The sequence below is a fragment of the Chrysemys picta genome, chromosome 10 (assembly GCF_011386835.1).
Source record: "Chrysemys picta bellii isolate R12L10 chromosome 10, ASM1138683v2, whole genome shotgun sequence".
NCBI classification, from domain to species: domain Eukaryota; kingdom Metazoa; phylum Chordata; order Testudines; family Emydidae; genus Chrysemys; species Chrysemys picta.
In genome coordinates, this window is record NC_088800.1 from 55,931,511 (window position 1) to 56,219,868 (window position 288,358).

General features: G+C 47.5%; 1 protein-coding gene, 2 long non-coding RNA genes and 1 pseudogene across 6 annotated transcripts; 1 reads left to right on the plus strand and 3 right to left on the minus strand.

Annotated features, from left to right (window-relative positions):
- Positions 1 to 12,807: 12,807 nt before the first annotated feature.
- On the minus strand, positions 12,808 to 192,117 carry AXIN1 (axin 1). 4 transcript variants are annotated; one of them, XM_065559851.1, is made up of 11 exons: positions 192,097 to 192,117; positions 188,501 to 189,469; positions 109,766 to 109,906; positions 80,835 to 80,918; positions 77,974 to 78,070; positions 59,558 to 59,695; positions 43,232 to 43,776; positions 39,093 to 39,269; positions 33,063 to 33,308; positions 21,221 to 21,388; positions 12,808 to 15,342 (listed from the first exon to the last, which is right to left on the minus strand). In XM_065559851.1, exons 2-11 carry the CDS (start codon positions 189,376 to 189,378, stop codon positions 15,216 to 15,218), a joined length of 2,601 nt encoding a protein of 866 aa, XP_065415923.1. In that variant the 5' UTR covers positions 189,379 to 189,469; positions 192,097 to 192,117; the 3' UTR covers positions 12,808 to 15,215. The 4 variants fall into 4 exon arrangements, with proteins under 4 accessions (XP_065415923.1, XP_065415921.1, XP_065415922.1 ...); XM_065559849.1 differs by lacking the exon at positions 192,097 to 192,117 and adding an exon at positions 191,741 to 191,997; XM_065559850.1 differs by lacking the exon at positions 192,097 to 192,117 and adding an exon at positions 191,741 to 191,997 and having other exon boundaries at positions 188,501 to 189,472.
- A 23,559-nt stretch (positions 192,118 to 215,676) lies between these two features.
- On the plus strand, positions 215,677 to 225,776 carry LOC135974024 (uncharacterized). Its single transcript, XR_010591135.1, has 3 exons — positions 215,677 to 215,787; positions 217,007 to 217,080; positions 221,511 to 225,776. It is a non-coding gene; the product is annotated as an uncharacterized LOC135974024 (long non-coding RNA).
- A 39,612-nt stretch (positions 225,777 to 265,388) lies between these two features.
- Positions 265,389 to 266,052, minus strand: LOC112060417 (EEF1A lysine methyltransferase 3-like; annotated as a pseudogene).
- Positions 266,053 to 269,689: 3,637 nt separating this feature from the next.
- Positions 269,690 to 275,470, minus strand: LOC135973851 (uncharacterized). The gene is made up of 4 exons (XR_010590886.1): positions 275,381 to 275,470; positions 273,937 to 274,087; positions 273,675 to 273,730; positions 269,690 to 271,353 (listed from the first exon to the last, which is right to left on the minus strand). It is a non-coding gene; the product is annotated as an uncharacterized LOC135973851 (long non-coding RNA).
- Positions 275,471 to 288,358: the final 12,888 nt, after the last annotated feature.

Here is a 288,358-nt window from a genome sequence, read left to right on the forward strand (position 1 = left end):
GCCCCCGGCCGAGCACCCCCGGCCCGCTCAGCACCCCCCGGCCCCCGGCCGAGCACCCCCGGCCCGCCCAGCACCCCCCGGCCCGGCCCCCCCGGCGCTCGGCCCCGCCGGCCCCAGACCTCACCGTCCCCCGGCCCCGCCAGCCCCAGACCCCACCGGCCCCTGGCGCTTGGCCCTGCTGGCCCCCGGCGCTCGGCCCCGCTGGCCCCAGACCCCACCGGCCCCCGGCGCTCGGCCCCGCCGGCCCCAGACCTCACCGGCCCCCGGCCCCGCCGGCCCCAGACCTCACCGGCCCCCGGCGCTAGGCCCTGCCGGCCCCTGGCGCTCGGCACCGCCGGCCCCCGGCGCTCAGCACCGCCGGCCCCAGACCCCACCGGCCCCCGGCGCTTGGCCCTGCCGGCCCCCTGCGCTCGGCCCCGCTGGCCCCAGACCCCACCGGCCCCCAGCGCTCGGCCCCGCCGGCCCCAGACCTCACCGGCCCCCGGCGCTCGGCCCCGCTGACCCCCAGACTCCGCTCGTACCCGCTGACCCACAGACCCCGCTCGGCCCCGCTGGCCCCCGGCGCGGCCCCCGGCCCAGCCTCCGGTCCCGATTTTCCCGGACATGTCCGGCTTTTTGGGATTTCCCCCTGGACGGGGATTTGGAGCCCAAAAAGCCGGACGTGTCCGGGAAAATCCGGACGTATGGTAACCCTAAGCAACAGCAGGGCGTGGGCGAGTGGGGGATGGGCATGTGGCAGAACCAGGATCATGAGGACCTGTGTGAGTCTCCAGCTTCAACCCCAGCAGCAAACTTTCCCAGCACGTTCCCCGCAGGGGGAGAAAGTGGGACAATGCGTGGATGGCACGCTGGCACTGTGAGAAATGTGGCTGCTGTCCCACGGCCCACAGGGCCTTCCTCACCTTACAGCAGGGAGTGCCCCTGGGCTAAGGGTGACCCTCCATCAGCTGCAGTAAGATTGGGGCTTATCCCCCTGCAGCATGAGCTCTCCCTTGGGCACCAGGCTGGGCTCCCAGCAGGTCCCCACGGCCCCATGAAAATCATGAGATTTTTTTAAAAAGATTCTATTGTGTGTTTTAGGTCAGTCTCTTGCTGTTTGAAGCCCCCTGCCCGTTCGCAGGGCGTGTGCATGTGACAGTAGTGTTACCCAGTCTCCCAGTGTGCTGGGTATGGTGATTTTGGCCCCTGCCGCAAGAGCTCTCACCCCCACATCTGCCCCTCTCTTGCCCAGCAATTAATGCTGTCCCCCAGCCCCCCATCAGTTCTGCCTCCACCCAACCCCCCTCAGTTCAGTTCCCCAGCCCCCATCACCACCCCAACCCTATCTGCTGTCCCCCCTACCCTATCGACCCCCACCACCCTCAGTTCATCTTCCCAGCACTCACCCCATCTGCTCAGAACCCACCATCAGTACAGCCCTCACCCTCCTCACGTCAGTCCCCCTGGCCATAGTTCATCCCTCCCAGCCGCACCTCTGCTCCTCTTAGGGTTCTTCACCCTCTCCAGGCCTGGGGGGCTGCAGTGGGGTCCCTCTCCCACATCCCATGCTGGCCTTATTGGAAGAACTGTGAGGTGCGCCTGCCCACTTCTAAAGGCTCCTCCCCCAGCCTAGCGGGAGGGACCACTGGACCCAGGAACCAACTAATCTCTTGGGACAACTAATGAGCAAATAGGGAGTGGAGTGATGGTCAAAGGTTCAAAATAAGGGTGCCAGATGGATATAAGGGGCAGGCCTCGGGAATGGGGGTAAACCGCACCAGGTACACGCCCATGCTCACAGCTCCGTGAAGGAGCTGCCAACCGATGTCCCTGGCGGGCCGTGGGACCAAGGTGGAATAAAGGCTGGCCCACTGGGGCTGGCAGTGGAGCCGTGGAGTCCCACCACATCCCATGCTGGCAGTGGAGTCCCACCACCTGCAGGGCTGGCAGTGGGAGCCCCACCCCCCAGGGCTCACAGCGATTTCTAAGTAAAATTAAGCCTCACGCTTGACCTCGGCATAGAACTCCCAGATGGCAGGATTTTTTTTTTCAGCGGCAGCCACCATGGCCTTTCTGCTGATGTCCCCAGGTGCTGTAACCACATATGCCCTCTGTCCCGTCCTCACGGCACTCCAGGCCCAGTTAGTTTAAAGGTGCCCAGCTGTTTTTCTGGTCCCACGCCCTCCTTCTCCCTCCATGGAGGCAGGGCCCTTGCAGCCCAGCTCAGTAGTGCAAGCAGGGGGCCTGGTCGGGGCAGGCCCTACAGGAAGAGCTGAGCTGGGGCAGGCAGCTGATTTCCCTAAGGGCTTGGCATCAAGCTGAGGGGGAGCCCAAGGGTCAGTGGAGCATGGGGAGTCAGAGAGGTGGGCAAAAGTCAAGGGAGGGGTCAGGCTGGAGGGAGTCGGGGGGAAGGGAAGTCAGGAGCCCCACATCTATCTGAACAGCAGCCATGGTTCCTGGCGCCAGCCCTGCCCATGTGCTGTGGGAAGAACCCCAGCCCCAGGTGGGCCATGAGATCACGGGGACAGCGCCAGACCAGTGCCCAGCACCACCACAGCAAAGGCCAGAGAGACGCTGCCAGGAGGTCAAGCCCAGGCTGGGGGATGTGGAACGGGCTGAGTGGAGCACCGATTGCACAGCAATGGGCTGTGCTGGCCCTGGGGAGGCACAACTGGCTTGGAGACACTCCCAGAATATGGGCTTCTCAGCAGGGGGCAACAAGGAGGCTGAACCCCATGGCATGGCATGGCATAGCCCTTTGGCACAAGGCTGGGAGGGGCAGCCTGGGCACTGGGTACAAAGCAGAGCGGGATGCCAAGCAGTGGGTGTGGACCTGAGGGACAGTGAGAGGTGTGCAGCTCTTGGGGATTCTCCGGGCCTCTGCTTTCAGCTCCCCATGTAGCCATGTCCTCCGGTGCAAGCTGCCTGATGTAGTCCACAGTGCAGGCCCTGCCCTCTCAGGGGCTCCCCAAGCCCAGCTGCACCCTTCCTTGTGGAGCCCTGAGAAAAGCTGGTCTGGGCTCCTAGAACATAAAAACGGCCATACTGGTCCATCAAGTCCTGTTTCCTGTCTTCCAAAAGTGGCCAGTGCCAGGTGCTTCAAAAGGAATGAACAGAACAGAGCAATTCTTGAGTGATCCAGCCCCTGTCCTCCAGTGCCAGCTTCTGGCAGTCAGAGGCTAGGGACACCCAGAGCATGGGGTTGCATCTCTGGCCATCCTGACTAATAGCCATTGATGGATCGCCATGAACTTATCTATTTCTGTCCTGAACTCAGTTATACTTTTGGCCTTCACAACATCCCCTGGCAACAAGTTCCACAGGTTCACTGTGTATTTTGTGAAGATGGACTTCCTTTTGTTTTAATTTAATTTGCTTCTTAATTTCATTGGGTGACCCCTGGTTCTTGTGTTCTGTGAAGGAGCAAATAACACTTCCTTATTCACTTTCTCCACCCGAATCATGATTTTATAGCCCTCTCTCATAGCCCCCTTGCTTAGTCATCTCTTTTCCAAGCTGAACAGTCCCAAGGCTTTTTAATCTCTCATACAGAAGCTGTTCCATACCCCTAATCACTTTGTTGCCCTTCTCTGTGCCTTTTCCATTTCTAATATATCTGTTGGGAGCTGGGGCAACCAGAACTGCATGGAGTATTTAAGGTGTGGTGTACTATGGATTCCAATAGTGGCATTATGATATTTACTGTCTTATCTATCCTTTTCTTTATGGTTTCTAACATTGTTAGCTTTTTTGACTGTAGCCTCACATTGAGTGAATGCAGGGCCGACTCCAGGGTTTTGGCCGCCACAGGCAGCCAAAAAACAAACAAAAAAAAGCTGTGATTGCGATCTGTGGCGGCAATTCGGCGGAAGGTCCTTCGCTCCGAGCGGGAGCGAGGGACCTGCCGCCCCTCTCCGGAGTGGCCGTCCCAAGCACCTGCTTGCCAAGCTGGTGCCTGGAGCCGGCCCTGAGTGGATATTTTCAGAGAACTATCCACAATGCCGCCAAGATCTCTTTCCTGAGTGGTAACAGCTAATTTAGACCCCATCATTTTGTATGTATATTGGGGATTATGTTTTCCAATGTGCATTAACTTTGCATTTATCAGCATTGAATTTCATCTGCCATTTTGTTGCCCAGTTACCCAGTTTTGTGAGATCCTTTTGTAACTCTTTGCTATCTGCTTTGAACTTAACTATCGAGTAATTCTGTATCATCTGCAAACTTTGCCACCTCACTGTTTACCCCTTTTCCCAGATCATTTATGAATACGTTGAATAGGACTGGGCCCAGACCCCTGGGGGACACCACTATTTACCTCTCTTCATTCTGAAAACTGACCATTTATTCAGACTCAGACTTTAAGGTCAGAAGGGACCATCGTGATCATCTCATCTGACCGCCTGCATATTGCAGGCCACAGAATCTCACCCGCCTACTCCTATAATAGACCCCTAACTTGTGGCTGAGTTACCAAATTCCTCAAATCATGGCTTAAAGACTTCAAGTTACAAAGAATCAACCATTTATACTAGTTTAAACCTGCAAGTGATCTGTGCCCCATGATGCAGAGGAAGGCGAAACCCCCTCCAGGATCTCTACCAATCTGATCTGGATGAAAATTCCTTCCCAACCCCAAATATGGTGATCATGTAGACTCTGAACATGTGGGCAAGACCCACCAGCCAAATACCTGAGGAAGTATTCTCTGTAGTAACTCAGAACCCTCCCCATCTAATGTCCCATCACTGCCCGTTGGGGATATTTGCTGCTAGCTGTCACCCATCAGTTACATGCCATTGTAGGCAGCCTTATCATACCATCCTCTCCATAAAATTATCAAGTTCAGTCTTGAAGTCAGTTAGGTTTTTTTGCCCCCACTGCTTCTCTTGGAAGGTTGTTCCAGAACTTCACTCCTCTGATGGTTAGAAACATTCATCTAATTTCAAGCCTAAACTTATTGATAGCCAGTTCATATCCATTTGTTCTGGGATCCACATTGGCTCCTCTCCCTCCCTGGTATTTATCCCTCTGATGTATTTATTTATAGAGAGCAATCATATCTCCTCCTCAGCCTTCTTTTGGTTAGGCTAAACAAGCCAAGCTCTTTGAGTCTCCTCTCATAAGGCAGGTTTTCCATTCCTTGGATCATCCTAATAGCCCTTCTCTGCACCCTGTTCCAGTTTGAATTCACCTTTCTTAAACATGGGAGACCAGAATTGCACCCAGTATTCCAGGTGAGGTCTCACTAGTGCCTTGTGCAATGGTACTAACACTTCCCTGTCTCTACGGGAAATACCTCACCTGATGCATCTTAGGACTGGCTTGGCCTTTTTCATGGCTGCATCAGTGGCAGTCCATAGGCATCCTGTGATCAACCAAGACACCCAGGTCTTTCTCCTCCTCTGTCACTTCCAACTAAGTCCCCAGCTTATGGCAAAAATTCTTGTTGGTAGTCCCTAAGTGCATGACCTTGCACTTTGCACTATTAAATTTCATCCAATTTCTATTACTCCAGTTTTCAAGGTCATCCTACCTTTTGTTTCCTGTCTTTTAATCAGTTACTGATCCACAAGGGGCCCTTATCCCATGACTGCTTATGACCCTTTGGTGAGGGACCTTGTCAAAGGCTTTCTGAAAGTCCAAGTACACTATATCCACTGGATCACCCTTGTCCACATGGTTGTTGACACTCCCCTCCCCAGAGAATTTGATTAGATGGGTGAGGTATGATTTCTCTTTACAAAAGCTGCGTTGACTTTTCCCCAACAACTTGTGTCCATTTCTGTTTTTGATAAGTCTGTTCTGTACTATAGTTTCAACTAGGGCTGTTGATTAATCGCAGGTAACTCACACGATTAACTTAAAAAAAATTAACTGCGATTAAAAAAACGAATCATGATTAATCGCACTGTTAAACAATAGAATACCAATTGAAATGTATTAAATATTTTGGATGTTTTTCTACATTTTCAAATATATTTATTTCTATTACCACACAGAATACAAAGTGTACAAAGCTCACTTTATATTATTATTTTTGATTACAAATATTTGCACTGTAAAAATGATAAAAAATACACTGTAGTATTTTTCAATTCACCTCATACAAGTACTGTAGTACAATCTCTATTGTGAACGTGTAACTTACAAATGTAGATTTTTTTTATTACATAACTGCACTCAAACACAAAATAACGTAAAACTTTAGATCCTACAAGTCTGCTCAGTCCTACTTCTTGTTCAGCCAATTGCTAAGACAAACAAGTTTACGGGAGATACTGCTGACTGCTTCTTAATTACAATGCCACCTGAAAGTGAGAACAGGTGTTTGCATGGCACTGTTGTAGCTGGCGGTGCAAGGTATTTATGTGCCAGATGTGCTAAACATTCGTATGCCCCTTCATGCTTCGGCCACCATTCCAGAGGACATGCTTCCATGCTCATTAAAAAAATAATGCATTAATTAAATTTGTGACTGAACTCCTTGGGGGAGAATTGTATGTCTCCTACTCTGTTTTACCTGCATTCTGCCGTATATTTCATGTTATAGCAGTCTCGGATGATGACCCAGCACATGTTCGTTTTAAGAACACTTTCACTGCAGATTTGACAAAACGCAAAGAAGGTACCAATGTGAGATTTCTAAAGATAGATACAGCACTCGACCCAAGAATCTGAAGTGCCTTCTAAAATCTGAGAGGGACGAGGGGTGAAGAGTGCTTTCAGAAGTCTTAAAAGAGCAACACACTGATGTGGAAACTACAGAACTTGAACCAGCAAAAAAGAAAATCAACCTTTTGCTGGTGGCATCTGACTCAGATGATGAAAATGAACATGCATCGGTCCGCTCTGCTTTGGATCATTATCGAGCAGAACCCATCATCAGCATGGACGCATGTATTGTTGAAGCATGAAGGGACATATGAATCTTTAGTGCATCTGGCACGTAAATATCGTGTGATGCCGGCTACAACAATGCCATGCAAACACCTGTTCTCACTTTCAGGTAACATTGTAAACGTGGGCAGCATTACAGGTAGCTCCTGCAAATTGTAACCACACTTGTTTGAGCGATTGGCTGAAGTAGGACTGAGTGGACTTGCAGGTTCTAAAGTTTTACGTTGTTTTATTTTTGAATGCAGTTATTTTTTGTACATAATTCTACATTTGTAAGTTCAACGTTCATTATAAAGAGACTGAACTACAGTACTTGTATTAGGTGAATTGAAATATACTATTTCTTTTGTTTTTTACAGTGCAAATATTTGTAATAAAAATAAATACAAAGTGAGCATTGTACCCTTTGTATTCTGTATTGGAATTGAAATCAATATATTTTAAAATGTAGAAAACATCCACAAATATTTAAATAAATGGTATTCTATTATTGTTTAACAGTGTGATTAATTGCGATTAATTTTTTTAATTGCTTGACAGCCCTAGTTTCAACCAATTTGCCTGATACTGAAGTTAGGCTTACTGGCCTGTAATTGCCAGGATCATCTCTGAAGACTTTTTTAGAAATTTGCATCACATTAGCTATCCTCCAGTCATCTGGTACAGAGGCTGTTTTAAACAATAGGATATATACCAGAGTTAGTAGTTCTGCAAATTCATATCGGAGTTCCTCCAGAACTCTTGGGTGAATACCATCTGGTACTGGTAACTTATTACTCTTTAATTTATCAATTTGTTCCAAAACCTCCTCTATTGACACCTCAATCTGGGGCAGGTCCTCAGATTTGTCACCTAAAAAGAATGGCTCAGGTGTAGGAATCTCCCTCACAGACTCTGTAGTAAAGACTGATGCAAAGAATTCATTTAGTTTCTCCCGCAACGGCCTTGTCTTCCTTGAGTGCTCCTTTAGCACCTTGATGGTCCATTGGCCCAACTGATTGTTTGGCAGCCTTCCTGCTTCTGATATACTTAAAGAATTTTTTGCTATTACTTTTTGTGTCTTTTGCTAGTTGCTCTTCGTATTCTTTTTTGGCCTGTCTAATTATACTTGATTTGCCAGAGTTTATGCTCCTTTCTGTTTTCCTCAGTAGGATTTGCCTTCCAATTTTTAAACGATGCTTTTTTGCCTGTAATTGCCTCATCTACTCTGTTGTTTAGGCATAGTGGCATTTTTTGGTCCTCTTATTTTTTTTCATTTGGGGTATACATTTAACTTGAGCCTCTATTATGGTGTTTAAAAAGTTTCCATGCAGCTTGCAGACATTTCACTCTTGTGACTGTTCCTTTTAATTTCCATTTAACTAGCCTCCTCATTTGTGTGTAGTTCCCCTTCTTGAAAGTAAATGCTATTGTGGTGGGTTTCTTTGGTATATGCCCTGCAGAAGGATGTTAAATTCAATTACATTATCATCACTATTACTGAGCGGTTCAGCTATATGCACCTCTTGGACCAGTTCCTGTGCCCCACATAGGACTAAAACAAGAACTGCCTCTCCCCTGGTGGGTGCCAGGACTAGCTGCACCAAGAAGCAGTCATTAATGGTGTCTCTGAATCCCGGCCTGAGGTGACACCTCAGTATGGGGATAGGTGAAATCCCCCATTATTACTGCGTTTTCTGTATTTATAGCTGAGCCTAAGAGCCCAACACGGGACTGAAACTCCTTCCATCTTATCCCCCAAATCAACATGGGCACCAGAAGCCCTTGCAGTGACCAGGCTCCCTGTGGAGGAGTCTGGGGCCTCGGGGAGAGATCAGATTTCCAATGCAGAAAGGCACTTGCCACTCTGGGCACTAGATGGGGCTCCATTTCCAGAAACACAGGTAGGCCGGCAGGACCAGGCAGTTCAGCCGTGGCTAGTGCTTCTTGGTGGGACAGCTTGCAAGGCGGAGGAGGGTTACAAGGAGGCCTCCTGTTCTGCCAGCAATAAGAGGAATCTCTCACCTGTGCGGGGTGCCCTCATTGCTCGTTCCCCTCGTGCCAGCCTGCTCCATGACTCAACCCTTTCTGGGCTGCTGAGGTCTCTCCCGCCACCCCAAGCCCCCTCAGGGATCACAGTCCCACAGAGAGGAGCAGCCTTTGCTTCAGCAGATGCTCTAAAGCCAGCAGGAGTTCAGGTGGAAGTGTCCCTGCGAAGGAGCATGAGTCCCTGCAGACAGCAGGGATGGAGCCAACCAATCAGGCAGGCCACTGGCTTCAGTCTCTGTGACAAGCACCAGCTTAAATCATGGTTCACGAGAGGCCCTAAGTGCTGCAGCTTTCACCCGCAGAGCCACGCGTCCCACTCCAGACTGACTAGATGTAGCTTATTCAGTGACCAGCTCAGGGAGCAAAGCAGCTGACTCCATCCCAGCTCCCAGCTGTCCAGTTCCTAAGCACACACCTGGGCTCTGTGCACTGGGCGGCGTGCCAGCCAGGGTTCAGGCTCAGCTATTGCCTGGAAGGGGTAGGTGGGTCCCCGCCATCTCCCCAGTTAGCAACCTCCTGGCAGCATGGTCCAGCAGCTCATGCCTGGAAGCCCAGGGATGCTGCAGCTCAGTCTGCGGTGCTCTGAACAGACTGGGAATGTTCCCTCTCCAATGCCCTAATGCCTGTCCTTCCTAACCATTTCCCAAAGGGGGCATAGCCTGGCATAGCCTGTGCCCAAGGACTTCAGCCCAGAGCTTGTCCGCAAGGCATGGTCCCAGGCATGACGCTTGCTAAGGAGTCATCTTAGTGGGATGGAGGGAAAGGGATGGGATGGAGGGCCATGGCCTCAGCTTGTGATCTAGCCAGCTCTCATGCTAGGCAGGGCTGCACTGGTCACTGGCTAAGGACGTGTGAGGATTTTGATGGTTCAGGAGGGCTCTAGCTAAGCATGTGCCCTGACTAAGTCTAATCATGGCATTACATGGGCATTAAATTACATGGGCTGGCTGGACAACCCAACTTTGGGCCATGGCTCCTCTGTTTAGAGGTGCTCACTCCACGCCAGCTGCTGAGTCAGATCCAGCTGCTGAAGACCTAGTGACCTCGGCTAACAAGCTGCCCGGTGCCCTTGCTCACACCTGAGCCCTGGCAGGATTCCCAAACTAAGTGTTCCCCTGCCCATCTCACCCCCAGCAAGCACCTGGATGTGTGTACAGCTATCCACCACCGAGTGGCCAGTAGTCCAGGGGTCAGCTGTGATGTGGGAGATCGGGCATCAAGTCCTTGCTCTGAAACAGGCAGAGCAGGAATTCAAACCCAGGTCTCCTGCACCCTAGTCAAGTGCTCTAACCACTGGGCAGAAGGGGTGGTGGGGTCTACCTCTGCTTTTTCATGAAAACCAGCTGAGCTGGCTCAGGCATCCAGCTTGAGGAAGGGTCATGGCTGAGAAGCCAAGTGGAGAGGCACCTGACTCTCTCTCCGGGGTCCCTCTCCTCAGCATTTCCTGCTGGCTAGCTTTGGCAGCTCCTTGTGCCACCTGCTGGTTTCTGTGACTCCCATTCTTAGACCCCTCTCCTCTCTCCCCCCTCCCTCCCCCGAGCACAGTACAGGGAGCCTGGACATCCAGCTCACGCTGTGAATCTCCTAGGGGACAGGATCCCTGGGGGGAGGGGCTGCAATGCTGCGCCTAACTCCCTTTGCAGCTCTAGCCCTCTGGAAACGCGCTGGTCCCCCTACCCACAGGAAGCCTGGCAGAGTGCAGCATCTCAGGACCGAAATGTCTTGTCACCCCAGCCTCAATCCAGAAACAGCCTGAGCCCTGCTGACACCTCTGCAGAGAAGCTGCATCTCCAGCTCCCAGTGGAGAAAAGTGCTCGCAAGGCTCCTGCCTGGTGAATTCCACGCAGGCACATTCCACCAGGGGGACCCTGGACTGGGGCGAGGGTGTCCCAGAGCCGCTGGGGCTCAGCCTGCCTGGATGTATCTCCCCAGCTCCCGTAACAGAGTAACATCAGCCTAGGGATTGGGGAGGGGCAAGGCCCCAGCCCGTTCCTCTTCTAGCCCTGGCGAGTCAAGATCCTGAGTCAGGACGGCAGGAGGAGCTGCTCCCCACACGCCCAGGCAGGTCCTGGGCAGCACACACTGCAGTGTGGATCCCTTGCTTTGGTTGAGTCGCCAGCCCAAGCAAGGGCTTTGGGCCAGGAGTCCTTGGCTTTCTGTGGGCTAGATCTCATAAACAAGGCCACTCCCAGGTGTTTGCTGCAAAGGAGCCTCTGGGGATAAGCACCGGGGGCTGCAGCTGGCTTGGCCGCTTAGCCATGGCTACTCTCACCCAGGGGCAGATGGGGGAGGGGCCAAGAGTCTGTTCTCTTCCAGGTGCCACCCACAAAATAAACTCCACCCACCCAGGCCACCACTCACCGCAGATTGTGCAGCTGCCCCTGCTATGAGCACTTGGTCTCTAAGCGCCACTGGGCTCTCCTTGGTGGGGCTTCATTGTGGCTGTAGGCTCAGCTCCTTGATGGGGGGGAGGAGATAAGTGGTGGCATCATCTGAGATGCTGCTCTCAGTGAGTTATGCAGACCTGTGTAGCCCCCTCTCCCCCACGGCCCTTCCTTAGTTAAGGAATGAAACAGTTAATGTTTAAATCATCACTAGGCAATCGAGTTACTATTGCAGTGAGGTGAGTGGAGCTGGTCACACCTCGCCAAGCGATTGTTCCAGGCTCTCTTCAGACTCAGGCAGTCATCTCTGCAACAGTCACACTCAGTTGTAAAGGTTTCTTCGTACCTGCCATTTGCTGCTTTTTCCACTTAGCATGGACCATCTCCCCAGCAGCCCAGGACAAGGGGTCCTAGGGAGCTGCCTGCATGCACCATGTTTGCTATAACAGGTTTAATCCTGCTATGCATCCACCCTCCCTCTCTGTCCTAATGGCTCTATACTTCTCCCCTCCTTGACCACTGCAGCCCCAGATCCCATCTCGCCTCCCTCCAGCCCACAGCGGTGAAAAGCCTCTTACCCGTAGCTTGGACAAGTCATTGCCTCCTCTCACCCTCCGGCCCAGCTTTGAGTTGGTCTTTGCTTTCAACGTGCGGCCTGGCTTGCATCTCTGGTGTCCTTTCCTACCATTCCTTCCCTTTGCCCTGCTCCCACCACCAGCCTCACTTCTCCCCCGCACCCCAAACAACCGCGCCACCCCAGCAGGGCTCAGCCTCTCCTTTCAACCCCCTTGTTAAAACTCACGCTCTCTTCACAGCCCCAGGAGCAACAATGCTCCCTCCTCGCTGTGACCTGCAATCCCCAGCAGCCCTCCCTCACCCCCCGGAGACGGTGCTCTGACTGCACCCACCCTGTCACCCCGGGGGTGGGGGAGTATAAACTTCGCAGGTCAGGAAGGGGTCTTCCTGGGAATGGAGCGCACTGCTGAGCACAAGGAGATCAGGGCGATAGGAACCCAGGTAGCGTAGCAACTGGCACTTGCTTTGTAATCCATTTGCAGTGACACTTTGTGCTCATTTTCTTTTCCTAAAAATAGTCCCTCAAACTCTGCATAAATGGCAGGCCTGCCAACCCTGGGGTCTTGGCCGAATTCCAATTCTGCCTGCTTTAAACTCCCTCCGCCATTTGAACTGACTAAGGTATTCTATGCACCTGGACCCGGCGCCTGTGAAGGGCTGTTCTCTGTGGCTGAACTCCAGCAGAGATGGCTGCATACCAAGGAGGGGTAAAAAAGCAGCTTGCAAAATGAGGCCCTCCTGGATTAGATAGCTTGCACTTCACACACATTCCTGAGGCATACGCCCTCTCTGAGCCCTGTCCATTTGCTGCTACCTTCATTGACTCTTTCCAGCATGGCCACCATCCCAGCTACCTACTTCAGCTTGCGTCCCTTGGGGCAGATCTTGCTGAGCCTCGCATACCTCGGCTCTCCAGAGAAGGAAGGAAAACAGCAGCCAATTGGATGTTGGGTTTTTTATTTCATTATTATCCAAGTACCTTTTAAAAGATAATTGTACAAGTCAGCACATGAAAACGCTCAGGAGACGCCGTTTGTAGGCATGCCGCTGGCGGCTGACGCTGCGGTTAGAAAATGTACATATTTACAGTGGAACCCTTCAGAAACAAGGGCAAATGGAAAACCTGTGGCTGTCGGGTACATTAACAATCTCACCAGACACAGAATACAATCCGAACTTAAAAAAAGAAGAAGAAAAATGTTTGTAATGCAGTTCCCTGGATGAAAACAATTTCTCATTTGCTGGACTTCACATAGTGATAGGCAAGTTACAGAACCGTGTTCAAAAGGCACTCTGTGACATATACAATATACTGAGAGGCAAACCTACCTGTGCGGATACACAATCACGCAGGCCTATCCCACTATATCACCTCTGACTGTCATCACCACGCCTGCGCCTAGCAACGCTGCAGCCAACAGAAAGAGTAGAGCTGAGAACACACAACAGAAGAACAACTGTGGCCAGAGTCAGTGCTGATGTGAAAGCCTTCACACCCTTACTGTGGGGCAGAAATGGACCCACTGATCTGCAGGCGGGGCATGGCCTGGTATCTGAAGGGGGTCTGGGTCACCGGGTGATTTAATTGACAAATATTTACATTGGACTCAGGAGCAGGGATGATCCGCAGTGTGACGTATTAAGAGAGCTCAGCGGGTTGGTGAAGAGAGGCCTGCAGAATGGTGCTCAGTGGGGAGCATATTTAAACAACAATCGCTTTGGAGTCTGAGCCCCCAGCATTCTTGCTTCTGAATAAACACTGGCCCTTTGGGAACCTTTCCTGAGGATCCTGTCGTCTCTGCAGCCAGGGTGACTGTTCTCCTTAGGGGATATATCCTCCCGGGAGACTCCTGGTTAGCTCTACTGATGATAAATGGTCCTAGATGTGCCCATCGAGGGGGAAACAGGTAGAAACAGCTCTATTTACCACAGTCTCTCAGAGCACCCTTTCTCAGAGGATTCAGATATTGGCAGCGGTGCTACCAGAAGAGATCGACCTTTAGAGCCCATGGTGAGATTTTTCTCCTTTCCTGGCCGCGTGGAACAGAAACTGCAAGTTTCCAAGTGGTTTTCCCTCTACACTATATTTGCTCTGGTTAAGACTCCCGTGACCACGTCAGGTCTCAGCATTGGCAGGGCTGACATGCCATGCCACAGCACGACAAATTATTACCTTCTGCAGCCTAGCAACCCCCCTCGCGGGATGTTACATTCTAAGTCTTAAGAAGTAAGAGGCTTGAATGGAGGGCTCTCTTTGATTGCCAATTACATACGATGAGAGCCCTCCGGCAAAGCATGCGCTCGGGAAAGGCTTATGGCTGGGAGCAGGCATCACCAGACTTCTCCAACTATCACCTCTGATATGCGGAGAAAAGAGCAGGAGACGGCACTTCACAAAGAAAGCTCTCATCAAAATGGTACCTGCTGATCCCAACCCTAATCCTGGTGCACCATGCTCCGGGTGCCCCCTCCTGGCCGGACTGTAGCTAACACTCACTCGGATGCACCTGAGTTGCAGGAACCAGACACTTATGGACTCCAGTGACAACCAGCCGCAGTAGGTGCTCTAACAAAAGACCACTGTGTTAAAAGCTCCTAAATACAAACCCTCTCCTCCAATGCTTACTCAGTCACAAGAATGCTTGGAGAAAAAGCACCTAGGAGATCTGGTGGCTTAAAACATGGGCAAGGTTAACAGATTAAAAGTGGCTTGGTTAAAATGTCATAAACCCAGATTTTCAACCCTGCACTACGGTGGCCTTTGTACTGTCAGCGTGAGCCCGCCAAAGTGTGGGCTTCCATATCAGCATCTGAGATAGCAGCTTGTGTGGACTTCCCCGAGGGAGTTCTCCACCTCAACACACACAGTAGCATCAACTAAAAGCCATCCACTGTCAGGACACGGGGAGGGTCAGATGAAGGCAAGGCTCCATGCCGAGCTGGACAGATGGCTGTACACGCTGGGTGAGCTCCGAAGTACCTGTACGTCTTACATTTACATAAGAGCACTGTGACATTGGAAAGATTTTCCTTTTATTACAATATATCAAAAATATGCAGCTTTAGTAAACAAGGTCATATTACACTTTCTAATGCAACTGTACAATACTACAATACACGTAATATTCTGTCTGGAGAGGGAGCCCGGCGGGGATCCCACTGGCAAGTCTGTGTGGTGGAACTCCTCCCACTGGCAACGCGTAGCTCCTGGAAGTCCTCGGGAGGGATCGAGGTGCCTCCCTCAGTCTGGGTCAGCCCAGTACCGAGGGATCTGTGCCTCCCAGAGCATCGACTCTGGATCTGCTCTAGACTGTTGAGATTTCCAAAATCTTTCCCAGGCCTCTCCCGTTAGTCAATCTTCTCGACCTTTCCAATGATCTTCTCCTCAAAGATGGGCAGGGTGGCCTCATCCTCGCGCACCTCCTCAAACACGACTCCGCAGTCAAACTCATGGCTCACTTTTTTAAAGTAATACCTGCAGAGCAGAGGGGGCCACGTGAACGAATCGCCCAGCTGGCAACAGCCCAGAACCCTGCAGGGTCCCACCCACCAAGGGCTGCACCAGCCCCAGCCATGGGCCCTAATAGGCTTTGGAAGCCCCACATTGACTCAAACCCAAGCATGCCGTACCCCTGATTCCTATGTGATAATGCCTGGGGGGTGGATGTGATACACAGGAATAAATATCCATAACAACCAAATTGGCTCCAGGGCCAGAACTAAAACCCCTCTCCTGCCCTCCCACCAAACTCTCCCCTTCAGAAGCAGCATGGCAGAAGAGATACCAGGTGCCTGCGATAGCAGGGGACTGGACTCAAGTGTTCCTGCTGATAAGCTTTGCAGGTGATGGCAGGCTCACCAAGGCAGGCATTGCCAATCCGAGTACAAATACAGCGGGAGTGGCCCTTACCCCAACTATACTCGCAGCACTCCTCGCACCAGAGGCTGACCAGCTGGGTCCTGCAGCCCACCCCCCAAATAGTCCCACAGTATGGACCAAAGTTGCTCTCCATTTGAGGCTAGAGCTATGGCTCGGAGAGGCTACAAGTCCTAGAATGCAACTGGCCTCTATGCAGAGTTTGGGGGCTGCTGGCTTGGTACACAACCAGGTTTTTGCTTGCAGCAATTGCTGTTGTAACACTCTTCAAAGCCAGATCCTGCTCTTGAAAAAACACGCTCAGGCCAAACTGCCTTGTCTGCCCTGATCGTTTGGCTGCAAATAGTTCAGCTGCTGAACTGTCCTGTCTGGATTGCAGCATGGCACAAGCGTAGCTTGGAACCAAATCCCTAAAATACCCATAACTTGCCACTTCAATAACACACAGTGTACACACGTTCAGGGCCAAGGCTGAATTCCTGCCTGATCCACCCTTCTTTAAATTAGCTCCTGGCAGGCCATTCTACCTGCCTCTTAAAGAATATACACACAAGAAACCTCCTTAGCCACTGGGTGTTCTCACTCGTCTTCACGGCTAATGACAGCTGCAGCACTGCAGGAGGAAGTGCCACAGAACGGAGCCCCAGGGAGAGCACCTCTGACCACATCACCTGCATTGGCTCATTAATCTGTCTCTGCCGGGAGAGACAAATGGGCAAAGCACTCACACCATTGCCTGCTCACAGGTAACACGGATGGCGTCAGATCTCTCTGGATCCCGCTAGCACATCTCTGCCAGGGATGCCGTATTCCTAGGACTCAACGAGCCTTCTGCCCCTGCCCTGGCTTAGCCTACACTGCTGAGGCACTCACTCTCCTCTCCAACGACCCTGCGCTGGACTAGCTGTATGCTTCTCAGGGACTGAGCCTGCTCATTTCTCTGAACCCCAGGCTCTCTGCCCGTGGTGCCGCCTCCCTCCTTGCTTAAGGGTTGAGAAAGCTGTTCTTTTTAAAATTGGGAAAGATTTGCCAGCTCCTCCCTGCCCCCTGCAGGCCCTGCTTTGTTGGAACATGGGGTTCAGCATAGGCTCAGAGAAAAGACAGTTACCTTTTCCGTAACTGGTGTTCTTCGAGATGTGTTGCTCATGTCTATTCCACAATAGGTGTGCGTGCTCGCCACGTGCACCGGTGCCAGAAGTTTTCCCCCTAGCAGTACCCGTAGGGGACCCTTGGAATGGCATCTCCATGGCGTGGTATAAGGGGCACTGCGCGCTCCCCCCACCCTCAGTTCCTTCTTGCCAGACAACTCCGACAGAGGGGAAGGAGGGCAGGATGTGAAATGGATATGAGCAACACATCTCAAAGAACAGCAGTTACAGAAACGGTAACTGTCTTTTCTTCTTTGAGTGATTGCTCATGTGTATTCCACAATAGGTGATTCCAAGCATATCTGCTGGAGGTGGGAAGGAGTTCACAAACTCTCGGGACAGAAGACGGCCAGGCCGAACCCGGCGTCCTCCCTGGTCTGGGAGACGATTGCATAATGCGAGGTGAACGTATGAACTGAAGACCATGTTTCAGCCCTACAAATGTCCTGAATGGGGACATGGGCCAAAAAGGCAGCCGATGAGGCCTGCACCCTAGTCGAGCGTGCCCTCACAATCGACAGCGGGGGGATATCTGCCGAGTTGTAACAGGTACAGATGCACGAGGTGATCCAGTTGGAGCATCGCTGAGCGGAGATCGGCCGACCTTTCATGTGCTTGGCTGAGGCAATGAACAGCTGCAAAGACTTCCTGAACGGCTTAGTCCGCTCCAAGTAAAAAGCCAGAGCCCGTCTCACATGCAGCATGTGGCGGCGGCGCTCCTCACTGGGACGCATGTGGCTTGGGGCAGAGGACCGGCAGAAAAATGTCCTGACCTACGTGATAGGCGGAGACCACCTTCGGGAGGAACGAAGGGTGTGGGCAGAGCTGGACCTTATCTTTATGAAACACCGTGTACGGGGGCTTGAAGGTCAGGGCCTTGAGTTCCGAGACCCGCCTAGCCAACGTGATCGCAACCAGGAAGGCCACCTTCCACGAGAGGTGTGACCAGGAGCATGTAGCTAGCAGCTCAAATGGGGGCCCCATGAGACGGGCCAACACCAGGTTTAGGTCCCACTGTGGGACTGGGGGCCTAACATACAGGAAGAGACAATCCAACCCCTTAAGGAATCGGCCAGTCATAGCATGGGAGAATACCGTGTGGCCCTGCACTGGCGGGTGGAAAGCCGGTATGGCTGCCAGGTGCACCTTGACTGATGAGGGCGCCAGACCTGGGCTCTAAGGTGAAGGAAGTAGTCCAGAATCAGCTGGATCGGGGTGGCCACTGGGGAAATGCCCCGTTCGTCCGCCCATCTGGAAAACCGAGACCATTTTGCCAAGTAGGCTCGGCGTGTGGAGGGGCACCTGCTTTCTAAGAGGACGCGCGGAACCCCTTCTGAGCATGTCCTTTCCTCCCAGCCTAACCATTGAGCAGCCACGCTGTGAGGTGGAGTGCTGCTAGGCTGGGGTGGAGGAGGCAGCCCTGGTCCTGGGAGAGCTGGTCCGGACAGGACAGCAACTGCCACCGTGGGGCGACCGCCAGGCCCATGAGGGTCCCGTACCAATGCTGTCTGGGCCATGCCGGGGCAATCAGAAGGACCCTGGCCTTGTCCGTCTTTATCTTTTCCAGGACCTTGCCATCAGCGGTAACGGGGGAAAGGCACAGAGGAACTGGCCTGACCAGGACAGGAGGAAGGCATCGGAGATAAGCACCCCTCCCAGAGCAGAACCGGGGACAGTGACGGTTCTGCCGAGTCGTGAACAGGTCCACCTGGGGAGTTCCTCACACTTGGAAAAGTCTGTGCACCACCTCTGGGTCGAGAGACCACTCGTGCTGAGAGGAGAAGTTCCTGCTCAAGCGATCTGCCTGCAAGTTCTGGGCGCCCGATAGATGGAAGGCCTGTAGGCAGATGTCGTGGGCTATACAAAAGACCCACAGCCTGAGGGCTTCGTGGCAGAGGGCAGAGAATCGGGCCCCGCCTTGCCTGTTGATGTAAAACATCGAGGTCGTGTTGTCCGTGAGAACCCTGACCACTCGGCCCTCCAGGTGTGAGCGGAAGGTCATGCACGCCAGCCGTACTGCCCTGAGCTCCTTGATGCTTATGTGGAGGGTCAGATCCTGAGCAGACCACAGACCTTGGGTCTGAACGTTCCCCACATGTGCCCCCCATCCCAGGTCCGATGCATTGGACACAAGTTCCAGCAACGGGGCCCTGCCCCTGAACGGGACCCCTTGGGGCATGTTTCTCGGGAAGGACCACCACCATAGGGAGGTGATCACTGGCTTGGGCACCATGAGGACTTTGTCCATCCTGTTCCTGGCCTGGGAGAACTCTGAGGCCAACCTGAGCTGGAGAGGCGTCATTCTGAGTCTGGCATGATGGACCACATACGTGCACGCCGACATGTGACCCAAGAGCTGGAGGCATGCTCTGGCTATTGTCACTGGAAACCTTGCGACTGTGTCAATGAGCCCCTTCAGGGTCTCAAACCTGTCCAGGACTGCCCTGATAAACCCTATACGTTGTACCGGGACTAACGTGGACTTGGTGTTGTTTACCAACAGGCCCAAAGTGGTGCACATGGACAGAAGGAGCGCCACGTGATCCCACACCTGCGACTGGGAGCTGCCCTTGACCAACCAGTCATCCAGATAGGGGAAGATCTGGACCACCTGGTGCCTGAGGTAGGTCGCTGCCACCAACATACATTTCTGATGAGAACTGGCAGGGTGCCCCAGGGCATCCGGTCAAAACCGCCTTTTCCCCGCCTGCTTGCCCTGGGAGGACCCATGCTGGGGGGCAGGCCGAGACTGCCTCTGCAGGCGCCTCTTATAGTCCCACGACTTTTTATAAGTGGTCTTGTATTTTGAATGGGTGGCCTGGGCGGGAGTCTGCTGCGGCTTGAACTTCGGTTTAGCTGGAGACCCAGAGTCTGGAGCGTCGTGCAGGAGTCTTTCAGGCCATGCAGCTTTGTATCGGTTTGTTCCGCAAACAGCTTTGCCGTCAAACGGGAGGTCCTGCAGGGAGGTCTGCGCCTCGCTGGACAGCCCAGAGAGCAGGAGCCATGACGCCATTCTCATGGACATCACGGAGGCCATGGACCGTGCGGCCATGTCTGCTGCATCCGAAGCTGCCTGCAAGGTTGCCCGGGCAGCTGCTGTATCCTCCTCCACCAGCGCTTTGAACTCCTTTCTGTCGCGCTCCTGGAGGGAGTCCTCGAACTTGGGCAGGGAGCCCCACTGATTGAACTCATACTGGCCCAGGAGAGCCTGGTGGTTCACGACCCATAACTGGAAGCTCGAGGACAGTCCATTAAACAGGGAGCCAGAGGGCTCCTCCATCTCCTCTGCAGTGCCGACTAGTTGATGGTGCTGAAGGATCGCTGCGCGCCGACTCGGAGCGGCGCGCCGGAGCCAGGGTCAGCGCCGACTCCATCAAAATAACCCAGAGCCTAATGTCCCTTTATCTCTTGGTCCGAGGCTTAAATGACTTGCAAATCTTGCAGTGATCGCTGAGATGGTTTCCACCAAACAGTGTAAACAGTCTGCATGTGGATCACTCACTGGCATAGGTTGCCTACAAGTGTCACATGACTTAAAACCCAGGGCACGGGGCATGCCCCGGCCCGGGCGCTCTAGCTAAACTAAACTAACTAACTGCAGGTACCACACACTGAACGAACAAGCAGTTTTTGGGATGAGCCACAGCAAAGCTGGAGCAGAGCAGTTCCGAAGCACCTTCACTGGTGGCAAGAAGGAACTGAGGGTGGGGGGAATGTGCAGCACCCCTTATACCGCGCCATGGAGGCGCCACTCCAGGGGGTGCTAGGGGAAAAACTTCTGGCACCGGTGCACGTGGTGAGCACGCACACCTATTGTGGAATGGACATGAGCAATCACTCGAAGAAGGGCCCTTCTCGAAATACTGGGAACACATACCAGAGAACCCCGCCATGTGGTTAAGGCCAGGGCGGTGGTGGTGTTACTCTGGGATAGGAGGGGCCTTGTCCCCTTAGTCTCCTGCGCACCCCCATGATTCCCACTCCCATTGACACCTGCTGCTTTGGGTTTAGCATCCTGGCATTGCACTGAGACAGCGTCCCCAGCTGACTCAGGAACACCTCCCCCCCCCGGGCAGTCCCTTGCCTCGTCTACCTTGCATGGCTCTGTCTCTGGAGAATCACTGCGAGACAAGATACCATGACATCCATGGTACGGGGGAATGTACACAGTAAGGAGCTAGTGCCGGCTCAGAGGGAGGCCCCGACACCCGCCTTAGGGGCAAAGGGGAGGAAGAGCCAAAAGGTGAACATGGCCATCCGTGGAAAGCAGAGATCTAGGAGCAGGCTGAACTGAATGGACTTTTCCATAGGTCTCTCCTCCACCTTACCTGTAGTTCCCTTTCTTGGTGAGCAGCTCCTTAAACTGTCCCAGTGTGACCACGCGCCCCTTGACCAAGGTGCGATAAGGGATGGGCTCTCCACAGAAGTAGTATGCAACCACGATATTCTCGCATGGCTGGGAAGCGCCATTGCCTGGTCTCTTCTGAGGCTTCAACCTGCCATGAAAAACAAGAACATTCCCCCTAAGTAATGATGCCGAGCCTGTTGGCTCGTTCTGGCAGAGGCTGCCGGAGTTTCCGAGGACTCGGGCTGCTATTGGGGAACGTGAGATGTGGATTAATGGTAGACGTCAATAAGCCCTAGTTAATGCTCACTGCAGGCTCCTGGGGACCAACTGACACGGGACTGGTGGGCTCCTGGAGTCCCATGGTCAGGGAATTGGTTCCCAGCTCCCCAGTGAAATGGGAGACACGTCCTATTATGAGTCTCCTGGCTCCACTGAGCCATCACATGTGGCAAGGAACTGAGGAAGGCTGCAGGGGGACTCTGCTGACCGCTGGCCTGCTGGGGGAATGCCTCTCCCCCTCTGGACTGATTTCTTCATTTCCAGTGTCATCCAGGGCCAAAAGGCACATCTTGGGCCCCACCTCTGCCTCCTGGACTGTCTGGAGGAAGCAGAAACTCAGCAGCTCGGCCCATGACAGTCAGCCAGGGACGAACCGATGCCCGGGGCGGAAAGTTATATGGGCCTGTGGTGCCTGTGCTTCAGCAATATTGAGGGTCCGGGGGGGCTTGGCTCCACCAAGGTTCGGGGCCGGGTCTCTCCCACGGCCCCACCTGCTGCCCCCGTGCGCGTCCCCCGAGCGTCCCTCCCTGCTTGGGCAGCGGGCAGCAGACCCCTACCTGCAGCTCTGCGCTGCGCTCTGCCGGCTCCTGGCATCAACTGCCGCTGCAGGGTCCTAGCGCCCCCAACCACTGGTGTCAGGGCAGGCTGACCCAGGCTGACCTTGACCCCGGCCTTCCGCCTTTGACGGATGGACCCTTCCCTTTTCTGGCAGGACCCTCCACCAGCACAGGGGGCCCCCTCGCCTGCAGTCACTGCTCCTGCCCCACTCTAGGCAAGGGGCAACCCCATCCCCCACCCTCAGTGAGGGGCAGCAGCAGGGGAGGAGGTGCCCACGTGATGACAGCTCCCCCCCCCACACCCACCACAGGGTAGGTGAGGGGACTTCCTGGACCTGAGAGGGGCCCTAGGAGCACGTGCAGTGACAGTGGTGTGAGGTGAGTGTGCTGCCGAGGGGAAAAGGGGGGTCTCTCCCCTGGAGCTCGCTGCTGCCGGTGGGGAGAGGGCTGGCGGGGGGCGTCCTCTCTGGCCTGCCTGCACCCCAAACTCCTCATCCCCGGCCCCGCCTCACCCCAGAGCCCGCACCCCCAGCCAGAGTCCCCACACCCCAGCCCTGAGCCCCTCCCACACCCCAAACTGATCTCTGGCCCCACCCCAGAGGCCGCACCCCCAGCCAGAGCCCCCACCTCCCCGCATTCCAACCCTCTGCCACAGCCCTGAGCCCCCTCCTGCACCGTGAACCCCTCATCCCCGGCCCCACCCCGCACCCCAACCCTGTGCCCGAGCCCCTCCCACTCCGCAAACCCCTCATCCCCAGTCCCACCCCAGAGCCCTCACATTTTTACATTATTTTAAAAAATATATATCGGCTTACAAGGCAGGTGTGTGTTGGGGGGGGAACTTGGGCCCGTTCAGGGCACCACCAAAAATTATACAAACCTGACAGCACGGAGCAGGTCCTGGAGGGAACGCCCTCACTCAGAGCCGTTCTGTCTTGTGGGGAGGATGGCATTTGGGTTTTTTAAATTGGAGTCCTCCTTCAGGACACCCCATCAGCTGATCCTGTCCCTCCCAGAGCTTGGGGGGGGGGGGTCTCCAAGGGCCTGGGGGTGGGCTGTGGAGAAGTTTGACACTGGCTGCCTGAGAGGATGCAGTAACAAACAGCTGGCTTTATCTAAGAGAGCATGTGCCCCAGCTCTCCCAGCAACGGGGCCTCTTGCTGGGCCCATGGAGCTGTTTCATGAGGTTCGCCAGAACCAGCTACCGGGGAGGACATATTCTTCGGGGTTACACTGGCCCCTTCAGTGGTCCCCACACTGGCACCCAGATGTGACAATTTAGCAGAGATGGCCCCAAGGCCGAGTGCTGGCATGAACACCCCTGCCGCTCTGCACACAGCCAGGGGCCGGTCGGAGATCTGTGGCCAGTCGGAGATCTGTGGCCGAGCCTATTCCTGGAACAGCCTTGTGGCAGTCCCTGAAGTCAGGGGTCAGCGCTGGGGGACTGAGGCCCTCTCTGCCATTGGCTGGTGTGACTGTCTATTGTCTGTATACAAACGGAGAGGGGCCCATGCTGCAGAACCCTACCCCTAGTAATGGAGGGAACAGGGTCTAATGATGAGTGGGGCTAGGATCCAGGAGCGTGGGGTGCTGATCCCTGGCGCTGTCAGTGACTCACCGTGCAATGTGACTTTGGTAACCCACTGGAGCTCTCCATGTCTCAGCCCCTGGCTCTCCAGACAGTGGGAGATAACGCTTGCCTGCCAGGAGGGGGTGCTGAGGTTTAATATGGATTCATGTTTGTAAAGCCCTGTTGACCTCTGGATGACAGGGGCTAGTCACCAGTGAAGTATTGAGGAGCATCCTCTCTAAAGATGAGCTTGAGCTCACCTGTGCCAGCATGCTTAGCCCATCAGGGCAGTATGGGGTTGCTAGCACAGCTTGCTCATTCCCGATACAGGGTACAGAGGGTCAGGCTGACAGACAGACCTGAATGGGCTGCTGCTAGGGAGAGAGGATGCAGGTTCTAGTTCAGCTGTGGCACATTTCAATCGCTCCCCTCCTCTTCCTGCAGCATCACTCCGTTTGAGGAAGAGGGCTCATGGGCCCACAAGCATGAGAGGGAAGGGGCTGTGCTAACAAGCCCTCCTCGGCTCTCAGGGCAGGAGCTCAGTGTCCCTTTGCAGGAGTCGGCGGGAGCGCTGCTAGCACGGGACACCTGTACAAACAGACAGGCGTGTGATTCCTGCTGACTGCGCCGCCTCCAGAGGCAATCTGTGTCTGCAGAGTGCAGGCAGTATGTTTCTACACCCTCCTACAAACCACGGACTGGCCACGCGGAGCATCAGCACCGCAGGGTATTCAGCGTCTGCTAAGAGGGAATCTAGTTTGTAATCTGCTGTGCATTCCCCCTCCAGCGCAATAAAAACCAGGAAGAGAAATTTCCTTTCCATATGAGAGACAGCAATGACTTCTGAACAATCTGCAGAATCCCTCGTTCCTGGGTCCCGGAGCTAGCCATGTAAGCCAGCGGGGAACGCTCCCTGGGCAGCCCTGCATCCACAATTACAATGTAAACACACAGCCATGGCCAGCCTGTCTGCACCAGATCAGGATGGTGTTTCACTAGTCTACGCAAACCAGATCATTTCTCTTACTCCTACATACAGGAATGCATAAGGCAGCCTGACTTATTAAGGGCAGGACTCATTTTCTTATTGCCAAGTCAACTTTCCGGAGGTTTTAACATCCTCAAAAGAAGCAAATCAAAGAGATAACTCAGGCTACTATTATAGAGGAGCGCCCCCTTGCTGTCAGCAGCTAATTTAGCAGGTGGTTTTGAATTGACAATCTGGGAATGGGTAAAAGGTTTCGGGGGGTGGGGGGGAGGAGCATAGGCGCCGACTCCGTGGGTGCTCCGTGGCTGGAGCACCCATGAGGAAAAATTGCTGGGTGCTCTGCACCCACTGGCAGCCAAGCTCCCCGCCCCACCCCAGCTCACCTCCGCCTCCTCCCCTGAGTGCGCCATCTCTGCTTCTCCTCCCAGCGCTTGCTGCCGTGAAACAGCAGTTTTGCGGTGTAACAAGCTGTGGGAGGGAGGGGGGAGGAGTGTGAACGCAGCGTGCTCATGGGAAGAGGCTGGGCTGAGGCGGGGATTTGGGGAAGGAGTCCAATAGGGGCAGGGAGGGGGCAGAAACTTTGGGGAAGGGGTTGGAATGGTGTAGTCGGAGCAGGGCGGTGCGAGGACCCACTGGTGCCAGGAGAAGTTGGCACCTATGGGGAGGAGCACATACTCCCCTGAATCTGCAGAGCAGCTGTGTGTGTGAATGCACTTCTGGAGGTTTGGAGGCTACACAATCAGGGTAAGTCCCCTTGGAGCTGTGACACAAATCCTAGGTAGCATTTTGTTAACAATCCCCCCAAAAGTCCATGTGCCAGACTGCTGGGGGTGGAAGCAGGTGGGCATGCTCCCAGTATGGGGGGCACATTTTAAATCTTATTATTTTCGGAACCTCTTAAAGTGTTGGTGCATTCGCTATGCACAAGCCAGGGTACTGAGTTAGCTGGCGCTATGGTTATGGCTGTCACATCACATCTCAAAAAGAACGCTATTTTCAAAGGTGGATACACCAAGCAATAATAGCACTTTGCACTTCTATAACGCCTTTCATCTGTGCTCTTCTCATTCATAAAGTTTAGACAAATTCATCACTTCGCACGTGTGAGCTTAGCCAGAGGTGGCTTTAGCTCTGAAATCCATACAAGTTTGACAGCTTTGAAAATTACAAAACACTGGACTGGATTAAAGGATGGTTTTATATTTATATAACTGGAACTCACTATAAAAACAGAATTTGCCAAGCACATGAGCTAACCCCAGTTTTGCTATTTTGGAAATAACCTTTAAATATTGGCTCACATGCAGAGTGTCTTTTTTATTACATGCCTATGTAAATATCGACACGGAAAACCTGGGCAGGAGAAAATCTTTTTGCCTCCTTTCAAAGCCGTGCCATGTAACGTGCAACTCAACTGTTGTTGGTGCATGTTCTGCTCAGAAGAGTCTGTGAAAAAGAGTGCAGGGTTTCTAAGCTCCCAGGGCCCCCCACTGCCAGCACAGCTGCAGAGCCTCTCCAAGCCGCATCACAAAGCATAGGCTGCCCGGTAGCTAGGAGAGCATTCAAAAAATCGAACCATCCTTGGAAAACACATGCATTCCAATGAAAGTAAAAAACAGTTCATAAAGTCAGGGGAATTCTGAGCCAAAAGTTAATCGAGGAGGTGTGGAAAACCTCCCACTCCACTCCCCAGGTGTCTCCCAACTCTCCTAGCCCCAGGGATGGCTGAAATGTGTGCCTCAGAGGCCTAGGCTGTGCATTTGTGTGGTACAGAATATGCAAGTTACACATGGCATCCACAGGCTTAATCCATGTTGCTCACAATACTGATGGGTAAAGAAGCCCTTGTTCATCCTGTGAGATGAAGAGCGCTCAGTCTGTTCTGGGAACGAGAATGCCAAGGAACACAGACAAACGCCGGCAGCCTTGCCAGCCCCTCCGGGGCCCTGCTCCACCAGGGCAGCGTGAGTAAGGGAGAGATGGCAGTAGCTTGGTGCAGGTGGCCACGGCTCTCTCACAAACAGCTGTTAACTGAACATGCTAAGAGCGGGGAAACTCAAGAGATCCAATGTCCCTTCTTCCTAGGGCTGAGAAAGGGGCTGCTGCAGTTCTGCTGGGGGGAGTGCAGGGGAGGGAATGAGCACTGGCCCACCTGAGTCGCCTGTAAAGCACGTTCCCACTTGGAGAAGCAGCAGGATCCGATAGTTATGCTGAGCCTGCCGGAGCACATGTCTTTGGTGCCTCCCTTACTTCAAGGGCCTCTCAAAATGGAAGGGAGGGAGAAATGACACCACCATGGAAAACGGGCTTGGGTTCTAGGCATGGCTAGGAGAGCACCTGTTCCTTTCCAAAGCACAGGCACAGGTTGCTAATGCCTAGCAACGCTAACTCTGGTACTTTTTATGGGGCTGGGAACCTCCCCCCCTCACATTTTTAGATGCCCCCCACTTTTGCCATAAATCAAAGCAGTGTGGGCTGCCGGCATTGGGACAGACAGATGACAGTTTACAGAGCGCACACGAAGAGCAGTGACACATACTCAGACTTGGTGAGACACAGGTCAGAGACAGCGGGTATTGCATTCAGCACTGGAGTACTAGCTGGCTGATAGAAGTGCGACCACACTGGATCTAAAGAACAATCTCAAACTAGAAATGTGTGGCTACCCTCCACCGCTGCCAAAGATTACAGCACAGTATGGCACCGGCACAAGGGGCTGCAGCAGCTCACTCAATGGGGCATTCCAGGGAACGGACAAGGACCATTTTCCCAACTCCTTGGTGGTGCGAAGGTCAGGAACTCACATCAGCTCTTCGCATCAGGGCATCCCAGCACACGTTGCCAAAGCACTCGCCCAGCCCTCAGTCACAGACAGGCATTTAAAGAGACTGCCGGAATAGCCAATCATTCTGTACGTATATTCCCCCTCCTCACAAGAACGCTCCTACACTCCACATGAGATCTACCTCTGCTACACACAGCAAGAGACCTGCTGTGCAATGGGTCTCCCCCGCTCTCTGACCTGGTTTCCAAGAGAAAAATGCATTCCTGTTGGAATGCTGGGAACACTGTTTGAATTGCTGGAGTCAGCTGTGTACACCCTCCTCTCTGTACCCTTTAACAAGACAGGGTTTGGTCCACCTATGCAGAATCTCTCTGCCTCAACATGAATTGATTTTAGCTGCAAATAAGCCTTAAATACCTTAAAAATAGCCTTAAAAAGTGCAAAAACAGATTGGTGTCCTGATTGAACAGCAATCCAAAATGTAACAGCTTACAAAAAGAAAAGATGGCTTGACCAAAACGACTGGGACAAAAGGCGCTCTCACCTCTGGCCCAGGAACCCTGATAGAGAAGCAGCTCCTCGTGACACACCTGCTCCAGCACCACAAAGAGCAGGCAACAAACCAGAAAGACCGCAGCACAGAGTGCTTCTTCGCAAACACCCCAGGAGCCATGATCAGAACGTCTAGCATGCGAGGAACTCTACTGATTGTGGAACAAGATCAAAAGTCTCAGAGCCGCTGCTTTTTGGAGCAGAACATTTTATTTGGGGTGATCAATGTACCCAACATACGCTTTCCTCCTGAAACTTTAGCTCTGGGGGGGCTGTTTGTAAGTAATCTCTGACCCCTATAATAAACAAGCCGCCTTCTCACGAACGAGACACGACCACATCGCTGCCTGTTGCACCAGCCCTTTGCCATTCCAAGGAAGGCTCCTGAGCCCACCTTTATCCAGTGTGCCATTACTGATTGTCCTGCTGGCTGGACTGTTCAAAAGGACAACGTATAAATACTCCATCACAACGCCCCGTCCTCCTCCCACACGGATGCATCTATAGGGCTCCCAGCCCCACTGAGCTAGTGGTTTTTCAGTACTGTCAGCTTTGGAAATGTGACGCTGAGTTACACTCCACGTATACAGCTCCAAAGTAATCGAGTGTTACTTCTGTTCTGAACGTGAAATGCTACTGGAGAGCAAAGAGGATGCCTTAATGCTGCACTAAGATGACTCATTGCAGTTGCACTTCATTATTATCCCTTGTGACTATCTAACAGGCTATTACGATGACAGGTGTAGTTGCATCATGCTGGAGCTGCAAGTGAAAGGCTGGTGGTACCCTGAGCTGGACGTGGTGTCCGAGTAGCTTTATAAGGGCTGTGTTACTCCTGGGCAGAGGCAGAACAAATGGACTAGCCTGAGGTCTGAGTGTCTGTCCCTGCCATGGCCGCATTCATTACACATCATATGCACGTTAGAACGTCTGCTGGATGGGGAGCTTGGGCTGGGCATAAACTAGTGTGCCACTTGCAGAAGCTGTCAGTCTGAACAGCTAATAGACACCACCACCTGCCTAAGGGCTTCCTACATCTCAGTGGGACCTAGCTAAAGAAACTGGCTGTGCACCTGACGTGAGGGAAATGGTTCAGAGACGCCAGTACAGGCAGAAAGAGAAGAGTGTCCCTTGGGCTGGGGCCTTTAATAACTGGGGGGAGGCGTTGTGCACCCAACCCCTAACAGCTCCAGAACAGTTCCCAAGGAAGCCTGCGCCTCCCGCAGCAGGGCCCCGCACAGGGAGAGCAGGGCCTGTCTGGTGAAGGTTTGGCTGTTGTTACAGTTGGGTACAGACACACACTTTGCATCCAGAGCCAGAACATGGTAGTGGCTGGAGTGCTGCTGACTGACACTGCTCACCTTTGTCTAGAACAGCCAGGTTTTTTTTAGGAGACAGCATAAGAGATTGTGGGGCTTCTGGAGGGTCCCTTCGGAAGGAGGGGACAGCTTACGGAGAAGGTAAACTTGTGAGCAACACGGTCAATTTGACAGGGAAATTAACCCTTCCTAGAAGGGGTCAAAGAGCTTAGCTCTCTTAGAACGGTCATGGCCAGCTGGTGCCTCGTGCTCTCCTCCTCCGTCTGAAAGGAGGACCCTGGAGCCCCCCGAGGCAGGGTCTCTGTAGGGAAGCTCTCTCCGCTTTCCTAAGCAAAGGACCAGCCTCTACCAAACCCTGCTGTTTCGCTGGGCTTTTGGTTCCATTGTAGCGGCTCCCTGCTGAAGTGAATGGCATTTTAAAGGGCGTAGCCTATAGGTACAGGCAGGTGTGATATAAACATGGATTAAGGCAGTAATACAAAAGCCTACAAGCCTCAGGCCTGTAAGATATTTAGCATAGCCAAACAAGGCCTCAGGGCCAAAGAACGATTTGACGTAAGCAGCGAACATGATCTGGGGTCACTTTACTGGTTATCACAAGATGGCCATGGCCCAACACCCCAGGATATAAGAAGTGCGATAAAACTCCTGATATTTAGAAAATAGATACTGCAATGTACCAGTTAAAGCTGGTTCGAGCATTCTGGAGATTTTGCAGACATCAGATGTCCAACCACGAGAATACCATGGTAATTAATTGCCATATGTGCTAATAAGCCTGAGGTAAAAGGCCTAGTAATCTATGGGAGAAGGGCACCCCAATATTAGTGGGGTGTGGAAGTTCAAATGAGAAAGAGGGGCTGAAACACTACCAAATATGCATTAGACTTAGTGGAGTCAGTATAACATATTATCAAAGCGGTATCACAGCCTGCATGCCTGGGACAGGCCAAGACAAGGACCACTGGTGATGGTGACGTGGAAAATAATGATTAACACTTCAGGTTGTTCTGCAAGGGATGGAGTGAGTATATGGTTGCTCAGACACTCATTCTATATTCTCTCTATCTTGTTGGGTTGGAGTGTTTGTAACTTTGCTATCTGTGTTAATAAAACTATTGCAAATTCAAAACGTTTTTGCTAAGTGCAAATGTTGCAACCGTGGATGCCAGGGTTCCCAAGTGATTCTAATAATACTGGGCCTGATCTTGGGACAAGACCCTACCAAACCTTAGAGTGTTAGTTGGGAATTCTTAGGTAATCAATATAGTTAATACACAATTGTTTCTGTCATTAGAGGTTTTTAAAAACAGGTTAGACAAACACCTGCCAGGAATGATCTAGTTATTATGTAGTCCTGCTTGAGTGCAGGGGACTGGACTAGATGATCTCTCAAGGTCCAGTCCTACATGTGTATGATTCTATGCTATGAAGCTGGCCAGCATCCCTGAAGGGGTGCAACAATGCTGCATGGAAACAGTCTCCTGTTAGAGCTAGGTGTCTCTCGTCAACAGGTATCCTCTACTAACTTGGTTTCTGGGGTCTTTCTCCATATGCCTGAATCTCAGCCTTTGTATCTCACTGGGACACCCCATTACCCAGAGATCTTATTTTCAAGTCTCCTGGATTGCTAGTCCTACAAGAGCATGGACTCTAAGGAGACACTGGCCCAAACATGTTTCCATGTGAGCATCAGGGTTTCTCCAGGCAATACAATTCAGCAGGGACATTTCTACTGATAGGAACTCTTAGCTCCCCAGAGGACTCCTGCATGTGTTCTCGTGGGTCACTAAACATGCTACCCACAAAGGATACAGGCACCTTTGCCTTTTATAACAGCTGTATTATTCTCTCCAGTTTGCAAGGTTCTCTCAGAAAGCAGAAATGAAACCATCCTTGTCGGCACATTCCATGCAACAGACGGGTTTGTTTCATTCCTGTGTTCTCAACGGCGGGGCAATATGCCCACCCATTTGGGGAGGTTGCTTGTTGTGTGTGTGAGCAGCAGCACAGCCCTGAGAATGCAGCTGATTATGCAGCTTGTTCTCTTGTCCTTGGCTTGACGCTAAGTACCACAATAACAAACAGCACACGCCACCATGTAGGTCCTACAGAGAACGTTGTTTACTATACTTGCTATATTATTTTAATTCTGCAGGTAGCATGGGCCTCTGTATATAGGCCATGTGTCTGTGTCTATACATTTCTGGGAGGGTGGGTGGTTCTTTGAAATGCTCTTCGGAGCCAACAGGACAATTCCTATTTGATCTCACCAGTTTATATGCAGGCTGGATATCTGGGGCTTAGCCTACTTGGGAGTGCCCTTTAATTACACACTTACCAATCTAAACTTCATGTAAACATTGCTCTGAGTCTGCCATAGGGCAGTTGCATGAGAAAATAATTAAAACCAGGCAATTAAAGGGTGCCTTTGAAAAATTATGTCTATGTTTCTAAGTAGGCAGACACTGAAGTTTCGTGTCTCTGGAACACTGCATGAGTGGCTGTTTGCAATAGCCATTTAAAAAAGAATGTCATGGCTAATGTTAATTATCTTGTGCTTCTCAAATGCCTTTCATCTGAGGAGTTCAACATGTTTATGTAAACACAGATTAATCCCACACCTCTCCTGCCAGGTACGTTAGGGACTGCTTGATAGATGAGGAAACTGAGTCACAGAGCGGTGAAGTGACTTGAACATGGCTGCACAGTGTATCAGTGCCAGAACAGAACTATGGTAGAACCTCAGAGATACCAGTCAACTACATACCTGATTTGGAACCAGAAGTATGCAATCAGACAGCAGCAGAGACCAAAAAAAGGGGCGAGGGGGCAAATAGAATACAGTATAGTACTGTGTTAAACATAAATAACTAAAAACATAAAGGGAAAGTTTAAAAAAAAGATTTGACCAGGTAAGGAACCTGAGCTGGTTTCACTTAAATTCAGATGGTTAAAAGCAGCATTTTTCTTCTGCATAGTAAAGTTTCAAAGCTGCATTAAGTCAATGTTCAGTTGTAAACTTTTGAAAGAACCATAACGTTTTGTTCAGAGTTACGAACAACCTCCATTCCCAAGGTGTTCGTAACTCTGAGGTTCTACTGTAGAACCGAGTGTTTCTGCCTCTCCCTTCTCTGTTCCTGCCACGAGAACCATCTGCCACTTCAACTTTTAAGGACACCAGCAAAAAGTGATCATTTTACAGTTGTCAACTTCAGGAAATTCGCTGCACCACAGAAAATAAAGGCCATTAAAAATCACATCCCCATTTAAATCATCTAAACAGCACAGACCTGATGAAAACAAGTGAGCTCTTCCCCACCAGAAACCACAAGCACACTGCTGGGGCAGTGAGAGAGGGCAACCCCATAGAGCCCCCATTCGAGCAGTTCCTAGAGCACTGCTTGACACAGTTCCTTTCCAGGAACTGAAACAGGACTTTGCCTCGTGCCTACAGCAAGGGGATCCCTTCCGGCCCCGCCATCTAAAGGCCCTGCTCCCCATTCTCAAGGCAGTTTTTGGCTTTTGCTCCCAGGCCCCTGGGATGCTCCCTGCTGTTGAATGGATGAAGCATTACAGAGCATGCAGCATCCTACGGCTTCCAAAACATGCTCTTTGCTAACCACCCGTCACTCGCCTTTGTCTGGTAGATCCTGATAACTGCAGCAGGACCAGCTGAGTGGGTCACCGTGTCCTTCCCTCCTCGCCTCTAGGTTCTGCTTCAGAACAGCCTCCCCTCCCCTCTCCCTCCGATCAGACTAAATCATCTCACCTCTGTTTGGGGGGCAGTTTGCCAGCCCTCTTCTCCTCTTCCTCCAGTCGCCTGCGTGCTTCTTCCAGCTGCGTCAGAGGGTTGGGGGCTGGGTTGGGCGGCATGGTAGGATCTTGAATGAACGGGTGAGAAGGTTGGACGATGTTCCTGAGCTGGGCACTGACCCAGGGGTGCACAGCGACAGGGCGCTCGATGGAGAGAGGTCTGGGCATATCATGGGCCAGCTGCTTCTTGGCACCTGAGGAGCTTCACACACAAACACAACAACATTTGACCCATGCAGCCATGTCCCCTGACACACACAGAGCCGCTCAGTGCTTCATTGACTAGACAACGATTGCCCAGCCACCCCAAGCCACTCTCTGCACTGTCACCCAGGTAGAAGGGTCTAGAGAATGTATGGTATTCTCATCCATCCTAGGGAGGATTTAGGGGGTACTGAGGAACCGTCTGAGATGGAATTTTGCAAGGCCACTGGGGAGAGCAACCGGCTTACTACAAAATGAGCCCTGGGGTCACACATGGTTGGGACCTATTTTATGAGTCATAGGAGACGTCCAATATGCATAAATAAAACTAACAGGAGTTAGTTAAAGAGCGGTCACTCCCCCTGTGCAGTAAGGTGTTCGAGATGTGTCCCTATGGGTGCCCCGCAAGCTCTCGACTGGAGATTGTCATTAGCAGCGTCCATTTGGCCCATGCACACGCTGCAGATATCCTCGTGCCCCTCGCTGCGTAGTCGAACTGCCCTCAGCTCTTCTCCACTGCTGAGCCTCCGAAGGAAACTCCGAAGCAGAGGGGAAGGAGGGTGGGCAGTGGAGCACACACAGGGGGCACATCTCGAAGAACTACAGTCACTGCACAGGGTGAGTAACCTCTCCGAGTAGTGCCCCTATGGGTGCTCCAATTCAGGTGACTCCCGAGCAGCATCCCCATAAGATGGAGGCAGCTTCAGAATTTAGTCCAGCACAGAACTGCATTGCCAACTGCTGCATCAGACCTAGACGCACAGACTCAGGCGTAGGGCCTGGACCACCGTGGAGCAGCTCAGATGCCGGGACATTCTGAAGTAAAGCCTACGTCTAGACTGAGACCTCGCAGGGTGAGCTGCCACACCAGAATGGGGTGGAATGCTGGCAGCAGCGTACAAGCAGTAATACACCCAGAAATCCATTTTGATAGTCTTTGGGCAGAAACAGCACAACCTTTAGATCTGTCTGCAAATGAAACAAACAGTCTAGAAGATTTACGAAATGATTTAGTCTTATCCAGATTGATGGCTCCTGACATCTAAGGTACAGAAAGGAGTCTCGAGATTGGAATTCTGGGGTTTTGGAAAGAAAACTGGTAGGTAAATGATCTGATTGAGATGAAACTCAGAAGACACTTTAGGAAGAAACCTGGGGCGTGGCCGTAAGGAAACCCTGTCTTTGTAGAATACTGTTAAAGGAGGGTCTGCCATTAAGGCCTCAATCTCTCCGACTCTGTGGGCTGATGTAATAACCACTAAAAGACAGTCTTGATAGACAAATGCAGTAAAGAGCAGGTCGCCAGCAGCTCAAAAGAGGGTTTCATGACATTATTAAGAGCAAAATTAAGGTCCCAAACTGGGGTGGGGACTTTCACCTGTGGAGAAAGGTTTCCCAGACCGTTCACAAACCTTACAGTTGTAGGGTGAGCAAACAGCGAGAACTCCTCAATAGTGGTATGAAAAGCTGTAAGGTGGTCAAACGAACCTTGAGAGAACTAACTGACAGTCCGGATTGCTTTCATTGCAGCAGGTAACCCAGAACAAGCAGAAGCGAGGTGGATTTGGGAACAGCTCCCTGGAGTTCACACCAGTCACTAAATCGTCTCCGCTTTTTGAAGGTAAGCATTTTGGGTAGACTCTTTCCTACCATTTAGTAATATCTGTTGTACCTCTGAAGAACAAGCCGACTAACCCCAGGAACCATCAAGGAATCTTGAGGCGAAGAATGCTCAGATTGGGATGCAGCAGAGGATTGTTATTCTGGGAGAGGAGCAGAGGAGTGTCTAGGTGAAGCAGGTAAGGAAACCATGCCTGTCTCAAACACATCCGGGCTATTAGGATAACTCTGGCCTTGTCCTGTCTGAGAATCAGAGACACCAGGGGAAATGCATGAAACAGCTTCATCATCCAAGTGAGGAGGAAGGCATCCCCTAAGGAATTGCGACCTAGCCCCCTCTTGAACAGAGCAGATGGCATTTTGTTTGTAGCTGTCCCGCTTCGGGAACCCCCAAAGTCTGAACTATGCCAACAAGAACCTGGGAATCCAACTCCTGTTCATAGTCTTGGGAAAAACACCCGCTGAGAGCGTTGGCTGTGACATTTCCCCTGCCCAGGAGATATACTGCTGGAATTCTTATGCGATGTTTCATAACCTTATTGCTTCGGTGCACAGGGAAGGCGATCTCGCTCCTCCCTGCTGGTTAATACAGAACATGCAGGCCACGTTGTCTGTCATGTCTCTGATAGACCTGTATCTGATGAGAGCAGAAAATGAAGGCAGGTATTTCTAACTGCTCTGAGCTCCAAGAGGCTGGTGTGGAGGGTGGTTTCTTGGGGTAACCATCTGCCCCGTACTGTGAGAGCATCGAGGTGAGTGCCCCATCCTAACAGAGATGCATCCATGGTTGTGGTTACCATTGGTGTCAGCTGGAGGAAGGGAACTCCTGCACCTACATTGCAGTGAACCTGCCACCAGTCTAGGGAGCATTTCACCCATTGAGGAATTGAACCTGTTTGTTTCCAACAGTGGTTTTCAACCTTTTTCATTTGTGGACCCCTAAAAATTTCAAATGGAAGTGTGAACCTCTTTGGAAATCTTAGACATAGTCTGTGGATCCCCTGGGATCCGTGGACCATAGGTTGAAAACCACTGGTCTAGGCTATCTGGCTGGTGAGTAAACTGATCTAAGGCACCCCTGGAAATAAGTAATCTCGCATGTTCTGACACAAAAGTGCAAGCTGCTATGTGATGTAGAAGTTGAAGACAGTTTCTGACTGAAGTCCATTTTTCTTTGGCATGAGGAAGTACCTCAGATAGAAGCCCCTTCTCTTGTGCTGAGTGGGGACCAACTCTATCACTCCTAAACGAAGGAGGAAGTTGATTTCCTGTCTTGTTAAGAGCTCGTGAGAAGCGTCCCTGAAGAGGGATGGGGAAGGGAAATGAGAAGGAGAGAGATAAAATGGATGGCGTAGCCTGATGATATTATCTCCAGCACCCACTTGTCCAAGGTGATTCACTCCCATGCTTGTCGGAAACAGGAGAGTTGGTCTCCAAATGTGAGGAGGTTGGCAAATCGCTGCAGCTGACAGGGTAAAGAGAGGGGAGGGTCCAAACCCTCCATCATCCCGTCAAAACTGGTGCTTTGAAGACGAAGCCTGCTATGATCTTGTGCTGGGTGGGTTAGAGGATCTCTGGAGGCTACGTCTCTTTTTGGAGGGTCCGTTGGTCTCTGAAAACCAGAGAATTGCATCGGGTGGGATCTTTGAGCCGTTTGCCTTCTACTGGATTTTCTTTTGTTCGCAGGAGTGTAGATGACTAACGAATGTAATGTGGCCCTGGAGTCTTTCAGGGTATGCAACGATTTGTTGGTATTCTCTGTGAACAACTTCAGACCATCAAATGGGAAATCCTCTACCATATTCTGGAATTTTCTGGAGAAACCAGACAACTCAGGGAAAGGGGGTTCTTATATGGGTACCCAGGAGAACCCTGGAGACATATCAATAATGCTGAAGGTAGGTTTCCATCATCGGTCTCTTCTTCCTCTAAAGGGGGAGCTCTGCGCGAAAGGGGAAGTGATGGTACCGGGACGTATAAGGGTCCAGAGACAAAGTGGTTCTCGGTACCGAGAGATGCTTGTTACCTGCAACAAACAGAGACTCTCGTTCAGCAGTCACCAATAAGTCCTTTGGATACCAAAAGTTTTGTGGCGCCGAGTGGCATTGTGGTACTGACGGCCCAGTATGCTTGTCCCTGCAGGATGGTTCCAAGTAGGGTGACCAGATGTCCCAATTTTATAGGGATAGTCCCGATTTTTGGGTCTTTTTCTTATATAGGCTGCAATTACCCCCCACCCCCTGTCCCGTTTTTTTCACATTTGCTGTCCGGTCACCCTAGTTCCAAGGGTTTTGAATACTTCATAGGCGGTGCTGCCTGACGGAGACGGAGGCTTAGTTTTACATGGGACTTGATTTCCCGGTTCTTCCATGCCCTGGATTTTAAGGCTAAACAGAAGTTACACTTCTGTAAGATGTGAGACTCTCCTAGGCTGCGAATGCACTTAGAGTGTCCATCTATGTGAGAGGCAATGTTTAAACCCCAGAGAAGGGGTATGCCCCTTGCATGGAGGATTTCCCTGGAGGAAATAAAACACTCTCTCAAATAACTAGCAACTAACTAGCAAACTAAGCAGCTAAACTAAAACAAACTCAGAACTAAGTCAGCAAGCAGCCGAGGCATGCACAATGAAGACATGCTCAGCTCTGTCTCAGGTTGAGATGTGTCAGAAGGAACTGGGGACAGTTTGCCGGTGCAGCCTGAGATAGCCGGAGGGGGGGGGGGGGGGGAGGGGGAGGAAGGCACGAGGATATCAGCGGCGAGTGTGTGGGATGAACGGACACCATTAACGAAAATCTCCGATGGCAGGCGAGTGGGGCACATGTGCCCCTGAAGTGGAGCACCCACGGGGACACTATTCAAAGAAGAATACTCTCTTGCAAAATTCCCCTAATAGCCCTAATAGACTTCCACAGAGCATGCTGGTAAGTGATGGCTCTATTTCCAGGCTATGAATCCCATTTGCTTACTATATTTTGCAATGTTGTTGTAGCTGTGTCGGTCCCAGGATATTAGAGAGACAAGGCGGGTGAGGTAATAGCTTTTATTGGACCAACTTCTGTTGGTGAGAGAGACAAGCTGTTGAGCTTACACTGAGCTCTCTGTAGCTCGAAAGTATGTCTCCTTCACCAGCAGAAATTGGTCCAATAAAAGATATTACCTCCCCCGCCTTGTGTCTGTCACTATTTTGTGGCATACCCATGTGCAGTCAGCACTGCAGCACGGTGAGGGTCCTTCTCAAGCAGAAGCGGTGGCACAGGGTGACTTATAATCAGTAACTCAAACTTTCCATGGCCCTGGCACTCAGAGTCTGATTATGCTACACAGTCAGACAATTGTGGGCACCACTGCAGGGGGAGAGAGGGCTAACAAAGGACTATCACTGAGCAAAAAGGAGACCAGCAGGGTAAAGCCAAGTGCTGGAATTTCTCTAGGTGCAAGAGACGCCCAGAACATTCAATCCTGCACTGCCAGGGTGCGGCTTAAGTTGGCCACATTTACAGTCAGCACTTAGTTAATAATTCTGTTGATGATGCGCAGCCGGACTAGTATCCAGCTCCCGTAACTGTTGGTTCTCGAGGCTGGCTGGAGAAGTCAAGGCTGAGTGCTGCCAGCAAGCCAAGCAGCCACGAGTCTGAAGCCAGGCCAGACAGGGAGCAGATGAGTTAGAAAGGGCCTTCTGGGAAAGTCTCTTTTCTGCCCACACATTAAAGGGCTGAATATATTCCAGGGCTAGTGCATCCTGGTAAGCTAGAGCTCTTGGGACTTTGGAGGGCACGGAACTGAACACAACCATCCACTGGCACTGCCAGAGCACCTGCTTCCAGCCCTCCAGGCCTGAGGAGTGGTTCTTGAGAATCCCTGTAACCAGGCTCAGCTAGGGCTGGGGGCGCTTCGATACAGCTACACATATGAGAACGTGCGTTTGGTAATTGTATTAGGAGTCAAAACACCCTGTCCGTATAACCAAACCCCACACACCTGTCATGAACTTGTGGCACCTCAATACAGACTCCGGCCATCCCCACGGGGGGCACCCGAGCAAGACGCAGGGCTCCTGAAGAGCTGAGCCCTCACAACTGTGCTCTCACACATCTCCCCGCTGCCCCCAGGAATGCTGCTGTACAATGGCATGCAGGCTCCACACACTGCCAGCCCTTACCCATGGCTTGTTTTCTTATGCCTGCTGATTTCCTTCTCTCCTTCGATGATCCACTGCAGGATTTTCTGGTTCCTCTCCACGTCCTCAGGAGATCCGGGCATCTCATAGTTGGCACCATCACTTTTCCCTGAATCAGTCTTCTTGACATTTCTTTTTGAGAGCAGACTCGCTTTCCCACTGCAAGAAGAAGGCTTGAGACGTTAGCTACTCATCTGAACCCATACATAGCAGAGAAGTGGCGGACCTGGGACGCTTTTTGCTTTCTAGCTACACTCAGATGGCAGCTCAATGCCCCTGAATGACAGCCCCACAATCTGAACTGGTTTACAGAAGCTCAGCAACAGAGCTTGGGGATATCCCAGTGACACATGGAATCACTCCTGCACTGCGATCCAACCCACCAGTTTTCAGTAGTTTAAATCAAAGACTAGGCCGTGCTTTGGGCTGAAAGCTGCCTGGGGCCTGGATCACCCGGATATATCCCACCTAATCAATTCGCTACCACTGCAGAGGCCTTGGGCATTGGTGGCATCTTGGTCTCGCCCGTCCTCTGCCTGTGCAACACAACAGTTTAGTCTCCCAAGGACTGAAATGCTTTAGTCTACCCAAGTTATTGGTTCAAAGCAGGGGTAACTAACTGGGTGAAATTGGCTGGCTTGGATCATCAGACTAGATAATCTAATGGTCCCTTCTGGTCTTAAATGCCATGAAACTAGGAAGGGCTAAGGCAGTGTGTATGCCTGTTTAAATCGCAAGGATGTCAGGCCTCTCACCCGTTCTACACTGTGATGATTATCCTGTTACACAAGGAAGGCTGGGCACGGCTGCCCTCCGGAACTAGAGGACTTCTCCATTGCCAAAGGGATCACAGCAATGTTACACAATTACGGCTGTCGATTAATCGCAGTTAACTCACGCGATTAATTAAAAAAATTAATCACTATAAAAATTAATTGCAATTAATAAAATTAATCACAGTTAATCACATTGTTAAACAATAGAATACCAATTGAAATTTATTAAATATTTTGGATGTCTTTCTACATTTTCAAATATACTGTATTGATTTCAATTACAACACAGAATACAAAGCACATGGTGCTCACTTATTTTTTATTACAAATATTTGCACTGTAAAAGTGATAAAGAAATAATATTTTTCAATTCACCTCATACAAGTACCATAGTGAAATCTCTTTATCGTGAAAGCGCAACTTACACATTTCGATTTTTTTGGTTACATAACTGCGCCCAAAAAACAAAACGATGTAAAACTTTAGAGCCTACAAGCCTGCTCAGTTCTACTTCTTGTTCAGCCAATCGCTAAGAGAAACAAGTTTGTTTATATTTATGGGACATAATGCTGCCTGCTTCTTATTTACAGTCACCGGAAAGTGAGAACAGGCGTTCACAGAGCACGTTTGTAGCCGGCATTACAAGGTATTTACATGCCAGATATGCTAAACATTCGTATGCCCCTTCATGCTCGTTAAAAAAAATGCATTAATTACATTTTTGACTGAACTCCTTGGGGGAGAACTGTAGGTCTCCTGCTCTGTTTTACCCGCATTCTGCCATATATTTCTTGTTATAGCAGTCTTGGATGATGACCCAGCACATGTTGTTTGTTTTAAGAACACTTTCACTGCAGATTTGACAAAACACAAAGAAGGTACCAATGTGAGATTTCTAAAGATAGCCACAGCACTCCTGGCTGAACAAGAAGTAGGACTGAGTGGCCTTGTAGGCTCTTGTGTAACTTCTGTTTAGCCTTCAAATCCAGGGCACAGAAGAACTGGACTGAGTGGACTTGTAGGCTCTAAAGTTTTACATTGTTTTATTTTTATTTTTGAGTGCAGTTATTTTTTTTGTACATAATCCTACATTTGTAAGTTCTACTTTCATGATAAAGTGATTGCATTACATTATTTTTATTAGGTGAACTGAAAAATACTATTTCTTTTGTTTTTTACTGTGCAAATATTTGTAATAAAAATAATATAAAACAAGCACCGTACACTTTGTATTCTGTGTGGTAACCGAAATCAATATATTTAAAAATTTAGAAAACATCCACAAATATTTAAATAAATGGGATTCTATTATTATTTAACAGTGCGATTAATCGCGATTAAAATCGCTTGACAGCTCTAGATGCAATGCTTGGCAGATCTCCTAGATCCTGGCGAGGGAGTGAAAGACTGGGCTAACTTCCAAACTCTTAGCTTCAACATGGCAACACAGCCCAATCTTAGACCATCCGGCCAGTTCTGGAGCTGAAATTTACCACCCAGAAAAGGATTTGCCATTCCAGACCGGAGCATTGCTCCAAGTCTGGGTCTCTTCTTCCTGCCACACAAGGAGCTCATCGAGAGTCTGATACCCCAGGCCTGCCAAGTCCAATGTTCTCCTCTTGCCATGGCCATCAGTTAATGCTTCAGAATAGGGCAAATGACTGAGTAATACCCTAGAGGGGAAACTCCTTCCTGGTCTCCCCGTAGGCTCTCAGTTTATGTCTTGAGTACACTGTGAAGTCTCTCTGCAACCAAAAGAGCTCACTCTTTATTTTACATCAGGGCTAGATTCCAGGAAACACTGCAATCCCTGAGAGCCCGTGCCCGTAGGATGCTGCCAGGCTGCAATGTGAACTGCCCCAGTGCAGGGCTTTCAGACTCTTCGACACCTGTTCCCCCCAAGGACTATATACCAACCTGCCTTGGCACAGTATTTGATCAGCCCTCTTCCAGAGCCCTGCAGAACTAGCTCACACCAGCCCATCAACCGCCCCAATCCCCCCCCCCCCCCCCCCAAAAAAAAGAATTCTGGTCTCCCTCCCACTTCTGCTTTGTGGGCTCCTCTGCTCCTACCACATCCCTCCCGGGTGCTTCTGCCCCGGATCCCTCTGCTCTCTGGCCCCCACTACTCTACTCTTAAAGGGGAAGCACCATTGCTCTCCCCTTCCTCCTGGGGAAAATGTAGCAGCTTAAGCCTCTCTGCTCCTCCTCCCTCCTCTCAAAGGAGCTGTGTTGTTTAGGCTGCTCTATTCTGTGCCCCACACCTCCCATCCTAGGGAGGAGTCAGTGACTCTCCAGCCCCACTCAGCCAGTTTGCCCATCAAAACTTCTACTCCCTGGGGCTTGTAGCTGAGTAGATTTGCCATGCCTGGCTCCAATTGATAAACATTCATTCTAGGGTTCTTGCAGCCAGCCCTCTCAATTAGTTCCACACTGTGGCATTTATTAGTACAGGGGATTTACTGAGCACCCATCAGCCGGGTCAGGACGATATCTGGATGATGCCTACAAGAATAATGCAATAATGTAACTAACAAAACTGGCCCAATGGAACACAACAAACTCTCATCACTGCCTTTTCCCCCACACCTGAGCAGAAAGAGAGGTGGAAACATGGGAAGTGAAGATGGAACAGGAAGGAATTTTAGATCCTCCAGTGATCGTCCTCAGGCAGATGGTCCCAAAAAATGACCCCATCACTGAGAAACGGCGGGCCTGACCCTACCAGACTGAACATTGGGATGGAGGGCTAGGTCAATTCAGCTAATCTTGGTTACTTTCACGAGACAGGGAAAGGAAGCTCCGGCAAGTCCCTTTGACCCTGAATTATGAAGGGGTCTTATGCACTTGCACTGACACTCCCTATTAACAAGGCCATGAAATAAAGCCGTTAGTTTAGGGGCTGTGAATGGAGCATGTGAGAAGAAGCCAACTTTTAGGCACCTATAGCATACAGAGAGCGCCCGGGCACCCGGCACACAGAGAGCGCCTGGGTACAACATTAATATCGCCACTAGTAAAGGAGCAAAACAGCCCCCGGCTCTATAGTTCCAGGGCAACTTTAAAGGGAGCCTTTGCAGCAACATAGCCCAGAACTGATAAGGGACGGCATGCATGACTGTGGAGAGATCCACTGCTGAAGGGAAAGGACAGACTGCCGAGGAGAAGAGCGGCACTGGACTGCCATGCTCGGAGAACAGCCCAGAGTGACTCCTGAATTCCGCACCTCTGTTACAAGCGGGGACCCAAACCCATTTTGCGCATTTATTTGCATGATGCAGTCCGTTCCCAAATGACCTTGCTACAAAGCAATGGCTATAGAACTCCCACTGGTCCTGCACTCACCTGTAGCCCAAGGAATCCGCAGGGTTGGGAGCCAGGCCCATGCTTTCAGTGTAGTTCCGGGATTTTGTTGCATAGTTATGTGAATCTACATTCCAAGCAAAACTGTTCTGCACTCTCTGAGTGGCTTCAGCCTCAATCTGCTCCTTCGGTTTCATCACACTGTGGTGATGAATGTGGTGGTAGATATGTTTATGGTGGTATAAGTTAGCTGCGTCCAGTTTCATTCCTGATTTTGTTGCATGCTTGCCATGCCCTGGAGGTATTGTCCCTTGCATCTTTCCAGCCTGGCCACTTTCCGGTGACCGGGGCTTAGGTGAATGGCGGCCAGGTCCAGGGGACTGACAACCTGGAGTTTTCATTACTCGCTGTACATGTTCATCGAGAATGCTCTCCGGATTTTCTTCATGAGCATCTCGCAGCTGCATCCCAGCACAACCCATCTCAGAGTAACGAGGAGTGAAGTGATGCAAGGCCTGGGTGGAAGGCAGCTTGTGGCTAATGACTGAAGGACCAGAAGAGATGTCTGCGTCCTCACCTTCTTCTTCCTGCAGGAAAATGGAAAAAGTGGAGAAAACTTGAAGTATATGTCGTCTATCATATTAGGGGCAGACAGCAAGATAGGCTTGTTTCAAACAACTATCAGTATGTGTGTGTGTCTCTCTGACCATATCATAAACAAACAGCTGAGATGAACAGATGGAAATCCTTGAAAAACATAATTTGATTGTATTAAGGAGAAAATAGTTCTTGCTTAAACTGCTGAGTTCCTTGGAGAAATGACTGTAATGACCAACAAAGGAAAGGCAGCTACATGTTGTACATATAGTTTCCAAAAAGCATTTAATAAAGTATCACATCAAAGCATACTGGATAAAATAGAAGAGTTATAGGATAGACAATAAAACAGTTTGTTGAATAGGAAAAAAAATGATAGGAAATAAGTGATGGAAAATGGAAAGAAATGGCGGTGCTATCCACAGGAGAGATTCGGGACTTACCATTCAGACGATTATTTCAAAATATAAGGAAAGCAGTGCTGAGCACACGAAAGCAGAGGATACAGGAGTTAATTTAATGATGACGGCAGCGTGCACGGTTTCAGAAACCAAGGCTCTACCTTCCAAATGCATGACCTCTGAGGCCTAAGGCAAAATACTTCACACATCTGAAGAAACCAGATTATAACTCAAATACTCACTGTGCTAGTCTGAGAGTGGATCACAAAGCGCAGCTGATAACTGTATTTTAAAACACCAAATTCCATTCGAACCCATGGGCATGCCAGTAAGAAGGAAAACTTTCCAGGCCTGGCAGCCAGGAATTTTGAAGTTGACAAATCGTTTGATTCTCGAAGATTGCACTGAGATGCTTATGAAGTTGTTTTATAGGGAAGTCAGGATCTTGCTTTTATTTTATTACTTACCCAGGAGAATTAAACAATTTCTTTAGTCTGCCCCTCCCCTCTCCTATCAGGGACAGTAAGCCATGAGTTGCAGTGCAGGATGCTCTGTGCGGCTGTCTGGCCTGCCAATATAGCATGAGCTTTATCTGCCAGAGCACATTGGCTCACATCTGCTTTAACTGCCCACTTGCAGATGGCATCCACCTCCACCAATTAATTAGCTTCTAAAGTCACAAGTGGTAGGCATAGATCAAGGGAAGAAATACAAGATTTCTTTGCCATTCCGTACCTGAGAGTATAAAACCTAACTGACCTCACTAGTGTCAGGCATTTATGTCACATGGGCACCCTTCACAATGGAAGCGAGGAGGCACATCCCAGAAATTAGAGAGGGAAAAAGCCTGGTAAGCCACCTACTCCAGCCCAGTGCCCACACCACCCTTGCCTCTGCTGCACCTGCTCTTGAATACCTGGGAGTTCATTCCATCCCGCACTAAGTCCCCCCCCCCAACTCCCTTCACACATACTGCAATCGTCACTGACACACTTGTGTTTGAAAGCAACCTAAGAAAATAGGTCCCCACTGACTGGGGAGTCGAGTGCCGAATGTGTGAGATAAACAGAGTAGGAGGGGCTGTCAGCACACGAGAGAATTCAAACCCTCCTTTCCCTTGAGCTCCCCTTGAGCTTCAGGTCCCTGGCTCCCTCTCCAAGACAGTCCCAGCCTGCACTCTGCAGCTGTGTCAGGGAAGGGCCATTTCAATACAGACACACCTACTGTAGGGCTTGGCAAGACCGAACACCAAACAAGCCAAATCTGTAAGGTCATAGAACAAGGCCCAGCCAGCGAGGACAGTGACCACATGCAGAACATTAACACACAGAATACCATGCCCGACCTTGGAGGTGGCACATTGGGACGTACATGTCCTGATGGACTACGCTACGTTCACACTGGTAGTTCACAGGAAGAAAAGGGGTCCTTCCTCTACATCTACAATAACCCTAACAGGGAAGTGCAACACTTGGGGTAACTAATGCAGGTTATTAAAACGACATCCTATGAGAGAGATACAATGCATAAAGCTCTAGCATGGGGATACCACAGCTGTTACTGGCTTATGGAAACCTCACAACTCGTGAGGTGCTTCTCTGACATTCGCGATGGGATGGTTCCTTCCCAGAGGAGCTCAGCCGGAAGAGGCGGCACTGCAAGGCTAACAGCAATAACCGTTTAGGACATTTACACTCAAACACACGTTTCCAGGGAGCGACTCTGCAGTTATGTCTGAAGCAGCATAAGTGCTGCCGTGCAAAGAGCATGCAGTGCAAATCTCAGCTCATTCGGCCAAGAACCTGCTTTTAAAAAATGACAGGTTCTCATAACCTTTCATGCCCACATTGAGATCAGAGGGGAGAATGCAAGAGATGCCGCTCTCCCTGAGCTCTCCTGTAGTCAGTGTACACCACCCAGCCCTGGCTCCAAACACAACCAGACGAGATTATTAGCTGGTCTGTTTGGTTCTGTGGAGCAAGTGGTGATTGGCCTGATGGTGGCCTGTGCAGGCTCAGGCTGGCAGATGGCACTGTGCCAGCCAGTGCATGCTTAGGCTAGTCCCAGTTAGGAACATACTCATCACAGATATGAGCAAATACCAGCTCGGTCATTGAAATAACGTGAATGGCTCACAAATTATTCTGTGGCACCCAAAGGCAATGAATTCATGTCTCCACTTCTGCCGACAGCTGTTAATATTCTTCTGCACCTCACAGCTCTTGGTATTAGTTTGCAGCTAAAATGACTGAAGTTGCACAAGATCAAATCAGGACCCCGGTGTATAATACACCAGACCAAATCTCATTCACTGGGCCACTCTGCCCCTGGCAATGCATCTGCCAAGTGAAATGGTCATGTGATGGTACATCACTGCAGTGTGCGAGGAGGGGCTGCATAAGGAAGGACAATGGGGCTCTGGTTACTGGAATTGACTAGGGACCAGGAGACTCAGGTTCTGCCCAGGACTTGAGTGCAGACTTCAGCGATTCACAGATTCCAAGGCCAGAAGGGAACATTGTGATGATCTAATCCGACCTCATGTATAACACAGGTCAGAGAACTGGCCCAAAATCATTCCTAGAGCAGATCTTTAAGAAAAACATCTAAGAGTGATTTAAAAATCGCCAGTGATGGAGAATTCATCCCTCTCCACCTCCGGTAAGTTGTTCCAATGGTTAATTACTCTAGCCATTAAAAATTTACACCTTATTTCCAACCTGAATTTGTCTAGCTTCCACTTCCAGCAACTGGATCATGTTAGACCTTTATCTGCTAGATTGAAGAGCCCATTATTAAATATTTGTTCCCTGTGTATATACTTACAGACGTACCCCTTAATCTTCTCTTTGTTAAGATAAACAGACTGACATCCTCGAGTCTATCACTATACGGCACATTTTCTAATCCTTTAATCATTCTTGTGGATCTTCTCTGAACCCTCTCCCATTTATCAACATCCTTCTTGAATTGCAGACACCAGAACTGGACACAGAATTCCAGCAGCAGTCGCACAAGCACCAAATACAATAACCTCTCTACTCCTACTTGAGATTCCCATGTTTATGGATCCAAGGATTGTATATTAGTCCTTTTGGCCACAGTGTTGCACTGCGGATCAAGTTCAACTGATTATCTATCCCTGGACCCACAACAAATCTTTTTTTAGAGTCACTGCTTCCCAGGCCAGAGTCCCCCGTGCCATAAGGTTGGCCAACATTCTTTGTTCCTTCATGTGTACATTCACATTTAGACATATTAAAACACATTTGTTTGCTTGTGCCCAGATTTCCAAGTGATCCAGATCACTCTGTACCAGTGACTTGTCCTCTTCATTATTTACCACTCCCCCAATTTTTGTGTCATCGGCAAATTTTACCAATGATGTTTTTTTCTTCCAGGTCATTGATAAAAATGTTAAATAGAGTAGTGCCAAGAACCAGTCCCTGCAGGACCCCATTTGAAACATACCAGTTCAATCAGGATTCCCCTTTAACAGTTACATTTTGAGATCTATCAGTTAGTCAGCTTTTAATCCATGTAACATGTGCCATGATAATTTTATAACTTTCTATATGTTTAATCAAAATGTCATGCGGTACCAACTCACATGTTTTACAGAAGTCTAAGTATCACATCAAGACTATTATCTTTATCAGCCAAACTTGCAATTTCATTAAAAAAATATCAAGTTAGTTTGACAGCACCTATTTTCCATCAATCCATGCTGATTGGCATTAATTATATTACCCTCCTTTGATTCGTTATCAGTTGAATCCTGTATCACCTGCTCTATTATCTTGCCTGGGACTGATGTCAGACTGACAGGCCTATAATTACTTGGGTCATCCCGTTTACCCTTATTCTCCTTGCTCTGCATCTCTTGGCTCGAGTTGCTTGAGCTCTCTCTCTGTGCTTCAGTTTCCTCATCTGTAGTATATCTGGCATCTCCAAGGACCTGATCTACCCCTTTGCCTTCTAAGATCTATGCGGATGCCATATTCACAATCACACCCTGCTTGGGATGAGGAGGCATCAGGAGGGGGAGACAGGGGTTGTGAAGGCAAGTGCCGTGTTTGGTGTTACATATTTGTAGACTGTAGTTCTGAGCCTGCTGAGCAGCGGGAGTGGGGCAGGAGGAGGGGAGCCTGTGATCCCTTCCCCTCCCCATCAGGAATTTCCCTGAGAAAGGCATGGGGAAGCTGAGAACAGGCAGGCTCGGTGCATGTAACAGGGATACAGGGAAGCTGAGAAGAAGAGATTACTCACTTTGTGCAGTAACTGTGGTGCTTCAAGATCCGTGTCTTTATGGATGCTCCACTTCAGGCACGCATGCGCCTCTCGAGCCCTCGATCAGAAATTTTCAGTTAGCAGTGTTGGTTCGGACCACACATGCTCCCTGTGCCGTACATCAAGGCTACATAGGAGCGTGCGGGCGAATCACCCTCAGGTTCCTTCTCCAGCCGAACATCCCACAGAGGACAGTCCGATGCAAAGGGGAAGGAGGGCAGGTAGTGGAGCACCCAAAGGGGACACACATCTCGAAGAGCCGTAATTACTGCACAAAGGGAGTAACCTCCTTTTCTTCTTCGTGTGTCCCTTGGGTGGCTCCACTTCAGGTGACTTCCAAGCAGTATCCCCCGAGGGAGGAGGGAGCTTCAGAACTGAGACTAGAACTGAAGACAGTTCAGCAGAACCAAGTGCCACATTGGATTAGCAGCATGGATTAAAGTAATGTTTTAAAAACATATGTACACCCTACATATCTCAGATACCAGCACATTCTTATGTAATGCCGTGAATGTTACTTGTAATCTGGTCGAATGTGCTATCACCCTTTGGGAGGATGAATGCCTCTTATCATAACATGTGATAATACATCCAGATATTCATCTTGATAGTCTGAGCAGAGATCATGAACCCCTTGGATCTATATGCAAAGAAGATGAAGAGCCTCGATGACTTTCTAAATTACTTGGTCCGATCTACATAATAAAAAGCCAACACCCTTCTAACATGCAGGGTATGGAAACAGGACTCCTATGGAGAGCTGTGCAGCTTTGGAAAGAACACAGGTAGATGAACAGATTGGTCAAGGTGGAACTGTCACAGAACCTTAGGCACGGATTTAGGGTGTGGATGTAAAGACACTTTGCCCTTGAAGAATACCATCAATAAGGGGATCTGCCATCAGGGTTCCAATCTCCCGACCCTCTGAGCCGACGTGATGACTATTAAAAACACCGTCTTCACAGAAAAATGGAGCAAAGAACAGGATAATGTTGTCTGTCTGATTTTGTTCATCACCCTTGGTATCAACAGCACTGGAAAAAATGCATAGAATAGACCCTTCTGCAAAAAAAGATGCCACTTCCTGTTTCTGGAGGTGGCCAAGAGACCTACCTCTGCCAGTCCCCATCATTGGAATATGCTGTGGAGAGCTTGAGCGTCTAGCTTCTATTCATAGTCCTGAGAAAAGTGCTGCTGAGGACATCGGGTGTGGTGTTCTGAATATCTGGAAGCAGACTGCAGAAATTTGGATCTGATGAACTACGAACAAGTTCCCTAGTTTCATGGGTTCGGCACACAGGGAGGGGGATCTTGCTTCTCCCTGTTTATTGATCTAGAACATAGAGGATATGTTGTCTGTCATGACTCTGATTGATTTGCCCCTGGTGAGGGGCTGGAAATGAAAGCAAGCATTCTTGATAGCCCTGAGCTCCAACAGATAGATGTGGAGACTGGTTTCCTGAGTTGTCCATCTACCCTGAGTCTAGGGAGTTCCTCCCTCCGTCACCTGTCTGTCCAAGGTGCCTCTGACAGGAGAATAGATCGCTCTGAGCCAGCCCTGGAAGCAGCAGAGGCATAGCCTTGTGTGATTGGTCAAAAAAGTTACAAACTGCCATGTGTCCCAGGAGCTGTAGACAGTTCTTATTTTGGTCCCAGGGCTCCCCTGAATTGTCCGTACTAGACCGGAAGTTCCAAATCTAAGGGAAGTCAGGCTCTGACTGTCAATGAGTCCAAATGTGCTCCTATAAACTTTATCTTTTGTACAGAGGTTTATATAGATTTTTTAAAAATTCAGCTGCAGACCCAACCTCTGCAACAGAGTGAGGTGCCATATGGGTGGAAGATAGCAGTGCTTGGTAGGATCGGCCCTTGAGTAGCAAGTCATCAAGGCACAGGAAGATTAGGATCACTTCTTGTCAGAGGTAAGCCACCACTATCGCTAGGACCTTTGAGAACAACCTGGGGTCCAAGAAAAGGCAGAAAGGAAGCACTTGGAATTGGAAATGATCCTGGCCTATAGTTAAGCATATGAATTTCCTGTGCAATTGGTGTATCATAAGAACATAAAAACGGACATACTGGGTCAGACCAAAAGTCCATCTAGCCCAGGATCCTGTCTTCCAACAGTGGCCAGTGCCAGGTGCCCCAGAGGGAATGAACAGAACAGGTAATCAAGTGATTCATCCCCTGTCACCCATTTCCAGCTTCTGGCAAACAGAGGCTAGGGACACCATTCCTGCCCATCTTGGCTAATAGCCATTGATGGACCTATCCTCCATGAATTTATCTAGTTCTTTTTTGAAGCCTGTTATAGTCTTGGCCTTCACAACATCCTCTGGCAACGAGTTTCACAGTGCTTGGAACATGGGGAGCTGAGAACAAGCAAGCTTGTAGCATGTCACATGGAAAAAAGCACAAAGACTGGGGGGAGCTGATGATGGGTAATGCTCCCGGAACATGGTGTGAGCCTCCACAGGTTCCAATGTGGGGAAAGGATTATAGGGCTCCCTCTGTTCCATCACTCTTGCTGCTCATGGTGGGGCTGGAATTCTGAGGGGGAACCCGCTTCCTCTATACAGGACCCCTTAGCAAGTGATAGGCAGATTGGGTCTCCCCTTATGCCCTGGTGTTGACTTTAGCTGGGAGATGAGGAGCTGGGAGGAGTACCCAAGAACACATCCACACCTGTCCCTGAATCATGGCCCCCACACCACTGCCATTTTCCAAAACAACAGGAAGTCACACACAAGAAAGCTACATTGACATGGAGTGAAGGTGGCCGGTGCTCAGCCCTGCCCTGTGTGCCTCATCCCCTTCCATTGCAGGAGAGAGTCATTCTCAAAGTTCAAACGCTGAGTGAGAGGGACCCTTCCCACCCAACACAGCCACAGCCTTAACGCTGTCCCTGTGGAGATGGCTATAGACACTGGGAGTGTAACAGCACCTGACCCTACCTAAGCAAACCTGTCGTTGTATCTGTGCCTAGCACAGCTCCCAGCAGCACTCCCATTCACATCCTCCACCTGAGCTCTGGATGGCACCAGAGACCTCATTGGGACTTGTTGCTGCTTGGCAGACACTGAGGGAGTGGTGAGGAGTTCTTAGGGCAGGATCACAGGGGCAGAGTTAAGGCTGTGGCTGTGCTGGGTAGGAAGTGTTCCTTGGCTGCATTTCCAGGTTTGCCAGCACTTGAGTTTTGGAAGGGGGGAAAGGAACACAGGGCAGAGCTGAGTGTCTGTGACCTTCACTCCATGGTAAAAAAAAATGTCACGCATGTGAATGTACGCATACAATAGTTTATGCATCATAACCTCTATAAACTAAGAGCCACATTTTCAACAGCAGGCACAAAAAGCAAGTACCATATATACTCGTTCATAAGCCGAATATTTTTGGTAAAAAAATGACGCATTAAAGAGTGGGAGTCGGCTTATAAATGGGTCTACACCAAAATTTGATGATTTTAAACTCTATGGAATCACTGAATTGAATATCTAATACATTGTTGTTTTGTTTACCTGGAGCGTCTGCAGGCATGGAGCCCCTCAGCTCCTTGCGGCCGCAGTTCGCCATTCCCAGCCAAGTAAACAAAACGTCCCACCAGTGGCTTACCTTGACAGGCCAGGAGCCAAAGTTTACCAACCCATTTATTGATGTCAATACTGCAGCCTTTTAAAGTTGCAAAGGCTTTGTTTAGTGGACTAGATTGGCTCAAAATGGACCTCATAAGTCTCGAGCCAATATGAAAATATAAAGTGCAGAATCGATGGAATCGCTAATAAAATTGAAATAGCCTGTTATCCCTACAGACATGCCAATCTACAGGGCTGCTTTGAAATAAACAAAGAACAATAATAATTTGACAGTGATAAAGCAGGTGACATTCCTATATAAAGTCCTACAAAATCTATAACTACAATAATAATAATAATCTATTTTCATACTAGTATTTAAAATGAACGGTGAAATCAAAAGAAAAAGGTCTTCTTATGCAGCGTTCAAACTTAAAGTTGTTGAATATGTAGAAGCAAACAATAATTGTGCCGCTGCTCGTGAATTCTGTATCAATGAGAAGCAAGTAAGAGAATGGTGAAAAAATAAAACCACTAAAAGACATGCGAAGAAGCAAGAAAAAACGTCCAACGAGGTACGCTTCATTTCCTGAGTTGGAGAAAGATCTCAATAATTGGGTTGTTGAATGTCGACAAAATGGGTACATTGTCACTAGGACTGGAATTCGTCTGCGTGCTCTGCAAATGACGAAAGACGACAAATACAAGTCAGTAAAGCCGTCAATGTTTGTCGCATCAGCGGTTGGAGAACTCGCTTCATGAACCGTCATGGTCTCTGTCTTCGTCAGCGAACAAAGATAGTGCAAAAGCTGCCTAGAGATCTGGAAGAAAAAATAGAATCTTTCCAAAGGTTTATTATAAAATATCGAAAGGAATATGCATTTGAACTGTCACAAATAGGAAATATGGATGAAACACCAATGACATTCAATCTCCTGCGCAACGGAACGGTAACCGGTGTTGGTGAAAAAACAGTTTTAATTAAAACCACTGGCCATGAAAAAATCCATTTTACGGTGGTTTTATGATGTTTGGCAAATGGATCAAAGCTCCCTCCTGTTGTTATTTTTAAAAGAAAAACCTTGCCTAAAAACATGAAATTTCCTGCTGGTGTCATCGTACGTGCACACGAAAAGGGATGGATGGATGGATGAAAGTGGGACTATTGAATGGCTGGAAAAAGTGTGGAATAAGAGACCAGGAGCACTTTTCAAGAAACCGGCTATGCTCGTTTGGGACATGTTTAGGGCACACAAGACGGATGAGGTGAAAAATGTGGCCAAAAATATGAAAACTACTTTGGCTGTAATACCTGGAGGCTTAACTTCAGTTCTACAACCACTTGATGTCTGCCTGAACAAACCCTTTAAAGACAGGCTACGCAAAATGTGGTTTGAACGGATGTGCTCAGGCATGGCCAAGTTGACAAAAGGCGGGAATCTTATGAAGCCCAAAATCAATCTGGTTGCCCAGTGGATTAAGGTCTCCATTCCCTCAGAAATGGTAGAAAAATCATTTAGGAAATGCTGTATCAGCAATGCACTCGACGGGTCAGAAGATGATGATATATTTGATGATGACACAACAGAGGCTGCTGATGAGAAGGAATCTGAGTCTGAAGGTGACACTGCCGACATCTATGATGACAATGCAGGTGCAGCTGTGACTGAAGCCAAGTTTAATGAACTGTTTGGTGAATCAGAGACTGATTCAGACTTTGAAGATTTTAAGCCTTTTTAAAGTCTCATATTGTTCTAAGTTACTTGTTTTCAATATCCATTTACTGATTTTAAATATTGACTGTAATTTTGTATTTGTTCAGTTATTATTATAACAAGAAGTTTTTCGTTAGATTACATTAAAATAATTCTAGCAAAACTTTTAAGTGTTTCTTGTGATGCCAGCTTTTAAAACATAGCAGGGGTTGGCAAACTTTGGCTCCCAGCCCGTCAGGGTAAGCCGCTGGCAGGTTGGGACGTTTTGTTTACTTGGAGCGTCTGCAGGTAGGGAGCCCCTCAGCTCCCAGCCAATGGGAGCTGCACTGGCTGGGAACAGCAAACCGCGGACACTGGGAGCTGAGGGGCTCTGTGCCTGCAGACGCTCCAAGTAAACAAAATCTCCCGACCCGCCAGTGGCTTAACCTGACGGGCCGGGAGCCAAAGTTTGCCAACCCCTGAAATATAGGGTCGGCTTATGAAAGGGTCATACAGTTTTTGCTATTTTTACCTAACCATCTTGGGGGGGTCGGCTTATAAACAAATGGGCTAATGAACGAGTATATACGCTAGTTAAATACATCCTCAAAATACATAGCCGGATGCCAACACTGAATGATTTTCTATGGTTTTGTCTACACAATTTAGGTGCCTACTTTTGAAAAATTATCCCTACATTTTATTTGGGGTATTTTTACTCCAAAGTTAATTTTGACTTCACTAGCTGCAAGATAAAATTATAAAAACGTGCCTTCTTATCTGCTTAGGATAACAGCTGGATTTTGCACAGAAACAATATAGGGTTCAGCAAGCAGCTGATGTGATGGAGTCTTTGTGCATGAAAGGAAAGCAGTTCAGGGAGGCACATGCGCAAGCCCTTTCTTTGTGTGAGCTCTAAAGCAGGTATTTCAGTGCTGCTGGGAATGAAGCTTGGAGACAGCACGGCCTCTGCAGACTACACTTTCTGAAACACAGAATAATGAAAATCAGGTCTGCTGTGCCCACTAGATGGGGCCTGGTGGTTACAATATTGTCAGAGGCTCCTTTAATCAGATTTAGAATGCTCCAAGTCATTTAAAAAACACATCTGCAGTGACATTATACCCAGGGAAGTCTGAACAGCCCTTTCCATTGAGCTAGGAACACACGCGCGCACACACACACACTGATAATCTGTAGAAGCAGCAACATCTCATTTCCTCTCCTTTTTACCTATCAAATGACCCCCGATTGAGCTGAAAGGATTCCCCTGATGTATGTGTGCTTTTTGTTTTAATCGGCGATGCCACTGAGCAAAAATGATGCTGAAAGAAGTTCCCTTCCTAGCAATACCAGCAATGCTTTACATTAACATGGAAAGAACTGTAAACACAGATATGCTTCTCACTGGTGATGTGGCTGGTTGCTTTTCAAATTTCACTCAGGTCAGACAGTGACGCTAGATCAGTCTGTCAATAGCACATTTTACTTTTTAGTTGCCATTCAGCAGCACAACATTGAAATGCTTGGGCTGGAAATACCACAGGGCAGTGGTTTTCATCTAGGGATACGTGTACCCCAGGTGTATGCAGAGGTCTTCCAGGGGGTACATCAACTCATCTAGATATTTGCCTAGTTTTACAACAGGCTACAAAAAAGCATTACCAAAGTCAGTACAAACTAAAATTTCATACAGACAATGACTTGTTTATACTGCTCTATATACTATACACTGAAATGTAAATACAATATTTATATTCCAATTGATTTATTTTATAATTATATGGTAAAAACGAGAAAGTCAGCACTTTTTCAGTAACAGCGTGCTGCGACACTTTTGTATTTTTATGTCTGATTTTGTAAGCAAGAGGTTTTTTAAGTGAGGTGAAACTTGGGGTACATGAGACAAATCAGACTCCTGAAGGGGGTACAGTGGCTCTGGAAAGGTTCAACGCCACTGTTATAGGGGAATGCACACATCCAAAAAACCCTTTCTTGGGGATTTAAAGGGATTGATGAAGACAGTCCAGTGCTTGGTTTTTCTAAATGTTAAGAAAAAACCATAAACGGTGGGTATAAATTACTTGTCAGTACTCCCTTAACAAAATCACGTGACTTTAAATTCACTTTCCTTTCTCCTGTATTCATTGACTGATGCTGCCTTAGAAAGGGAACTGCAGGCAGTTGGGTGAAGGGTATTTTTGTTTCAGTAGCTTTTGCAAATGTTTCCAAGCCCTATGCTGAACCAATGATTGTGCTTGAGGCTTTGCAATTTTTTTTTTAATTTTGGCACCGTTCAGCGAGCCATCCCAGAGATCTGCACTGAGAAGAGGCCTCCAGTCCTGACATCGTGCCCCAAAAAGCTGTGGTGCATCAGGATTCAAGCTCTCCTTTTGCAGATACCAGCAGGTCCTGCACTTTAAGTACTAACCTAAAAGGGCTTATATTTAATTCTGAATCCTTAATGCCTCGCACTGACCATCCAATACATTGTTCTATGTGACTACCACAGGGTTTATCATACAGCATTACCTAGAGACCGGGCTCAAATGTGGATTAAGTCAAAAAGAAAATTTGCTTAAACAGACTTCAGACTGTTATTTAGCCCAGCGTTTCTCAAACGGGGGTCTGCAAGAATACTCCAGAGGGTTCGCGGGCCCCCCTGATCAACTCCTCCCCCTCCCTCCTAGTGCTTCCTGCATGCCGGGGAACAGCTGTTGAGCGGTGCACAGGAGGCACTGGAAGGGAGGGGGAGGAGCGGGAACGGGGCACACTCAGGGCAGGTCTTCACTACAGGGGAGGTCGATTTAAGATACGCAAATTCAGCTACACGAATAGCATAGCTGAATTCGACGTATCGGAGCCGACTTACCCCGCTGTGAGGACGGCGGCAAAATCGACCTCCGCTGCTCCCCGTCGATGGCGCTTACTCCTACCTCCGCTGGTGGAGTAAGCGCATCGATTCGGGGATTGATTGTCGCGTCCCGACGAGACGCGATAATTCGATCCCCGAGAGATCGATTTCTACCTGCCGATTCAGGTGGGTAGTGTAGACCTAGCCTCAGAGGAGGGGGCGGAAAGAGGCAGGGAAGAGAAGGGGCGGGGTGGGGCCTTGGGGGAAGGGGTGGAGTGGGAGCGGGGCACTTGGGGGTCCGCGACAAATTTTACATCAAAATGGGGGTCCTTGGGTTGCTCAAGTTTGAGAACCGCTGCTCTAGCAGATTTTGATACTGCTACTGGCAGCATTTGCTGGCAGAGGGCTGGGACAACATGTAGTAATTGGGCCCATAGATCTACCCCACTTGTGAGCCTAACTGTGGAACTGTAAATAAAAGTTAATAAACGGTCACAATAACAAATATGAATGGGAAAAGGTGCACAAAGGAGACAGAAAGACTGAATTAGTCCAAACAAAACAGCCCACTCATATAATTCAAGGACTGTGTTAAGATCACGTTTGGTGAACACCTGGGACCAGGAATTGGCATATGGGAGCTTAGGCCTAACTGGTGAACCAAATAAGGAGAAGACAGGTTATTCTGCCCATCACTCCCTTTGGCGCCCTCAGACAGAGACTTGAAGGGAAGCTGGCTACTATGACGCTGGGGGCCTGAAAGAGAAGAGAACAGGAGAAGGCACAATCTTCACCATCCTGGCTGCTGCCCCCACTAAATTTTGGGACCTACTGTGACACTGTTTGTCCTCCTTCATCCTAATCCTGAGAGACACCCTGACCAGACCGCTCCAGACAGAGGGAGCCAAATCACCACCTTCACGGGCTCCAGCTGAATCCCAACCACCAGCTGGGACCTTGTCACTCACACCTCCCCAGGTGTTCTTTTCCTTCCCCACCTTATTTCGTCTCTTTCCTGACCCTCTCCTTTTGCCTTCTGTTTAATAAGAGTCTGGCTTAGCTGGCCAAGATTGCATTTTTGCAGCACTGGCGTAGGCTGTGACCAGAGGCAGCTAAAAGCAATCCCCTAAATAGCCTGGGGCTGGTACAAGTTTGCCAGGTCTTGCAGTGAGACAGGGTGGGTGAGGAGCATCTTTTACTGGGCCAACTTCTCTTGGTATAAGAAACAACCTTTTGAGCTTCACTGAGCCCTTCTGTGGGACTGGAAAAGGCAACCAAGTGTCCAGACAGTGCGCTAGCCTTGTGTTTCTCCAGCAGTGAGGTTGCAAGTGAAAGTCAACACCAGAGACAGAAGCTGCATTTTTACTCTTTGCCGTTCTTATCTTTCCCTTTTTGTTTGGGTCTCATGTTGTCTTCTAGGAAATGTGACTGGACTTTTCACAACAGCAGCAACAACAACAGCTCCAGCCCATTTAAGTGCTCTTTTTTCTAAAAAGGACAGTTATTACCATGTTTAATATCATCAAAGAGACTGTCAGACCAGATTTTCCCCCTTAAAGACTCTCTCCTGCTAAAGGGAAAGGGAAGATGGAATGTGGTTAAAATGAAAGCCTTATGTTTCAACCGATTTAATGTTTCCTTCTTTTCTCTACCCTAATAAAGGGGTAAAGAATTTTTAATAGCATATTTGCCATGGCACTAAGTAGACTGAGGGCTCTGTATACCAAACCCTGAACCTCGTTGACCACGGGTAATGTCGGACAGTTTCAGGGTCACGCTAGCACCTTTGACTCTTTGGGCCCTTTATTCCATCTAAATTAATACACCAGAGTGGTAAGGGAGGCATTGGGCAATGGTGGGGACGTGGGAGAGAGGTCCAGGACTGTATTAACAGGGAGTACCGCAAGCCAGGACTGAGGGGAATCAACCGATTGTAGAGAACTGTCGGGGGCCAGGTTGGGAAGAGCAGAAGTTATCACAGGAGTTAGCACCTAGAATCTAGGCAGAAAAGACCAGGTAGGTCACCATCATCAACTCCTCTCTGCCAACTCACAGGTTCTACAAGCAAGCTATTTAAGCCATGGAGTATATGTGGGGATAGATGCTTGTGTCGACATTCAAATCCCCTAACCCGTCTACATCTGGATCAGTTACAATGCACACCAGACATTCCAATCCACTACACTAGCATCTCAAAAAGAGATTTCTGACAAACGCATACAATTCATTTTTATGCTGGTGAAAGGTCTTCAATTGACAGCCCTGGACACTTAACCCGAATACAGAACCACAGAGCAGGCAGTGGTACTTCAAGCCTGCCCCACACTAGCTGGCACCATTCTTTGTCCTGATGCCAACATGCCACCCTTAGGGGTAAAATGATAGTTTCAGATGCCATTGAGTCCTTGGACACTCAGCTGAAGCAGCCAACAGGGGAGCCCTTTGGTTTTGAGGGGTGGTGATTTTGGTATGTGGACAGTCATCTGCTAGGAACTGAGATGCACAAACTTATTTTGCTTAGCTATACAGTAGCAGGCTGTGATGTTAAGTAACACACTGATGCACTCAGCAAAACATCCTGTACTTACAAAATAGTATTTACACTTATCTAGGAACTCAGAACACCAGAAGTGTAAAGGGGCTATGTGAACTCTCTGAGCTTTCTGAGCAAAATGTCTCACATAGGACTGACCCGCCTTTCTCCCATTCCCATCCTGCCACGGAGCTAAGAGCCTGGTATGATTTTTTTGGCTAATCCAAGGCTCACTACTGAAAAAACGTACCCGGGTGTCCCACCTGGTCATTTAAGCTCTCGTGAAACATCATATGGCTCAGCAGCATCATGACCTATGACAATGTAGTGTTACTCAATACAACTGCTGCTGAAGGATTCCCACAGTGCAAGTTATTCAAACAACCTGTATTTCCCAGTTTCCAGAGATGCTGAGGCTGCTACTAACCGCTCGAACACGTTTAAGGCGCTCCTCTAATTTCTCCTCTGCTTCACGTTCCCTTTGTACTTCCTCCAGGCGATTGATCAGCTCTGCAGCAAACTTCTGTGGTTCAACATGGATATCCTTTGGCATTCGGTACGTACGCTGAAGGAAGAACACACCATTGTTTAGCAAAAGGAGCAATAAACTGAAGCCAAAACTTTAAAATCTTAAAGGGAATTCTATCTCAGCTTGGAATAATAATAATTTATGGAAATATACCTATCTCATAGAACTGGAAGGGACCCTGAAAGGTCATCGAGTCCAGTCCCCTGCCTTCACTAGCAGGACCAAGTACTGATTTTGCCCCAGATCCCTAAGTGGCCCCTCAAGGATTGAACTCACAACCCTGGGTTTAGTAGGCCAATGCTCAAACCACTGAGCTATCCCTCCCCTCATGGTCCTACCATGGATCAGGCAGCACTAGGAGGGTAGAATTTGGGTAGGCTAGTGAACAACCCAAAGGGATGGTTTGGTCCATGCCAACAGCATTCCACTGATGAAACTGGAGTTCTGCTCTGCTTTCTGGGACCTCCTTCCGCACACCATCTACACAGCTCCTTAATGATGAAGAGATTTTCTAGGATGACAACTCTAGGGATGTGGTTATCATTGAATAACCAAACTTTGTTGCAGGCATGCCAGTGCTCAGTCCTTGCTGCTTATATAAGTTAAATGTAACAAGCTAATAATACTCTTAGGAAAGGGCTGAAACATCAGGAATTTGTAGCAGAAAAGTTACCATCTTTTTGTTTAACAGATGAGGGGGATTCTAACATGCATATCTGGCTTCTGTCACAGACCCACCAATCTAGGCTGGTGAAGGTTACCTACTTAACTGTGTAAGCATGGCCCAATGAGGCCAAAAAGGGTGAACTCTTGTGGCCTCTCGCCTGCTGGGATCTTCCATTCAGTTACATCCCACAGAGTTTGTGCTACTTAACCCATGCACAAAAGGCAACTGTTTCCCATGAAGCAACCTCTCTAATTGGAATAATGACACAGCACAACTGCATCTAGTTCTCTTCAAAGTCACGCAAAGGCAAAGGCTGCTGTTTGGACTCCTCAGAAAAGCAATATTTTGTCTTTTATAAAGTGCAAAAATATGGATATAATTTGACATTAACTAGAAAAAATAGCTCCAGCTTTACATTTACTGATAACTCTAAAAGGCAGCATGCTGTCCTTAGCTGGCCAGATGGTAAGGGGAAGAAAGTCTAAAGGAGCATTTTGCTAAGGAAACAAGACAAGTAAAAGAATGATTTGCTGCTTGTTCCATGAAGCAGAGAGACGCCCACTCACAGGGAGCAGAAAAAGCCAACTACTTTTTCCTTTTCCCCAGACCAAATTATGTTGCACCTGGGGAGCTGAACGATGGAATGGTGACATGCCCTGTACCGAACTATCAAACTGACAACAATTGCATTTTCTCCATTGCCCTTTGTTCTATTGCTGTGCTGACCAAGTGAAATGACTTATCCCAACCAAAGATTTCACCAATGCCGAAAACAAGACAGAAAGTAGTCACGTGGAAACAGAATATGCTGTTACATGAAAAAGGAGGAGGGAGATGTACATTTTCTACAACCAGAGAGAACACAAAGGAACATGGAAGCAAAACAGCAAGTGTGTCGGCCCGTCCGGAGCAGGAGGACTTGTGCAGTGTACTCGGCACCAGCCCTTTAACAGGTAAACTCTAAAATTGGCAGTCTGCACCTTTAAACTTGTAAATAAACAAAGTAACCACTTGATCCCCGTGTTTAAACAAGAGCCCTGACCTGGCCCAAGGCTCCGGGCTAGGATCGAGGGGCTCCTTTCCTGTTCCAGCCCCAGGGATGAAGTAGTGCCTGATGGCTCCTGATTGGTTAGTGTCTCTTTCTGGCCTTTCTAGACCCCTTGAGGACTAAGTCCTGAGAAGGTTCTTCCTAGGCAGGGGAATGCCTCCCCCAAAATGCGAGAAGACTGGATAGACGCTGTCATACGCAGGATAACGTATACACCTCTACCCCGATATAACGCTGTCCTCGGGAGCCAAAAAAATCTTACTGCGTTATAGGTGAAACTGCTTTATATCGAACTTGCTTTAATCCACGGGAGTGCACAGCCCCGCCCCCCTGGAGCACTGCTTTACCGCGTTATATCCAAATTCGTGTTATATCGGGTCACGTTATATCGAGATAGAGGTGTATAAAGAATGGCTATGATACCATGATACCAGGGAATCATACTGACTGAGGAATAGAGACCAAATCTCTGTGAAGTCTTTAAGTTTCTTTCTCATGCGGAACATGAGAGTTAATCTACAGTCCAATAAGGAGGATGGAAATAATGCGTTTCTGCAAGTCTTAGAGGTGCAACCAAACTCTGTTTCTGCTCTGCCCCAGCACATGCTGGGGTGGGAGTCAGGGAAAGGAAGGTTATATTTAACATAGCCTTTAAACGAGGCCAGAGCTCCTCCTATGGAAGCAATGAGTTGAGAACACCTTTTATTACATAAAAATCGACGTCACAGATTGAAGCAATGGGCTTTGCTCATTGACCTCAGTGACAGTGAAACTATGCTGGAAAGTACAGCTGATCAATAGCTAAGCCCAATGACATGGGCTACAAGTACTCTGGCCCATGACGGCTTTCCTATCCCCTTCCCTTCTCTTGCACTGCACATTTGCAATAGCATGCAGACCCAATGCTCCTGAAGGATTTCTGCAGCCAGCATGTAATTCTCACCCAAATTGATTCCTGGAAGCAAGTGCCTGACCTACATGAACCAATGAAAGGAGTGATGCACCAATGAGGCGCTGTTCTCCAAATGCCTTTGGGAGGCACGACTGGACTGGTGACAACACAGGACGTAAGGTGATTGACTATGCAGACTATAGGGGCCACACCCCAACCTGAAGAGACTAAGTAGGAAGGGAGGTGAACACAGACTTGCTGCAGGGAGCACTCTACTGGAGTCGCTTCCCACGGGACCCTGGGCTGGGGCGCGGTGGAAAGGGAGGGCCCAGGTCCCCTACCACACCCCCTTAAAGGCCTAGGCCTGGAGGTGGGTGGCAAGCTGACGCAATCTGGCTTGAAGGTCAGGAGCAGGCGCCTCTACTGCCTGACAGAGAGGCCAGAAGCCGGGTGCACCAACCTCTAGGCCACCCAGCCCTACGAGCTCCTATCGCAAAGTCCTTCGGCTTGTATTCTGACTTGTGAAAGGAATACAGCTGGATTTATTCAAACTGTGCTTCTCCCTTAACCTGGGATTTCTGGTGAAGAAGTGGGACTTGTTTGGTCCTAAGGGGGAGGAGGAAGATGAGGATGATTTGGGCTGGCAGAGTGGGATCTCTGTAAGGAGTCTCACAACAATGTGGGGTCCTTAGAGAGGAGGGCAAGGAGGTCAGATATGCCCTCTCCATCTGCAGGCAGGCCCAAAGAATCCCAGGATTTTAGCACTTGCACTAACGGAATTCTGTGGCATGTAGTTGAGTGTCACTGCTGTAAAGCAGTGGTTCTCAACCAGGGGCCTGGGGGCCACAAGCAGGGCAACCAAAAGACTATCAGGGGTTCTGATCAGATAGCCATTTCTGACTGAATATCTGTAAGCAACAACAAAGCACAGGAAGATTAGGTGGCTGTGGCCATCTGGATACTTTCAGCTCAAGGGTTTTCCAGCCTGTGCTATCTACTGGTTGAAGAGAATCTGAAGATTGACACTGGATTCCAGGGGAAGGTCTGAGATGGCTTGGATCATGAAGCCATGGGCGACACTACATTAAGAGGGGATAGCTAGAGACTGTAGATGGATGTTTCTAGATCCTCTGGACATTCGGGTGGTGGGTGGGACACACAGGATCCAGTTCTGACACTTCATCCCTTCTCAGGCACCAAGGCTCTGAAGGTATAGAATTCGGGGGTAATGGAGACACATCCCAAGGTGAACATTTTTGCAACTGAAGGGTGAACTGGGAGGACATGCTTCGAAAATGAGTGACCCCTTCTCAACATCCTGTATTTTCTGCTCCACACTGGAACTGTATGTAAGCTGTTACCTCCAATATGTATGGGCCGCCCTGTGAGAATTTTCTGGGAGTTGGCGACTGAAGGAAGGCCAGGATCAGATCCTCTCTTCTTTTGCCTGGGTGATCCCTGTCTCTCCGGGGCATGGTGTGAAGAGCTGTAATTTCCTGCTTGTGAGGAGCTGCAAAGATGTCCCTAGAGATGACTGAGGAAGGGACTGGTGAGGCTGCAGTGAGCTCTCGCGGAGAATATCATGGAAGGGTCTTTCACAGGTGCGTACAAAGAGGCTGCCAAGGAAGAATGGTTACTTACCTTCTGTAACTGTTGTTCTTCGAGATGTGTTGTTCACGTCCATTACACATTAGGTGTACGCGCGCCGCGTGCACGGACGTCGGAAACTTTTTCCCTTAGTGGCTCCCGTCGGGCCGGCAGGGCCCCCTCCTTCCCGCCAGAGCGGCGCCCCGCTCCAGGGTATATATATCCCTGCCGACCCGACCCCTCCGGTTCCTTCTTGCCGGAGACTCCGACAGAGGGGAAGGAGGGTGGGAAGTGTAATGGACGTGAACAACACATCTCGAAGAACAACAGTTACAGAAGGTAAGTAACCGTTCTTTCTTCTTCGAGTGATTGTTCACGTCCATTACACATTAGGTGATTCCCAAGCTTACCATTGGAGGTGGGTAGGAGTCAAGGTACAACTGACTGTAGCACAGCCCGACCGACCATCGCGTCCTCTCTGGTCTGATGATGGATCGCGTAGTGGACTGTGAACGTATGTACGGACGACCAGGTGGCTGCCTTACAGATCTCCTGGATAGGGACCTGCGCCAAGAAGGCTGTTGAGGATGCTTGGGCTCTAGTCGAGTGGGCCCGGATCTCCGGGGCCGGAACATTGGCGAGCTCATAACAGGTGCGTATACAATGCACAATCCATGCTGACAAGCGCTGTGTCGAGATAGGCAAGCCTTTCATACGCTCCGCAATAGCAATGAACAGCTGGGGTGTTCTGCGGAACGACCTGGTCCATTCCAGGTAAAATGCCAACACCCTTCGGACATCCAGGGTATGTAGGCTGCGGTGGTGAGGGTCCGTATGGGGTTTAGGAAAAAACACCAGTAGGCAAATGTCCTGCCCCATGTGGAACTGTGATACCACCTTTGGGAGGAATTTGGGGTGCGGCCTCAGTTGCACCTTATCCTTATGGAACACTGTATAGGGTGGTTCCGAAGTGAGGGCCCTCAATTCCGATACCCTTCTGGCCGACGTGATGGCCACAAGAAACGCCACCTTCCACGAGAGGTGCGTGAGGGAGCAAGTGGCTAGGGGCTCAAAGGGGGGACTCATGAGTCTTGTTAGGACTAGGTTCAGACTCCACGCCGGGACAGGCGGGCGCGAGTAGGGAAACACCCTTTCCAGCCCCTTGAGGAATCTGGCCACTGTGGGGTTGGAGAACACTGACACTCCCAACTCTCCCGGATGGAAAGCCGAAACAGCGGCTAAGTGCACTCTAATTGAGGCGGGCGCAAGCCCTTGATTCTTGAGGTGCAGTAGGTAGTCCAAGATCGACGGAACTGAGGCTTGTAAAGGCTGTATGCGTTGAGGCTCACACCAGTGGGAGAACCTTTTCCATTTTGCCAGGTAGGTCGCTCTTGTAGAGGGCTTCCTACTATTAAGGAGGATTTGTTGAACTTGGTGAGAGCACCTGTGTTCTACATCATTCAGCCAGAGAGATACCACGCCGTGAGATGTAGCGAAGACAGGTTTGGGTGGAGTAGGCGACCTTTGTCTTGCGTGACTAGGTCACGATGGAGGGGGAGGGTGATTGGATCGGCTATGGACAGTTCCAGCAGGGACGTGAACCAATGCTGGCGTGGCCAGGCCGGGGCGATAAGTATGATCGTCGCCCTGTCCCTGCGGGTCTTGAGGAGAACCTTGTGTATGAGTGGGAACGGAGGGAAGGCATATCTCAGGCTCCCTCCCCATGGGATCATGAAGGCATCTGCTAATGATCCCTGGCTGAGGTTCTGGAACGAACAGAACTGAGGGCATTGGCTGTTGTCCCTGGTGGCGAATAGATCCACCCGGGGAAAGACCCACCTCCGGAAGATCGAATGCAGGACGTCTCGCCTCAGCGTCCATTCGTGCATTCGGTAGGATCGGCTGAGGTGGTCTGCTAAGCCGTTTTGAATCCCCGGAAGATACGTCCCGATGAGGTGTATCGCATGGGCTATACAGAAGTCCCATAATTGGAGTGCCTCGCGACAGAGGGGAGAAGACCGGGACCCGCCCTGCTTGTTTATATAGAACATGGCGGTAGTGTTGTCTGTCAGGACTGCCACGCTGTGACCTTTTATGGTGGCGCGGAAGGTCTGACAGGCGAGGCGAACCGCTCTTAGCTCCTTCAGATTGATGTGAAGCAGCTTGTCTTCTCTGGACCACAGCCCTTGGGTCCGCAGTTCCCCCAGGTGCGCCCCCCAACCCAGGTCCGATGCATCTGTTACCAACGTCAGAGTGGGCTGTGGGGCAGCGAAGGGGATCTCTTCGCATACCTGTTGGCGATCGAGCCACCAGCGTAGCGAGCTGAGCACCTGGTTTGGGATCGTGACTACTTGATCCAATGGGTCTCTTGAGAAGGGTCCCTGAAGAGGGACGGGGAAGGGGGATGGCAGGGAGGGGGCGAGGAAAACTGGAGGGTATAGCCCACCTTCACTGTGCGCAGGACCCAGCGGTCCGATGTTATGCGCAACCAGGCCCGGTAGAAATGGGACAGGCGGTCCTTGAACCCCAGAGGAGGATCCGGTATATGAAGTGGTACGCTGTCCTCGGGCGTAGCTTCAAAAGCCTGGTTTATTCCCCGGCTGCGGCTTGCCCTGGCCGTGACTCTGGCCTTGGTTAGGCGTATTGTTACGTCTCCGCCTGTTATCCCTGCCTCGACGGCGGTAAGGCTCGTGCCGGGGGCGAGGGTGATATTGCCTCTGCGGTGGCTGGGGCTTACAGGGTTTACGCTGCGTTACCGGGGTGTGCATGCCCAACGACTTAAGGGTCGCACGCGAGTCTTTAAGGCTATGCAGCCTGGCGTCCGTTTGGTCGGAGAACAAGCCCGAACCTTCAAACGGGAGGTCCTGCAGTGTGGTTTGCACCTCTGGTGGAAGACCTGAAGCCTGTAACCACGCCGAACGCCTCATCACGACTCCTGACGCGATTGTTCTAGCCGCAGCATCGGCTGAGTCGAGGGAGGCCTGCAATGAGGTCTTGGCCACCGCCATCTCCTCGTCCACCAGGGCCGTGAACTCCTGATGCGCGTCAGGTGGGAGGGAGTCCTTAAACTTGGCGACTGAAGCCCAAGAGTTAAAATTGTGCCTGTTCAGAATCGCCTGCTGATTGGCGATCCTCAGTTGAAGGCCCCCAGAGGAATAGACTTTCCTCCTGAACAAGTCCAGTCGCTTAGCTTCCTTGCCCTTGGGGGCCGGAGCTTGCTGGCCATGGCGCTCTCTCTCGTTGACCGCCGAGACCACTAGCGAACAAGGGGACGGGTGTAAAAAGAGGAAGTCGAACCCTCTAGATGGGGCGAAGTATTTCCTCTCCACGCCTCTTGCAGTCGGTGCACTGGAGGCCGGCGTCTGCCACACCGTCTTATAATTGGACTGTACTGTCCGTATGATCGGGAGAGCGACTCTGGAGGGGCCCTCTGGGCTCAGGATATCGACCATGGGGTCTTCCTGTTCTATGGTCTCCTCCGCTTGCAAGCCCAAATTGAGGGCTACCCTGCGAAGCAGGTCTTGGTGTGCCCGATGGTCAATCGGGGGAGGGCCGGACACCATGGTGCCCGCTACTCCTCATCTGGCGAGGAGGAAGAGGTCGGAGCCTTCTGCCCCTCCTCAGTGTCCTGCAAACCCGGCATCGACCAGTTGCTCCTCTGGGGCCTGACCCGCAGTGTGGGACTGGGACGGTACCGTACTTGGTGCCGAGTCCACTCCTTCCCGCTCCGGAGGTCTAGAGACCGTTGCCTCCTTATGTGATGGCGGGCGGTGCCGTGGGGAGCGGGATCGGTACCCCGGTGGCCCGGATCTCGAGGCCCTCGATGGGGGCCCTTGCTGGTGGTAGGCCCAGGGTGTCCAGAATGGCCATTGGCTCGGCTGGCCCCATTGAGAATGGCCATAGTCTCTGCTGGCCTGCGACCTATGGCCATATCCGCCGTACCGGTCTGAGTCGGTCCCCGAGACCACGGACGGTGACCTGGAAGGCCACGGCGGAGCCGTAGGATGGTGCCGGTCCGGGTTTGGGGAGTAGCGCCTCCGCGACCAGGATCTGGAATAGCGTCTCGCCGATCTGGACCTGGAACGGTACCGGCGGTCGCGGGACCGGGAACGGCTACGGCTGGTCGGCCTCGGGTAACATACCGCCGACATTTCGCGGTGCCGACTCGGTGCCGACCGCTTATTGAAGCCCGACTGCTGCGGTGCTTCCTGCACCGAGGGCAACCGGGAGTCCACCGAAGCGGAGCTTGACCGGGACCGGTTCCCGAAACGGTGCCGAGACGGTGATCGTGACGGGCGCACCATCGCCGGCTTGCCTCTGTGCGGCAGCTTCGGCGGAGTGTCCTCAGCGCGTGCCGGGGCCTCGACGGACAATGCGATGAGGTCCTTAGCTGCCTCAAACGTGTCCGGAGTGGAGGGCTGTTCCAAGAGCTCCTCCAGCCCTTCATCTTCGCTCGACGCGCCCATCCCGGGGCTCGACGGGCCTTTCGGCGCCGGAGCCACTACCGGGGTCTGTGCCGGGGCCGTACCGGCCTTAGGGGCACTCGAGGTCTTCACCGGTGCCGCCCTCTTGTGCGGGGAGCGTCCTCGGGCCTTAGGTTGGCCCTTCGCTTTTGCCGGCGAAGACGACCGGCGTCGTATATGACCCCGATGGGTCGGTGCCGTGGGCTTCATGTGACCCGCCGGCGCCGGTTCCCGCACCGATGCCGGGGCGCTCCGCATGGAGGCAGATGGTGCCGCCGAAGTGGAGGGCTGTAATGCCGTCTCCATGAGCAGCTGCTTAAGATGAAAGTCTCTTTCTTTCTTGGTTCTGGGCTTAAAGGCCTTGCAGATCTTGCAGCGCTCTTTCTGGTGAGCCTCCCCCAGGCAACGGAGACACGAGGCGTGGGGGTCGCTCAATGGCATAGGCCTGCGGCACGTGGCACAAGCCTTGAAGCCTTGGGCGTGCGGCATGCCCCGCCGCCCAGGGCCGGTGCCGGGGTTGAACAAACAACCACAGCAAGAACTTTAAGTACCCTAATGAGCTGTTAACTACTGCTCAACACTACAACAAACTAACTGATAACTGCTAGATAACACTAATGACTATTACTAAGGGACACTCTCAGACGAGAGACAGAGTTGTTCCAACGCCGCCAGGGACGGTAAGAAGGAACTGGAGGGGTCGGGTCGGCAGGGATATATATACCCTGGAGCGGGGCGCCGCTCTGGCGGGAAGGAGGGGGCCCTGCCGGCCCGACGGGAGCCGCTAAGGGAAAAAGTTTCCGACGTCCGTGCACGCGGCGCGCGTACACCTAATGTGTAATGGACGTGAACAATCACTCGAAGAAGAACTTGTGGATCGAGGTAAAGGCCCCTGGGTTGAGGGTTTTCTGGAGGGATCTGGAAGGGAAGGGTACCTTATACCTCCATGGAATTGTCCTCCTGGAAGCTCCTGTTGGAGTGCTGGTTCCCCAAATGTATTCTGGCAAATTCCCACTCTGAGTGTCGACACCTGACAGAGCTGACTGCCTGACGCAGGGCTGTTCCCGCTGTGACCTGGCTGCAGTGGAGCCACTTGGCAGTGGACTGGTGGCCAGGCCCTTCACACAGAACAGGCCTGCTACGGGGGCTTGCAATGCACAGGCATAGGCAGTGCATTCCCTGCACGTTTCCTCATTTCTTCTGGGAATACACTTTCCCTTCTGATTCTCCATGTTGCTCCAGGACTCCACTTGAGTCCAAGAATGAGATGGAGCGTCCTCTGAGACCCAACAGGTGCAGCTGTTTCCCAGAGAAACAGGAGAATTGAAAAAGGTCTTCCCACTTGCTGGAGAAGGGAGGAACTGGGCCCAACCATTTTATCTCATGGATCACTACCCACCTGAGAGGCAGGTGAGACACAAATCCACTGCCCATTTTAATGGCAAGGAGCTGGTTGACAGAAGAAAATACTAAACTCCTAAAGCATTTCTAGACACTGTAAAATGTGTGGAATATGTGGAACACAGGATGGCATGGGTTGGACTAAATGCTTTACTAAAGCTCATTTCAAGTGTCCTATAAAAACTCCCATGTGTGGCTTTACCATTTGATTAGCTTGGTCATTTCTAAACTCATGCTGATAAATTGTCTCTCTAGCATCATCAGGTAATCTTAATAGGTTGTTCTTTATATACCTTATTACAAAGGTACTGTCATAACACTGCTTCTGTCTCCTCCACCTGCGCTAGTGTTGACAGACAAACAACCTAACCATGGATGCCTCTACCCAGATCGTGGTGTTGATTTGCAGACTGTGGCCTGCATTTCCCATTCACAGAAAACCAGGCTGGGGGGAACATCCAGTGTGAAAGGTGCCTGCGGGTGGAATCTCTCAGGAAGCAGGTGGGAGAGCTACAGGAGCAGGTGGCTAGGCTGAGGAGCATCCGTGCCCATGAGGAATTCCTTGAAAGTATTCATATGGAGACATACAAGGCTGAGGAAGATATCCAGCTATAGAGAACTGCTGCCACACCATTGGGGGAGGAGGATATGGGTCTGTCACAGGGAGGACACTGGCAGGTGGTTACTTCTGGCAGCAGGCAGTGCTCCACTCCTACCCATTATGGTGATGGAAAACTGTTATGCTGCCCTGGCAACAAGCGATGAGGAACCACCCCCAAAGGTGGAGGAGGAGAAGCCAGGAACCCCCAAGGCTGGGAGGATCGCAGCCACCACTCCCAGGAGGAAACATAGGATAGTGGCGGTTGGTGACTCTCTTCTGAGGGGGATGGAGGCCCATCTGTAGCCCTGACATAGCATCCTGGGAGGTATGCTGCCTGCCAGGGCCCCATATCAAGACGTTACAGAGGGATTGTCGAGGATCATCCAGACCTCTGACTACTACCCCATGCTACTCATCCATGTGGGCACTAATGATACTACAAGGTATGACCCTCAGCAGATCAGAAGTGACTACAGGGCTCTGGGAGTAAGGGTGAAGGAGTTGGGAGCGCAGGTGGTGTTCTCTTCGATCCTTCCAGTCAAGTGTACGGGCCCAGGCAGAGACAGATGCATCCCGGAGGTGAATGCCTGGCTGAGAGGATAGAGTTGCCAGGAGGGCTTCGGCTTCCTTGAACATGGGATGCTGTTCCAGGAAGAAGAACTGCTAAGCAGAGATGGGGTCCACCTATTGAGGAAGGGGAAGAGCATATTTGGATACAGACTGGCTAATCTAATGAGGAGGGCTTTAAACTAGGTTCGAAGGGGGTAGGTGACCAAAGCACACAGGTAATTCAAAAGCATGGAGAACTGGGAGAAGGGTCGGAATTTGGGGGAGCATGGGCTGTGATAGCAGGGATAAGGGAAAGTCAAGACAGAACTGGGGGAGGGAATCAAATCAGTATCTTAGATGTCTGCATAGTAATGCAAGAAGTATGAGGAATAAGCAGAAAACTCGAAATGCTAGTAAATAAACATAACTAGTGGGATAATACGCATGACTGGAATATTGGTATAGAAGGGTACAACTTGCTCAGGAAGGACAGGCAAGGAAAAAATGGAGGAGGTGTTGCCTTATATATTAAAAATGTATATACTTGGACTGAGGTTGAGATGAAAATAGGAGACAAACTTGTTGAAAGTCTCTGGGTAATGATAAAAGGGGTAAAAAACAAGGGTGATGTCATGGTAGGGGTCTACTATAGACCACCTAACCAGGAAGAAGTGGTGGATGAGGCTTTTTTTTTTACAGAACTAACAAAATCATCCAAAGCACAGGACTTGGTGGTGATTGGGGACTTCAACTACTCAGACATCTGTTGGGAAAATAACACAGCAGGGCACAATTATCCAACAAGTTCTTGGAATGTATTGGACACAATTATTTATTTCAGAAGGTGGAGAAAGCTACTAGGGGAGAGGCTGTTCTAGAATTGATTTTGACAAATAGGGAGGAACTGGTTGAGAATTTGAAAGTGGAAGGCAGCTTGGGTGAAAGTGATCATGTTTCTAAGGAATGGTAGGAGGGAGAACAGCAAAATAAAGACAGTGGATTTCAAGAAGGCAGACTTTAGCAAACTCAGGGAGTTGGTAGGTAAGATCCCATGGGAAGCAAGTCTAAGGGGAAAAACAATTGAAGACAATTGGCCGTTTTTCTAGGAGACGTTATTAAGGGCACAAGAGCAAACTATCCCACTGGGTAGGAAAGATAGGAAGTCTGGCAAGAGGCCGCCCTGGCTTAACCAGGAGATCTTCAATGATCTAAAAAAAAAAAAAAAAATCCTACAAAAAGTGGAAACTCGGTTAAATTACAAAGGATGAATATAAGCAAATAACACAAGTATGTAGGGACAGGATTAGAAAGGCCAAGGCACAAAATGAGATCAAACTAGCTAGAGACAGAAAAGGTAACAAGAAAACAGTCTACAAATACATTAGAAGCAAGAGGAAGACCAAGGCCAGGGTAGGCCCATTATTCAATGTGGGGGAGGGGGGAAAAACAATAACAGAAAACGTGGAAATGGCAGAGGTGCTTAATGACTTATTTGTTTCGGTTTTCACCAAGAAGGTTGATGATGATTGCACAGGCGCCGACTCTGTGGGTGCTCTGGGGCTGGAGCACCCATGGGGAAAAATTGGTGGGTGCTTAGCACCCACTGGCAGCTCCCCTCAACGCCCTCTCGCTCCAGCTCACCTCCGCCTCCGCTCCTGAGCACGCCACGTGCCCACTTTTTCCCCCTAGCTCCCAGCGCTTGCGCCGTGAAACAGCTGTTTCATGCGGCAAGCGCTGGGAGGGAGGAGGGGGAACACGGCACACTCGGGGAAGAGGTGGGGCCGGGGGGGGATTTGGGGAAGGGGTCCAATAGGGGCAGGGGCGGGGTTGGGGTGGGGACTTTGGGGAAGGGGTTGGAATGGGAGTGGTGCAGGGGCAGGGAAAGGGTGGAGTCGGGGCAGGGCCAGGGCCGGGGAGGCGCGAGCACTCACTGGCGCTGGGGAAAGTTTGCGCCTATGGGTGATGGGTCATCTAACACAGTGAATGCCAGTGAAAATGAGGTACGATCAGAGGCTAAAATAGGGAAAGAACAAGTTAAAAATTACTTAGACAAGTTAGATGTCTTCAAGTCACAAAGGCCTGATGAAATACATCCTAGAATACTCAAGGAGCTGAGCCATTAGCAATTATCTTTGAAAAGTCATGGAAGATGGGAGGGATTCCAGAAGATTGGAAAAGGGCAAATATATAATGCCAATCTATAAAAAGAGAAATAAGGACAACCTGGGGAATTACAAACCAGTCAGCTTAGCTTCAGAAAGATAATGGAGCAAATAATTAAGCAATCAATTTGCATACATCTAGAAGATAATAAGGTGATAAGTAACAGTCAGCATGGATTTGTCAATAACAAATTGTGTCAAACCAACTTGATAGCTTTCTTTGACAGGGTAACAAGCCTTTTGAAAAGGGGTAAGTAGTAGACGTGGTATATCTTGACTTTAGTAAAGCTTCTGATACTGTCTCACATGACCTTCTCATAAACAAACTAGGGAAATGAAACCTATATGGAGCTACTATAAGCTGGGTGCATAATTGGTTGGAAAACTGTTCCCAGAGAGCAGTTATCAGTGGCTCACAGTCATGTTGGAAAGGGATAATGAGTGGGGTCCCGCAAGGAACAGTTCTGAGTCCAGTTTTGTTGAATATCTTCATCAAAGATTTAGATAATGGCATAGAGAGTAACTGGACAAACTGGAGAAATGGTCTGAAGTAAACAGGATTAAATTCAATAATGACAAATGCAAAGTACTCCACTTAGGAAGGAACAATCAGTTGCACACATACAAAATGGAAAATGACTGCCTAGGAAGGAGTACTGCGGAAAGGGATCTGGAGTTCATAGTGGACCACAAGCTAAATGAATCAACAGTGTAACACTGTTGCAAAAAAACAAAAACAAAACAAACCTCATTCTGGGACATATTAGCAGGAGTGTTGTAAGCAAGACACAAGAACTAATTCTTCTGCTCTACTCTGCACTGACTAAGCCTCAACTGGAGTATTGTGTCCAGTTCTGAGTGCCACATTTCAGGAAAAATGTGGACAAATTGGAGGAAGTCCAGAGAAGAGCAACAAAATTGATTAAAGGCTAGAAAACATTACCTATGAGGGAAGATTGAAAGAATTAGGTTTGTTTAGTCTGGAAAAGAGAAGACTGAGAGGGGACATGATAACAGGTTTCAAGTACATAAAAGGTTGTTACAAGGAGGAGGGAGAAAAATTGTTCTTCTTAACCTCTGAGGCAAGGGCTTAAATTGCAGCAAGGGAGGTTCAGGTTGGACATTAGGAAAAACTTCCTAACTGTCAGGGTGGTTAAGCACTGGAATAAATTGCCTAGGGAGGTTGTGGAATCGCCATCATTGGAGATTTTTAAGAGCAGGTTAGACGAACACCTGCCAGGGAGATCTAGATAATACTTAGTCCTGCAGGGGACTGGACTAGATGACCTTTCGAGGTCCCTTCCAATCCTATGATTCTATAAAAGGCTCTATATAATCAATTTAACATTTATGTAGCTCCCATCAGAGCAGCAGCTAAATCAGGGGAGGGCAAACTATGACCCACAGGCTGGACGCGGTCTGTCAGGGCTTTCAATCTGGCCCGCAGGATTGCCAGCCCCCTGGCGCAGCGGGGCTAAGGCAGGCTCCCTGCCTGCCCTGGCCCCGCGCCGCTCCTGGAAGCAGCCGGCACCATGTCCCTGCGGCCCTTCGGGAATGGGCTCTGGCGCTGCCCTCACCTGCAGGCCCCGCCCCCTGCAGCTCCCATTGGCTGGGAACGGGGAACCACGGCCAATGGGAGCTTTGGGGGTGATACCCACAGGGGAGGGGAGCGTGTGGTGGTGCCACCAGCCCCACCCCACCCCCAGGAGCCACTGCCGGACATGCTGGCCACTTCTGGGAGTGGCATGGGGACAGGGCAGGCAGGGAGCCTGCCTTAGCCCCACTGCGTGCTGCTGCCATGCCGGAGCCACTCGAGGTAAGCGGCGCCGGGTCGGAGCCTGCACCTCGAACCATAGGTGCCAACTCCGTGGGTGCTGTGGGGCTGGGGCACCCACGGGAAAAAAATTAGCAGGTGCTTCACACCCACCGGCAGCCAAGCTCCCCCCGCCCCACCCCCTCCTCCTCTCCCAAGTGCGCCATGTCCCCGCTCCTTCCCCTCCCAGCGCTTCCCGCCCACCGCCTAACAGCTGTTTGGCGGCGCTTAGGACTTTCTGGAAGGGAGGGGGAGGGGTGGGGACATGGCGCGCTTAGGGGAGGAGGCAGTAAAGAGATGGGGCAGGGGCGGGGACTTGGGGGAAGGGGTGGAATTGGGGCGGGGCGAGGGTGGGGCAGGGGTCAAGCACCCAGGGGGCAGAGGGGAAGTCGGCGCCTATGTCCCGAATCCCAACTGCACACTGCATTCCAACTCCCTGCCCTGAGCCCCCTGCCGCACCACTCCTGTACCCCAACCTCGTGCCCTGAGCCCCCCCACATGCCGCACCCCCTCCTGTACCCGAACCTCATCCCGAGCCCCCTCCCACACTCTGCACCCCCTCCTGCACCCCAACCCTCTGCCCGTAGGCCCCTGCCACACCTCACAGGCAGCCCAACTGCCTGCCCTGAGCCGCCTCCTTCATTCCGCACTCCAACCCCTTGCCCTGAGCCCCTTCCTGCACACTGCACCCCCTCCCACACTCCAGCCCTACATTCATGGCCCTGCATACAATTTCTCCACCCAGATGTGGCCCTCAGGTCAAAAAGTTTGCCCACCCCTGAGCTAAACTCTTCACTGGTAAATGAATGGTGAAGTCCCTAGCGGACTTTGTGAACTCAGCTTCCTTCCTGGTAAGGGTGGCTCTATACCATAATAAGGGGATTATGCAATGCATTCTGCAAGAACTATCTGCACTGGTTACATTATAGCAATTGGCTATTCTGATGAGGTTTGTTTCCCGTTATGAAATCCTCCAATAGAAGAAAGTTAATAGGTTACTACTGCCTGTCCGAGAGTGTGCTACACATCAGGTCTAGATAGGTGCAGGGATTACTTTAACTATAGGCCATACTATACTATCAGCAGTGACTGATTTTGGAAAGCAACAATGGAAAAATGTATCCGCTTAGATGTTAATTGGGTAGATTTAATTCGACACACTTACATTTCATTTTAATTTTAAAAAATGAACTTTATAAAATGCCGCACTGGCGTGTTCTAAAACATATTATCTTATTACCTTCTCCTTTCATAGCGGATGGATAAAGTGAGGGCAGAGCAGTGGCTCTCTGAAGTCTATGCCAATTCCATGCCAGTAATTGGCAGGCAGGAGGTGCCACAGTGTCTGAACTAAACTCTTATTCCCTGGAGAGAGACTAGAACTAACTTGCTTCCTCTGTCCTCTCAAATATAAATATGCAATGATATACCTTCTCCCATGGGACTTAAAATTAAAGCACAAAACCTAATGGGAAAACTGTATCTTTCACTGAGAAATCCTTGTGGAGTGTCTGTGTGAAATTTACAAGGAGCAAGTAATTCTCAAAGAACATGCAGATAAGCACTACAGTAGAAACGTTTATCAAGCAGCAGGTGTCCAATTTAAACCTTGCTTAAAAAAAAAAACTGTTTTCCAAAAAAAGTCAATAAAATTTCATGCTAAGTAAAACTAATTAGGGTGCAAGTAACCACTGCTGGAATGACACTTATTCATCTCAACAAAAGAAATATCTGGCAGATGGAAGTTCGTTAAAGCAGAGTTCGCCATACATATTTTATGCGCCACACTCAGAATTTATAACCTGCGGTTCACTGAAGCGTTGCCAGTACACATGATCAATAGAAAGCCACTATTATTTTTATCCAAAAGGTAAAGCTGCTGACAGGCTTTGAAGTCAAAGAATATTCACTCAGTGGTTCCCACTGTTCGGCAACTGGAAAAAAAAAAAAAAAAAAAAAGGCCAAGCCTTCAAATTTCAACTCTAACAAAGCAATGCTTACAGTAAAAACGGCAGCAGCGGGAAATAAAAAGGCACCCAGCCAGTCTTTTCGACAGCAACCACACTGTGAAAGCAACTATGTGAAAGGAGAAGAGGCTGAACAACAGTGGCTAGTAAGCTTCCACAGCCAAGGCTTTTATTTTCAACCCAATGATCAAAGCACAGGAGACCCTCTTAAATCATCAGGAAAATAATCTAATTTAAAAGGCAAAATAAAGATTTTAAACACAAGATTAAAACAAGCGTGGATTTTGCCTGCATTGCACTGCTTCTGAACAGGCAGGAGGAGAGTGGCTATGCTGAGTGAAGCCATTTCTCGGAGGACAGAGACATTGTCTCAATTTGATTTGTGCTAGAGCACAGCTGCCCAAGGAAGAAAGTAGTATCTTTATTTTCTGCTAAACATGACATAACACCTGTAACTTCTCGCTCAGGGGAAAAAAGGCTTACAGTGATCAGCAAATGTGCAAAAGTTGCTACAGAATCTTAAGGGTTATGTTAAGCGTCTAATACCAGGCTCTTTGCCCTGATGAAACTGGGGAAAAACTAGAGACAAGAAAGGAGCCCACCTTTCTATCTTATATCCCAAAATAGTGGTCCTCTGCATCAGGCTGGGCTGCCTGGACAGAAACACCAGTTGGGGACATGACATTTGTCAAATAACCATCAGTCCAGATCCTTAAATTGCCCCTAAGTTTACATCATTTCTCTGCTCAGCTTCACTTTGTGCTAGATGGGCAGTTACACATTACAGAAATACATCCAAGATTAGCTCCAAAGTACTTACTGTGAGGGGTCTGCCACCATTATATGTGAGCTTGCCCGGCCATCCTACCCAACAACCCAGCCCCTGTCCTGGATCCTCAAACAGGCAACTATTCACCAATTACCTTAAAGGGCTGTGCATTTTAAAATCAAGTGTTGAGTAGGCGTAACAGTTTTGAAGTGGACTATCCAACTTTGCCTCTCAATAGCCCACTAGACCACCATTTTAAAAAGCAATGCACTCCCCTGTGACTCCATACAATGATGAGACCACCTGGAGACCTGATCTTTTGCTGACCAAGTGTGCACCTGCAGTCTCTCATACTGGGAGATAAACTTATCGACAGGCAGAGTATTGCTACTTACAGGAATGTGAGGTAGTGGCACACGTCCATTTGCTTTGGCACTTTCCTGCATCTCTCGGCGATGCTGCTTTCGGAGTCTGTACGGGGGGATCCCATCTCTGCCAGGACAAAATGACAATATGCGCCACTTTAGTGCCTTCCATTAGATGATCTCAATGCACACTACGTTCATTTAAGCGTCATAACTCCCTTCTGAAGCAGGTATTATCTCTGTTTCATAGATGAGGAAACTGAAGGAGAAAGGTTCCTTGTACACTCCTCAAGTGAGCTGGTTAAGGACTACAGGAGTTAATGAGGAGTAGTCAAATGTAAGAGAGTGCCATTTAAATATAACATATTAAGACAAGCAACTGAATATTGACAAAATGTACATGTGCTTATATACAAATGCTAGAAGTCTAAATATTTTCCATCATTGTTTGCAGTGGTGTTGTAGCCATGTTGATCCCAGGATGTTGGAGAGACAATGTGGGTGAGGTAATATCTTTTATTGGACCTGCTTCTGTTGGTGAAAGAGACAAGCTTTTGAGCTTTCAAAAACCCGTCTCTTTCACCAACAGAAGCTGGTCAAATAAAAGATACCATCTCTTCTCTCTAGATATTAAGATGAGTGAACTTGAGTGCATTAAAGGAGGATATTGATATAACAGGCATCATGGAAACTTGGTGGAATGAAGATAATCAATGGGACACGGTAATACCAGGGTACCACACATCTAAGAATAAGAGAGTAGGTTGCACTGATGGGGGAGTGGCACTATATGTGAAAGAAAGTATTGAGTCAAATAAAGTAAAAATCTTAAATGACTCAAACTCTATGGATAGAAATTCCATGCTTGAACAATAAGTGTACAGCAGTAGCAATATACTACCATCTGACATAGGATGGTGACAGTGACTGTGAAATGCTTGGGGAGATTAGAGAGGCTGAAAAGGAAAAAAACACAATAATAATGGAGGATTTCAGCTATCTTCATATTGACTGGGTATTGTAGCAAGGTACCTCCTTCACCTCTCCAGGAAGTGAGAGGTCTGGGGCCTGGAATAAATCAGTCCCATTCCAGAGAGATTTTATTCCTCGCTCAGGTTTTATGTTTCAGTGTTTACAAGGTAGGCCTCAGGGTAGGCCCAAGGAGTACACTTAAGCCAAACAAACAAAAAACAAGTTAATAACATAAAGAGATCTAAGAGTCATCTGCTCAATGTGCAGTGGCAGTCAAAAAAGCTAACAGAATGCTAGGAACCATTAGGAAAGGAATAGATAATAAAACAGAAAATATCATAATGCTGCTATATAAATCAATGGTACTCATACACCTTGAATACTGTGCGCAACTCTGGTTGCCCCATCTCAAAGAAGATATATTAGAATTGGAAAAGGTACAGAGTAGGGCAGCAAAAATGAATCAGGGTATGAAATAACTTCCATGTGAGGAGTGGTTAAAAAGACTGGGACTGCTCAGCTTAGAAAAGAGACGATAGAGGTCTATAAAATCATGACTGGTGTGGAGAATGTGAATAAGAAAGTGTTATTTACCCCTTCACACAACACAAGAACTAGGGCTCACCAATGAAATGTATAGGCAGCAGTTTAAAACAAGCAAAAGGCAGTACTTATTCACACAACACACAGTCAACCTGTAGAACTAATTGCCATGGGGTACTGTGAAGACCAAAAGTATAGCTGGGTTCAAAAAAGGATTAGATAAGTTTGATGGAGGATACTCCATCACTGGCTGTTAGTCAAGGTGGTAGGTATGCAACCCCATGCTCTGGGTTTCCCTAAACCTCCAACTGGCTGAAGCTGGAACTTGGCAACAGGAGATGGATCATTCAAAATTGCTCTGTTCTGTTCATTTCCTCTGAAGCACCTGGCACTGGCTACTATCAGAAGAGAGGATACTGAGTTAGATGGACCATTGGTCTGACCCTGTATGGCCGCTCTTATAACTATAACTGTCTATATGACCACTAACTCCTACGAACAACATTTCTCTTTCTGTTCAAAACACTAGAAATTAAATGAGAAAACTTCATTAATGCAGCATTCAGGTTCCCTGGCTGTATCTCCTGCCATTCCAGAATGTCAAGTTCAGCAAAACTCACTTCTTTCCTATCACCTTTACCAGGATATAGAATTCCCCCTTTAATAAATTCACCCCAAGAAATGTTTCCAACCACCCAGCCACATTTGCTGGCTTTCCCCCAGCATTTGGTTTAAAATTTTCTCTCTAACCTCTTTTAATTTTACATGCCAGCAATCTGGTTCTGTTTTGGTGTAGGTGGAGCACCCGTGGAAAAAAAATTAGCGGGTGCTTAGCACCCACTGACAGCCAGCTCCCCCCATGCCTCCTGCCCACCGACGGCCCTGCCGATCAACTTCTCCACCTCCCTCCCAGTGCATCCCGCCCTCCGCGATCAGCTGTTCCACGGCGTGCAGGAGGCAGTGGGGAGTGAAGAGCGTGATAGGGTGCACTTGTGGGAAGGGGCAGGGTTGGGGTTGGGAAGAGGCGGGGGTGGGAGCTTGGGGGAAGGGATGGAGTGGGGGCAGGGCTTGGAGTTGAGCTGGAGTTGAACACCCCGGGGAAAGGAGGAAGCCAGTGCCTGTGGCGCAAGCAAACAATGTATGTTTTAATATGGCTAAATGTAAATATATACAGCCAGGGACAATGAATGTAGGCCATTCTTACACGATGGGGGACCCTATCCTGGGAAGCAGTGACTCTGAAAAAGATTTGAGGGTCATGGTGGAAAATCAGTTGAACATGAGTTCCCAGTGTGGCGCTGCGGCCAAAAGGACGAATGCGATCCTTGGATTCATAAACAAGGGAATCACAAGCAGAAATAGAGAGGTTATTTTACCTCTGTATTTGGCAGTTGGTGCAACTACTGCTAGAATACCGTGTCCAGGTCTTGTGTCCTCGATTCAAGAAGGATGCTGATAAACTGGAGAGAGTTCAGAGAAAAGCTACGAGAATGATTAGAGAATTAGAAAATTCGCCTATAGCGGTAGACTCAAGGAGCTCAATCTATTTAGCTTAACAAAGAGAAGGTTAAGGGATGGCTTGATTATAGTCTATAAGTACCTACCATGGGGAACAAATATTTAATGATGAGCTCTTCAATCTAGCGGGGAAAGGTCTAACACAATCCAATGGCTGGAAACTGAAGCTAGACAAATTCAGACTGGAAATAAGGTGTAATTAACCATTGGAACACACTACCATGGGGCGCGGTGGGGAGGGGGTGATTCTCCATCCCCAGCAATTTTAAATCAAGACAGGAAATAAGGTGTAATTAACCATCCCCAGCAATTTTAAATCAAGACTGGAAATAAGGTGTAATTAACCATTGGAACACACTACCATGGGGCGCGGTGGGGAGGGGGTGATTCTCCATCCCCAGCAATTTTAAATCAAGACAGGATTTTTTCTAAAAGCTCTGCTCCAGGAATGATTTCGGGGCAGTTCTCTAGCCTGTGCTATGCAGGGGGTCAGACTAGATGATCACGATGGTCCCTTCTGGCCTCGGAATCTATGAGGGAAATGTAGGGCTGACAGGCAGTCCTGCCCCTATTCTCCCTGCCCTTCTCCTGTCACTCACCCCCATGCCACCCTTTCCAGTATCCCATCCCGCTCCTCTAACTTCAACTACGCCCCACTCCTTTCCATCCCTTGACCCACAACTGCTCTCCTACCAACTCAACCCTATGTCTTCCCCTCTCATAATCATCCATCTCCTTGTTGCACCCCAAAGCTCTTTGGCAGCCCTGATCACTTTCCCCTCCCACAGAACATCTGCATGGGTAATTTATTTTCTTTTCAAAAAGAATGTCTGCGCCTTCTGAATACTCTGCTGTACTCAATTACATCTCCCCAAAATACAAAAACCCCTTGGACAGAGGCAGGTAATAGCAAGATGCCTCCTTTCTTTATTTCAGATTTCTGCCCATGGCTGGATTTGAGCTCACAGTGACTGGGTGTTGCTCAGGTTCAATGGCTGTAACATTCCTCCTTGAACTATTCAGTTCCCATGATTCACAGATAGTTTCCAATTGCCTCTATCTCTGCACATGCACAGTGTAATCTGTTTGTTGTGTGAGCTTTAGAACTGCTTGGTGCATGCTTAACTAGAGAACCAAACTCTTTAATTTGATTTCTCTCGAAGGTGGCATGCACTCTTTTGGGGTAACTCTTGAGCGTTTGAGTTCCTGGTGCAATTATCTCTGCCCTGGTTTGCTATCTGTGTACACAAAATAGAAATTGCTAAAACAAGGGAACTTAGAGAAAAGCTGGGTTTTTGGGGCGGCGGGAAATCCCTTGGTCATACGGCCCCAAATTTGGATCAGTAACCAAACCCATGCCGCCAGGAGGCACACCAAATTTCAAGGCAATCTGAGTAACCATGAGGATTTTAGAGCACTTAGAAGAGTTGTGCTTTAAACAGCTGGTCTTAACCTTCAGTGTAGCAGAGCTGGTGCTCCGCTGTAATACAGTGAGTAAACCACAGATTGGTCTGGGAGAGGAGGAGGAAGAAAAGGCAGTACAAGGATAACTATAGTGAGGAAAACTCAGCCTGGAAATCAAGAACACATTTTTAATAGAGAGGGTAGTTAATCACTGGAGCAGCTTCCAAAGGGATGTGGTGGATTCCCTATCACTGATATCTTTCTAAAAGACATACTCTAACTCAACCAGAAGTTATGGACTTGACCCAGGAATCACTGGATGAAAATTTATGACCTGTGCTATGCAGGAGGTCAGACAAGATGATTGCCATGTTCCCTTCTGGCCTTAAAATCTATGTATTGTTACTGCATGGTTGGGTTCTGCTGAAAGTTCCAAAGAACAGTTTCTAATTAGCTCTGTTACCATGCATCTGAGGAACCTCATCCTCCCACATTCAGGTGCTATGGTGCATGACAGTAAGTGTGTTTCTCCTTTCCCCTTGCCCAGTGGCCTCTGAACCCAGCCATCTGCTCTGAGGACACTGCCACAGGTGGGTGTTGATTAGAGCTGGTCCACTCATCCACTGCAAGTAATGGCCATTGTGAATGTCTAGTGTTTCCATCAAATAATTATTTGCATATTTTCCATTTTTGCACGTACTCCATGCCAACGCTCAGGAGGTTAGCCATTTGTTCAGACAGGTGGCTATAAATTTCCTGTTCAGTGTTTAAGTGGGGACTGCTCCAGCTACTTAAAGAGTTTCTGTGACTTCAGTGTCATTTCACTAATTCCCTTCTGTTTTCTCTTTCAGCTCATAGATGAGCAGGGGAAATGCAGAGCACAATAAAGTAAGAGTTAGTGGCTGCAATTAAGTATATTTGGTTATTTTCCCAATTATTTTTGAATGGTTATAATGCTAGTGTGTATGACTCATTTATTTGATCCTAATATTTAATTAATGTTTAATAAATGTTTTGTAATTTAAGCTGTGAAAAATGTAGAATACAGAGGTAGTTTATATCTAATTCAGCGTGTTCTGCTTATTACACAAGATGTTTCTCCAACAAGCGGAGACCAGCCTAGCTGATACCTTAGGCCTTGGCTACACTTGGGACTTAACAGCGCTGCCGTGGCAGCGCTGTGAAGCGCGAGTGTAGTCGCGCCGCCAGTGCTGTGAGAGAGCTCTCGCAGCTCTGTACGTACGCCACCTCTCCGAGGGGTATATCTTGCAGCGCTGCGAGCAAGCGTGCAGCGCTGCAGGCACTGATTACACTTGCACTTTACAGCGCTGTACTTGCTGCACTCAGGGGGGTGTTTTTTCACACCCCTGAGCGCAGCAAGTTGCAGCGCTGTACAGCGCCAGTGTAGCCAAGGCCTTGGTTGCACTGGGGTTTGCACATCTGAGGCAGAGCCAAGAAGATGCCTTGGCTGCCACTGAGAGGGAAGCACCAGCATACAGAGCACAGAGAAGTTGCTGAAAGGCAGGGCAAAGCACTGTGTAACAGAGCTAGGCAGAGGGTTTGATCCACACTCGCACTGCGAGTCCCAGGGCAGGAGGGGCAATGCACAGGTAGCTCTGTGGTGGTGGACTCCGTCACAAAGTTCAGGGCAGCTGCACCTGTATTCCCCCTCTATGGGCCACCAAGGGCATCCACTTTAAGCTTTCATTTCCCAACCATCACCTCTCTTGGACAGAGAACCACATCTCACTCCCTCCTGACTGGGGTTTATCCAGGCTGCACAGTTCCCTGCCTACACTGTGTTATTTCCTGCAAGCCAGACTGCCTAAGCAGGCTAGTGTCTGTGTATTGCTCTCTCCTCAGAGGCTATAAAGAGCATATTTTCCCACTGTCATAAGTTACCACCCAGGTTGTCTAAGCAAGCATATTTATTTTTAAGGCAAAAGCATTAGAATCATAGGGTGAGTAGGGACCGCAAGAGTCATCTAGTCCAAACCCCTCAAGATGCAGGATTTGTTGGGTCTAAAACCATTCAAGACAGGTGGCTATCCAGCCTCCTTTTGAAAACTTCCAGTGAAGGAGCTTCCACAACCGCCTTAGGCAGTCTGTTCCATTGTCTTGCTGTTCTTAAGAGTTAGCAAGTTTTTCCTGGGATTTAATCTAAATCTGCTATGCTGTAGTTTGAACCCATTGCCTCTTGTTCTGGCCTCCGTGGCAAGAGAGAACAACTTTTCTCCATCTTTTTTATGGCAGCCTTTCAAATATTTGAAGACTGCTATCATGTCCCCCCCAAATCTCCTCTTTTCCAAACTAAACATAACCAGTTCCTTCAGCCTTGCTCATATGGCCTGCATTCCATCCCTTTGATCATTTTTGTTGCTCGCCTCTGGATCCTTTCCAGGTTTTCTACATCCTTGCTATACACTGGTGACCAAAATTGGACACAGTACTCCAGCTGAGGTCTAGCCAGTCTGAATAGAGCGGTACTATCACCTCCTGTGACTTGCATGCTATGCTTCTATTAATGCAACCTAAAATTGCATTTGCTTTTTTTCTGCTGACTCATGTTGAGGTTGTGATCCATCACAACTCCCAGATCCTTCTTAGCAGTGCTGCTGCCAAGACAGTTATTCCCCATTCTGTATTTGTTCATTTGTTTTTTCTTCCCTAAGTGTAGCACCTTACATTTGTCTTTGTTGAATTTCATTTTAGTGTCTATAGCCCAGTTCCCCAATTTATCAAGATCCCTCTGAATTTCAGCTCTATCCGCCAAAGTGTTGGCAACCTCCCCTACCCCCCAGCTTTGTGTCATTTGCAAATCTGATCAGTCTGCTCTCTATTCCCACATCCAGGTAATTAATAAAGATGTTAAACAGCACCGGACCCAGAACAGATCCCTGTGGAACCTCACTTGAGACCTCCCTCCAGTCTGGCATCATTCCATTAGTCGTTACTCTTTGTTTGTGGCTGTTTAACCAATTATGTATCGCTTAATGGCAGTTCTGCCAAGTCCACACTTCTCCAGCTTGCTTATCAGAATGTCATGTGGCACTGTGTCAAAAGTCTTGCTGAAGTCCAGGTATATTATGTCCACCACATTCCCCCTATTCACCAAACCAGTTACCCTGTCAAAGAAGGAAATCAAGATGCTTTGGCATGATGTGCTCTTAGTAAATTCATGCTTGTTTCTAGTGATTACCCCTTCATCCTCCAGGTATTCACAAATTGAGTTTTATACATTGCTTTAGTAGCTTCCCAGGTATTGAAGTCAGGCTGACTGGTCTATAATTTACCAGCTCCTCCTTTTTAAAGATGGGCACTACATTAGCCCTTCTCCAGTCTTCCGGGACCTCTCCTATCATCCATGAGTTAGCAAATATTATCACGAGTAGCTCCAAGATTTCCTCAGTAAATTACAGAGAAAACATATTAAAAACAATACAAGAACCTACACATGTATGATAATAAGCTTAACACCAAACTTCAGCAGGGGCTCTAGTAGGAGTTAGTCCTTCAAACCACGCCAACGAGTTTTTCTATGGTTACAAGTTCATAGCCTTAGCTCAGAATGAGCACACCCATGATTAGGTTAGTCTTTCCTTTTGATCAAAGCTTGGGCCTTTGATCTTCAGATTCTGGCAACACATAATTGGTAGACAATGGTCCCCTCCTCAGGGTGTAGCTTGAAAAAGCTGGGCCTCTGCATAATCAGAGGTGGGAAGTTGCATTCACTTCTACCTAGAGGCCCCCAGGCAAACACTTGATGCTGTCCAAAAGTCCATTCTTGTCTGGCTCATTGTTCAATATAATCCTTTGAAGTTCTGAACACTTCCCTGGGCTCACAATAATACACAAGCTTTGCATTTAATACAATGGATTCCAAAGATACTTAAATTTAATCCAATGAGGTTTTTCACAGTCTTGGAGGAAATTGTCATATCTGTCACACACTGACTCTACTCCTGGTATCATATTTGGGTGCATAGTGAGTGCTGACACAGTATCTTTTACAGTAGTTGTGGGCACCAGGTTTTAAGACCATAATAAGAACATACGAATGACCATACTGGGTCAGACCAAAGGTCCATCTAGCCCAGTATCCTGTCTTCCGACAGTGGCCAATGCCAGGTGCCCTAGAGGAAATGAACAGAACAGGTAATCATTAAGTTATCCATCCCCTATCGCCCATTCCCAGTTTCTGGCAAACAGAGGCTAGGGATACCATCCCTGCCCATCCTGGCTAATAGCCATTGATGGACCCCATAGACTCATAGACTTTAAGGTCAGAAGGGACCATTATGATCGTCTAGTCTGACCTCCTGCACAACGCAAGCCACAGAATCTCACCATGCTCCATGAATTTATCTAGCTTTTTTGAACCTTGTTATAGTCTTGGCCTTCACATCATCCTCTGGCAAAGATTTCCACAGGTTGACTGTGCGTTGTGGGAAAACAACCATTGCTACCGGTAAATCACTTTTTGCTTAGTACAGATGGGCCCAAGGCGGTTGCCCAACCGTAAAAACAAAAAATTGTACTCTAATTTTCACCAAGACATATCCATACTATTCCAGAAGCTTATTTACCATTCCTACATCGACAAATATACAAATATAAAACATAATAAAAGTGGTACTCAGAGAGGACACCAACCCATGGAGATTGTATTATAAAACATGGAAAACAGGTTGATAGCCTAATGAAATTGGACTCTTTAGAAAGAAATCAAGGGGAAAAAAACAAATGCCCATTTAGGAATGTTGGCGTTTTAATTTTTGCAGGTTATTATAGTTTAACCTGACACAACAAGAGCAATGAAATTTGAAATCTTTGAAATACAAATTAAACTCACTCAGATAGTGTTTTTAGTTCTCAGACACTGTTTCATTAGACACACACAACTTCTCCTTACAACTGTTATACTATGCAACTCCAACAACAAATATCCACCGCTTCATTCTGAAAAGCAGCACAAGTAATCCAGTCACAATACAACTCACAATGTTTAGATAATTCACGTTTACACAGGCCAGCTGTATTTATTATTGTGTTAAAATAAAATTGCTAAATATATTCTTTATAGTTGCTTCCAAATATTGCATAAAACAAAGCTGTTTAAAACTGTCACATTACCAATTCCTGCATTCCCTTCACACACTATTTGACAATGAGAACAGACTGCTTACTGTACACTAAGCCTGAACAACCAAAGAATTACAACTACCAAACTGTTCAAGGAACAATAAAAGAGCAGACTTGTATTATAACTTATGTTTGCTACCAAACAGTTATTGCAATAGGCATTTCATTCAGTTGCTCTCTTTTTCAAATGTTAGTGACTAAAATTCATATTGTCCTCAGAGGATAATTCTCTTTCCTTATTATTGTGGGCACACAGGATTGCTGCAGATTTGCTAGTGTGACTCAATTACCTCATGTGAATGGAATTTTATTTAGTAACCCAAACACTCAAAATGAAATTCCATTAAACAGACATGATTAATGACAAGTGCTTTTTAATATGAAGATAACTGACAAAACAGAAACTTAGGCTAATTATGACTCTGCTTATTGGTTGCAAATAATGTAATATAAGAAAAACACAAATCTCAGAACACTACCTATACTGCACCAAGTCGGTAACATCATCCAAAGAGCCAAGTGTTTTTCTGAGAGTTATAACATGGAAGTGTTGCTATAACAACAGGCTATTGTGATGGCTTTCCTTGTAGGGCATCCTTTTCTTTAATGGTGAATGTTCACGTGGAAAATAAATTTAGAACCACTGTAGTTAAATAAACCATTTTCATCAATGTCCATTCAAAATGTAGCTCTCTCCAGACAAAATGACAATAGAACTACTGACAATTTTACAGAAGATGCTTTCCGTATGGAATCGTTTTATCTATTTCTGTTATAAAGTCAAGGTCTGATAAATATGTAAGAGTGGTGAGCTGATGGCTAAACACCAAACACTGTAGGAGAGTACAACTTGTGTATTCTAAGCAGCTTAAACATTCATGGTAAACGCAGCATTATGTTGGAAGGTAGGGTGCTGCTTTTTTTTTTTTTTTTTTTTTTTTTTAATTCTCTGCAGCACCAGTCCCAGAGGAAAGAGCAGAGTTTTGTTCAGAGCACAGTAGTGAAAGGCTGATAATGGCCTCTAATCTATCCAGCTTCAAACACATGTTCAGCCCTGCTGTGCTGCCTTTGATGTCACTTTAACTAGATTCCCCAGTGCCACCTCTGAACTCAGAACATTCCTTCATTCAATGCACTATGCCAACTCAACCAGAGGAAGCAAATTCAAAAGACAAGCACTTTAATTTTATCCCAACAAACCCTCATTCAGTAGATGGTGAAAGCAATGAAAACCAACACCATACTTTTGTTTTCCTTTTGTCAGGTAACTTTCTTTGAGATATTTTCAATAGCTAGAGAAGTTAAAAAGTAGTCCATGATATTCTTTTGCAGCAACTTTGCTTTTAAGTAACTTTATAAAACTGAGTTGCCATGTTTGACTGGATGATCTTTGCTGGTACCAAAAAGAACTGCTGTTGGACTAGGAGGGAGAGCTGCTGAGATGGTTTGTGACTATCTTTTCTTTTTTTTCAATGATAATTATTTAATGATACATTTCTAATCTGCTCGTCTGGAAACATTGGAGCTTCCGCTCCTTTCAAGACGGACAGGCAGCCACAACCAGTAATGACAGATTCTTTTGTTGGCCTGTAGCCAGTGCTCCCAGGTTATTTTCCTTTTCTCCTAAGTAGATAGCTTCCAAGCCCAATCCATTAACTATACACTTGGGATAATTATTCAGGATTTTTAAATTAGAACTGCTAATAAACTTCCAGGATAAGAATTTTAGATCATTTTGGATCACTGGCCATGAGAGAGGCAGGAAGCATATCGGCAGGTAAGATGCCATTTTATGAACCATCACTTCTACCAATGCACAACTATGAATATTTGCCTCGTCAGCCCTCATTCACAGAAGCAAGCAGCGGGGTGGGAACTTCTTAGACATTGCTGCTCCTACAAACCCTTTGGTTAAACGCCCTCGGGTGAGGAAATGGAATCTAGCATGTCATGTTTTCAGGGGTGACCAGAGGACCAAACTGCTACCCTAAACTCAGTTATTCATGTGCAGCTTCTCTTCCTCTCATCCAGGAAACAATGGCTCAAGTGCAGTGACAGCTTTTACCTTGGTTGGGCAAGAACATTGCTCTCCCCTCCATATTTCGGCGGAATGATCTCTCATCCACCTTTGCAATAGTGGCCCTGAACATCCACCTGGCAACATAAGCAACATATCTGCTGGCCTAAATTCAAGTTCTTTCTGGTTAGAAACAGAGCCATACTCCTGACATCTAACAAATGCCTGTCCTTTTCCTTTTCCAGGAAGAGACCTTACAAATGAAACCACTGACTCGGGGCATATCTACACGGCACCTGGAGGCTTAACTCCAGCTTGGGAAGACATATATGCACTAGCTTTGATCAGAGGAAGTGTGCTAAAAATAGCAGTGTAGCCATGGCACCGACATGGGCTAGCCATCCTGGCACAATCACATCCGAGACCCTAGGTACATATACTTGCTGGCCCTTCCCGCTACTCAATCACGGCAGCTACACTGCTATTTTTAGCGAGTAGCTCAATCAAAGCTAGTGCATGTACGTCTACCCAATGTGGAAATTATGCTATAGACAAGCCCACAGATAAACCTGCACACGGGACAAGGCCCAGAGAAGGGAATTACATTCCTTTTTTACTGCGATAAAGGGCTGGAAAGGGCACATTCACTCTTGGTTAGAATTTGTAGGCTTTGCAAAACTGCGAGTCTAAGAGGAATTTAATGAGAGGGTGGTGGTGGTTTGGCATCTATGGGGGCTGGGAGGTCATTCCTTCTGAAGGCAGCAACATGGAAGGAGGCATGGGAAGTACAAGAAGGAAATGAACGGGCACTGAGGCATGGAGGAGCAAGAGAGGCAAGATGGAAAACAGAAACAGAGAATATCCGATTTGAGGACCAAGGCAGAACTAGGCAGGAACTTGCAGAGGAGTTTAAATTTAATATGCTAAAGAACTCCTCCAGCAAAGGGACTCTAACATGGGGCTGATGTGGTCTAATTATAATACAGTGGCTAAGTGTACCCTGTTCCTCTGTGTGCCTACTCCATATCGAGGATAAGGGCCTGCCACCAATAAATGGAATTACTCCTTTAGTTCAGGTGATGAAGACCTGCAGTTTTGATGCTGACAGTCTTGCTTTCTGCCCTGCTGATGACCAAATGGTAGGGGCCGCTACATAGTGAACAGGTGAGGAAGATGGCATCAAACTTGCCACTATGCAGAATGTCATCACAAGACAACTGTTTTAAGTGTGGGATTAAAAAAAAAATTAAAATGGTTTCTCATAATCTCCCCCAACAGGCAGCATTCTCACCAACCTTTGCAAAGGAACTGTGAGGGACAGGGGGCCGGGAGAGAGGTCGAGGGAAGGATCAAGAAAAGAGAAAGTTCCATCTCTCAAGTTTCCCCTGCACTCTACTCTGCCCACTCCATCCATGGGCCTCATCCCTTTCACCTGAAGGGACCACCTCTAAGTCTTTATGGCCTTAAAGATGCAGAAATTACTGGATAGGGTTCTCTGGCCTGTAATACACAGGCACAGGAAGTGGTCAGACTAGATTATCGGAATGGCCGCTTCTGGCCTTATTTATGGATCTATGCCAGGACAAGATGAGAAGGGAGTAGAGACTCTTAGTGCAGTACTTAGCAATGACCCACAAAGAGCTAGCTGGTTACATGGCACTGGTTCCTCCTTGTTCCAAGTCACGACATTTTATTAGAAGAAGCTAAATACACTGCAAACCCTTTTCCAAATATGACTTTTCTGTGTAAGCAGATGCTATAGCTGCTACAGGGTTATGTAATCATAATATGTAGGGAAAGTAGGCCACTGATCCTGAACTAAAGGGGACGGGCTCATGGATAAATCTATTAACACCAGGTCCATATCATGGCCTCTCTCCTGAGGTTGCCAGCAAAGGGGCTAATTGTGATAATGGGGTTCCAGTCACTTGCACACTACGAAATGGATTAGGAAAATCAGCTTCTGTTCACTGAACTGCCACCAGATGGCAACACCTTCAGTTGCTACTAACTTCGACCAGAGTGGAACTGATGACCTAAATGTAGAAAATATGGTCTGATTATGATGATGAAGGTCAAGGCTTTGGATGTAAGCAAAAGCTAAGAGATGATCACATGAGAGCCTACTGTCCCTGAAAATTTAAATAGCGAGGGAAATATTATGTGGCACCCAGGAACCTAAACTGAGCTCCAAATTATAAGAATAAAAATCACATAACGCCAAAAAATTATGCTAATGTCATAGACCCCCAAGTTTACACTAGTCTTCAAGCCATAAATTACCAAATCTAAGGTGAACAATTCCCGGCCTGATTTACAGAGGTGTTCAGAACCCAACATTTCAGCTGAGTGCCCAGCACATCTGAAAGTCAGGTCCTCTGTCTTTAATCTTATGCAAAACTTCACTTACTTGACATCAAATTGCCTGTTACAGTAACCCCCTGCTCAGTCAGGGCAGTTTATTGTATACACTTGCCCACTATATGTTTTCTAGCACCTTCCTATGAAGCATCTGTTAGTGACCTCTGTTGGAGCCAAGATCCTGGAGTAGCTGAGCCGTTAGCTCTCTTGTGGCAATTATCTATTTCTCTTTCTCACATTTTCCTCTCTGTCAAGCCTGTGGAGCTGCTCCTTCAGCTCACTAGGTAGAGGGCATGATTTTGACCCAGGAGTCTTATTTCTGATGCCATATATATTGTGACTGTTATTTAACATTTACATATATGTGGGCCAGCATCTGACCATGCTTGTTTTCTAACACAAAGATACCTCATGCAAGTGTCTTCATGCCCCGTTCAGACACAGTCATTATCAAGTTTACTGCTTGCTGCATGCTGCCACTGTGTTCCTAATATTCCAGAGAATATTACTTCATGAATACTTTGAGGAGGTTTATATTACTGAAGATAAATTCCAATTAGATTATATACCCTGTAGGTGACACAATTAGCACCATTACCAAAGATGTTTCACACATCAAATACCGTGAAAGCTATAAACAGTTCAGCTGAGGAAACCTGAAATGGATATGTATTCCGTAGGTACAAAGGCCTTGGCTACACTTGCAGATGTACAGCGCTGTGAGTTAAACCTGACTTTGTGCAGCTGAGTAGGGGAAGCGCTGCAGTCTGTCCACACTGACAGCTGCCCAGCGCACTGTCATGGCCACATTTGCAGCAATTGCAGCGCTATTGGGAGCGGTGCATTATGGGCAGCTATCCCACAGAGCACCTTTTCCCATTCTGGCGCCGTGGGTTATGGGAAGGGGGAGTGAGTGCGGGGGATTCTGGGTCCTGTCCCAATACCCTGTGATGCATCGCTTCGCATCCCAGAAATCCCTTTGTTTCCATCCACCTTTGGCGCCATCTTTCAACGGTTTCTGTGCAGCGCGATCTGTCTGTGGGAAATGGAGTCCGAACTGCTGAGGCGTATGCTGACGAGTCTCGCCAGCACGTCACGTCTGTCGAACTATTTCTTAAGATCAAAAGTGAGAGTGAGAGTGAGGGTGAGGAGTCCGACGTAACGCGTACGACACAAAATTGCTTGTGGCATTCACGGACATGCTCAGCACCGTGGAACGCTGCTTTTGGGCTCGGGAAACAAGAACCGAGTGGTGGGATCACATCATCATGGAAGTCTGGGATGACGAGCAGTGGCTGCAGAACTTTCGGATGAGAAAAGCCACTTTCATGGGACTGTGTGAGGAGCTCGCCCCCACCCTGCGGCGCAAGGACACGAGATTGAGAGCTGCCCTGCCAGTGGAGAAGCAGGTGGCTATTGCAATCTGGAAGCTGGCAACTCCAGACAACTATCGGTCGGTCGCAAACCAGTTTGGAGTGGGAAAGTCGACCGTTGGAATCGTGTTGATGCAAGTTTGCAAGGCCATTAATCGCATCCTACTCAGAAGAACTGTGACTCTGGGTAATGTGCAGGAAATAGTGGATGGCTTTGCACAAATGGGGTTCCCTAACTGTGGAGGGGCGATAGATGGGACGCACATTTCTATTCTGGCACCACCCCACCTAGGATCTGAGTACGTTAATTGGAAGGGGTATTTCTCTATGGTTCTCCAGGCGCTTGTGGATCACCGTGGGCGTTTCATTGACATTAACACAGGCTGGCCCGGAAAGGTGCATGAAGCACGCATCTTTCGGAACACTTGGCTGTTCAGGAAGATGCAGGCCGGGACTTTTTTCCCAGAGCAGAAGATCATGATAGGGGAAGTTGAAATGCCCATTGTGATCCTTGGAGATTCCGCTTACCCATTAATGCCGTGGCTCATGAAACCCTACACAGGGAGCCTTGACAGCAGCAAGGAACGGTTCAACTACAGGCTGAGCCGGTGCCGAATGACTGTGGAGTGTGCCTTTGGCCGTTCAAAGGGCCGCTGGCGATCTCTGTATGGGAAGCTGGACTTGGCTGAAAACAGCATCCCCGCGGTTATATCCGCGTGCTGTGCCCTCCATAATATTTGTGAAGGGAAGGGTGAAAGCTTCACTCAGGCATGGACCTCCGAGGTTGAACACCTGGAGGCTGAATTTGCACAGCCAGAGAGCAGGGCTATTACAGGGGCCCAGCGCGGGGCTGCAAGGATTAGGGATGCCTTGAGGGAGCAATTTGAGGCTGAAAACCAGCTGTGATATCTGGTGCCCTGCACGGGAGTGAAGTGCAATAGTTCCAATCTTTAGGAATCAGTGTCTCCTTAGCAGACAAGCAGACTTGCAGTGCCTGTTTATTTCCTGGGCTAAGGAGTCTTTTACTTTATGCAATAATAAAGAATGTTTTCAAAGCCAAAGAATCCATTTATTGAAAAGAAAAAAAAATTATTTATTGAAAAGAAACAATGGGGTGGAGTGGGGAACAGTACAATCACAGATTCGCATATGTCCTGTCTGGTGTGCTGTGCAGTGAGTGCTGCACTTCAGGACAGCTATACTGCATGGTGATGGGGGTTGAGTGCAGAGGGTAAGGGTCGTGGTTTTCAGGGCTGGGTGGTGAAGATACTGGTGTTGGAGGCAGCGGGTGGCGTGAAGAACACGGAAGTTGGGGAAAGTGGGTTGGAGGTGACAGTGGGGCACAACGGAAAGAGTTTTGGGACAATGGCTATGGGGGGGGGTGGCGGCGTTGGCGGTACTGCTCCTCTTTCTGCATGGCTACGAGCTCCTGGATAGCATCTGCTTGGTGCTCCAGGATGCTGATGAGCCTATCAGTGCTTTGCCACCGGTGCTCTGCGTTTTCCTGGCGGATCCTGCTTTCTCTCTCCCTCCAGTTCTGTGCTTTCTCATTCTCTTTAATAGATTGCTGCATCACTTCTTGCAGCATGTCTTCTTTGCTTTTTCGCGGTCTCTTCCTGAGTCTTTGCAGTCTCTGAGCAGGCGATAAGAGGGACGGCTGAGGTCTCAAGGTTGATGCAGCTGTATAGGCAAAATGCAACATTTAACAGAGGCAGCATTGTTTATACCAAACAGAGTAATGATTCCCCCCGCACTTAAGGAGTAGAAAACACACAGGGTCTACACAATAGCATAATTTTCCCGTCCGAAACAGAGCACACATATCCCACGGGAGCCTCAAAATGGTGAGTAAGGGGGACTGATTGTTTCAGGGCTGCACTGTCCTCTGGGTTTCTGTGCCTTGGGGAGAGCCAACAGCTTCAGGGGGCGCCTACACTGAACACTGTCCCAACATTTTCCACAGGAGTTCGTCCTGGACGATATCTCGCTGCTGAGGGTGACCTGGCAAGCAAGGGAGGGTCTTCTACTGCAATGCGGCTTCCGCCCTGGCCCATATGCAGCTTGCCTGTGTGCAGCAATGGTCCCCCCGCTCCTCACGGCACAGTGGCGTGGACACGTTAGCCTGGCTGGGACAAGGACCACAGTGGCTCTCCTGATAAACCTGCGCAAGCGCATTGCACACGTTCTGGATGAGACATTCGAGGAGATTACCGAGGCCGATTACCGCGATGTGATAAACCACATCAATGCACTATTCCGCATCTAGGCATGCATGCCTAACCCTCCTCTCCCAAAGAGCCCGCACCGAAAAAATTCCATCCCGAAAAAAAAAAACTGCTTACCGGGAACCTGCTCTTCTGTTTGTCCTCCACCAAGTACCGGCCGCTGCGACTGGCTACCTTCCTCCAGGCTCGAGAAGAGCTCCTGGCTGCATGGCTCCAGGGATTCCGAGGTGTCTCCATCTGGCCCACCACCATCACTCCCATTTTCCTCCTCCTCTTCCTCCTCCCCTACCCACACCGGCTCTGAAGTGTCCATGGTGGTGCTCGGAGTGGAGGTGGGGTTAACCCCAAGTATTGCATCCAGCTCTTTGTAGAATCGGCAGGTCGCGGGGGGGAGCACCAGAGCATCCATTTGCGTCGCGGGCTTTGTGGTAGGCACTCCGCAGCTCCTTCACTTTAATCCTGCACTGCAGGGCGTCCCGGTCATGGCCCCTTTCCAACATGTCCTTTGATACCTTCCAGAAGGTATCGTAATTCCTACGGCTGGAGCGCAACTGGGACTGGACAGCTTCCTCCCCCCAAACACTGATGAGGTCCAGCAACTCGCCATTGCTCATGCTGGGGCTCGCTTGGCGCGTGGAGGCATGGTCACCTGGAAAGACTCGCTGATAGCACTCCACGCCACGCCGGGCTGAGCAAACAGGAAGAGGATTTTTAAAATTCCCGGGGAATGTAAAGGGTCGGTCACATGGCTGGTTACTTGAGGCCAGTGCAGTAGAATTTGAACTGATGACCAGAGTGGCTAGAACAGGCATTGTGGGATACTGCCAAATAATTCTGGAGGCCATCCACAGCGCAGTGGGCGGCCACACTGGCGCTGCAGCGGCATCGCAATACTTGCTATTCCTCTCGGAGAGGTGGAGTACATGCAGTGCTGCAACCACGGAGATACAGCGCTGCAAATGCCTTGCCAGTGTGGACGGGGAGTGAGTTACAGCGCTGGGGGAGCCTTTACAGTGCTGTAATTCGCAAGTGTAGCCAAGGCCAAAGATATACCCTGTATGCTTCACTCCACCATTAGGGGATCATTGATACAATACATTCAAGCATCAACTTCTGGAATGGCTACTGGTGGCAGATTTCTTTTGCTAATGTGGAATCAGGGTAAATTAAACTCCAGTCTGTACAATGTAATCTCAATACAGATGTCATAAGGAGAATACAATCAAAACTTTGAGGCAAAGAAACAACAAAGTAAGGGACTGCTCCCTTGCAGAACAGATATATGATGAAGATCAACAATTTCACTAAGAACAAGGGTATTGCGGAAAAGCTATATGAATTCTTTGCATCGGTCTTCACTGCAGAGGCTGTGAAGAAGATTCTCACACATAAGCCAATCTTTTTAGGTGACAAATCTGAGGAACTGTCCTAGATTGAGGTAATTAGAGGAGGTTTTGGAACAAATTGATACATTAAACAGTAGTAAGTCGCTAGATCCCGATGGGATTCACCCAAGAGTTCTGAAGGAACTCAAACATGAAACTGCAGAACTGCTAACTGGTATGTGACCTACTGCTTAAATCAGCCTCTGTACCAGAAAACAGGTAGGCAGCTAACACCAATTTTTTAAAAAGGGTCTCAGTGACAGGCCCGTAAGTCTTGTTTCAGTACGGGGCAAAATGGTTGCAACAAGAGTAAAGTAAAGAATTATCAGACACATAGATGAACACTATATGTTGAGGAAAAGTCAACAGCTTCTATAAAGGGAAATCATGCCTCACCAATCTGTTAGAATTCTTTGAGGCAGTGAACAAATATGTGGACAAGTGTGACCCAGTGGATATAGTGTATTTGGAATTCAGAAAGCCTTTGACAAGGTCCCTCACCAAAAGGCTGTTAAGCAAAGTAAGCAGGATAAGAGGAAAGGTCCTTTCATGGATCGGTAACTGGTTAAAAGAAGGGAAATAAAGGGTAGGACTAAAAGGTCACAATGAAGAGAGGTAAATATTGGGATCCCAAAAGGAGCTGTGCTGGGATCTGTGTTGTTCAACATATAAATAAATGATTAGGAAAAAGGGCTAAAGAGTGAGGTGTCAAAGCTTGCAGATGATACAACCTGGAAAGGATGTTATTTACCCCTTCACATAATGCAGGAACCAGGGGGTCACCCAATAAAATCAATAGGCAGCAGGTTTAAAACAAACATGAGGAAGTACTTCTTCATGCAATGCACAGCCAACCTGTGGAATCTGTAGCCAGGGTTAAATTGTTGTGAAGGCCAAAACTATAGCGGGGTTCCAAAAAATTAGTAAGTTCAAGGACAATAGGTCAATCGATGGCTATTAACCAAAATGGTCAGGGATGCAACCCCTTACTCTGGGCGTCCCTAAACTTCTGACGGCCAGAAGCTGTGATTGGATGACAGGGGATGGATCACTTGATGATTGCCTGTTCTGTTCATTCCCTCTGAAGCATCTGGTACTGGCCACTGTCAGAAGACAGGATACTGAGTTAGATGGACCATTGGTCTGACCCAGTATAGCCATTCTTACACTCTTAGATGTAACAGTCCTCTCCTCTGTGTTACACAAGCAGACACCATGCCAGACAACTGCACAGCAGCTTGTGGATTTGCTGCAAAGGCACAACGGAGGCCACATCAATTGGTGAGCTCCCGTGTTGTGGTTTATGATTCTATGAAGAGGAGAAAGGGCTCTCAGGAAAGATGTAAAACTCTTCATGTGACGTCTTTATTAAACAGGCCCAAACCAAGGCTATCACAATAACCAGGTTAAGAGCTTGCCCATCTCACAGATCAATACTGGCCCTACTGCTGCTTTGAGGCAAATCAGAGTAGTTTAAGGGGCAAGCGCAAGAGAAGCCAATGGGGGAGAATCTTAACTTCAACGGCCTCTGCCTATTGCCAGGTCTATTGCTAGCTATTATCTTTACATGATGCCTCCTCTGCACCTACTCGCCACATCAAACAGCTAAAACAACACAGCTACTGGTCAGCTTATAAAAGCAATTTTGAGTAGAAAGGTCTGAAGCTGTTTTGCCTAGAAGGACATAGGAATTCATATGACAAAGGTGAGCTAAAAAGCCATCAGCAGTGCTGCATCCATTTGGGAGCAATGCATTTACAGCCACGTGAAAGGGAACTCCCTAAAAGAAGCAAAAAGACTGCAGAAGTATGTGTTATACATACAGTAAGCACATCCCAGCACAGCACAAGAATATTTGACAAAGTCTGCAATTACATCCTATTGAAAGATGGTCAGCAGCGACGGGGTTTGTACTAAGAGATCATGGGCAAAAATTTCAAAGCACCATAATACTACTACTACTTAACTCAGAAGGCTAAATCTAGTAAAATGATACTGCTTTTTGACAGTTTCCTATAACTGGATTGTGTGTGCGGCCGGTGAGGGGAAAGCATACACAGGGGTTTCCGGAATGGTCTTCCATGATTGTTCCTTAGACTATCAAAGCTTACAACTGAGTTGTGGACAACTGGCTGACACTACTCAAGATTTTGTCTTGCACTAGGTGTTGTTCTCCCTGACTGCACACTTCTATGAGCTTGTTTTTAGCACTCTGGGGCTCTCTTGGATTATCCCAGGCATACATTCTCCATTGGGATCCAGTGCTGTGTAGATTTCTATCCAAGCATTACACCCAGTTTAGTTATTGCCTTCAATAAGACGTTAAGATTTCTCGATTAGAGCACTTGGTTAATACTATAAATTGCAGTGCACTACAAATCTCCCCAATCACCAACTGAGTTTTTCACTGCAGAGTTTTGTTTAGGGTACGCCAGAATTCAAAGTACTCATACATGGAAGTCAAGTAGCAGAAGCCCCTTTTTCAGAGGCTGCTTTTGGTTGAGTTTCATTTTTGGCTGTCTTTAGCAATTCAGCAGAAACTCCTTTGAAACTCAGAAGGTATATAGCTTCAGGAATTCCATATAAAAGGTAACCATAGCCAGCAAGACTTTGGAACTACATAATGAAAAACAAATGTTAAATCTATATTGAGTATTTTGTAAGCCAAAGGTCAAAATTTTGTCTCTGTAGTTCACAGTGTTTGGGATAATAATGCATGCAGCCCAATTTGAAGAACACTAATTGAATGAAAACATTTTAAATCCACGTAGTCACGTCAGTTTATTTAAAATGAGCCATAGCAATTATACCAGTTACTAACATGGAATGTAGCAAGGACCAAGCCTTGATAGCAATTAAAATCCTGAAACTCAGTGTTAGCATGTCATAACAGTCACAGAAGGGATGCATACACTGAAAGAAAAGGGGAATGGGAAGTTAAGAAAACACAGGATGGTTAAATGGGAAGAGATTACTCAAATATAAAAAAAAATCCAGCCAGCAGATGGAACACATTGTGGCAGCTAAAATAGAAATTAGAAGGGCTAAGAGAGAACTTGAAGAGCAAATAATCAAGGACATAAAACATATATGCTTTAAAACAAGCATCGTGAAAGTAGGAAACCATTGAGAGTCGGTAGGACCGCTACACTATCAGAGAGTAAACAGAAGCAATAAGGAGGTGAGAATACTGCCAAGAATTTTTCCCTCACTCTTCTCCACTGAGCACGATGGAGCAATATGGCACCTGCTCTTTGCAGAGAGTGCAAATCAGATTAGGGTTGGAAGAGACTTTAGGAGGTCATCTAGTCCAACCTCCTGCTCAAAGCAGGGCCAACACCAACTAAATCATCCCAGCCAGGACTTGTCAAGCCAGGCCTTAAAAACCTCTAAGGATGGAGTTTCCACCACCTCCCTAGGTAACTCATTCCAGTGCTTCACCACCCTCCTAGTGAAATAGTTTTTCCTAATATCCTACCTAGACCTCCCCCACTGCAACTTGAGACCATTGCTTCTTGTTCTGTCATCTGCCACCACTGAGAACAGCCTAGCTCCATCCTCTTTGGAACCCCCCTTCAGGTAGTTGAAGGCTGCTATCAAATCCCCCCTCACTCTTCTCTTCTGCAGACTAAATAAGCCCAGTTCCCTCAACCTTTCCTCATAAGCCATGTGTCCCAGTCCCCTAATCATTTTGATGTCCTCCGCTGGACTCTCTCCAATTCGTCCATATCCTTTCTGTAGTGGGGGGCTCAAAACTAGACACAATACTCCAGATGTGGCCTCACCAATGCCAAATAGAGGGGAATAATCACTTCCCTTGATCTGCTGGCAATGCTCCTACTAATGCAGACCAACATGCCGTTAGCCTTCTTGGCAACAAGGGCACACTATTGACTAGTATCCAGATTCTCATCCACTGTAATCCCCAGGTCCTTTTCTGCAGAACTGCTGCTTAGCCAGTCAGTCCCCAGCCAGTAGTAGTGCTTGGGATTCTTCCATCCTAAGTGCAGGATTCTGCACTTGTCCTTGTTGAACCTCATCAGATTTCTTTTGGCCCAATCCTCCAATTTGTCTAGGTCCCCCTAAACCTTATCCCTACCCTTCAGTGTATCTACCTCTCCCCCCAGCTTAATGTCATCCATGAACTTCCTGAGGGTGCAATCCATCCCATCATCCAGATCATTAATGAAGATATTGAACAAAACTGGCCCTAGGACCAACCCCTGGGGCACTCCGCTCAATACTGGCTGCCAACTAGACATCAAGCTGTTGATTACTACCCTTTGAGCCTGACAATCTAGCCAGCTTTCTATCCACCTTATAGTTCATTCATCCAATCCATACTTTTTTAACTTGCTGGCAAGAATACTGTGGGAGACTGTAAAAAAAGCTTTGCTAAAGACAAGATATATCACGTCCACTGCTTTCCCCATATCCACAGAGCCAGTTATCTGATCATAGAAGGCAATCAGGTTGGTCAGGCATGACTTGCCCTTGGTGAATCCATGATGACTGTTCCTGATCACCTTCCTCTCCTCCAAGTGCTTCAAAATGGATTCCTTGATGACCTGCTCCATGATTTTTCCAGGGACTGAGAAGAGGCTGACCGGTCTGTAATTCCCCAGATTCTCCTTCTTCCCTTTTTTAAAGATGGGTACCATATTTGCCTTTTTCCAATCGCTCGGGACCCTCCCCCAATCGAGTTTTCAAAGATAATGGCCAATGGCTCTGCAATCACAGCAGCCAACTCCCTCATTACCCTCGGATGCATTAGATCCAGCCCCATGGGCTTGTGCACGTCCAGCTTTTCTAAATAGTCCTTAACCTGTTCTTTCAAAATTGAGGGCTGCTCACCTCCTCCTCATACTGTGCTGCCCACTGCAGCTGTCTGGAAGCTGACCTTGTCTGTGAAGACCGAGGCAGAAAAAAGCTTTTTCCACATCATGTGACACTAGGTTGCCTCTCCCATTGGGGTCCCACACTTTCCCTGATCATCTTGTTGCTAATATACTTGTAGAAACCTTTCTTGTTACCCTTCACATCCCTTGTTAGCTGCAATTCCAATTGTGCTTTGGCCAAATGAGGTGCTGTTGGAAATGGAGGTATCAAGAGAGAAGGATTTGCACCAAACTTATCCCTTAAGAGAGTGGCTCTCAACCTTTTCCATAGTGGGACCACCAAAGGACCTCCTCCCTCATTTAGCAATATGGGAAAGGGAAGGTTGTTGTGGCCTGTTTGTGACTGCCAGGTTGAGAACTCAGGACATATCCCATTCCTGGACAGATGCATTCAGAGTAAGCCAGTACTGATCACTGCTATATTAAGAAAGGGCAGAGCCAAATTTGGCGACGAAAATCTTTGTGTATCTGAGCTCAGACACTTGATTCAAAACTCTGCCATATGAAAGCCAGCAAACTTCAGTGTGGAAGAGGACTGCAAATGTGTTACTCTGTGCAGTAACTGCAGTTCTTTGAGATGTGTGTCCCTATACACTCCACTTCAGGCACGCATGCACCTCTCAAGCTCTTGATCAGAGATTTTCAGTTAGCCATGTTAGTTTGGACTGCACATGCACCCTATGCCTCCTCATGCTGTACACCAAGAATATATAGTGGTGTGTGGGCAAACCACTCTGAGGTTATTTCTCCACCCAAAAGTCTGATAGAGAACAGTCTGATGCAGAGGGTCTGGAGGGTGGGTAGTGCAGCACCCATGAGGGCATACATCTCGAAGAACTACAATTACTGCACAAAGTGAGTAACTGCCTCTTCTTCTTCATGCAGTGTCCCTCTGGCTGCTTCAGTTCAGGTGACTTCCAAGCAGCATCCCCAGAGGAAGAAGGGAGCTTTGGAACTGAATCTAGAACTGAAGACAGTACTGCAGAACCAAGTGCTACATTGGATTTGGCGGCACGGATTAAAGTGTAATGTTTTGAAAATGTATGTTCCGAGGCCCATGTAGCGGTCCTATACATTTCAGATACCGGCATATTCTTAACTAACGCCATAGATGTGGCTTTTGATCTGGTTGAATCCGCTATCACACTTTGGGGGGATGAACGCCGTGCAGCATCATAACACATGATATAATACATCCAGATATTCATCTCAACAGTCTCTGAGCAGAGATTGGAGACCCCTTAGATCTATACTGAAGATTAAAAGTCTAGTTGATTTTCAAAATCGCTTGGTCCTATCTAAGTAGAAAGCTAACACCCTTCTAATATCCTGGCTATAAAAATAGGATTCCTGCAGAGAGCTATGTAACTTTGGGGGGGCGGGGAACGAACAATCAGGTAGACGAATGGATTGGTTAAGGTGGAACTCTCACAGAACCTTCAGCACAAATTTAGGGTGTGGACGTAATGACACTTTGTCCTTGAAGAATACTGTTAAGGGGGAAATTTGCCGTCAAGGCTGCAATCTCCCCGACCCTACGGGCTGACATGGTGGCTACTAATGAGGCTGTCGTCATAAATAAATGGAGCAAAGGTTGCCATAGGTTCAAATGGAGGTCTCATAAGGTAACTAAGTATCAACCTGAGGTACCAGGTTGGGATGGGGTCTCTAATCTGGAGTTTGAGATCCTCTAAACCCTTAAACCTAGAGTATACCAGGAGAGGAAAAATGGAGAATCCTTCTCCTGGAGGATGAAAGGCCAAAGGGAAGCAATTGGAACTGGAAATAATCCTGGCCTATAGTGAAACATAGGAATTTCCTGTGCAATGGGTGTATCATTATATTGGAAATAGGCATCTTGTAGATCAAGGGCTGAAAACCATTCCCCTTTCTCCAGTGAAGCAATTATGTCTGCGAGAGTCACTATCCTGAACTTCTGAGACTTTACAAACATTTTAGAAGTCTTAGATCTAAGATCAGTTTCCACCCTCTGTTCTTTTCTGGCACAAAGAAATACTTGGAGTAAAACCTCATGCCGGTATTAGGAGGAAGGACCGATTCTATTGCTCCTAAAGGAGAGAGTTCACTTCTTGTCTCAGTGAAAGCTTGTGAGAGGGGTCCCTGAATAAGGACAGGGAATGGGTGTAGAAGGGAAGGAGTGATATAAAACTGATAGTATAGCCCGATGTTGTGATCTGTATGACCCACTTGTCTGTAGTGATTCACCTCCAAGCATGTTGGAAATGGGAAAGGTGGTCTCCAAAGGTGGGAAGGTGGGCCAATGGGTGCAGCTGTAAAGCCAGGGGTGTGGGAGGATTTGAATCCTTGACCAACCCATCAAAATTTGCTTTGAAGATGGCTAGATGCTTGTGCTTGTGGAGTGCAGCTGGGTGGCCCTCTTTCTCTGAAATCTATGTATTTCCGGGGGCGGATGGGGGTTTCAGAGTGTCACATCCAGAAAAGTGAGCAGGATGTGATCTCTGGGCAGTCTGACCTACTAAACATTTTCTTATTTATAGGTGTAGCTATGCCCAGGAATTGTAAAGTAGCCCTAGAATCCTTCAGTGTGTGCAAGAACTCATCGTGATCTCCAAGAAAAGCTTACAACCATCAAAAGGGAGGTCCTCAACAGTGTTCTGTATTTCAACCAAAAGTTGAAGTCATGATGCCCTGCGCATAACCACCGCCGTGGAAATAGACCTGGCAACAGCATCCACAGCCTTGAAGACCAGTTCTGGCTTGGCACTCAGAGGTGATGGACTGGAATTGCTCCCTATGCTCCTATAGCAGATGTTCAATAAAGGCCGTGAATCTGTTACCATTCGTAAAATCGTATTTGGCCAAGAGCGCCTGATATTGCAGGGTTTCTGATGAAGAGGACTTTCGTCCAAAGAGATCATCTTTTCTGGTCTTTGTCCAAGGGGTGGACAGCACAGTGCTGTCTACCCCTCCTACTTACCACATCCACATCCTGCAGGGAGTTAGACTAGTGGTTCTCAAACTTTTTTTTTTTTTTTTTTACTGGTGACACCTTTCACATCACAAGCTCTGAGTGCGACCTCCCCTAATAAATTAAAAACACTTTTTTATATATTTAACACCCTTATAAATGCTAGAGGCAAATAGGGATTTGGGGTGGAGGTTGACAGCTCACGACCCCCATGTAATAACCTCGCGACCCCCTGAGGGGTCCTGACCCCCAGTTTGAGAATCCCTGAGTTAGACTCTCCCAACCAATGGATACACAGAGTGGCCATCGCTCACAGGGACAGCCGCTCGGCAGGAGAGGCAGAGTTTGAAACCTGGGTAGCCAGGCATGCCCTGCCAGGAAAAGTAAGTCTCCCAGAGTGGGGAGAGAGGAGAAAAGTGACTATAATTATACTAACAACTAACTATACTAACTGATCTTAACAACTATAGAAAATAGAAAGCCGAGGACTCCTCAAAGGCTACGACTGTGTCTCAGGCTGTGGCAGTTGAGAAGGAACAGAGGGTGGTTCACCTCAATATCCCTATATAGCCTTGGTCTCCAACCTGAGAAGGCACAGGGCAGGCCGAATGGACACTGCTAAATGAGAATCTCCTCTCAAAGGCTTGAGAGGCGCACACACACCATGAAGTGGAACACCCATAGGGACACTATTCAAAGAAGAGTGCTCTTTTCTTCTCATCAGATAGTCCATTAGGCTCACCTATAATAAGGGTCACAACTTTCACAGCTTCAGCAAGTTCCTCTTTCAGTCACACTGGCAATCTCTTTGCCACAAAAGCTTCCCACTGAGTTGAACGTCGAATCCAAACAGCTTGGGGTGCAATAGGTTGGATTCTAAGCACAAGGCCACAGTATTTTCTTGTCACAGCTCAGGCATCAGCACAGTGCTGCCGATCCAACCCTACCGCAAGATCTGACGGTTGAAAAGCTTCTAAATTTTTTCCCCCCTGTAGCATACACCGTCAGGGGAAAGCAAAACAGGCAGACCTCATGCATGGCTCCTTCCCACTCATACTGTAGTAATGTTAAAAGTTGGGCAGAAGATACCACACATCTGTAGTTTCATCAGTTGTATTGAAAGAAATTGTTCTCCTGTACCCTCAAACAGTTGTTCCTATACATCTGCAGCCATGGTGTGAATCCATTGTCTCACCGTATCACAGGAGAGGGGAACTGCTTTGATGCAACTGGCAGCATCAGATCCCAACAGAACATTAATGACACCCGAGACATAAGGTGAAATCAGTACTTCCTCCAAGAGGTTCAGCAGTTTTCAGCATTCATAGTGACACCAAGTAACTGCTCAGAGGACTTTAACGTTTACAGTATTGCTATTTACTAAATGAACGTCCGATTTCATAAACCCTCTTTTGCTTGAGAATTCCAGGGGTTTCTTTTCTAAGATGGAAGCTTTGCATTACTAATACAAAAAAAGCATAAAAACAATGTTTTGAAAAATGCTTTTACTCTTCTTTATCCATTACCGAGAAGCAAACGAAAGCACAAGCCCAATTTTTTATTTTATTTTACAGATCACCTTTCAGGGAATTAAGTGGTCTGAGGTGAGGGTGAGAGGTAAAGTTCCCTCATGAGGTTAGAAACAGGAAGAGACAAAAAAAAGACTTAGAATTTTCTGCAGGGAAGGAGTATAACAGTGTAGTGGGTGTGGTTAAACTATCTGAACAAGGACTGCCATAATTTACTAATTTAGAATAATCTCAAAGAGGGTGAGCACAGCAAGGTGGCAAAATTAGAAGGGAAGATTATACAGGTTATTTATTTAGGTTAATCAAGACTAAACTATATTGAAGAACTCATAAGAACCTAAAGTGAAGCTAGGTGATGAGGTAATATAATGGCAATTGATATTTAACATAAACAAGTGCATGGTAATACATATTTGGAGAAAAAAATTGAAAGCTCTTTAAAACACTGATCGTTTCCAAGTTCACTTTAACCACTCAGAAAATAGAAGTCTGTGGTTTCGAACAATTTCTTCCAGGGGTTTTAGAAGTGAGGAAAACGGGGGATTGGAATGAGCCCTGCAAGTTTTACCTATGAACATGGTGGATTGTCCTTCACCTGGAGACTTTAAATCAACATGGGATGTCTTCTTCTAAAAAATCTGCTCTAGCTCAACTGTGAATGACAGGCTTGATGCAGGAACTGCTGGGAGCAGTTCTCTGGCCTGTGGGATGCAGGAAGTCAGACAGAATAATCATAATGTCTGGACTTAAAATCTATATATATAACTCAGGGACACAAGGTACAGTCCTTCCCACAATGGACTGGAAGGCTAACTCATTCTCCTTGCCAGAAATTGACCCTTTAGGCAGTCCGTGCATCAGACACCTGCCTGAAGGCACTTGCTTAGATACAGGTTTCCTTTCAGTCACTGTCATAGATCCCACAGTTATGATTGGACTGCTCAAGCGGTCAGTCCTGTAAGAATGCACATCTATTTGCTCCCAGTCCCTTAGGCTGTCCATGCAGATTTGTGCACTGAGCCGACACTACTGAAGAAATACTCATGTTTCCCAGCCTGGAATTCTCTTTATTCGTGCATTTCTCCTCTCTGTTTTGTGTACTGAAAGATTACACTCAAAACTAGGACCCAGTTACCTCGCCGCTCACCTTTCATTCAGTCTTAGTCATCTGGAATTAATGTAAAGTTGAACGCTTCCCTCTCCTTGAGCTGACTTGGCCATACTGATATCTATCTGACATTCCACCCACCAAAGCAGCTTTCGTAAGACATAAAGGTCTCAATCCTCCAATTCACCACCTTCCACTCATCCTCTGAACAGTGTCAGGCATTTGGTAAGAAGATTGTTGCAACAGACACCTTTCAGGGTCCCTCCATTTCATTCGAATGATGGATTGGAATGACAGCTTGCACATGCCCAATGTTCCTTCCCCCGGTCTGTTACTGTACAACCAGTTCTCTTTTGTAACCTACGCTCACATGTTGTTTTGCATGGTCTGTAGCTTTATCTATGTATTCTCAGTCATCATGTTTATTCAGATTTTTTCTCTCTAGCAATTCAGGAGACACTTTCCCATTGACAGAACCCCAGAAGCCATTTATGGAAAAGGATACTTCAAAAACTTAAACCAGTATTCTGGCTACTTTACCCTCTCCTCCCTTTGCACAGTATGCCAAATCACAGCTTTTAAAGCCATTGTTTCCTGTTGGAGATTCAGCACATTTTATTAGAACAAGATTTTTTTACTTTCCTTATTAGGAGGGGAGAAAGGTAGAGGTTTTCCTTATTGGGGGTTAGGGACTTCAGAATTCCTTTGTATTACATTCCTCTTCTAGTGCACCAGACAACAAACACACTCATCTCTAATCCCCCTCTTCCTTACTCTCTCTTACCCTACTTCACTCAATTTAAAAAGTGTATCTGAAAGTAGAGGATTTATTTGCAGTTTGCCACACACTTTTAGCCCTTGTTAACATGCTTTTCTCTAAGGCCTCATCTACACTACACAGTTTTGTTGACAAAAGTCTGAAAAGCTTAGTTTTATCAGTATAATAAAGTAAGGCTCTTGAAATATCTAGCGTGTGAATATCCTCTCCTTTTGCCCCTCCAGACCCATGAACATGATACAGTTCTGCGGTGACCTAGAAGTATCCTCACACCTTCTTGTCAAACTGTCTTAAATGGGCTATCTTGATTATCACTACAAAAGTTTTTTTTCTCCTGCTGACAATAGCTCATCTTAATTAATTAACCTCTTAGAGTTGGTAGGGGAACTCCCACCTTTTCATGTTCTCTGTATGTACAGTATATCTATCTCTTCACTATATGTTCCATTCTATGCATCCGATGAAGTGGGCTGTAGCCCACGAAAGCTTATGCTCAAATAAATTTGTTAGTCTCTAAGGTGCCACAAGTACTCCTGTTCTTTTTGTGGATACAGACTAACATGGCTGCGACTCTGAAACATGTAACACAATGTAATTTTCTACTGACACTTTGGTGACTGGAATGAGAACACATGAATAAATATGACCCAGTATCAATCAAATGGCCTGGGTGTGGAGTAAGTACCAGCTATGTATCTACATGAGCACTTCACAATCTTTAATGAATCTATCCTCCCAACCCTCCTGGGGGGGAGGGCAGGGCTATCACCCCCATTTTACAGATGGGGAAACTAAGGCACAGAGCAGCTAAGCAACTTGCCCAGGAGGTCTGTGGTGGAACAGGGACTGGAACCCAGATTTCCCATGTCCCAGGCTAGTACCCTAACCGCTTTTGCACGATCCTTCCTCCCTCTCGTGAGCCAAAATGTAAATGAGTGTAATTAAACATGGAAGGTATGATTACAGATAAATGAATTCCCTCCAAGCTTCAGGCATAAAGCCCAAGAAGTTCCCTGAATTGTACTCCAATGAAGTGATCACTGGGTGACACTCCGGTGCCATTATCTCGGTAATCAGATGTCTAAAAGGATTGTGTTTTCGATAAACCTGGGAAACTTCAGAAGATAAAACAAGTGGCAAACAGTGTAGCTGGAAGCCTGTTTGATTCAGTCCAGAAGGGGAGCAGCTTACCAGAGGCTAATCTCTGTTTTTACTTCGCAAACCCACCTGCAGTCGCTGGCTGTTAAAACCAGAAACACCTGCTGGTCATTATTTGGTTTAGATTACAAACATTCCCAGTCCATCAGACCAGAATAGTCCATGTCTCAACAGGTAACAACAAAGCAATACATCTAAAAAGGAAACCGTAACAGGAATGCATTGGAGCTAGATTGGTCACATGTCTGGTATATCCCATGTCAGCTACTTAACAGTTAGATATTCCTCCCCAGAATGATTAATCCCAACATCTAGGGCACTGACCTCTTTACATAGCCAAAGCCACAGGCTGGAATCTGAGAAATTAAATCTGCAGTCAATTCCAGCGGCCAGGAAATAGATACACAATGTCTCCTTTACTCCATGTCATGCTCAGTCCCCTGCCCAGGTAAGTTACTTACACACTGCTATCTGTCAACGACATGGTGTCTGCATCACTAGACATGCTCTGCTGCTCACTGTCATTCGCACTGGTGGCTGGTGCCAGAGCATATCCTGTGTTGACATAGTAAGGGTTAACTGGCTCTCTCCACGGCCCATGCCTGAAAAAAATAAAATACAGTACAATTCAGATGACAATCTTAATTTCTGCTATTCCCGCAGTCTGAACCAGCAAGAATCTGCAGCTATTTTATAGGTTTTCTTCATATTAAATACAATAAAGGATCTTGTAGTAATGGCGGCAGAGATAGCAATGAGAGGTGAGCTGCAAAGAACATAGGTTAATAAGTAGAAACAAGGAACAGGCACAGACATTATGATGGTATAATCAGACGATACTACAATACTTCACTGTACAGCTCTAGGCTAGACTGGATGTAGGGCTATGTATCACAAGAGCTTGACTGTAACCGTGCGGCACAGCAGGTAAATGAAAGAAGAGTCATATTTAATGCAATATTGTATATTGCCTCTTTCATCCCCTCTTTCATTGCCCTCTTTCACCAACAATAGGAACTTCTAAGGGCACGTCTTCACTGGCAATGTTAAAGCGCTGTCTTGGCTTGTGTAGTTGCAGCATAGCTCTAAAAAAACCACCTCCATGAGGGGAATAGCTACCAGTGCTGGTGCACTGGCTACACTGGCACTTCACAGCGCTGAAACTTGCAGCGCCCAGGGGGGTGTTTTTTCACCCCCCTGAGCGAGAAAGTTGCAGCACTGTAAAGTGCCAGTGTAGACAAGACCTTAGACTGTGTCCCAACTACAGAGAACACCACTGATGGGCAGCCATTCCCAGGGTAGATGGCAGCAGCCAGCCTACACAGAAATCTTTGGAGGCACACAAGGGCAAAAACCTACTCTAATAATGTGCCACAGAACCTTTAGCATCCTCACTAGATCTCTGGGTCACCCGCACATTGGGTGGAGGAGGTGTAGCATTCCCATCCATACCCCTCTAACTGTCTAGTACATCCCCTTTCCATTTAGTCCCACACGCCAGTTCCATTGGACCTAGGCATGAACATGGATTTGGCCCTTTGTCCAGTGATGTTCCACACTGTGTGGGTATGTCTACACAACTGCTGGGAACAGGTCTCGCAGCCTGGGTCAACAGACTTGTGTTAGTGGGGCTCATGCTAATACACTAAAAATAACTGCGTAGAGTTGCTTTGATATTTGGGCTTGGGCTGGAGCTCAAGCTCTGAAGCCCACGCCCCTTCCTAGACTTCAGAACCTGAGCTCCAGCCCGAGCTGGAACGTCCACATGGCTTTTTTGAGCGTGCTAGCATGACTCGCTCCCAGCAGCTGCATAGACATAGCATGCTAGCATGACTCGCTCCCAGCCCTGTGTGGTTCTTTTCTTCTATTATCTGAGAGGAAGAATTCCATGCAGCTCCCTCTGACAACATTCGCTAATGCTGGAGTCACACTTTGATCTCCACAGACATGCCAGCAGTTTGGAGTCATGGTCACATGTGACTAGCACTGACAGCATGGAGCACTAAGGCCAAAAAGGGAAAGGCAGCTCTGCCCGCCTGGTGAGGGGACAATGGGCACTAGGCAACTAACACTTCAGTAGCAACAGTGTGCATTAAAATCATCTGTGTTGCACCTCTGCTCAATTCATTAGCAAGACAAGACAGGTGCTGCCAACGTCTCACAGACATACTGAACTCTGTCAGGTGTAGATGTAACAGACCAGGCCTCTGCCCAAGATTGGGCTTCACAGGGCGTTTGTCATTAACCATAGACTCCTACATCCATATTTAGGCACCAAAACAAGTGCCCTTATTTTCAAAAGTGTAGCCCAATGAGACAGACTGCAGCTCGTGAGCTGCGAGTATCTCTTTAATGAGTCTGCTGTGGCTCCTTGCAGCACATGCTATTAAATCCCCGTGTCATTTAATTAACAACCAAAGTTATTAACCAATCAGGATGCTTTTACTATGTTATTAACCAATTATGTTATCAACTTGCACTGTTATTAACTTCTTTGCTGTGCGAAGGAATATGAAAATATATATAAACTCAGTATTTCCTGTCATGCTGTTTAAATATGAATAGCACTATAGTAAATGAAACAATGAATTCACACTACCATGGCTCTTTCAAGTAATATTGGTTGCTAATTTGGCTCCTGAACCACTGAGGTCTGAGTATTACTGGTGTAGCCAAAACTGGAAAATCTGACCTGCACCTACAGAGGTTGCACATGCATAGCTTGTGTCCGTCGAGCCCACTGTACTCTCCAGGGGCTCCTTGCATCACCATCCCTCCAATTTCCTGTAGGCCACCCTTCCATTCCCCTCTATTGCAGGGACTCCCTGCAACTCCCCCTAATCTTGCCCCTGCCAGGGGTTGTGTGTGCCTCCCATACAGGTGGTCCCCCCCCAAAATCCGTAACTATATGATTCTGTGCCTGGTTCTACACACAAAATAGCACCAAGAAACACGAAGTACTGTATCGAGAGGGATTTCATACAGTTTTCTTCTCCTATGACATATGTTTTGTTTCAGCATCCCAGTTTACTAAACTCTCTGGAGTTTTCTACAGAGTAGGGTATAACTAGTATAACCTGTATTTTCTCTTTTACTGCTGACATATATGCTGAAAGCAATGGTATTTGGCAAATAAATTGTGCACTGGTCTATCACATACATCTAAACATGGTATCTCAGATTGTTTATACATCTCAGAACTAGAAAGCTTCCATTTCAAGTGGTAATGTATTGTTTAAAAAAGACCATTCTATTTACAGGCAACTAAAACAGAGTGATGGCACTGCATGAATTCTAGGACTATTCTGGAATTAGTAACAAACTGTCATGCAAATTTACCAGCCAAGACACAAGATCTACTTATCTACAAAAACAATAAGGAGTCCGGCGGCACCTTAAAGACTAACAGATTTATTTGGGCATAAGTTTTCATGGGTAAAACCCCCACTTCTTCAGCTGCACAGAGTGAAAATTGCAGATACAGGCATAAATATACTGGCACATGAAGAGAAGGGAGTTACCTTACAAGTAGAGAACTAGTGTTGACAAGGCCAATTCAGTCAGGGTGGATGTGGTCCACTCCCAATAATTGATGAGGAGGTATCAACACCAAGAGGGGGGGAAATTGTTTTTGTAGTGAGCCAGCCATTCCCAGTCCCTATTTAAGCCCAAATTAATGGTGTTAAATTTGCAAATGAATTGTAGCTCTGCAGTTTCTCTTTGAAGTCTGTTCTGGAAGTTTTTTTTTGTTGAAGGATGGCTACTTTTAAATCTGTTATTGAACGTCCAGGGAGATTGAAGTGTTCTCCTACTGGCTTTTGTATGTTATCATTCCTGATGTCTGATGTGTGTCCATTTATTCTTTTACATAGAGACTGTCCGGTTTGGCCAATGTACTGTACGTGGCAGAGGGGCATTGCTGGCACATGATGGCATATATCACATTAGTAGATGTGCAGGTGAATGAGCCCCTGATGGTGTGGCTGGGTCCTCTGATGGTGCTGCTAGAGTAGATATGGGGACAGAGTAGGCAACAGGGTTTGTTACAGGGATTGGTTCCTTGGTTAGTGTTTCAGTGGTGTGGTCTGTAGTTGCTGGTGAGCATTTGCTTCAGGTTGGGGGGCTGTCTGTAAGCGAGGACTGGCCTGCCTCCCAAGGTCTGTGAGAGTGAGGGATCGTCTTCCAGGATAGGTTGTAGATCGTTGATGATGTGCTGGAGAGGTTTTAGCTGGGGGATGTACGTGGTAGCCAGTGGTGTTCTGTTATTTTCCTTGTGGGCCTGTCAATGCATCTGAATAAGTGGGTTTTTTACCCACGAGGTTCCACTGGACTCCTTGTTGTTTTTGTGGATACAGACTAACACGGCTACCCCTCTGATACTTGTCCTGTAGTAGGTGACGTCTGGGTATCCGTCTCGCTCTGTCAATCTGTTTCCCCACTTCCCCAGGTGAGTATTGTAGTTTTAAGAATTCTTGATAAAGATCTATTTATCTGTTACTATGATAACAAAAAACTAATATTTCCCTCATCTGTCAAAAAACAGCCCTTCTCAAGCAAGTAGGCTGTGCAGAATTTTTAAGGCTGGTATAGAGTATCCAAAGTTTTTCAGTTCTCAGTAAGTTATTTTATGTATTTTATTTTATTTTATTTTATTTTATTTTATGTAGAGAGAGTCCTGTGAGTCCTCTCCAGGATCTGGGGCAGTCTGGCAATCCACAGGTATGAGTACTCTCATGCTAAGCCCTACCTTGAGATGGCAAGCCAGCTTGTTCTTTTCCTAGCAAGCAAACTTTCCGGTTGTCAGTTTAAATGTGCTCTGGCAGAACCTTAGTTCTATATTCCATTAGGTCTCAGAACAGGTTTCTAGGGCAAGGAAATAATTTGAACAAGTTTGTCCTAAACAGCAAGGCATAGCAAGTCACAATGTCACAATTCACATTTTCCATTTTTGCCCCCTGAATAATGGTCAGTTTTGAATAGTAAAGAAACACCACGAAGTATAATCCTCCTGTCAAGTTTGATACGACAGTTGGCACTATGGAGGCAGATATAACTTCTTACATCGGGGTGAGAATGATGGATAGGTCAGGCCTTCCCCGCCGGCAAAGAGATGGATACTTTTTTGGGTAACCCAATTAAAATGTACCACCACCTTCTAGTGTACTGTTTGCCAGGTACTCTCCTGGCTGCCACTAGATTTTTCCAGCAATACATTTAAATATAGCGCAGCAATTTATAATGCATTTAAGGACTACTACAGACAGTATGTCTTATAAAAGACAATCTGATTAATCAATTCCTCTTTCACATCAGCTGATCATGTAAAATGGGCCGAAGAGAAGGAAAAGAAAAAACTTCCCAGATTAATCCTACCAATAATGCAATATTTGCCACATACTAGTCTGCAAGAGAGAAACAAAGCCCTTAAGTTATTTTTATAATTAAAATGTTCAATTTTGTCCATTCCTTGCAACTGGCAGGGCTGAATTTGTTGTAGGAACCCCACGCTCCCCATACAGGGTCACACAATTCCTCTATAGGGGAAGGATCGCAGCTATCCTGCTGTTCTTGCACAGAGGACGTCCTCGGGAAAAGCAACTCAGCAAAATTCTGCAGTTTCATCATGACACACTCAGATATGGCTGGGTAGGCATCGTGCGGAAGTAACACAGGAATAATTCTCTGCCACCACTACTTGGGGAAGAGTAGTGGGAAAGAGAGAAGTTCTCTCTCTTTCCTTCAGCTCCCATTCTCCCTGCGCCCCCAGAAACAGCAGAGGTTCAGCTTGAGATATCACTCCTGCAGTGACCTAGAGGCATCATTTCATCCCATGGCTGCTGCTGCTAGGAGAGCATTACCTGCAGGAGCAAGAGCACAAGCAGGATTCTGCGTGGAGGAGAAAGTTTAAGGAGGCAGAAAAGAGAATAAAAACTTTTAAGGAGAGAGGACGCAAAAAGCAGGAGGAGCAGGAGACTTGCAGAAGAGGGTTGCTGGACCAATAACAATACTTAACATTAATGTGGGCTTTCCATCCAGCACACTAGCAGTATTGCAGGAATTTGGGATCCAGTTCAATGTACCACCCACAGAGCCAATAAGGACAGGGAGTGCCACTCAGTCTCTCTCCATGCTCCTAGCAACCCCTCTAGCTGAGCAAGGAAGCCATGGCTGCAGAAGGGACAGTTCCAGTCTGCCCCTATGGAAAGATACATCAATCACTGCATTCATTCATTCGCTTGATACAAACTCTCAGCTCCCTCTCTTAGTGACAGAGTTGATGTGAAAGTCAAAAGAAAAAAAACTCCTAACACTTCTCTCATGGCCCATGGAGCCCCATTATTTGAAAGTAGACGTGTCCGTGTGCTGGGCAAGGAGAGAACCAGCACTACTCTCCCTTCCTCCTCTTCCAGTAGAGCACCCAAAGAAAAGTAAAATTAAAGAACTGCTTGGTGCTGATATAGAAAGACATAAGGCAGTCCCCACCTCTGCAGCACTGCAGAACACTGTTAAGAGGAATTCTTTGGGTATCCATTTGAGATGGCAGAATGAATTCCAAAAGGATAACACCAAACAGATGGGTGCCTTTGATTCCTCTCAGTTCCAGAGGACTGAAGAAGATAAGCACTCTCCTATTAAAATGTACACGGCTGTGAACTTTCCATTGAGAATACAGGAAAGGGGTTAGTCCCAACTGTTATGTTTAGTTAAAATTATGCACTTAAGCATGTATACAGGAGGGATTACTTACAGCTTAGCTCTGGCCTCTAATACTCAAACGTGAATGTAAACTCTGGGTAAGCATAAGTAAAGAGTATAGGATTTCAAAGCAATCATAACAGGTGACGTTACTTTTGAGGAATCCATCTGCACTCCATCCTTCTCTAAATGTTCTCCTGCCCTGACAACTCTCTTCAGCTGGACCGTATCACTGGTTGAACGGTTCACGCTGTGCCTCTGAAGAACACTTGCAACAGATACTAATAAAAAAACAAAAAAACATGCAGTTTAACAATGAGGAACTGATCCTCTTCTCAGTCAAGGAGATACAGCTACCTAAGGAATACAAACTCACTTACTCTGGTTTTAAATTTCTGTTAAAGACACCTATGCACCAAATGCAAACTCTGACAGGAGAGTGAAGGAAGAGGATAAACAAACAAAAAGTTCCTCTTGATTTCTGAAATTACATTTTTATATCCACAGCACAAGGAAAACACCGCAAGAATTTCACAAGGACATACCAAACACTTAAACCTCAATCTCTCCACTGTTCAATTTCAAAAACAGTCACATACAGAACAATTAAAACAGGATTAAAGATCCAATGAACCAAACATTGCAAAGCAGGGCAGAGAAAATCATCCTTAAACCAAGCTGTGATGACATGGCAGGAGCAAGGGTGGGAGGACTCAGCAATGGGGATGCTTCTGGCCCATATGCTCTAGGCCAGGGGTGGGCAGTCTAAGGCTTGTGGGCCGGATCCAGCCCATCAGGGCTTTAGATCTGGCCCACAGGATTGCCACCCCCGTCATGCCGCGGGTCCTGCACTGCTCCCTGAAGTGGCTGGCACCACATCCCTGCAGCCCCTGAGGATGGAGGAGGCAGAGGGCTCCACGCGCTGCCCTCGCCTGCAGGCACCGCCCCCCGCAGCTCTCATTGGCCAGGAATGGGGAACTGCAGCCAATGGGAGCTTCAGGGGAGGTACCCACAGGCGAGGGCAGCGCACGGAGCCCTCTGCTCCCCTCGCCTGCTGGGGCTGCAGGGACGTGGTGCTGGCCGCTTCCAGGAGAGGCGCAGTGCAGGGCCAGGGCAGGCAAGGAGCCCGCCTTAGCCCCGCTGCATGCAGCTGCCACCCCAGAGCTGCTCACAGTAAGTGGTGCTGGGCTGGAGCCCGCACCCCACATGCCTGCCGCACCCTGCATCCCTCCTGCACCCCAACCCCCTGCCCTGAGCCCCCTCCCACACTCTTCCCTGCACCCCAACCCCTTGCCCTAAGCCTCCTCCTGCACACTGCACCCCCTTCCACACTCCGCACTCCCTCCTGCACCCCAACCTCCTGCCCAAGCCCTACATTCATAAGCCTGCATGCAATTTCCCCACCCAGATGTGGCCCGAGGGCCAAAAAGTTTGCCCATCCCTCCCCTAGGCACACACTTGAGACGTAGAAGGCAGTCAATTTTGACCGAGTGTCTCTGCTTTGGGAGATTGCTGGAGTGGCTATTGTGACACCTGGATCAAGTCTCTCCCCTCCTCAACTGTTGCCGTTCACAGAATATTTGCATGTGACAAAGATATCTTGGGAAATCAGTAAGCATCTCCCTCGGGCAGCACTCAGCCTCACTTTGATTAAATGCATATTCTACTTCTAAATATTAAACTGAACTAGTCAGAAAATTTATTTCTTTGGATTAAGATGATCACAAGAGTGATCATACTCTCATACTCTAGGCAACCAATGCAGGACCCTGATATTATCAAATGCATTTGCTTATATGATAGTATTATTCACAGAGAAGAAAAATATTTGTGTGTTCCTGTAGCCATTCTCCACTCTCCAAATATCACTTATTTTCCACTCCTAGAACAGAGACAAGAATAGTGCAAACTAAGTGTACAATGCTCTCACAACTTCAGTTTTGCTAAACTTTGTAGCTTAAATGTGAGTGGCTAAGCCCTGGTCTACACTACATGGTCAGGTCGATGCAAGGCAGCTTACATTGACCTAGCTGTGGATGTGTCTTCACTTAAGCAAAACAGGATGTTAGGATCATTAAAAAGAGGACAGAGAATAAGACTGAGAATATATTATTGCCCTTATATAAATCAAGGGTACGCCCTCATCTCGAATACTGTGTACAGATGTGGTCTCCTCATCTCAAAAAAGATATACTGGCACTAGAAAAGGTTCAGAAAAGGGCAACTAAAATGATTAAGGGTTTGGAAAGGGTCCCAGATGAGGAGAGATTAAAGAGGCTAGGACTCTTCAGCTTGGAAAAGAGGAGACTAAGGGGGGATATGATAGAGGTATATAAAATCATGAGTGATGTGGAGAAAGTGGATAAGGAAAAGTTATTTACTTATTCCCATAATACAAGAACTAGGGGTCATCAAATTAAATTAATAGGCAGCAGGTTTAAAACAAATAAAAGGAAGTTCTTCTTCACGCAGCGCACAGTCACCTTACCTGAGGAGGTTGTGAAGGCTAGGACTATAACAGAGTTTAAAACAGAACTGGATAAATTCATGGTGGTTAAGTCCATTAATGGCTATTAGCCAGGACTGGTAAGGAATGGTGTCCCTAGCCTCTGTCTGTCAGAGGGTGGAGATGGATGGCAGGAGAGAGCTCACTTGATCATTGCCTGTTAGTTTCACTCCCTCTGGGGCACTTGGCATTGGCCACTGTCGGTAGACAGGATACTGGGCTAGATGGACCTTTGGTCTGACCTGGTACGGCCTTTCTTATGTTATGTTCTTAAATTTGGCTCCTGGAGACGTAAGTGCCCCACTACGCTGACTTAATAACGCTACCTCCCCAAGCAGCATAGAGTCATCGTCGGCGTAATTAGGTCAATGCAGCAATAGTGTAGACACTGAATTACTTACGCTGACTGTTACTGGCCTCCAGGAGCTGTCACACACAGACCACTCTGGTCACTGTTGAGAACTCCGTTGCCCAGCAGTCAGGTAGACAGGAAGCTGCCCCTCCCCTTTAAAGCCTACAAATTTTTGAAATTCCTTTTCCTGATTGGCCGTCTTGGTGAGTACACCTAGCAGCTCTCCATTACTGAGTGTAACTGCTCAGCTGACCATGCCGGCTACACGCTGCAGACATGCTCCAGCGTGGAGTACACGGGAAGTGGTGGATCTCCTGGGTCTGTAAAGTGAAGAGGCTGCGCAGGCACAGGTCCGATCCAGCCGTAGAAATGTAGACACCTATGAACAGATTGCTCAGGGGATGCAGGAGGAGGACTATGACAGGGATCTGCAGCAGTGCCATGTGAAAGCTGCGGCAGGTGAAGCAGTAGGCCAAGAAGACCAACGATCGATACGGTGCTGAGCCACAGATCTGCTGCTTTTACAAAGAGCTCCATGCCCATCCTCAGTGAAGACTGCCCCTTGCCCCCCCAAAAGCTCTGTGGATATTTCCAAGTCACAGGCCTCTGTTGTGAACAGCGAGGAGGAGGAGTATGGGGGGCAGGCGACCAGGGGATCCAGCTGCACAGCAAACCAGGACGTGTTTTTGACTCCACTGCAGTCCAGGCAGTCCCCACAGTCCAGCACGGGTGAGCCTGGTGCAGGGGAAGGAACCTCTGGTAAGTGTTTTCTTTGAAATTACAGGGCTGGAACCCCCAAAGTAGCAGGACACATCTGCTGATTTACTCTGTTTTACTTGTGCTCGAAGAGGCAGTGGAACAACCACGAGAGGCAGAGGAGGCCACGCTGTGTGCTTTTCATTCCCCGTTAGAGCGAGGCAGAGGGGGCCACGTGGAGCAATTTGTTTATGTGCACTGGGATGTCCCGTGAATCCTCCGTAGAGATCTCGATGACACTTCCATGGAGGTACTCAGCAATCCTCTGCCAAAGTTTCTGGGGAGGGCTGCCTGATTTCTTCTGCCTCAGAAGGACACTTCCCCATGCCACTCAGCTATTACTTCAGCAGGCACCACTGCAGTATGCAGGCTAGAAGCATACGGGACCAGGCAGCATGGGGATGCCAGCAGCAGCTGTGCTCTCTCTGCCTCTGTTACCCTCAGGGGTGAGATATCAGCTAAAAATCACAACTGTTCTGTGGAACACTGCCAATATTCAGTGCCATTGGCCTATACTACTAGAATTATGCCAGCAAGCTAGTCCCCCTTCATTCCCCAACCCTCCTCGAGGGTCATACCACAGCTGGTATGTGACTGGCGCTTGCTCTATCAATCCCAAGCAGAAGTGAGACTGTAGTACTTACAAGTTTTGGGGAGCAAGGGGAGGGAGTTCAGTATCTTAAGTTTTGATTTCTGTTGTGAATACACTGACAGTGGTACCTGTGTGTGATGTATCTGCAGCTGCTGCCATTGTGGCTTTCAGGGCCTCCCCCTCCACACCCACAGAACGCCTCAGCCAGATAAGAAGGAGAAAGAAGAGGACTCGGGAGGACATGTTTCAGGAGATCCTGCAAGCCTGTGCTGCATCAGAGAATGAGCCCAAGGCCTGGAGGATCCCCCCTACACACAGCATGGAGGAGGATAGCGCGGAGAGAAGAAAAGCGCAGGAAAAGGAGAGGGATGTGCAGCAGCAGCAGGAAATGCTTGCACTTCTCAGAGAGCAAAGAGAGATGCTGCAGACTCTGGCAGACCTGCAGGTTCAACAATCCCAGCCTGGTCTTCCTCTGCAGCCCATAGAGAACTCAGTATTGGAACCTCCCTACACCCCCTCAACATTCCACATGGCCTCAGGGGCCGGTGCACCTCCCTTACCGCTCCACCCAGGGGGGACATTAAAGACAATCACAGCTTCTCAGCATACAATGACCCGTGAAAGCCACGGTGGGCGTACGTGTACCTGAAATGGAATGTTCTTTCCCCTTAATAAATTAAGGGAACAAAACTTAGGAAGTTTTCATATTTTTTTTAATTGCCTGGTTCATGTTACAGAATAAGATTCTATTTTTTGGAACAAAATTCACCTTTATTAGTTGACAACATGTGCTGTCTGATGCTGAGCTGGTCTGACACCCACCAATTACCTGCCACTTCACTTTTTCACAGAACCCATAACACCATTCACGGACAATATTTATAGGTGCAATGACAATGTCATATTCCAGCATACAGTGCAAACACTACAAGATTTATACCGGGTTGCAAAAGAGCAAGGCCAGGTAGAGCACACTACACCACCGCACACTACTCTGACTTGCTATTTAAAGGGTCTTTCAAAGACTCCCTAAGCCGTATAGCTGTGCGTTGAGCTCTTCTTACATCCCTGATATCTGGCTGTTCAAATTTAGCAGACAGTCACTCCACCTCCACCCTGGCAGAAACTTCGCCCCCTTTGCGTCACAGATATTATACAGGACACAGCAGGCAGCTATAACCATTGGGATATTTTTCTCACTGAGGTCCAATCTTGTAAGTAAACAGCACCAGAAACCCTTCAAATGACCAACGGCACATTCATCTGGTGAGCCTGTAGTTGAAACGAACCTTGGTGCTGTTGAGATGGCCTGTGTACGACTTCATGAGCCACGGGAGTAAGAGGTAGGCTGGGTCTCCCAGGATCACTATTAGCATTTCAATATCACCAATGGGAATCCATTGGTTAGGAAAGAAACTCCCTGCTTGCAGCTTTCTGAACAGTCCTGTGTTCTTAAAGATGTGCGCATTGTGCACCTTCCCTAACCAGCCCACACTGATGTCAGTAAAATGTCCCTGGTGATCCACCACAGAAACATGGCCCTTTCTGTTGACGTATTCTGTGGCAAGGTGTGTTGGTGCTAAAATAGGGATACGCGTGTCATCTATCACCCCACCGCTGTTCAGGAACTCCACTGCTGCAAATCCATCCACTATGTCCTGCACTGGGAGGCAATTAATGGCCCTGCCCCTGCGGTGAATTTCCCAACTCCAAATTGATTCCTGACTGACGGGTAGCTATCTGGAGTTGCAAGTTTCCGCAGTGCAATTGCCACTCACTTCTCCACTGTCAGTGTGGATCTTATTTTGGTGTCTCTGTACTGGAGGACTGAGGTGAGTTTGGCACTACAGATCCAGGAACATGGCCTTGGGCATCCAAAAGTTCTGCAGCCACTGCTCATCATCCCAAACCTGCATGACAACACAATCCCACCAGTCAGTGCTTGTTTCTCGGGCCCAGAACAGCGCTCCACCGTCTGCAACTGCTCCATGAATATCACCAACAATTCTTAATTGCTTCTTATAATGTCCCACAGCAATCTAGCCTCCAAGGAATCGTTATGTTCCCATCTGCTCCTCTTGCAGCTCTGCAAATTCTGCAGGGTCATGCACCCTGTGCTTGCAACACTCATGACAATAGTGCAGAGCTGTGCACATGCCATGCTGCTGACCGAGATGGTGGAGAGCGAGGAGGGACGCCCAGGTTTGTGGGGATTTTGAAAAGAAGGCACAAGATATTTTAGATTTGATTCTGGTAAGTAGTGAGGACCTCGTTGAGGAAGTGGTAGTAGGGGACAATTTGGGCTCCAGTGATCATGAGCTAATTCGGTTTAAAATACAGGGAAGGAGTAACAGAATTAAGTCAAAGACTAGGGTTTATAATTTTAAAAAGGCCAATTTTAACAAATTAAGGGGACTGGTAAGGGAAGTGGATTGGGCAAACGTATTAATGGATTTAAAGGTAGAAGAAGCCTGGGATTACTTTAAGTTAAAGATGCATGAGCTGTCGGAGGCCTGTATCCCCAAAAAGGGAAAAAGATTACCAAGCAAGAGATTTAGACCGAGCTGGATGAGCGACCGACTCAAAGGGGCGATTAGGAAAAAACAGAAAGCGTACAAAGAGTGGAAGAGGGGAGGGATCAGTAAGGAAATGTACCAAAGTGAAGTCAGAGAATGTAGAGATAGAGTGAGAAAGGCCAAAGGCCGTGTAGAATTGGACCTAGCGAGGGGAATTAAAAGCAATAGTAAGAGGTTTTACAGCCACATAAACAGGAAGAAAGCAAAGAAAGAAGAAGTGGGACCGCTGAGGACTATTGCCGGAGAGGAGATTAAAGACAATCTAGGCATGGCGCAATATCTCAATGAATATTTTGCGTCGGTGTTTAATGAGGCCAATGAAGGGATTAGGGATACTAGCACCATTACAGAGGGGCGTTCGGGATGGGGGATTACCGTATCCGAGGTAGAAACAAAACTTGAACGCCTTAATGGGGCTAAGTCGGGAGGACCGGACGATCTTCATCCGAGAATATTGAAGGAATTGGCGCGGGAAATAGCAGGCCCGTTAGCGATAATATTTAATGAATCTGTAAACTCGGGGGTGGTCCCGTTAGACTGGAGAATAGCTAATGTGGTTCCTATTTTCAAAAAAGGGAAAAAAAGTGATCCGGGTAACTACAGGCCTGTTAGTTTAACATCTGTAGTGTGCAAGCTGTTAGAGAAAATTTTGAAGGAGAAACTAGTTGAGGACCTGGAGGGTAGTGGCAATTGCGATAATTTACAACATGGTTTTACGAAGGGCAGATCGTGCCAAACGAATCTGATCTCCTTCTTTGAGAAAGTAACGGATTTATTAGATAAGGGAAATGCGGTGGACCTAATATCCTGGATTTCAGTAAAGCGTTTGATACTGTACCCCATGAGGAATTATTGGTTAAACTGAAAAACATGGGGATCGATTTGAAAATCCAGGGATGGATAAGGAATTGGTTAATGGGGAGAATGCAGCGGGTCGTATTGAAGGGTGAACTGTCAGGTTGGAGGGAGGTTACCAGTGGAGTTCCCCAAGGTTCGGTTTTGGGACCCATTTTATTTAATCTATTTATAACTGACCTCGGAACCGATTGCAGGAGTAGGCTGGTAAAGTTTGCGGATGATACGAAGGTGGGAGGCGTTGTAAATTCGGAAGAGGATAGGGATATCCTGCAGGGAGACTTGAATGAACTTGTGAATTGGAGTGTCAGAAATAGGATGAAATTTAATAGTGAAAAGTGTAAGGTGATGCATTTGGGGATGACCAATAACAATTTTAGTTACAAGATGGGGACGCATTGGTTAGAAGTAACGGAAGAGGAGAAGGACCTAGGGGTCCTTGTAGACCGCAGGATGACTATGAGTCGACAGTGTGACGTGGCGGTGAAAAAAGCCAATGCTGTCTTGGGATGCATTAGGCGAGGTATATCTAGTAGGGATAAGGAGGTCCTGCTTCCGTTGTACAAGGCGCTGGTGAGACCTCATTTGGAGTACTGTGTGCAGTTCTGGTCTCCAATGTTTAAAAAAGATGAACTCAAACTGGAACGGGTGCAGAGAAGGGCCACTAGGATGATCAGAGGAATGGAAAACCTGTCGTATGAAAGGAGACTAGAGGAGCTTGGGTTGTTTAGTCTGACAAAGCGAAGGCTGAGGGGGGATATGATTGCTATCTTTAAATATATTAGAGGGATTAATACAAGGGAGGGAGATGAATTATTCCAGCTTAGTACTAACGTGGATACGAGAACGAATGGATATAAACTGGCCGTGGGGAAGTTCAGGCTTGAAATTAGACGAAGGTTTCTGACCGTTAGAGGGGTGAAATATTGGAACGGCCTTCCGAGGGAAACGGTGGGGGCGAGGGACTTGTCTGGCTTTAAGATTAAGTTAGATAAGTTTATGGAGGGAATGGTTTAATGGTAAAACATAGTTGTCAAGGAAAACCAAGCAATGGTAGGTGAATAGCATAATGACTAAAAGGGGTCAGGATGGAGACTCTTGCCTATATGCTCGGGGTCTTACTGATCGCCATATTTGGGGTCGGGAAGGAATTTTCCTCCAGGGCAGATTGGCTGAGCCTCTGGAGGTTTTTCGCCTTCCTCCGCAGCATGGGGCAGGGATCTCTAGCAGGAGGGTCTCTGCCGATTGAGGTCACTAATAACAGGATTGGGGACTTCAGCAGCAGAGTCCAGGGAAGGGGCGGGGACGGTTTTATGGCCTGCAGCGTGCAGGGGGTCAGACCAGATGATCATAATGGTCCCTTCTGACCTTAAAGTCTATGAATCTATGAATCTATGAATCTATATTATGGGATGCATATGAAATTATGGGATGGAGAACACTGCATTATGGGACGCTGACCCCATGCTCCCAGTCACCCCTGCGTGACTCATTTTGGCCCCATCAAGTACTGTAAAAACTTCCCAAAACACCCTGCCCTGGATGATGGCGAGTTGTACAGTGGGATATGCTGCACTCTGCATCGATACAAGCGCTCCTGGGGAGACACGCATCGCTGGCACAAGGAACAAAGTGTGCACGTGCACAAGCAATGTACTAACTGCAGCAACTGTATTGCTGACGTAACTTAGGTCAACATAATTTTCCGGTGTAGACATGGCCATAGAATCCTGACTACTCAGAGCTATCCAGGACTTCCCAACACCTCTACCACTTGATATTTAGTTGTAGGACCTCTGCCAATTCACTTTCACCGAAGCACTGCAATCACATCCTCTGCTATTCCAGTCCTGGCCTCACATAGCTCTGTCAGTGCATCTCGGTGCTGACTTGCAGAATGCCCTGCTACTGAGTTCTGGGCCTCTCCTGGTCCTCTGCTGATTTCTGCCAAACACACTGCTATTGCTTTTAATAAAAAGAGTAAGAGAACACGATTTGGAAAAGAATTTCTTCTAGCCCCAAATGTTCTACCAAGTAGGGTACTTTGGAAATATTTACATTTTCTGTATCCCAGCAAGAAGTGTTTGTAAACACAAGAGGCAGCCAAATACATTCTGGAACATGCTGGTAAGGCTGGCTGCATTTCAGAGTCTAGTCTCCTCTAGCATTGGCAGGCAACACCCTGAAAGGCCTTTCTAATATCGCAGTCCAGGGATGGAGATTCTGAAGGACTGGTGTATGCCACCTTCACCTGAACACCCTGTTTCTACACAGACAATGATGCTCTAATTGCAAAGAACCGAATATGCCTAACACAGGAGGACTATGGTGGTAAGAGAAGGCAGCAAAATAAAGACAATATTTTCCAAACAGGTGACACAGCACAACCAGATTTCACAGCTCCTTGCTGCAATGCTACTCAAGAGCTCTATTAGCCGACATGAAATACCTGTTTATCCTCTTTGCTTGAGTTTATAACACCTCTTATTTCTAACCAAGGTTTGAAACAACTCACTTGCCATAGGCAAATCAGAAATTTTCCCTGAAGACGAGGGGCCTCTAAGCTACCAATTTCTGCAGAATTTAAGCTTTAATTTTAAAGAGGACGTTTCCCAACATTAGGCTGCAAAGATAATGTTCCATCTGTGGACCAATGCAGTACTGTCTACCCAAGCCTGCAAGCGACTGCAGCCTCTAATGCTGCTCATAATTTACCCTAGAACCAGAAGGGAAACTGACTAGCCTCTAGCCAGTTTCATGGCTACACTTGAGAACCCTCTCTGAAACTATCAAGAAAAACAACCAGCTTCATGCTGTGGCCACTGTCTTGGAAAGCGCTGAGGAGCAGCAGAGTCAGGCACTGGAGCAAGCAATAGGGATGGACACTCCAAAAATGGGAGCTGGCAAAGGTACAAAGTAACAGAGACCTTTCCTGTCCCCTTCACTTTCAGGAGGCAGAGGCCCAGGCAAAACAGCTCAGACACCCCTCTTCCCTTCACAACCACCAGCAGAGCATGGGAGAATAAAGTTCCTTCTCCCTTTTAATGGTTAAAGGATAGAAGAGAGAAGTTCATATTTGCTGTCACCTACTCGATAGAGATTAATATAAAAGATAGAACCCCTGAGCAGGGTCTACGAACAACACACGAGTTAGAATCCTTGCAATCTACCCTGAAACTCAGCCTTTCATATCAGCCTCTGGCTAGATGGTTAAACCTTCTGACTAGTAAATGTTTCAAGCCCTGTGCTAAAGATTTTCAACACATAATTGCCTTTTCCACGTCAAAACACTAATGACGCAGTCTTATGTTTGTGAAACACCAATACTTCAGTCTGTTTGAAGAACGTGTTACATTTTTACTTCATTGTTCATTACCCATTTATTTATAAAGCGCCTAGGACACCATAGTATCTACTGGTGCAGCAGACACTGTAGGGATATAATCCAAAAGTCCAAGTTCCCTCTAAAGGGACAAGTGGTCTACCCCTCCTTCATTCCAATTTCTCAAGTGAATACCTTAATTGACTGTCTTTTGGGAGAAAGGTACAACAGCTCTGCACATGGTTTGGTACCCTTTGATTCCACTTTCCTCCTCAAAAAGCAGCAGTTTAAAGAAATGTAATGAGTGCCTTCACAACTGGGAAGATGTGGCTCATATTGAAACAATTCTCCAGCTAACCCTTCAGAGAAAGCTGTTCTAACCCCACTGATGTAGTCTGTGAAAAATTAAGCTTTAGATGAACACATTATCATGTGCCTCCCTCCCTCCTGAAAAAGGATGCCTTTAGAAATGACAGCTTGCTGATTCTTAGGCTGACAACGAATATTAAAACAGAGTTCTCTTGTTTACGATATTTACATCTACCACGCATGTGGGTAATTGTCCCATGGAGTCAGATTTTCACAGCAGCCTTAGTTCTGTACTGAAGTATCAAACCCAGCAAGCTCCCTGCTAGATACATTAAGAAGCCAGGAAAGCATATAATAATACTTCATGTAGTGCTAAATTTTACTGTTATAGTCAGCCAAATAAAAATGTGCACTCATTATCCTATGCTACATGACCTTCAGCAATTCCCTAGGCATATTTAAATATCATGTGCTGTCAATTATCTGATAATAATGCCCAAATGGTGGAGTTGCCTTTAAACAAGAGATTAGAACAAAATCTACAAGGATGTTTTGGCATTAAAGAGCGAAAAAGATTACTTATCAGGTGAACAGAAAGGTTTAGTATTCAAATATATGATAAAACAAAGGCTGGTCTCTCATGCACTAAATGTTGTGCCTGGTTGTGTTTAGTGCTGAGAGACTAGCACTACAGAACTCACAAGAACAATGCCAGCATCTTTTGCAGCTGAAAGTGAAACAGATTACAAAGAAGCAAAGCTAACCAACTTTCCTCCCACCTGGATTTAACCTACACTTGTGTTTCAAAGAGTCTAATCAAAAGGCTGAAATTGGGGATTGATTTGATAATCTGACAGCAAATCCTCAGAACTGCTCAGTCCACAGTCCTTCTCAATAGACTGTGTGGTCAGATGCCAGCGTGTGTGTGTCAACTTTATCATTGTGTCAGGCTAAAAGCAGCGGTTTTAGGCAGAAGTGGCTTCCCTGGAAGAGCAGATCATCTTTGGACAGACTATTCTGTTCTCTGCAGAAGTCAAAAAGTTAACTCCTAGCTGTGTCGCATGTAAGGAAAGCAATAAAATCACTCCACACAACACTATAAAGGCAGCCGATCAAAATTTGATCCTCCAAAAAAATAAAACATCTAGAGAGTTTGAAAGGGAACAGCAGTCTGTCATCTGCAGGTATAAGCAGATTTGTCACATTCTGCAGATGTCAGGGAATTTAAGTTTACAGACTATTTTTTAAAAAGCTAATAAGAAGACACCCTCTCATCCCCGTTTGCACATTTATATATTCTGATATGAAAAAAATGCAATGCACACATGAGTACTCTCTTCTTCCTATATTCCAATAATCTAAACAAAGCTGTCAACTCCCACTGGCGGTACACTAGTAACTGTTACATGGACCAGGTCTACACTAAAAAGTTTTGCTGGCATGGCTTTGTTGGCTAGGAGTGTGAAAAGCAAATCACACCCAGCCAACAGTCATGCCAGCAACCTTTCTTCCCTCCTCCCCCTCCAGTGGCCTATACACAGCTTACTCTGGAAAGAGCCCTTTTGCTAAGAAAGCTAATGTCATTTGGGGAGGTAGTTTATCCTGTCAAAAGAACTCCTTTGGTTGGTACAAACTGCATCTCCACTAGGAGGCTTTGCTGGTAGAACTGTACTGGCCAAGACTTCGTAGCGTGGACTAACACATAAGGAGTGTAAGTTGCTACTGGCAGATATTAAATAGACTTAAACCACCTAGACACAGGGCTCTAGCAATCTGAGTTTCTAGGTCTTTTGACTCCTGTGCACTGCTGTGAATATGGCAGTTTTGAAGACCCACAGCACAGACGATGCATCCATTCATGCAAACCGCAGCTGTAACGCGCATCAGAAATGCCCCATTGTGCACAAACGTGCATATGAAAAGAATGGCATGGATTTTGTAAAAACTGGAAAGACACTGCAGTGCAGGAGAGAAAAACTGAAAATACTTAGAAGCATGTTGGGAATTCTCCTTTGAAATGGAATCTTTGGGCTGAGTATTTCACTTTTCATCTAACCTATAATAAAATACTTTTTCTTAAAATACGAACGGCATAATTTGACTTACACCACTTAACATTTATTTGTCCATTAAAGTTGGCAATTTCCTTTAAAGACCTGATTATTCCAAATATTTCAGGGATGGCTGATATATCCCTAACCTAACCTACTCAGAAATTAGCACTTTAGAAAACAGGATAGGACTACAAAGTTGCAAAGAAATTGGAAAAAAACTTTCTAGAGATTTCAACTGACTATGCCTCTATACATACTAACTCCAAATCCTTCTGATCATCAGAAGTGAGACTGTTTCCATCTTACCTACACAGGTGTAATCTAGACTGTTTCCAGATACAGGTTTTAATTTAAAATTGTATAAACCTAATCTTGCTACTGCAGAATATAAATTCAGGTCTTCCTCTGAAAGACTGCATACCTTTCCCTTGTATGTTTAGGATTAAAAATCTCATATGTTTAATACTTAAGTGCAAAATAAATGAGTTAAAGTAAAAACACAAAACAGAAAGAATACATGTATTTTTGGTCATCTATCAACTGCAACACTGGTCCTAGGAATAGGGTTTCAGATCAGAGCAGCATAACATTTTGTTCTACATCTCTGAATTTACGGCCTCCAACAATCACAGAATCATAGAAATGTAGGAGTGGAAGGGACCTTGATTGATTATCTAGTCCAGTCCCCTGAACTGAGGCAGGATTAAGTATTTTCTAGATCATTTTTGACAGGTATTTATCTAACTTGTTCTTGCAATCCTCCAAAGACAGAGATTCCACAACCTCTCTAGGTAATTTGTTCTAGTGCTTAACTATTCTTACAATTAGGAAGTTTTTCCCTAATGTCTAACCTAAATCTTGCTTGCTGCAATTTAAGTCAATTACTTCTTGTCCTGTCCTCAGTGGATAAGGAGAATAATTTATCACCCTCCTCTTTATCACAACCTTCTACAAACTGAAAACTGTTATCATGTGTCCCTCAGTCTTCTCTTCTCTAGACTAAACAAACCCAATTTTTTCAATAGCTCCTCACAAGTCATGTTTTCTAGATCTTTAATAATGTTTGTTGCTCTCCTCTGGACTTCTTCCAATTTGGACACATCCTTCTTGAAGTGTGGTGCCCAGAACTAGACACAGTACTCCAGTTGAGGCCTTATCAGCGCTGAGTAGAGTGGAAGAATTACTTCTTGGGTTTGCCTACAACACTCCTGCTAATACATCCCAGAATGATGTTCGCTTTATTTGAAACAGTATTATATTGCTGACTTATTTTTAATTTGTAATCTATACAATAACCCACAGATCCTTTTCTGCAGTACTCTCTCCTAGACAGTCATTTCCCATTTTGTATGTGTGCAATTATTTCTTCCTAAATGTAGTACTTTGCATTTGTCCTTATTTAATTTCATCCTATTTATTTCAGACTGGTTATCCAGGTTTTTTAAGATCACATTGAATTCTAATCCTGCCCTCCAAAGCACTTGCAACTCCTCCCAGCTTGGTATCATCCACAAACTTTATAAGTGTACTCTGTATGCCATTATCTAAATAATTTGTGAAGATAGTGAATAGAACAGGACCCATGACACATCCCCGGGGTGTCAGCTTGACTGTGAAACATTGTCAATTACTCTCTGAGTACGGTTTTCTAACCAGTTGTGCACCCACCTTATAGCAGGATCATCTAGACTATACTTCCTAGTTTACTTATGAGAAGGTGATGTGAGATGGTATCAGAAGCCTTACTAAAGTTGAGATATATGGTATCTGTTCATGCTCATTTGGACAAGTTAGATTGGACTTGCAAGGAAAACTTGGCCATTTTAAAATCACAGCTTCTGTGTATTGTGAGAGATTAAAAATTTTGACATTAAATGTCTCCAGTAACATCTACCAGACAGTTAATTGAGAGCAACAGTTTAAAATGCAAACATAATGAAAAAAGGAAACGTGAGGTTTGCCAGTGTCCCCCATTCTGGAAGCAGCACTCACCATTCCTACCAGCACCAGGGAAAGGTGTCATACAAAAGAACTGTCACAATGACCTCTAAGATTGCTACACAGAGGAACTGGCCAACAGAGTCCTCACAACTGTCACAGAAGGAATTCCCAGGATCCACCACTGAGGGTCTCTTATACCAACAGTGGTATTAAAAATTATCTCCTAGCCCCTCTAAGGACAATTGTTTGATGAAGGCCATGCAACTGGCACAGAGTGCAACAGCAAAATATAAAGTCAGTCTGCCGTGAAAAGACATTTCAATATCTGAACACATGACTGACTTTTAGAAACCATAGCGAGAGATACCTTAGAAAAGCTAGATAGAAACATGCCATAGCTGAGGGGCAGTATATGAACCCAAGGGCAGACAGACATCACTTATGGACGTCTGCAATTGCTTCTCCTTGCCTGCAGGACACGCAGAGGCACCAGGTCAGCTTCCCTCCAACACAGACTGCAGAAAAGGGTTTTACAGTTATTACAAGTATATAAAAGGGCAGTTGTACCAGACATCTCAGAAGGATCTTAACTATAAATTCACTACCAGTAAAAACACTGTAAACAAGATCTAAATGCAAATCAATTCAAGCTACAGAAAATCAAAAACTAACATTGTGGCCAGCCCTCCTGCCTCATATCAATGATGTTTTCCTTAACATAAATTGTGATATCGAGCAAAGCTTTTAAACAGATTCATCCAGGATGTTTCCCCTTTACTTGGTAAGTAGCTTATCAAAGGGAAATTACATTTAATTAGTGCGGCAGGTATTGCATTAGAATTTCAACATGCAAACTAGCCAGCCCTTTAAGATAACACATGGGAGTAACACCTCCCCACAGGGCAAGTGAGACAGCACCTTCCTCCCAGTCCCCCACCCCCTAAATTACAGCAGGCAGATAAAATAGCAGCTCCTGGCCACACCTTCACAAAAAGTACAGGAGTCTTGTGTATCAGGCATTTAGTTGAAAGGCTTATATTTCTGGGGGTTGGGTGTGTATGTATGGGGGTGGAGGTGGATTTAAGATTCGGACCCACCCAGGAACCACTCCCGGGACTAAAGATCCAAACAGAAAGGTTCCTGCCATCCAGGAAAAAAGGGAGTATGTTATTGGAATGTCCTTATATCCGGTTATAGTTTTTACGTTGAAAACATACAAATATAACCAAGAAAAACAAAGTGTTAAAAGCCTCCAGAAAATATGCCAAGCAAGCAAATGCTGCAATTAATCCCTTCACTCTTCTCTGTATTGATTTCAGGAAAGGCACTTGAAGAAATGCAGATGAAATAAACAGCTGGAAGCAGCTCCCTGATCTCCAGCTTTGGGAAATCTTCACAGAATTTCACAGAGCACAGCCCTCAAAAAGAGACCATCCCCCTTGTCTGGTCTGCAAGCTCAGTGAGGGGTGATGGGCGAAAGAGGCTCCTTGAAACAAATTAGTTCCAAATGCCTGTCACTGAGGCACTACAGAGGGACAGGGAAGGAAGCACAAGGCTATACATGGTCTGCTCACATTCTAAAGAAAGCAGCCACTCTGTTTACAAATACAGATGCCTGCAAACTATCAAATTGATTCTGGGATTTCAACAGCTTTTCTTGATTACTGCTAGTTTCAACCAAGCCACAGATTCATTTAATGACTAAACCAGGCAAGCAAGCACTTTGTTTTCCAGACAGCAAGGAACCTTTCTAACAGGATCCAGGTTTTCAGATAATATATCTACCTAAAGTCATGATGATGAGAGTGTTTCTTAGCCTTGTTCCTCACTAACTTCTGAAATCACCAGCATTCTACATTAGGAGAGGCAGACAAACCTCTACAAGCAGGCAACAAAACAGTAAAAAGGAGGACACACGCTAAGCAGATCAGTGCCTCACTGGATTCGGGACCCAGCTCAGATACAAATCAAGTGGGATATAATAAAAAGAACACTCTCTTCCAGAAATCATTTGAATGGTCTCTTGGATTCTAGCAAGAACATCCAATGCTATAACCTCAATCTGACACTTTGTAACACTCTGCCTGCTGTATTGTTGGTTGCCCTGCCTTCTCTGAAATGGCAGAGCATTTCCCTTCCCCATCTATTCCAAGGGAAGATATGGAGAGGTCTGGCATAGCCAGTCAGTGATTGTCCAATCCTTAATTATTGCTTGCCAATGTTCTGTTTAACAAAATAAGGGCTTAGGGAAAAATTGGTAAGTATGGCTTGGTCTACACTGTACAGTTAGGTTGACGTAAGGCACCTTGTGCCTTACGTCAACCTAATTAGGTCAGTGTACACACTACAGCCTTGTTCCCACCGATATAAGGTCCCTCTACGCCGACTTAATAACTCCATCTCCAGGAGAGGCTTAGGCCTTGGCTACACTGGCGGTGTACAGCACTGCAACTTGCTGTGCTCAGGGGTGTGAAAAAACACCCCCCTGAGCGCAGCGAGTACAGAGCTGTAAAGCGCCAGTGTAATCAGAGCCTGCAGCGCTGCAAGCTATTCCCCTCGGAGCGGTGGAGTACATACAGCGCTGCGAGAGCTCTCTGCGGCAGCGCTGTGAAGTCCCGAGTGTAGCCAAGGCCATAGGTCCCCACTCCCAGCCGGGGCTGCTGCCTGTGCTCCCTTAAAAATTCTCACTTCAAAACTACTTGCTTACAAAAATCAGACATAAAAATAGAAAAGTGTTACAGCCACCACTACTGACAAATTGCTGACTCTCTCATTTTTACCATACAATTATAAAACAAATAAACTGAAATGAAAATATTGTACTTCTCTATATTCTATAGAATGAAATGTCACTATAAACAAGTTGTCTGAATGAAATCTTAGTTTGTATTGACTTTGCTGGTGCTTTTTATATTGCCTGTTGTATAACAAGGCAAATATCTAGATGAGTTGATGTATCCCCGGAAGGCCTCTGTGTACCCACAACCAGTACTCCTGGTTGAGAACCACTGGACTAGATGACCACACTGTTCCTTCTGGCCTTGGAATCTATTAATCCGATCTCTTTGGAAAATGGTGGATACACTGAATCAGTCTGCCTCAACATTCAACTTGGCGAGGGTCCAGATGACCTTGAGTCCAAGGGACAAGCCCCTGGCTCCCATGTTAATATGTACACACCACAGCTGTTCACTTGTTGCACACTGTGTGTGTGGCTGCAAGTGCTGTACTGAATGCCAGGTCGATAGAGCTTAGCTCCTGGAAAACAATTATTCTGATGGGAACCACAGTCCCTGACATGTCTTGGGACCCATGTGAATGTAGAGTCAATCATGCACTTGAGGACACGACAGCAGGATGCTCTCAGAGAGCTGTGGATTAACGAGCCACTTCTGAAGTCATGGATGGGATTGCTCGGTGATCCCACCCTGACAGAATGAATGACTGAAAGGCCTCATATCACTGATTGATGTCCGCTACTGATACGCTGAGGCCTAGAAGATGAAGAGCATGTCTGATTGGCTGCACTGCGCGACTTCTTTGCCTTAGCTTCACGTAAGAGAACCTGGCAGTTGAAGAAAAGAGTCCCCAGATGGACACGGTCTTGGGAAGGGACAAGAAAGCTCCTACCCCAATTCATGATGAAACCAGGAGCACTGAGGATTGTTGGGACTTGCCCAGGATCCAGCTGGGTGAGTCTGAAGGACCTTACCTTCATCAACAGCTCATCCAGAGAATGAAAATCTGAATCTCATCCTCTCTCACGTGGCATTGACAATGCTCTTTATCATCTCACACGTGCCCCACGGTGCAGATGGGAGGCTAACAGGTTGCAGTCAAATGCTGAGATCCCAGGAGAAAATGAAGGCCCCAATGCAGCTGTGGCTAAATAGGCACATATAGGTTGTTTCAAACCCACGGGGCACAGCGAGTTGTTGGGCGATAATGGAAAGGTGAGCATCTCCATTCTGAAACTGGCCTTTTGTACAAAAGTATTGAGAAGGGAGAAGACCAAGATAGTAGCGTCATTCCTCTCAGGAAACAAGATGAATTGCCCCAATACTGAATAAGATGTGCACTGCTTGGAGCAAGAACTTGTCTCTAATCAACTTGCCAATGGGAAGGAGGGAGGATTGGAGGAGATATCTGGTAAACACAGAGAAAGAACAAAGCTATGCTGAATATCACCAACGGACAGTTTCTAGTGCCCACTGCCCACAGCAGAACCAATCCAGATAGGAAGAAACTATTTCAGACATCCCTGCATTTCACCAGCAACCCTTCATTTCAAATTGGCACCAGGAGGCCCAGAAGTGGTGGTAGTAGAAGTGGATGATCGGACAGGAGCTCTGGGTCCAAACAAGAGGCCACAACCTTGGGAATAGCTCCTCATTTGGAAACATGAGGACCTCTGGCATAGAGTGGAATATATAGAAATTAAGAGGTTAACTGTTGTGTCAGAATGTCTTGGTCATGACCCATCTGTCTGTGGAGCAAAGGTAGAAGAGAGCCAGCAGAAATGAAATGGCCCAAGAACCAGGGGAGTGGTCTGTATGGGTGCATGACATCCTGGTCACAGGTGGACAAGCTAGGTTGCCTGGACCATAGGGCAGAACCCAAAACGCCCTGGATGAGGACACTGGAGTGGTATCCTACCCTTGGAGGAGTATGTGGGCAGGGCAGCAGAGAGCAGAGGGGAAGCAAGAGAACAAAGACTTGTTTCCATGAGGAACTGTTAAGCACATAAGTATGGTCCTCAAGACTGTCAGGAAGCCAGGTGCTGAGGGCAAGAGAAGGGAAAAGCAAAAAAGATCTGCAACTCCTCCTGCAGAGGCAGCAGAGTGGGGCTAGGGTAGTCGCTGAGACTCTCAGAGTGCCAGCAACTGGATACAAAAATACGCCTCAAGGACTGCTGATTTGCACATGAGCACTATATAATTCAGCAGTTACAACAGTGATGGATGTTTGTTCACTGGAGAATTCGGCAATGCAGATATTTTCTTGGGTTGCCACATTCTGCCATTTGAGAGTAGAACTGAGGAATAATACAAACAGTGTCTAAGCAGCTGCTCAAAAAGAACAGGAGTACTTGTGGCACCTTAGAGACTAACAAATTTATTAGAGCATAAGCTTTTGTGGGCTACAACCCACTTCTTCGGATGCTGTGAACTAGAGAGGCAGAGAAGAAAATTGGTGGGGAGAGTGGGCACCAGTGTGAAGAGCAGTGTTGGAAGGGATTAATACTGCTCAAAAGGAAGGATGCAGCATTGTTGTAGCTGCGTCTGTCCCAGGATATTAGTGAGACAAGGTGGGGGAGGTAATATCTGTTATTGGACCAACTTCTGTGGGTGAGAGACAAGCTTTCGAGCTACACAGAGCTCTTCATGCACATCACACACACCTACATCCCAGTCGCTCTTTGTTTCTAATCATTTACAATTCCTCCACTAATCCCCAGGATTTTCACTATAAATTTTCGGTTTAGTTTTAAGTTCTACCCTGTACTGGTTTCTTCTCCAGTTTTTGAAGCAGTCTCCAGGGGAAGTCTGGTGCATTGCAGTTATGAAGCTGCAGAACTTGGTAAATGGTGACAAACATTTTTGGATGAATTGCCTACATATCTGAAAATGGGAAGGACCTGCTCCTGAAGTCTCAGCGGATGGGCAAATGTACAGATGAAGGACAACATTTCTTCCCATGCAAGAACTGTGTTCCATTGGGAAAGCACGGCATTCTTACTCCCTATTTCTTTCAGATTCACAAGCATGTCAGCAGACTTATTGCTGGTTATCTCATTACATTAAGGCCTAAGGGCACAAGTCAGAATCAGGCCCCACTTTGCTGGGCACTGTGCAACACACAGGGAGATGAGGTCCCTGCCCCAAAGAGCTTTTAATGTACCATAAGTTAAGACAAGATGCAACAAAACGTTAAAATACAAGGGGAGTGAAAAGGGAATGTAGCAGTATTAAGGATGTGTAGTTACCCAGCTCTAAACCATTTTAAAATAGTTCATAAAAATTACACATTTTATTATACTTTTCAGGGCCGGCTTTAGTAAGTGCGGGGCCCGATTCGAATACCCAGCAGCGGTCCGGGTCTTTGGCGGCAGGTCCTTCACTCGCTCCGGGCCTTCCGCAGCACTGAAGGACCCGCCGCCAAAATGCTGCCGAAGACCCGGAGGGAGAGAAGGACCCGCCGCCGACATGCCACCAAAGACCCGGACCGCCGCTGGGTGAGTAAAAAAATTAAAAAGGCACCTACGTTAGGCACTCTTCTTTAGGGCGCGGGGCCCGATTCGGGGGAAATCAGGGGAATCGGCCTAAAACCAGCCCTGATACTTCTCATCCCCAAGCATCCATACAGGATCACCTCACGGACCACTGAAATACAGCCTTCTCTGGGGTGAAAGGTGGCAACTGTTAAACTGCACTCAGCAACTGTGTAGGAAGCAAGGGGAAAACTGCAAGGGGAATCTGAAGTAGATCCGGATGTCCTTGCGCTTCAGGGCAGGGGACAGCAACTCACAAAGTTCCAGGAAAGTTCCCTTCCGCATACGAAAGTTTCGCAGCCACTGTGATTCATCCCAGACCTGCAGCACTATGCAGTCCCACCAGTCCGTGCTTGTTTCCCGGGCCCAGAATCGCCGTTCCACAGCATCAACATGACCCATTGTGACCATGATGTTCACTGCGCGGGGTCCCGTGCTTTGCGAGAGGTCTGTGCCACTCTCAGACTTCATGTCCTCAGCGCGCTGCCGTAGCCTCCTCTCCCGATTTCTCAGCATCTGCCTCTGGAAAAGGTGGATGATAAGCTGCGAGGTGTTGACAACGGCCATAACTGTAGCGATGGTCGCAGCGGGCTCCATGCTCGCAGTGCTGTGGCGTCCGCGCTGTCACTCACCAGAAAAGTGCGCGAACTGATTGCCCGCCGGCGCTTTCAGGGAGGGAGGGCGGGAGTGACGGTTGGATGACGACAGTTACTCAAAACCACCCTCGACACATTTTTTTCCCCAGCAGGCACTGGGGGCTCGACACAGAATTCCAATGGGCAGCAAGGACTGCGGGAACTGTGGAATAGCTGCCCACAGTGCACCGCTTCCAATGTCGACCGCTTGCCCCGTTAGTGTGGACTCACAAAGTCTAATTACTGTCCTTAGTGTGGATACACACGTTCGACTTTGTAATATCAATTCCACATATTCGATTTAAGTACAATCGAAATACTCTCGTAGTGTAGACATACCCTTAGAGACTAACAAATTTATTTGAGCATAAACTTTCGTGGGCTACACCCCATTCCCAGTCTTTATTCAAACCTAAATTGATTGGGTCTAATTTGCATATCAATTCGAGTTCAGCAGTTTCTCGTTGGAGTCTGTTTTTGAAGCTTTTCTGTTGTAAATTGATATGCAAATTAGACACAATCAATTTAGGTTTGAATAAAGACTGGGAATGGCTGAGCCATTACAAACATTGAATCTATCTCCCCATGTAAGTACTCTCACACTACTTATCAACCTGTCCGTACTGGGCTATCTTGATTATCACTTCAAAAGTTTTTTTTCTCTTACTTAATTGGCCTCTCAGAGTTGGTAAGACAACTCCCACCTGTTCATGCTCTCTGTATGTGTGTGTATATATATCTCCTCAATATATGTTCCATTCTATGCATCCGAAGAAGTGGGATGTAGCCCATGAAAGCTTACGCTCAAATAAATTTGTTAGTCTCTAAGGTGCCACAAGTACTCCTGTTCTTTTTGCGGATACAGACTAACACGGCTGCTACTCTGAAACCAGTGTTGATGTAACATACTTAGATTTCTGAGGTGTTTGACTTAATACCAAATTACATTTTGATTAAAAAACTAGAAAAATATAAAGTTGACATGACTCATATTAAATGAATTAAAAGCTGGCTGACTGATTGGTCTCAAAATGTAGCTGTAAGCAGGAAATCACAATCGAGCAAGTGTGTGTCCAGCGGGGTTCTGAAGGGATCAGTTCTTGGCCCTACTCTATTTAACACTTTTATCAATGACCTGGAAGAAAACAAAAGAATTACTGAGAAAGTTTGCAGATGACACAAAAATTGGGGGCATGGTAAATAACGAAGAGGACAGGTCGTTGATGTAGAACAAACTGGATCACTTGGTAAGCTGGGTGCAAGCAAAAAATAAGCGCTTTAGTATGGCTAAATGTAAATGTCTACAGCTAGGAACAAAAAAATGTAGGATATACTTACACAATGGGAGACTCTATCCCATGAAGCAGTGACTCTGAAAAAGATTTGGGGGTCCTGGTGGATAATCAACTGCACCGAGCTCCCAGTGTGACACTGTGACCAAAAGGGAGAACGCAATCCTTGGATGCATAAACAGGGGAATCTTAAGGAGTAGAGAGGCTATTTTACCTTTGTATTTAGCACTGGTGCAATTGCTGCTGGAAACCGCGTCCAGTTCTGGTTTCCACAGTTCAAGAAGTATGTTAATAAATTGGAGAAGGTTCAGAGAAGAGCCATGAGAACGATTGAAGGATTAAAAAGCCTGCCTTATAATGATAGACTCAAAGTGCTCAATCTTTTTAGTTTAAAGAGAAGCTTAAGGGGTGACTTGATTACAGTCTATAAGTACCTACTTGGCAAACAAATATTTAATAATGGGCTCTTCAATCTAGCAGAGAAAAGTGTAACACATCCGATGCCTAGAAGTTATAGCTAGTCAAATCCAGACAGGAAATAAGCTGTATATTTTTACCAGTGAGAGTAATTAACCACTGGAATAATTTAACAAGGGTCACAATGGATTCTTCATCTCTGACAATTTTTAAATCAAGACAGGATGTTTTTCTAAAAGATCTACTCTAGGAATTATTTTGTGGAAAATCTCTGGCCTGTGTTACACAGAAGTTGGACTAGATGATCACAATGGTTCCTTCTGGCCTTGGAATCTATTAATCTATGGATATATAAAGCAAACCTTTTAGAAAAGCACCCAGTCTTGATTTAAAGACTACAAGTGACCATATTCCTTGGTAATCTGTTCCAATGGTTTTAGTGTAGGACAGACTTAAGGTTGTGTGTGTGCACTGAGTGTGCACTTCCAAATGTTAACATATTGGATTTCTTATAAATTTAACCTGAACTCTGGTTTATAATGCTTATTCTAGGGATAATTACAACATTCCAGTAACATACTGTTCTCTAAATTACTGATATATATTTTCAACCTTCACTCAATTTTAACAGTTGTTTTGGGAACAGAAAAATAATTACATCTCGGGCCAGATCTACACTATAAGTTTCCATTGGAATAACTACATCGCTCAGGGGTGTGAAAATCCACCCCCCCCCCAGGCGATGCAATTATACCGAACTAGCCCCCGGTGTAGATGGTATTATGTTGACAGGTAGGGCTTATCCTGTCAACATAGCTACCGCCTCTCGGGGAGGTGTATTAACTATGAAAACAGAAGAGACTCTCCTGTCGGCGTAATAGCGTCTTCGCCAAAGCACTATAGCTGCACCTCTGCAGCGTTCTAAGAGTAGACCTGCCCTAAATCAATTCATCCAACAGAAGTCAGAGCACTGCGAGAATACTGTTAAAGATCAATTTTGGCAAATAGCATCAAGAAAATAGAATAATATATTGTGTTCCCTAAGTAGCATGGGCAATAGAAACATTCAGCATTGAATTTAAGACACTGATTACCGACTCTCTTGTAATGGGTCAAGCACACATGACCTTGGGGTCATGTCACTACACCTGCCAGTACCATACAAGTCTGCTAGAGAATGAGGCAGTCAAAGAGGGTCAGGTAAGCGCCTTTTTAGTATTGAATGCCCACAATCTTCATTAATTCAGAGTTCTAAGTTGCCTGGTTGTGCCTTGTGCTTTTCCAGAACGTCAAGTTCAGCTATATTCACACCTCTGAAAACTAAGGTTAAGGTAACACAAAATTAAATTTCTGAAAACCAAGAAATACAAAGCTAAGGTACAGGCTATTCCTGCACTAACTCTGCCCCTGGAGTTGGGAATAGCCACTGGGAATGGTTCAATACAGTATAAGCAGAGATGAAGAAGTCCTAAGAGAATGTGCCTTTATTTGCATGTTGTGTTACGGGGATTTGAATTCCAGCATTTATCTGCATGCACTCCCACTGCCTTTACGGTGCTAGTTTATAAGAATCTGAAATTATGATCAGCAGCTCATGTTAAGGCAGCTGTATGTCAGGAGCCTCTTGACCAAATGACCCAGCAACTTGCTTTCCTTCAATCACACTCAGTCCCATTGTTCAGGAAAAAGGTGAAGGACATGGATCAGGATTCCATTATCCTCACTGCTTGTTAATGTCTTTCATCTTCCTGCTACGTAACTCATGCTAACTTCCTTGACAATGCTTCTAAAGTAAAACCAGGTCTGCATGTGGACTTCAGAGCACTTTACATTATAGCTCTTACACCAGAAATTTTGGTTCCACAGCAGAACAGAGGCAAGAGCATCTAATATGTGCACAAAACATTCTCTGAGAACTGCCAAGGGAAGGGCTCAAACTCTGAGTGCATGGGTGCAGCTCAGGTTCAATGACCACAACGTGTCCCCTTGAGCCACCCAGTTACTGTGACAACAAAGTGCTCACAAACCCTCTGGCCCATGTCTTGCTGCATTTGCACTCTTTGAGGCACCTCCATTTAGCCTGCGCATTGACTCAGAGTTCCAACGTTACCAAAACTATCTTTTCTAATATTGCTTCCCCAAAAGGGCACTTGTGCTGTGCACTAGCTCAGACAAATCCTGAGGGGTGGTATCAGTTTGGGGAGGATCAGAGCCATACTTTGAATCACAGAGGTAGCAGAAGAAACTGGACCACTAATCCTATCGTGCACCCCCATGAGGCACAATACAAGTTAAAACAATGTCAACATATGGATTTTAGGGCCCTTAGAACAGTTGCCTTTTAAAGAGTAAGCAACTCTCAGCCTTAACTTCTGTCGTTCAATTATAATATTGTAGGATTTTGGGAAAACTTTAAAGGGCACTTATCCAACCTCTTTCCCCCTGTCAGGTCAGCTCCATGGACTTGCAGGCTTCCATCGGAGAAGTGACATTCCTGGCACAGAGCATGAGCTAGTGACCTGCAATTTTCAGGGAATATGAAAGGTAAAGAGGATAGGTCTGAAGTAAATTAAATGCTGAATGCCCTGCTTGACTTTGACCCTTGGGGATCTCAGCATAGCACGGATAGCCCTATTTACACAATCTCTTCAAAGAGAAAATTATTTTAGGAGATTTGCAGTCCAAACGAATCTGATTAAGAAAGATACTGCACTGTCTTCACTTTTATTACGGTATGAACACGGCAACATGCAGCTCACACATTCTATGAAGGACTCGCAGGAGTAATGAGAACACATGGTTAATACTTCACTGCCACTTCCAAGCCAAAATCTTTGAAATGCTTTAAAACTAAAGAAATAAAACTGCTAGTAGACCTTTGGCACTGTTTTAAACCACCAGGTTTCTTTTAAGAGATGCAGAATTGCTCGATGCCCTTTATATTAATTATTTATTATGAGTCCAGGTTCCAGGCCGTATGCAATAATTAAAATCTCAGTAGGTCAAATGACCTCTATCCCCCCAACCCCCCAAATACATTCCAAACCACTGCATTAATAAATTGGTCTTCAAAGCCTAATTCAACCTCACTCCCTGCTCCAAAAAAGCCTAGTAAACTGATAAGCTTTGCAGGATGCCTGAGGGTCACCCCAAATCCAGGCTCTGGGAGATCAGGTAAGGAAATTTCAGAGTCCAGAGAATTCCCTGCCTCCAGCCACCCAGTGTTAGAGCAAGCGTCTCAGCTGATTGCAACTATTGGATTTCATTCAAGGAGAGAGGCAGAGTCTCTAAGGATACATCTACATAGCTTATGGCCGCAAGCCTCCCAGCCCGGGTCAATAGACTTGGGCTACGGGCGCTTGTGTTAGCGTTTTAAAAATAGCTGTGGGGACGGTGCTTTGAAGTTGCAACTCAGGCTCTGAAGCCTAGGGAGGGGGTAGGGTCCGAGCTGCGAATTTCAAAGCGCTGTCTACGGATCTATTTCTAGAGCATAAGCTTAGCCAGCCTGAGTTTGTTGCCCTGGGCCGGGAGGTTCACTGTTGCAGGCTGTGTAAAGGTACCCTAAGCCGGTATCATAGAGCAGACTTCTAGAACTCCACACGCCCCTAAGACTGAATCATCTGAGGATACTGGGGTCAGGTAATTAATTAATTAGTGGTGATGGAGATCAATTGAAAACACCTTCAAGCTATACAATGCTTTTAATAGCTATGGCGTTTGGAGCCCAACTCTTAAGATATCTCAGTGCCCATAGTGAACACAGACCATAGCCAAGTGTCCTTCTGGTTTCTGCTGGGGCTGGGAATCTGACACTCCCTTTTCAAATTTAAACGGATTTATCCTTCGTGCTAAGGAGTAAGGATTCTCCTGTTGAAAGAGTCTATTAGGGACTGGCAACAATTACAGACCCCTGGAAAGAGAGTGGAATGACAAGTAACCACAGGAGGTGCTCTGCGTAGAAGCAGTATTCACTGGAGACAAATATGGCAAAAACGGATCTCCAAGAAATGTTGTGGGCTGAAAATGTTTTCCGATTTCAGCTCTTGTTAATGGCAGACAACCTCAAAAGAGACACCCCAAAGTAGTAACTGTGCATGTGGAAGTTATTCTGGGCAAGGATATCAACAACGGATCTCCTTCTAAAAAGGAGAAAAATACAAAAATATTCTCTCTTTAGATGGTGCAAGGCCTCAAGCATCCAAGTCCAAACCTTTGTCCATTTCACCCAGGCCTTTTATCCCAATACATACCCTGGCCCTACCCTCAGTTAGCTCTGCTTAAACTACACCTTCCATCTAGAAGCGCAAGATAGGAGAACGCTTGAGGTAGCTGCAATGTTCTTCCAGCCAGTTTGCAAAGGTGCCCAAGCATTAACACAAACATCCTTGCTGGAAGAAAACGAATACACGCTTTCTGCACAGCAGTAACACTCTAAATTCAATTCACAAACGAAAATCCAAGCACTGGTCATAATTGCAGGTCTCTTGCAGGACACAACCACCAATGCCAGCAAAAAAATCACAGTAAATATATATATGAAAAATTATAAAAATTAAACTGATTCCAATGACATCAGAATATTCCACATTTATCAATGGTGCACAATGCTCAACAGCTCTCTGGTAAACCTGGAACATATAAATATGATCTCTGTAAAGAATTCTACACTGCAAGGGATCCAATTCCTTTGCCAATCAAAGTATGAAAATAGAGCACGTAACAGTTATAAACCTCTACAGAACAGGAGGAATTTTAGGAAAAATGCCCAGGTTTTGAACTTGACCACATCTGCACAGGCATTCATTAAGCAGTTCAAGGTACCTAGAACTAACTCACCTCATGAAATGGATATGAAAATAAACTGGAAGAAGACCAAAATAACTAAGTGAGGTAAATAATGACTGCCCACACACAATTCCTTCAGCAGCTAAAACAACAGTAAAGACAGAATGTCAGTACATTACAACAGCCAGGGCTCTCAGAAGGGATCTGGGGGGGAAGGTTCATGTAAGGAGACGAAGTTCCTTTTATGTTTATGTCACATCATTGTGAAGCCAGCCCACTTATCTCAAATGAAGGCAGTCATACAGCTAACATCTTCTCTGTGTTGGTCCAGCATTGGGCTTATTGTCAATGGTTCACTAACTAGGCAGGTTCTGTGTTCCCTACTGTTACTTTCTCAGGCCCTTCGCACACTTTGTAGCTTCCATGCTTTAATGAAATATCTTGACAGCTACCCTCATTTCTCTCCACTGTAGGGCTTTCCTAGTTTGGTTCTCACATATTAAACCAGGTAGATATGTGAGCTTTTTCTTCCTATTTTTATGTGATTAAAAGAAGTAGTTTGATGCCACAATATAAGGAAAGAAGTGACAGTGCAGAAAATATGCTATTTGTTCCAAATACGTTAGCCATTGTTCTGATGGAAAGCTGCCTTTTTGTCTGGTTCTACAATCTGAAGGGCAGGGGATGTGTTATGTAATGCAGTGAATTTAAAGGGAAGCTTTACTGATCATTCTTCCTTGTGTGTTGACTGCCCCCAGTACAGACAGTTGGACTCTGAACAATAATCCCTAGACACTGGAGGAGAGAAAGGGAGACCAAATTTTCACAACCAGGCAGACCCACTGACACACACACCAAAGTCCAACCCAGGTGATCATAACTAGCAGTGAAATACTGTGGAGGAAGAAAAGGTACAGAAATAGCTACGACTAAGCAAGGCATGGAGCACAAGAACTATGGGTAACTGAATGCCACATGTGCAGAAAACAAAACATCACAACTGATTTGTGTGTGAGATACATACAGGCGTTCTTTTTGTTGAGTGTTTTAGGGAAAGGCAGTGGTGGATGAAATACTCTTCTGTTTATTCTTTGCTTATAGTTTTGAATATTTACTTGTAAAATATTAATTTTAGATATTATATACAAAAACTATGTAAAAATAATATCACGGTAGCAAAATCAAACTATTCAGAGTTAGGAAGTGCTGGATTTCTGGTTCCCCTTCAACCTTAATTTGGCCCCCTTGTGGATATACTTTATGGTACCATATTTAATTACATGATCACATACTATTTTTTCCATAGAACCGCTACCTCATTCAGTGCACAGGATGAATGGTGCTCCCTGAACAGGCAGTTATTCAATATTTTTTAATCCATTTCATTCAGTGGGTGGCTCCATATCTTGTTCACCATATATCATCCAAAGCCTGCACTGAACACAGAATTACTCATTTTCTTTCAGGCTTTTTTACAGCACATACCACAGAAGATCCTGAGTACGTCACAAGCATTAATGCATTTTCCTTGATAACATCCCTGTAAGGCAGGGAGGTTTTATTATCCCCATTTTACACATGGGGATCCAAGGCGCACACATTGTAAGGCTAAAATTGTCAGTAGTGTCCACTAATTTTGGGTGCCCAACTTGAGATGCTTACGGTCTAATTCTGTATAGCCTTTTATAAAGCACAGCTCCCACTGACTTCAGCCATAGTTGTGCACACCCAGTGCTTCTCAAGTTGAGCTCCCAGAAGAGGAGGAACACACAATAAGTGTCTCCCTGTGAAAAGTTTTGATTTAAGTGGCTTGTCCTACATCATACAAGAACTCTGTGGCAGAGGCGGGGACAGAATTCAGTTCTCCAGGATGACAATCACCTATGTGCCTTAACCACAGGGTCATACTTTCTCTTCTTGCAGCCCTCTGCACCATTCAGTACACACCTTCCAACTTCTGCAACCAAGGCTGAGGTCCTATAGACAACAGCCTCAGTCACTACACAACCCTGATTCATTCCCTGAGCACCATCCACCCTGCATACTGATTGAGGCATAGGTTCTGTGGAAAAAATAATACATGATTGTGTAATTGAAGACTGTATCACAATGCATAGGCACAAAGGTGCCGAATTAAGATTGAATGGGCAACCTTAATTCTTACATTTTTAAACTTGAGTGCTTGACTTTCCAACTTTAATGTGCTTTAAATATTTTTGTATGCAATTTCCGTTTGATAAAAATCCACAAAAACCCTAATAACTCAAATTTCATGATGTGGAACTAGAGTGATTCCCACATTGGTCATCAGCAAGATTAGTCTCTATGCATCTGAAGAAGTGAGGTTTTTACCCACGAAAGCTTATGCCCAAATAAATCTGTTAGTCTTTAAAGTGCCACCAGACTCCTTGTTGCTTTTGTAGATACAGACTAACACGGCTACCCCCGATACTTGACAGCAAGATTAGGACTTTCAGATCCACAGTCCAGACTTCTACCATTTAGGCTTACAGAGTAGTAATAGTAGGCTGTTATCCTCTATGTGGACCAGTCATTGGAAGGGAATGACATACCCTGCACCAGGAGGTTTACTGCTATTTGCTGGACAGAAGAGGAATTCTGGAACTCAGGATGTTCTATTCCTGGTTGTGGAAGGGAATGTTCTTTAGTAGTTATAGACTTTTGCCCCAGACTGTCCCATTCTGACCCTGCCTCCTGTGTTGCTGTTCTTCTCCACTCCTATTCTCCCCATCCACCCACTCAACCTCCTCTATTCCCCGCCTCCTTCAACTCAGGCTGTTGCCTCCGCCTCCATGCTACATGGGCACCAGTAGGGGAAGCACAGAGAGCAGAAGAGAGAATCTCCTTGCTCTCAGTGCCAGTGCTGGGTGCCACAGGAGCACTCAGTACATGGGAAGAATAATTGCAGAGAAAGTGCTGTTCAGCCCTTGTTAGAGCATGCCAAGTAAAAATGGAACTATCAGAGATGTTGACTGCAACACGCTAACAAGTCTGTAGTAAATATGTGCAAACAGCAGTTTCCAGAGGCTTATAATTTAGCTAAACTTGAGTGAATTTTCATAGGGACGTCAAAAAGCATCTCTCTTATCCCAGAGCAACTCACTTGGCAAATTACTAGTGCCTGCTTCAAAGCATGGAGGAATTGAAGTTTCTCCACAGTTGTAAAGTTTTTGTTTGTTTTTTTACCATTTGCAAACAATATATTTTCCCATAACTTCTGTTTTTGCTGAAATTTTCCAAAATATTTCAGCCTAGCATGGAAAACTGCAGCCTGATCAGTTACAGTTTGGTAAAGTTACAAGCAACTGAAAACAGGGTTTTTATATAATGGGAATTGTTAGGCAACCTTAACCACAGGCATTGCTGCCAACTCTGCCTATACAATAAATGGGTAAGATTTTAAGATTTCTTGATAACAGAAAAAAATGTGGAGTGAAAAAATAGAGTTGAGCCTATAACATGAGTCGCAACCTTTTCCCAGACAGAATAAGGGCAAAGGTGATGAAAATATCCATCCATAAACGCGTGTGGAAAAAGTAGTTGTGTGACTTAAGAAATGCAGCAGCCTGCAAAATTATTGTCTTGAGTCAGCCCATGGATTTACGTGAGCAAACAGACAAATAAAAATCCCATTCCCATGTATGAGTGTGTGACTGTGAAACATCTTGCCATGACATGACAGAAAACACTTGCATACCTCAACACACCCCGTATCTCGTCTTTGTCATCTCTAGGACAACAAAATTCTTCCTTTTACATTCACGTTTACATCTCCAAGAAAATGTAAAATTCACACATTGAACAAGGGAACTGAAAAATATTTGTAATCACTGCAACTAAAAACAACAACAGCTCTTAAATGTCAACATTGTTTCTCAGATAACAAAACAGATGTGCCCGTAGAGCTTTAATTTGTCCAGTCACTACATAACTTTAAATAAACATTAATAAATGAGTGTGTTCGTGAGAAAGGAGGCCAGGGTAGCTGCGTTTTACACAGCCTCTCTGCATACAGGATGCTCTCCCTTGAGAGAAAGGGAACTAACTGGGCACAGAACATGTTCCCTGATGCAGGAACAGACCCTGCTTATCAGAATTTTTGGCCCAAGTTCTCTAAGTTCATAATTGCTGCCAGTTACCCCCAACGGAAACCCCTCTGGTACCAGTGACACATCAGTGAGGTAGGCTGCACCAGGAAATGGGAGAAGACAAGCTGTAGCAGTAGCCAAGGCTAGGGGCTGCACATGCTTTCTCCACAAAACTGACAGCACTCCTCAGTCCTGACCTGCTGCAGCATTCCCTGCTGTTCCAGTCCTGAGCCTCCCTGATTCGGCTGCCAGTTGTGCTAGACTGGGTGGTGGTTCTGCAACACGAGTGTCCAGAGGCTAGACCAACAACCACCCAGCCTCATTCACTTTGAGCATAAGCCTCAAGTTGAATCCCAGAGTCCAGTTGTTGAATTAACCCTCTAACCTGCCCCCGGCCAGACCAGTGTGATTAAGCAGAACAGGGTTCTTTAAAATAGTACAACTTAGGGTACGTCTACACTACGAAATTAGGTTGATTTTATAGAAGTCGATTTTTAAAAACCAATTTTATACAGTCGATTGCGTATATCCCCACTAAGCGCATTAAGTCGGCGGAGTTCGTCCTCACTACCATGGCTAGCATCGACTTACGGAGCGGTGCACTGTGGGTAGCTATCCCACAGTTCATGCAGTCGCCACCGCCCATTGGAATTCTGGGCTAAGCTCCCAGTGCCTGATGAGGCAAAAACATTGTTGCGGGTGGTTTTGGGTACATGTCGTCAGTCGCCCCTCCCTCCGTGAAAGCAATGACAGACAATCGTTTCACGCCTTTTTTGCTGGGTTACCCGTGCTGACACCATACCACGGCAAGCCTGGAGCTCGCTTAGCTCACCGTCACCGCTGCTGTTGTGGGCAAGTCTACTGTGTGGGCTGCTGTCATCCAAGTAGCCAATGCAATCATTGACGTTCTCTTATCAAGAGTCAAGGAGTCTGGTGGCACCTTAAAGACTAACAGATAAGGTGCCACCAGACTCCTTGTTGTTTTTGTAGATACAGACTAACACGGCTACCCCCTGATACTTATCAAGAGTCGTGACTCTGGAAAATGTGAGGGCCTTTTCAGATTTTAGGTGCATCATATTCCTGTCCTTTGTCGCTGGTGAAGAAGTCTTGCAGCCGTACATTCCAGTCCGGTTGGCGCTGTAACACCCCATAGCACTTCTGTGGTTGACACATGTAACCACTCCAGAGCTCTTGCTCTTTTGCCGTGGCCGAGGTACCTTGCCCTACCAGGACCTCCATGCATTCAACACAGAAGCACCTGCAGCAGCTGGCATTGCTACACAGCAGCAGCTCCTTGCCTTCGCAGCAGACGGTGCAGTAGGACTGGTACCTGTCCTCTTCGGACATGTAGCTTGGCCGGGGGTTCTGGGAACGTCTTCCCTGCCAGGCTCCTAGCAACCTCCAGGGCATGGTGTACGGCTCCACCACTTCCCCTGCAACTCTGCTCTCCTGCTCCCAACGACGAGCTCGGGGGATCCGTTCTGGTCCTCCTGGGCGCCTTCGCAGCAGGCAGCGCAGTAGGACTGGTACCTGTTCTCGTCAGACATGTAGCTTAGCCGGGGGTTCTGGGATCCGTTCTGGTCCTCCTGGGTGCTGCTGGCAGACATGGTACTGCTGCTCTGGGAGGACTCCTTGGAATCCTCCTCAGTGAAGTCCATCAGGGGCGCCTGGACAGGCATGGCCATCCTCCTCTTAGAGCACCGAATGGGAGCCAGAGACTCCAGGTCATTCTCTTCTTTAAGTTTTGTCTCACGGAGATTCAGTCCTGCCTGGAATATCATGCGAGCTGGAGGCTTCTGCCTCAGGCTGCTCTCCCAGCTGGCAGCACTGCGCGGTCGCACCTACCCCAGCCTACCCCTTGCTCCCATGGCTCATGAAACCTGGACAGTAGTAAGGAGCAGTTCAACTATAGGCTGAGCAAGTGCAGAATGGTGGTAGAATGTGCCTTTGGATGTTTAAAAGCTCACTGGTGCTGTTGGTCAGACCTCAGCGCAACCAACTTTCCCATTGTTATTGCTGCTTGCTGTGTGCTCCATAATATCTGAGAAAGTAAGGGGGAAGACGTTTATGGCGGGGTGGGAGGTTGAGGCAAATCGCCTGGCGTCCAATTTTGAGCAGCCAGACACCAGGGCGATTAGAAGAGCACAGCAAGGCGTGCTGCGCATCAGAAAGGCTTTGAAAACCAGTTTCATGACTGGCCAGGCTTCAGTGTGACAGTTGTGTGTGTTTCTCCTTGATGCAAACCCACCCCCTTTGATTTTAATTCCCTGTAAGCCAACCACCCTCCCCCCTTCGAAATAAAGTAACTATTGTTTTGAAACCATACATTCTTTCTTTATTAATTTAAAAAAAAAAAAGAGATAACGGACAAGATAGCCCGGGTAGGGTGGGGGAGGAGTGAAGGACAAGGCCACATAGCTTATTGTAGCCACACTAAAAAATCAAACTGTTCGAATGACAGCCTTCTGTTGCTTGGGTGATCCTCTGGAGTGGAGTGGCTGGGTGCCCAGAGCCTCCCTCCCACGTTCTTGGGCGTCTGGCTGAGGAGGCTATGGAATATGGGGAGGAGGGGAGGCAGTTATACAGTGGATGCAGTGGGGGTCTGTGCTCTTGTTGGCTTTCCTGCAGCTCCACCAGACACTTCATCATGTCTGTTTGCTCCCCCACTAGCCTCAGCATCACGTCCAGCCTCCGCTCTTCGCGCTCACTTAATTCTTTCCTGGCCTCTGCCACGGAATGCCTCCATGCATTAAACTGTGCCCTATGAGTGCGGGAGGACTGCATGAGCTCGGAAAACATGTCATCACGAATGCGTTTTTTTCGCCTTCTAATCTGCGATAACCTCAGGGACGGACATGATAGGGGGAGCGTAGAAACATTCTGGGGGACTGCATGGTCACCTGTGCTGCTGAGTTCGCCACGCTGACCAAACAGGAAATGAAATTCAAAAGTTCCCGGGGCTTTTCCTGTGTACCTGGCTAGTGCATTGGAGTTCAAAGTGCTGTCCAGAGCGGTCACAATGGAGCACTCAGCTGGGGCTGACTGGAAGGACTTTAATTACATAAAATGAAATGTTAAATTATTTTTACTTCTAGGGCAAAAAAATTATTTTGACCCAGTTTCAGATTTCTTTTAAACCAACGTCTAAGCAAAAGCAGCTGAAGTTTAAATGATCCAATTTTGCAGGCCACTACACTGCTGTTGCACAATTCACTTGAATCCCAAAAATTCTGAAGATGTGCCAATGCAAATCCATGCACATCTCTGTGTGTCTTCAACTGGGCTTCCCACCCTTCCAATAAAAGCCTTCATTCCATTAGAACATTTTTTGGGAATGTCAAACACTAAAGCCTCCCTATATATTTATTTTGATTTCTTTGGCTACACAACCACAAGCGTTTGAACTCCCATCTCCAGTTGGGAAGTCCTTGTCTAACGGAAATTAAGTAATGTAAATACAGACCAGTGATCTCCAAACCTTTCATCCCGACAAACATGTTCCCAAAGGTCAAGAAGCCCCAATCAGTATAAGGGGCACATTCTCTGCCCTGTTCTGCTTCTGTGTGCTAACAAGAACCACCCATAAATCCTCTTCTGGGGATTCCCCTCATGTAGTTAAGTCAGGTTAGTCTGTTTCAGCACTCCCCCCATTCCTTGCTAGGAACGCCCCCAGGCTCAGGCAGAGCCAACTGAACTCCTGCTCAGTGCTCCCAGCACCCAGCAGGGAAGCAGCTCAGGGCACTCAGAACAACTGGAGTAGTACTTCAAGGAAGACAGCTGGGGAGGCAGCTCTCCTGACCTCCCTGCAGCGATGGGGCTGATACACACACTTCAGTTTAGCTACAGGATGTAGCTCAAGGAACCCATCTTCAATTCATCTTCAAATGCACATTTCCTTCTTAATTCGGGCCCCATCCAGGACCATAGTGAAGCACACTGTGTAACAGTTACCAAATACAACAGGACTTGTTAAAGGAACACATACAGCTGCATGTTGAAATGTAGGGTTCAGGCACCCCTTGAAGCTGCCACAGCACACTCAGGTGGGCGCTGCTGAGCCCACCCACTGAAAACCATTAGGTCCTCTCTCTATTAAAGGGTCACAACAACGGGTAGGTCAGGGTTATAAATCTCTAAACTGGTTGACTAACATCAGTACACGCACCATGTACGCGTTACAAACAGTGCAACCTCATTTGGGCAGAGTGGCCCAAATGGAGTGAGCGGAATTAAGGGAATAGCAGCAATTAACCAAATGTCCTTAATTTTATAGGTATGTCTTCAGCTTATTATGTCAGCAAATACTTTGTGTTTAGAGCAACACTTTCAGATTCAAATTATATTTGTTTAAATTTTTTCCTCTGTTAACATTTTGGATTAAAACCACAAGAATTTGTAAAAGTTTATGTCCAGATGGTGCTGTTTATTGATGACAGCAATAAATGGCTAAATTTAAAATATCTCAACTCCAATACCCAGCTTTAAGAAGCTTAGTGTGATCCCATAGCACTTGCCTGAACTAGTGCAAGCCTGTGCTTTACAGTTCCTATTGAAACTCAAACAGAGTCACCCTATGTGAAGCATTCATTTTTTCCACAACCCAAAACTGTGTTTTAGGCAGTGGGCACCCCCATGATTGTTTATAAGGTGAACATAGCAGGAATGCATACTTGTAAAAAAAAAAAAAATCACTAGTGTTCTGATTCATACCTGAGACACATTACATACAACCCTAAATCTACGACATTCAGACCAATCTATGTGACGGAGACATACAGCACATTGCATCAGAATCTAAGGCCTTGTCTACACTGCCACTTACGGCACTGAAACTTTCTTCGCTCGGGGGGTGAAAAAACACCCCCCCCCCCCCGAGCAATGCAAGTTTCAGTGCTGTAAAGTGGCAGTGTAGATAGTGCTCCCAGCGCTGGTAGCTATTCCCCTCACGGAGGTGGTTTTATTACAGCGCTGGGAGAGCTGCGTCAGCGCTTTAATGTGGCTGTGTAGACATACCCCAATACATTTCAATTCCAGGCATGGATTCCAATCCCCAAACTAATAAAACAATACATGTAACCAAAGAAGAAAAGGGAACGCTGCTCCTTCAGGGAAACTGGCCTTATCCTGCTGCTTTGCAATGCAGAAACTTAAGGTGTGCATGGGTATAAATCCTGATGCAGCTGTACCTGCGGGCCAGTGTGTCCAGGCAGCTCTGCAGGAACCATGCCTGCTGCAGGAAAAAGTCAGGCTCCTATGGCTGCTTCCCTGCCTCTTTTGAAGCCACTTTCTTTTCTTGTCCTTCTGTTTGCCTGCTCTGTCTCCCTTTTTAATTCCTAGCAGTCTTTGCAGTAGCTGGCTGAGGGAGCAGCACTTCCAAGAACACAGCTACCCTAAAGTGGAGGAGCCGTGAGCAAAGGGACAGAGCTTCTATCAGGGACTGCATGGCGGTGGGATTTGTGGGTTAGTAGATAACACCTGGGGCAAGTTGCAGGAAATAGGGACTTCTTCCCACAGCAGGGGCTATTCCTGCACAGCCTCTTGGACCCAAGGGATACCTCTTTAAATTTGTGCTTGACAGCCCATCTGAATATTGTTAAAGGCTGAAAGTATGGTTGTGCCATCAGAAGTGACTAAGAATGGTCTGGGAAAACGGGGAGTCCCTGGCTTATTATGTGTCAAAGAATTGCAGACTAAGTTTCCTTGGTTTAGAACTCTGTTTTTTCTAATTGCCAGTTGCGCACATCCCACCTGGCATCTCTGAGGGCACTGAAATAACTAACCCAGCTATTATTCACACCTTTGGTTATTCCAATGCAAGTCTGTGTGTGGACAGACATTTCAGAATAGCTGTCCTATTTCAATTGAACCTCCTTTTTAATTTTAACCAACTTAAGCAAAATTGAAATAGGACATGGCTGTTCTGAAATAAGTGTGTCCACATGCAGACTTTCACCAGAATAACCAAAGATGTTAATTACAACTGATTTAGTTGTTTTGGTGATGCTTTAAACGTTGGCTGGCTGGCCTGGCTTGGGACATATGCTAGAGTTTAAATGTTGCTTTCCGTCCAGCTGCCAGAGGCCCACCAGAGAGACTGTGACACTGACAGGCCAGGGACGACACCTTGGTAGAAATTCCAGTATCCTCTCCTCCTCCCAGCAACTAAGATGGTAGGGGACAGGGCTTCTCACTAGGTTGTTACCCCAGACTTCCTTGGTGGGGTGTCCCATCTTTAGCATGTTTACCTTTAATTAGAATGTTCAGTCCTCTGCTACTGGATGTTTGGGGAAATTTGTCAAGCCCTATTTCTGCATGTTCAATATTTCTGACTATAAGTATATACTATTAGAGAGGGTCTCCAAAGTACTTCAAAATTAAGAAGTACTCTGTGCCAATTACTACAGATAAAACTGCCATTTGTCATTTACATTGTTTAACTTGACCCTCTGGCATACTTCAGATCTCTTCTAAACAAAATGCAACATGTTTACTAAGGGGGGGGATGTACAAGGTGCCGATGTACAGTGTGCCTGCACTGGAGGGTTTTACCTTGCCAATTAACTCACAGCACTGAACACATTGGTACAGGCTAGTCTAGTGTGGACACTCCTCAAATGCTCGTTCCAGGGTACAACATTTGTTGTTTACACTAGGGATGTGCCAAGGGTAAAGAACAAACATTTGCGTCCTGGAGCAAATATCTGGGGAAATTTTCACACTACTTTTTTAAAACGTTTATAGAGGCTATCGTGTAGACAACCAATTAGGAAGTTGGGAACCCAAGTCCTACTGTAAATCAATGAGAGTTGTGGGTCTAATCCCCTTAGGCACTTTTGAAAATCCCACCCTAAAGATGTAATGCCAATGGTTTGAAATGTACACAATTCCTTTGTGACTGTCCAGTAGCACACACTTTGTGCTTGCATAGATACTACTGCTAGTAAAGCAGAGGGCTTTCATTTTGTATTCAAAGCTCAGAACGTTGAAATCTTTCTCTGCATAGCCTGGAAAGAATCTCAGCAATTTAAAACTACAAGAATCTCCCTCCCTCCCTGCAAACTCTGGCCCATTTTTAGGACAGTCCCTCTACAAGGCCTAATTTCAGCTAAATGTTGCTCACAAACCAATTATTTAAATTATTCACGTCTATGTTAGTGCATGCCATGTTTTGAAGAAAGTATTCATTTAGTTACCTCTGTTTTACTGCATAAATGGGACAAATTTCATCACCCCCTACAAGTCTATTATGCATTCTATTTATACCACAAACATTTGGTGCACAATTCAGTAGCAGCAGGAACAGGTGATGTAATGCACTGTACAAACAACATTCTATTCAAACAGTGGGAAAATAAACTGTATTCTATGGGTTTCTTTGATCAGCTTAAAACAATCAGATTAGAAGTCACAGATAACCCAGTATGTACTGGAGATGAAAGGCCTCTGGAGAAATAAATTACCCAAAGTTAGATATTAAGCAAGATTTCTCTCTCAACAATCAACTTATCTGTGGATAGAAGAGGACTGGCCATGGGGTTTCAAACTCCTGCCAGGCACTTTATTTATTTTTATAACACTGTATAGCTACTCCACCCAGAATGAACTTTGCATTGCACAACACATCAAAGGCACTTTATGGCCTAAATTAAGCAATAAAATTGTTAAGATTGTGTGTTATGCTGAAAATTGGCTGGCCTCTAGTGTGAAGTAAGACAGGAGGTGAATGGCATATGCTTCCTGGAGAAGGCTCAGGGCAGCATGGCCTGGGGTATCAAAGTGTGCGGCACTCTTATATTTAACATTTTATGGACCAAAGTAAAATATTCTGGACTTGAGTATCCATTTTAACCCTCTGTCCCCCAAGGGATTTTAGCCTTCCCCTCCTGAAGCCTACAGCCTTCTAGCTAAGCCCCAGCAATGACCAGACAGACATCAATACCACTCCTTAAATCTTTCAATAGAGTCACTGTTGAGTGAGCTGACTCACTCCCTTCCCCGTGAGCTATTCCACACCATTCCCCAGCTACAGCGTAACAGACCAGAAATAAAACTAAAGCCAAAGCAACTGCATGTTTACATGTCTTTAGTTTAGTAAAAGGGGATTTTTTTTTTTAAACTTTCAAGTTTTTGTTTAAAAAATTCCTCAAAGGGGACTTTTACTGCTCTCCATTTGCTCCCTTCCGACTTGGCATCCGCGTCATCCACACACTTCAGCAGATGCTGCCATGTGGCCGTGACTTTTAACACATGTTCGAGTGACAAAAGAAACAGAGGGATGTTTAAACCTATTGACTTAGTTTAAGAAAAAATATAAGTTATAAGAAAAACCCAACTGAAATGTTCTGGTAATCTACAGGAGTGGTCGCAGAGCCATTCATAAAACAGCCTTTCTTGGCACAGTTTCCAGTACTGCTTCAGCAGAGAATGAGACAGCTTTTAACTTTCACTTTTTATTTACCTTCTCTTATTTATTCATTACCTCACAACATTAAGCCCTGACAGTTTACCACATAGGCTGTCTACACTAGCGCATTCTTCCCCCCACCTTCTCCAAATTTCCCCCATAGTTTCTCCAGCAACAGTGCAGATCAGATCCAGTCTAGATGACTGGCAGGATAGAACCCTAGCAGCCAGTCTACACCAACACTTTCACCTTTGCTACCATAGGAAACCTCAAGAAAAATGTTGTGTAAGTAAGGCCAGAGTGCAACAGAAATTACATTAAACTTTCGCAAGCAGTAGTTGATTCAAAACCAGGAGGTATTCATTCCAAAAGTGTTTTAAAAGTAAAATATAGGTCTGGGAATTCAATTAAAATAACACACACAACCCCTTCTTTAGAATATATTAGCTAATCATGGCACACATGCGCCTTACTGCTGCATGCAGGATGGGAACAAAGCCAAAGGAAAAGCCAAGAGAGCCCACATTGGGGGGGAAAGTAACTAAAGTAGAATGGTCCTGCCTGCAGAATAATACACACGGGGCCAAAGTAGTGGACAAGGCCAGAGATAAGAGGAGCCGGCACACTGACTAGCATGCTACTCTCACCTCTAGACTTCCGGGAAGCCATAGGGAAAGTCCTGGGAAGTTAGCAGTAACTCCCAGAACACCGCTGACAGCTTTTGGTCAATGCTGAGGAATACATTAAACTATTAAAAAAATTGAAGATATAAATGTCCTTTACACGCTACTGTTTATGCTTTTTGAATTTTTCACTTCTTGGACTGTGAAAACAGACATTTAATGTTTAGCTTTTCTAGTATGTTTTTAGTGCATTTACTTCCAGTTTTCATGCATTAGCTCGGTGCTACTGTATTTGGGATTGCAAACACAGCACGTAAATGTTTATTTGTTTGTTAACATTATTTCCATTGGAATTTATAAAAACAACAAATATTTCTCTTGATAGTTTTTTTATAAAAAGCTGTTGATTAACAAAACCTAATTTTGGGGCTAAATTTGACTGCATACCATTCCTTTAAAATCATTGGGGCTAATGTAGAAATTGGGTACTATCGAAATGAGTGGTTTCCCATTAATATGGATTCATGTTAGGGGGCAATTTTTGGCTTGACTGCATAAATTAACAGCTTTTCAAATCTTAAATATCTGATATAAAATCTGGCAGCCCTATTGCGGAACAAAAATTCACTTCCAGGAGAACAAAGTCACTATAACTCTCACCTCCCAGGAGAATGGTGGTATGATTCAGGGATTATGAGTTGATTGAATAAATACAACACCCCATTTTGAAACTGACAAAGTTACATGCCAAGATTCCCATGCGGCGTTCTAAAGGATGCTGTTTGAAGGCTTGTGTAAATGACTCTAAATTACCTGCAATTTGTTGGGAGTTGCCATTTCTAAGTGCTTATTGCCTCTGTGGATATCTGAGGAAGCACTTGATTATCCTGAGCTTGTAAAGTATAATTAGCCATTTTTTAATTGTTGTCCTCAGTGGAAACAATATAATTACCTGTAGTGTATAGCTTTTTGTTTGCTAGCGCCACAGACAGGAAACCAGGAGAGTCTGCTTGGGATGAGTTCAGGCACTCAGTTATGAAAGGTCGTTTGTACAGGGTGATTTTAAAAGAATTGAGTGCCTCATTTTATTAACACTGGGCCATTACATAGTCCTTTGCAGCTTTCAAAGTCCTTTACATAACTTAAATGTCTGTCAATGTCAGTGCATGGATAACTGTCTCATACTTGATTAAAACATTCACTGTTGACACAAGTGAAATCTTTCAAGATGGCGGCATCTCCTTCTCTTACTTCTCCTGTAATGGGTGAGGTGTCATGCAAAGAGAGCAGTTCTGGCACAGGCTGGAGAAAGGCTACAGTGTGATTAGTCAGAGCTCTTGCTGATGTTCACTAAAATTGTAGAGGGAAATAAAGTAATACAGAAATCAGCAGCTTCAAGAGAGCCAGGGAGTCCAGGAATCCCCCTGGCCCCCATCTCTCCAGGGCGGGGAGAGAGCACAGTGTGGGGCCTGAAAATGGGGTGCAGAGAAGGAATCTGAAAGCCGTACTGCAGCTGCATGGAGGGGACTTCCGTGCCTCTCCCTACAACCACGGCAGCACTATTAGCCATGTTTTCGTCACAGGGAAGGAACTAATTTTAAAATATTATTTTAAAATCTGACAGTGTCCCTTTGAGATATCAGTTATTGTTTCCCAGCCCTTGCAGGCAATGGCACGCTTTCTCCTGACTATCACTGCACCAGCTAGTGCTTCACGTGTGTCCACTTTACTTGTGTGCATTGCAACTTTCCATAATGCTCACTGAGTCAACAATAGTGAGACACAGAGAAACTGACAGAAGCACCAAGATGTGCATATGACAGATGAGAAGCTGCTATGTATTAATCTATGAATATTGATATGTAGTAATGCTATGAGTATTGTAACTGACCTGGTTAGTGTGGTAAAGTTACATGGTGGGTTATTAGAATGCCCTTATAATTGTACTGATCTAGCTTAATAAGAGGGAAGAGCAAACAGGAAAGCAACACAATAGCTCTAGAGAAAGGCACCCCAATCATGACTTGAAAAACAACAGGGCAAGCTATTAGCTTAAAGGATCCTGTCTCCAAGGAAGATGCCAGCTTGTATTCTCAGGCTGGGAACTTGAGATCAAAAGAACACTACAGAGTTAAAAAGCGTTTTCAAGGAGAAGGTGAGTTCACTTATCAGACAATGTCTTCTAGGGAGACAGCTTTAAAGAGGCTGTTTGGTCACTGATGATTACCACTGTCATTGCCCTGGAGGGAACCAAACTGCAGGCTCAGGGCCTAAACTCAGACCTGCTGAGGCATTCACCATTAGTGTCAGGGCCCAGTCTGAAAGTGGGAGAATCGTGATATTCCACCCCAAGAGACAGGTGGCAGCTAGGGGCCTGAGACCTGACAGACAGTGTGCTCAGAGACCAGGAGGGGTCAGAGCAGGGCCAGCTCTGGCTTTTTTGCCGCCCCAGGCAAAAAAGCCTCCGGCCGCCCGCCACCCCCCCCCCACCACCACCACCACCAGCGCTGCAGGGGAGGGCGGCCAGAGCCCCGGGGCGCCGCTCTCCCCGGCGGCCGGGGGGGGGAGGGAGGGAGGGCGGCCGGCCGGAGCCCTGGGAGGAGGGCGGAGTGCCCGGCCGGGGTTCCGCTCTCCCCGGCGGCCAGAGCGCCGGGGGGAGGGCGGCGAGCCCGGCTGTGGCCCCGCTCTCCCCGGCGGCTGGAGCACCACACCACGCCGCCCCCATCCAGGTGCCGCCCCAAGCACAAGCTTGGTGGGCTGGTGCCTGGAGCCGGCCCTGGGTCAGAGATGCAGTTCGCTTGCTAACCATGGCACAGAAGTGGGCTGGTACATCACAGAAGGTGTAGAACACCAAGTTCCCTGTCCCAAAAGGGGAATGGTCTAAACAGTAGATGTGAAATGATGGGTAAGAAGGGAGGGGATGGAGTGGCATAAATTGAGGCATCATCTGATCACGTTGCCATCAGCCGCTGTCCTTCTGGCACCCCATCCCCACCCTACTTTCTCAACTTATCACATCTCAAATGTAGCCTGTATACTCTTTTGGAGAGGGAACAAGTTGCTCTATATCATCTGTGAAGCATTAGCCCACTCTGGGGAGCTATCCAGTATTTGCGTGCTGTTCCAAACTCCAATTCAAAGGCTCTCTTCATTACACTTTCTGAAGAGGAAGCCTGAGGCCTTGGCTACACTTAAGAATTCACAGCGCTGCCGCGGCAGCGCTGAAGTGTGAGTGTAGTCGCGCCGCCAGCGCTGTGAGAGCTCTCGCAGCGCTGCAAGTACTCCACCTCTCCGAGGGGGAATAGCTTGCAGCGCTGCAGGCGCTGATTACACTGGCGCTTTACAGCGCTGCACTCGCTGCACTCGGGGGGAGGGGGTTTCACACCCCTGAGCGCAGCAAGTTGCAGCGCTGTACAGCGCCAGTGTAGCCAAGGCCTAAGTATCAGTTGCAGAAGCCTCAAGCACCAACAGTAGTAGTGCAGAGCAGTGGCTAGGAAGCTGCCGCAAAGCATCTTTAACAATATGTTTTTCTATAGCTGCTTTTGCCAAGTACTGCCTTTCGTTTCCAAATTCCCTCTCTGCACACTTCCTATCTGGAATTTGTAAACTAAAATTTAAGCCATCGGCAGATGAAAATCACTGGATTAACAACAATATAACCCATTGCCTTGGAATGACAGTCTGTGGGGAGGAGAGGAAGGGAAAGAAAGCAGAAGGCAAAAGGATTTTCTGTAGAGGATGAACCACTTGAAGACCTGAAGACAATCCTTGCAATCTAAATTTACACTCTGGGTCCAGTACTCTATACACTGACCCCTCCAAAAGAGGGAAATGATAATTTACAAATTCTGTTCCCACAACCACTGTATATATAATAAGTAACTTCCTAGAAACAGCCTTCCTTCCTACAACTTTAAGTAGAATGATGTCTGACTTTAGAGTTACTGGTCTTCTATGCCGAAGGCTCGATGTCTTGATGTGGTACAAATGAACTTTGGGCTCGATAATGGAACAAAAAGTCTCTATCTGGAGACAATTTAATGTCATATGACAAAACAGTTTAGCTGATCTGTAGTTAGCAAGCTAACAATAGATGGTTTATGCTTTCAGGTGCTCGCTCTTGTACTCCTGTTTTTGCCTACTCACAGTGCCCCAAAAAAATACATATAACATTCAGATTTTAGAAGAGGCAAATTTTCCTTCCCTGTTAATTGCTTTCTGTGGCTTGGCAACACCAATGTGGACACTAGGGTGTTCCTGCTTCTGCTGTCCCATCAGGAAAAAGTGGTTTGGCTCCAGTCCCACCCGCTTTCCTAAGCTCACTCCTTAGACTCAGCTCCCAGGATGACTTCCAAGGCTGTGAAATCAAAGGATTAGCCTACTCTGCACTACCTGAGGCTACATGCTACACCCAAATCTACACCCAGGATGGGCTACTTGAGAGGGCATGGCTGTTGCCAAGCCACAGAAGGCAAACAACAGGGAAGTCGGGTTTGCCTGTAGCGTGGCTGATGGCTCTGACTAGCAGAACCACCAGAGGATGAGAAAGCAAGCCATCACACGGTAGGTCTTCACTGCAGGTCACTTGGGTGATCAGCACCTGGGTCAGCATAGCTTGGGTGTGAGCAGCCACATAGCAAAGCCATACCTGAGCTACTGTGCACTCTTATTGGTGCTGCACTCAATTAAGTCTGCAGGACTGCTGGGGTATATCCCACAACTCTTTGTGCGTCAGAAGCTGAGCTGCTCGGATTCTTTCCCAGCAAATTGTGGGAAAACTTGTCTGTCCTTCTGGGCACGTAGGAGAATTGTGGGAAAGCACTGGAGGCCTATCAGCATTCGATAGCTTTAGTCTGCAACCTCACTGCAAAGCTGGCAGGGTACTAGCCCGAATGGAAGTCTCATTTGGGTTTTAGCTTATAGACCCGATGAGGCAGCTAGCTTGGGTTGAAAGCACCACCAAACTTGGGTCACAGGTTTGTGTGTGGAGTCAGAGGCAACATCTGAGTAAGCGCCTAGGTTAACTCTGCAGCAGACCCATGGTAGACTGGGGAGGAGAGAGTATGTTTCAAGTGGGGGGGGATCCTGGCTTTTCCCCAAAGATTGCTCCAAGGCTAAGGCAAAAGGACTGCCCTCAACTCTGTAATCTTAGCCAAAGGGGTCAAGTCTAGGCAGTAGTGCCTAGCCAAAGCGTGGATGGAGCATCATCAAGTGTCTTCCCTCAGAGTTCACTCACAGGGTATGTCTATACTGCAATTAGACACCCTCAGCTGGCCCATGCCAGCTGACTTGGGCTTGTGGGGTCCAGGGTAAGAAGCTGTTTAATTGCAGGGTAGATGTTTGGGTTTGGGTTGCAGCCCGAACTCTGGGACCCTCCCACAGTTCTAGAGCCTGGGCTCCAGCCCAAGCCCAAACGTCTAACCGCAATTTAACAGCCCCTTAGCCTAAGCCCTGCGAGCCCGAGTCAGCTGGCACAGGCCAGCCGCGGATGTCTGATTGCAGTGTAGACATACCCTCTGAAGCTTCACTTCATTCAGCCTAGAAGCATCAACTGCTCCAGTACAGCAAGCCCAAAGTTTTGACTGGGCAATCAAGATTGGATGCTGGCTTACACTGGTCCCCAGTACGGCTCTATGGGAAAGAACCAAGGCATTGTCAAAACATAGGCTGATGCCTGGATTGGAGAAGGTCACTGCAGCAGGTACACCACTCCAATTTCTTGGCCAGAAGTTACCGGTGCTGCTATGGCTCCTTAGGTTGTTACTGTTGTTCCAGGCCAATTCTCTGCACTTCTTGGTCCTGAAGAAAAGTTGGAACCTACACACACTCAGAATTAAATGGTGCCTTAAGCAAGAGTTGCCACCTGCTTCTTCCTGGACAAGCAGGAAACAATTGGGAGAGAGATGGAAGTGGAACTGGAGCCAGAATTCTTTTTCCTAGTGAGATACCACCTGCCTGATGCGCAGCAGAGAAAAGCACAGCTCATCTCCACACTGATGTTGCCAGGACAGAGAAATGTCTGTATTAAAACCCACCTGACCTATCCAAACTGAACCACTTCCCCCATCAGCTCCCTGCTCTCAAGGAAAGTAGATGGGCTTTGCCATGTGCCCTGAAGGACAACGGATTTGTGACATATGTTCCCAAGCCCAGCCCTTTACTGGCTCCTCCCTCTTACACTGGGAGCAGATAGCTCAAGCAGCTCAGCTTATGAGAACTTCTGCAGAATCACTGGGAAAGAGGCAGATCCTTACCATTCAGAGCTTTTCAGGTCAACACCTAACCCCATGAATTGGGAACTAAAAGTGCCAGCAGTCTATATGGCACACATGCAATATGTCCCCTATGGGAAACCCCACGAAGAGGGCAGGCAGCTGCATTCTGCACCACCGGAAGCTGCTGAGTGTTCCGTCAGGTGCAGCCGCATACAGAGTGGCACTGTTGTAACTCAGTCAGGAGTCCCTACCCCAAAGAAAAAGCTGCCAATTGCAGATGGATAGAAACATTTGCAAACGCCTTGTAGGATGAATGAAAACCAATTTTTTATTTAAATCAGATTTTTTAAATTTAACTTAAATACAGGAAACCTATTTCACATCAAATTTAAAATTGACAACCTATGTTAAGGCTTAAACATCTTATAGTCTATTACAATCATTTAAATTAAACACAAAATACTACTAAAGAGCACATGCCGGTATTTCTTGCCAAGTTTTAAAAAATGTCCCACCCCTGAGCTGGTGGTGTACCTAGAATCAGAGTTTGGTGCAGCACTAGACCAGAAGAGGCTACTGCTGTCAAAAGTTGAAGGTCCAAATAGAATATTTTCTTCATTTCAGTTTATTCAATTCATTCACTTCAATGATTAATTCATACAAAGGTAAGAAAACAGTTGGGAGTTGAAAAGGCAGAAAAGCTTGTTTTCCTGTTCCAGTCTATGAATAAAAATAGGCATCAGAGGGTGAGATCTACTAGTTCTAAAATCTTGAAGAACACATCCTGACCAGAAATAATGAGTTGAATTCACTAACTACAGATAATACTTCCTATGTTTAATAAATCAGTTAGTCTTAAATGCAAAGCATTTTTGTTAAACATTTTTCCTTCCATAGCCAGCATATTTAAGATAGTATTATTTAATTAAAAAAATTAAAATGTTGGTTTTGGGCATTTTAATTGAATTCCAATTTTCATCCAAATACAGCTTGACACAAACCACAAGGAAAAAAAAAAGAATCAGCCAGTAAATAAGAAATGCAACATTCACTGTTTTCTAACATAATAAAAAATGTAAAAATGAAGAATCTGAATAAATGTATATTAAGCTATATAATTGTTTAAATAAATGTGTATAGATATAGCATAGCCTCCTGATTAACAAAAAGCACCAAATTTAGTGTACAGGTTATATTTATTTTTGATACTGTCTCGCATGACTTTCTCATATACAAGCTAGTGAAATACAACCTAGATGGATCTACTATAAGGTGGGTGCATAACTGGTTGGAAAACTGTTCCCAGAGAGTAATCATCAGTGGTTCACAGTCATGCTGGAAGGGCATAATGAGTGGGGTACTGCAGCGATTAGTTCTGTGTCCGGTTCTATTCAATATCTTCATCAATGATTTAGATAATGGCATAGAGAGTACACATATAAAGTTTGTGGACGATACCATGCTGGGAGGGGTTGCAAGTGCTTTGGAAGATAGGATTAGAATTCAAAATGATCTGTAGAAACTGGAGGAATGATCTGAAGTAAATAAGATGGAATTCAGTAAGGACAAATGCAAAGTACTCCACTTAGGAAGGAACAATCAGTTGCACACATACAAAATGGGAAATGACTGCCTAGAAAGGAGTACTACGGAAAGTGATCTGAGGGTCATAGTGGACCACAAGCTAAATATGAGTCAACAGTGAAAGACTGTTGCAAAAAAAGCGAACCTTATTCTGGGATGTATTAGCAGAAGTGTTGTAAGCAAGACAGGAGAAGTAATTCTTCTGCTCTACTCTGCACTGATTAGGTCTCAACTGGAGTATTGTGTCCAGTTCTGGGTGCCACATTTCAGGAAAGATGTGGACAAAGTGGAGAAAGTCCAGAGAAGAGCGACAAAAATTATTAAAGGTCTGGAAAACATGACCTATGAGGGAAGATTGAAAAAATTGGGTTTGTTTAGTCTGGAAAAGAGAAGACTGAGAGGGGACATGATAACAGTTTTCAAGTACATAAAATGTTGTTACAAGGAGGAGGGAGAAAAATTGTTCTTCTTAACCTCTGAGGATAGGACAAGAAGCAATGGGCTAAAATTGCAGCAAGGGATGTTTAGATTGGACATTAGGAAAAACTTCCTGTCAGGGTGGTTAAGCACTGGAATAAATTGCCTAGGGAGGTTGTGGAATCTCCATCATTGGTGATTTTTAAGAGCAGGTTGGACAAACACCTGTCAGGGATGGTCTAGATAATACGTAGTCCTGCCATGAGTGCAGGGGACTGGAGTAGATGACCTCTCGAGGTCCCTTCCAGTCCTATGATTCTATGATTTGCAAATCAACATGTTTCACTGGTTACCAACCAGTGAGAATCAACCTTTCTTTAATAAAATAACTAAAAAGTGCAAATGCAAAACACAATTAAAATTGATGATTTAAATCAAGGCTGCCTGATTGTTGATTTAAATTATGATTAAAAACAGTGATTTAAGTCACTTTGACTTAACTCAGTCCACCCTGATACAATGTGGATTAGTGCCTCTGAGTATTTTAGAGAATTAAAAATCAAGATACTGAATCTCACTTTGCTAGGTGTTAGACAATACTCCAACGCCTGGATAAATCAGAGGAAAGATGTTGCAATGCTCTCCATACCCTTGAAAGGGGTAGGAAGGCTGGGTGGGAGGGAGTTCTGAAACTGCCAATTTGTCAGGTTCTAAGTAGACTCCCCTAATATCCTTAATGCTCTTCTCTTGCCCGCTCCCATTGCCACTATAGCTCATACAAAGACAGATCCTAGTGTAGTCTCGGAAAATAGGAATGAAATAAAACTAGATCATAATGCAACAGGTAACTCAGCCACAGTGGACTATGGCTACACTCGGCTTGTCCCCCCACATCTGCAATTTCTCCAGCAGTACGAACAAGGTCACTTGTATAGGTCAACTACTGGCATTTTTAACATCACATAGCCTAACTCTACACAGAGCTGGCTTAGATGAAACATTTGTTAAAATGCTGGTAGATACTCCCCCCATCTACTATAGCACTTCCACCGTTGCTTTGACTGGTGGAGCCACACCGGTGGAAATTTTAAAGAAAAAAGCTAGTGCAGAGAAAGGTGTGTAAGATTTACCTCAGAAGGGATTTATATCTGGAGCACTCAACCTTAAGAAACTGCTGAGACAGCCATTTTCTCAGGTGTATAAACATCCCAAGCTGTAAGTGCCAAGCTTGCAAGAATTTCCCCCCCAAAGCTTAAGAATAAATGCAAATGTTTTAAAATTATTATGGATGAATCATTCTGAAAACTTTCTACACTTCACCTTCAGTTACTGACACCAACTGTGCAGCTGTTACTAAATTACCCGTGCCCACCTACATACACACTGTGGAGAGGACACCCTCAAAGCTGTAACTAGCTAAGTACTTCGGGCAGCAGGAAGCCCAGTTTCTGAGTTACAGATTGTGTGTGTAAAATTCACTGTGGTGTATAAGAGTGTGATCACAGTGGTTAGGACAGTAGAGTTTATTATTATGGAAAAAGTACAGAGGTCACAACTAAATTTCCATTACAAGCCCAATTTTGGTCTCTGCACTGAAATCTACAAAAAAAGAATACTGGCATCAAAATTGGTAGGTTAGGTCAGGTCAGGGGACAAGGTAGAATTGTTCTGAGAAATGAAGTCTACCAGGCCCTGGGAGGCTGCTACTGAAAACTGCACCCTGATGAAGTTGGCACTAAGGCCCATCTCCAAGCATTTGAGAGAATTCAACAGTTTCTTTAACTGTTGAGTGCAGTCAATCTGTAACAAGCAGAGAATTTTCTCAATTTCCCCAAAAATGGTACAGTCATTGTAGCATGACTACTTTCCAGAATGTAGCATAGTCAGTATCATCTGAAATGCTCCAAGTCTTTGCAGGACACTGGAACCTGTCACAGTTGGTCCTCTATTGCCAGAAGCAGATTAGACTAGCAATGGACATGGTCACTAGTTCTGGGAACCACAGCCTCCATTGCCAATCCAAGGCTACAAGGAAGAAGATTCATGGAAATTGGGCAATCTTCTGCAATACTGTCTAGCATGGGCCAGAGAGGAAGGATGATATACACTGGCCCAAAATTCCAAGAGAATGCAAATGCATCTGTTATTCTTGATCTGGGCTCCTTGAACCTGCTGGAGGATTTTGTTTCTCCTGGAAACCTGCCTGTATCTTGGGCCATGCTAGACTCAGCTGCATCCTGCTCATCCAGTCTTTTATACACTTCCGCTTTCTTCTCACCGGAATAGCCAACAGACTGAGAGATTTCACTCTGTCCAAGAAATGAGTAGCTGTATTTCCCTTGGTCATATCTTGGTTCCCACACCCCCTTGCCCTGTAGCAATGTCTGACTCACTCTTGCAGGGGGGTTCTTATTTTGTTGTGAAAGTGCAATAGTACAAATCTGAGGACTTTGGTATCCATTCTGTTTATGGATCACTTTCTCTCTGCCAGAGACCACCTGACTTGCCTTAGTGGGCACCCCAACGCTGTAAGCCAAAATCTAGCATAAACACTTTCCATTCTCAATGGCTCAGGGGATACCTCCATCCCCAGGTTTCCTGTGATCAGACACCATCACACTTTTCTTGAGAAAACTAGTCATTTGCAACAGTTTCTGATTCTGCTTTCGACTGCGCTAACAGAAACAGTTGCAACCGTCTTGTGAAACCTGGGGATAAAGAACAACTTCAAGGCTTGGTGCCACTGAGCACAGGACTTGAAGACAGCTGCAAACAATGCACTTCTTGTGGTGTGACAAAGCTTGCATCCAGTGTCACAGCTTGATCAGTTTCTTGTAAGTAAGAGATTCATGCCCTTCCCTGGTGTTGAACCTTACTTCCAGGATTAGTGGATCTTGGGAAGGCTGCTCTTCATCCTCTTTATTATCCCTCCATGTGATTCAAAGATGTTGCAGATTTCCATGACTGACAGGTTGATTTGCCTATTCCAATCTGGCTCTGATGAGTCAGTCATTCAAGAACAGGTGGGCACATCTCTTCATATACTCAGCTGCAAGCAAAAGCAAGAGTCCTCATGGCTGCAGCCAGCCCTAGGGATAGTACCTAATACTAACCTGTTAGCCCACTATACCAAACAGGTACCTCTGATGGGAGTGGAGGCTGGGTATGCAAAAGCACGATCAATCCTGGGGTCCCCAAGGTCACAGAAATTGGCCTTAATTCAGCAACAACTGACTGACTTCAAGGGCTCCACATTGAAACTTGGGATGCTAAAAGAGGCATTGACTCTTTTCAGATGCAGTCCTCATTTTGTCACTGGGATGGCAACAGACTGAATTCCTTAGCCCCTCTGCTGCTCCAGAACCAGTATGATGACTATAACCCAAAGTACATGGCTCAGTGTTTCCTGTACGCCTTCCTGTTTAGCCACCTTGCAGCAGGGTGACTGAAGATGAAAGTCACATCTTTTCCAAGGACACAAGGCTCTGTAGCGGTTAAACCTTCCTTTTCTGTTATACTGATCTGGGGTCATTGGAGTAGACAGTAGGACTTCGCTCTTCTGAATGTGCTGTTAAACTGTGTGCCTCTGGCTCATCCCATAGGCCTGTCCCATGGCAGACCCAGATTCTTTGGAATTGTTAGAACTTTTCTAGCATCTCCACAAGTAGGAGTCTGCCCAGAAAGGTAGAGTAGATCATTTGACTTTAGGGCACATATCTGCTCCATCACTTATTGCTTCAGCCACAGGACCCTCCTGGCTAAGATCAACAAGGCAATACAGCATGAGCTATTTTTGATCACACTGAATATGACCTTGCAGATGAAAGGGCATGCCTAACCAAGCAGCCAGAGCACCCTGGCTAGTTCCGACTGCTTGTCCTCACATTCCTGGGGACTCCAGAATCTCTGAAACCATCTTACTGCCACTCTGGATGCATAGGCACCCTAAACAGACATTTACAGGGAAAAGCCGGAAGATTCTAACAGTATCTTCAGGGACCCTGCAATTTCTCTCTCCAAAGGCTCCTTCAGGGCTGCTCTCCTCTGACAGCATTGACATTGTTCTAGCAACCATGGAGATGGGAATATCACCTTTTGGGTTCCCTAGCAAAACCTCTGCATTTGCAGGTCAGGCAGGGTGGGTGATGCAAAGCCTTGACTGTCTTGAGGGGGATGAATCCCTGTTTGAAATGCACGACTGATTATGTACCTTTTTCTCTGTGGGAGGGTGACCAAGCAACAGTTGCAACAGCTCATATGAGGAAAGCAGCAAGCCTGAGCTCTTGCTCTGCTGGCATTTCTACCTCCAGGTCAGGGGTAGGCAACCTATGGCACGCGTGCCAAAGGCGGCATGCGAGCTGATTTTCAGTGGCACTCACACTGCCTGGGTCCTGGCCACCGATCCGGGGGGCTCTACATTTTAGTTTAATTTTAAATGAAGCTTCTTAAACATTTTAAAAACCTTATTTACTTTACATACCACAATAGTTTAGTTATATATTATAGACTTATAGAAAGAGACCTTCTAAAAACGTTAACATGTATTACTGGCACACAAAACTTTAAATTAGAGTGAATAAATGAAGACTTGGCACACCACTTCTGAAAGGTTGCTGACCCCTGGTCTAGGTCATCTAAGCTGAGAGGTGGAAGAATCCTCCTTTTTTCAATACACACAACTCACCTGTCTCCTGGGACTGCCAGTCTAGGATGTCCCTTCCTTGGGCAAATTCTCCTCTTCCCACACTGCTTTCCCCTCTTCTGATGCCTGATCCTAACAGCTGGGATGGTGAACATTGCCCTTTCACTGTGTGTGTGCTGAACAGGGGGTTATTTTCTCTTCTGCTTCTCCCTGAGGGCTTGGAAAAGAGTCCAGGAGCTCCGCTAGGTTGGGGTTGGGCTGCCCCGAGGGTCCAAGCAGGGGGCTTGTGACTGAATGAGGTTGAGAAGGGAGCTTGAGATGTCCTTCCACCTCGGTCCTCTTCTAGGAGACACCTCTTTCCCAGACCATATGATCAAGGAGCCCGCATAAAGATGACCATATAACAACTGGGGGCAGGGGAGACACTTTACACCTACCCTGAGCTTCCTTTCTGCACCCTGGGAATTGCTACTTCCATGCACATTGGACCCTGCCTGTCTCCTGTGCTTCCCCGGGGGTCTATTTGTGAGCAAATGCATAGCTGCTTGGCTACCACCTCTCAAAGGGGTGATCTGTGGGTGATCTGGTGCAGGGATAACTGTTGGAGTTGCAGTGTTCCTCCCCTTCCAAGCCTGGGCTGTAGTGCTGCAAGTGGGAGTCTCCTGCACACAGAAACCATGGAGGGCTACTGCCACTCTGCTAGGGAAGAGGGCAGCAGTTTGCTGGCACCAGGGCCAGTTCCCAAGCAGATTCCACATGCCTTGCTCTCCCGCCCCACTCTAGGGCATGCGCAGGAGCCATTCTTTTGATTCTCTCTAAGGCCTAACTATTGGCCTAAGGGCAGGGCAGGGCTGTGCCTGCATCTGCTCTCTTCCTCCTATTCCCTGAGCAGGAGGCATTGTGGGGTCTGTGACCTGGGAGGATGTAGCCGAGCCAGAGGGTAGTTGGAAACTCTGCAGCACATACCTCTTGGGTGCTATGCTGAAGGTTCTATCCATTGGGGACTCTCTGCTGGTCCGTCGCCCCTAGGTGTGGGGATTCTTCAGAGTCCAAACCTACACATACAATTCAGGCAGAAGGATCTGAAAGGGGTGGGGGTGGGTGTGCACACATGCAAATATATTTTGCTACTTGATTCCCTAACTCTGATTTGAATACTGGCCTTCTTTCCCCCCTTGTGTGTGTGGGGTGGTGGGATGCGGTGGAGGGGTAGTTATGCCTAGAGGAATCAGAACATGTTTATGGCCTGGTCTTTCTTGCACTGCTCTGGCACAGTGCTGTCTGTGAGGGGGAGCAGGGGAACCAGGCACTGAGAATTACCCCCTGTGCCACACTCCATGAAGGTGGGCAGGGGAAGCAGTGCGGATTTCGTTTATTCCCTCTTCCAGAGTTCATCCCTATAACCTTGTTTCAGAATAGGGAGCACAATTGGGTTCAGAGACTGCTCTGAAAATATGTCCAGTGGCTAGCCATCTCCCTGGCCTCAAAGATTCTGGCTTATTTGTCTCTCCTCCCACACATCAGCCCTTCTGGGTCTCAAGCCTGGGTTCCCAGAAGCTCTACCCCCTCTGCTGCAGGGGATCCACATGGGCCAGGTGGGTCCATGTTTCCCCTGGAGTTCTCAGCCTGGTATATCAGTAGGGATCCTCGAGGGAAGGGAGGGGGAGGGAGGGAGCTTGCTATACAAGCGGCAATAGGGGGAGGGAGCTGGGCTGGAGGCACCTTTCTGCACTGGTATTGGCAGCATCCAGAGCCCATGGGGAAGAGGAGAAGCAAGGGGAGGAGGTAACTGCTCTTCTGGCTTCATTCCTCTCATAGAAAAGGGGTGAGGGAGGCCTTTCCCAATACCTGACTGCCTAGAGGAGAGGCGCTGAAGCAACTCCACCTGTCTTGGGTTGTGAGGGAAACTGCACTCTGCCCACAGGGCCAGCCAAGCTCCCCAGCGAGAAACTTGATAAGGGGGCAACAGGAGAGACAGACTCTTTCTTCGGCCTCTGGCTTTTCTTGGCTTAGCTCACTCCCTCAAACTTCCGGGGCACCAGCCACTGCAAACACTTCAGAAGGGGAAGCAGAGCTGAGGGGACAATCACTCCAAAAATCAAAATGCAGACCTGGGACATGGCTGGGAATTAGACGGAGACAGGACTGAGCCCAATTGTTCTTCTGAACATTTGAAGTGAAGTTTGGAGATTCCCCTCTGAAAAGCTCTGCAGCAGGGAGGGACAGCAAAGAAAACTGGGATCTTCAGGGGACAGGGCCTTCCCTAGCTGCCAGAGACTGCCAGGCTGAAGTACCCATTGGAACAGTTCTGTGGACCTTACCACAAAGAATGATTCTTCCTAGCCTTGAAATCTTAGCTATTCACATGGGAAGAGGACCCAACAATGGAAATTGAGCGAGGCAGACTGCCTTTGCAACACATAGGGGTGTAAGGACAGCCCTAGTTGGAAGGAAATCTAACTTTGATTCCTGGTTCAGCCACACAATTCCTGGGTGACCATGGGCAAGTCAATTAGTCCCTCTCTGCCTCAGTTCTCCACTTGTAAAGTGTGGTGATATTTCTGAGGAGAACACCCATCAATGGTTGTGAGGTGTCAGCGATGAAAGCCCAGTAAGTACCTAAGATAGCAAAACCCAATCTTCACATCTCTGTTTTTTGGATTTCTACCAGGGTCCTGTCTCTGGAACCTGCTTAGGGGGATTCATATGTTGCTACTGCAACAGGTGGAAAAGCAGCTCCCTCCCCAACTCTCCAAATAAATGACTTGCTCATCATGATATATGAAGTCTATGGTAAAGCGCTGGACAGAGCCCAGTCCTCCTGGGCCCCAAGCCATTGCCGAACCATACAACATCTTTGTCTTTATCTTCCTTCCAGCACTTGCACATGATGGAATTTAAATATAGTGACTATCATAAGAGAGGTGATTATTGCCTGGAGCAATTCAGCTTTGGCAGGGTCATTTCAAAAGACTAAGTGGATGAGGTTTGATCTTCTGCCATATCAGAGACCTATGTTTTATCCCTAGCTCTGCTATAAGTGACCTAGTGAAACTTCTCTGTTATCTTGTCTGTAAAATTGCAGGGAAGGATAGTTGCCTCCCTCTAGGATAGGGATATAAGGCTTTGGTCAATAATAAGAGCTTATGAATTGCACAAATATTAACAGCAGTTGTAAGAGGAGAAATCAAGCAGCAACATCACATTAGAAGGCGAAAACATCAATAAAGTAGAGAAGTTCATCTACCCAGACAGCACCAGAGTAGTCAATGGAGACCTCAAGAAAGAAGTCACATCAAGGATAGGAACGGCATCCACAGCATTCACTAAACTCAACAAGATATGGAAATGACAGGTATTCAGCACCAGAAAAAAACCAAGAATCTCAGTGCTAACATATGGGTATGATAATGGGAGATGTGCCGAAGTGTTCGACAGAAAACGAGACAACTTCAAAAATAAGCGTCTATGAGAGATCCTGGGTGTTGGATGGAAAGACTTAATCACCAATGAAGAGATCAGAGAAATCACCATCCAACTGCTTGTCTCCACTAGAAACAGAAGGAAGCGCTGGTCATATTTGGGGCATGTACTCCAAATACCCACATACAGACTCCCACATGGAGTCATCAAATGGAAACCAACTGGTGTGAAGAAACATGGGAGACCAAGAGAAAATTCAAGAAGAACTCTTTGTAGGTAGGGCAGAACAGTTGATCTCAACACCATGGAGCAGATGGAAGCAGGAGCGGATGACAGAGAGGAACAAAAGATTAATTTCCACCCTTTACACCAACACTGACATGGGGAGGATGTAAACGTAATGGAAGACTAGACGACTTGACTGCATGTCTTCTCTCAGGCCTCCCAGTATAAAGGATATTTTTTGGTTGGGAAGGGTCTCTCCCTTTGCTCTCTTTCCTCTATGCTTCCCAGCCATACATTGCTCACAGAAACCCAGTGCACCACTCCATAGATCCAGAAACAAAGTCTAATAACTTTTGAATTATTGTGTTTTGAGGCCTAACAGATTTCAGCTGAGCAGTTCAATGATCAAAGTTTTCTGAGATACTGCCTATAGTTCCAAAGACTCCCAATCTCTGCAACAAAAAGTATTAAGAAAGCAGGTATTCTAAAGAAAGAGTTACGTCTCAGGAACCCCTTAACCAAATGACCCTAAATTTGCACCAAACTCTACTCTGGGCTCTGGATTTATATCAAGTCAATTTGACTATATATGTGTATTTTAAAGAACTTTGCAAATTCAACTTTACTCAGAAACCTTTGCAGCCTTAACTACTAATTGCCTCATAATAGAGAAAGACTTGGGACAACATGGTAAGTAATAATACTGAGTTATGAGATATTGCTTTATGCAGAAGATGACCTGCTTACCAATGGTAACATCTTACAGAACTTCTGAGTGACTTCTTAATGGAAAATGGACCATGGTAAGTTTCATACGGGCAGAAAGATGAATGAGGAGACAGATTTATCTCAGAATGTAATTGTAACCTTGTTGAAACATACAGATTTGGCAAAGGGAGGTTCATAAATGTCCATGGGGTTTCACTGTAGAACTGAAGAGACCCTTGCTTTGCAGTGAATAAAGAAAGACTCAAGAATGATAAATAATATTGGACCTCAATTAAGAGAACATTTTTTCCTATTGTAGTTGAGAGAGATCAAGATTCTCATATGTCTAGCCGGACAAGGAGAAAATTCTGCTTAGAGCAGGAAGTGAGGCAGTTTATCCTCATGAATGTAAAAGCATGTTTTAAAATAACATTATACATGTCTTTTTAACATTTTCGGTTTTTAGGCATCTAACAAACAATTAAGTCTAAGGGAGTTAACAGACTCTTTAAATGATGGAATTTACTGTTCTTTATTTCAAAAGATTCACTTCACCAATTTTTGGCAACTATAGGTTTGTCATATTAATGATAGGATAGCAATAGAAATGTGACCGTTAAATTACTTATTACTACTGAGGATATGATTTTTGAAGTCATAACATATAAATATTGCATTTTTAGAACAAAAATTGCTTTTTTGGTCAACAAATTGTCACTAAAATAGCTGTATATTGTTGGGGGCTTGGTTCAACAGCAGAGGTACCTATTTTGTAGATTCCCAGGCTACAGAACTGCATGTTCATGCTAGGTAGACTGTAATTAGTTAATTATTGGCATTAGGCTTGATGACGTTGGACTTGTTTAATAGCCTATACAGACAATAGTGTAGCTGCTCCTCCAAACATGGGTTAACTACCAAATTACCACCATTAAAATAAACTGGAAAAGTTATGACAGTCCATTGTCACTGAAGAGTTTCATAATAAGCCACTGACTGTAACTACCCCAACCAACAGCAGAGAAATACTTGCACACAGAGAACACACTTTATACTGTCCATCAGGGCAGGGGAAAAACTAATTGCTGTTTTAGTTTGCAGCATACTAGTTTTAGTATGTCCGCACTCGCCAAATAAGTGTCAAATTCTTTCAGAGAGATGTTCCGAATTACACATACAACCAATTTGGCTTTTTAATCATTTCAATTTCTGTGACTAAATCCCTTACAGCTGAACAAAAGAAAAAAAATCTCTCCATACTGAAACATTATGCCTAGCTTCACAGACCATAACAAATTGTATGGGTTCTTGCTTTGTCGTCTTCACATATTCCATTTAGAACACATAATTAACCTCAGTTTCTATCTAATTTCAAATCTTTCCACATAGAGAAACCAACTAATCCAGTGCACTCAGTGGCAGATTGCAAATTAAATCATTACTACAGCTCCCACCTGTATCTTAAAAAAAACACGGGGTTCCTTCTTTTCAATGACTAACTGTAATTTCTTAAAAGATTTAAGGATGAACCTGATAATCTAGAGATTATATTTCTATAAACTATTTCAGGTGTCAGTGCCTCTGTTAAGAGTCTTCTTAAAATGTCACTTTTCTGCACTAAATGAATGGCCACTTTTCAAACCAGAATTTTCTTTTCCCACTAAATATTTAGGAGTATTTTTTTTTAAATAAAATGTACAGCAATTGCTTGATACAAATGAATCACCCACATTTTACCTCTCTTAGCTATGGTGATCTACATAAACTGCAATCAAAACAACAAAAAGGAAAAAGTTTTGGGGGTATTTAGCCCAAAGTTTATCTATCTGTATCTGCCCTGAAGATGTCAAAACATGAGCAATGGCCTCTAGTCACTGCCATGCCATTTATTTATGCATTCATTTGTAGTGGCAGAGGCATATATACAATAAAATAAAATCCAAACAAATTAGAATTGTCCAAAATTGACTCCACCCATCCCCACTGAAATCACTGTCCTCTAAGAGGTGGATCTCCACTGACTTCGGTGGTGTTGTGTGAGAGCAGAGCCATTGCAGGAAGGAGACTTAAGACTCTCCCAGCAACCTATTCAACCTATGAATTACGGCTTTGCAGCACAACTTGATAGTTAATACATCCACACTCCGACCGACCAATTAAGAAAGCGAGTTACAGATGCAGTAACTGCACGAACGTCCTGCATTCTGAAATTACACAGGGAAAATTAGCCCCCTATAGCCACAACAAAGAACATCTCCAAACAGATAAACCAAAGTTAAGGTTGAACTGCAAGGCACGTAAATGTACCATATGGCCCACTTATTGGGTATATGCAGCACAGATTTCTGGGATTGGATCAATTTTCATTTAGCTTTTCAGTACCCATCTTTTTTGGAAATTGCACAGAATTCAAAATTACTCCAACTATGTTTCCCAAATACTGGACTATGGGACTTGTGTCAACAGAATTGTGGGAAAGCGGAGGTGGACATATCACTAGAAATGTACACCTTTTAGAAATGTGCATGAAGCTAGGTATCAAATCAGGCAAAGCTTCTCCATGAAAGGTAAGACATCCTTTAACAAGGAGTTTACGGTATCAATGTATTGCTAATTTATGAGCTTCAGTATGTGACAACAAGCCCAGGGATACTAGAAATGGAGAAGCTAGTCTAAAACCAATTTGGAAGACTAAGACACCATTTAATTCTATTTAAAATACTTGTTTTTAAAAAAATGTAAGTTTTGTGATCTGAATAAGATTCAATGCAATCCTTGCAAGGAAAGGTACACATTCAGGGAAGGGGGGAGGGAGATAACATTGTCATTGCTTATCAAAACAGATGGCCAGAGGTTTGCTGTCTCTCTCTCTAAAAAGAAACCCAAATATCAATCCACACCCAAACACAACAACAGATGAACTATTTCTTCAATTCAATTGATGAATAAGAGCTTGTCTACACATAAACACTGCTCAGGTTTACATAACATCAATTTTTAACTCAAAGCCGAGCAAAACCTTGTAACAACACACTTTAAATTGTTGATATAAGTGTGTCCATGCAGGCGCTCATATCAGTTTAACTACACCAATTTAAAAATGGGTTTTAGTTAAACCAGTTAAAACAAGGAGTCCAGTGGCACCTTAAAGACTAACAGATTTATTTGGGCATAAGCTTTTGTGGGTAAAAAACCCACTTCTTCAGATGCATGGAATGAAAATTACAGATGCAGGCATTATTATACTGACACATGAAAAGAAGGGAGTTATCTTACAAGTGGAGAACCAGTGCTGGCAGGGTAGACTAACACGGCTACCCTCTGATAGTTAAACCAGTGCAACTTGATTGTACAGAAGGGCCTCTCAACTGGAAGGAGATACTCTTCTAGCCAGGTGTATATGGCACAAGTCTTTCTTGAGCACAGCTCCTATCTGATTTTTTAAACCCAGCCATTGATCTAGTCAGATCCCCAAGTTATGCCTTCAGCTTAACAATGGTGGTTGAATGCTCCCAATTCTAGAGACAGACATAATCGCCACCTTCACTTCCAGTTGTTTCTCCTTACCTACCAGCATCACCCCCGTCTTGTTCAATGGAGCCTCAACCAGCTCCATGCCCCAATCGCCACCACATGCTGGAGCAACTGAGATAAACACTAAGCTGGTTGTCATCAGCAGATTGAAAGCATTGCTGCCCAAGTCTCCTCATTAACCTCCCTACTGATCCCACATATATACTGAATATGAAGGACGATAAATTAATATCCTATGCTAGCCCATGAGAGTGCCCTTGGAGTTGACAAGCAATTACCCAGTACAACCCTTTGGGGCCTTTCAGCTATCAGATAACAAAACAAGGTAACGCCATACACTCCTGCTAGAGACTGCAGACGAATCAGCAATGCCTCATGATCACCAGTATGGAGAGCAGCTGGTATATCTGCTATATCAGCAGTGACCCCTGATTGTTGTTAATCGCTAAGAGAACATCAACCAAACAACAAGAGCTGTACCAAACCCAGATCTGTACCCAGACTGACAAGGGTCAAGATAATCAAAGACAACTAGAGCTACGAGAACCAATGTGCCACAACCTTCTCAAAATCTTACTCCAAAAGAGAAGACACCACACTGGACTATGGCTGCCTAGACTGTATGTCAATGTCAAAAGATGATTTTTTGAAGAAAGGAAGCATGCTAGCCTCCATGCTCTCCCTAACAGAGAGACTATCTCCAGCAATAACAGATTGCACTGGCCTTCGACCAGCCAGGAAGGACTTGATTCTGACGCACAGGTTGTGGCCTATTATTGGCTACAAGTCAAGGTTGTGATTTTCCTCAAATCAAACAAAACATTTTTTCCCTGGGAAAAAAAACCATTAAGATTTTACAAAAAACGTCACAAAACAGAGGGCTCCAAGTGATTCTCTTTCAAAGCATATTATTTTCCCCAAGTAAAAGAAGGAACATCTTGTCCAAGAAAAAGCTTGTACTTCTGTAAATAGAACAAACTAGCTCCCCTAGTGAGGTCTAACGCTTTTTTGTATCTGCCCTTACATACAAGTATACCTTTAGTAACTATTTGCTCTTTCAGTAACCAGCCTATTATGAAGTTTCAGCCAGACCAATCCAAACATACTAAAACATGTTCAGTTAATGCTGAGCTGGCTACACCACAATGCAGGTTATAAAAATGGACAAAATTCTGAATTAAACTGTCCTAGGTTTTTACTTCCACAATTTCCCCCCACTTCAGCGCAATGAACCGTGACACAAACTCCTTCGCCAACAGAGGCTGAGGTAGAAATTTGGGTCTCAAAATGTAACTGCTAACAGAGAAGAAACATCAAGATCACCTTCCACTAGCCACGCTTCAGCTTCTTCTTCTTGATATGCACTCAACTTATGACATTTTTATTTGGGATCAGTTATGTTCACTGAATTATTTTTCAGTGTTCTCTCTGTGTAGCTGCAGTTCTTCACTGTTGGTTAAATCAAGTCAGATTTCCAATAAAACTGCAAGAGAAGCGTCAGAGTAAATTGTCATGTCCTTCTGAAACCTCCTTCAATTGTTTCTGTAAGTCTCATACCTCTCAGTAGAGTACCATGTTATGGAAAAAATGGGTTGCATTTTGATCAGAGTCCATCTCATGCTTGGTGAAAATTTCAACACTGATAATATTTGAATACAAATATACAGAACTTTCTAGGAAGAGTCCTTGGGGAATCATGGCATCTATCCTCCTTTTTCAACAAACCAACCAACTCTGAAGTTAATGGTGATTGAAAGCATTTTTGACTTTGCATAAAGTGCTTTAAAAAAAAAAAATAGGTATATCTCCATATATATATATATATATATCTCCTAGAACTGGAAGGGACCCCCGAAGGGTCATCAAGTCCAGCCCCCTGCCTTCGCTAGCAGGACCAAGTACTGATTTTTGCCCCAGATCCCTAAGTGACCCCCCTCAAGGATTGAACTCAGAACCCTGGGTTCAGCAGGCCAATGCTCAAACCACTGAGCTATCCCTCCCCCAATCGTGTTGTTTATTTCACAATGCAGTTTAAGTAATAAGCTTTGTACCCAGAAATCAGAAGTTTAGGATCTTTAAATCCAAGCAATTCTCATTTTTTAAACTTTTATTTTTATTGTCTGAGCAAATGGCTGTCATACTTTCCTCTACGTTCCTGGATGGCATCTTCACCAATTTTACATAATCTGTGGTTTTCTTTTGAGACATCAAATCAAATTTTCCTAGTATGGATTCTTGAAACCATTATTTCTTATGATTAACCAGCCATTTTTTCATTAATTTAAGTACTGATTTTTCAGTTTTTATTTAAGTATATATTTTTCACTTCAGAACCCCTATATAAAATTACATTTGAGATTATGACAAACTATGTTAAAGCCTACATTTACTATAATCTACTAAAATCAATTAATGTAAACAAATAATATTCAAGCAGTAGGTTTGCTGCCAAAGTCTCAAAAAAAGTCAAACTATAGAACTGGTGGGCGTCACTGGCTAAGCACCTGGAACCAGAGTTGGCTGAAGTGCTAAGCCAGCTTTTGACAGCAGTAGCCTCCTCTTGTGCAGGTGCAGAGAGTATTTTCTTCATTTCAGTTTATTCAACTCATTCAATTCAATAACTAACTCATACAAAGTTGGAAAAACAATTGGGAGTTGAGAAAAAGCAGGGAAGTTTATTTTTCTCTTCCAATTTAGGACTAAAAATAAAGTGTGGAAAGAAGAGATCTACTAGTTCTAAAATCTTTAAGGACATGGGGTCCAGAAACAATCAGTTCATTTCACTAACTACAGATATTAAACAAAAAAAGTAACTCAGTTTTATAAGCAGAACGTGCTTTGATAACCGTATAAAAGAAAAGTATCTAGCACATTTAAGGTCATTTTTATTTTTTAAAAAAAATGTAATGCTGGTTTTGTGCATTTTAATTGAATTCTAAATTTCCATCCAAATGCAGCTTGAAACATGTGAGAAGTAAAAATGAAAAGTCTGAATAAATTAATGTTATGCTATATTATTGTTTAAATAGTGTGTACAGATAATATATTCTCCTAGTTAGTAAAAGTAGTGCCAAATTATACGAAAGAAAATCAACTTTAAAAATTAGGAAAATAAAGTACAAATGCAAAACAAGATTAAAATTGATTTTAATCAAGCCACCCTGCAGCACGATATAGTGAAGATTCCAAGATGAATGCTTCAGTTATTCCTTTAAGCCAGTGGTCCCCAACGCAGTGCCCACGGGCACCATGGAGCCCGCCGGGGCATTTATGTGCACCCGCCTAGTGCCCAGCAGGGGAGAGAAACCGCAGCCCCGCGCCTGACGGGGACAGCGAACTCAGGCTGTGGGCGCGGTGTTCTCTGTTTCCGGCAGGCGCAAAGCCCGCCTAGTGCCCAGCATGGAAGAGAAGCTGCGGCCCCATGCCTGCCGGGGACAGAGAACTCCGGGGGTGCAGACTGCGGGCGCTGGTGTTCTCTGTCCCCAGCAGGTGCGGGGCCGCGGCTTCTCTCCGGCTTAAGCCGCGGCCCCGTGCCTGCTGGGGACAGAGAACTCTGGGGCTGCAGGTTGCGGGCGCCGGTGTTCTCTGTCCCCAGCAAGCGCAGGATCCGCCTAGTGCCCAGCAGGGGAGAGAAGCCGGGGCCCCATGCCTGCTGGGGACAGAGTACTCCGGGGCTGCAGGCTCCGGTGTTCTCTGTCCTCGTGGCTTTTCTCTGGCTTCTCTCTGGATTCATATATTATGTAATATTAAATATGATGTTTTTCGTATTATTTAATGTACAAATACAAAATAAGCCTTGAAAAATTGTTGGCGCCCGCCACACTCTTCTGAAACCATGAATGTGCTACTGGCCACAAAAAGGTTGGGGACCACTGCTTTAAGCTGATCATTTTGTGCTATAATTAGGGCAATGTTGTTAGAATGAAGAAGGTTGCAACTTTTTTATCAAGTTAATATCTTTGATTTTCAATTATTGTTATGGTATAATCACCCATTGATCTTTGCCATTTGCTGGATGTTGAAGGTGAACAGAGACCACTCTGAATTTACCTGGAATTGAATTGCTGCTGGAAGGCCTGGAACAGGGACTTACATTATCACATATCTATTTTAAAGTCTTACTTGCAAGATCACCAAACTTCTTCAAATCATTGTACTACACTTCCACTTCAATAAAAGTTTTATTCAATGCACATTTGTTCTTGAACAACCTAAAGAAACCAATTTTTTCCCACGTTTTGAGATGAGCACAGATCTGTCCAATTCTACCACTTTAACTCTTTAAAAGTAAATGTAAACATTGTCAGAAGTTAAGATAAGTACTTCCGTCCATTCAAATCACTTTTCCTATTATTTCCTTCAACTTTGGTTATGCTGAGTCAGATAAATTCACATGCTGAAGTTTGATAATCAGTACACACAATTCTCTGTTTTCAGTATTAAATAGCAGCTTTCACATTTACTATAGTTGGAATGAAATACCACCCCCGTAGTGCATTCAACTCTGCGAAGACTGGAAAATAAGATTAGCTAGCCAGCTTCATAAAAAAACTACTTTATGTTATCATACATCGCGCCCACCTTCCACAAGTTTCCCAGTTCTAGCAATTCAAGCCGAGTCAAACTTTCCACTCTAAAATAGCCAATGACAATTGATTCCACCTTTAACCATGTCCTCCTCCAATCACGAATCACTCCACCTATTTTCCCTCTCTAATGTATGTCATGTTCATGGAAACATTTCAGAGTGACACAAATTTTCAAAAATTTTTAAAAAACGAGAAACCAAACACCACTAGATTGTTTTTTCCAAAAATATAGCCAAAACAGTTGTTACACAATGCTGCCCCCTTAATTACTACTGCCAAAACAAAGCCAAGTAAGTGTGTGTAACTTCTAAAACAAAGTTAATTATTCTTTAACAAAACGGTAGCTGGAAGTTTATGATTTAGTAAAGCAAGTATGACCTCACTGTTCAACAGGAGGTTTTGTAACTCCTAGTTTATGGTGTAAGTCAAGGACATTCAGAGCTCCGGATGGGCATCCGTAGGTGGGGAGATCTTAGACCAAATAGCTAGTAGAAGAAACCTACACACATAAAAGAAGAATGTGACATATAACCTGGTAACTTTATGACTAGCAATAGAGTTCCAAATCTTTAAACGTGCAGGTTTTATTAGAATTCTTCAAAATAAATCTGCAAGGCAGTTCTGAGGCAAAAGTTTAATTTCTGTTCTTCATATCTCGGAAAAATCCGATCAGTGGATGTCAAAAGAAGGTTAATGAAAGATTTAGTCACGCTCACTACCATGCTAGTGTCAGTTTTGGAAGCTGTGCGTTAATGCACGAGATCTTCTGAGGTTACCTTCTTTGTAGTTCACTGATCCATAACCAATGTCCAATTAATTTGCAGTAGCCTACCTGCAATGACTATTGGCCTTTTCCTTCATATACAAAAACACAGTAGGTAATATGATGACACTTTTTATTTTAAACAATGCTCTCCATACTACACATGAGTGAACACTCGCCTTCAGGAATATATCACACTAATAACAGGCTTAATTTAAATGGTTTGAGCAAATATTTATATTTGTTTTATTTTCATGAGATGAGGAATTTAACACTTTCAGCATCTAATCTGCAAAGATTTGAATCTGACTCAAAATGCATGTTCACAAGAACAAACAGTTTAAGTTCTAACTGTACAAATTCTTCTTTATTCAATTTCCATGGAAGTCAAGCAATATGCAGAGGTTAAATTTGGGGAAGATTAAATGGATCTATAGATGTAGGAGGTTGAAAGGAAAAAAAGCTAGTATCAGTGCTCTTTCAGTAACAAATTGGAAATTATCTTACATACAAAACCAGAATAGTTGTGAAAATGTTCAAGACAACCAGAGACCCTGATCTGCACGTGCTTATATACAACAAGAACATACATATGTAAGTAGTCCACTTGGCTTCAAAGGCACTGCTTACATGAGAAAAGCAAGGTAGATTAATTTAAATTGAAGTGATTTTAATCATGATTTAAATATCAATTTTAATTTTGTTTTGCATTTTTACTTTTCAGTTATTTTCCTAAAGAAAAGTTGATTTCTCATTGGTTGGTACCATTAAAACATTATTTTGCAGTGAAATATAGCCTTTTCCCCTAATTTTTTTTTTAATTTTTGTTAATCAAGAGAATAATATATCTGTACTCATTTCAGTAATTCTATAGCTTAATTTAAAATTTATTCAGATTAATTTTTACATTTTTATTATGTTACAAAAACAGTGAACGATACTTTTTTATTTAGCAGATAATTGTTATTTGTGTCAAGTTCTATTTGGATGGAAATTCAAATTGAATTGAAAATATACAAAAACATTTTAAAATGGTTGGGGGGTTTTATAAGTTAAATAAGAGTATCTTAAATGGGCTGGATACCTAACAACAAAATGGTTTATCAGAAAGTTTATCAAAATAGTTTTCAAAACAAACTGATTTATTAAATGTAGGCAGTCTAATTGGTGGTTAGTGAATTGAACTGACTGTTTCTGGTCACCCTGTCCTTCAAGATTTTAGAACTAGTAGATCTCATCCTCTCATTCCTAGTTTTTATTCGTAGATTGGAAGGGGAAAACAAGCTTTCCTGCTTTTTCACAACTCCCAACTGGTTTCTTATCTCAGAATGAACTACTCATTGAACTGAACTAGCGGAATAAACTAAAATGAAGAAAATAGTCTCTCCATTTGCAGAAGAGGCTACTGCTGTCAAAAGCTGATTTAGCACTTTAACAAACGCTGGTCTGTTAGGCAGTAGAGCTTTGCCAGTGACTTTCACCAGTTCAGTGGTTTGACTTTCTTTAAAGCTCGGCAGCAAACACATACTGCTTTATTTTAAAAAACATTAATTTAAATTATTTTAATGGATTATAATGAGTTTAGATGTTAGTATAGGTTGACAATTATACTTTTTTTATTTTTCTTTAAATTGTATTTAATTTAAAAAATCCAGTTTTAATAAACAAATCAAATTTTTTAAAAAAAATAATTTTTTTATCCACTGTGGAGAAAAGTACTCAGGCACTTAAGTGTTTTCAGGACCAAGGTCTTAATGTTTAGAAGGCCACTCAAAACAATGGTTAGTATACTGTATCCTTGGAGGACTTTAGCTAGATGACCTGTTCTACAAGGATGGATTGGCAATTAAGATGTCAAATTACTTTTAGCTTATGAGCTTTTTGGGAGGGTGGATCATGTCTACATATATATTTGTACAGACCCTTTGCACAATGGGTCCTCTGGACCTACAGTAATACATATATTGATGTTTTCAAAATTTTTATTCCTATTCAGTAATTCCTGGTATGGAAACGCATCTCAATTAAGTGCCCATTGATGGCAAGAATTTCCAAGAGGCACTTGACAATGAAAAATCTGTACCCGTAGTGACGGACTGTTGGGTACAAAGTTTTACGAAAGGTGAATATCCCAGTTTATTTTTTCTGAGATGCACAACCTGTGTTTAATATGAATGAATGTCCCAGTTTATTTTTTCTGAGATGCACAACCTGTGTTTAATCCCATCTCATATTGCTCTGATCTAGTATGAAAGCCTCTGAACTTTATGAGCCTCATTACACAGTGCCTCTAATTCATGGTGTTTTAAAACAGTTTTCAAGTTAGTATTTAACCAATACATTCACGGTATTTTCCTTAAATTAGATCTGAGAAGTGCAGAACTGCTAAATACTCTTTTGTTACCATTCTAGAAGTGAGAGAACTGCACCTCAAATAAGTTATTTCCAATCTTAAAAGCTATTTAGCACGTAAATAAAAAGATACTTAAATCTTAAAATTTTCTAATCTTCCCTTATAGTAGGTACGCAATTGGTCAGTCAAAATGCACTTCAAGAAATGTTCAAGGTTTTTATTAACTCCACAGGAAAGTCCCAGGATGTGGGATTTTGTTTTTCAGACTCTTGATTAAACCAGCAGGGAGTCACATGAATTCCCCCATTTTTCAAAGTTTCACATTCAACCTTCCCTCCTCAAAATCTGTACAAAAACAAGGATCAAAATGAAAATGCTTCAGCATCTGCAATGGGCTGAGGCTTTGCAGAGGGAGGGATGAATTTCCAGCTGCCAGCCTAAAGGGACTGCTGAGTGAGATTAAATCCATAAATACCTTCTCCTAAGGCTGGGGCAGCTTTGATCAGGACACTTTTAGCTGCTTCATTTTATAACCTTCACAAAGTGGCCAAATTTTAGCCTAAGATGTATTTTAAAAAGGTGATTTTATTTTAAAGAAATTAAAACACATTCTGGACATGTTACTGCACCTGGAGAACTCCCTGCTAAATTAAATATTTGGCATTTTAACTGAACTTACAAATCTGTGTTAGCTGGAAGGGTGTGGGAGGAATGACAGAAAATAGAGTAACTTATTTATGAAAAACAATTATTTGGATGAAAGGAAAAGCCTTAAAGGGAAAATAAATAGCTAAATTTGGCAACTCCTACTTTTGGATGGCACTGGTAGAATCCACTGTCAGAAAGCCTTTAAGACCAAATCAAAAATCACTTCCAGGGATTGCTATGCACCCCATTTGGTACAGAGGAATATGATGGCTACCATTGCTCAAGTGACAAAGAACTTGTAGTCACCAGCCACTGGTCACATTGAGTATTCCCTTCCATATTTACACAGCAAAGTCCTATTATGAGTAAGGCCCTACCAATTTCACGGTCATAGGATTTTAAAAATTGACGATTTCATGATTTCAGATACATAAATCTGAAATTTCACAGTGTTGTAATTGTAGGGGTCCTGACCCAAAAAGGAGCTGTAGAGGGGGTTGCAAGGTTATTGTAGGAGGGTTGCAGTACTGCTACCCTTACTTCTGTGCTGCTGCTGACGGCAGCACTGCCTTCAGAGCTGAGCAGCCAGAGAGCGACGGCTGCTGGCTAGGAGCCCAGTTCTGAAGGCAGCAGCAGCGCAGAAGTAAGGGTGGCATGGTATGGTATTGCCGCTGCTGCCTTCAGAGCTGGGCCCTTGGTCATCAGCCGCCACTCTCCAGCTGCCCAGCTCTGAAAGCAGCAGTGCAGAAGTCAGGGTGGCATGATATGGTATTGCATTGCCACCCTGACTTCTCCACTGGTGCTGGTAGGGCGCTGCCTTCAGAGCTGGGCGCCCGGCCAAAAGTCACTGCTCTCCGGCTGCCCAGCTCTGAAGGCAGTGAAGAAATAAGGGTGGCAATACCGCGCCCCCCCTAAAATAACCTGGCAACCCCCCTACAACTTCCTTTTGGGTCAGGACCCCCAATTTGAGAAACGCTGGTCTCCCCCATGAAATCTGTATAGTATCGGGTAAAAGCATATAAAAGACCAGATTTCACAGAGGGAGACCAGATTTCACCATCCATGATGTATTTTTTGTGGCCATGAATTTGGTAGGGCCCTAATTATGAGTATATAAATCTACAATCCAACCACTAAATACTGACATTCCTCCCCTACAGGCCAAATCCGAACCTGGAAATGCAGCTCATTTGAATCATCCTTCAGTGCACATGAGAGGATCACACATGGCCATGATTGATGCATTAGCCCTCCATCTTTCACCAGCCCTAGCTTCATATCACACTCTCCATCAGCTCCTTAAGATGAGAAACACACTTCAGGTGTGATTAATAGAAATCATAGAGAAACTGACAAGCGCAGTTCTCAGTTTCCACAGATATTTCAGACTGACTCTCCTCAAAAAAAAAAAAAAAAAAAAGCTTGCATTCCAAACAAAATTTCCAAATGAAAAAGTAGCGTTCATCCCCAAAACTGACACTTACGCAGTCCCACGTGCATCCCCAAATTCACAACAGCCCCAAGAAGCCCAAACAGCTTTCATGGAAGTTCTACAGACACAAGGCACTAGAAATTTTATTCTATCAGGCTAATGTACCTGAACTCTCTTCCTTCGCTATATCGCCTGGTTGATGTGGCACGCTGGGTGGCTGTCTCCAAAAGCAGCTTCTGAGTAAGCCTGCTGGATGGGGCTGAATCTCGGCTGGTTTCCTCTTCGATGTCTTGGTCACACTTCCACTCCTCATCCTCATTAAGAGTAGGCAAATATCCAGGCAGTCCTTTTCCTGTCCCAGATCCTGAGCTCTGATCACTATAAATTTTAGGACTTTCCCCACCTGTCCTTGTATATTCCAAATAAATATCTGACTTAAGGAACAAAGGATAGGTATTATCTTCGATCATGCACTGAATCTCAGTTTGGGCCTGGTCAAACATGTCAGGATCAATTTGCAGTTTCATAACACAATCTTTTATGAAGCTTTTTGTGGCTGGTTTGATTTGCCGGGATACTATCCCATTATTGTCCAGAATGTATTTTTTGTAAATAGCTTTAGCCAATTTGAGCCTCTTTTCCTCATTGGAGACACAGAGCTCTAGCTTCCTGAAGCCACTGCAGGCAAACCAGAAGTCCAGCAAATCTGCACAGTCCTCCTGCTTCAGGAAAGTCCTGAACAGATTTATCCCATCTTGATCATCCAACAATGAGTGCAACGACTCAGCCCATTTCAGGTAGGGTGGAGTTGGAGAAGCACTCCCCTCAGGTTCATACCCCAAATCCAGATCAGAGCGCCTCGGTGTTGCTGTAGAAGTCTCATTTTTAATCACGTCACTTTTACCAGAGTAGAAGCCGTGGCTGATTGGCCTTGGATCTGTAGAAACCAGCTCACCCTCCTCACCAGGGACCGGTGGCCTTGGAGCATCTTCGGTGAAGCTTCCCCCAAGATCCAAAGGGAAGCCTTTCCCCTGGATATTCATTTTTATGGTGCCTGCTTGAACAGGAACAATGAGGGAACAGGCTTAGTCTCAAAACACCAGTATCAGTAGTTCCAGAGTGAATGCGTTTGTCCTGCTAAAACAAATGAGAACAACATTAAGAAATATTGCAGATAAAAATTCTAACACAACTATTTTTTAGAATACTCCAGTATTTCTAAGCTTTCAAATACTGAGGTAGCTAAACAAACTGATGACCAATCCCTAGAAGAGGATTTCTTAAACAGGGGATTTACTTGAATTTTTTTAATGTGTATATATGTATACCAGACTTAAGTCATAAAACATACAGTATATTTACATAGCTAAACACCAGGTAAATTCACGTCTCCATAATAGTTTTGGAATTTCTTTCAGGGCATATGAAAATATTCTGAAAAAGCTTCCAATTAGCATTAAAATCAAGAATATAACTTAATCAAGCATGGACAACTTTCAATACAATCAACGATCATTACACATTATGAAATTCCCCTCCAGTCCTGGAAACATTTTGACAGTGTCTTAGCACATTTAACAGACAAGCATTTTGCGCATTCATTAGGTTAAGTTAACAATATACTTCAGTGAAATTAAAATCATAATGTACAGATAATCATAATACAGTCATGCCCAGAATATTTTGCACTATTTCTCAATTACACTCCTGTAATAAATGAGCATAATGTAAAAATTGTGTGTATTGTGTACAGCACTACTAAATATATCATTATACTTCATGAAATGGAGGGTATTTACTGACACTTCATGTAAGCTAACAAACATCATTTGCTGCTGGCCCTGAGAACATTTCTAGTCACCACCTGATGATGAGAAACAATCAATCAAACAATATTTTTTAAAGTAATTTGAATCAACGTGGTGCAGAAGGTGTGTGTTTATGGAGGCAGGAGTAGAAGCGTACAACCTCTGGTACCTACTTTTGTAATAAATCAATATAACTTAAATTCTTTAAAGACACTAACAAAAGTTGTGTTACAAAATAATACTGGTGAACTCAAAAACCTGAATGCTGTAAAGCTGCAGCTGTCTTACAAATCACTTCTTTACATGGACTAACTCAATTGCATATGAAAATATGCCAAGGAAAATAATTATGAAATAAAAGCCTCTCTCACAAAGCTCACCCCACACAAAGGAATACATCTTTCAGACAACTTTCCCACTTCTGTTGCTCCCAACTGAGCTGAAAAAAATACAGCTAGAAGGTGCCCTTGCTGGCCTTCAAGACACCAAACAGTTTGTATGTCATCACAAAACAAAATAAGGTGGGAAACAAGCAGGTTAACTGATTTTAATTCCTAGATAACTGTGCTTCAACTGTTTTTTGTGATCATGAGACCAAGATATACTGTTACTCACTACACCTACTGGATCAAAACACAACATTCAGTTGCTATTTTGAGGTTTGCCTTAACACCTGTAATTTAGTGTATTCTTATTTCATACTATGCCCCGTTTACAGTATGTTTCTCGTCCATCACTAGAACAATGAGGCCATGGAATTAATCTGATCTTCACAATAAAGATCCTAAAGTTCCCAGCACCTAAACATCCAACATAACGTTTCAACCTTTTCATTGAGTTGAACCCCACACTCCGAAACTGACACACGAGCCATTTTGCTCCAAGTTGCAAGCAAGGCTCCATTTCTCACGACCTAATAAGCTCTGAGCATTTCAACTCCGGGGAAAGCTTGAAGGTACTTCTGTAAATCACCATGCCTGGTGACTCTGGGCACAGCCCAGGTACATGGTGCGGAGACACATGCACTGTCTGAGGCCCCGATCCCGGCGGCTACGTGCTGTTCCGGCGCGGATCGAGGCCTTGGTGTCCAGACCCTGGATTTTCACCCTATAATCCCTCCTAACTGTTCGGATAATGATCCTCCCCCGCGCTGCCCAGAGTCTCCCAAGTGGGCTGCTCGTTAGCCCTGTTGCTGGCCAGTGCCCCGAGCTCGGAGGCTCCCGCAGCCCCGGGCCAGCTCCGGTAGCGCGCTGCGGCACTGACAGGAGCCATGGCCCCGCCTGAGCGAGCAGGACGCGGGGCCCGGGACCCTCGCGGGCCGAGCCGGCGCTCCGCGGGGAGCCTGGCTGCCCGCACCCGCCGGGGACCCCGGGAGCCCTACCCCGCTCCTCCCGCCGGCCCGGCCGGAGCCCGGAGCCCAGCGCCCGCGGGCGGATCCCGCACGCCCGGCCCGCTCCCCTCCCAGCGCGGCGGCCTAGCGCCGGCTCGGAGCTGGCCCGTCCCGGCGGCCCCACAATGGGGCGGCCTCCCCGGCTCGGCCCCGCGGCCTCGGCGCAGCACGGCCGGGGCCTGGCTCCAGCCGCTCCCGCTCGCTCACCCGCTCGGAGCAGCCGCGGCGCGAGGCCCGGCCCATGCGGCTCAGCAGTGGCGGCGGCCAGAGGCCGCAGGCGGCGGCCGCGGGGAAGCAGCACAAGGCGGGCGGCCCGGGATCCCCATGGCCGCAGCCGCTCGGTCTGGCGGCGACACGGAGAGCAGCGAGCCCCGCACGGCTCAGCCTGCGCCGCGGCTCCAGCCCAGCCGCTGCCGGGAGAGACCGGCTCCGCCGCGCCCCCCGCGCCTCCACCCGGTACTGCGGGCAGCGCGCCGCGCCGGGAGAGCCCGAGCCAGGGGGCGCAGGAGGGCCCCGGCCCCGGGGGCGGGCTCCGCCGTGCTCAGGAGAGGAGAGAGCCAAACCTGGAGCCTCCAGAGCTGCTGACCGTGCCTTCCGTGCAGGCCGGGCTGCACGCCTCCCTCCCCTTTCCCACTGCAGGGAACGAAGCCGTTTCCAAATTTGGCAGCAGTGCTCTGCAGAAGCCAGCTCAGTTTCCCGGGTCATTTTAAAAAGAGGATATTTACCAACTTTGCAAGACAAAGACATACAGCTGCTCCTTTCTGAACCGTGGTCCTGGACAGGCTAACCTTTGGGGGTTCTTCTAAACAAACACCCGCACTCTGCTAACATCGCTGCCACAAGCCACTTTAAAAATTAAATACAAAGAGCTTATCCTTATTCATTGTAACCTCATCAGTCTCCAGTAAGAAAAGCCATCAGAACTCTCAGCTCCATCACCATCTTCCCATTTGCCATGCTACAGGGACAGTTACCTTTGCAGCAGCTGCAAACTCCCTGTTTCTAATAAGGAACTGCCTCCAAGTCCAACTCTTTTCTCCCACCTCCAATCCTAGGCCCTATGAGTAAGAAGGGACCAGGATATGGGGGAAAGTGAAGGTCACATCATCAGAGGCCCAACTCTGTACCTTTGCTGCACCTTTGGGGTTTGCCAGATGAAAGCCCTTGTCTACAGGGCCAGATTAAGGCACAAAAGGCCAGTGCCTAGGGCTTTAGCTCCTGAAGTCATGTGATTACATCAAAATCTCAGTTTTCATAAACACACAAAGTTAACTTCTAGCCCTCCTGGTTGGGTAGAATAGTTTGTAAACAGGACACAAGAGTAATTGATGTCTGTTACCTGTCTGAGTTTGCTGAGAGCCTGACCTAGTAGCTCTGATGAGGAGGAGGAACTGCTCTATACACCATGTTATCTCTGAGACATGCTGCTCTGAGGAGCTTGGCCCACCCACCTCAGGTGCTGGGACAAGAACAGGGGAATCGTTTCTGCCATCTCTGCTGCTCCCAAAGGGAAGGGGAACCTGCTGCTGCTTCTAGGCAGGGAGAAGTGGGCCCCATACTGCTGCCTCTCTGGGGGCAGAACTGGGGGACCCCTGTCATTGCCACTGGAAGTGGGGAGACAGGGCCACAGGGGCCTGATGTGGTGCCGTTCCTAAAGGCCCAGATTGCTTTCATCCTGCCCAGCCCTTCTGGGGGACCTGAGTAGAGTGACCACCTTTGCTGGATGGAAATAAGGGAAAACCATGTGAAAAATAAGGAACAATGCTTTATTTTAAGGGACATTTTAGGAAAACAGTATTTCCATGAGCCTATGTATTTTTCTCTCATGTACATTTCTACTGCCTTCAAGCATACCATGCAATTAGTGTAAGCTTCAATGTTGTGTAAAATGGTACTTATCAGTTTTAATACATTTCAGTACATGTTAAAATAAAGGACCTGAGGAAGTCTGTTGGGCTGAGACTCAGCCGTCGGGCTTCACAAATGAGAGAGAAAGAGGCTGGGGGTTTGGACAGAGTGGATAGTGGGAGAGATCCTTATCCTTATAGTAGAGTCAGTTCTATGGCCCCAGTGGACAGCCTGGCTCCTGATTCCATCAGCTCTAATCCCAGCCATAATGGTTTTTCCTTTTCCCCCCTTTTATTTTTATGATTGTTCCTTCAACCTAAACTATCATAAAACTCAAAAAAAAACAACCCACAATCAATATGTTTAGGAGCCTGCGGAAAGACCATGGAACAGGGGTGCCAGCCACCCCCTGGGACTGGGGGGCTGGAATCTTCCAGGAAGATGGGAACTAGTTGGTGACAGGGGCCCGGCTGTCGTCCAAGAGCACCACTACTCAGCCCTGCTCTCTAGCCCTGCCCTGCTGCCAATTTGTGTTATCCATTACCCCCTTAAGGAATGTTGCTGTGCCAGTGAACAGGAGGGGAAGCTGGCCTGTAAGGAGGCATGGGAGGCACCAGAGCCCTGCAGGAGCTAGCACACGCAGTAATGTGAATTACTACCACCACTGATGCCTAAAGAGTGATATTAAGTGAAATCAACTGTTCAGCCCTTTTGCGATCCAATGCTAGAAACACCCCTCTCGCCATAATGACCACAACAAAGGTAGGGCAAGACCTGCAGCATGCCTTCCCTCCACCACCACCACGACCTGCCTTATCAAGCTGCTGCTCCCAAGTGGGTCAAAATTCTCATACAGCACCTTAGCATTTAGCCCCAATGCAGTACCCTGCTCAACATGCTGGAAACACAGGCGGAAATGAAGCAACCAGTAGCTGTGACTGGCCCAGAGAGCAGGTGGGTTCTGTTCCCCTACTGAAAGGAGTGCAAGTGACTCAGCTGAAATGCTAGCTTGATTGGGTGACTCAAATCCCAAAGGCAGGGGGGTAAAATAGTCTGTCCTTTTTCTCCCGTTTATTCTGAACAGAGTAACCCAAGCTAGAAATAATCCTTTGGAAAGGTTCTGGACAGAACACTGCCCAGGAAAGGCTCACTCTTCAGAGACTTCTCTGTCTGCAGAGCTGAATCTGGGAAAGGATGTCTTAATTTAAAACTGAAATACTGGTGTGGTTCCCAAAGTTCAGTTGCCAACAGGATTTAATGCCATGTGTTTGCCTGAAAAATATTCCAAGCCTTACATTTGTGTCAGTGGATGAAGGGGTGTAGATACTTGCCTTAGGAGTTGCTCTTTTCAAGTCAAACAGATAGGACTGGTTGAAAAAACACGGTAGGTATTGTCTCTGATTTCCCTACTCAGTTGAAATAAATTCTGTAGCCAGAGTCAACATGTGAACTCACCAAAAGGTGGCGCTCTAGGGAGTGCAATGTGAAAAACAACTTGAACTATATCTCTGAGAAAGGCATGATAGGAATCATGTCCTACCTAGATATAGACTGTTTTTTAAAAAACTGTTGGTTAAATATATGTTACCACAGTTAAATTTGTAATGTTTCCAGGCTCAGGAAGAGTTCTGCACCACATTCTGCAAAAGCACAGAATGGGAGCGCTGTGCCCATTACTCAAGTGTGGGGGTGGGGGTTGTTAGTTCAAGTCTCTGCTGCTTACCATGTGTTCATGGCTGAATTAGGGTTGCCAGGCATCGGGTTTTCAACCAGAAAGCCCGGTTGTAAAGGGACCCTGGCAGGTCTGATCAGCACTGCCAACCAGGCCATTAAAAGTCCGGTCGGCAGCACAGCGGGAGTTTGGGGCTAAGGCAGGCTCCCTGTCTGCCCTAGCTCCAAATGGCTCCCAGAAGCGGCCGCCAGGTCCCTGCAGCCCCTAGGCCCATGGGCAGCCAGGGAGGCTCCATGCACTGCCCTCGCACTTGCAGGTGCTGCCACCACAGCTCCCATTGGTCGTGGTTCCCAGCCAATGAGAGCTGCAGGGGCGACACCTGCGGGCGCGAGGGCAATGCATGGAGCCTCCCTGGACACCCATGGGCCTAGGGGCATGGAGGGAGGGGGGATGGAGCTAGTTAGGGTGGGGCCTCAGAGAAGGGGTGGGGTCTTGGAGAAGGAGCAGTGCAGGCGTCTTCGGTTTTGTGCCTTTAGAAAGTTGGCAACCTTGGGTGAATAAAGCTTTTCCTGTTTAAAATGTGACTCTTCTTTGAAAAATGACTATACAAAAATCCCATTCTGACTCAGCAAACCAGCTATCTGGGCACGTTCCAGTGTTGCCAAACCTAAAAGTTCAAAAATCCTGTGATAGCGCCCCCAAAATCATGAGTGGCTTAGAAACAGAAAGATTTGATGTGTAGGGTCTGTTTTCTGATGTTTGAATTCCCAAGAGGAATCACCCCTTTGTGTGTATGCACACGTGTGTGCCTGGGAGTGCACATGTACAGGTATGCATAGGCATGTGTGTGTGTGCGTGTTTGTGTGCACGCGCATAGGCACATTTCAGGGAACGTAATCTGAAATATAAAAACTACACACATGGCAGGCCCCTCATCCAGCACTTCTCACTGGCAGGAAGGGTCCTTCTTGAGCAGATACCCTACACCTTTCCCTGCTCTCTTCCAGGGGCTTTCAGCAGCTCTTTCCCCTGAGTACTGCCCCCCAACTTGCTCTCTAGAATCATAGAATCATAGAATATCAGGGTTGGAAGGGACCTCAGGAGGTCATCTAGTCCAACCCCCTGCTCAAAGCAGGACCAATTCCCAGCTAAATCATCCCAGCCAGGGCTTTGTCAAGCCTGACCTTAAAAACCTCTAAGGAAGGAGATTCCACCACCTCCCTAGGTAACCTATTCTAGTGCTTCACCACGCTCTTAGTGAAAAAGTTTTTCCTAATATCCAACCTAAACCTCCCCCACTGCAACTTGAGACCATTGCTCCTTGTTCTGTCATCTGCTACCACTGAGAACAGTCTAGATCCATCCTCTTTGGAACCGCCTTTCAGGTAGTTGAAAGCAGCTATCAAATCCCCCCTCATTCTTCTCTTCTGCAGACTAAACAATCCCAGTTCCCTCAGCCTCTCCTCATAAGTCCTGTGTTCCAGCCCCCTAATCATTTTTGTTGCCCTCCGCTGGACTCTTTCCAATTTTTCCACATCCTTCTTGTACTGTGGGGCCCAAAACTGGACACAGTACTCCAGATGAGGCCTCACCGATGTCGAATAGAGGGGAATGATCACGTCCCTCGATCTGCTGGCAATGCCCCTACTTATTCAGCCCAAAATGCCATTAGCCTTCTTGGCAACAAGGGCACACTGTTGATTCATATCCAGCTTCTCGTCCACTGTAACCCCTAGATCCTTTTCTGCAGAACTGCTGCCTAGCCATTCGGTCCCTAGTCTGTAGCAGTGCATGGGATTCTTCCATCCTAAGTGCAGGACTCTGCACTTGTCCTTGTTGAACCTCATCAGGTTTCTTTTGGCCCAATCCTCTAATTTGTCTAGGTCCCGCTGTATCCTATCCCTACCCTCCAGCATATCTACCATGCCTCCCAGTTTAGTGTTCTCTACCCAGAGAAGTTTCCCTTTCTCCATCTTGCTCCCCACCAGGCCACTGGCCCTGTCTAATTCTCCCTTATGCCCCCCATCGCAAGCCTTGCAGTTATTGCCTTTCCCACCAATGGGCTCAGTTCCCTTTCCAGCACTCTCCATCTTATGGACAGCGTTTCTGGTCCCTGCCCAGCTCCCTCCCAGGACAGTGCCCCTGCTTCCTCTCCTGCCTCTCCTTTTAGGATAAATGTGGTGTTTAGGGCAACTGCCTGTGTGCCATTCAGTGCAAATTACATAATTAACTAATTTGCATGTAACAATGTAATGTCAAACCCAGGCAAAAAAAGAACGGAAAAACTGATATGGGATTAAATTGATAAAGAATTACAGGATAGGATCGAAAGTAGGTCTTGTCTAACAACTCTGATTTCATTCTTTGACGAGCTATTACAAGTTTGGATGACAAAGCTAACTGCATCGATGCAAATAACGTAGACTTTTGTAAGGCATTTGACTTAGCACCACATGGCAGTCAGATTAAAAAAGTATACAATATCAATAAGCACGTGTTAAATGGATTAAGAACTGGCAGCTAACTGACAGAGCTCAAAAAGTAGTCGTGAAAGGGGTCAGCATGCAATGTGAGTGTTGATAATGGGGTTTGACAGGGGTCAGTACTAGACCTGATGCTGTTCCACTTTTCATCTATGATCTGGAAATAAATATGAAATCACTGCTGATCAAGTTTGCAGATGACATAAAGATTGGTGGTGTGGAAAATAAGGAGGAGAATCTGGAGGGATTTGGATCACATTTTAAAATGCGGTTGAAAAATTGCAGGAGAGCTGGAGAAAATGCCTTACAGTGAAAGCTTGTCAAAAAGGAGATTGAAAGGGGACTTGATTACAGTGTATAAGAACCTTTGTGGGGAAATGGGATAGGGTGTGTACACCACAAAGGCCCTGAAGGGGTTTATGTGGGCCTGAGAGGCCAATTAACACACCTGGCAGCACCTGCAAGAGAGAGAAAGCCAGGCTGAATCCATATTGAAGCCCAGCTGGGGAGGGGGTGGGTTGTGATTATAAAGCCTGGAAGTTTGTAACAGAAAGGGGCTGGGCTAATGTCTGACCTCCAAGTGAAGTCACTCTGGAAACTGAAGAAGAGTCTATTGGAAAGGGAGAAGGGGAGCGGGAGAGGGAGAAACAAAAAAATAAAAGAGTAGAAGCAGACGATAATATTGGCAAAAAAGCAAAGCTGAGAAAGGAAATTAACCAAAGTGTTATAACTGTAAGATCCCTAGCCAAAGAAATAAAAGACAGAGATGTTAACCCTGTGAAAGTAGCTGACTGGATTGAAAAAAAGCATAGAGAATACAGTAAAAGCCAGTAGGTTGCACCATGGGTTCTTTTAGTTGAATTTAAAAACAAAGAGAAGGCTGATAAACTGCTAACAATGAAAATACTAGGGAAAGTTAAAATAAGTTGCCAGCTACGAAAGTATTTGACTGAAACAAAGGGGGTAGCCTGTGGACTGCCATTAGAATGGCCCAATGATGAGAGAACAAAAAGCCTAAGAGCAGGGCTGTCCCTAGCCATTTGGGTGCCCTACGCAGCCCCCCTGCGGGGGGAGGGCTGTGTGGGGCCCCAGGCCTCCCCCCCCCCAGTGTCTGGGAGGCAGGAGCTGTGGGGGGCCACTTTTGGGGGCCCCACAGGCCCAGAGTGGCCTGGGGGATTAGCGGGGGTCCGGGAGCAGCCCGCTCCGCTTCCCTCGCCCCGGCCCCAGCCGTGTCACTCAGGGGAGAGGGCTTGGGGGAAGGGATTCCCCACTCACCAGCAGCGGTGGGAAGCAGAGCAGCCCGGCCCCAGCTCGCTCTACTCCGCCAGCTGCTGCGCTCCACTTCCCGCCGCTGGTGAGAGCCGGGGGTGGTCCTTTCCCCAACCCGAGCGACATGGCTGGGGCCGGGGCAAGGGAAGCGGAGCAGGCTGGGGCTGTGTCTCTCCGCTTCCCACTGCCCGTGAGTGCAGGGGGCGATCCTTTCCCCATGGGAGCGGTGCTTGCAGGCAGGAGCAGCGCAAGGAGACCCCTGCCCCCTCCAGGCCGCAGGGGGCATGCTGGGCGCTTCCTGGAGCAGCATGGGACCAGGGCAGGCAGGGAGCTTGCCTTAGCAGCAGCCCCGCTGCACCACTGGAGATCAAGATCGACTGGGAAAGTCTCCAGAATTAACCAGTCAATCACGATCAACTGATTGGTTACCACTGCAATAGGGAATGAAGAAGCAAACCTAGCATATAATGCTGTTGAGATCCCAATGCAGACGTCATATTTTCTTTAAGGATTTATAATATCTATAACCTGTGTGGGAAATCAGAAAGTTCAGAGCTGCAAGAAATAGTGCAGAATGCTAAAAAGATCTTATATTATATGTGGTGACCTAATAATAGTCATAATAATAATTGTGGTAGGATGAGAGCTTGAGACATAAGCTTTTCTATTAGACGCCTCATATGAGGCAAGGCCTGCTCACAGAATCTGGCAAGAACAGGGCTGATATTGCAGAAATACATATTCCTAAGAAGTGCTAGCCATGGAGCACTCACGCAGACACATCCAGATATCAAGTGGTAACAGATCATCCCGAAATCAAGAATGTTACAAAAACATTCCCCAAGAATAACAGAAACACACTGACCCCTCCTAAAAGATAAGGTCAGGATGATAGTACGTAATAGAGATGTTTTGATCGAACCAACATGTACAAGGTGATAAGTGATAACTAGCCACATCGGGGGGCAGTAACTACAGTAACTATGTCAGAGGGGCAGTATTAACTTGTTTGTATTCGGGTATAAAGAGGTATCTCAGAGGGAGTATCTTTGTCTGACCTAGGGAGGAACGGAAAGTCCCGCTGTTCACTGAGCTGGTCCATTGTTACAGGCATACATGTATTAGTGGTCCAGTACAGTCTGCGGGATACTAGTACCGTGCTTTGTCAACAATAAACCTGGCTGGGTGCCTTCTTCCCTCAACAGATCTTGTGGTCATTGGGCGGTTCGCTCAAGGTCTGCCATGCCAGCTGTCTGTGCAGGGCTGCGGTGACACACAGAGGGAACAAACACACACAGCCAAACATCTATCAACATCTAACCACAATAATAATAAATGGTGGGGCAATAAGGCAACTGATAACAATGGCACATGCTTAGAAAAGTTCATTGATGAAAACAATCTAGTGGTTTTAAACAATGGCACCTCAACTAAATTTAATGCAGCAGATGGTAGTTTTTCTTTCTTAGACCTGGGATTTATAACAACAGATATTGCAAATGAGAAATAGTAATGATCTAAGATAAGGCAATCACACAAAGATTTACCAAACAAAACAAACAAAAACAGTTGGAGAAAATAAAGAAAGATAACAAGACAACAGAAATATACAGGCAAATAAAAAAAAGAATGGAATTCAGACTAAGAATAGAAACATCCAAGTTCTAATTGCCATCAATAAAATTGTCAGAAGTTCTGATAATGAGAAAGCAGAAGTTTTAACAGAAACTTTCAGAGAGGTGAGTAATGATAAAAATCAAAGTGCAGGTTTTTGCCAGAGTCAAAGACAATTAATTGAAGGGAGTCATGAACTATTATTTAGGTGAGGTAAAGATGAAGATACTGTCCTGAAAGAATGGGTTTTTATGTGAGAATTTGAGATGAGCTATTGACATCAGCAAGAATACATCCCCAGCTAAAATAATATATGCACAATAATATTTAAATCTCTCTCTGAAGGCAGTTTGAAGTTTCTCTTGGAAGTATATAATACTATATGGAGAAAAAAAGAGTGATACTGGTAGGATAGAAACATGCAGAAATAATTCCAATATGAACACCAGGCAAACAAGTGGATGCTTATAGACCTATTGCGCTTATGTTCTCTCTGGGTAAAACTATGGAGAGAATGGTGAATGGAAGATCGGTTGCCTATCTGGAAAAAAAATGGTATTATAGATAAGGTACAAGGTGGTTTTAAGAGAGGAAGATGCACCATTGATCACACTGTTAAATTAGAAGATGTAATACATGAGGCACGAAGGTTACATGATAGCTGTCTTTCTAGATATTGAAAAGGTGTATGACATTCTCTGGAGGGAAGGCTTGTTGTACAAAGTAGGTGCACTAGGGATAAGAGGAAGAATGTATGGGTGGAGACTTTTTGAGTAAAAGGCCCATGCAGGTCAGAGCTGGGAAAGTTATGTTGACGATATATAATACAGGGAAGTGTTATCAGCCCAACCTTATTTATTATGATAAATGATCTCCCAAAACGAATAAGTGCCAGAAGCAGGTGTCACTCTATTTGCAGATGATTGTGCTCTGTGGGTTAGGAACAGGAATACGGAGGTGTCAGAAAAGAGAATCAATCAAGAGTTAGGAGAGACCTTTGACGGGGGCAGTGCATGGTTCAAGTTCTTCATTGCCAAAACCAAAGGATTGATCTTTACAAAAAGGAAAATTACAAAGGAATGTAAACTGTATCTGTATGGAGAACAAATAGATATAGTTAAAAGGTTTAAATTCCTATGGGTAATATCTGATATTAAATTACTTTGGAAAGATCATATAAACTATGTTAAAGATAAATGCACAAGAAGGATTAATCTGCATAAAAGTCTTGCTAGGACCAGTTGCGGGGTGGATAAGAAAATGCTTCTGATCGTACACGGACCCTGAATCAAACTGGTTATTAACTATAGCTGCCACGCATTTGGGTCAGCATCAAAATTGGAACTTAAAAAAGATGAGATTTAATAAAAGCCCAGGTACTTTGAATTGCATGTTGCGCAGTTATTATAGCACCTATATGCATGCTACGGCTAACTTCTGGTGAAATGCCAGTTACATGACCAATGAAACTACAGGACCTAACTTTCCAGGCCAAAGTTAATGAGAATTGCAATGATGAAAGTACCAAACAAATATATAAGGACTGTTGGGAATTTGGTAGGTGAACTATCGCACACTATGTTAGAATGTCACATGCCATTCAAGTTAAAGTGTGGATGCAGTAGCTGAAAGACAAGGAAAAAGTAAATGATGTCAAAACTCTTGGTTATGGGATAATTAGTTGTAGATGGAAAGTTGCATATCCAAATGTGGATTTAGATTCATTTTATAAACTTAAGGGTAAAAAAGAGACAAAGTATTAAAAGTGAAGTGTATATAGATGAAAAGTAAAGTTGTTTTTGTCAAATATATACAAATGGGTCCAAAAGAGAAATGACAGAGAAGGCAGTTGAAAATGCTGTAAGAAATGAAAAGATTGACACAGAAATACTCTTGAGTAATCAGGAATTCAAAAGTGTAATACAGAAAAATTTAAAAGAGGAATAGCAAAAAATATCGGATTAATGAAAAAAAGAGAAAGAAAATTTTTGAATTGTGCCCCAGAGTTGAGAATTATGACATACTTCAGGGGATGGATAGGAAAAGTGAAGTGATTTTATTTAGAGTATTAACTGGCCATTGTGGCCATTGTGGCTAAACAGAAGTCTTTGTCAAATAAATAGAAAAAACAATTGATCACCTTTTATGAGCAAGTAAGGGCTTTGATAAAGAAGGGAAACAGCTTTCTGAGGAATTCAAACATCTTAAGGTAACAAAAGTTACATTATGTTATTTAGTTAAAATATTGAATGGGGTAATATTAGAAAGGCATTGTTACATTACCCGAAGGATACAGGGCAGAGTGAGATAATTTCAGCCATGGATTATTTAGGAATTATAGTGGGTGGCAGCTGTAGATTATTCAGTGAAGTCTGCTTCACTATTAAAAAAAGAAAAAAAGAAAGAAAAGAGTTGCAGGGAGAAAGTCTGCAGTCAAACTCTGGGGGTTAGACAAGGGAGGAAGCGGTCCAGGAAGGCAGCAAGCAGTCGGAGGGAGTAGGCCTTGGCTGCCAGATGGCTTCCCTGGGATGGACCCCAGAGTAGAGGGAAGACCTGGGTTCCCCTACTTGCCACTGAGGAAGGTGGGGCATAAGGACCACTTTGCCCAGAGAGAGATGGAAGGTCATTGGACTATTGCTAGGTTGGACTCTCTGGTACCCTGGAAGCGGTGGACTAAAGCATGACCTGGCTGGAGGGCCAAGCTGTGGGAAGAGAAGAGAACACTGCTGCCACTGAGTGACTGTCAATAGGGGGCACTTTACGGGGAGTCAGCTGCTACCCTGCCCCGGGCCACAAGAAAGTGCTCCTGTGGTGAGCAAAGCCTTTTACAGAAGAAAATACTGGATCCTAAAGCACTCGTGATTCTAACGGAGAAAGGCAGAACAAGAGTCAACGTCTGGAAGCTGAAGCCAGACAAATTCAGGTCAGAAATACAGCACACGTTAATAGTGAGGTGATTATGCACTGGAACAAGCTACCAAGAGAGGTGGCGAATTCTCGGTCTCTGGATGGCTTCAGATCAAGACCGGATGTCTTTCTGGAAAAGGTTTTGGCCCAACACAAGTCATTGAGCTCTATGCAGGGGTAAGCGTGCGAGGTTCTTTGGTCTGCGCTATCCGGGAGGCCAGGCTAGATGATCTGATGATCACGTCTGGCCTTAATCTCTATGAATTTATTATGTACAATTCTGGCTTAAAGTCAACACACACAGCCCAAAGCAGTGGTGGGGGCATGGAGCTACACAGACCTTGGCTGTGGTGGCTGGGGAAAGCCGGTGTCTGTTGTGGGTAGCTGAGAGGGGAGATGCTTGGATGGCTGGGAGTGATGGGGTGGGTGTTCATCGCTGACTGTGGCAGATGTGCTTGTTTGCAGTCACTGAGGGACGGTAAGGGCAGGGGTGAAAGTAAGCTGGTATGAGCCGGTACAGCATACCGATAAAAAGTGTCCGCTGGTACCAGCCCGTACTCAGCTGACGTTAAAGCGCTGCCGCAGCAGCACTTTAAGATCGTTGCTCCTCCCCCCCCCCCCACCCCCGGACCAGTGGCCAGAGCCACAGGCCCTTTAATCGCCACTGGAGCCCTGGGTGGCGTGGGCCAGGCAGTGCGGATGGGTTGGCTGGGGGACGCTGACCCCCCAGCCCCGCCCCTTCCGCCTGAGGACCCGCCCCTTCCTGGGGCCAGAGCCGGCCCCCATACCAGTAAGTGTTGAATGTTACTTTCACCCCTGGGTAAGGGGTGCTGGGCACAGGGATTGCAGCTGGAATTGGGAGGGAAGGGAGCTGCTGGAGGGACAGGGTGGTGGCTGGGGCCTGGAATGGTGTAATGTGGAGGTGTGGGGAGTGGCAGCTGTTTTAGTGCTGGTTTGGGTGTTGAGGGAGGCAGCACGGGGTAGTTCCTGAGAGGGTGTCTTTGCTTGGGGTGAATACCCCATGCATCTGACGAAGTGGGTATTCACCCACGAAAGCTTATGCTCCAATATGTCTGTTAGTCTATAAGGTGCCACAGGACTCTTTATTGCTTTTTACAGCTCCAGACTAACACGGCTACCTCTCTGATACTTTGCTTGGGGCAGCTGGTTGTAACTGGCTGTAGATGGGAGGGCAGAGAGCCTGGCACTAAATTGGGTCTCTCTCCTTGCCCTGTGGGTCCTTCCTGCCTGGGATCGAGCAGAGGGAACAGTGAGAGAAGAGGTGCCACAGCGATCTCTGCTGGCCAGCAGGTGCAACTGCCTGGCCTGCCCACTGCTCAGACAGACGTGTGAGGTTGCAGGTGGGCTTCCACTTGGGAGTGCCATGTGAGGTAGATGCTTGGCAGTAAGTGGGCTGGGGGTATGGAGAGGGGACAAGTTCCAGGCTCTCTCCTTTCTCCTCCCAGGGCAGTGCTATATGGGGCCATGTAGGTAGCAGCTGTCGCTGCTGCTGCCTCCAGGGCCATCTCCCGCACAGGCAGCTTGCTGCTGGGGAGCAGTACCGGCAGGAGCCAGCACCGGCAGGAGCCAGCCCTGCAGCAGCCTCTGCGGACAGCAGCCGGAACTGCAGGCCAATGCCAACAGCATCTAGTGACTAGACCAGAACTGCAGTGTCCCGAAGGAATCCTGAGCTGCTCTTGAGATCGCCAGATGCCAAGAGAGTGCTGCACTATTGTGGAACTCGTGGTGAGGCAGAGCTGCTGACATTCACTCAAGAGTAACTCACTGCAGTTTTCTACCCACCCTTAGCCTTGCAGAGCCAGAATAGTGCTCAGGGAGGCTCATCCACCGTGAGAATGGCTTGGGGATGTTCAGGCAGCAACGCCTGTGCAACTGGAAACTGCACGGGGTGGCAGAGGGTGCGTTCATAGCTGCCTGCTCCTTACAGCTAAAAGAGTGACGTTTTTCCATTGGTGACAAGACATCACTAATTCACCCCCTTCCTCCCCCGGGGCTCCTCCAGGCAGTGGGAGCAGAGACCGGATCTTATTGCTTGAACACCAGAGAAGCTGGGGGGATAGTGAGGCTATAGGGTGCATAAGGCCTTTTGTTCACACCTACCATCCAATGTTCTGCCACTCTGGTTCCTATAGGGGGCCCTGGCCTGCTTTGTGTTCCCAGTCTCCCTGCTGTTGGCTCCTACAAATGGCACCCGACCTCCCCTGTTCCTGATAAGGAGCCCTGTCTGTGATGTGGGTAGAAAATGCAGTGCTTCCCTGCTGATCACACACTCGCTCCAGGCTGAATCCTCTCTGAAGCCGGGAGCTGCTGTGTGCTGAAACGCACACTTGCAAAGCTTTCTGCGCACCAGAATGCTTGCCACAGCATTTGCAGCAGTTTCTTGTTCAGCTAGACCAGCCATATTGTGCTGGGTTGCTCAAAAGCCAAAACAGCTCCCCTCCCCCACGGAGTGGCTCCAGCTGCAAACACACCTGCTGACAACGTGCTTCTTGGCAAAAACCAGCATGCCCCTTTCTGTGTGTGCAGTAAAGGAGATGAAAGGGCCAGGAGAATCAATCATTCTCAAATTGCCCAAGGGTCAGAGATTTCTCTGCACTGTATTGATTCTCTTTTTAATGCTTAAACATTGCAAGCAAGAGGTTTGCTCATCCCAGGGCATTGGTCTTGCACATTGGAGACTGCAGTATCCTGGGGCCATCATTGATCTTAGTGTAACCCACACACCTCCTGGGTGTGGTGTTCTGTCCCCTCTAGTGGCACCGAGACCACTTAGAGATTAATGAGGCTGCTACACCCTTAACTAAGGGCCATGTGGCTTTTAGCTCATGCTCATTCACTAAGCTCCCAAGGTCCCAGGTTCAATCCTATATACTGGGATCTGTCGCTATTACATTAGTACTGGGCACTATCCTCTGGCAGAATTACACGTGAGGCCTAACTTAATCCCTTCCTTTAGAACCCTTTCCCAGTGAGGACTCCCATGTCTGTCAGGCAAAAGCAACCTCTGCTAATGCAGGCACAAAAGTCTGGGCATCGTGAGCACAGTTGAGATATACAAGGGGGAGACTGTACAGCTTGTCAAGAGGTTTCACTTCTGAAAGCAAATAGAGATGTTCAGAGAGGAAGTTATAAGCACCAGCCAGTTTGGGGGTCTTTGATACATGTCAGCACTGGGCAGCTGTAGTATCAGACCCTAAACAGACAGCCAATATTAAAGTCACACAGCCTTCTCTTTCCACACTGGAGGGCAAATTCAATATGAACTCAAGCCAAACACTTCACTGGAGACCTTCTTTGCCTCTTCCTCTTTCAACTTTAAGTGCTATAACCCAGATCAGAGGCAAAGAATAAAAGCAAAAGTTTCACTGGCTCTTGCTGGAGGCAGTTGCCTTTCACAAATGGATACATCTGAGTGAGAGAACCTGCTTCGTGGGATACTTTGGGGTGTCACACTTAAAGTTGACTAGGTAGACCTGTTAATATAAAAATAACCTATTGTAAAAACTGGAGTCTTCCCTCCCTGTCTCATTGATAACTCCCGAGAGGATTCAGACTGAAAGAACTTTCAAAATCTAATTTCCTGTTCACTCAGAAAGCTGTTCCTTTGCTTTTATCTTTCAGAGGTATAGACAGTGATGTCAAACTGGTCAGTTTCCCTTTCTGTTTTTAGTCACTTTCACAATCTACTTCTCCAGCTCAGGAGGTTACTTACAGAAAAAAAAAACAACAACAACCCAGACCATTTCCAGATAAATCTTTAAACCATAGCTATTCTGGATAGGTTTTCTAACCCTTTGTAACAAAAGCTAAATTTGCATTCTAAAATCAATGGACTGTTCTTTGATATTTTATTCTTTTCTCCTGGAAGTTTGCAATTAAAATCCTAAATGTATATTACAGCCCCTGCTTACTAATTCATGTGAATGACATGGAGATCCCTTGTGAATTACTGAATTTTGCAAGTTAGTAAGCTCCTGATCCTGCAAACACTTAGAACATATGTAACTATTCATGTGAATAACCCCACTGAGTTAAATGCAGCTACTCCTGTGAGTAAAGTTAAGCATGTGTTTAAGTGTTTGCAGGATTAGGGTGTAGGTGACAAAATACCATAAGAGAAGGGACAGTGCATCACAGAATGTACTTTCTTCAGTTAATTAGACACTTGCAGTTTGTTTGAATTACATATCACATTATTATTACACCCACAGTAAATACCGGGGAATAGTCAGGTTTTAAAGATAATGACACCTTCATGATTAATATGAGACCTCACTTCAGCACGTGCAGAGTGCAGCTTTGTGAAGGAGTAGAAAGAGGCCATTGATATTTTGGATGAATTATAGGGTAGGTCTACACTACAACCAGAGGTGTGACTGCAGCATGTGTAGCTTTGATCTCACTAGCTCCAATAACAATAGAGGGAAACCATGGCAGTGCGGGTCATGCAAGCCCGCCTGGACCCCTGGGAATATACTCAAGCAGTTAGCTCATGCTGTCAAGGCTTCAGTGCTATTGTTACTCCAGCTAGCTAGATGAGGGCTAGCCCGGATATGTCTACTACTGCTGCAGTCACACCTCGTATTGCAGTGTTCTGTGTAGACATACGCTGAGTGTGAGCAGGTCTGGTTTAAGACTAACTAAGGCCTGGTCTACACTATGAGTTTAGGTTGACTTTAGCAGCGTTAAATCGAATTAAGCCTGGACACGTCCACACGACGAAGCCCTTTTTTTTGTCTTAAAGGGCCCTTTAAAACGGTTTCTTTACTCCACCTCTGACGAGGGGATTAGCGCTAAAATCGGCCCTTGCGGGTCGGGTTTGGGGTAGTACGGACGGAATTCGACGTTATTGGCCTCCGGGAGCTATCCCACAGTGCTTCATTGTGACCGCTCTGGACAGCGCTCTCAACTCAGATGCACTGACCGGGTAGACAGGAAAAGCCCCGCGAACATTTGAATTTCATTTCCTGTTTGCCCAGCGTGGAGAGTACAGGTGACCACGCAGAGCTCATCAGCACAGGTAACCATGATGGAGTCCCAGGATCGCAAAAGAGCTCCAGCATGGACTGAACGGGAGGTACGGGATCTGCTCGCCATATGGGGAGACGAATCAGTGCTAGCTGAACTCCATAGCAGTAAACGAAATGGCAAAATATTAGAAAAAGTCTCAAAGGCCATGAAGGACAGAGGCCATAACAGGGACGCACAGCAGTGCCGTGTGAAAATTAAGGAGCTAAGGCAAGCCGACCACAAAGCCAGAGAGGCAAACGGAAGGTCTGGGGCAAAGCCGCAAACATGCCGCTTCTACGCGGAGCTGCATGCCATTCTAGGGGGTGCAGCCACCACTACCCCAACCGTGTGCTTTGACTCCATCAATGGAGAATCACGCAACAGGGAAGCTGGTTCGGGGTACGTGGAAGATGATGATGATGATGAAGACAATGAAGATAGCTCACAGCAAGGAAGCAGAGAAACTGGTTTCCCCAACAGCCAGGATATGTTTATCACCCTGGACCTGGAACCAGTAACCCCCGAACTCACCCAAGGCGTGCTCCCAGACCCTGAGGGCACACAAGGGACCTTTGTAAATATTTCACATGGTTTAAAAGCAAGCGTGTTTAATGATTAATGATTAATTTGCCCTGGCAATTGTGGCCAGTACAGCTACTGGAAAAGTCTGTTAACGTGTATGGGGATGGAGCGGAAATCCTCCAGGGACATCTCCAGAAAGCTCTTCTTCATGTACTCCCAAAGCCTTTGCAAAAGGTTTCTGGGGAGGGCTGCCTTATCCCGTCCACCATGGTAGGACACTTTACCACGCCAGGCCAGTAGCACATAGTCTAGAATCATTGCATAACAAAACATGGCAGCGTATGGTCTCGGTGTTTGCTGGCACGCAGACAACATCCATTCCTTATCTCTCTTTGTTATCCTCAGGAGAGTGATATTATTCACAGTCACCTGGTTGAAATGGGGCGATTTTATTAAGGGGACATTCAGAGGTGCCCGTTCCTGCTCGGCTGAACAGAAATGTTCCCCGCTGTTAGCCACGCGGTGGGGGGGAGGGGTGAAGTGATCATCCCAGAGAATTGGGTGTGTGTGTGTGGGGGGGGGGGTAGTTGGGTTTGTGCTGCATGTTAACCCGGAAACCGCAGCCCCTCCTTTTACATTGTAAACCCATTTTAAATGGCCAACCCAACGGGTCCTTGGTATGGGAAATAAGGGCGCTGCTGTTTGAAACCATTCTCACATGTTATGAAGGTTAAAAAAGCCAAAAGACTGTGGCTTACCATGGCTGCTTGCAAGCCAAATTCTGTTGCCTGGCACTGCGTGAGTGATCTCTCACACCAAACTGGCAGGCCCTCAATATAAGAGGAAAAATGCGACCTTGTAATGAAAGCAAATGTGCTGTGTAATGTGAACAGCAAAATTTAACGTGAAAGAGTGTACCCATTGTTCTCTAAAATGTGTCTTTTTTAACCACCTCTCCCTTCTCCTCCACCAGCTGCAAATGTTTCTCCTTCGCAGAGGCTAGTGAAGATTAGAAGGAGAAAACGGCGGACTCGGGATGATATGTTCTCGGAGCTCCAGATGTCCTCCCATGCCGACAGAGCACAGCAGAATGCGTGGAGGCAGTCAATGTCAGAGTGCAAAAAAGCACAATATGAACGAGAGGAGAGGTGGCAGACTGAAGAGAGCAAGTGGCGGGCTGAAGAGGATAGGTGGCGTCAGCTTGCTGACAGAAGGCAAGAGTCGATGCTTCGGCTGTGTGACGTTATTGATATAATCTGGGACCATATAGATCAGTGTTGCAACCAAGGTCCTGTAGTGGCACCCAGATCTTGTATAAAGGGGGTCAAATGGGGTGTCTAAGACAAGGTTATGGTTTACTGGTTATGATTATGCTGTCTATATGTGTGTATCAATTTTGTAGTTGAAGTTATGAATATTGGCTCTATACTGTCTGTATTTCAAAATTATGCTATGCTGCTGGGTGACATCCCAGACAAACTGGTGCTAGCTCTGCCTAGCCTGCTTGATGGCCCATTAAGGACCATCAGCTATACAATGGACCCATTGAGAGAAGGCAGATACGCCTTGTAACTCAGCAAAGTATGCAGGGACTGGCCCATGTGACTCCAGACTCCATTTTGCTGTAATTTTCCATAGTAAGAACAAAGAGGTGTTCTTACACCTGGAAAAGACTATATAAGGCTGATGCCTCATCTCCATCTGGTCTTCAATCCTGCTTCATACCTCTGGAGGAACTTTGCCACAAGCTGAAGCTTTGAACAAAGGACTGAGGACCCATGCCAGCGGGGGGATGTATTCCAGAGACTTGATTTGAACCTGCAGTTTATTCCATTGCTGCTGCAAGCCTGAACCAAGAACTTTGCCATTACTGTATGTAATTGATTCCATTTAACCAATTCTAACTCTCATCTCTATCTTTTTCCTTTTACAAATAAACCTTTAGATTTTAGATTCTAAAGGATTGGCAACAGCGTGATTTGTGGGAAAGATCTGATTTGTATATTGACCTGGGTCTGGGGCTTGGTCCTTTAGGATCAGGAGAACCTTTTTCTGTTACTTGGGTATTGGTTTTCATAACCATTTGTCCCCATAACGAGTGGCACTGGTGGTTATACTGGGAAACTGGAGTGTCTAAGGAGATTGCTTGAGAGACTTGCAGTTAGCCAGTGGGGTGAGACCGAAGTCCCCTTAGTCTGGCTGGTTTGGTTTGCCTTAGAGGTGGAAAAAACCCCAGCCTTGGGCTGCAACTGCCCTGTTTGAGCAATTTGTCCTGAGTTGGCACTCTCAGTTGGGTTCCGCCAGAACCGCATGGTCACAGGCTGCTGGAGCATCAAACTGAAATGCTCCAGCGTATGGCTGAGCTGCAGGAAAGGCAGCAGGAGCAGAGACCGCTGCTACAGCCCCTGTGTAACCAACAGCCCTCCTCCCCAAGTTCCATAACCTCCTCACCCAGACGCCCAAGAACACGGTGGGGGGGCCTCCGGCCACCCAGCCACTCCACCCCCAGATGACTGCCCAAGCATCAGAAGGCTGGCCTTCAATAAGAGTTAAAGTTCTAAAGTTTTAAAGATTTAAACTGCAGTGTGTCCTTGTCCTCCCCCACCCCAACCGGCGCTTCCCTCCTCCCCCACCCCTCCCGGGCTACCTTGGCAGTTATCCCCCTAGTTGTGTGATGAATTAATAAAGAATGCATGAATGTGAAGTAACAATGACTTTATTGCCTCTGCAAGCGGTGCTCGAAGGGGGGAGGGGAGGGTGGTTAACTTACAGGGAAGTAGAGTGAACCGGGGGTGGGGGGTGGGGGTGGGAGGGTTCATCAAGGAGAAACAAACAGAAGTTTCACATCGTAGCCTGGCCAGTCACAAAACTCGTTTTCAAAGCTTCTCTGATGCGCACCACGCCCTGCTGTACTCTTCTAACTGCCCTGGTGTCTGGCTGCGCGTAATCAGTGGCCAGGCAATTTGCCTCAACCTCCTACCCCGCCATAAATGTCTCCCCCTTGCTCTCACAGATATTGTGGAGCGCACAGCAAGCAGCAATAACAATTGGAATATTGGCTTCGCTGAGGTCTATCCGAGTCAGTAAACTGCGCCAGCACGCTTTTAAACGTCCAAATGCACATTCCACCACCATTCGGCAGTTGCTCAGCCTATAGTTGAACAGATCCTGACTCCTGTCCAGGCTGCCTGTGTACAGCTTCATGAGCCATGGCATTAAGGGGTAGGCTGGGTCCCCAAGGATAACGATAGGCATTTCAACATCCCCAACAGTTATTTTCTGGTCCGGGAAGAAAGTCCCTTCCTCCAGCTTTTGAAACAGACCAGAGTTCCTGAAGACGCGAGCATCATGTATCTTTCCCGGCCATCCCACGTTGATGTTAGTGAAACGTCCCTTGTGATCCACCAGGGCTTACAGCAGCATTGAAAAGTACCCCTTGCGGTTTATGTACTCGGTGGCTTGGTGCTCCGGTGATAAGATAGGGATGTGGGTTCCGTCTATCGCCCCACCACAGTTTGGGAATCCCATTGCAGCAAAGCCATCCACTATGACCTGCACGTTTCCCAGAGTCACTACCCTTGATATCAGCAGGTCTTTGATTGCTTTGGCTACTTGGATCACAGCAGCCCCACAGTAGATTTGCCCACTCCAAATTGATTCCCGACTGGGGCTATCGCCACTCGCTTCTCAACTGTGAGGGCTGCTCTCATCCTGGTATTCTGGCGCTTCAGGGCAGGGGAAAGCAAGCCACAAAGTTCCATGAAAGTCCCCTTACGCATGCGAAAGTTTCACAGCCACTGGGAATCGTCCCACACCTGCAACACGATGCGGTCCCACCAGTCTGTGCTTGTTTCCCGGGCCCAGAATCAGCATTCCACGGCATGAACCTGCCCCAGTAACACCATGATTTGCACATTGCTGGGGCCTGTACTTTGTGAGAGGTCTATGTCCATGTCAATTTCCTCATCACTCTCGTCGCCGCGCTGCAATCGCTGCAATCGCCTCCTCGCCTGGTTTTGCTTTGGCATGTTCTGGCTCTGCATATACTCCAGGACAATGCGCGTGGTGTTCATAGTGCTCATAATTGCCGCGGTGATCTGAGCGGGCTCCATGATTCCAGTGCTATGGCGTCTGGGCTGAAAAAAGGCGCGAAACTATTGTCTGACGGAGGGAGGGAGGGGCGAGTGACGACATGGCAGGTACAGGGAATTAAAATCAACAAAGGTGGCTGTGCATCAGGGAGAAACACAAACAACTGTCACAAAGAATGGCCCCCCCAAAGATTGAACTCAAAACCCTGGGTTTAGCAGGCCGTTGATTTCACGGAGGGAGGGGGAAGCAAATGAATACAGAACAAATCTGGTCTATTTTTTACATCTTAAGCTGGCAGCAGACGGTGCAGCATGACTGATAGCCATCGGCATCTTCTGGGTGCTTGGCAGAAAATGATGTACTACGACTGCTAGCCATCATTGTCAAGATGGTTCAATAGGCCAGGAGACAAAACATGTCTGCCCAGGTGCCTCTGATTGAACTCACTGAGGAATACGACGATGACGGATACCAGTCGTAAGACACCATCCACTGCCAAAAGGCAAGGAGCTGCTGCTGTGTAGCAATGCAGCCCCACGTCTGCCGTCACCCAGATGACATATGGTGACGGTGAGCTGAGCTGAGCTGAGTGGGCTCCATGCTTGCCGTGGTATGTTGTCTGCACAGGTAACCCAGGTAAAAAGGCGCGAATCGATTGTCTGCCGTTGCTCTGACGGAGGGGGAGGGGCCTGACGACATGTACCCAGAACCCCCCGCGACACTGTTTTTGCATCATGAGGCATTGGGATCTCAACCCAGAATTCCAATCGGCGGCGGAGACTGCGGGAACTATGGGATAGCTACCCACAGTGCAACGCTCCGGAAGTCGACGCTAGCCTCGGTACTGTGGACGCGGTCCGCCGACTTAATGCACTTAGAGCATTTTATGTGGGGACATACACAATCGACTGTATAAAACCGATTTCTATAAAACCGACTTCTATAAATTCGACCTAATTTCGTAGTGTAGACGTACCCTAAGGCTTGGATCCAACCTACCAAAGGCCCTACCAAATCCAAGTGCCCTCACTTTATATGCTAAGCCAACAGAAGTGACTGTGTACATTTTCTGCCCAATTCTAATACACACTTTAATTTCTGCCTTGGGGTGAAATTCACTCCTACAAAGCTCTATGAGCCACTCAAGGCCCACTTAAGGCTTATTTTTAGGATTTAAGTGGGACGTAAGTGGTGTGTGGGCATTGCACTGTCAGCTTCACCTGTGGTGAATACGAATGATCAGCCAACAAGCGTTTCACATCACTATCCTAGTTTAACTTGCCTAAAGATTGCATCCAAGCATCCTGACCCTGTGCATATAGTGAACACATGCAAAGCCTGTGCGTGTCGAGAGATTACTGTAGCTAGGTTATAAAACTGTATGCAAACATCTGCCTGAGTCTGAAAATGAATTTTCTTGTCAAGTGTTTGCATCTCTTCCAGGTTTGCTTTCCAGATCCATCCAGCCACTCAAGCCTCACTGACACAAAGACTCCAGAGACGTAAATGAAGCTTGAGGGCTGACATATACTGCAAGTGAGTTTTGATGCATATATTTGATTGTAATACTAGCAATTCACACTGTGCTGGGTAGTTACACAAACCATCCAGTCAGGGACGAGGGAAAATACCAGCTTTCTCTGGATCCAAACTTCGTGGGTTCATGGACCTCCCCTCAGCCCAAGCCCTGGTCTGTGGATCCTCTCTTAATTGCTCCCTGAGTGTGAAGATAAATGAAGTGTGGGTTAATGAGGTACTGCTCTAAGATTACATTGATAGTGGAATATAAAACCAGGTTTATGACAGAAATGCCCATTTACTCTTAATTACAGATGTGCTACATTTGACTGTACCAATGAGTGTAACGCGACATTGCAGGCTCTGGGACTTTCATTCTGATGTGCATCGCAGCTTCACTAGATGGTGCTGTGGAGTAGTATTGCTCAGATGCAACCTTTGGTAATAGTTTAAAAGTCGTCGTTCGTTCAGGTCAAATTTGGTCCCAAATGTAGGTTTTATAAATTAAATAAATAAATAAATAAATAAATAAATAAACCCATAAGACTTTCATGCTGTTGTAAAAGAAGTCTAATTGTAACAGCTATTTTAAACGAACATTGCCTGGGCAGCATCTGCAGCCCAATATTGCTACACTGTGCTAGCTCATAAGAATGTGAAGTTGACTAGAAACTGACTAAAAACAGTGAAACTGACCTGTCAATTTTCATTTTCCAAGCCTAAAGCAATTAACCCTGAACTTTGCACATTTCAGCTACAAAACTGTAGTGTTTTGGGGTTGGGTGGTGCTTTTATTGCTTGCACATTAAAAAAAATAATAAGGGGGGCGGAATTGAATCTAATGACTCAGTTCAGATATCCTGAGAGTATAAATCCAGAAGGGACCATTAGATCATCTAGTCTGACCTGTATACCACAGGCCCTTGCATTTCACCCGGTTATGCCCACTATTGTATTGACCCCAATTGTAATAAATGAAAGGGTGGGGATAGCTCCCTTTTATGGACACACAGTCAGCCAGTTAGCTATAAAATCCTCTAGGTAGCTGTTTTCTACTTGCTTTACCTGTAAAGGGTTAAAAAGTCCTTAGGTAAAAGGAAGGGAGTGGGCACCTGACCAAAAGAGCCAATGGGAAGGCTAGAACTTTTTAAAAATTGGGGAAAAACTTCCCCTTTGTCTGTTTGTGTTGTTCTCCCAGAGAGCAGAGACAGGTCTGGAACTATGCTGTAAGAGCTTGGGCCAGGTATGAAAAATCATCAGATCATACCTAGAAACTACTCATTTGAAACCCCAGATAGGTAAGTAGATCACAAAATGTCTAGGAAGACGGGATTAGGTTTATCTCTTTTATTTCTTACTGGCTTGCAGACTCCGATGTGCTAACCTCAAATGCTTTTGTTTTGCTGGTAACCTTTAAGCTGGACCTCAAGAAGGTTATTCTTGACGCTTAATTTTTGTAAGTGGGTTTTTTAAATCTAGCAATAGCCTGAGAGTTCAAGTGTATTTCTTTCTTTTTGGTTTTAATAACATTTACCTTTTTTAAGACCAGGATTGGATTTTGTGTCCTAAGAGGTTTGTGCACATGTTGTTTAATTAGCTGGTGGCAACAGCTAATTTCCTTTGTTTTCTTTCTCAGGTCTTCCCTGGAGGAGGGGAGTGAAAGGGCTTGAGAGTACCCCACAGGAAGGAATTCCCAAGTGCACCTTCCTGGGTTCTCAAAGGCATAGGTGCTGACTCCGTGGGTGCTCCGGGGCTGGGGCACCCACAGGGAAAAATTAGCGGGTGCTCTGCACCCACTGGCAACCAAGCTCCACCCTTCTCGCCTCCTTCTCCCCCCCAGTGCACCGCGACCCCGCACCTCCCCCTTCCTCCCAGCGCTTCCTGCCCCCCCGCCACCTAACAGCTGTTTGGCAGTGCTTAGGACTTTCTGGGATGGAGGGGGAGGAGAGGGGACACGATGCGCTCAAGGGAGGAGGTGGAAAAGAGGCAGGGCAGGAGCAGGGACTTGGGGGAAGGGGGTGGAATGGGGGTAGGAAGGGGGCGGGGGTGGGGTGGGGACTTTGGGGAAGGGGTGGAATGGGTGTGGGATGAGGGCAGTGCAGGGGTGGGAAGAGGTGGGGCAGGGGGGGTGTAGCATGCCTGGCAGAGGGGAAGTCAGCACCTATACTCAAAGGGGTTTTTGCACTTGGGTGGTGGCAGCATCTACCCTCCAGGGTCAGAGAAAAGCTGTAACCTTGGGAGTTTAATACAAGCCTGGAGTGGCCAGTATTAATTTTTAGAATCCTTGCGGGCTCCCACCTTCTGCACTCGAAGTGCCAGAGTGGGGAAATCAGCGTTGACACCAATAACTTGTGTTTGCCTAAAGCATATTTTCCAGAAATGCATGCTGTCTTGATGTGATCATGTAATGGAAAATCCACTGCTTCCCCTGGTAGTTTGTTCTTGGGGTTAAGCACCTGCGCCGTTTAAAAATTGTGCCTAATTTCTAACTTGAATTTATTTGGCTTTATCTTCCAGCCATTGGTTCTTGTTCTGCCTTTCTCTGCTAGACTGAGGAGCCCTTTTGTACCTGGTATTTTCTCTCCATGAAGGTACTTATCACTTTAATCAAGTCACCTCTCAATCTCTGGTTTGATACACTAAACAGACCGAGCTTTTGAAGTCTCTCACTCGAGGGCCAGGGTTGTTCAATAGGCAGACTGTGAGCCAAAGCCAGACTGCCAGATGCTTTTGAATAGACCCTGAAATCTTTTTATTATTTATTATCATCATTATTATGTTTTGTGTTATTTCCTCTGGAGTCTGGACCTTGACTATACCTTGACCAAGAAATTTGGTCCTTGACAAAGAATAATTAATTACCCTGCTCTAGGGCATTTTCACCAGTCCTTGAATCATTTTTGTGGCTCTTTTCTGCACCTCTTCAATTTTTCAACATCCTTTTTAAAAAGTTGATGTCACAACTGGATGCACTATTCCAGTATTGGTCTCAGAATGCTGTACACAGAGGTAAAATCAGCTCCTTACTCCCTGCTTTAGCCATCCAAGGATTGCATTATCCCTTTTTACCACAGCATCGCACTGGGAGCTCATGTTCAGTTGCTTGTCCCTGCTGAGCCCTAAATCCTTTTCAGAGTCACTGCTTCCAGAATACAGCCCCCAATTCTGTAGGCATGGCCTGTATTCTTTGCTCCTAAATGTATAATTTTGCATTTGTTGGTATTAAAACACGTTGTGTTTGAATGGGCCCAGGTAACCAGTTGATCCCAATTGCTCTCTATGACTGCCTTGTCCTCCCATCATTATATTAATCATTCTGCCAGTCTTCATGTCATCTGCAAATTTTATATTTACTTCCAGATCATGAATAAAAAATTCTAATGGTGTAGGGTCTACTACTGATCCCTGCAGAACCCTACTAGAAACATCTCCATTCCATAATGATTCCCCATTGATAACTAATTTGAGATCATTGTTAGCCAGTTTAACCATTTAACATGCACTTTACTGATATTGTACAGTGCTAAATTATTCAGAATGTTGTGCACTGCTAAGTCAAATGCCTCACAGAAATCTATGTACATTACATCTATGCAGTTACCTTCAACCAAATTGGTACTCTCACCAAAGAATGAAATCAGGTTTGTTTGACACGACTTATTTTTCATAAAACCATGTTGACTGGCATTAATGATATTACTATTCTTCATTGATTGAATCCCATATGAGCTTTTCCAACGTTTTGCCTGAGATTTGTCAGCCTAACTAGCCTATAGTTACCATGTCATCCTGCTAGCCCTTTCTGAATATTGGCACAGCATTAGCACTCTTCCAGTCTTCTGGAATTTCTCTGATATTCCAAGATTTATTAAACCTTAACATCAGTGGGCTAGAGATCTCCGTAGCCAACTCTTTTAGGACTCTTGGGTGCAAGTTATCTGGTTTTGCCGATTTAAAAATGTTTAGTCCTAATAGACATTGTCTAGCATCCTCCAGTTACTAATGGACTGGAAAGTACTTACTCATTCTCATGTGATACGTGATCCTGCTTCTTTCCAAATACAGAGCAGAAATATTTATTGTACACGTCCACCTTTTCTGCATCATTAACAATTTTACCATCTCCATTTAGTAATAGGCCTAGGCCACTGCTAAGATTTTTTGGGTTCCTCATATACATTAAAAAAACCTTCTTATTCATAGACTCCAAGGCCAGAAGGGATGACTGTGATCATTTAGTATGACCTCATGTACAGCACAGGCCGGAGAACTTCCTCAAAATAATTCTTAGAGCAGATCTTTGGAAAAACATTCAGTCTTGATTTAAAAATTTCAGGTGATGAAGAATCCATCACCACCACTGATAAATTGTTCCAATGATTAATTACTCTCACGGTTAAAACAAATGTACACTTTATTTCCAGTCTCAATTTGTCTATTTTTAACTTCCAGCCATTGGCTCATCTCTGCTAGATTAAAGAGTCTATTAAATATTTGTTCCTCATGTAGGTACGGCGGCGCAGCTGGGAGTCAGGGGATCAGAGGAGGCTGGGGCCAGGTCACTCCACTTCCCGCAGGAAGTGGCCATCCCCCATCCCCCACAGAGGTCTGGGGCCACACCCCCTCCCACGGAGGCCTGGGGCGGGGCCCCACACAGCCCCCCCATGGAGGCCTGGGGCCAGCCACACACACACACCCCACTCAGGCCTGGGGGCTGTGTAGGGCACTAAAATAGCTAGGGACAGCCCTGAGTCTACCACTATAAGGCAGGTTTTCTAATCCTTTAATCATTCTCTTGGCTCTTCTCTGAACCCTCTCCAGTTTATCAACAATTGGAATCGTGGACACCAGTACTGGATGCAGTATTCCAGCAGCAGTTGCACCAGTGTCACATACAGAGGTAAAATAACCTCTCTGCTCCTACCCAAGATTCCCCTGTTTGTGCATCAAAGGATTGCATTAACTCTTTTGGCCTTAGTGCCGCAATGGGAGCTCATGTTCAACTGATTAATCCACCGTGACCCCAAATCTTTTTCAGAGTCACTGCTTCCCAGGATAGCATCCCCCATCCTGTAAGTAGGGCTCCATTTTTTGTTCTTAGATGTATACATTTAGCCATATTAAAATGCAAATTAGTTGCTTGTGTCCAGTTTACCAAGTAATCCAGATCACGCTCTAGCAGTGACCTGTCCTCATTATTATTTACCACTCTCCCGATTTTTGGGTCATCTGCAGACTTCATCAGTGATTGTAATGGGGGACACTCACCTCTTGTGAGTGACTCCTATCAGCTGGGTGTGGTGCTGCAATCTTTTTTCCCTATTCCTGGCACCCCCTGTAGGTTGCCAACCGCATGAGGTAGGTCTTTGGTGGCTCAGTCCTCCAGCCAAGTCACACAGCCAAGATGAAGGAACCCCTTCTGGGGTATCAAAGAGTTCAACAAACTGTCAGCCCTCACCAGGATCTTCAGCCCCATTTTTGGGCCCTTTAAATCCTACCCTTCACTCAGGCTTCTAAACAAGCCTTCTCCCCTTCTTGGGGCTTAGACCACTTCATCAGTGGCCAGTGGGGGAACCCGGGCCTGCCCACTACTCTGGGTCCAACCCAGGGACCCTACACACAGCAGCCACATACCACTGCCTCCAGTTTATGTGGTGATGGGATGTTCCCTGGGCCTTTTCCCACATTGCCCCCTTCTCTTTGCCCTGACTTCAGGGCTGAAGTTCTCAGATCCTCTTCCTCCTCACTATGTGCAAAATACCACTAGAACCCATCCTTTGGATCTCTCTCAAGCTCCTGTGACCAGCCAGGAGTCCCCACCCCTGCTGCTCTAGTCCCAGCCAGGCTCAGCCCCTCCAGCTCCTTTTATCTGAGCCTAGTGTGTTCTGATTGGCTGCTTCTGTGCAGCCTTTCTAGGCAGCCCTGGAGGACCCATCTTCACTGCTACTTTCTGGAACAGTGTGTAGTAGGAGCATAGAGCCTCCAGCAGGGGGCCATGAAGGCCCAGGTACATCCCATCACACTGATTATTTAAGTTATCTTTCAGGTCTTTGATAAAAATATTAAATAGCTTAAGGCCAAGAACTGATCCCTGCAGGACCTCACTGAAAACACACCCACTCCATGATAATTCCTCATTTACAATTAATTTTTGAGACCTATCAATTAGCCATCTTTTAATCCATTTATTATAGGCCATGTGACTTCTGTACCTTTCTAGTATTTTTAATCAAAATGTTGTGCAGTACCAAGTTAAATGCCTTATTAAAGTCTTAAGTTTATTACATCAACTCTATTATCTTTATTAATCAAACTTGTAATTTCATTAAAAAAAAGATACCAAACTGTAGTTCTGCTAGCTCCTCAGCCACCCTGTTTCAACAGACCTCAGGTGGTGGCCAGGATGTGATCGCTGGCTGAGAAGTCAAAGGCCTCGGTTTGAGACCTGTGACATCAGTCTGTTCCCCTCATGTGGCACCTGGGATCAGCTGGGCAAAGCAATTCCATCTGGGATATTCTGATGCCAAATGGGGAGGCATTGGGCCTGGGGTCAGCTGGTGTGAGGTCTCTCAGGTGGGGTAGGGGGTGTGCTCCAGTGTCAGGTAGGAGAGTCTACTTTGTGCCTTGCCCTGCCTGGACCTTCTGTAGCTGTGGCCCCCGCAGCTGTGGGATCTGAGCCACTCCAAGCCAGCAGGTGTGTACAGTTTCGGCCCATCAGAGAAGCCTGCCAAATGTCTCAGTGCAGCCAGCCACTTGCCCTGTGGCAGTGGGAATGAAAAGGCCACCTTCAAACTCTCCCAGCCAGAGACACCTCTCTGCCACCATTCTAGCCAGTCAACTGTCAGAACTCCCCGCCCCCTCTGAATTCTAGCCAATCAGCTGGTGAGAGATTGTCACATGCCAGGCATTCCAGCCAATCAGTTGACAATGCAATGCTGTGCCACTCAGCAGACATTATTAATTCAGTTAAAATGAAAATATGAAAACTTAATAACTAAAAATACACGACTCCTTGTTCTAGGCGGACAGCCCCGAGTCCCCGCCCTTCACTCAGACAGTGAGCAGCCATCATTGCCAGGCAACACAGAAATCACACACCAATGAGGGGACAGGCAATGGCACCGAGAGGCAGCAGAACACTGACCAAAGGAACCACACTCCCGTGACACAGTTAGCCTGTGGAACTCACAGCCACTAGGGAACATGGAGGCAAAGAGATGAGGATTCCAACGGGCACTGGACATTTCAATGGGCATCGAGACCATCTTGAGTTCTATCAGAGAGGATGAAAACACACTTGGAAAAGGCCAAAACCCTGCTGTCCTGGGCACAAGCCACTCACTGGCTGATAAGGGTTCAGGGGAACTTCCTCTCTGGCCCGTTACACCATTATGGGCTTGCTAAGCTTCCAACTCCCTTCATACAGGTAGCAATGAGCACAACCAGGGACAAGGCTGGACAAGCAGGGTGCTGCCCTGTTCCAGGATGGCGACCTTGGTGACCTTCGGATTGGAATGGGCACTACAAAGCCATGACAGAGCAAAGCAGGCTCCAACCACCCAGCCCTGCTGCCATCCAGCTCCTCCCAACTACCCAGCCCTTTGCCATCATGCTGCATTGCCCTGGTTAGGGCTTGTTAGATATGCCCTCCTCTTTAATGCACTAGCTTGCCTAGAGAAGAGCAGAAACAGAACCGGATCTGAGGACGGAAACAGAGCGCGGCGACCTGCTGCAGAGGGGTGGGGGATCTGCCATAGCAGGGAGGGTAAAAGAGTCTGAGATCCTGTCCTCTGGAAGAGGACATCTGGGATGGCCTGGAGTCTGTACCCTGTCTCACAATATGAGAGCCAGTGGCAAAGACCACACATTCGTAATGAGTGCAAAGGAACAGTAGCTACGATGTGGAACTGGCTGCTCCAGGATGGGACTGAGGCTGATCTGGATTCAGAAAACACCTGGCCTTTCTACGGGTGTTGCAGGACACCTGTATATTACAGTGTCTCTCACATGAGCTGTACCCCAGAACTCCTCCCAGAGCAGTCCTTAGTGACTGCAAACAGGGGAGGGAGGAGATACGGACCAGAGGGGGCAGATGTGGAGAGAGGGCAGGAGCTGAAGAAGGGACAGCTCCTGCACCACCAGTGAGAGATCTCATGGCGGAGCAGAGGGGAGCTAGTGCTGGTTGAACGGGGGAGGACAGCTGAGGCGGTGCTAGGTCTTAAAAATGGCACCTCCCATGTGGTGTGACCTCACAGACTCTGTGTGTGTGAGGTCATGCCACGTGCGGGAGGAGCACCATTTGAAGAGTGTGTTGCTCCACCCCCGCCAGTGTGACCTTGCTATCTAGTTTAATACCGGAAGAGTGGCCTGCCTAGGCTGGGGTCAGAAGTGAGGCGCACCAGCAGAGCTGTGTGGAGGAACCCAGGATTGGGATAGCAGGGGGCTATAGGTCAGGATTGAGGGGCACTGACAAAGCTGGGGGATGGTGGGAGCCCAGGACTGGGATAGCAGGGGGCTCTGGGATTGGGATTGAGGGGCATTGGCAGAGCTGTGTGTGAGGAGCACAGATTGAGATAGCACGGGGCTATGGGTCAGGATTGAGGGGTGCTGGCAGAGCTGTGTGTGGGGAACCCAGGATTGGGATAGCAGGGGGCCGTGGGTTGAGATTGAGGGGCACCAACAGAGCTGAGGGGTGGGGGGAGCCCAGGGCTGAGACAGCAGGGGGCTCTGGATCGGGATTGAGGGGCATCAGCAGAGCTGCGTGAGGACCCTGCACGAGAACAGCAGGGGTTGTGCTTGCACCAGAGGCAGGTGTGCTAATAATGCTCCAGTATGTAAGGAGCTTTGCACAACGGCTGCCCCACAAGGCCAGGGTGTAACAGTGCTGCGACACATTTATGGTCGCAAACCCCATGTCCTGAGAGTGGCCAGGAGCCAGTGGTTGCTGAGTGAATGAAATGCCAGGTGGAGAAAGCTCTCGCTGAAAGCACAGCATTTTCTGTGATCCACGTTTATTGTTTTTATAGGCAATTCCTTCCAGCCAGGTCACTATGCGTGTTTCTCCCTTCCCCTGCAGGATGAACCATCCCAGGCGGTCTCCAATTGCACTACCCTGACTGTGCCACTTCCCCAGTGGCTGGATGGGGAACTCAGCCCCCTTCCCCACCCCCCGTTCTCTGCATTCCAGCCCAGGGACCCTATAACCAGAGGCTAAGGTCTGCACTCTCCCAAACCTTACTGCTCTTTCCCTGGACTGCTTCTTACGCTGCCTCTCTCAGGCTCCTTCTCCACCCTCCTGCGGGCATGTCCTTCCCCCCGGGCCACACCCCCTGCTCTCCCTAGCTTCAGAGAGAGGGACTGCAGCCCTCCTCCATGCAGCCCCCTTCCGCCCTCAGCTACCTGGCTTTCTACCAGCCCCACCTGTTCCTGGCTTCACCCTTTAATCAGTCCTCCTTGCTCCCTGGCTCCTCCTCCAGGTGCAGCCGCCGCAGTTCACTGGCCCACCCAGCAACCTTAACCTCTCTGGCTGGTGTGGGGTGAACATACCATCACAGTCTGGTTTCTCAGAGACGCTGGGCATCTGAAGCTCCCAGTGAGTTCAGTTGCAGGCTTAAGTGTTCAGAAGCATGTCTGAAAATCAGACCCCAGGTGTCTTCATTTGGGCACTGTGGAAATTAGTTGCCACCTCTGAAGTCATTGGTTTAATCACAGAAGAGACCAGTAGCGGAGTCTGAACCCAGGTTTCCTGGGTCTCCACCCACTCCAGTGACTTAACCAGGAAACTGTCCTCTCTCGTCCTTCATGGCCCTGCCTCAGTCCCATGTTCCAACTTCTGCTGTGAATGAGGCTGGAGTCCTGCAGGCAACAGCCTCAGTCCCTACTGAGCCCTGATTAGCTGGGCCATCCACTGGCTGCTGAAGGTACAAGGAATAGTGCATAGCATATCCTGCACTGCATGAGACAGGGTCCTGAGCAAAACCAGCATGTTAGTGTGGGACATAATGGCCAGGAACCAGGGGCCTGAATTAGGTTTGTGGACCACAATAACTGTCATTTCTTAACATTTGAGTGCTTGGCTTTGCAACCTTAACAATGGGCCTTTCAATGGAGTTTTTATTACGAATTTCCTAGTTTTTTTCCAAAAGAAAACTGAAACTCCCCAGACAGTCCCTGCTCCTGGAGAAGAGTGCAAAAGTATGTCTACACTGCAAATGGACATGTCACTGTAGCATGGCTAGGTGCACTCACATGAGTTTTAATCTAACTAGTGCGGGTACTAGTAGCAGCGAAGGTGTGGATGCCAGAGCGGACTAGCTGCCCTAGAACATGCCTGCTGGGGATCTTGTGGGTTGCTAGCCCACTCTGAAGATTGTGCCACCCTGTTAGTGCTCCTATTATTAAGCACACTAGCTAGACTGGCACGAGTGAGTGTCAATCCACAGCCACTGCTGCAGTTACACCATAGGTTGTGGTTTAGATGACCTCCACCAGGTTTGGCCCTGGCCACTCCTCCTTTGTGAAAGGCCAGAGCAATTCCCCACAACCAGCCTGCCGAGCCGCATGGCCATGGTGGGTGCCAAGCATCACTGGCTATTGGGGAGGGCTGGGTGCCCCTTTACTGCACTGGAATAATGGGGCCTGTTTGGCTGCGAGACTTGTTTTCAGTTTTCTGAGCATGTTTCTAGGCCAGGAACAGCCAGTGGGTTCTCCTCCCATCCTGCCTCCATTTGTCTAGGCTCTCACACACTCTGCTGGAAGCAGCATCCTGAGTGTGGTGGGCACTTAGGGTGACCAGATGTTCCGATTTTATAGGGACAGCCCCGATTTTTGGGTCTTTTTCTTATATAGGCTCCTATTACCCCCCACCTCCCGTCCCGATTGTTCACATTTGCTGTCTGGTCACCCTATGAGCACTGAATGGTGCTGCCAGAGTAATAAGACCAGAGCCTGCACATAAAATCCCCGACACCCCCCGGCTCCATTTCCCTGCCCATTACAGTTGTTGCAGCAGGTCCTGTGCTGCTCACATTGCAAAGGCACTGGATTTATGGGGTGGGAAGGAACACATTGCCTGAAGGAGCACGTGCCCACGCTGGCCAAACCATCACACACCTTCTTGGCTGCTGCCACCTGCAGGTGGCCATGCTGTCAGAGCAGCCAGCTACCATTAAAGCAGGGACGGGCAAACTTTTTGGCCTGAGGGCTGCACCGGGTTTTGTAAATTGTATGGAGGGCTGGTTAGGGGAGGGAGTCGTGGCCCGGCCCCCACCTCCTATCTGCACACACCCCCCCCGGGACTCCTGCCCCATCCAACCCCCCTGTTCCCTGACAGCCCCTCTGGGACCCCTGCCCCATCCACACACCCGCGCTCCCTGTCCCCTGACTACCCCTGAAACCCCTGCCCCTGACGGCCCCCTGGTGCCCCATCCAACCCCCCCTCCTTTCTGACTGCCCCCCCGGGATCCCTGCCCCCATTCAACCCTCTGTTTCCTCCCCGACCCCTATCCACACCCTCGCCCCCTGACCACCACCCCGAACTCCCCTGCCCTCTATCCAATACCCCCTGCTCCCTGCCCCCTTACCGCGCTGCCTGGAGCACCGGTGGCTGGCGGCGCTACAGCTGTGCCGCCCAGCTGGAGCCGGGCCACACTGCCGCCACCGCCACCACGCAGCACAGAGCACCGGGTCAGGCCGGCTCTGCAGCTGCGCTGCCCCAGGAGCTCACAGCCCCACCGCCCAGACTAGCTTTGCGCTGGCGGCTGAGTGAGCAAACTGAGGCTGCGGCGGGAGGGGAGGGGAGGGGGACAACAGGGGAGGGGCTGGGGGCTAGCCTCCCGGGCCAGGAGCTTGACGGCTGGGCAGGACAGTCCTGTGGGCCAGATGTGGCCCGCGGGCAGTAGGTTGCCCACCCCTGCATTAAAGGCAGGAATCCAGGCCCGCTTCTGTGACGGCCTGGGCCCTCTCTCCACCCACCTTACAGCCTTCAGGGCAGGCCTGCCCTCTGCATGCCAGCTCCAGCAGCGTCCTGCAGCTTTCTGCCGCATCCCTGGGTTGTAACATCTGCCTCTCATCTTGGCGAGTGGGGGCATGGGATTCTGTCCTTTTGCTTCCCAGTGCTGCTGCTCTGTAAAGAGAAGAGGTGCAGGCTGTTAGATCTCTGAGAGCCTGCAACACCCTGCAGAGAGGGGGACTCAGCCCACAAACTGCAACCCCCAAGTTCAGGAGAGTTTACATCTGGGGGCTGTTCTGGCCCCAGACAAGCCCCATGTTATCACCCTTCCTTTCAATCTCTCCCCTGCCCTTTAAACATGTTCCCTTCTTTGGCTGCTCCAGGTGGTTGGTTGCAGAGCATGGCACTGAATTAGGCCAGCCAGTGCTGGCTCCTGCACAGTGGCCTGCAGAGCACTGGCTGATCACCGGTGCTTGACTGCATTAAAAGATGCTAAATTTACCTGAAATAGCCTCCCAGCCTCATTAGCAGCCGTGCACAGATGCATTGATTGCCAAAGGAATGTCACTAGACAGCCAATGGGAGAGGAGGTAGGAATGTGTGCCAGCCAATGGGAAGGAATGGAGAGTGGGGGGTCTGCATGACAGCCAATGAGAGAACAAGGTCCTGACCCTGTGAATTGCTGAGTGCCCTGCATGACTGCTGAGAGTGCTCAGCTCTTCTCAGGCTCAGTTCCCTAACGTACATCTCTACCCCCAGGGCCGGCTCTAGGCACCAGCAAAACAAGCTGGTGCTTGGGGCAGCATGGCCGGCGCCAGAATGCCGCCCCTAAAAATGTGTCCCGCTCGCCCTAGCTCACCTCCGCTGCTGCTGACACGGCGCGTGAAGCAGCTGATTCGCGCGCCGCTACTCGCCCTCCCTCCCAGGCTCTCAAGCCTGGGAGGGAGGGGGAGATCCCGAGCGGCCGTTTCCCGCGCCGCTGCTCCCCCTCCTTCCCAGGCTTGGGAGCCAGGGAGGGAGGGGGAGAAGCGGCGCCTGCGCCGCGGCCACTCGGGGTCTCCCCCTCCCTCCCAGGCTCTCAAACCTGGGGGGGCGAGACTCCGAGTGGCCGCGGCGCGGGCGCCGCTTCTCCCCCTCCCTCCCTCCCTCCTAGGCTTGAGAGCCTGGAGGGAGGAGGCAGGGCTGGGGATTTGGGGAAGGGGCGGAGTTGAGGCGGGGCTGGGGGTGGGGTAATTAAAGAACCGGGGGGGCGGGGGGCGCGGCCAAAATTGTTTTTGCTTTGGGCGGCCAAAATCCTAGAGCCGGCCCTGTCTACCCCGATATAACGCGACCCGATATAACACGAATTCGGATATAACGCGGTAAAGCAGTGCTCCGGGCCATTTCGAGCACAGGGTGAGTGAGGTACACCACATGTTGTGATAGACATGTGTAGGACCCATGGATCTTGAACGGTGCATTGTGGGGGGTGTTGATCATCGTAGCAATGGAGATATGTCTGCAGATTTTGCATCTGTTGTTCTGGCAGTGTCTGGTACTGCTTTGAGGTGCTGTGTCCTGGTCTGTGGAAAGCTTGGGCGGGAGGCATGGGGGGAGTTCTTTGAAGGCCAGAAGAGGGGGTTCAGAAAAGATTTCCTTCAGGATGGGGTCACCATCCAGTATGGGTTGTAGTTTGATGAAACACCGTATGCGTTCCAGTGTGGGCTGGTAGGTGACAACTAGGGGTGTGCAACTGGAAGGGTTTTTATTTCTGTATTGAAGCAGATTCTCTCTGGATATTGGGGTGGCCCTTCCATGATGCCATCTACTTCTCTGGTGGGGTGTCCTTGTTCGATGAAGGCAGTTTTGAGTGTGTTACGGTTTATATCCCGGACTTTCTCCTCAGAGCATAATCTGTGGTATCTGAATGCCTGGGTGTAGATAACAGATTTCTTGGTGTGTTTGGGGTGGTTAGGAGTGGCAAGCCGCGAGTTTCTTGTATGTAGCTGTCTGTAGGATTCTATTGCTGCAGCTGATTGTGCTGTCCCCAATATGCCACTATTTTCATAGGTTACCTTGAAGAAGAATTTTTGGACAAATGCTCCGCAAAACCATCAGAGACATTTTCATCCTCTGGACAGGCGACTTAAACTCCCTCATAGATTTCCACCACAATTTCAACAACCACCATTTGTCCATAAAACTCTCTGGTTCACTCCAACACTAGCATCATCTTCCTTTTGCCAGTACAGGAAGATTGTAAGAATTCCACCTCCCTGACATTACTGTACTGGCAAAAATTTCTAATGTAGTTCTGGCCTAAATTTATGGGTCATATCAATTATTTACAAATGTTCAAGTTTGTTCATTCATTGAGTTGCTCAAAATGTCACAGAGGGAGTTGCACAAAACTGTCCAGCCCTGTTTTTCGAAGACACCTGTCACCATGGTATCTAGCCTTCCTTGCATTCACACTGGAGCCAAATACCTTGTGCTTCCTGCTGCACACCATGCAACAACCCCAAGAGTGCAGGTGGTGGGGTATCATTCCAGCCCAGGTGCTGGCTAGTACTGTCTGCTTCCTGCTGTGCCCAGTCTCAGTGACTTCAGTGGGGTCACACAGCACAGTCAGCATGGGCATGTGTGTGCAGGGCAAGGAAGGGGAGAGCAGGGCTCTGTCATGTGCATGGTGTCTGCTTCACTCTTTATGACCTTGCCTTCTCCGCTGGCATTTTTCAAGAGCAGCAACGCTCCCATTACAGGGGACAGAGAGTGGGCCAGGGGACAATCTGAGAAACACCAAGCTGGGTCTGACCAGGGGCCATCCGGCTCAGTCTCCTGGCACTGATGGTGGCCAGGACCCGATGTTGTCGAGGAAGGGCAGGAAACCCCCTAATGATGAGTTCTGATACAACCTGCCCACTAGGGCAGTGTCACCCTACCCCCACCAGGGAGGGTGGTTCATGCCCTGGAGCGAACAGTTCTCCGGTTCTCATACATGTCGGTCTCTTCTGTTGCAGCCATACTAGTTCTCATTATCCACGGAAGGGCCTACAAGGTTTTTGAACCCCACTAAGCCCTTGGCCCTGAGGTCATCTCGTGACAGTGAGTTCCACACATTAATTATGTTTTACGTGAAAAAGTACTTTCCCCTTCACATTTCAATCCACCGCCCCTTATTCTTCCATTACCAGAGCCCGATGAGTCACATCCCTCCCCTTCTGTAGGTCATGCATACACATCTGCTGGGTCCCTTCCTGTTACAGAGGCGGCTGGGTGAGAGCAGGGTCAGGAAAGCAGCGGAGGTGTTCTGTGGAGCATCAAAGCAGCTTGCTCTTCCTAGCGAGGAAGCGGTATAGCACCAGCATTTCAGAAGAACTGAGAACCGCCTGGAAACAGCAGCTTAGGGTGAAAATGTCTCTTCTTGGAGAATCGCAGACCTGCCGCCATGATGCTCTAATGACAGCATCCTAGTGGGGTACAAAGCCGGGCTCTCCCCTCTCGGTTGGCCTGGTTTGCAGGATTTCCATGAGCCCCCACTTTAAGGCCTAGTCTACACTTAAAACGTAGGTGGATATAGCTATGGCGCTCAGGGGGCAGAAGGGCTGAAAAATTCCACCCCACCCCCCACCAGGTAAGCCAACCTAATCTCCAGTGTAGAGGCAGCTGGGTCACTGGAGAATACTTCTGTCAACCTAGCTACCAATGCTTGGGGAGGTGACGTTCCTACAGCAATGCAGAAACCTCTTCCATCACTGTAGGTGGCATCTACACTATGGGGTTATGCCAGCATAGCTATGGTGCTGTAGCTATGCCCGTATAGACTGCATAGCATAGTCATGGCCCAAGGTGGCATCTCAGCGCTGGGGGCAAGTGTTCCTAGATGGGCAGTGCCCTGAGTTCTCAGCATCCTCTGGCTCCAGGCACCCTTTGCAGCCGGGCTGAGTGCCTCCCGACATAGGGGGCCTTGTTACGGTGCCCGTGCAGGAAGGAGACATGAGAGAAAGGACATAAGCACACATCCCATTCTCAGCCTCGCCCAGTGCTCTCTCCACACGCTCTGCTCCTCAGTCAGTGGGGTTTAATTTGCACAGGACGCTGTTCCTGCTTCGGTTGGAGAAAGCTCCATGCAATCCAGAGACTGAAATGAGGGCTGGGTGGCCTGTGCAGCCAGCTGGATGACATTAAGCTGCGATTCCTTCATTAAATGCCATGGATCCTCCAGAGAGAAATTCTGTCACACAGAGAAGAGTCAATTACCCGGCGCTTGGACGAGCCAGCCAGTCGGAACGGGGAAGCTGCACACAACTAAATTCCCATTAATTTGATCCCCAGTGACCTTGCCCATTATTCTGCTCTACAGCAGGCAGGACAGCAGTGCCTTTATGAAGTTTTAGACCCTGCTGATGGGGAGCCTGGCATATCAGATACCAGTGCTGGGATGCCTCCCCCTCACCATCTGCCAGCCCACTCCTGGGGTGCTCCCCCCCAGCTAGCTCCCTCCTAGGGTTCTCTGCTTCCCAAGTCTCCCTCCTCCTAACAGCTACTCCCCCTGCAATGCCTGGAACCCCCAGACTGGTTCACCAGCCTCTCAGGCATGCATTACTCAAGATAGTGCAAATAGCCCCCTCCCCCATATGGTCACCTCAAGGGACATCTCTCCCACATGCCACTTCCTCAGATGGCCCTCTGCGGAGAAGCCCTTTCCTAGGCAGTCACCTCCTGTGGAGTCTTTCCCAGACCCCCATGTCCTTTACCCTGCCCACCCTGCAGAGCCCTGCCCTTGCAGCACGAGTGAGTGCTATGAACAGGCATTGCCTTGAGATCCTGGGGCCCAGGGCACACCTGGCCATTGATTCCAATGGCAGACATGCCCCAAACAAGCCAGCACTGGGATTTCCAGTGAGCAAAAGACAGATGCTGGGTTTGACTCTCAGCCTTGTGCTCACACCCCCAGCATGGTCTGAGGGTCTGGTTCCCATTGTGCCCTGCTGTAAATTGGAGTAGCCATGGCCAGGCCATGCACTGGACTTCTCCCTCTCCCACCTTCCTCACATCCAGGCCATGTCCAGATCCTGCACAGCCCCTCGGAGGCCTTCACAGGCCCTCACCCTCTCTCCCCTGACTATCATGATCATTATTCATTGGGTGTATTGCAGCAGCCATGGACCTGCTGCACCAGGTGCTGGCGAAACAGAATGAGATGGTTCTTGCTCCAAAGAGCTGGCAGTCTATGCCGCTGCCTCCTCTCCGGTTTCCCCTTACCCCCATCGGCCTGCAGCCCATAGCAAAGGCAACCCCCAAAACCATTTACCTGACCCGCTAGTCTGGCCACATCACCCCCAGTGGGAATCTTTCCACTGGCTCCCCGTCATTGAATGCAGCTTCTCCTCCTTGCCTTCAGGTCCTGTGATACGCTGCCTGTGGCCTAGTGCCCCACTGTGCTGCCCAACCCACTCCGCTCATGGTGCCAGCCTTGATGCCCCATTTGTCTGCTTCTCTCCCAACCAATCACATCTTTCCCATGCAGCCTCCTGGGCATGGAATGCTCACCCCAAACCAGCTCGCCAGGCTCCTCCAGGCCTCCCGAACATGCTGCCCGGAGGAGGGAAGCCATCCAGGCCACAGCTGCTGTACATATATAATATAGGCTGGAAACTCAACCCCCTTCCCCCGCCAGGCAGGTGCCTTTGCTGAGTGACCAGGAACGATGGTGCTGCATCCATCTTTCTCCCCCAGCTCCACCCAGCTGAGCAGTCTCCCCTTTGTTGCACCATGTGTTAGTCAGCCTGTGAACACCAGGTATCTGGATGTAGGATGACCAGATAGCAAGTGTGAAAAATCGGGACAGGGGGTGGGGGGCAATAGGAGCCCATATTAAAAAAAACCCCAAATATCGGGACTGTCCCTATAAAATCGGGACGTCTGGTCACCCTATCTGGATGGCACCCAGCACATTTTTGGCTGTCAAGGGCTAAATAATTAGTGTGCATCTGGCTCATTAGGGCAGGTCCCCGGCCCCAGCGCTATTCAACATCTTTACCAACAATGTGGAAGACTTTGTACAATCACTCCTGGTAAACCTTGCAGAGGACACAAAGTGGTGAAGTGGGAATAATGATGGGGACGGGGCGGTTCTACAGAGCTGTCTGGATTGCTTGGTAAACTGAGCTCATTTAACCGACATGCATGTTAAATACATGTCAATGCAAGGTCACACATCTAGGAACAAAGAATGCAGGTCACACTTCCAGGATGGGAGAATGTATCCTGGGAAGCAGCGACTCTGAGAAGAACCATGGTGGAAACCAGCTGAACATGAGCTCCCAGGGCTATGTGATGGCTATGGCGATAATGGATACTTGGACATTCAAGCAGAGGAATATCCAGGAGAAGTAGGGAGATGCTATTACCAGTGTATACAGCATTGGTGAGGCCATTACAGGAACACTGCGTCCACTCTTCAAAAAAGAAAGGATTCAGAAAAGAGCTACTAGAAGGATTCAAGGGCTGGAAAACCTGCCGCACAGTGGAAGACTTAAGAAGCTCAGACAATTTAAACCCAAGAGACTGTTAAGAGGTGACTTCATCACCATTTATACCAGGGGTCGGCAACCTTTGGGAAGTGGTGTGCCACTTCATTTATTCACTCTAATTTAAGGTTTCGCGTGCCAGTAATACATTTTAACATTTTTAGAAGGTCTCTTTCTATAAGTCTATAATATATATCTAAACTATTGTATATCAAGTAAATAAGGTTTTTAAAATGTTTAAGAAACTTCATTTAAAATTAAATTAAAATGCAGAGCCCCCCGGAACAGTGGCCAGGACCCGGGCAGTGTGAGTGCCACTGAAAATCAGCTCGCGTGCCACCTTCGGCACGCGTGCCATAGGTTGCCTACCCCTGATTTATACGTTCCTACATCGGGAGGAGATTTCTGAGGGCGGAGGATGCTTTAATACAGCAGACATAGGTGTAACAAGACCCAATAGCTGCCAGCTGAAGGTAGACAAATCTGGACTAGAAATGAGGTGCATATTTTTAACAGTGAGCGTAATTAACCATTGGAACTAGGGCCGGTTGGAAATTCTGTCAAAACTGTTTTTCCAACAGAAAATTGGGCTCTGGATTAAATGATTTTTTTAAAAATAGGTTTCTCCTTTCTGTAGGAAATTAACTTTTTGTCAAAAAAATGAAACCCCGCCCCCCCAGTTTTTGGATTTTGCCCTTGCAGTCACATGCCTGTTTCCAAAGCTGCCTTTCCCTGTAGCCTGTGGAATAGTCTGGGCTTGGAAGATGGCTGGACTGGCTTGTCTTTAAAGTGCCTTGTCTGCTTATGAGGAATAACCTCCCTGTTCCATTCGACTGTTGCTGCTGAGTAAATGTCAAGTGGCCCAGGAGACTAATTAACTCTAACGGCAGTGCCAGAGATGGCTTGAGAGGCCAGATGTCTCACAGCTCTGCATATCCCAGAAGCTCTTGTGAGACCTTCCAAGCACCATGGCTGCTGGACTGGGCAGAAGTGAGATTCCAGGCCCCCCTGCTGTAGGTCACTCCATACTGCACTCTGGTTTCTGGGCTTTTGAAATCTATGCTGTAGTTCTCAGGCAGTGTCAGTCAGCCTTGCTCCATTCAAGGCAATAGAGCTGCATTCATATATGCTAGCTGAGGAGCTGACCTAATAAGCCTTGGCCTGAATCTTCCCCCATTCCTGACAGCCAGTCCTGCCAGAAACACTGAGCTCTGACGGAGGTTTTTTGCCTTATTTTCCATGCCTATGCAGGGGAAACAGCCCATATCTGGTGAGAGCAGAACTATGGAGTATTCAGAGATAAGTTCTTGCACTATTTCTGCCTTGGCAGGAAATGGGAAACCCAGGTTGGCAAAGCGAAAGAGGTTCAGACAGCTCATGCAGTTAAGGGCCAGGGCTGCTGGTACACTCCAGCTGACTGGAGGCCTCTCCAGTGACAGAACGTGAATAGCTGGCTATATTGCAACCCTGGAGTGCCACAATGAACTGAAGAGTCTAGCCAAAAGCACCTGCCTTTTTATTCAGTCTGAGCCCAAAGACTGAAGCAGATGAATAATTGCTAATGATGACATTATTGCTTCTTGGAAAGACATGGTCAGCCAGTGACAAATGTCCTCAGGAGTCAACTCAGCATATGTGTCAACAGCATGTGTACTCGGTATGATATATAGCATCACTATTAGCATTGCCCTATGCTGCAGCCACGTGAAAGACACACAGTGCCAGTCTTGCCATATCAAGGAGTGAAGGCAAGAGTTTTAACTATCACCCTTCTAAATCCATTAAAGGGAGGATGAGATTCTAATGAATCAGCAACCTGGAGCTAACAGCTCGGACAATGCTCTGGACAAGCGGCTTGCTGTAAGAGGTGCAGGAATGAGTAAGAAGAATCATAGAAAAGGTGATGGGGAAATTAAAAGTAAAGAGTTGAATTTCTTCCGAGAAAATACTGAGGCCAAAGAGTGGGGATTTAGTGGGGTTTGGCAGGGCAATACCTCAGATGGGAGGGCCCCGGGCAGTGTCCCAGGGAAAGCTAGCGAGCAGGACTCTGCGAATATTCCTCTCGGTGCCACCCCAGCCTGCTCTCACAGCCCAACCCAACGTGGCCAGTTCTGGTCAGCACGTGCCTGGAAGACCTCCAGGGAAAAGCCAAGAATTGCAGGAAATAGTATTGATGGGCACTGTTCCCAGTGAGTAAATAGTTAACCAATGCTTCAGCATGGCGCTAGGGGCTGCTGTCTGTCCTAAGAGACATGCTTAAGGTCAGAGCACTTTTCACCGGGGCAGGGGCATTAGCTCCAGCATCCAGGCCAAATTCCAGTTTGGGATGTTGCTTTCTCTCACCGTACGTTCCCCCGCTATATCTGCATGAATACAGTGCTCCGATTCCCTTCCCAGCTGAAGATGCTGCGCAGTGCTGCTGTGTACTGTTAACTGATGTAGCTCTGCACTGCATCCCAGAGATGGCTGTATCTCAAAGGAGGAGAGCACGTATTTATCCTGTGATCTGCATCCCCTTTGAGCCCAACAGGTACAGAAAACAGGCAGCAGTGTCTGCTAAAAGGGAGCAAGTGTCCTGAGTACAACATGAGGGCTCCTGCCCCAGGCCAGTGCCTCCCCCCAAGCTCCCAGATGCATGCTGGTGCAGCAGTGCAGATGGGAGCCTGTATTGTACAGGAGCAGCTGCCTTTCCAGCTCAGGGCTGTTGCCCTAGTCCTTGCACTGAGGATATTTCCCATAAGTGGAGCGTTTTCTCTCTGCTGATCCTCGAGCGCTCCTCCTTTCCCTCTGTGTGGCTCTGGGAACAGAGGTGCTCCTCATTAGCAAGCCAGTGCCATGCTTTGCTTGGGCAAGGCGCATGCTGATTAGCCGATCGATGGCTCCGGCCTCGTCGGAGAGGTGTTATGTATTTATGGAAATAGGGGATGCTCCAGGCGGGGTACTCACATGGCAGCCAGTGTTTTGCTCAGTGCTGAAGCGTAAGTGCCTCTGGCTTTGCCTCTGGCCTCTCATCCTGATGCCACCTGAGCACTGATTGCTTGTGACAGGCTGAATGCATCGGCTGGGCTGGATTATGCAGTGTGCACTCCCCGCCCAAGCAACAGAGGATGTGTGAGAGTGACCCCTGCCCCATCTCACACTAAATCTTCCCCAGAACTAGGCTATGTTCCCCGTCACGCCAATGCCCTGTCTAGCCACTATGCATCTGCTCAGTGCAGCCCCTCCCATGGCAGGGAGCCATCCCAGTCCTGAGCCAGCCACACAACTGGGGCCCAACATCCCTGAGGTCCCACGGGGCCAGCCTCTGAGCAGCAGTTATATGTATAGCTGCAGCAAGTTCCCTGCCCTCAGCTGGACAGACCTGAGTGGGCCTGACTAGGGCCCAAGCCCCACCAGGGGATGGGTGTGTTTGATGGTGCGGTACAACTGCACCATGGAGGAGGCCTTAGCAGAGCTTCTCAGTACTGTGGTGGCACTGGAGAGGCGAAGGCTGGTGAGCTGGTTCTATTGTACCTTGAGCTTTTTTCCACAGTGTCCTCTCCACTGGCTGTGGCTCTCCAGAACACCACAGTGGATAGATGGCTTGTAATAGAGGAAGCAGGAGAGGCAGCGCTTGGCAATTCAGCCTGGGAAGGGAAGACCTCTTAGCTGTGAGTCTGACAATAGTGCATTGTGCACTCATCTGGAGAACAGGTGCATCACAAAGGCTAGGGATGTTACCTGTTTAAGCCTGTGGGTATCTAAAAAGCACTAAGATAGGGATTTCCGGGCTCGGACACTCCAGGGCCAGGCAGCCCAGTACCTGTTTCCAACAGGGGTCAGCGCCAGATGCTTCAGAGGAATAACTAAGTTTCTTCCCACCCTTTCACTTGGGGGTTGGCTCATGCTCTGATATGCTGTTTGAACCTCTCCACTGTAGCTGCAGATGTCCTCATTGCCCAGAGAAATATCCAATCTGTTTTGAATCCTACTAAGCTCTTGGCCTCAGTGAAACTTTGTGATATCCTCTCAGAGGGGGAAGGGGCTGGAGGGAGGAGCATTCCTGGGGTGCCCACAGATAGTGAGTGCCAGGCAGAGTGATGGTCTGGGGACAGAGGGAACAGGCTGGGGAGTGAAGTGGGATGGACAGAAGCCTGCATTGCTGGAGTAGAGAAGGAAGTGAGAATTCATGGGCATTGCTAGAGCTGACTTAGACACACGAGCTGCTCAGCACTTGCTTTCCCAGTAAAATTGTTGGGCCCCAGCACAAACTCCACAAGAGAAATGGGTGGTGGGGGCAGATTAGGAGCACTTCCCTAGTGTGCACAAAGTTTCCCAAGTGAAGCTAAGCAGCTCCATTATCAATGAGGTGGGGTCTGAACTTCCCCAGGACAGGTCTACTGCAGCATTGACCATGGGCAGGCCATGGCCAGTGCTGATGGCCACTTAATACAAAGGAACTAAACCCTTACCAGTTAAAACTCTAAACTAACTATGGTATAGACAGGAGCAATAAGGGGCTGATCCAACCATGTCACACCCAACCCAAGCCATCTCTTGTGGTAGCTCCCTCTCTTTATATGTGGGATGTGCTGTTGTATCACAGTATCTTGCCAATGGGCAGCTCGACCCAAACAAACTTAAGAAATATGCCCCCTGCTTGCAGTCTGCAGTCGTGGTGAAACAGCATCATCCACACTGCTGCAGTATGACGCAGACAGTCAGGTTTACCCAAGACCCTGCGGCCAGTGACCGTACTGCAATGGAAGAACATGCCAGTAATGAGTCCTCCTCACCATCCATCCAGTCAGACCTGAGCTGAAGCTCTACATGCAGTGTTGGGCATCCCATTTTTAAGAAGATAGAGACATCAGAGAGAGTACACGTAACAGAAGCACAAAAGATAGAAAAGTTTGTAAAAACAAGGGTTGTGAGGAAGGGTGAAGAAACCAGAGTACGCTCGGTCTGGATGAGAGGAAAGCAAGGACAGGTGAGATAACTGCCTGGAAGTGCAGAAAGGGGAGTTCATGCTCATTAATTTGTGTGGAGATGAAGTTATTGTGGGTTTGTTCATAGATTTCAAGGCCATAAGGGACCTATGTGACCAGCCAGTCTGTGCTCCTAAATCACACAGGCCACAGAACGCCCCCCGGGGATTCCTGTATCCAACCCAATGACTCCCGGTTGAACCCCCCCCCCCCCCCCCCCCCCCCCCGGATAAGCTGTTCCAGTCATGAATTACTCTCACTGTTAAATATTTGCATCTTACTTCCAGTTAGAACATAGCTGGCATCAGCTCCCTGCCAGGGGCTCCGTAGGCTGTTTTGAAGAGCCCTTTGGTATCAGATACAGAATGCAAGCAGATGTAATGGGTGTCAGAACAGTTTAGGTACTGGAAGGAGCTGGCAGCGGGGATGTGTAAACTCTGGAGCTGTTCCAGATTGACATGATACACGTCTCAGGGATGTTTTAGGAATAATAGCCTCAGTCCTGTGTAGATGCAGGGGGATGAATTGCGTCACCCCTGAGAGGCCCCTTCCCAGCCAAATGATTCTACAGTTCTGTATCAGTGATGATCCTGTTTGTGCTGATTTTCTCTGCTGCTCAGAGGTACAGGGAGTTGCCCTGGACTGAGGCAGTGTCTTTGCCCGCTAATAGGATAGGCTTCCAGCAAAAGTGGTGTCCTGGACAGTGCATGTCTTTAAAACCCAGCAGTCTGGCAACACAACACAACCTACAACACCTGAACATAAACACACACTAAAAACCACCAGCAGGCCACTTTTCAGACAGCAGCAGCCAGAGACTGTAACCAGAGCCAGGAACTCAAACTGATACTGATCAATGGTGGATCAGACCAAACCATCCATGGTCACGTATCTATTAAGCCCCCTTATCTAGCCTACATTACTGAGATTGGGGGCTTTATCCTGTCTGAGTTTGCTCCACTGAGTTCCCGTTCATTTCAGGCTCAGATAGGTCACCCCACCTTACACGTGTCCTCAGCCATTGGCAGCAACAGGCCCCCACCAGACCTGCACATCACCTGGGTTCAACAGCCTCTGTCAGTGGAAACAAGAAGTACAGAAACTCAAATACTGGTAGCAGCAACACTGCCAACCAGGAGAGAGAGAAGTGTGTGAGGAGTTCCTCCTGTGTTGTGCCACAATTATAGATGAGGCCAAGAGATCCCTCCTCTTCTCTGCCATAGTATCCAAAGGCAATCTGGTAATGCTATTCTGAATCTTGAACAGCAGTGATAACCTGGAACACCCATGCACAATCCCAGAACACAGCACAGACTGAGTAGATAAGAACCTGAATTCAAGATGGTCCCTTGATCACACACATGACCTTTCTCAGGACCGCAGAATGCAAACTGTTCAAGCTTGAAGAAGTCCCAGAAAATCTCCAGGTCCTTAGAGGCACTGCATGTGATTCTGACCTGGGCCTTTCCCAGCAGTAGGAAGATAGTTGAGAACTTCTCGGCCTCCTGATTACCTAACTCATCAAATCTTCCTTCAAAGTAAGCAGCTACTACCGGTATGCTCCCAAAACCTGCAATAACCCAACACTTGATTTGATCAACTTCACCTACACTCAGTGTGGTTAAAACACATTGATTTATTTTTTAATTAAAGGTGTATTTAATCTTTTAAAAATCCAGTTTTTTTTAAATAGCCTATTTAAAATTAAATTTGAAATTGACAAGTTATGTTAAGGTCTAAACTATTATCATTTAAATTAATATAAAAAATAATATTAAGCAGCCCATGCTTGCTGCCATTTTTAAAGAAAGTCAAACCACAGAACAGGTGAAAGTTGCTGGCTACTCACCTGGAAACAGTTTGTTGACATGCTAAGCCAGCTTTTCAAAGCATTAGCCTCTTCTGTAGGTGTAGAAAGATTTTCTTCATTTCAGTTTATTCAGTTCAATGACTAGTTCACTCAAAGTTAAGACAATTGGGATTGAGAAGAAGCTTTCATGCTTTTTTCTCTTCCAATCTATGAATAAAAACTAGGGGTTGGTCTAAGCTAAAATGTTAGATCACTCAGGGATGTGAAACATCCACATCTGAACAATGTAGCTAAGCCAACCTAACTCCTGGTGTAGACAGCACTAGATCGATGGAAGAATTCTTCCATCAACCTAGCTACCACCTCTCAGGGAGGTGGATTACCTACGCCAACGGGAGAACCTCTCAAGATGGTGTAGATAGTGTCCACACCAAAGTGTTATAGAGGTGCAGCTGCAGCATTTCAAGTATAGACAAGCCCTCAGTGTGAGAGGATGAGCTTCTAAAATCTCAAAGGACATGGTAACCAGAAACAATCAGTTTCATTCACTAACTACAGATAATAGTCCCTTGGAATCTTGCTGGATTCTTGGCCTCAATGTTGTTTTGTGGTGAGGTTCATAGTTTAATCACACGTTGTGTGACAAAGCATTGGCTTTTATCAATTTTGAATTTCTCACCTTTCAGTGTGATTGACTATCCCCTTGCTCTTGTGTTATGAAACAGGGAGAATAGAAGCTCCCAATCTCTTGTCTGTAGTCCAGTAAGAATTTTATAGACTTATCTTGTTCCCTCTTATCTGACTCCTCTCTAAGGGAACAATCCCAATTGTTTCAATTTCTCTTCACTAGAGTTTCTCCAGCCCTTGATCATCCTTGTTGCCATCCTCTGAACCCCTCAAGTTCTGTTCTATCCTGTGTAAGATCAGGGCACCAGAACTGCACAAAGTATCCAGATGGGGCTGCTCCATTGATTTATCTGAAACCATTACAGTATTACTTATTTTATTCTCCATCCCATTCCTTATACATCCTAACATCATGTTTGCTTTGTTGACCACAGCTTCACGTAGAGCAGAGGCCCCCATTTAGCTGACAACAGCAATGTCAAGGTCTCTGAGCTGATACAGTTAATTTAGACCCCTGTGAGGTGTACAAGGATTCTACATTTCCCTCTCCAACATGCGTTGCTTTGCATTTATTGACATTGAACTTCATCTGCTATCGTGTTGCCCATTCTCCCAGTTGGGTCAGGTCTCCCTGAAGTTCCTTACAGTCCAATCTGCTCATGATTAACCTAAATAATTTTGTGTCAACTGCAAGTTTTGCCCCCACACTGCTAATCCCCCAACTTTTCAGATCATTAAAGCAGGGTGAATCAGAAGGTGAAGGGTGCACTGGGTAGATGTTTGCATTGAGCTCTCAAATCCTGAGAAGCACATCTTTTACCTGAGTTCTTACCTTTAATCTAGGACCCATCTGTGTGTATAAATCCTTCAGATTGTTCCATACATTACATTGAATTGCATCCACCACCATTCTGCTCATTCTCATAACTTTGTTAGGTCCATGTACCAGGGTGGCACTCACCTCTCACGAGCGCCCCTGGCCAGGTGTGCATCTGCACCTCTCTCAATCTGTGGTAATCCTTGGCAGTGGTTTCTCAGGTGGTTTCAGTGATTCAGACCTCCAGTCGAGTCACACACAGTCCATGTGAAAGATAAACAAAGCAGACCCCTTCCTGGGTAGACAGTCCAATAGAGGCCTACCGCAAGACCACTCAGTCTTTAAGCAGTCTCACCATATCTCTCAATACCGGCCCTGGCCCCAGCTAGGCTGCTAAGAAATTCAGGTCCTCTTCGAGGGGCGTATCAGAGTCCAAACAGTTCACTATCACTGACCCACTTCAGGGGTCTCCAATCCCCTCTCCAGGGCCTGGTTCAACTTCCCTCTCTGGGATTAAGGCCACTCTGCCTGTGGCGGGTGTGGAGGACCTGAGCCTTCCCACTACTTCAGATCCCAGCCCAGTGACCCTATCAATAGCAGCCACCCGCTGCATCCCTTTACCCAGTCACTATACTGCTACAATTCCCTGGGCCACTTACCACAGGCCTCAGCACTTTCACCTTCTGCTCCACCCTTACCGTAGGGTTCTTCTATCTTCAGTCCCAGCAGCCAGACAGGAGCTCCTTCTTGGTCCCCCAGTCTCTGTCAGCAACTGCTATGTCCATGGTCCCATAGCTCCCTCAGTCAGCCAGGAAAACCATTCACACTCCTCCAACTCCAAGCAACAACTGACTCTCTCTAGCTCTGCAGCTCCTTTTACGTGAGCCTGCTGGGCCTGGATTGGCTACTTCCATGCAGCCTCTCCCTGATTGGCTGCTTTCCCTACAGACTCTCTAGGCCACTTGGAGGACTCACCTTCACTACTCCTTTCTGGGGAGGGGTGTGGTATGACCCTGAGGCCTCCAGCAGGGAACCTCTGAACCTGGTTCACCCCACTACAGTCCCTCTGAAGCTCCTTACAGTCTTTTCTAATCTTGACTACCTATCCTAAATTATTTTATGTTACCTATATATTTTGCCATCTCACTGCTCAGCCCCACTTACAGAATGTTAATAAGAATATTGTACAACACCACTCTACGGACACCAGCATCCCAGTTGTAACCTCCAGGACCATTCATTCCTACTCTTTGTTTTCTGTCTCATCCGATTCTAATTTACGACCAAACTTGACCTTTCATCCCATTGTTACTTTTTCTCCTTAACAACCTCCTGAGAGGAAATCTATCAAAGTCCAAATAAGTTATTCTACCACTTCTCCTTTATCCACTATTCTACTAGCCATCTCAATGAATTCTAACAAATTGGAAAAACATATGTTTCCTTTAGCGAAGCCATAATGATTTGTCTCTATTATATTTCTAATACTTTTGGCACCTTAGAGCCTAACAAATGTATTTGGGCATAAGCTTTCGTGGGCTAAAACCCACTTCATCGGATGCATGCAGTGGAAAATATAGTAGGAAGATATATCTACACAGAGAACATGAAAAAAATGGGTGTTGCCATACCAACTATAGGGAGACTAATCAATTAAGGTGGTCTATTATCAGCAGGAGAAAAAAAACTTTTGTAGTGATAATCAGGATGGCCCATTTCCAATAGTTGACAAGAAGATGTGAGTAACAGTAGGGGGAAAATTCGCATGGGGAAATAGGTTTTACTTTATGTAATAACCCATCCACTCCCAGTCTTTATTCAAGCCCCTTCATGCTTCGGCCACCATTCCAGAGGACATGCTTCCATGCTGATGACACTCGTTAAAAAAAAATGCGTTAATTAAATATTGACTAAACTCGTTGCGGGAGAATAATATGTCTCCTGCTGTTTTACCTGCATTCTGCCCTGTATTTCATACTATAGCAGTCTCGGATGATGACCCAGCACATGTTGTTCGTTTTAAGAACACTTTCCCTGCAGATTTGACAAAACGCAAAGAAGGTACCAATGTGAGATTTCTAAAGATAGCTACAGCACTCAACCCAAGGTTTAAGAATCTGAAGTGCCCTCCAAAATCTGAGAGGGACGAGGTGTGGAGCATACTTTCAGAACTCTTAAAAGAGCAACACTCCTATGCGGAAACTACAGACTGAACCACCAAAAAAGAAAATCAGCCTTCTGCTGGTGGCATCTGATTCAGATGATGAAAGTGAACAAGTGTCGGTCTACACTGCTTTGGATAGTTATCGAGCAGAACCTGTCATCAGCATGGACACATGTCTTCTGGAATGGTAGTTGAAGCTGAAGGGACACATGAATCCTTAGCGCATCTGGCACGTAAATATTTTGCGACGCCGGCTACAACAGTGCCATGCAAATGTCTGTTCTCACTTTCAGGCGACATTGTAAACAAGAAGCAGGCAGCATTATCTCCCGCAATGAGTTCTGTCAAAATGTAATTAACTCATTATTTTTTTAACGAGTGTCATCAGCATGGAAGCATATCCTCTGGAATGGAGGCCGTAGCATGAAGGGGCATACAAATGTTTTGCATATCTGGCACGTAAATACCTTGCAATTGTGGCTACAAAAGCCTCAAGCGAATGCCTGTTCTCACTTTCAGGTGACATTGTAAATAAGAAGCAGTCAGCAGTATCTCCTGTAAATGTAAACAGACTTGTTTGTCTTAGCGATTTGCTGAATAAGAAGTAGGACTGAGTGGACTTGTAGGCTCTAAAGTTTTACATTGTTTTGTTTTTGAGTGCAGTTATGTAACAAAAAAAATCTACATTTGTAAGTTGCACTGTCATGATAAAGAGATTGCACTATGGTACTTGTATGAGGTGAATTGAAAAAAAAATTCTTTTATCATTTTTACAGTACAAATATTTGTAATAAAAATAATAATATAAAGTGAGCACTGTACACTTTGTATTCTGTGTTGTAATTTAAATCAATATATTTGAAAATGTTGAAAAATATCCAAAAATATTTAATAAATTTCAATTGGTATTCTATTGTTTAACAGTGTGATTAAAATTGTGATTAATCATGATTAATTTTTTTGAGTTAATCGCGTGATTTAACTGCGATTATTGGCAACCCTATATGTGTATATTGTGACAGACCCAGACCAGTGGGGTACAGGAGTCTGGTAGAGGGCAAATATATTGGTCACTGGATGAGTAGTTTTCTGTTCCCTGAGTGACCAGAGAAGGGGCTGCACCAGAGTAATCAGGAACCTGCTAGAACCAGTTAAGGCAGGCAGGCTAATTAGGACACCTGGAGCCAATTAAGAAGAAGCTGCTAGAGTCAATTAACGCAGGCTAATCAAGGCACCTGGGTTTTAAGAGGAGCTCACTTCAGTTTGTGGTGCGAGTGTGAGGAGCCGGGAGCAAGAGGCGCAAGGAGCTGAGCGTGAGAGGGTGTGCTGCTGGAGGACTGAGGAGCACAAGTGTTATCAGACACCAGGAGGAAGGTCCTGTGGTGAGAATAAGGAAGGTGTTTGGAGGAGGCCATGGGGAAGTAGCCCAGGGAGTTGTAGCTGTCATGCAGCTGTTACAGGAGGCACTATAGACAGCTGCAGTCCACAGGGCCCTGAGCTGGAACCCGGAGTAGAGGGCGGGCCCGGGTTCCCCCCAAGCCTCCCAATTGACCTGGACTGTGGGTTCTTCCAGAGGGGAAGGTCTCTGGGCTGTTCCCCAACCCACATGGTGAATCTCTGTGGCAAGAAAATCTGCCAATAAGCGCAGGACCCACCAAGATAAAGGAGGATTATATATATATATATATATATATATATATATATATATATATATATATATATATATAACACTGGTGACTCTCCAGTCCTCAGGTATGGTAGCCGATTGGAATGACAGATTATGTATTTCTGCTAGCAGATCAGTCACTTTCTTCATTTTCTTATTTCCTTTCAAGATTGCTGGATAGCCACCATACAGTTAGGGTGACTTGTTGCTATTCAATTTATTATTTTTGTGCCAACACTTCATCTTTGATAATTGAATTTCTGGAAGTGCCCCATATTTGTTACCTAGGGGAAAAATCATTTTGAGGTAAGCATCTCCTCAACATCTCTGGGATGCAAAAGAACCATTTGGCTTCTTTCCAATTTATCATCCTTAAAGCCCCCATTATCCCCTGCAGCTCCAGCAGACCAACCAGTTCTCTTGCAGTCTTCCTACTTCTGATAGGCTTAAATAATTGAACTTTATTTGTTTCTGTTTTTGACTATTTGATTTTCAGATTCCTGCTTAGCCCCCCTGACTTCCATCTGACACTTCATCTGCCATAGTTTGTACTCATTTCTATTGGCTTCACTTGGACTGGGCTTCCATTTGCTTAGGGACACTTCAGTCACTTAAGTAATGTCTTCTATCTAGCTTTCTAAGCCCACATTACCATAGTATGTTTAATGTCTTGTACCCTGCCATTTAGCTCTATTGGGGGTAGAGTGGGTTTCTAACCTTCCTTTTCAGCGTTTCAGTATATCATTATAGGAAGGATGCCCCCTTTCTGAAATAACTAGGACTTCAAAATGAAATCAGTAGAATATAGCTTAGTCCTAGAAATGAGGGGCTGTGTTGTGTGGAGCTCTGTACCATTACTAATAAGCCCAGCTCATCTGACATGCTAAGGATGCTATCCTGCTCTGACACTGTGTTTTCAGAGAGTCCTCGCCAAAGGGAGAAGAATGTCCTGACAACGGTAACAGAGCTGAGGCCAGTCTTAAAAACCTGTCTGCCATGAACAGAACTCTTTCATAGCTGGTGCAAGAATCTGACATTATCCCAGCAAGATGGGACTTGTTAGGAGCCTGTGAACACTTATGTTACTTCTTGAGTGCTCTGCTTCTTGTGAAGAGAATTGTATTTCCTATACCAAGGGCTTCCTTATCCATGGATCTCTGTCAAATTTGTGACACCATCTGTGTTTAGCTATATTCCTGCCTCTCACTTCTCCATTTTCCTGTTGCTCCTCCATCTTGGCCCCTCTAACCAGCCCTGTGGCAATCCACTGCCCTGCCTCACCTGGCCAATGGTATTCCACCCTCCAGCATACCTGCAGAAAGGCCTCTGATTACTTTACTCAGAAAAGTAATCAGCTCTAATTGATGACAGTGACATCTATAACAGTGGCAGTGACCTAGATTCATAGACTATAAGGCCCAAAGAAACCACTGCGATTATTTAGTCTGACATCCTGTATAACACAGGACCCGGAACTTCCCTGAATTAATTCCTGTTTGAGCTAGAGCATATCTTTCACAAAAAACAACCTGTCTTGATCTAAAAATTTCCAGTGATGGAGAATTCACCACTACTTTGGGTAAGTTGTTCCAGTGATGGAGAATTCACCTACCACCTTGGGTAACTTGTTCCAGTAGTTCATTTTTCTCACTGTTAAAAATTTGAACCTTTTTTTCTAGGAATTTGTCTAGCTTCCACTTCCAGCCGTTGGAACATGTTGTACCTTTCTGCTAGATGGAAGAGTACATGTAGATAGTTATAGCTGTGATCAAGTGAGTGCTTAACTTTCTCTTTGTTAAGCTAAACAGCTTGAGATCCTCAAATCTCTCACTATAAGGCATGTTTTCCAATCCCTTTAAGTATTCTTGTGGCTCTTCTCTGAACCCTCCCCAATTTATCAACATCCTTCTTGAACTGTGGACACCAGGACTGGACACAATATTCCAGCAATGGTTGCACCAGTGCCAAATACAGAGATAAAATAACTTTCCTACTTGATATTCCCTTGTTTATGCATCCAAGCATTGCATTAGCTCTTTTGCCCATAGCATCACACTGGGCACTCATATTCAGCTGATGATCTACCATGATTCTCACGTATGTTTCAGTTGCTGCTTCACAGGCTAGAGTCCCCCACCACGTAAGCATGGCCTACATTTGTTGTTAATAGATGTATATCCTTACATTTGGCCATATTAAAATGCATATTACTTGCTTGCACTCAGTTTACAGAGCAATCTGGATTGCTTGGTATCAGTGACCTGTTCTCTTAATTAATTATCACTTCCCCAAATGTAGGAAAATCCACAGCTTTGTCAGTGATGATTTTATGTTTTCTTCTAGGTCATCAATAAAAGGGTTAACTTGCGTACATCTCAGGAGGGAGAGGCTGGGATTAGGTCAATTGCCTTCACAGCAGAGTTGACCTCATACCCCTCACTAACACCGGGCACCCACTCCTCAGAAGGTCCTTTCCCTGGGCCTCTGCTTCAGTTGGAGTTTGTTCAGTTGGGGCTCCTTGAGGGCTTGGGTGGGGGGATTCTCACTATTATGGATCAGGTAAATATCTGTACCTGCTGTTGCCCATTGGTTCTGAACATGCCCCCTTTGTGGGGGACGTCCCCAGCCTCCACCGCTCAAGCTAGTTGTGAAGGGCTGGTTGTGCCATGGATGTGGAATCAGATTTCTGCACATGGGAGGACAGACCAGCCTCACATCAGGGCTATGCAACAGGAACTGTTGTTTATGGCCCATTCAAATACTTTCCCTTCAAGGAATCTCTACATCATGTAGTCATCCCCCCAGGTTTCCAAGTTCCCCCTAAGGGTCTCTTCCTTCACTGCTGCAGTCTTTCATGGCTGAACCATTCCGCCTCCAGTTATGATCCTGACCCATTAGTAGCAATACTGAGGAGTTAACTAGCTTCTGCCATTACTTCCAGACCCTGGGTCCAAATGTATCAGCCAACCCTACTATTGTCTCAAGAGCCGGGATTGGGCTGAGCCTGGGATGGCCTCAAGAACCGGGACTGGGTCAGTGACGAGGCTGGGCCCCATGAAGGCACATCTACACAGCCCATGGCAGCAAACCTCCCGGCCTGGGTTGACAGACTTGGGGTGGCGGGGCTCACGCTAGCACTCTAAGTATAGATGTGTAGACAACACTCTGAAGCTGAGACTTGGGCGCTGGAGTCCATCCCTCTGAATAGGCTTCAGAGCCTGAGCTTCGGCCCAAGCTGCAACTTCAAAGCGCTGTCTATACAGCTATTTTTAGAGCTAGAGTGGGCCCTGCAAGTCTGAATCTGTTGCCCTGGCTGGGAGACTTGCTGCAGCGGGCTGCGTAGATGAATCCTGAGAGGCTCTGAGGTAGGGAGTGGGCCGAGCCCACAGGAGGCTCCAAGGCAGGGTACAGGGCTGTGCTGGGGGCCACTCTTTCCTCTTTGTGTTCTCTTGAATGAGCAGTTCAGTGTAAACATCTCAGTGGAGCTCTTTGAAATGAAAATAAAACTGATAAAAGTCTTGCAAATCACCCATCCCCAGCCCTGCTGCTGACCCGGGAAGTCTCTCTTTCTGCTGCCTTGCAAGCTCCAAGTGGCAGAGTTATAAATACATTATGTATGCTGGTGTCCATCAGCCAGAGCCTTTTGTTGGCGCTGAATATGTCATGGCCAACAAAAGTAGACTGGATTAGCCACAGTGGATTAAAAGATTTTCTTCTTAGAGTTTACCTAATAATATAACAATTGACATAGAAGGTTCCTTTGAAACCTACACGACTCTGTTATTTTACCATCTGTGAGTTTGCTTTCCATTAGTATGCGACTATGATGAAGAGGCTGTTTCTGGTGGTGCTTATGCTTGGGTAACACTGCCTATTGCTTGATTTCCTACTCACAACAAAAATAAACACGTATGTAAGGAGGAGCAGCAGTAACAGAGAGTAGCTGAACTCCTCCCTTTGCTGATGTCCCTGCTGCTCTTAGCCCTGAGGGCTCTGGGATGCTACAACTTTGGGAGGAAAAAGAAACCCAACAAAGTAGGCTCAACCTCTGAAGAAAGCATCCATCAGCCGCTGACAAAAGCAATGAACTGCCGTGCTATTCAAGGTGTCCTGGGAGATTCTGACTGAAATACGCTCATTTATTAAAAACAAATTTGGAATCCCAGCTACTTAGTTTCTGAACTCTCTTTCTCTCCCTCCACTGCCACAAGCTGATGGAGTTTGTTTGTCCCCATTCCAGCCATTCAGCTACAGTTGCGTAATTATCTGCCTCCATCCCTGACTGACATCACATTTGCAGTATCCATTGCAAGATGGGTCACACAGCAGCAGCCGCGACACTCGGAAACATGGAGGGCAGCAGCAGCAGGGGAGGAGAGCTCCCCCCGCGATCCTGCGGCTCGGTTCCTTACACTCATCCCCCTCCTCTAGCCATCACAACAGCAAACACACACAACTGTGTCCTGGCTCTTTGGCTTTGATCTCATAAAGGGACTCCATTTACAAGTCATTAATAGCAGCCTTTGGAAATATCCATCCTCAGAAGTCTTAAGAATGAGATTTGGAGACTATGATCAATTTAGGAGCCGCTCTCTTTTGGTCTTTTTGCAAACACACTTTTTAAGCCGCTCTGACTTTGCGATGAATTGTCGCATCATCCAAGACCTGGCGGGGGAGGGGGCCATGTGGGCGGCAGGAATATGGGTTGAGGCTCTCTCAGTGAGAGCCCAGCTGGGGGCCTTTGATGAGGCTGCTTTGAGAAATTTGATTTGAAAGGCCTACGATAACAATTTTGGGAGAATAGTTGAGCGTTTTTCCATACAGCTCTCTTTGTCTCTCCTCTGATAGGGGTTTTATTGTTGGTTTCAGGGTTGGGGGTGAGAGAGTCGGTGGTGGCCGAGGGTGGGGTGGGGCGGCGGAGGGGGCTGCGGTGAAGGAGAACAATAAATGGAGATATAGGGAGAGCTGTATTTTCTCACCTGCCTCCCCTGCTGCGTTTCCTTCCTGCTGGGTTTTCGCAGTCCGCCATGACAGGAGAAGCCGCCCTGTTTGCTGTCCGGAGCACTTTCCAACACTCTTAAACCTATTTCCCTTTCTTGGTAACTGTGTGGCTGGAAGATGGGAATCTTTACTTTATATTGCAGCTTTGGCTCCTCAACCTGATTGGCTGAAGCCAGGACCAAATGATGGTCCTTCGAATCCTATTGTAACTATGGCAACCAGCCCCTTTAGGCACCACTGATTTACTTATAATTGCTGGGTAAACAGTCGAGACAGACCACTTTCATCCCACACAGAAAGATTGTCTTCCCTTTCTTTTTAGGATGAGGCACTAAAAAGCAGGGACACTTAAGCAAACTCTTTCAACACTGCTGAAATAAGCTGTTGTCTTTCCTCCAGCCAGCTGGCTTTCCCCCGCTGCTGCTGCCGCATCTGATCCTGACTGCACAATGACTTGATACTGGGGCTTTCTGCACCACCCTCCAGACCTCGCCACCCTCCTCCTCCAAAGAGGAGCTGCTTTGGCTCAGGGCTGGGGAAAGCACACCATGTGTTTCTACACTGCAGCGAGGGGGTGTAATTCCCAGGGTGGGCAGACTAGCTCGGCTTGAGGTAGTGCACTAACAGCAGCAGTGTGGATGCTGCGGAACAGGTGGTGGCTTGGTTAGCTGCCCAAGCTCTGACCCAGGGGTCAGGAGGACTTGGATTTCAGCGGCTAGCCTGAGCCGCTGCCCATGTCGTAAGTCCATTCTACTATTTTTAGCACACTAGGTTGAGCTGTGGTAGCATGAGTTAAGTCTTTCCAGGCCAGAAATCGCACCTCCCATCTACAGCATAGACATCTCCCGACTACACAGGCCAGGAATCGCACCTCCCACCTGCAGTATAGACATCTCCCTACTGCAGCATAGACATCTCCTGTCTACACAGGCCAGGAATTGCTCTGTTTCTTAGAAACCTCAGCTGCTTGCACTGAAGCCCGGAGCTGGGCACAATGGTGCTATGTGAGCCTGGGTCTCACTGCTGAGGGAGGGAATTTGTTATGAAGGATGATTATCATCATCTATGTGATTAGCTAATGAAAGACCCAGCTCAAAATGACAGGAAGATGGTGAGCCACCAATGTGATACAGCCATGAAAAAAAGACAAATGTGATCCCAGGATGTATCAGGCAAGGTATTTCCAGCAAGTGCCATGGTCCTGGTGAGACCTCTTCTGGAGTACTGCATACAATACTGGTGACTCAAGAGAGATGAATTCACACTGCAACAACTGCAGAGAAGAGCTACTAGGATGATCAGGGGACTGAAAAACCTACCTTATGAGAGGAGACTGGAAGAGCTTGGTTTGTTTAATCTAGCAAAACGAAGGCGGAGGGCTGTGAAGAGCTGTGTAAGCAAAAGGACAATGTTGGCACAAGAACAAATGGCTATTTAACTGACCACGAGTAAACTGAAGCTGGGCATTAGAAGGTTTCTAACCATCAGAGGAATGAGGTTCTGGAACAGACTCCCAATGGAGGCATAGGATCTATCTAGTTTTAAGATGGAGCTTGATAAATTAATGAACAGGATTCTATGATGGGGTGACCTGCTATAGCAGGGGATTGGGCTTGACATCCCAGATGGTCCCTTTCAGTCCTATGTTCCTATAAGACCCATGGGCAAAGGAGTCGGATTAAGGTGGCCAGGGGATCCTCCTAACCCCAGTGCTTCTGCCTGTTTGTGGGTGAAGTCTCAGAGTTCAGGCTCATCCCTGATGAGTTCTTGCATAGAATTTCCTGCGTTTTATAAAGGGAAAGACAAAATGAGACCAGAGAAACGTAGGCCTTCAGAAAAATCGTTTGAATTATTCCAACCCTATCTATAGAGCTGGGAACTGTGAGCAATGGTGGGATGATTTCTCTCTTCCCCACCTTGGGACCTGCTTGTCTGTTCCTGAACATTTCTCATGGAGGAAAAGCCATGTTAAAAAAAGGACAGCTCAGACACAAAGACGTGGGGTCAAACTACTGTATATTGAAACATGTGAGGTCAGAAGTGGGGCTGCAAGTTTAGAGATCTGGCTGCTTTTAAATGTGCAGACTCATTTCTGACTACACTGGTTTCAGTCTACAGCAAAAATGCCAATTCCTCTCCCTGCTCCCACACTCCCCAAAAGAACTTATGGAGCATTTTAGGGACGGTGGAGTTCTTGGGGAAATGTCTAGATAACCTGTCTAAAAAAACTAAAGCATGTGAGCAGAAGACTGATCTTCTGGGGTGTGGAATGGAAATGCACTGAAGAGCATGAAGCAGAATGCGAAGAGTTGAAAAGATTACTCACCTTTGCATCCACATTTTGATGTTTCCTGCCCTACAAAAATGTCTATGGGTGCCTCAAAAGAGGGATTGGGGCAATACTACCACGAAGGAATGGCTGTGACTGGAGGCCTGTCGCGTGCACAGTCAGAGCCTTCACATACCCAAAGAGGAAAGGATGTGGGGAGCATCTCTCATTGCTGTTGAAGATGTGGCATGCAGAGACCAAAGCTCATCCTTCATCCTGGAGGGGGCACTCTGGACGGCAGGGAGCTACAGACTACATTAAGACTCTGGCTGCTGTTTTGTAAGAGTTGAGTGATGGTTAAATAAAATAGTGCAATTATTTAAATGCTTTAATGCACAGAATAGCACAGTGTTCTTCCTAATATGTATATCATCAGAATCCTGTAATATCATCTGCATTGTGCTGGCACCCTGGTTGTTCTGAGTCATGTAGTGAGTTAATGGTAACAAATGGTATCAAACAGCATACTCTGTGTAGTTGCCGTTTAATTATTATGTAAGTACAGTGCCCTGTTATAAAGCGTTACATAGGGATTGCCATTTAAACAGATATCTGAAGCAAGGCCCAGCTATGGCTAGCTTCGATCCCTATCTGAGAGCCAGTGGGTGGTTTATGAATCCTCAGAGAAGGAATTATGTTAGCCCTAGTTGTGTCTTCTTTACCTTGTCCATTTTAATGGCTGAACTCCATGCCCCTTATAATTGGGGGATTTTGGTATTTTTGTAACTATCACCTCTTTATCCAGATGAACTGTGCTTTTTCTAACATGCCTTTCTTACCCGTGACATTTTTTGATCAGATGGAAGAACAATATTAGGACGTACTATGAACAAGTCAGCTTATTAAAAACCAACGATAGGAGTTACATTGATCAAACCAAGTCTGTCCTCTGCTATGGGTCACTATCTATCTATGAACTTGTAAGAGTGCATGCAAATTTCCACACCAATCAGAAGGAATCTGCTATGTGTTTTAATCATCCCTACAAATGCCAGGATTTCCCTGCACTGTAGCCATACATTTCCACTGACCCTGTTAAACTGGCTTCTTTGCAGTTAACATTGGAGTGAATTGGTTTCTGCAAGAACAAACAGAATGAAGTCCTAGGTCTTTGTACTGTCTTGGCAGCACACCAGACCCTGCCGGGAGCTCAGTCCCGGACAGATGACAAGGCTGAGGGGCACACAGTGACAGGAGACTCAGAGTCACAAGTTTATTGATAATTGAGGGTCAGGCTGAGCCCCACCCTCACTGGGATCTGACTGGCCCTTTTGAGCCTGAACCTGCCCCCATGGCAGGGTGCTTCGCTGGGACTATGGCACTTCCTGCTCTGCCATTTCACCCTGTAGTGGGGGCAGGGGAAGGAATGAGGAAGAGGAAGAAGGACCCTTCCTCTCTTAGGCAGGAGAGGGTGTGAGCTGGGCCTCCTCACGAGTGTCACAAACAAACACAGTCACGGGCCCGAAGCCTCTCCTCCCTCTGCTGTGGAAATCCATTTCCTGCCCTTCATCTCCACTGACAAGGCATAAAGGAATATGGCTGTGTGTGACAGAGTTCACTCACTGTGGTGGTGCCTCCTCCTGGCCACCCTAGGGATTAGCTTCACCAATTGGTGCGCCTTTTCCGGTGGTATCTCTCCTGTTGTCTCTGACTGCAGGCCTGCTTCATTGCAGGAACCGCAGCCTCCTTTTCATGACTTGGCCCTCGGGCCGGGTCACCATCAATGTTGCCCGCTTCCGGGGGATAGGTAGCACTGTCCAAAAGTTAGGCCACTTCCCCAGTGGCAAATGGGGGGGACCCAGGCCCACACACTACTCCAGGTCCCAACCCAGGGACCTTGTAGATAGCAGCTTCCTGCTGTGCCTCTTTAACTTCTGGCAATGCTGCTACAATTCCTTGGGCCACTTCTGCACAGCTTTAGCACCTTCTTCACCCTGACCTCAGGGCGTTCAGCTGCTCAGTCCCAGCAGCCAGCCAGCAGCTCCCTCTTGCTCCCCCAGTCTTTGCCAGCAGCTGTCCTGTTCAAGGCACTACTGTTCCCTCAGCCTGCTAAGGACACAGTCCTCACTCCCTATGCTCCCAGCAGCCACTGACTCTGGCCCTGCAGCTCCTTCTATGTGAGCCTGCTGGGCTCTGATGGGCTGCTCCTTGCAGCTTCTCTCCAATTGCCTGCTTCCTTAGTGGCTGCTCTAGGCTGCTTGGAGGGCTCCCCTCTGCTACTCCATGCTGGGGCAGGACATGGATAATCCCTTCCACCCCATGGGGGGTGGACACCCCATCATACTGCATCACCCAAAATGGAGAACATTCAATTCAAGATGGCAGCCATGACCCTAGGCTCCACGCTGTGTGCTGTTTGCTGCCAGGAGACTCCCACTAGGCTCTTAGAAACGCCCGGACCCACCAGTAGGACAAAACTGCAACCAGGCTCTACTGTTGCTCAGCAGAGTAGAATTGCTGGAGATGAGGAAGCACAGAGATGGCCGAGTCTCCTTTATGACTCTTGGCTCTCACTCACTCCTTGTCTTCTTGCTGGGCTAAAGGGTCTGCATGGGCCGCAGCATGAAGCTAGTATAGGGTTACCATATTTCAACAATCAAAAAAGAGGACGGGAGGAGCCCCACCCTAGCCCCGCCCCTGTCCTAGCCCCGCCCCCGTCCTGTCCTAGCCCCGCCCCTGCCACTCCCTCCCACTTCCTGCCCCCTCAGAACCCCCAACCCTCCCCCCCACTCCTTGTCCCCTGACTGCCCCCCAGGACTCCACCCCCTCCCTAAGCCTCCCTGCCTCTTGTCCCCTGACAGCCCCCCCCCCCCGAACTCCTGACCCATCTAAACCCCTCTGCTCCCTGTCCCCTGACTGCCCCCTCCTGGGACCCCTGCTCCTAACTGCCCTCCAGAACCCCACCCCCTATCTAAGACTCCCTGTTCCTTGTCCCCTAACTGCCCCCTCCTAAGACCCCCCCAACTGTCCCCCAGGACCCTACCTCCTACCTGTACCCTGACTGCCCAAAACCTTATCCACCCTCCCCCAGAAAGCCCGCCCCGAACTCCCGACCCCCCCCCCCCCGCTCCTTGTCCCCTGACTGCCCCCTCCTGGGACCCGTGCTCCTAACTGCCCTCCAGAACCCCACCCCCTACCTAAGCCTCCCTGTTTCTTGTCCCCTAACTGCCCCCTCCTGAGACCCCCCCACCTGTACCCTGACTGCCCAAAACCTTACACCCCCAACCCCCAGACAGCCCCCCCCCGAACTCCCTGACCCATCCAACCCTCCCCCCTGCTCCCTGTCTCTTGATTACCCCCTCCCCCAGAACCTCCCTGCCGCTTCTCTGACCCCCAGCCCCCTTACTGTGCTGCAGAGCCGCGTGCTCGACAGCGGGGGAGGGCAGCAGGGTCGGAACTCCAGGCGAACGGACAGCGATCTGTGAGTGCAGGGAGGGAGAGGAGGGGGGGTGTCAAGTTTCAGGAGGGAGGAGGGGGAAGTGCAAGCAGGGCTCTGGCTTTGGCTGTTGGAGCACCGGCTGCTTTGTAAGCCGGGCGCACGCTCTGCATGGGGGCGGGGGAGGAGGGGAAGTCCGGACATTGACAAATTCCCCCCGGACGCTATTTTTAACCCGAAAAAGCCGGACATGTCCGGGGGAATCCGGACGAATGGTAACCCTAAGCTAGTAGCCAGGAGCTCCTGGGTTTGGATCCTGGCACTTGATGCTTTCTTGCTTAGGACAACATTGTCAAAAGTAGCCACTAATTTCCAGCTCCTTATTTTTGTGGACACCCAACTCTGCACAGCCATGGCCTGGCCCTGAATCACTTAGCCAGGGGAATTTTGTCACTGATTTAATGGGAATCGGATCAAGATGCTAGGGCCTGGTTTCCAGAGGTGCTGAGCACCCATGACTTAATTTGATATACATGGGAGAGATTGGGGGTGCACCTCCTCGGACTATCAGGCCTGTGGTGGCTTAGGTTGGGCAGCCCTGAAATTAGTGGTCACTTTTGGTCTTCACCTCTGTGTCACACTTTCTGCGCCCATAAAATGGGGAGAATCATGTTGTGCAGAAAAGTCCTAATGGCTGCCATCAAAAAAGTCTTTGATCCAGAGGCAGTCATTAAAGCCAACGGGTCTGCCAGGCACTCTTTCAGACTCAATGGAAGGAGCAATTTAAGAAAGGCAGCTGCGGACAAGGGCAACTGCCCAAAGCAATAGCCATGTGGCAGAACAGAGCTAAATTGTGTGGATGGAGGGGTTTCTCGGGTAGGAGGCTGTGGGGGTCAGAGGCAGAAAGCCAGCAGAAGTAATTGCAAGCATGAACCTGAGGGATAGCAGAGACATAGAGCTTTTTGGCCACAGACCTTCATGGAGGGACAGACTTGGGGATTTCTGGGCAAGGAAACTTCCTGCTGATTGTTTTTCCTGTGTTCAGGGAAACGAGACTTTGTGTGCATTCTTTGTAAATAAAAAAGATTGCACCAAGAACAGGCCTGAATCATCCCATCGATACCTCCTCTGAATGGAAACAGCCCTGCAAGGCCCTGAACACTGGCCAACTGCTTGGGCTGACGGGGGCAAGGGCCTTGCTGGGATGAGCGCTTTGAAGAGATGAAGCACTATGCAAGCATGGCATGTTATTGTCACTCCCAGGCCATCTTGATCTGTGAGCCAGGGCCAGCACACGGCACATACCTGCTTGTTCTCGCCCTCAGCCCTTTCCTTAATCCTCAGCTCCTACCACTTTTGTACAATTTTTAATATTATTTACCGCAGGGCCTGACAGAGTGTGAGTGCTTTACATACACAGACTGGATAATGTCCCTCTCTGAAGAGCTCACAGTCTGACTGTAGCTGTTACACAATCTGAGGGTGACTAGCAATAGGAGGGGCAGACTGAGCAGATAGGAGGGTTGCATGAGTGAGATCGGGCAGGCGTGTCCTTCTGGTGATTGCACTCCCCACGCTCCTCCCAGCCTGATCGCTGTAGCTTTCCGTGTGTAGGGTTACCATTCGTCCGGATTTACCCGGACATGTCCTCCTTTTTGTTCTAAAAATAGCGTCCTGGGGGAATTTGTAAAGCACTCAAAATGTCCGGGATTTCCCCCCTCCCCCGGCAGAGCAGAGCGAGCAGCTGGGAGGGCTGCAGGAAAGTCCCGGGCTGGACTCCGGAGCAGCTGTAGAGGAGCCGGATCCGCCCTGCATTCTGAGCCGGCAGCTCTCCCCTGCAGCCCGGTCCAGCAGCACTGTGCAGGGCCAGGGACCAGGTTTTGTTGTGCTGGGGAGCGCAGCCACGTGTCCGGCTCGGCTCGCACAGAGCCCAACACCCTGTTCTGAGCAGCAGGGTAAGGGGGCCAGGGGGCAGGAGAAGGGGCAGGATGGTTCTGGAGGGGGCAGTCAAGAAACGGGGGGGGGCTTTTTGGGGGGAGTGGAGAAAGTTTTGGGCAGTCAGGGTACAGGTAGGGGGTAGGGTCCTGGGGGGCAGTTGGGGGGGGTCTTAGGAGGGGGCAGTTAGGGGACAAGGAACAGGGAGTCTTAGGTAGGGGGTGGGGTTCTGGAGGGCAGTTAGGAGCAGGGGTCCCAGGAGGGGGCAGTCAGGGGACAAGGAGCGGGGGGGTGGGGGGCTGGGAGTTCTGGGGGGGAGCTGTCAGGGGGCAGGAGTGGGGAGAGAGATCGGAGCAGTCAGGGGACAGGGAGCAGAGGGGTTTAGATGGGTTGCGAGTTCTGGGGGGGGCTGTCAGGGGGCAGGAGTGCGGAGAGGGATCGGAGCAGTCAGGGGACAGGGAGCAGAGGGGTTTAGATGGGTTGGGAGTTCTGGGGGGGGCTGTCAGGGGGCAGGAGTGCGGAGAGGGATCGGAGCAGTCAGGGGACAGGGAGCAGAGGGGTTTAGATGGGTTGGGAGTTCTGGGGGGGGCTGTCAGGGGGTGGGGAGTGGTTGGATGGGGTGTGGGAATCCCAGGGGTCTGTCTGGGGTGGGGGTGTGGATAAGGGTTGGGGCAGTCAGGGGACAAGAGGCAGGGAGGCTTAGATAGGGAGTGGAGTCCTGGGGGGCAGTTAGGGGCAGGGGTCCCAGGAGGAGGCAGTCAGGGGACAAGGAACAGGGGGAGGGTTGGGGGTTCTGGGGGGGCGGGAAGTGGGAGGGGCAGGGGCGGGGCTAGGGCAGGGCTCCTCCCGTCCTCTTTTTTGCTTGCTGAAATATGGTAACCCTATCCATGTGTAACACACTATATTGTCAAGGGCAAATGAAATGGGTGTTCCAGGAGCACATCCCAGCGAGGATTAACCATACTAATGAGCAATTAACAACGATTGTATTTATAAAGTCCCTGTGAGCATTTGGCATTCAAATGTAGCAAACCACCATTATACCACCTGAGAAGAGATCACAGAAACAGCTAAACAAACCACGCAGAACTTCGTGATTGAGGGAGGGCAGGGCCAGCCACCAGAGGCAAAGCAGCCTGCCTCTGATGAGGAGTGGGAAGGCAGGGCTGAAATGGATGCTGCAGGGAGAGAAATCCCAGATTGTCACAGCAAACGTTGTCAGCCACTGATCTAAGCGGCACTGTTAGAAGCTCCAAAAGACAAGTGCTGCCTGAGAGCGGATCGCACAGGAGGCTGAAGCTCCAAAGCCAATGTAGGGAATAGGTTTCCCATTGTATACTGGTGATTGCACGGAATTTCCACCTTGAACATACACATTTGCAAGGAGTCCTGCCTCGTGCTGGGGAGATAACGGGAATGGGTGATGTCAGGCCTCCAGAGAGCTGTGGGTCCAGCTAGGAAGGGCTCACTTAGGTAACCAAAGAACACCATCAAGCTGCATGCATTATTCTCTTTCGCCCCAATTCAGCAATGCACTTAAGCACATGCATCAGTCCATGGGAGTTAAACAAGTGCTCCTCTGACTCGAGGCCTTAGCAAACACACAATTGCTCTAGCTGCAGCTCTGTGCTCCTTTCCCCCTACCCACACCCACCTGTTGTGGCATGTCTGTGTTTAGACTGCAAGCTCTTTGGGGCAGAGTCATGACTGCTACCTGCTCTACATAGCACACAGCCCCGCGCAAATAATGAAAAGTGACAGCACTGCAGAAGGCCTACAACTCTGGGGGCCGTGGGACCCCTCAGGGACTGCTGGCCCCATGGCTGCGTTCATCGAGAGCTTTGGTGCTGGATCAGTTCCACCAGTAACCATGTTCAGGTTTTGAAAACCAAATGTTTGCACCGTGAAATGTTTGCTGGTCAGTCTCTGGGTTTTGGGGGGGAGGGTTTTAAATTTTGTCAAAAATGAAATATTTCTGGTTTTGACAAAACGACACGTTTCACTTATGTTACTTTTGGATGAAAAAAAAAGGTTGATCAGATCTACCTCGAGGTTGCAGACCCAGCAGATTCAGTGGTGACAGCCTGAGAGCCACCCTGGTGCTACGGAGGCCTGGCTGTGGCCCCTCCCCCTCAACTTCTCAAAATCCACAGGCCATGGAGCATTTGAAGACATGCTCAGTCATAGCTGTCCAGCCAAGTGCTTCCAACCAAGGAATGTCTCTGTGGCCAGTGGCCATTAATCAACATTTCATCAACGTGTCCAGGCAAAGATGGTTCTGGATTTAGAATCTAAACATAAGAATTTCTGCTGATCTCCCCAGCAAGCCCCAGCACTCACCCATCCCCAGATAACACTGCAGCATTCAGGGAGGCCAAGCCCATGGGCAGAGGTTGCAAGGCAGGGCCAGGAATGTCCAACATCTTCAGGAGGGATCAGGAACAGCCTGACTAGGGCTGGAGGAGGATGAAATGCTCCCCCTGGAGATGCAGAGGTGAGGACACTCAGCTGGACACACAGCGCCCCGCAAAAGGCTAAATTCAGTTGCTAAGGAATCCTCAGGGGTTCTCTAGGAACCATGCGCTAGGTTGATGGTGATGCACGTTGCTAGGCAACCTCCCAGATGACGGCCATGCCTGCAGTCACAACAGTGGATGATGGGAAGAGGAGACAAGGCTGAAGTGTCTGGGCTGATTCTGTCATCACTAAGCAGTTTTCCATACCAGTGACCAGCAGGCAGCACCTTGCAGGAGCAGCTGCAGTGGCTTTGCAGTGGCTGAGACCTTTCCTGTCCAGGAGCCCAGGGAGAAGCGCCGGTGTGGCAACTGCTTATTCTGCCTGAGATCTCCACTCCCAGCGACCCCCACGCCTGCAAGCCCAGCTGCATCTTTGACTCCATGCTCAAACCTCCCTGCTCCAGTCCCCATTGCCCACCGTGCTCTCACTGCCCTCCCTGACGGCTTCAAAGAGAAAACCAGCAAACCAGGACGGGACCTCCAGTCCTTCCCTCCCAACCTGTTACTTTTGTTTGTTAAGATCTTTATTTGAGGGAGGCAGTCAGGGGTGACAGTGTAGTGAGTGGCATAATTGCCAAGTTGAAAGGCTTTGGCTAAGGGCCTGTCTACACGTCTAATGTGGTGCACATTTTGTGTGTCTGCATTAAGTGATCCACAACAGCTACTGCACGATTGGTTCAAGCACACCGCCTTGTTACCACAGTCAATTTACTGTTGTGGCCACACAGCACAATACTGTTTTACAAGAAGCCCTCAGCATTGTGATCAGTCTCCCCACCGTGTATTTCTCTGTTGCTGTTCCATATGCATTCTGGGATGTTTCATGCTGTGCACTGTGCAGTGGCAGATTAATAATTTTGCCGCCCCTACGCCGGGAAATAATTGCCGCCCTGGCCCCGCCCCAATTCCGCCCTTTCCCCACCCCCATTCCAACCCCCTTCCCAAAGTCCCCGCCCCAACTCCGCCCCCTCCCTTCCCCTATTGTATCCTTTCCCCAAATCCCCGCCCCCGGCCCCGCCTCTTCCCCCGTGTGCAGCGTTCCCCCTCCTCCCCCTCCCTCCCTGCCCCGCGAAACAGCTGTTTCAAGGCGCAAGCGCTGGGAGGGGAGAGAAACAGGGCGCGGCAGCGCACTTGCAGAGGAGGCGGAGGTGAGCTGGAGCAGGGGGGCAGGGCACGGAGGGGAGCTTCCGCCCCTGCAAATTTGCTGCCCTAGGCCTAGGCCTTGTCGGCCTAGGCAATAATACGGCGCTGGCACTGTGGGATTCTTAAGGGAAGGCGATGGAATCATGGGACTTGGGAGGGGGGAGACACAAACTAAATAATTCCCATGATTCCTCTTGTTTCATCTCATTACCCTTCTTGTTTCTGTGATCCAGAGCCATTTTACAGGCACTGTCAGGCAGCATGTATGATCACTGCTGACCTCCAGTCATGAACACAGAGACTATTGGTAGAGTAGTTGAAGTCACTCCATGGCTATCCAAACAGGGTGATAAGGGCACCAGAAGAGGAGGAGACTGAAAACTACCAGACTCTTCTCCTACATATTCTCCTGAAGCAGATTCACTCATCAGCGTGTTGCTTTGAGGCTTGGCCAGCTACTACTGACTGATGGGGCAGGATAGGGCTGCAAACCTGGGACAACCAGAACTGGGGGCAGAAATTCAGGATGTCAAAAGCCACTTTCTTAGAACTCTCTGCAGAGCTTGTCTAAGAGCTGCACTGGTGAAGCACCACATGCGAGCTCTCCTTCGCATGGAGAAGCACATGGCCATCACCACTGAAAGATCACCCCCCTCCCTCGTCTCCCCAACTGCAGCCTGTTAGTTGCTGACCAGTTTGGTGTTGATCAACAGTTGGGCTGTTGTACTGTCGTAACAGAGGTCTGTGCCACTATCAAGAAGGTGCTGTCTGTCCCCTTGGGACATAAAACTAGGCTCTGTGCAGGCAGCTATTAAGGGTCTTACATGGTTGGGGTTCCCTAAGTGCATAGGGGCCACGATGGGACCTACATGTCTATTCTTTGCCCCCCACATCAAGCCTCAGTGTTCAGCAGCTCCATGATGATGCAAAGCCTGATTGATCACTGAGGAAGACTCACCAGTATTAATGTGGGGTGGTCTAGAAAGGTCCATGATGCCAGGATCTTTAAATGTCTGCACTTTCTATGCAGTGACAAATGGTACTTTTGCACCCAGGGTCTACATGGACATTAGTGGCATCGCCTTCCCTCCTGTCATTCTGCTCCCCTGGCTTAGGAAGCTTTTCACTGGACAACTGGAAAGGAGAAAGGAACTGTTCACTTGCACCCTGAGGAGGTGCAGAATGACTGGGTAATGGGCCTTTGGAAGACTGGGTCCTGATGTCAAGGCTGGATTCTGATGAAGACCATCGCACAGCCTTTGTGAGAGCAATATGAAAACACATATTGCTGGTATATGGATGGGTGCAGGAAGGGGGCATACTTGGTGAGCATTTTGAACAGCCAGAGCAGAGGCCTTTATTGACCGATGCAGCCACTTAGGGCACATAGTGCGGGATGCATCGTGCTCCTACTTGGCGTTCTAGGGCCCATTTGTGAGAAAAGTTACGTCTTTGTTTAAGGCATTGTCATAAACATACAGCTAAGGGTAGCATAAAATCCCTCCTTACCTGTAAAGGGTTAAGAAGCTCAGATAACCTGGTTGGCACCTGACCAGAAGGACCAATGGGGAAGGAAGATACTTTCAAACCGGGGGGTGGGGGAGGGGGGAAGGCTTTGTTTTGTGCTGTGTGGGTGTTCTCTCCAGAGACAAAGGGAGAGACTAAGCAAGTAATCCGGCTCCCACTGAAATGATACATCTAATATTACAGAAAAAGTAAGTAATAGCAAGGAAATGTGTTAGAGTATCTTTTGTTTTAGCTTGTGAATTTTCCCAATGCTAAGAGGAAGGTTTATTCCTGTTGTTTTTTGTTGTTGTTGTTGTTTTTTGGTAACTTTAAAGTTTTGCCTAGAGGGGAAATCCTCTGTGTTTTGAATCTTTTGTTACCCTGTAAAGTTATCTTCCATCCTGATTTTACAGAGGTGATCCTTTTATCTTTAAATAAATTCTTCTTTTAAGAACCTGATTGCTTTTTCATTGTTCTTAAGATCCAAGGGTTTGAGTCTGTGTTCACTTGTACCAATTGGTGAGGATATTATTCTCAAGCCTTCCCCAGGAAAGGGGGTGTAGGCCTTGGGGGAATATTTTGGGGGAATAGGACTCCAAATGGTCCTTTCCCTGATTCTTTGTCTAAATCACTTGGTGGTGGCAGCATACTGTTCCAGAACAAGGTGGAATTTGTGTCTTGGAAAAGTTTTTAACCTAAGCTGGTAAAAATAAGCTTAGGGGGTCTTTCATGCAGGTCCCCACATCTGTACCCCAGAGTTCAGATTGGGGAAGGAACCCTGACAGGTATTTATTAACATCAGAGCACATTACCTCTTTGTAATGCACTGCATGTGTGGTTTGTAGTGTGGTGTTTTTACCACAGTGCTTGTTTTGATACTATTATTGTGCCTGGGTGGCTGTTATGACCCGGGTGCTTTGCAATAGAAAGGAGGGTCCAAGCTCCAGTCCCACGAATGCCACCACATTTTCAAATTACTTTTGTAAACACCACATCATAATACACCGAGGTGAACTTTGTTAGCATTTTAGAGTTGTACTGAGCGGTCATACTGCAGTGCAAATTTAGCAGGCCATGTGCTCCAGCAATGTGGTCTGCCTTTCCATAATCCAATGTTCTTTTCTCGCCTCTTCCTTATGCTGCTGATACAGTAAAATAAAGAACTTTTGTAAAAGTCAGATTTCAATATACGTGTGTTAACTTCAAACAGTCTCCTTCCCCTAGGGTTACCATACGTCCGGTTTTTCCCGGACATGTCCGGCTTTTTGGTAATCAAACCCCCATCCGGGGGGGAATTGCCAAAAAGCCGAACATGTCTGGGAAAAATACCGCAGGCCGGGCACTTCCCCTCCCACGGCTGCTGTGCTCCCTACCTTGACTCTTCTGCTCTGTTGAAAGCCGAGCTGCCCGAGCGCTACCGGCTTAGGGCAGCCCCCATGCTTCCGGACCCTGAGCCGCCGGCCGGGCAGTTCCCCTCCCGGGCTCCAGGGGCACAGGGTCCAGAGGCATGGGGGCTGCCCGAAGCTGGTAGTGCTCGGGCAGCTCGGCGCTTACAGAGCCCAGGAGTTCAGGGAGCACAGCAGCCGCCGGAGCCTGGGAGGGGAAGTGCCCGGCCGGGGGCGCAGGGTCCGGAGGCATGGGGGCTGCCCGAAGCCCGAGTACTACCGGCTTCACGGTTTGCCGGGCAGCCTCCAGACCCTGCGCCCCCGGCTGGGCGCTTCCCCTCCCAGGCTCCAGCTGTGCTGGGGAAGCGCTGGCTGGGGGTGCAGGGTCTGGGGGCTGCCCGTCAAACCATGAAGCCGGTAGCGCTCGGGCAGCCCTTTTCACGTGGCTGGGAGGGAGGAGGGGGAAAGCGGGGTGCTCAGGGGAGGGGGCGGAGTTAGGGCGGGGACTTTGGGGAAGGGGCAGGGAAGCGGCAGAGTTGGGGCGGGGCCAGGATGGTGAAGGGGCGGGGCCAGGGCCCCGTGGAGTGTCCTCTTTTTTTATTTTTTAAATATGGTAACCCTACCTTCCCCAGGAAGCCACATGGCGCCATTGCTCTTGGGGTGGGTGGGAGTTTGACCAGGTGGAGGGTGAATTACACCCCCAGGTAGGTTGGGATGGGGGCAGCACACAGCAAAGCTACACGGTGATACTGGGTTTTCATATTGCTATTTAAATGAGGGGAGAGTTTGTGCAGTCTCTGGTGCAGCCCTTGCATTGAGCACAGGGGTGAGGTTCCAAAGCCAACGAGCTGGAGAAAAGTTAGACCAACATGGTGAAATTCTTATGGCAGCCGGTCATGTGTAAACACTTCTGATCCCTCCTGTTATGGTGTATTTTGATAAATTATTTCTTACAGGAATTGGTGCCATCCACAGTAGGGTCGGGACCTCTGTGACTCTGGCTCAGGGTTAAATGGTCTCACATGGTCGCCCACATCTGGGATGAGTCAGGCTGTGTCCACAACAAACTCTGGTACAGATGCAGCCAAGCTCCACAGCAGACCGTGGTACCACTCTGTAGTCACTTTGTACTTCATATGTCTATGGCCCAGCCAGAGCTCCTTTGTTAGCTCTTTACTGCCAACCTACCATGTGATCCAGCCCATCAGGTGGTGGTTACTCACACTGCCTTCCCTGCATGCCAGCCTCAGTTGATTGCTGGCCACCCAGGTTCTGGAGGGCCCCGTTTAGCAAGGGGTACGTCTCTTTCAGGCAGACTATGTCTGCCCCTATGAGGAAGTCAGTCTCTCAGAAATGCTTCATGGGCCGCCAGACCCCATGACACAGCACAGACTTGGGCCCAAGCTGAATGCTCTGCGGACAAATTCTTATGGAAGTACTCCTGCCTCTGCTTCGAGGCCAGGGGGAGCTCAGTGATCATTACATCTCCCTCATGCAGGGTGGCAAGGATGCCCATGATGCTAGCCAATCACCTTCTTGCCCCAGAAGTTGAACTTCTGCTCCTCAAAATATTTACGAAGGGTTAGAGCTGCCTCCCAGAGGAGTGCTGCCACCCCAAGTTGGGCCCTGTAGTGCTGGTCAATGGTTAACATGTGGCTGCAGAAGGGGTAGCTGGTCTCCCTGGAGAAGATGTCAGCCAAGAGCCCGACCTCCTGGGGGAACACAGCCTCCAGCCCCTCAAGGGTGGCATCCGCAGCAGCCGCCTGTGACACCTGGGCAACCCATGCCCCACAGGGGAGAAGGGAGGCTGCCTGGATGCAGCCATCTTGCAAGGCACACAACACAGCTCTCTCTAGCATCACATACACCACACAGTGCTAATAACCACTCTGCCTGTTTGGACCTTTCAAGGAAGAGCACTCCTTTGCCTTCGCACACACTACATTGGAGCGAAGTGAGTACTAGAGACGCCTGGTTTCCCTGTAGCTTCACCAGCTTTTAGGTCCTCCTTTGATCTAAGTAAAAAGATTTGTTTGAACCTTGTAGCCCTTATATCTGATGTTTTATTAGTGTTCTTCCTTCCACACATGTTTCTATTTGATTCATGGAAAACCATGAGAATACTGTGCTGGCCACTGCATGTTCCTGAAAGACAGCAGAGCCCAGAGGACAAAGGCCTCGCTCACTGGAGCTTAAGCAGTAGCACTATTGGCTAGTAGACGTAGTAATCCTTATCCTGTTTGATTCAGCCACTAGTAGGAGGCAGCACATTTAACCAGTGTGATATATATCATTAAAGGTCCACTGTTTTATTACAGAACTGCAATAGGTACCTGAAGGGAAATTCTAAGCTCATTTAAACAGTGTCGACAGAGAGTGACTCCAGCAAAGACAAGAGGTTTATATAAATGAGGCCAGAATTTGATGTTCCACATTTAAGATTCTATGTAAAGATGAGTGAATAAATTACTCAACAAGTTTTGCCTTATTAGTTGTGAATTGTCAGCCTACAGATCACAAAATCCCACATGTATTCATTACTTGTTATTATTCACAAATCTCTTTGATAAATAATTCTTAGACAGTCAGAGAGACACGGTGCGTTAGGAAATACCTGTTAATGGACCAACGTCTGATGGGGGGAGAGAGAAGCTTTTGAGCTGCCCAAAGTTCTTGACTTCCTCTTTAAGAAATAGTTTGTTGCAAATATTCACAATTCAAGCTGTCTTGATTAGTCACATGGTATTGTTTCTGTTTCCTGATTGGATGAGTTATATAAAAACAATACAGTACAAATCACAAATTTAACAACCAAAGATACACTTTGAAATACACCAGCAGGTATGTAGAATGTGACACATTTACACTCGTAGCCAGTGATGTGAAACATTTCTAAAATTGTTGCAATAACCATATTAAATCTGTATCCCCATTAGGTGGGACTGGGCAGGACATGGGGCCAGAGTTAAGGTTGTTTCTGGAAATTAAGTCTGAATTCCCCCTACTGTCAACTTAAAAAAAACAACGGCAATGTTTGTATTATTATTTGTATCACCGTAGTGCCTAGGAGACTAGTCATGGCCCAGAGCCCAAATGTGTCAGGCACTGTACAAATACAGAACAAAAAGACAGTCTCTGCCCCAGAGAGCTTTGTTTCTTTTTGTTTGCAATCTAGCTTTCCGTCCTTAGTTTTATCTTAATGACATTTACAGGATGGGATATTAATATTATTTGGCCTAAATTTTCACAAGTGGCTAATGATTTTGGGGGTCCATCCTTTAAGATAGGTTTCAGAGTAGCAGCCGTGTTAGTCTGTATCCGCAAAAAGAACAGGAGTACTTGTGGCACTTTAGAGACTAACAAATTTATTTGAGTGTAAGCTTTCGTGGGCTACAACTACTGTTGCATCCAATGAAGTGGGCTGTAGCCCATGAAAGCTTATGCTCAAATAAATTTGTTAGTCTCTAAGATAACACAAGTACTCCTATCCTTTAAGATGTGTCAATTGCAACACCCAAAACTTGGGGCACCCACAAATATTAATCACGTGTGAAAACGTGGGGCTTGAAGTCCTGTATGAAATGCTCTAAGAGGGCTAGCTTCTGATGGCACTGGTGTCAATCTGGAGTAACTCCATTTCCCTTTGATGGCCACACTCTGGAGTCAGTCTGATATAAGTGAGGTTCCCTAGTTGAAGTTCGGTTTTATAGAGACTCAACCTTTGGCTATATAGGAAGAACACACCACCCCCACCACCCCTAAAATGACAACCCTTACTCTTTGAGTGGGAAATGTTTTTTCTGAGAATTTACAAGTAAACCCATTATAAGTTTCTGAGCTACAATTAATTCATATATGAGCTCTTGAAGAAATTTAACCCCATGTCAAACATTTTTTGTCCTGAATTATCTCAGTGACCATGAGGGGTAAAAAAAATTGAAAATCTAAGGTCTTTAAAAAGCAATTTAATCTCATTTTGGGATCACAAGCACTGAAATGCCTTGATCATACTTGTACACTGGCGCTGATACAATGGTGTCACTAGAGGGCAGAGGTAAGGTTGGTTGGGTGCCCTAGCTGTGCATTTCTAGACTGTAACATCCCTGTTGAGTATTTTGCCTTCCATTCCTGGTCTGTGTTCTCTAGCATCAATCTGTCTTAATGCTGGGTTTTATTTTGTTTGTGTTATTATTGTTTTGTTCTTTTCCAGGATATTGAAGAAACTGGGTGTTTCCAATACATTAGTGGATGGAATCAGAATGGGATTTCTCTACTACCTGAAATAATCCCTCTAAAAATCCCAGGGATGGTAACTTCCTTTTTCACTATAAGGTCCCACTTTAATTTAACTTTCTACGAATGCTTCTTTAGCCACACAATTATACATTAATTAATTCTTACCACATTTTCTAGTGAAATATCTGATCCCAAACCCGTCACATGAAACAAAGCCAAGCAAAAACAAACAGCTGAGCTGGCTAATGGTGTGATCAATCATGAAGGAATCAGTCGCTTTGTTGGCCAAGGGAAACAAGACTCACTTTGTGCTAAGTGGATTGCCTTGATCAGACATCCAGCGGTGGTGTAATGGGGGACACTCACCTCTCGTGAGCACCTCCTGTTGGCTGGGTGTGACATTGCAATCTCTCCTGGTCCCGGTGCCCCCTGTAGGTTGTTGACCTTGCTTGATAGGTCTTCAGTGGCTCAGCCCTCCGGCCAAACCACACAATGAAATGGAGAATGAACCCCTTCTGGGGTAGCAAAGAGTTCAACAAAACTATCAACCCTCACTGGGGTCTTCAGTCCTGTCTCTGGGTCCTTTAAATCTAGCCCCTTTTCTCGGGCTTTTTAAACCAGCCGTGTCCCCTTTTCAGTGCTTAGACCCCTCCAGCACTAGCTGGGGATAGAGGGGGGAACCAGGATGGCCCACTACTCCAGTTCCCAACCCAGGGACCCTATAAATAGCCACCTGCTGCTTCTTTTACTTCGCTGTTGCTACATTCCCTGGTCCTCTTCCCACCTAGGCTCTTCACCTCTGTCTGTTACCTTAGCACTAGAGCACTCAGCCCCTCTCGTTCCTAGGTTTAGCTAATGCAGCCCACAGCAGAGCCCCCATCCTTCCCTCTCTGGCCGAGTTGGGGCCTGCCCTTCTCAGCCCTTGCAGCTCCTTTTATCTGAGCCTGCTTTGCTCTGATTGGCTGCTTCTGTGCAGCCTTTCTAGGAAGGCCTGGAGGATGCTCCTTTCAGGGCCTGGTATGGTAGGACTGTAGGGCCTCTAGCAGGGGGCCTTAAAGACAGGGCCGGCTCTAGGTTTTTTGCTGCCCCAAGCAAAAAAATTTTTGGCTGCCCCCCACCTCAGCTCTCACCCCCCCCCACCAGTGCCTTCCCCCACCCGGATCCCCTGCCATCCCAGGCCTGGTCTCTCTCCCCCACACACACCCGCACCCCCTGTCGCCCCAGCCCTGGGCTCCCCCCCACCAGTGCTGACTTCACCCGCTCCCCCCTTGCCTCCAGCCAGTCCGGCGCTGGCAGGGTCGGGGTAAGCAGTGGGGCTTTCGGGCCGCGCCTCAGCCCAGGGTCCCTCCAGCCAGGGATCCCACCTCCAGGACTAGCCGGACCCGGGAGGGCAGAGCTGGGGGACCGCCCCGGCAGGGGGCTGAGGAGCCGGGACAGGATAGCCCCAGAGGGAGTGGAGCCCCGGAGAGCGGGATGCGGGCCCCGCATGGCAGCACCCCGCCCTCTATGGCCCCGCTGCTGCTTCTGCTTCTGGCTGCCCTGCTGCAGTCCCTGGGTTGTTCGTAACTGAAATGTTTGTAACTCTGAACAAAACATTATGGTTCTTTCAAAAATTTACAGCTGAACACTGACTTAATACAGCTTTGAAACGTTACTTTGCAGAAGAAAAATGCTGCTTTCCCTTTAGTTTTTTAATAGTTTATGTTTAACACAGTACTGTGCTGTCTGCTTTTTCTTTTTTTGGCTCTGCCGCTGCCTGATTGCATACTTCTGGTTCCAAGTGAGGTGTGTGGTTGACTGGTCAGTTCGTAACTCTGGTGTTCTTAACTCTGAAGTTCTACTATACATTTGTGCTTGTATGGTGGGAAACTGGGACTAGCCAGCAGGGCCGGCTTTAGCAAGAGCGGGGCCCGATTCCTGGGGGCGGGGCTTGCTGCAAGCCCCGCCCCCAGGAATCGAGCCGCGCTCCGGCCGGGGTTGCCGGGCTTGGGTCCGACCCGGAGCCGCGCCGCGGGAGCTGGGCCGGACCCAAGCCGCGCCGTGGGGGACGGGCCGGGGACGGGCTGAACCCGAGCCGCGCCGTGGGGGCCGGGCCAGACCCGAGCCGGGCCAGAGCCGCTGGGGCCTGCGTGCTCGGCGGGAACGGGCGGCGCCTCCCCGGAGCCCTTCTCGCGCCCCCACCACCCCAGCTTACCTTGTGTTGCCTGCCCGCCCCTGCTTCTTTTCAGACTTCCTGCGAATCAGAGATTCGCGGGAAGCAGGGGAGGGGGCGGAGCGTTCAGGGAAGGGGAGGAGGGGGAAGTGAGCTGGGGGCGGGGTGGAGAGCTGCAGCGCGGGGCCCTCTTGGCGCGGGGCCCAATTCAGCCGAATCGGCTGAATCGGCCTAAAGCCGGCCCTGCTAGCCAGCCCATAATCCCTTCTAATATGGCACATGATAAGCCATTGCTTTATTTACCCAATGCCTTTCGCTAATAAAGTATATGCAAACAGTTCAGCAACAGAGGTGAGACACAGACCCTGAGAGCAGAACTTGCCCATCAGAGCCCCACTCCGTTGTACGGAACAGTCCTTCCTGTCCAAAAAGAACTGACCCAAAGCTCTGCCCAGAACCGGAACCAACACTGCTTTTTTTGAAGTTCAAAACAGCTCAGTACCTTTCCCCTGCCCCCCGTGAGGCTCTTGCCCATCCTGGTCACACGCCCACGTCCTAGCGCTGGCAACCCATGAGAGGGCTGTTCTCTCTGTGTTTCCAGCTTGGCTGAGACCAGGAAATGCTGCAGGCTGCCAGGGGAGCCTCTCCTCTCAGCAGTGACAGAGCAGAAGGAGCCACCGTTTTCCAAAAACAAAGCCTGGCCCTTTATCCCATCCATAATCTGATCCAAACTGAACCTCTGAGTCCTTCCTCAGCAAGGACGGGGAGGTACCTGGTGGGGAGAGAAGAGCAACAGAGCCTGTGCCTGCAGCCTGTGCCACACTGGGGCACCTGGTGACCAGACACACACCCACACCTTTCCACATGCCCAGGCCCAAACGTGGGGCACGAGCGGGGACAAAGTCCCAAACTGAAGGAACACAAACCAGCTTTTCATACAGAAAAAGTCAATGCCTGCAGGATTCCTCCCTGGGATTCCAATCGCCACCTGAAATCTCAGCTTCATGAGTCTTTATTTTGGGTGTAACTCATTTTCGGCTGTAAAAGTGAGGGGACACCATATTTTATCTGAAACAAAGGGTACCGGGGACAGTGGCAGCCCTTGAGTTGAGGGCACTGGAGAGCTATGCATGCACCCTGCCAGCCTACCCCTCACCTTAGTGTGTCCAGCAGGGTTCTTGGGATTTAGTTTGCAATCACCCACTTTGTATCTTGTGGGGTCTGGGCTTCCTATATCCGCTGCTGAGCAGCCACCATTACAGACCTAAAGGGTGCTCTGTGGTGGCAGTAGCAGCACTGACAGGGCAGGCTGCAGGGCCTAGTTCAGGCAGAGCTCCAGAGCTTGGTTTGGCCATCAGGAAGGAGACCAGTCCACCTCCCTTGCGAGGCAGTGTGAGAAGGGAGCTCCCTACAGGTGCAGGGGGAGAGATCAGTGATGGAGGGAAGGAGACAGCAGGGAGGTGGAGCTGACAACCAGGACAGGATTGAGATGGATATTTCAGTTGATCAGGGACACTCCATGGACCAGCGATTGGCTCCTTCCATTAGGGTTACCATACGTCCGGATTTCCCCGGACATGTCCTCCTTTTGTGTGCTAAAAATAGCGTCCGGGGGGAATTTGTAAAGCACTCACAATGTCCAGGATTAGCAGAGCGAGTGGCTGGGAGGGCTGCAGGGAAGTCCCGGGCTGGACTCAGAAGCAGCTGTAGAGGAGCCGGATCCGCCCTGCATTCTGAGCCAGCAGCTCCCTTGCAGCCCAGTCCAGCAGCACTGTGCAGGGCCAGACCGGGTTTTGTTGTGCAGGGCCAGACCGGGTTTTGTTGTGCAGGGGAGCTCAGCCACGTGTCCGGCTCGGCTGCACAGAGCCCAACACTCTGTTCTGAGCAGCAGGGTAAGGAGGTCAGGGGGCAGGAAGGTTCTGGAGGTGGAGGTCAAGAAACGGGGGGGGGCTTTTGGGGGTGAGTGGAGAAAGTTTTGGGCAGTCAGGGTACAGGTAGGGGGTAGGGTCCTGGGGGGCAGTTGGGGGGGGGTCTTAGGAGGGGGCAGTTAGGGGACAAGGAACAGGGAGTCTTAGGTAGGGGGTGGGGTTCTGGAGGGCAGTTAGGAGCAGGGGTCCCAGGAGGGGGCAGTCTGGGGACAAGGAGCAGGGGGGGAGTGTTTGGGAGTTCTGGGGGGGCTGTCAGGTGGCAGGGGTGGGGAGATGGATCGGAGCAGTCAGGGGACAGGGAGCAGAGGGGTTTAGATGGGTTGGGAGTTCTGGGGGGGGCTGTCAGGGGGTGGGGAGTGGTTGGATGGGGCGTGGGAGTCCCAGGGGTCTGTCTGGGGGTGGGGGTGTGGATAAGGGTTGGGGCAGTCAGGGGACAAGAGGCAGGGAGGCTTAGATAGGGAGTGGAGTCCTGGGGGGCAGTTAGGGGCAGGGGTCCCAGGAGGGGGCAGTCAGGGGACAAGGAACGGGGGGAGGGTTGGGGGTTCTGGGGGGGCGGGAAGTGGGAGGGGCAGGGGCGGGGCTAGGGCGGGGCTCCTCCCGTCCTCTTTTTTTCTTGCTGAAATATGGTAACCCTACCTTCCATCCTCTCACTCCTGGGCTGGCTCTAGCTCAGATGAAGGGAGACAGGATTATCCAGAGGCCGTCAGGCAGCTGCTGGGTCAGATCCTTGGCCTAGGTTAGAGCAGCACAAGGGGAGCTTGAAGCAGCCCGAAAGAGGCAGCTGGGCCATAAAGGGACTCCCCAGCTGCCCCTTGGTAAGGGAGGATGCTGGAGGCCGGGGGCAGGAAGGGGCCTGCACAACAGTCCCTAAGGGCTCATTCCAGCTGGCTTCTATTGGAGCCGTCCGAGGGCTGCACTAACTGGTGCTGGGGGACCCGGTCCAGCCCCAGGAGCAGGGGAGCCAGGAAGGTGGCTGGCTCAGAGAGCTCGCTGGTTCTGTTAAATTCCGAGAGGCGCTGGGTCGATGTGCAATGAACGCGAGGAATGTGACGAGCCAGCTCCTCTGGGGGCTGCGGGGAGAAGAGCCACCACACACTGCATGCCAGCTCCAGGAGCGGCCCCTTCCCACTGAGCATAAGGAACCTCCTGGCTGCGGGTTACTCACCAGCAGCCGAGCCAGCAGCTCCTGGGGTAGAGTGGACTTGGGGCTTGACCGACACCCTGTGAACAGAAAGGGGGGGCATCCCATCAGGCTCTGGAGGGATCTTTTGCATTCGTCTCTGAGCTCTGCCTGCGCCCTTGACGGCTGGCTGTGTCCTTGCAGTGAGCCGGAACCAGAGCCAAGAGCTGATCCCCACCCCATCTGGGGGCAGACGCCTCTCGCTACAGAAGGACTAAGAGCGGGTGGATAAAATACTGGGACTCACCTCTGTTCGCCTTGCCGCACCTCCTGGCCAAGGGCAGCCTGCCTTCCTCCTGCATCCTCTTTACCACCCCGACCGAGGTCTGCAGGAGGAGAGGCAGGGCTGGCCCATGGGCTGCTGGGCTCAGTTGAAGGAGCAGCCCAGGCCATAAAACCTGCAGAGCAGAGAAAAGCCATCTCAGTAGGGAAATATCCTCTTCCTGCACCAGCTCTCTCTTTCCTACACTAGACAGGACCCCTGGCCTCGCCACCGCCAGCCAGACCTCTCTACCCAGCCTGAACCATGCAGCGATCCCCACTCCCTCCCCCTTCACACCTATCAGTGTCTGCCTCCAGCACCAAATCAAGTGACACATGACTGACCCCCCGCCTTTTGTAGAGTGTAGCATCCTCATTGACAGCACAGTATTTCCTAACTCCAGTCCCACTGGGAAAGGCTGTGTTCTCACGTCAGGAACGCAATACACCAGCTTGATAAATAAAGAGGAGACTAGGAAACCCAATACTATCAAGTGAAACCATGACAGGCGCTCAGGGAGGTTTGAGCTCTGACCTTCACATCCCCACACAGACCTGCGCCACTTAAAGCACAGACGCAATTGCTGTCTGCTGTGTGGACAAGAGGGGGACTTCACACACACTGTGCCAGAGGGTTACACAACTCTTTGCTAGACTGTATAGAAGAGTGGAGATCAGGAATCCCCGGGGGTCTATCCCCACCTGTAGTAACTAAAGCACATATATTGGGCATGCTCAATCTGAAAGACAGTGTAGCTGAGTGCACAATACTTGGGTCTGCCTTATTAGAAATGTGGCTTCTAGTCTCAGCTCTGCCTGAAGTGACCGTGCGCAACCTCGCTGTTAATTTGTTCAGTGTGTGGAGGGGGCTGACTAATACTTGACTGCTTATGCTTCGTTCTGACGCCTGGGTCAGTAATCAGGTCTGTGCAGTGTGTGGAAACCTAAGCAATGGTCAGCAGAGATGAGATTTGGATGTAGTGTCTCCCAGCTCAGTGGACTCTCCTGTAGGCACCAGGGTAGTGTGGGTGAGAGGCAGGAACTCCTGGGCTAGGGTTGGCTTTTGCAAAACAAGAATGTGATGGGCTGTATAGACCCCAGCCTGTAACAGCCAGGGAAAAGTTAACAGAAGGACCAATGAAGAGGGACTGAGCTATGGAAGCTGCAGAACCAGCATGACTGACCACAGGGGATACTCGAGCGGAAGAGCCCCTGTGACACCAAACGCTGGCGTGCAGGGGCACTCAGCCGGTGAGTGTTCCCTGTTCCAAAGACCCAGGTCTGGCTCGGATCCAGGGTCCATTTTAACCAACCCCATGATGTTCTGGAGCGGGGAGGCTCAGATAAATAAGTCTGGTTGGGGCCTGTCTCATCGAAAAGCTCAGACCCAGAGAGGCCTGTGTCCAATGGAGAGGGGCAGGGTCACTTACATTGGCCATTCTGGGGGAGTCAGCCAGGGACTGCAGGGTGCTGGAGCAGAGCTGGCGGACCTCGAGCTCCATAGTGCGCCTCCCATCTGCCTCCTCCTGATGGTGAGAAGTAAGGGAGACACCAGGGAGATTTAGATTCGGTGGAGAGCTTCGTGGCATGGTAACTCTAGTGGGCATGGCAGGGGGTGAAAATGGGGCTTGAAGAGAAAAGGCGCAACCCTGGCTGTGACTGTGCCATAACCAGCCCAGGGTCTGTGTGGAGCCAGTTCTAGGCTCCACCCCTCTGCCTGGTGAAAACCAGATCCATCATGGCTTAGTCTCCTAAGGTGGATGATCACAGTGAGGCGAGAGAAGGAGGAAGCCAGGGGTCCTGCCCTCCCTGCGCAAGGGACAGAGCCCGGATGGCAGCTAGGAGAGGGATCAGAGAGAATGGGCTGGAAGGAAAAAACACTGTCTTCTATTTGTCATCATCTTCCATCAGTAGACGGAGGGTGCCGTCCCCAGTTCCATCTGCTTCCCAAGTCCTATTTGCTGCCCATCGCCTGCCCATCCCCATCTGCAGCTGCCCCCCTTCCCTATCCCTTGACCCCATGTTCTGCCCTGTTCACGGACTCCCGTCACCAAGTCTCTGCGGATTCGTACCGTGCTGTCGAGGGTCAGGGTGCACTGACGCACCAAGAAGTCAATTAAGGGTCTTGAGGCAGATTTCTCCAAGAGCCCATGCGCCCCCATTGTCCTTATAAAATAAGCAAGGGCTTCTCTGACCTGCCAGACCCAGAGAGAAACAGAAATGATTTGCACACACTGTGGAGGGACCTTGTCCCCTCCCAGTCCAGGCTGGGATCCTTTCTCAGCGGGGGGTTTGGTGACGTACTGCTAGGCAGCCCAGAGATGACAATGCAGCTGGAGCCCTGCAGGGATTCTCTCCCCCACCTTCTGCCCTACACTATGGAGCACTGATGGGTCATGTGTTTCGATGCACAGGGTCCCGGCAGGCTCTGCACTGGCAGGCAGACATTCACTAGCTTTGGCCGCGTTGGCCATGGTTCCAGACTCACCCGTATGCTTGTGCTCTGCAGGAGTGGCCCCAGGGCTATGAACAGCTTCTCGGTATTGTGCGTCATTTCGGAAACTGTAAGAGACACAGACACACGGCTCGGCAGGGTTGATGTTAAACTGGGGTGTGCAGGGACCTGAGATCTCAGGAACCTTAGAGCAACCTCAATGTCCCTACATGACCCTCCTGGCAGGTTACCCCCATGGGTAACCAGCTGCATCTGCCCACGCTTGCAGTTCCAGCAGTGACTGTCCTCTCTCATTGCCGCAGCATCGGCTGAGGGGCTGCAGGCAGAGGCGTAGCGAGCGCTCTCCGTACCCTCCGACCGGAGGGGGCCCCGCAAGGAAGGGGGCCCCTAAAAGTGGCAAAATAAATACCACATTCCAGTTTCTGCATTGTAAGGGGCTCCGCCCGGACATATGTTCGGAGGGGGCCACCGTTCGGAGGGGGCCACGTTCTTTGTTGCTACGGCCCTGGCTGCAGGACTTGGATTATCTACTGCAGACAGGTATAAATGACCCCAATGAGGCCCAGTGCTAAGCGCTGCTAACTGCACAAGAGGCCATAAGACATCAAAAGACAAGGCCTCGCTGTGGGGTCACTTACTGTTGGATTGGACTATCCGGTCCAGAATGAAGATTCTGGCACAGGTCTCCTCTTCCTCGTCCTTGTTCAGCCTCCTGAACAGGAACACGAGCAGCTCCACCAGGAACAAGCGAGCTGCAGGAAGAGGAGTGAATCAGACTGGGGTGAGTGAATCATAAAGGGGAAGGGAATATAGTTCTATGCCTGGGCTCTGAAATTCCGCAGGCTCTGGGAAATCTCCTTCTCTGGGAAAGGTGAATGGGTTTCTTACCCAGATGGATCAGAGAGTCCAGGGCCTCTCTCCGCTCCTCCAGGGCCTCTCTGGGGAGATGACACACCTAGGGGAAGAAAGCAACAGCAGCAAAGGCAAACTAGATCAAGTGTCTCTCAGGCCAAGCCCTCGGATGGCAGAGTGAAGGGGTGAGGGTGGAGAGGCAGATTCTAATTCCCATCTAAAGAACAGGCCAGCAAGCTGGATCAGTCTATGAGTGACGCCGAGGCTTCGGGGGCCATGGCTCATGTAGAAGCAGAGTTTGACGGGTCAGGAACCGAAGATGTGGAGCGTTGGAACAAGGTGCGGGATGCTGATGTTCCCGGTCAAAGGGGGTGGGGTGAGTGGGAGGAAAAGAAACCAAAGGAGAGTTCTCTAGGATCCATCCCCCAATGGGAACAGGATGAGGCAGGGACAGCTCTTCCCACAGCCTACCCAGTTTAAGCCAACAGGCCCCGGGATTTTGCCTGAGTGATCCCAGCATCTCTTACCATGGAGTGGAGTGCTGGGAAGAGAGTGCCAATGTCCTTCCTCAGGGCAGCCTCATCCATGTCCCTCACGCAAGCAAGGCCCTGTGCAAGAGAAGAGACGCAGGGCATGGCGATGACGTGTCAGGCAGACAAGCCCCAATGTGTAGAGTCTCCATCAGCAGCTGGGTTACCACTACCCAGACTTGGAAGGAATAAAGTTATGGCCTGGTGGAGAGCAGCTTCCAGCTGGTGCCGGACTCTCCCTTCTCTGGGAGGGGCATTTGACCCCTTGGTTTGCACTAGCCTAGTATCACTTATGGTTGGTTCAACAGGATAGTTGTACCGGGCGCCAGCTGGGGTGGTGTGTGCTGAGAGGATGGCAGGGATGGCGGGGCGCGGTTTGGAAGAGCGGGGCCTGCCCTGATTACTTATCACTATTGATGTTATGGCAGCGCCCAGAGGCTCCAGTCAGGATCAGGCCCTGTTGCACTGGGTGCAGCACAACGCAGACAGAGACAATGTCTGTCCTGAAGGGCTGACAGTCTAGAGACCCACGCAGACAGGTCAGGGATGGGGAGACAGCATCCAAGGGCTCCTCCCTGCCCCCGCGCTGGGCTGAGGAAACCACGCGGGAGCTTGGAAGGGAGAGCTTAATGTCCCTTCATGCGGCCTTACCAGGGGCCAAGGATCTGGCCCATTGTCTCTGCCTGCTCACCTCCTACAATGGTCACTTCCAGAGTGTACCAGGGATGTACACTCCTGCTTTCTGGCCTTGGGCCAGCCACTTCCCCTCCCGGAGCCTTGCTCTCCACAGGTATAGCTGGGCTAACAGCTAACCCTGCCCCGGGCCCAGGGAGAGGTGAGTGCGCGGGACACTCTGGGGAGAGGTGAAGCTCAGGATTATTTCTCTCCCTGGTTCCCTAATGCAGCCCATTGCTGACCAGCCAGCAAAGAAGAAAGAAACCAGAGCCAGGTGCTGGGAATGGAGTCGCCTCTCTCCTCCCATCTGCAACACCTGCCCTGGCAAGGGGGGGTCAGAGCATGTTCTCTAGGGCCAGAGAATGGCAGTGAATCTGGGAGCAAGAGATGAGGAAAGGGAGTCAGAGCCTTAGAGGGTCAGTGTGTCGTGGGAAAGGCAGTAGGGGGCGGGAGTCCAGGCTGAGTTGGTGATGGAGGGAACCTTGTACCATCTGTGCCATGGGCACTTCCCCAGTGTGCTGTGGATTTCCCGCTCTCTCCTCACTCACGCTGGTCTTCCTTGGCGTTTCCTCCTCCTTGCTGATTGGGGCGAGCTGTCCCCTGGGTGACAAATAGGCCTTTCGCTTGGTGCCTAAAATGAACAGCAGGAAACTAAGGTTGCTCTTAAGCAAAGTAAGCAGCCATGGGATTAGAGGGAAGGTCCTCTCATGGACTGTAGCTGGTTAAAAGACAGGGTAAGAATACATTTTCAGTTTTCACAAGGAGGTAAATAGTGGGGTCCCCAAAGATCTGTACTGGGGCCTTTGCTGTTCAGGGATAAAATAATGAGGTGGCAAAATAGGTGGATGATACAAAATTACTCACCATTGTTAAGTCCCAGGTAAACTGGAAAGAGTTACAAAGAGATCTCACTAAACTGGATGACTGGGCAACAAAATGGCAGATGAAATTCAGTGTCGATGAGTGCAAAGTAATGCACATTGGAAAACATAATCCCACATACAAAATGACGGGGTCTAAATTAGCTGTTACCACTCAAGAACGAGATCTTGGAGTCATTGTGGATAGCTCTCCGTAAACATCCACTCAATGTGCAGCGGCAGTCAAAAGAGCTAACAGAATGTTGAGAATCATTAGGAAAGGGATAGATAATAAGACCGATAATATCATAAAATGACTAGGGAAGTGTTATTTACCCCTTGACAGAACACATGAACCAGGGGTCAGCCAATGAAATTAATAGGCAGTGGATTTAAAACAAACAAAGGGAAGTATTTCTTCACACAATGCACAATAAACCTGTGGAACTCATTGCCATGGGATGTTGTGAAGGCCAAAAGTATAATTGGGTTTAAAAAGAACTAGATAAATTCAAGGAGGATAGGTCCATTAATGGCTATAAGCCAAAATGGTCAGGGATGCAATCCCATGCTCTGGGTGTCCCTAAACCTCTGATGGCCAGAAGTTGGAACTGGATGACAGGGGATGATGGATCCCTTGATAATTGCTCTGTTCTGTTCATTCCTCTGAAGCACCTGGCATTGGCCACTGTCAGAAGACAGGGTACCGGGCTAGATGGACCATTAGTCTGACCCAGCATGGCCATTCTTATATTCTTATGAAGAGCCACTGGGGAGCTGAGCTGGTGGAGGGAGCTGCCTGGTGGGTCAGTTCCCCCTTTACTGGCACCCAGGCTGCCCGGTGATGATTCCAGTGCTGCCCTGTGGCAGCAGGGCTTTAGCCCAGCGTGGGATGGCACGGAGGCTGGCGTGTAAGGTGGAGCAGAGGGCAGTGGCTTATGGGCATGTGCAGAGCAGGGCACAGAGCCTGGGTGGAGTCTCTTCTTGCCCTCTCAGCACTGGGGTTTGGATGTCACTGTGGCTACTTTCCCCGGCTTTATTCCTGGCACTCAATACTGGGCATGGGCCTACCTGGATCAGGAGGTTCAGCACAGAAAATGCTGCAGTGGCTGCCCGTTCCTGCAGCCAGGGTTTGTGGTGCCGGGTCTTGTTTTTGGGCCGCCTTCTGCTCCTCTGTGTCTGTGGATACAGGCAGATGCTGGGTTAATTTCCTGCAATCATGGTCACTAATAGAATGCCCTGGGGGCGACAGGGACATACAACTGTGTGGGAACTGTCTGCACCTTATGGAACCCCTGGCGAGGGATTTCCACCAATCACTGCCCAGACAGTGTCATGTTACTTAACATTGAGATCGGGCATTTCCTCTTCCAGTCCCTTTACAAACATTACCCACACCTTCCAGACCCCAGTGAAGATTGTCAGTCTTGTTAGCCCCATTATGAAGCTAGGAAAACTGAGGCACTGAATGATCGCGTGTGCACTGGGATGGAACTTCCTGATGGGACAGAAATAGACATGTGGTGATTTGTCACAGCGAAAGGCTGTTGACTCCTACCTGGGACAGAAGAGTCAGTGGGGCCTGGCTGGCTGGAGTCCAGATTTGTCCTGTCCGTTCGGAAAGGTGTCCATCCTGTAATTCAGAAGGGTAGTGGTGGGGTGAGGTGTCGTGGGACTGATTCTATGTAAGGGCAATAGGAATCAGAGAGGAACTGGGGTAAATCTGTATCGTGGGGGACACTTCTGGGCAGAATTCCTACTCACCAATAGTCTGAATCAGTCTTTGGCAGAGATGGTCCAAAAACCCCATATTGACTCCTAGACAAGAACCAATGTAAACAGATCACAGGAGTTTCTCTTCTACTGCACAGACCTCAGAACATTCACACCTCACTCTTGAGAGGCCAAGCCAGTGCTCTGGTGCCCGGTGCCCTGCATTGCCATGTGGAATGAGACCCAGGCTCAATTCTCTGTGCTGGTCTGCGGCTCCCAAGATGGCTGGAATTGCTCCAGGTAGGGGGGAACCTCCATTTACATGGGGAGACTCTCTGCTTGACTAGGGGCTTTGAAGGGGATTCCATTGAGTCCCCCTCAGCCAGAAGGACGTAACACATGAGATGGAGAACCCCAAGGAGACAGAGACATTGCAAGGCTCGGATGGAGGTAGATGTACAGAGCTGCAGCACTGAAATGTGGGATCCCCCTTCCTTGAGGATAAAATCTTTGTGGTACCTCTCCTCTTCCTTGGGATTCAGCAAGGCGGCTCTATCACCTACAGCATTTGGTTCCATGAGGTATTTGAGTTTACGAGGTAGGTTCTGACCAAGAAGTTACCTATTCTGGCCCACCTCACTGCACAGCCACCAAACCAGCAGTGCTTGAGACAGAATCTGATCATGACTCACAAAGCCATTTGTAATATACATATGAAAAACGTGGGCATCTCAGTGACGAAAAATGCATTGGTGTCTGTTTCCAGGAATGGAATGTGTGTGCTCAGTAGCACCCACAGTTCCAACCACAGCCATGGTCGCTTGACACACAGTCAGCCAGTTACAGATCACAATGATCGTTTGCACAAGCAGTCACTGCAACTGCTTAGCTAATTGCTGCAACCGTGCACACGAGTTAATAAGCAGTTTTTCATAGATTCATAGACTCTAGGACTGGAAGGGACCTCGAGAGGTCATCGAGTCCAGTCCCCTGCCCTCATGGCAGAACCAAATACTGTCTAGATCATCCCTGATAGACATTTATCTAACCTACTTTTAAATATCTCCAGAGATGGAGATTCCACAACCTCCCTAGGCAATTTATTCCAGTGTTTAACCACCCTGACAGTTAGGAACTTTTTCCTAATGTCCAACCTAAACTTCCCTTGCTGCAGTTTAAGCCCATTACTTCTTGTTCTATCCTTAGAGGCTAAGATGAACAAGTTTTCTCCCACCTCCTTATGACACCCTTTTAGATACCTGAAGACTGCTATCATGTCCCCTCTCAGTCTTCTCTTTTCCAAACTAAACAAACCCAATTCTTTCAGCCTTCCTTCATAGGTCATGTTCTCTAGGCCTTTAATCATTCTTGTTGCTCTTCTCTGGACCCTCTCCAATTTCTCCACATCTTTCTTGAAATGCGGTGCCCAGAACTGGACACAATACTCCAATTGGGGCCTAACCAGCACAGAGTAGAGCGGAAGAATGACTTCTCGTGTCTTGCTCACAACACACCTATTAATGCATCCCAGAATCATGTTTGCTTTTTTTGCAACAGCCTCACATTGTTGACTCATATTTAGCTTGTGGTCCACTATAGCCCCTAGATCCCTTTCTGCCATACTCCTTCCTAGACAGTCTCTTCCCATTCTGTATGTATGAAACTGATTGTTCCTTCCTAAGTGAAGTACTTTGCATTTGTCTTTATTAAACTTCATCCTGTTTACCTCAGACCATTTCTCCAACTTGTCCAGATCATTTTGAATTTTGACCCTATCCTCCAAAACAGTTGCAATCCCTCCCAGTTTGGTATCATCTGCAAACTTAATAAGCGTACTTTCTATGCCAATATCTAAGTCGTTGATGAAGATATTGAACAGAGCCGGTCCCAAAACAGACCCCTGCGGAACCCCACTCGTTATACCTTTCCAGCAGGATTGGGAATCATTAATAACTACCCTCTGAGTACGGTTATCCAGCCAGTTATACCCCCACCTTATAGTAGCCCCATCTAAGTTATATTTGCCTAGTTTATCGATAAGAATATCATGCGAGACCGTATCAAATGCCTTACTAAAGTCTAGGTATACCACATCCACCGCTTCTCCCCCATTCACAAGACTTGTCATCCTATCAAAGAAAGCTATCAGATTGCTTTGAAATGATTTGTTCTTTATAAATCCATGCTGGCTATTCCCTATCACCTTACCACCTTCCAAGTGTTTGCAGATGATTTCCTTAATTACTTGCTCCATTATTTTCCCTGGCACAGGGATACCTCCCTCAGTGGTTTGAGCATTGGCCTGCTAAACCCATGGTTGTGAATTTAATCCTTGAGGGGGCCATTTAGGGAACTAGAGTTTAAAAAAAAAACTGTCTGGGGAGTTGTCCCCCTTTGAGCAGGGGGTTGGACTAGATGATCTCCTGAGGTCCCTTCCAACCCTGATATTCTATGACTCCACAGAAGTTAAACTAACTGGTCTGTAGTTTCCTGGGTTGTTTTTATTTCCCTTTTTGTAGATGGGCACTATGTTTGCCCTTTTCCAGTCTTCTGGAATCTCTCCTGTCTCCCATGATTTTCCAAAGATAATAGCTAGAGGCTCAGATACCTCCGCTGTTACCTCCTTGAGTATTCTAGGATGAATTTCATCAGGCCCTGGTGACTTGCAGGCATCTAACTTTTCTAAGAGATTTTTAACTTGTTCTTTTTTTATTTTATCTTCTAAATCTACCCTCTTCCCATTAGCATTCACTATGTTAGGCATTCCTTCAGACTTCTCGGTGAAGACCGAAACAAAGAAGTCATTAAGCATCTCTGCCATTTCCAAGTTTCCTGTTACTGTTTCTCCCTCCTCACTGAGCAGAGGGCCTCCCCTGTCTTTGGTCTTCCTCTTGCTTCTAATATATTGATAAAAAGTCTTCTTGTTTCCCTTTATTCCCGTAGTTAGTTTGAGCTCATTTTGTGCCTTTGCCTTTCTAATCTTGCCCCTACATTCCTGTGTTGTTTGCCTATATTCATCCTTTGTACTTTGTCCTAGCTTCCATTTTTTATATGACTCCTTTTTATTTTTTAGATCATGCAAGATCTCGTGGTTAAGCCAAGGTGGTCTTTTGCCACATTTTCTATCTTTCCTACCCAGCGGAATAGTTTGCTTTTGGGCCCTTAATAGTGTCCCTTTGAAAAACTGCCAACTCTCCTCGGTCATTTTTCCCCTCAGTCTTGATTCCCATGGGACCTTACCTATCAGCTCTCTGAGCTTACCAAAATCCGCCTTCCTGAAATCCATTGTCTCTATTTTGCTGTAGTCCCTTCTACCCTTCCTTTGAATTGTGAACTCTATGATTTCATGATCACTTTCACTCAAGCTACCTTCCACTTTCAAATTCTCAACAAGTTCCTCCCGATTTGTTAAAATCAAATCTAGAACAGCTTCCCCCGGTAGCTTTTTCAACCTTCCAAAATAAAAAGTTGACTGCAATGCAGTCCAAGAACTTATTAGATAGTCTGTGCCCCGCTGTGTTAATTTCCCAACATATATCTGGATAGTTGAAGATCTTGGGCTTTGGATGATTTTGTTAGTTGTTTAAAAAAAGCCACATCCACCTCTTCCACCTGGTTAGGTGGCCGGTAGTAGACCCCTAGGATGACATCACCCATGTTTTTTACCCCTTTTAGCCTAACCCAGAGACTCTCAACACTTCCGTCTCCTATGTCCGTCTCCACCTCAGTCCAGGTGTGTACATTTTTAATATACAAGGCAACACCTCCTCCCTTTTCCCCCTTCCTTCCCCTGTCTATCCTTCCTGAGCAAGCTGTACCCATCCATACCAACATTCCAATCATGTGTATTATCCCACCAAGTTTCGGAGATGCCAACAATGTCATAGTTGTATTTATTTATTAGCACTTCCAGTTCTTCCTGCTTGTTAGCCATACTTCTCGCATTTGTATATAGGCATCTAAGATACTGATTTGAGCTTGCCTCCCAGTTTTGCCCTGACCCTCCTTTCTCTCTGCCATTATAGCCCACGCTCCCTCCTATTTCCGACCCATCTCCCAGGTCTCCATGTTCTCCACTTACCTGTGGGCTTTGCTCACCTGTCCCCGTCAAAGCTAGTTTAAAGTTGTGGACATCCTTCTGAATTTTGAGGCTAATGAGATGTTTACTCTCATAATAACTGTTGTGATTCTCTAATATAGCACCCTGCGTTAATATACCACTGTTCACCCCGAAGGATCCCATGGGAAGTATACTGTTTGCACAAGCTAGAACTAAACATTATGTTAGTTTATGTGTCATTATATAATGCCTGCATCTGTAATTTTCACTCTGTGCATCTGAAGAAGTGTTTTTTTACCCACGAAAGCTTATGCCTAAATAAATCTGTTAGTCTTTACGGTGTCACCGGACTCCTTGTTGTTTTTGTGGATACAGACTAACATGGCTGCCCCCGATACTAAACATTATGTTGATTCTGTAAAAGACAGTGCAGATGAACAGCAACTTTGGCCTTGGAAAGGAATTCTGGCTGTGTATCATGCCGCTTTCTGCCTACCTGGACCAGGAGACTCTGTGACAGGTGGGTTGCCATCTCTGGCTGACATTGCAGTCTCCTGCACTGCTGTGTCTGTCAATAGAAGAGAAGGGTTAAATTTCTCCATTAAAGGTCTCTGGTTGAACTGAGTAACAAATACAGTCACACCTGGGTCACCAAAGAACTTTCTCAGTTACAGAGAACACCTGTGTGACCCAGAAAGGAGCGATTCTCTAAACAGAGGCAAAGCCACCCCAGCTCTCCTTCTCACTGTCACAGGTTGGGGCCAACAATCACAGCCCCCGACTCCCACACAGTATACAATGGGGTCTCAGCAGTGCAGGGGGTGGGGACTAGTTTGCAGCAAACACAGCTTGGAGGATTTAGAAATCTAGCGCGTGCAGTGCTTGGGGAGGGAGAACCGCAGGGAGATGGAGACTCCAAGAGCCCTCCTCATTCAGGCAGTGCAGACCACAAGGCCTCTGGAAAAGTCGAATGCCAGGCACAAGCAGAACCTCAGTAATGGGAAGGACGGGGCCGACCCACTGGAGGGAGTTGGCAAAGGGCAGGTATAGCCTATAGGTAGCGGCCTACCAAATTTACGGTCCATTCTGATCAATTTCGTGGCCATAGGATTTGAAACCCAATTTCAGGTTTTCAGATGTTTACATCTGAAATGTCACAATGTTGTAGTGGGGGTTCTGCCCCAAAAGGGAGTTGCGGAGGAGTCGCAAAACTGTTATAGGGGGGTTGTGGGATTGCCACCCTCACTTCTGCGCTGCCTTCCGAGCAACCGGGGTATGTACCCGGAGGGGGGTCTGATCTCCCCGGCGAGGGCGGCTGTGCAGGGGAAGTGCCAGTTCCGTCCCTCCCCAGCCCAGAGGGGACTAGCAGCTGGAGTCAGGGGCATGGCAGTAGCCTGCCCTTCCCCAATAGCTAGATTTCATGGGGGAGGTCTGATTTCATGGTCCATGACTTTTTCATGGCTGTGAATTTGGCCTACCTATGGGATGGTTTAGGTTAAGAAATAAGTAGAAAATAGGTCTGGGGCCTAAGTTAGCTTAAGTGTAGAAGAGTTTAGAAAACTGAAGTTGTTAGTGTGAGGAAAGTTAGCCATAAGTTGGAGATCCTGTTATGGGAAAGTAAGAGTTAGCATGGACATGGCCTGGGGTTATGCTACTGTTAGGTTTTGGTTATAACTGGCTTAAGCAGGGCTTTTAATGAGTGTTTTTGAGAATTGTGACTGTTTTATTAAAATGTTATCTATACTAATAGTATGGGAAGGATATTGGTGCAGATGTTAATGTAAACCACGTGTAATGTAAAGTCAATAAGGAGGCGATGGAAATATAATTAGTGTAAGGGGCAGTTGCACGTTCAATAGTATGAGAATGGCTTCTCCTGGGAGTTGTTTTGTTAATTCGGTGAGCGCTCCAATTAACGCCCCAACGGTACCGTTATGTCCCAGGGTTCTAAGGCTGTACTTCACGCTGTTGTCAGTGGACTGATCCCGCATTGATCCACAATACAACAGTTAGTGTTGACAGTGTAGGTGGTAATTGCGCACCTGTTTGCTTAACTAATCATTTTATTTTTGGATGAAGTTTGGTTTTATCATTCATAGTGTCGCCTAAATACATTTTCTGTAACTGACCTAGTGGCTTGAACCTGGGTTTTGTTGCAGCCTTATCTGTAACAACTTACTATGAATTGGAAACATTTCAACATGAAGGTTCCAGAAGGTTACGCAGGAAACGGGGTGAATCTGAGGCGTCGGTACCCCTGTTTCCTACTTACCTGAAGCAGGCCCAGACAGGGAAGGGCTGCAACACCCAGTTGCTGCTGTATCCTCCTTCCCCTGGTCTGTGGCTGTGGATAAGTGCAAAGGGGTAGGGGTCATTTCCTCCTTGCCTGGTCACTGATAGAAATCCCAGGGGGGTGAGGTAGACAATATGTGTGGGGAACTAATCACACTGCAGGGCACCTCTGGAGAGGGACTTCCACCAGTCACAGCCCAGAGCATTTATATTGCACACCCATCGCCAAGGCATTTGACAAACACCTCACCCCACAGGTAGGGAGCTGAGATAACATGGGGAGGGGCAATAGGGGCCAGGGGGAAATTTGAGGAGAATCTGCCCCCAATTTTTCCCTAACCAGCAGGATTCCATTAGAGATTTTAGCCCAAGAGGCCAGGACTTCCCCAGCTCTGCTTGTCCCCGCTTCTCTAGTTAATAACAGATCTCCCTCAGGAGACAAGGAGAGTGCAGACAAGGCCGGGATGGCAGTGCTGCATTGGGGTCCCACCAGAGAATTCCCTGCCAGTCCAGAAGGGCTAGAAATGTCTCGGGGTTTAAATAAAGCTAAAATGCTGCAAGGAACCTCGGAGAAAACAAACCTCCTCCATCAGGAGACCCTGACTCCCCAAGCACATGGAGATTCCATGCAGATTCCCAGTGGTCCCCTGCAGGTAGCTCTGGACAGGACAGCAATGGGAGGAGAGGAGGGTCCATTTCTGGGGAGAATTCCTACTCACCTCCAGACCGGACCAGCAGTCGGCGGAGGTGGCCGTAAAGATCCATATCGGCTCCTAAGACAAGAACCAACATGAATGAGTCCCTGGGGCTTCCTTCCCATGACACAGACCCCACCATACTCACACACGGTTCTAGGTGGGCCCAAGGGACCCAGGCGTAGTTCTTTTGCTGCCTGCCTGGCTGGAGAGACAAGACCGCTATGAGGTGGTGAGACCTCAATATTGGTGTAAAATTTTATGAATAGCATTATT

What these genes read in the sequence shown, in the direction of transcription:
- AXIN1 (XM_065559851.1), bottom strand. Translation starts at nt 189,378, where the DNA reads ATGAATATCCAGGGGAAAGGCTTCCCTTTGGATCTTGGGGGAAGCTTC. An exon ending in GCCTTAAACGTGTTCGAGCG is followed by an intron (nt 43,777 to 59,557) that starts GTTAGTAGCAGC and finishes ATTTTCCTGCAG; the next exon opens with GAAGAAGAAGGTGAGGACGC. An exon ending in ACCAAGAAAGGGAACTACAG is followed by an intron (nt 15,343 to 21,220) that starts GTAAGGTGGAGG and finishes TCTGCTCTGCAG; the next exon opens with GTATTACTTTAAAAAAGTGA.